The 229,372-nt window shown below is 42.1% G+C and overlaps 17 protein-coding genes across 29 annotated transcripts in view; 11 read left to right on the top strand and 6 right to left on the bottom strand.

The window, feature by feature from the left end:
* Nucleotides 1-3,728: 3,728 nt before the first annotated feature.
* Nucleotides 3,729-13,046, top strand: gucy2f (guanylate cyclase 2F, retinal). Its single transcript, XM_041940182.1, has 18 exons — nt 3,729-4,834; nt 5,541-5,842; nt 6,275-6,629; nt 6,797-6,881; nt 7,299-7,395; nt 7,556-7,681; nt 8,041-8,121; nt 8,402-8,578; nt 8,713-8,869; nt 9,036-9,185; nt 9,361-9,509; nt 10,367-10,530; nt 10,711-10,903; nt 11,139-11,313; nt 11,565-11,663; nt 11,759-11,853; nt 11,955-12,040; nt 12,826-13,046. The coding sequence occupies exons 1-18, from the start codon at nt 4,093-4,095 to the stop codon at nt 12,905-12,907; spliced, it is 3,315 nt and encodes a 1,104-aa protein (XP_041796116.1). The 5' UTR covers nt 3,729-4,092; the 3' UTR covers nt 12,908-13,046.
* A 2,283-nt stretch (nt 13,047-15,329) lies between these two features.
* serpinh1b (serpin peptidase inhibitor, clade H (heat shock protein 47), member 1b) lies at nt 15,330-19,470 on the bottom strand. Of its 2 annotated transcripts, XM_041940415.1 has the most exons (8): nt 19,316-19,428; nt 18,598-18,629; nt 17,680-17,829; nt 17,371-17,563; nt 16,939-17,209; nt 16,733-16,831; nt 16,386-16,618; nt 15,330-16,270 (listed from the first exon to the last, which is right to left on the bottom strand). In XM_041940415.1, the coding sequence occupies exons 3-8, from the start codon at nt 17,796-17,798 to the stop codon at nt 15,968-15,970; spliced, it is 1,218 nt and encodes a 405-aa protein (XP_041796349.1). In that variant the 5' UTR covers nt 17,799-17,829; nt 18,598-18,629; nt 19,316-19,428; the 3' UTR covers nt 15,330-15,967. The 2 variants fall into 2 exon arrangements, with proteins under 2 accessions (XP_041796349.1, XP_041796348.1); XM_041940414.1 differs by lacking the exon at nt 18,598-18,629 and having other exon boundaries at nt 19,316-19,470.
* Nucleotides 19,471-26,398: 6,928 nt separating this feature from the next.
* gdpd5b (glycerophosphodiester phosphodiesterase domain containing 5b) lies at nt 26,399-69,923 on the top strand. 2 transcript variants are annotated; one of them, XR_006006976.1, is made up of 17 exons: nt 26,399-26,770; nt 42,743-42,916; nt 52,790-52,893; nt 54,883-54,976; nt 55,213-55,272; nt 55,788-55,886; nt 57,370-57,463; nt 58,947-59,092; nt 60,362-60,444; nt 61,972-62,122; nt 63,479-63,700; nt 63,935-64,092; nt 64,194-64,341; nt 65,373-65,455; nt 67,683-67,795; nt 68,102-68,372; nt 68,563-69,923. XR_006006976.1 is itself a non-coding variant. In XM_041940189.1 (16 exons), the coding sequence occupies exons 2-16, from the start codon at nt 42,800-42,802 to the stop codon at nt 68,646-68,648; spliced, it is 1,758 nt and encodes a 585-aa protein (XP_041796123.1). In that variant the 5' UTR covers nt 26,399-26,770; nt 42,743-42,799; the 3' UTR covers nt 68,649-69,923. The 2 variants fall into 2 exon arrangements, 1 of the variants encoding a protein (XP_041796123.1); XM_041940189.1 differs by lacking the exon at nt 68,102-68,372.
* Nucleotides 69,924-69,935: 12 nt separating this feature from the next.
* hspa13 (heat shock protein 70 family, member 13) lies at nt 69,936-74,740 on the bottom strand. The gene is made up of 5 exons (XM_041940190.1): nt 74,593-74,740; nt 74,156-74,496; nt 73,595-73,808; nt 73,184-73,351; nt 69,936-72,948 (listed from the first exon to the last, which is right to left on the bottom strand). The coding sequence occupies exons 1-5, from the start codon at nt 74,615-74,617 to the stop codon at nt 72,362-72,364; spliced, it is 1,335 nt and encodes a 444-aa protein (XP_041796124.1). The 5' UTR covers nt 74,618-74,740; the 3' UTR covers nt 69,936-72,361.
* Nucleotides 74,741-75,217: 477 nt separating this feature from the next.
* samsn1a (SAM domain, SH3 domain and nuclear localisation signals 1a) lies at nt 75,218-81,590 on the bottom strand. 2 transcript variants are annotated; one of them, XM_041940485.1, is made up of 8 exons: nt 81,420-81,590; nt 80,237-80,311; nt 79,716-79,844; nt 79,040-79,157; nt 78,748-78,905; nt 78,413-78,625; nt 77,920-78,067; nt 75,218-76,041 (listed from the first exon to the last, which is right to left on the bottom strand). In XM_041940485.1, exons 1-8 carry the CDS (start codon nt 81,474-81,476, stop codon nt 75,887-75,889), a joined length of 1,053 nt encoding a protein of 350 aa, XP_041796419.1. In that variant the 5' UTR covers nt 81,477-81,590; the 3' UTR covers nt 75,218-75,886. The 2 variants fall into 2 exon arrangements, with proteins under 2 accessions (XP_041796419.1, XP_041796420.1); XM_041940486.1 differs by having other exon boundaries at nt 78,748-78,899; nt 81,420-81,587.
* A 14,917-nt stretch (nt 81,591-96,507) lies between these two features.
* On the bottom strand, nt 96,508-106,563 carry LOC121608795 (P2X purinoceptor 5-like). Of its 2 annotated transcripts, none has more exons than XM_041940167.1 (11): nt 106,362-106,563; nt 104,823-104,937; nt 104,234-104,305; nt 102,261-102,336; nt 101,875-101,971; nt 101,533-101,613; nt 101,272-101,413; nt 100,493-100,629; nt 100,230-100,323; nt 99,803-99,868; nt 96,508-99,692 (listed from the first exon to the last, which is right to left on the bottom strand). In XM_041940167.1, exons 1-11 carry the CDS (start codon nt 106,496-106,498, stop codon nt 99,567-99,569), a joined length of 1,143 nt encoding a protein of 380 aa, XP_041796101.1. In that variant the 5' UTR covers nt 106,499-106,563; the 3' UTR covers nt 96,508-99,566. The 2 variants fall into 2 exon arrangements, with proteins under 2 accessions (XP_041796101.1, XP_041796100.1); XM_041940166.1 differs by having other exon boundaries at nt 104,787-104,937; nt 106,362-106,560.
* Nucleotides 103,739-113,742, top strand: LOC121608796. The gene is made up of 11 exons (XM_041940168.1): nt 103,739-103,829; nt 110,201-110,230; nt 110,700-111,047; nt 111,224-111,325; nt 112,415-112,471; nt 112,646-112,666; nt 112,804-112,992; nt 113,079-113,126; nt 113,205-113,267; nt 113,356-113,400; nt 113,492-113,742. Exons 1-11 carry the CDS (start codon nt 103,754-103,756, stop codon nt 113,548-113,550), a joined length of 1,038 nt encoding a protein of 345 aa, XP_041796102.1. The 5' UTR covers nt 103,739-103,753; the 3' UTR covers nt 113,551-113,742.
* A 138-nt stretch (nt 113,743-113,880) lies between these two features.
* LOC121608793 (zona pellucida sperm-binding protein 4-like) lies at nt 113,881-117,212 on the top strand. 3 transcript variants are annotated; one of them, XM_041940163.1, is made up of 10 exons: nt 113,881-114,410; nt 114,508-114,629; nt 114,736-114,838; nt 114,911-115,128; nt 115,208-115,296; nt 115,377-115,504; nt 115,756-115,945; nt 116,056-116,194; nt 116,284-116,347; nt 116,444-117,212. In XM_041940163.1, exons 1-10 carry the CDS (start codon nt 114,197-114,199, stop codon nt 116,593-116,595), a joined length of 1,419 nt encoding a protein of 472 aa, XP_041796097.1. In that variant the 5' UTR covers nt 113,881-114,196; the 3' UTR covers nt 116,596-117,212. The 3 variants fall into 3 exon arrangements, with proteins under 3 accessions (XP_041796097.1, XP_041796096.1, XP_041796098.1); XM_041940162.1 differs by having other exon boundaries at nt 114,736-115,128; XM_041940164.1 differs by having other exon boundaries at nt 114,736-115,128; nt 116,056-116,142; nt 116,444-116,585.
* Nucleotides 117,213-117,442: 230 nt separating this feature from the next.
* Nucleotides 117,443-122,497, top strand: dhx40 (DEAH (Asp-Glu-Ala-His) box polypeptide 40). The gene is made up of 17 exons (XM_041940160.1): nt 117,443-117,800; nt 117,895-118,040; nt 118,127-118,246; nt 118,739-118,975; nt 119,127-119,193; nt 119,278-119,409; nt 119,578-119,677; nt 119,795-119,881; nt 120,023-120,205; nt 120,299-120,379; nt 120,495-120,652; nt 120,883-120,997; nt 121,130-121,238; nt 121,432-121,526; nt 121,636-121,705; nt 121,839-122,067; nt 122,286-122,497. Exons 1-17 carry the CDS (start codon nt 117,641-117,643, stop codon nt 122,405-122,407), a joined length of 2,211 nt encoding a protein of 736 aa, XP_041796094.1. The 5' UTR covers nt 117,443-117,640; the 3' UTR covers nt 122,408-122,497.
* A 384-nt stretch (nt 122,498-122,881) lies between these two features.
* Nucleotides 122,882-134,281, top strand: akt2 (v-akt murine thymoma viral oncogene homolog 2). The gene is made up of 14 exons (XM_041940165.1): nt 122,882-123,292; nt 125,109-125,280; nt 125,477-125,608; nt 125,722-125,833; nt 127,054-127,207; nt 127,785-127,916; nt 128,032-128,097; nt 128,204-128,272; nt 128,638-128,760; nt 129,053-129,181; nt 129,675-129,889; nt 130,841-130,928; nt 131,014-131,116; nt 132,220-134,281. Exons 2-14 carry the CDS (start codon nt 125,235-125,237, stop codon nt 132,297-132,299), a joined length of 1,449 nt encoding a protein of 482 aa, XP_041796099.1. The 5' UTR covers nt 122,882-123,292; nt 125,109-125,234; the 3' UTR covers nt 132,300-134,281.
* A 2,108-nt stretch (nt 134,282-136,389) lies between these two features.
* On the top strand, nt 136,390-139,777 carry LOC121609163 (cyclin P). Its single transcript, XM_041940726.1, has 9 exons — nt 136,390-136,443; nt 136,940-137,065; nt 137,348-137,430; nt 137,596-137,764; nt 137,991-138,089; nt 138,627-138,782; nt 139,025-139,183; nt 139,265-139,443; nt 139,609-139,777. Exons 1-9 carry the CDS (start codon nt 136,390-136,392, stop codon nt 139,775-139,777), a joined length of 1,194 nt encoding a protein of 397 aa, XP_041796660.1.
* A 1,478-nt stretch (nt 139,778-141,255) lies between these two features.
* On the top strand, nt 141,256-146,511 carry si:ch211-132b12.7 (uncharacterized protein LOC564531 homolog). The gene is made up of 4 exons (XM_041941343.1): nt 141,256-141,432; nt 143,396-143,578; nt 143,880-144,067; nt 144,300-146,511. The coding sequence occupies exons 2-4, from the start codon at nt 143,404-143,406 to the stop codon at nt 145,320-145,322; spliced, it is 1,386 nt and encodes a 461-aa protein (XP_041797277.1). The 5' UTR covers nt 141,256-141,432; nt 143,396-143,403; the 3' UTR covers nt 145,323-146,511.
* A 630-nt stretch (nt 146,512-147,141) lies between these two features.
* LOC121609161 (sodium- and chloride-dependent GABA transporter 2-like) lies at nt 147,142-152,923 on the bottom strand. The gene is made up of 14 exons (XM_041940725.1): nt 152,794-152,923; nt 152,579-152,713; nt 151,717-151,857; nt 151,030-151,117; nt 150,809-150,941; nt 150,588-150,722; nt 150,407-150,510; nt 150,187-150,311; nt 148,504-148,616; nt 148,277-148,414; nt 148,009-148,111; nt 147,727-147,827; nt 147,401-147,571; nt 147,142-147,189 (listed from the first exon to the last, which is right to left on the bottom strand). Exons 3-14 carry the CDS (start codon nt 151,814-151,816, stop codon nt 147,142-147,144), a joined length of 1,359 nt encoding a protein of 452 aa, XP_041796659.1. The 5' UTR covers nt 151,817-151,857; nt 152,579-152,713; nt 152,794-152,923.
* A 629-nt stretch (nt 152,924-153,552) lies between these two features.
* Nucleotides 153,553-164,511, bottom strand: vwa7 (von Willebrand factor A domain containing 7). Its single transcript, XM_041941342.1, has 17 exons — nt 164,418-164,511; nt 162,537-162,811; nt 162,193-162,426; nt 161,959-162,055; nt 160,386-160,520; nt 160,109-160,304; nt 159,778-159,947; nt 158,591-158,703; nt 158,370-158,486; nt 157,897-158,109; nt 157,298-157,430; nt 156,926-157,078; nt 156,723-156,815; nt 156,322-156,605; nt 155,243-155,379; nt 154,484-154,643; nt 153,553-154,376 (listed from the first exon to the last, which is right to left on the bottom strand). Exons 2-17 carry the CDS (start codon nt 162,783-162,785, stop codon nt 153,804-153,806), a joined length of 3,057 nt encoding a protein of 1,018 aa, XP_041797276.1. The 5' UTR covers nt 162,786-162,811; nt 164,418-164,511; the 3' UTR covers nt 153,553-153,803.
* An 866-nt stretch (nt 164,512-165,377) lies between these two features.
* On the top strand, nt 165,378-176,012 carry LOC121608849 (von Willebrand factor A domain-containing protein 5A-like). 5 transcript variants are annotated; one of them, XM_041940244.1, is made up of 22 exons: nt 165,378-166,142; nt 166,807-167,027; nt 167,785-167,867; nt 168,104-168,306; nt 168,403-168,625; nt 169,613-169,779; nt 169,881-169,995; nt 170,082-170,257; nt 170,344-170,432; nt 170,560-170,704; nt 170,969-171,048; nt 171,162-171,276; nt 171,428-171,586; nt 171,666-171,769; nt 172,089-172,309; nt 172,666-172,728; nt 172,858-172,896; nt 173,404-173,496; nt 174,409-174,456; nt 175,096-175,244; nt 175,549-175,672; nt 175,802-176,012. In XM_041940244.1, the coding sequence occupies exons 3-22, from the start codon at nt 167,825-167,827 to the stop codon at nt 175,879-175,881; spliced, it is 2,436 nt and encodes an 811-aa protein (XP_041796178.1). In that variant the 5' UTR covers nt 165,378-166,142; nt 166,807-167,027; nt 167,785-167,824; the 3' UTR covers nt 175,882-176,012. The 5 variants fall into 5 exon arrangements, with proteins under 5 accessions (XP_041796178.1, XP_041796181.1, XP_041796177.1 ...); XM_041940245.1 differs by having other exon boundaries at nt 165,382-165,503; XM_041940247.1 differs by having other exon boundaries at nt 165,378-167,027; nt 175,805-176,012.
* Nucleotides 176,013-178,858: 2,846 nt separating this feature from the next.
* LOC121609422 (von Willebrand factor A domain-containing protein 5A-like) lies at nt 178,859-189,228 on the top strand. Of its 3 annotated transcripts, none has more exons than XM_041941052.1 (20): nt 178,859-178,972; nt 179,805-179,852; nt 180,027-180,229; nt 180,317-180,539; nt 181,233-181,408; nt 181,510-181,624; nt 181,711-181,886; nt 181,977-182,065; nt 182,419-182,563; nt 184,110-184,189; nt 184,299-184,413; nt 184,522-184,680; nt 184,806-184,909; nt 185,122-185,342; nt 185,886-185,948; nt 186,417-186,482; nt 187,551-187,610; nt 188,173-188,342; nt 188,655-188,778; nt 188,910-189,228. In XM_041941052.1, the coding sequence occupies exons 2-20, from the start codon at nt 179,813-179,815 to the stop codon at nt 189,011-189,013; spliced, it is 2,433 nt and encodes an 810-aa protein (XP_041796986.1). In that variant the 5' UTR covers nt 178,859-178,972; nt 179,805-179,812; the 3' UTR covers nt 189,014-189,228. The 3 variants fall into 3 exon arrangements, with proteins under 3 accessions (XP_041796986.1, XP_041796984.1, XP_041796987.1); XM_041941050.1 differs by having other exon boundaries at nt 188,907-189,228; XM_041941053.1 differs by lacking the exon at nt 186,417-186,482 and having other exon boundaries at nt 188,907-189,228.
* Nucleotides 189,229-207,671: 18,443 nt separating this feature from the next.
* rap1gap2a (RAP1 GTPase activating protein 2a) overlaps nt 207,672-229,372 on the top strand; it is a 67,936-nt gene continuing 46,235 nt past the window's right edge. Inside the window, exons 1-2 of the mRNA XM_041939993.1 lie at nt 207,672-208,027; nt 211,718-211,753. Coding sequence (XP_041795927.1) covers nt 207,984-208,027; nt 211,718-211,753 — 80 coding nt within the window. The 5' untranslated portion in view covers nt 207,672-207,983. The remainder of the gene's footprint in view (nt 208,028-211,717; nt 211,754-229,372) is intronic.

The raw sequence follows: 229,372 nt of genomic DNA, 5'->3' as shown, positions 1-229,372 counted from the left end.
GGATGTCATAGAAATGTTCCTGGAAATAATAATATCTGTGGTTAGAGTTCTGACACTTTAAAGTTTCAAAGGAAAGCAAATAGTAAAATTCTGAAAAAGATCAGTATTTCACACTGTATTTACAATGCAAACTCACATATCCCTTTTTTGAGTATGGATCCTTCAAAGATGGGAAGAGTGACACAATCCCAAGAGCATGAAACTCCTTGGTTGTTTTGGCTACTGCTCTCCTAAAATATATAAAAACTGTTTGTGAAAAGATTCTTTCCTTCACTGAAAAAAAAGAAAATTTAGGTACTAGCATCAAGCTTCTTACCCTTCCTTTTCACGCATGTGAGCCACAATGATGTTCACCATTAATCGCCGAGTTGAATCTTTCAAACTCCCTGTGTCTTCATACTCCTTGATCACGGTCATCCCTGCTGGCTTTGAGGTCAGAATCTGCTCCACCACCTAATTGGAATAGATTTTTAAAAAGATCATAGCAGCCAAAAGTACTGATTATTTAAGGAAACATCAATCTGTCACAAAAAAATATCAATTAGGATTAGGCTTTCAATATCTGTAGTCCCTGAGTTTAATCTGCATCCTAAATTACGCTAACCAACTGGCAAACTGTCAAGAATGTAAATTATTACACTTACACTTCTTGCACGGGTGCTGTCCATATCAGGTTGAGCAAGTTGATATCCGGCATCACTTGTTTCACTTCTTGGGCTGCTTAAGCTCGAGATGGACAGTGTATCTGTTAGACTTGAGGAGGAGGATCCTTCACCTGGCTGCAGAAGTGCGAAATCTGAGGATAAAAAAAAACATCAGTGTATAAGGCATAACCCTGACCACCAAAATCAACATTACTACTTGCTATCAACAGAGAATAGTTACTTAGTATTTTCATTCTGAACACAATAACATTCCCTACCACATGGTGTGAGTGTTATATACTCGGCCAGGTCTGCACTGTCAGCGTTGTCCTTGGAAAGGTCTGGTGGTTGGAGGTCTGAAAAGCAGACATTTGGTTGTACTTTTTTTAAAAATATTAAATTATTTTGATTAAAAAAAAATTAAACACTGACACATTTCTTTCAAAGGGAACATTTTTCTCAAGAATATCATCACTTAATAATAATAAAACAAACTGACACCACTTTACCACCATCAGTGTAGATGACAAAACAGACATCTTTAACTGTCGCAAGCTCCGGAAAGACATCCTCATCCACCTCTATTCCCTGGTCATCTGTGATTTTCAGCATTGTATCTTCTGGTATCAGAAATTTCTGATGAACTGAAGCATGACAAGCAATACTCCATTAACACATTATCATTACAGCCCCATGAATTACTTAATTCAAAATTAATGTAACTTACCCAAACCGATAAAATCGGAGAAGCTGATTTCATCCAGTTTAACATATTTCCTTGTCCCTTTGTATTTCACCTTTATCAGCATCTTGAGCACTTAAGGGAAAAAGGAGATTTAATATAAACATGAATAGCAAAGAATGGATTGTAACTGTAACAATCTGTCTGTGTTGGGGCTGTTACAGTATATAATGCATTATTTTTAACCATTTTTAAAGTAAAGGAGGCCCAGTGTGGTGTAGGCAAAAATTATATTTTGAGAAAAAATTGGGTGGGCTATCTTTTCCCATTTAAAACCATTTGCCAGTAGAAAAAAGTTACTGGCAGACTGAAAAACAGCAACAGTTTGTGTAAAAAATATGCTTATGCTCAGCATAGCCAATTTACAGAGCTTGCAATCTAATGTCTGCACACAACAGCACTCTAAACAATGAACTGTTATCACTGGTGTTCTCTATTAGCTTAGTCTGCATTTAATCACATTATTTAGCACTACTAGCCGACCGTGTTTCCACCATTTGATTCACAATTACAGTAGTCACGGTCGCGTTGCTTGTCAAAGTTTTTCGTGGTAAATGTGAAGCATTACTGTTACCTGTCAGTGTTCCTCTCGTGAAGGCCCCGGTGTCCTGTCATGCAGCCTTAAGCCGCGGCGTGTCCAGTCCGATGTTGTTACAGAAGTTAGTCTAAAAACGACACGCGCAGTAAATACACAGTAAAACATAGAAACAACCTAACGCGAAGCTAGCAAAACTACTTTTTAACGACACCAGACGTAATGAGAAGAGCCAGTGTTCATTTAATACATGAAATATGAGCGCGACTGGAAGAAGCTAGCTTACCCAGTTGTCTCACTGATAGCAACGTTCAAACACGTTCTGCAAGAGTTGGAAAATTGACATTCTTACTTACAAGTCAGTTAGTCCTGGCCAGTATTCAGTTTTATATTACATAAACCGAAACATATCAACATTAACAACGGTTTAAGAAGTAAAACTGGTCACGTACCTGTCTCTGTATAAGTAGGAGCGAGAGAAACGTTGTGAATGAACTCTCAGGTGGAGGTGATTGACTGCCCTGAACACCCAGTGAATGTACTACTTTTTTCCACACTGCTTAAGAGTAACAGTTAACACGAGCTGGAGTTTCAATGTGTGAATAAACTCCAAAAATTTTACTCCTTCACTGCTTTTTGTCCAACTCCTGATTTTTTCACTCTAGAAATTTGCTGTGCAATTACCACATAGCATTACTTGTTTAGGCTAAAATGTAGAACTCTATGCTCATATCTGACCATGATGTCAGGAAGTGAGGGCACATAAACTTATTTGGATGGTGTTGTTCTGTGTTATTTCTAGGGTACAGCATAACAATGGCATGTTAAGGACCTGTTGAATCCTATGAAAGTCTTTGATATTTTGCTTTCTTATGATAAAGAACTGATTTTTGATCTATAGCTATCACTGACATGACCCACAGTGTAATCACTACCACTGTTATTTCTGTTAAGTCATCCATCCAGCCCATATTTCACCTTCAGGCACCGCTGATGTTGTGGCAACCAGCTGTTCCTGGACTCATTTGCCAGGCAGGCTAAAAAAACTGACGCAGGCAAAAGGCAGCAGAGCTCAGGGGACCCACGGGAAGAGCCCTTCGTTATCTTTAATTACCAGCCCTCCACCAGGGTTCAAATTCATTTAATCTGTGGAACCTGCTGTACTGCGGGCATGTTAGACCAATTAAAGCACGGTTCAGGTGTCTTCGTGCGGTGTGGCTGAGGTGTCTCCATGGAGAGAGAAATGACCCCCACTCTGCATATCAGAAAATGTTGGCTTATTACACTGACTGAATGATTGTTGTCTTCAGTGAGGAAAAAATGCTTTGTGGTATACCTCCAGAGGAGCTTGTCAGCTGATGGGGAAAGGCCTTGTTGCCTCTCCAGCCTGCACGATAACAAGGCTTTTAAAGTGGCCTGTTGCCAATCCTCTTATATTGTGCCTCACTGAAAATGGATTAGTGAGTAACACCTACGTTTTGGCCCCGGGTCACTTTGGAGGGATTTGATTGAATGGGCCTGGAGCTGACACTGGCCTCCCTATGTTGATAAAACTCTTCCACTGGAGTTATTTAATTAGGTTTTTTTGAGGCTGATCGCTCGTTTTGAGCTTGCTTTTGAGCTCCATCTGGAATAATGCGTCTTCTTTTGTCTTTCCAAACACGCGAGTGACATAAAGGAAAAGGAAGGAAGGGCTGATTTTCCCCTCCCTCGTCAGAGATGCTGCCTGTGAGCAGAGCTGTTTAGTGGAGACGCACGGCAGCCTTCAGAGGCGCTGACTGCGGGATGTAAGTAGCTCTCCAGGGTGCTGAAGTTGTCTCCAAACGCGACAGACGCCAGCGCCCGAGCTCTGCCTGTCACTCTCAGCCCGCGGTCCAAGCGCGATGACTGGTGCGCGCCTCGGTCGGATCCTCGGGGCGTGCAGGTGAGGTTTCTGGGGATGGTGACGGTCCATGTGGACACAGAAAAGCGGATCCGAGAGGACACCTGTCAGATTGTCTCATCGGACCTCGGCGCCGTCCTGATGGCATCAAATAAATGGCAAGTGGCGCATTTGTTTAAATTCAGTCATGATGGCCATTTACTTGAAAATAATAAATGATTAAGGCTTACCCGTTTTGCAGGTGTCACTGGTCTAACTGATTCACTATCTTGGACACCCTGGAAGGACAATGCAACATATTCCCCAAAATGTCAGAGGGGCGCTATGGGAGGCCAATCATCCATGTGTGCCCATAATTAAAAGCAGACCGACTTTAACGGCACTACCCTTTTATAACTTTCTGTTATGGGTCCTCCTCGGAGTGTTGATGTTCCCATGTTGTGTCCGCTGTTTGATCTTCAAAGTGGGGGTTCTGGGGCCTTGGAACTGCGACCCTGTTTACTACAGGGCGCTGCCTGCCGCGGCCGCAAGGCACGCTGTAAGCAGGATAAACGGAGACCTAAGTCTGGATCTGGGCCTGAAAATGGACTTCATCATCCTCCAGGAGCCTTGCGAAACCTCCAAAGCCCTCACTGCGTTCATTTACTATGAGAAGATGGCGGATGCGTTTGTGGGCCCCAGCAACCCGGGATACTGTGTTGCAGCTTCCCTGCTGGCCAAGAACTGGGACAAGGCCATCTTCTCCTACAGCTGCGTCAACTATGAGCTGGACCGCCTCATAGGATACCCGACCTTCGCCAGGACCGCGCCGTTTCCCGCTGACGTGCTGTTCACCGTGTTGAAGCATTTCAGGTGGGCCAGCGTTGTGGTGGTCTCATCCAATGAGGATATTTGGAGGGACACGGCCGGGAGAGTTGCTACCGCTCTGAGGAACAAGGGGCTGCCCGTTGGCCTGGTGACATCTATTGGCATGAATGAGACCGAGCTGGAGAGCGCGCTGAGGAGGATCCAGGCAGCGGGGGAGGTCAGGGGTGAGTCTAAAATCAATGCTGGGGTTTGCTACATGACTGTGACAAAAATGTCCCTGCAAAATTATGAGCTGCACGTTAAAGTGATCCCAGAGGAGACCAGCACAGGGTGGATTAGAATGAACTGAGGTAGTGGAATTCTAGAAATAGATGATAGAACACCTGTAATGTAGAAACAGCTGCTCCAGCTGTTACATCACAGGTCAACTTCAATTCAACATCCCAGCTGCATGCCTCCTCTTCAGGAGGCTTATCCCTCCACCACCTGACCAGGAAGCCATTTTCACACTGCTGATTACACCTTGTGGTTAAGGTGATCTGTTTGTTTCCAACACTAGTTATGTCTATTTTCCAGCATTTTCGTACATGACCATAGAGAGCTGACAGCAAAGAGGTGAGAGGGAGAAAAGTCTCAGGCTGGATTCAAATATTATAATAGTTGCATGGTCAATTAAGTGTTTAGCGCCTTCATCCTCCATGCAGAACACCCCAACTTCTCATTTTGGCTTTTTAGCCTGTCCAATGCTTGAGGTGCTGTAACTGAAAAAGTGCATTTACTCCTGTTTCTCAATGATGTAGGTTTGTTTAAACCTTTGAGGGGGGGTTAGAGCACCTACTGACATATTAAATCATGCTGATATTACTCTACACATGTCCATAAAACTAATATTTTAGCAAAACCCTACTGTTTTTCCCTTGTGTGTTTCAGTCATCATCATGTGCATGCACTCAGTCCTGGTTGGAGGGGAGCAGCAGGCGACTTTTCTTCTCAAAGCACGGGAAATGGGCCTGACTTCGGGGAAGTATGTGTTCGTGCCCTACGACGCCCTCCACTACAGCGTGCCCTACACCAACACCTCCTACTTCCCCCTGCAAAATGACAGCAGGCTGAGGGAGGCCTATGACGCTGTGCTCACCATCACTGTGGCCTCCGAGCCTTTGTCCTTCAATGAGGCGTTCGCTGCCGCCAAGAGCAGCGAGGAAGTGACGCTAGCTGTGCAGCCAGAACAGGTAGAAACTGTTTGGATGGTCACGCCAGGAAATTAAAGTTTAGGTTCACATTTTTAAAGCCTGTCTTACAGCTATACTCACATGTCGATATGTACTTACTTAAAAACTCCACCACAACCAAACATCACAGACCGTCCAGGACAGTTTATTCACATTTTCAGATGTTCAAGATGTGTGCATTTTTTACTGTCTATCAGTATTATTTGCACTGTAATTAGCTGAAATTGCTGGGTTTGGTGGCTCTTCATCACCTCATTTACCCACCATACTAAAAACCTTCCATATGTAACTAGTATTTTTGTCTACATTATCAACAAGCCCTCTATGTAAGCCCAACTCTCAAACTCTGATTTTTGCTCAACATTTCTGCAGAGGATGATTTAAATTGCTCTTCTGATGTATCATGTCCTTATTTTGTGCCTTTTCTTGCAGGTTAATCCGCTCTTCGGGACCATCTATAACAGCATCTACCTGCTGGCCAAGTCCATCCACAATGCCAGGAGGGCAGGCATGCGGCTGTCAGGCTCAAACCTGGCCTATTTCACGAAGAACACAACCTTCAGTGGCTTCAACCAGAAGGTCAAGGTGGACACTAGCGGGGAAGTTAAGACCAGCTATGTCATCCTGGACTCTGACAACACGGGGAGCCAGCTGTACCAAGCCTATATGGTGGATCTAGTGTCCGGAGTGCTTCGTTTTGCCGGCAGGTCCATTCATTTTCCAGGAGGATCTCCTCCGCCTTCTGACTCCAGCTGCTGGTTTGACAAGAACGCAATCTGCACGGGAGGTAAGAGGCATGTTTGCGAGTGAATACTGGTGCACGTGGATATGCATGGATGTGTTTGCTCGAGTCTTCACAGTTTTATGGTATGGTTTATGGTTCGCCATGCACTTTGTCATTTATTCATCAGTCCTCATTTCCCATAACATCAAGTTGCCTGTTGTCATCCTCAGGTGTGGAGGTCACTTACATCATAGTGGTGGTTGCTGTCATCTTCACTCTGGCTGTAGGAGGGCTCGCTCTAAGTTTTTATATCAGGTACTCTACCTGAACTCTGCAGTTTGGACAGTTTGACTCCGGCTTTTGATAGTAGTTGGTGCTAGCAAGAAGAGGTCAAAAGGGTTCAAACCACACTACTGATTTCCTTGAACCATGGCAATAGCTCACAGTTAGCTTTATTTTGAAAGCCCTTTAAAGAAAACAGTTGGACTCATGTGAATGTCTTTTCCGAAGCTAGAGACATGATTACTCATATCACAAAAGCCTCACCCTTACGCTACATCTATCCATCTGACGACCATTTTTCTAACAGGAGACTAAAAGTAGTTCTCACTTAAGGATGAGCTCCTTTTGCTCATCATCTGTCTTTGCTCCAAAGATGATCCCTGATGTAGTTAGGAAACACGTTGCCATTGGTTGAAGTGATTTCCTATCTTTTCTAAATCTCATTGGCAGGAGGAGACTCCAACAAATCCAGCTGGTCAAAGGTCCCAATCGGATCCTCCTGACCTTAGAGGATCTCACGTTTATCAATCCTCAGCTTAGCAAAAAGGTGAGCAGCGTCACTGCCTCCCACTCATCAAATTAGACTCACACTAATCTATTGTAGTATGTTTTTCCCACATTCTTTGTACACAACACTTTGATTGATAGGTGAAAATATGGGAAAAGACATGTTTCAGGATACAGCTCATTTGTTTTACGTCCAACAGAAAATCACTTTGGAAGATCTGAGCGAGTCTAAGAGCACTCTGGAGGATAAATCTGCAGACCGCTCACACTCTGTGAACAGCATGCAGACGGCAACTCATGAGACCACCAATGTAGCTGTGTATGAGGTAGGTATGAGTCAGTGCTGCTTAAATCTGTGTAAATACTCAAAAGTGGAGTAAGTATGTAAGTGTGGTTGTTTGTAAGTTCAGTTTTTGGAGGGTACGGTTAAGTTGGACCCTAAGGGCAAGGAGAGCATGCAGCTAATTGATTTGGCTAAAGTTAGGGTGAGGTTCAATGTGCGTTTTTGTACTTTTGTGTAAGACTGAGGTCATTCTTTGTGGGTGAGTGGATGAGCAGGCAGCAATAAACCAAAAAACAAAAACAAGATACCTCTTTTGAGAAATCTGCAACTTTTCCAAAAACTGCATGTGCAAAACAATGCCCGAGATAAAAGTTTGATGCCACTGCAACACTTCTCTTCCAGGGTGACTGGGTGTGGCTGAAGAAATTTGAGGACGGACAGTTCAAGGAAGTGAAGCAGAGCACCACCAAGATTTTTACAAAGGTAGAGAAACATGTCTTTACCTGTAAGAAGAACCACTGGCACAGAATTGTATTTTTACTGTAATTAGGTGGGTTGAAAAAGCTGCATACTGCATCAAATATCATACATAGCTTGATCTTATACTCAGGCTAACACTCAGGCCTACATATCAGACATGACGCTGTTAAAAGCTCAAACTGTTCATGGAGTTGCAGTAGCAGTGATTAATGTAGATGATTATGATATTGTGATTATCTAAACACACCTTCCTTTCCATGAACTTGTTTATTTGCTTTGTCAGATGAAAGACCTGAGAAACGAGAACGTGAATCCGTTCCTGGGCTTCTTCTCGGACTGCTCCATGTTTGCAGTGGTGACGGAGCACTGCTCACGTGGCAGCCTGCAGGACCTGCTGAGGAACGAGGACGTGAAATTAGACTGGATGTTCAAATCCTCACTTGTGCTTGACCTCATCAAGGTAAAACACTGATATACTGAATATGGTTAAAAATAATTAGCCACTAGTTGTCGCCATTGTTGTCTTGTGCTTGCACAGTTTATGTGGTATTTTCGTCATGATTAACTACACAGTTTACCATATTGTGCTTCCAGGGTATGAAATACCTGCACCACAGAGATTTCCCCCATGGCAGACTAAAATCTCGTAACTGTGTGGTAGACGGACGTTTTGTCCTCAAGATTACAGACTATGGCTTCAACGAGCTGCTGGAATCTCAGAAAGCTCCTATAGAAGAACCTCCACCCGAAGGTACCTGAATGCATCTTGTTACACTATATACAATACTGTGTGTACAGTACCTGGTAGCTGGCTATGGATGAATGTGCTATCTGCAGCATTACCGTAAGTGTGGTGTTAAGGCTGAATGCTTTGACACAAACACAAACCCTCACTCTACATATTTTTTCCCACTTAGATCTGTTTTGGACAGCTCCAGAGTTCTTAAGGGACCTTGCAAGCTCACGCAAAGGCACCTACAAGGGAGACGTTTACAGCTTTTCTATCATCCTTCAAGAGGTGGTGGTCAGAGGACCGCCGTACTGCATGCTGGGTCTATCGCCCGAGGGTGTGTATCCATCAGGGAGGAGGAGATGTAGATGAATAGAAGCTGTCATGAAAATGTGTTTTTTCTTGTGCTTCTACTGTGCAACAGAGCTCACAGCCAACCACTGAACAGAATACTGGGACGATACGTACCTCCATTTGAAACTTGACTGACATTTCCTCTGTCTCCTCGCCAGAGATCATCCGGAAGGTGAAGAAGCCTCCTCCAATGTGCCGCCCCACTGTGGCTCCTGACCAGGCTCCTCTGGAGTGCATCCAGCTGATGAAGCAGTGCTGGAGCGAACTGCCTGACCGCAGACCGACAATAGATGAGATCTTTGACAGGGTACTTGTTTGAGGGCACCCTTGCAGTGGGGGAAGACGTCCTCAGATCCTTCCTTACCTAGAAATACATTACAAGTAAAAGTCCTGAGTATTAAAGTAAAAGTACAGACTATAGAGTCATCTCTTCAAAAGAAAAAAAAGTACTCATTCTGTATTTTATTATAAGAAAGCAAGATTATTCTGTTTTTAATCACTAACAAACACATATAAGAACATTTTAAATGCATTATATATGACTGGGTAGATAAGTAAAATAGTGTTGCATCAGATCATATAAGCCTATGATGTAGAAAGTGAGTAAATAACTATAAGTGTTAAATCAGTGTAGTGGAGTAAAATCATAAAGCAGCATAGAAATGCTAGCATGGCACAGTAATGCTTCATATTATGATACACATAATTAGCATGAACTGGTCTCGTGTTAGCATGCACATTAGTAGATATTGGCTCTTTTTTATTCATTATAAAGCACTTATTAATGCCTTATTCTGGGTGTTAGAGTTTTTAAGAATAAGGGCTAAGTTATTAAGATTGTAATTCATGTAAAACAACGTCCTTACGTTGTATCAATAAGTAATAATTAAGTGTCTCTTAATGTCCTAGTAGTTGTAGAATTTAGCCATGTAGAATAATGCATTAATAAGTGCTTTATAATGACTAATAAAGTGCCAATATGCTACTAATATGCATGTTAATAAGCAGCTAGTTGATGGTGAATATGTATATCAGCATCCACCACTGCAACCTTGTGGCCACATTGTTTGACCCTTACGATTATCTATTACCCCACTCAAACAAACCAGTGTAAAGAACATTGCATATCTTGTTTGTCATGATTCTGTGTTTCTTTGTGCGTAGTTCAAGTTAATCAACAAGGGTAAGAAGACTAACATCATCGACTCCATGCTGAGGATGCTGGAGCAGTACAGCTCCAATCTGGAGGACCTCATCAGAGAGAGGACGGAGGAGCTGGAGGTGGAGAAACAGAGAACAGAAAAGCTACTGGCAGAAATGCTCCCACCGTGAGTCTGTACACACACACACACACACACACACACACACACACACACACACAATAAAGCAGAGTAAAGTTTTACTCAAAAATCAGAATCTGAATGCAATTCTAATGAGTTTAGGTACATTCAGCTCATAAAACCCCTGATCCTCTGACTCTTGTGACGTTTCTGCGCCTCCGTCTTCAGCTCTGTGGCCGAGGCCCTGAAGACCGGAGCCACAGTGGAGCCAGAGTACTTCGACCAGGTGACGATCTACTTCAGCGACATTGTGGGTTTCACTACCATCTCCTCGCTCAGCGATCCCATCGAGGTGGTCGACCTTCTCAACGACCTCTACTCTCTGTTTGATGCCGTGCTCAGTAACCACGACGTCTACAAGGTCAGAGAACGCGCTCAACATTTCTATTAAACTGTCATTTTCTACCAGAGTGTTAGATAGAGCAGACAGGGTTTGTTTATGAAAACTTTTGCATTGAGAAACAGCAAAAGGTAGAGTAACACTGGCTGTTTTGCAGTTTAAAAAATGAACAACAAGTTATTCAATAGCATGTCTCTATAGCACACATACACACCCTGATGTGCCCCTAAGTGAATAATATGCTGACATTGTCTAGGTTGAGACCATTGGTGACGCCTACATGGTTGCATCGGGTCTGCCAAAGAGAAACGGCAACAAGCACGCAGCTGAGATCGCCAACATGTCTCTGAACATCCTCAGCTCAGTAGGAACCTTCCACATGCGGCACATGCCAGACGTGCCGGTCAGGATACGCATAGGAATCCACTCAGGTGAGACTCACGTCACTCTGTTTGCAGCGTACAGCATTTAAATGCTGCGCGTCTCTTTGGACCACAGTGAAGAGGAGGATGATCATGGGGCTTATTTCAGGCGCATGTGTTTGTCTGCATTTATTTCCATTTGGCAATACATGGCTACGGCCATGGCCTTAAAATGGACTTTGTGACGTTCTCAGTCTCACTCTTAGTGTTGAATCCATCTTTAAACTGGACCAACTGCTTCATTTTTGCCGTGTTTTCAGGGCCCTGTGTTGCGGGGGTGGTCGGTCTGACTATGCCTCGGTACTGCCTTTTTGGAGACACGGTCAACACTGCCTCTCGCATGGAATCCACTGGGCTGCGTGAGCGTCCTGTGCACACACCCACCATACTTTGTTGTGTTGTTTCATGTTTTCCTCTGCTCTAATTTTGTCCTCTCCTTCTCTTTGTTCCTCAGCTTATAGAATCCATGTAAATATGAGCACTGTGAAGATCCTCCACTCTCTTAATGAGGGCTATAAAATAGAAGTCAGAGGCAAGACAGAGCTAAAGGTAACAGAGTCTCATTTCACTTATAACATCAGTGTTTGGCAATGGAGACAAATATTTTAGCCTAATGATTCATGCCTTCTTTTGTTTTGTTGTTATTTCAGGGTAAAGGTATTGAGGAGACATACTGGCTTGTGGGGAAAACTAACTTTACAAAGCCTTTGCCAAAACCGCCAGAGATCAAACCAGGGTAAGAGCTCCACCCTACTGCCACTCCTTGAACCATTGGTATGGCTAAATCAAAAATAACTAAATGTGTACAAATTCTTTAACATATAGTGATTAAAACATTAGCACGAGGAGAGAAATCATAGCTTGTTCTAATAGTTCCTTTTGCAGATATATCTTTTGTAATGTTACGCCTCATCAGGGTTGCAAACATGTTACTGCTTCCTGCCGCTAAGCAGACTTCTGACTCATGCAAATTGCAACTATGTTACCTCAGGCAAGACAATCACGGGCTGAACCCTGAGGATATAGCTGCGTACAGGAGAAAGAAAGCTGAGAAAAAGGCTTGACCTTCGTAGTCCCAGCACAGGAGGTAGAGCCCTGCATGCCGGCTGGTGTTGTGTGGTGGAAGTGTTACTGTGGCTGTCAGTTTGATGTGACCAAATGCGACCTCTGAGCCTGCACGCCCACAGTTTTGTCTCATTGATCCTTGATCCTTATTGATTGCCCTCTGACCTACTAGTCTCATCATTCTCTTGATCTTATCACCTTCCACATCTTGTTAAGCAGATTGGCGGAGGCCCTCTTTGTTTAGCCCATTCACTTTTCTTGTGGCCGGCTGGCACATTTTCATAATTAGCTCTCATTTATTTTGCTGTGTTTTTGACTGTGTTTGTTGCGTTTTTGTCTGCTTTGTGGTGTGTTTTCTTAGCATTTTCATGTCTTAGAATCCAAGACTTCGGTTTAAAAACAAATGTGTCTTTAAAAATACAATTTTGGTCTTAACTCCGCTCGCTCTATTCATAGGGACAACTGGCAGGAGATGGTGACAGAGGAGATCAAGACTCTTTTTCGCAAGGCCAACAGGCAGGTGGACAAAAAGATCTGAACAAGAGGAGGAGAAGGAAAGATCCAAACCAAACCAGAGGAGCAGAGGAGAGGAGGACACATGCAGAGAAAGAAAGAGACAAAGAGTTGGGAGGGGCAGGCAGAGGACCGAGAGCACCACCCAGCCTCCCACTGTGGCTTAATGCAGACCTGTTTAAGAGGATTGTCCACTGGCTGGCTAATCTGCCTGCAGCCAGCGCAGCAGAACACGACGGTGCTAATTTAATGAGAGTCGGCGCATTACCTGTCTACGCACGGTACCTGCTGCAAGTAGCACAGGGAAGCTGCACCGCTCCTGAATGAAGGATGCACTCATTCACTCCTCTCTGCACTCACTGGCCACTGAGTGGTCACCTATTTCAGGGCAACCAGAGGTTCACCCATCAGACGATTGAACGCCCCAAACGCCTATTTCAAAATGAAATGTTTTATTTTCTGGTGATAATGTCTGTTTTTAGTTTGCCATGAAAGCTCACAATAGAGTTGCGGGGCCGAGGCTGCTACTCAGCTACGGCTGAATATTATATGTTATTAGCTCTGCAAAGTTGGAGGCAAAGGCTGCTACTGTATATAATTATCAAAAGAGAAAAAAACAATTCTGCCACCTTTACTTCTGCTATATCAGAGCTGGATGACAAGGAAGCGTCAGTCAAGTTCATGTGAGCCCGCTCTTACACATTCTTTGAAGAAAATTAAAGCTGTCACCCTTTTATTTACATGAATGAAAGGATGATAGTGCTTGGAAAGTAATAGCAATGCAACGAAAGTAATGAAAATGATTCTCTTTTGATGATTTCCAATAGTCAATACGGTTTTAAGGCCCTTCGGTGAAACATGTTGCTGTTTCAAAGTTTTCAGTGATGGTTTTAAATCACTCAGCACCTATAATCAACAATTCAGTCAAAGTAAATTGCAATGAATTGGCTACATGGCTGAATATACAAAGTTCTCCTGCTGTGTTTGTTTGATGCCATTCAAAGACCTGTAATACAAAGTCACAAATTCTGTGAAGTTCATCAGGAAAAGATTTGTGGTGTCCATTTTTTCCCCAACATTTCAGCATTATAACAAAACCTTGTTTTGTTTGTTTTGTTGTTTTTTTTTTTTCGTATGAGAACTGTTGATGCTCACACAACAATTTATTTAACACCAGCAACCAAACTGTCCAAAAACACATGCTGTTCCACGGTATCAATGTTCCACTATGTTACATCTAAAGACTTTATTCGGGAATTCAGGTGTTGTTTCCTTCTCAGGTGCGTGACGTGTCTGAGAGATGTTTAAGAGCACCATCTAGTGTTCAAATTAAGATATTTTCTTCGGAGCCTCGAATGAATCGACTCAGAGTAACAATTAAAGGCAACATGTTTATCCCAGTTACAAAAAGGCATAAGGGAGTACATGAGAGCACACACACTAATATGATATGAAATATAATGAAACATATGAAATATAATATGAAACTAGATACAAATATCATCAGATGTTATTTGATAGAAATGTATTTGTGAAATTTGTGAAAGTCTCTCTCAACCAGACCATAGACAATTATTTTTCTAATTATTATTGTTTCTATTCGGAAATAAGCCCCTGCATTAAATCATATTAATGTTGACTATCAGAGCAGCTTGATTCATGCTTGGCGTACAAAACAACCGCAGAGTCAGTCAGAAACATGTATATTGTGTTATTTATATGTTGTTGTTTGTCTTGTATATTGTCACTGCAATGCGAAGTATAAGGTGTATGTAAATATGACATAAGTAATTAAATCACTGATTTGTTACACGTATACATTGTTTGGCTCTCCATAGTGTAACCAGTCCTTTTCCTTTTTGCAGCCACAGGGTGGCACTATAGCTCTTACATAGAAATCCTTAGTGCATTTGTCTCTTTCAAAGATGAAATTTTGAGTTAAGTCTTGTGATTGGCTGTGTGAAATGTGTCGTAAAACCACTAATATGGATTCTTTTGTCAACCTACCGCTGCGCTGCAGCTACACCTTTCTATTTGCTGTGCTGGACAGGAACAGGAGATTGAGTTTCTGCACTCACCATGAGAGCCCTGTACTCCAGCTTTTCCTCTGTTTGAGACATCCCAACAAATATCCCACTGACTTCATTTTTTAGGCTTGTGGTGGTGAGGGAAATGAACCACAAAATTCTCTGGATAGTTGTCTACGGCAGACTAGTGATATAAGGAAAGGGCCCTCAGTGTCAAATCCCTACATTCCAGAGCTGGGAGGACTGTTTGACCTCCAGCCGACTGGAAAGATTGTTGTTCTTTTCCTCTGAGATGTTAACTCTAGCGAGCTCACATACCTCTGCTCAGGGCTCCAGAGGACTGCATCAACTGTTTTTGGATGGTATTCAGACATACTTTGCAAAAATAGAACACACACACAAACACACACACAAGAATCATTTTCTTCGTTTTTATTGAAAAATGAACACATTATTTTGTAATCACACAATTCCTGCAGCTTCTCTGTGGAAAATACCTACAGCATTGAGGATGACACAGATTGGTTGGCAAGTGAACACAAAGGAAACACCAGATACTTGCCACCTTTTCTCTGCAGGCTCATCTGGTGCAGAGGAACAATTCAGTGCAGACTGGTGCGAAATAAAAAAAAAACTGTGAGAGTGAAAGGAAAGGATTGGGACAGAACTGCTCAATAAGATTGTGCAAAGGTCTTTTTTTCTTTAAACATTAAAGATAATGCAAGAAAGCACGCACGGATTGTCGCCGAATAGAACAGGGTGAAACGAAAAAGAGATCATACTTAATATAAGCATGCTGTCTGCTGAGCCAACTGGTGTTCATGGAAATCTCAAATACATATTTGTAAGTGAGAGCATTATGCAATCCAAAGTGGCTTATGGCTGTTCATACAGAATTGTTCCCTGGGAAGGTTTAGTGTGTCTAGAAACAGCTCAGATACTCAGTACACAGATTGCCTACCGGAATGTGCTCATGAGGTAACAGACATACCAGAAATATCGAATGTTTCCTGCCATCTTTTCACAAATAACACAGCTAAGCAACACAATTCACAACACTATAGCTCATCACGCATCTTTTCTCCTTTAGGTCTAACCACCCTGCCGATGTACATGATGGAGTTGGTCTTGTTGTCCTTCACCAGGAAAATGAAGGGGTGATCTACGTAGAAAAGTTTGGGGTTCCTCAGCTTGTCGGAGCTGAAGATGCTGGCGTCGAACGGGTTTCCATCCACGTCCAGTTCCAAGGCTGACGCGTGGAAGACGTTCGAGAGGTACAGGTCCTTCTTTCCGGAGATGTTGGACAAGTCAGCCTTGGCTTTGTCCACAGCCTCGGTCAGGCCGAGCGCAGCCAGGTGTTTCTAGAGAAGACAGAGAGTTGCTCAAGTCAGAAGGGTTCCTGGTTCATTTTTAGACGTCTAGATTTTAACCTTGTATTGTTACAACCAGCCGATCCAACAAATTGCCACCATTTACCTGCAGGTTGTGACTGACATCCAGTGATATTTTGGGGAGGGAAATGGCCACAGCCTTGTTCTCCATCTTGCTGAGCCAGGTGTCCACCTGCTTCCTGGTCAGGAGTTTCTCCAGGCGTTGCAGGGGCTCCAGGTGGTAGGGCATGATGAGGATCATGGAAGCCTGCTTCTGGCCCAGAGGCATGCTCAGCACGAAGATGTTGTTCTCTGTGTCCTCAAAGAAGTCATAGAGACCTGCGAAGACCGCACAGCTCAGACATCTCGTCTTCCTTGCATTCTTGTTGGTAGAATCAGTTTTAGCACCATAAAAGGAGAAGGAGAAGGAGAAGAGATGCTGGAGAAACTCACCTGTGCGATGCATCATGGGAACCCCAATGGTGAATGAGCGAGTTACCAGGAAACCACGTGTGTCCACCATTTTATCATGGAATTTCTCATCCCAGTGAGCTGTGGGACAAAACATGGAGGACTCAGTCACACATCTGCAGTTTCAGTTATGATCAGAAGCAAAAAAAATTACAAGGCTTTGAATAAGACACACTACTTAAACTCACGTTTGAAGAACATAGCGTTGACAATCATGGCTCCGTCTGGGTTCTGCACATCCTTGGTGATCTCTGGCAGCTTGCCACCTGTCGACTTGGCAGCCCACTCGTTGATGGAGTTCACCGCACTCCTCTTGTCCCTGAAGTTTATTTTCGAATGGTCGTAGTTGTAGTGCTTCTTGCTGCTTTTCACAAACTCATCAGCAAAGGAGACGGAGCTGGGGCCATAGAGGCGGTTGTTGATCTTCCAGGTAGTGTTGCGTTTCTTGGCATCGCTCACCTGGGAGGGAGCAGCGCATAACAAATGAGTAAAATATAGAAAGCACTGAGGGTCTAGTTTGAGGCTGTGGAGTGTGTGGAGGCAGGTACGAAAAATAATGACATCAATTTTAAATTCTGGGACACACGACATTGGATATAATTTGATATTGTTGTATTTACCTCGGTGAGCAGCTCGGACAGGCCTGCATGCAGATGCTCATCTTTCAGTTTGTCAGCACTGAGGACGGTTTTGACCTGGGAGGCAGTGGCGGCCTTGCTGCCAAGAGCCACCATCCCCAGAGAGGAGGCCACCACCACAGGAGAGATGAGGATGTTCTCCGTATCACCATCCTTTGCCATGTTGTGGTACAGGCTAAATCAAAATGACAGCAAAGATTGTTTGCTTGTGTTCCCAACAACAACAAAAAAACATATATATGTAAAGATATTACGCTTAATTATAGTTACAGTCATACACAAGTTTCAGACCTGAAGGCCAGATTGGCGCTGTTATCAGCCAGAGTTGTGGCATGGCTGCTCAGCTTCTTGTCCTCTGCAGAGGCCACGACGGCCAGCAGGCAGAGAGCTACAACGTTTGTCATCCACATCCTGTCTGTCTCCAAAAGCAGCTGTGGCAGCCTGTGAAAGCGCAGCAAAAGAAAAAGTTAAACTTAACATTACTTAACCTGGATTGCTTTCCTAAAATCAAATAAATCAGAAATGTGTATTGAGTCTGAGATGGAATGCATATGTCAGAATATCTTCAGAACTGTCTTTAATTTAATGCAATCAGGAAGGAAATGCCAGGACAGCGACTATGACTGGGATGTGAGGCTGTTAGTGAAAGGGCCAGGCTGGCTCAGCCCACACAGAAGCTTGGGAATGCCTCCAGTTTCAGGCAGACATGTTCCTTGCCACGTCAGCAGCAACTGAGGCTCTGGAGCTGCCATCCAGTCAGAGTGAAGCTCAGCGCTGACTGGAGATTGAAACATGATGCCTCCCTCTTCTCTGCGTTTATTGTAATCGATGCAAACTGTTGCAAGTCGGCACTTTAATCACTTTAATCACTTTCACTTGAGCCAGAGGAAGTAAGGTCCAACAACAATGTGTTTCACTGTGTAGACGTGCGGTCCAGTCTCTGGTTTTAAAAGTTCTCTGCAGAGGCACTCTGAGCCTTCTTTTTTCCCAAAGAAAGGGCGTTTGCCTGCAGGCTAAATCTAACTCATCCCATCACTTGTTCAAACAAAGGACCAAATACATAAGGCTGTAATTATCCAGCTGCATCGGCATCTCTAAACACGCTACTGATTCCTCTCCACCGTTCTGAGTGCAGAGATATGCTGTCTGAAAATCTGTATTTGCATATTTGTGATACAGCAGAAATGACTTTGCATCATGTTTTTATACCTTGAGGTGTTTTCATGTCTGCGACTTTCATTCTGGAAGACAAAAGATGTATGTAGTAATCTCCATAGAGCAGGCAGTAAAACATTACACAGGCTCTGACGGAGACATATTCTGTGCTGTCTGATTGTCTCTTATTTCCCACTTTTCAACCTTTAGACTTTAACATTTAAGCTGTCATTTAGTTATTATACAAGTTAGTCATCACTCATTCACAATCAGACACGTACACTTTTTTCATTGGCTTAGTGTGAACCAGAAAAAAAACTTCCGTCCAATCAGCTGTGCCACAGTCGAGCAGCACTGATCTGTAGAGGAGAGGGTTGAGCCCCTCATCATCAAAAAGTAATGGATTTAAGTTCATCAAAAGACCAGAATGAATTAATATCAAGTACTTTCCACGTGAATTTGATAGCACTTAATACATTTAAATAGACAGCAATAGCAAAGCAGCGACATGCAAGAGGCAAAAAAGTTTTAGTATCATCATGCTGGGATCAGTTTAAAAACTTTAAGCTCTGCAACAAGATTGATTCTTTTTTCTCTGCAGCTAAACTAAAATATTCAGCGTGCAGGTCAAACATCCTGAGAGACATTTGAGATTTAAAACTGGTCAAAAAGGAAAAATGCTGCTCTGTAACTTTAAACCATAGAACACAAAGCAGCCCGTTCACCCTCTGCATTCCTTTCTGAAAACAAAGAGGTATTTTCTAATCCTTACCTGGCACAGATTCGCTGGGCGTCTCCTCTCAGTTGTGTCCTGTGGAAAGTGTAACTGTAACACGGTCTCCTGCTCTATATATCCAGTGTGAGAACTTTCTAGAAGTGGGAATGGGATATTCAAATGAGGGCGTCTGTCTTTCCTCAGGAAGTTTAGAGCTGTGACGTCCCCCTTGAAACCACAGACAGAGGGGGGCAGCTAACTCCTCGCTGCTGGTCTGGGCTCAGCTGTGTAACTTTCCCAGCAGTGGCTGCAGACAGAAACGCTGGTTCTTGGTCAGCGTTAGCAGCTGATGTAATGCTTAACCTCTAGGTCCTACAGCTGCTTGCTGACTCAATCTGTACCACTGGTTTCATCACATGTAAAAGCTAAAGAATAAGCTGTGTGTTAATATGAAGGGAATGATTCTTATGCATGAAAACATGAGAGGTAACAACGTTATTTTCATGGTCATTGTCTGAAAGGTTGAGTGTGTAAACCTCTGTGGAGCGCCATTATTCTGCAATCTCAGTAGTTAACACATCAGTGAATGGGAACATTGTTTGCAGATGTTCCGAAAGAAAAGCAATAGTTTTATTAGTTTATCCTTGTGAGACAGATGTGATTCAAAGGGAAGCTTCCAGGACTTCAAAAACTTCACTCAGTTTTCGTGCCTCACAGAAGCTGCAGCATCTCCAGCCCTGCACCCACCCCCACAGTGCCACGTCTCTGTGACTCAGCTGCTGATTGCAGGGTGGTTGGAGGATGGGGCTGTTGCTGAAGACGGCCACTGTCGTAAAAACTGCAGTGACCTGAACGAGACCTCCTTTCTAAATTTATGCAAGAACATTTGAAACAATAGAAGTTACAAATACAGACTAAAACCTGTTCATCCTTTACATAAACACATGAAATTTATATTAATGTCTGCATTATAGTTGGACAATGTTTGTCACGACATCGACTTTATTGCTGTTTTCTTTCCACTCTACAGAGGTCAATGGAACATTTGTCACAATAGCATCCACCATAAGGTCAGAGCAAGCCATTTGACAGAGAAGCTAACACTCTGCATTACATACAGTATAAAATATTGATCTTGATGTCTGGGACAAACTATTTTCCAACCCGAGGAATTCCATCAATCTCGTAATCCCACTCCTCCTCCTCTGCACATTGTCCTGACATGCCAACTGATGAATGGCATGTTGTTCTTAGTGACTTGTTGTTGTAAACTTTTACAAAACACTGAGGAAGAAAATGCCCCACAACTCCACAACCCTGTCATTTAATTTCAAATAATATACAGTATAAGGCTCACATTTTCGGGACAGTGAGCACACCTACCAATTTCTACATTAAAAGGTTTCACACAAGCAGGATTGTAGCCCCCTCCCCCACCACAGGGGGTGTTTGTCATTCTGACAAAGCCCTGGGAGCAACAATTAACACTGAAATTCCAGTTTGCAGAGTGAGGGCAACTTCCAGGTGAAGCGAGTCTGGTCACATCTCCCCACACACATCATCTCAGATCTCCTCACTCCTCTAAAGCAGCAATTCTTTCATTGTCTGTAAATGTGAGGCAAACAGCTGGAACATCCACACAGATGTGCAAAGTGGGGAGACAAGGAGTCATACAGGGACACACAATTTAAAAAGGGTTGTGTATTTGCATTATACATTATGCAGAACGGCGTGTTAATTCTTTGTTTCTTTAGGAAGGTGTAAGAGTTAGCTTAGTACCTCTTTTATAGTACCTAAATAAATACTATGTGTGTGGTTGTGTGCGTGTGTGAGAGCATGAACAAGCTTCCAGCACTTTATATAGGTTATAGGCACAATACGAAATGATGCAATGTTTCACCAAGAGAAAATTGTATAGATTGTAAGAAGTCAGCGTCTCCAACAGAGTCTGATGTAAGAGGAGGAAGGACAGACCTCAGAGGGTGGAGCGAGCCTTAAATTACTGCCGCAAGCAAAGAGCAACTAGCAACTCAACAGTAAGCTCAGACTGTACATTTGGATTTAAACAGCCATGGAAGAAGTAGAAGATCTTTTACTTGAGCCAAAGTTGCAATTTCATTGTGTTAAAATACTCTGTTACAAGTGAGAGTCCTGCATTCAAAACTTTACTTCTGCAAGTACATAGAAAAAGTATTAGTCTCAAAATATACCTTAAGTGCCAAAAGTAAAAGTGCAAAAGAGCTTGTTTCAGAATGATATTTATATTTATCATATTCCTGGATTGTAATGATTGATACTTCAGTGTGTTTAATGTTGCAGCAGGTAAATGTGGGGGTCATTTTATACATTACAATAAATCTGTTGATTTCTAATATTTCATTTTGATTATTTGAAACTGCAATGTAACTCGTGAGGTAATCAAATAAACGAGGTAGAGTAAAGAGGGCAATATTTGTAAAGTAAAAGTATGAAGTAGCAGAAAATGGAAATGGAAGTGAAGTACAAGTACCTCACAACTGTGCCTAAGGACAGTACTTGAGTAAATGTACTTTGTTACATTTCACCACTGGATTAAATTGATAAAGTATGTCTGCAGTTGACAGAATATTACACTTCTACAAACAGAAGCATCAGTATTTTAGAAGTACGGATTTTGATAATCATTCTTATTATTAAGTTCTTGCTATATCAAGTTATCAAATTATAATTTCATCAGGAATGAAAGCACCCAAATAAAATGCAGCCAGCAGCGCACACAGCTGCACTGCAGTTAAAGTGGCTGCTGTGGAAGAGGACAGACGCATGTGGGGGTTAAGAACAAACCGAGAGCTCATTCACACTACAGCTCACCCATCTGTGTTAGTTCTTCAAGCAAAAAGAATAACAGGATTTTGGCAGCTTGTTGCTACTGTGAACAGCTTTTCTAAACACCTCCATTCCTGTTTATCTCTTACAGACATCAGCGTGGACCCTTCCTCCTTAATGTACTTTACAGATGGTCTGCAGTGTTGTTTACAGATTCCAGTGCTGTACACTCTGCCCAGGTGTATCAGAGACAGGTTGAAGGGCTCTCCTGACCATGCAGCACTGTCAAAAGACAAAACGTTTCTAAAATAATCTTAACAGTTTCATAGATTACATGAGTTTTGTTCATCAGGGTTTTTTGTCGCCATGCCAGTCTGTCACAAACTACTACAGCCACGACTATGCAGGGATTGTTGAACACAAAGACTGCACTGAGGAGTAGAGCACAGCTGCCAAGAAGGCCATGACGTAAGACCTGAGAAACATTTCAGATTTGCAGCACTTTGCTGAACTTTTTCAAGTGGAGGGTAGAGCTCTGTCTATGAAACAGGCTGACCACCGAGTCAAAATGAAGGCCATTCATTTTTAACACAGGAACGGTGTGGTAACAGCTGCTGCTTTACAGCAACATTTCCTTTGTAATTTCTTGATAAAAACTGCCTCCTCCAAAACGGCTCCATTACATCCCCTGTAATATTACACCTTTCATTTACAGTAGCTTTATGGCAAAAGAGCTTTTTATCATCATTGATCGTTGATCCTGTAAACATTTTGAGTCAATTAATGATAAATTAAGATACTTCAACTTTTGACACCCATTTGTCTGATTCCAAACATTGAACTACTTTTTTTTTTGTGGGGGGCAACTAATGATATTAAATTATTAGGCTGGCCACATGTTGAAAAAGTATTGTGCAATAGAACAAGTGGTAGTTGGATAATTCAGGGTAAAAAAATAACATATGCAGACACTTTCTGTTTTGTATGAGTCTTTGTGCAGGGTAACAAACTGTCAATTGGCAGCAGCACTCAGGTGAATCATTTTAATGGTTTTAATACTGTCTGAAAGTGCCCTCTGGAAGGAAAAGTTTGAAAGCTTAATCCAATGCCATCAAAGTTCTTGTCATACTTATTAAATTCTTAATTAAGCTTATGTTCAAGTTTATATTCTTCCTTTTACTCCAGAGATTTTTCAATGTAACCTTTTTCAGTTGCCATTTTTTTAATGCTGCTCTGTGCGCATGAGAAAAAATGCAAAAAGAGGAATTTTGCCCAGAAACCAGAGACATCGACCAACCTTTGAAGAACCCATGGGAATAATTTGAACTGACTTCCAGACAGCACCGCTCTCCTATCCGCCGCTGCATTGCATTGTGGACTAACAGCCACTAGATGGGGCGCCAAGCAACCAAATAAAATCCACCCCCTCTTCCAGAGAAGGTTATTCTCAAAGACATCATACACAGATAGCAATGTTTTGCAGCCATGGAAATATCAAACAGTTATAAATATGACAAGTAATCTATGACATTTTGAAGAGACAGCTCAGCTTGCTCTGTTGATAGTCAACAAGAGGAGCAGACATTGTGACTTCCACTTTCTGCCAAGTGGGCACTGACACGTTTTTCTCTTCACATGTTTTATGTGTGGCTAAATTAAATCAAAACACTAAAATAACACTCAGTGAAGGGCTCTAGACATGAGTATTTGTCTCTGGCTGCTACCAGTGGGATAGCTGTCGCATACGTATATTGGATATATTGTTTCAGATCAAATTAACAAGTTTCATCCTCCCTACAGAGATCTATAAAGTATTATATGAAATCAGTGCTGTTTCAATCCCCCTTCAGACTGCTGTGAGGCCTCTGAACAAAATGCAGCCTGCTGTGAAATTCCAGCAGCCCTTCAAAGTCATAATAAGCTGTTGAATTGGCGTTTAGACGATAAAGTGTAACTGTCTGCATTGGTATTCTCGTTATCTTGTCTTTGTTCCCTCTCTCCCTATACCAGTTGCGTTCTGCACCCTTTAAGACAGCAGCAGTCACTGCTGCGTTACATAACACCACATGCAGAGGAGACCCCTACTAGCCGTCCTACCCTTCCTGCCTGTAGATGCCGGTTGGCATTTTAAAATGGGTGGAGTTCATAACAAAGCGCAGCAGCTGGAGCTGCTGACTAATACCAACCTGTGGAGAGAGGCGCAGGGAAGCCCGGGTCAGGCACATCAAACAGGGATATGCCACAGGAAATGATCATGAGGGGAGCATTTCCCTTGCTTCCCCACCTGTTGATGATAATGGAGAGACAACGTCAAGGTGTGTGTGTGTGTGTGTGTGTGTGTGTGCCTGTAGGAGTGGCTGCATGGATGTGAGGATGGGGATATAATTTCAGCATCAAACAGCCAGATAGATAAAGTGTTGTTTGGTCTGAATGCGGTTCTATAAAAGGCTCACATGCATGCACAAACTCTTCATTTCCATTAGAATGACGTTAAAGTATCTGGCATCATTACTGCAAAGACTGTTTCCTTGGTGATAAATCTGAACCATACCTCTTTTGAACCACAACTCCTCCTCCATTGCTCATAGTTCAGGCTAACCAATTAACCAACCACCGATCTGACCACCTGTCATTGTCCAGGACAATCGTCACAGTCTGACTGAGTTTCACTCTGTTTTCTGATTATACTGGAGTTTGTCTGTGTAGCTGCGGTGCAGAGAAACATAACAACAACATAAACAGTTTTCCTACATTCCAAATAATAACCTAATGACAGAATGAGAACAGGAGCATATGAAATAAAGAGCTAGCTGAGCTCACCATCTTACACTGTGCATAATTAATGTCTGCAGTTGAGTGAAAAACAATGGGCTGTGGACCACTCTACTGGGTTTCTATAATGATGTCATGGTTCCCATAAAAATCAGTCCATCTTAATCAATAGTCATCTTTTAAACATCTTTTCTTTTTCTTTTTCGTTATGTTACCAAACAGCACATCACTGTATGGATTTCCAACTTACTGAAAGGTTAAATATTATCTATGCAGCTGTTACAATGTGTTTAATGATGTTTTCAGTATATTGAATTGTGTTTAAAATGTGGTTGCTGATAATAGTATTGGTCCAAGTAACAACAAAAGAAAAATTGTGAGGCAAACATTTGATTTGATTCATTTCCTGAAAATTATTGCCCTGTGCAAGGGGTCATTTGACATCACACATCAACACCGTGGCATTATCAGTGGTGCTTGTTTACAACTAACAGGACAAATAAGGGTAAATACTAAATGTGTCACAGTGTGTGCCAATTGGTCGATGGCGAGACACTGCTGGACATTACATGCTGTCTCTGATCATGACTGCAGATGCTGTTCTTGTGACAACAATCAATATATCGTTTTGTTGAATGAGTCATGTGTTGTGTGTCAATATGATAGAAAGTGACAAAGTCTGAACCGGGAAAACACAGAGGGTGGAGGAGCGGGTGACCCCTTTGGTGGTTTGAACGTTTACTTTGTTTATTTGCCTGGTGGATCAGTGAAACTTATTGAACACTAATTACTTCTTTTTTTATCAGATGCAATGGACTCCAATGATACTCTGATAATAATCACAAAAATCAACTTTGACAAAAATCACAAAAAGACATAGACAGACCGAAAAAACAAAGCAAAAAAATCACTTAGAGAGAATGAGATGTTGAGAAAATAGAAGCGGAAAAAAATGGTTTGACAGAAACAAACCTCTGGGTGTGTATGGGATAACCAAACACTCCACCTTCCTTCCGAGCAGACGTGGCTGTTCACCTTTAACCTTTCACATATGCAAATAATCCAAACTGAAATTTGTTCATCGTCCCCCAGCATCGGCAAAGTATTATAGGTATGCTGTTAAGATAATAAACAGATTGATAAAATGCCCCTCAGGCTTAAACGATGTTCGCACGATGTTGCGTTCCAGTTGCATCGGATTTTCCTGTAACGCACGAGCCGTCGACTAGCGAAAGTAGTCACGCTAGTTTCGTACCGTTTGGCTTCGATTTTTCTCACTGTTGGAGCTATTACTGACAAGAAATTACGATAACGGCCTCTGACACCTAATAAACACCCTTGCATATATCTAATGTTGGTAACTATACAAAATTAAAATGACGTTATGGGTTTTAAGGTGTGGGAACGGCGCAAGACACCAGCAACGGTTTTTTTCGATATGACCTGAACGCGCAGACCGGGAGTAAAGTCAGCTTGGTGACGCTCTGTCAGTGTTCAGGAGGGACGGAGATAAAAAGACCGACCAACACTCCTCCCACCATTCAGTACGCTGAATAACGCCGCCGGTGGATGAACCGCTGCCAACAAAGACACAAGGACGCACGCTTCACCCACGGAGGGGACCGAAAAACCCAGAGGACGGAGTAACTGAAGAAAATGAGACGGGACCTCTTTTAGCTAGACCGAAGCCCCAAACACCGTCCCGTAATTACCGGCTCTTTTCTCCTTTGTTTTCGGTGCAAAACTTCGGCTCTGTCAGAATTTACCGGCCACCCACCTCTCACCCGTTACCTTTGACACGGGTTGTCCCCGTTTGACTCTCGGGGTGGGGGCATTTTACCAGGGAGAGAGAGAGAAAAAGACAAGCCTCAACTTTCCCGTGTGCCGCAAAGCTATCTCCGAAATCAAAGAAAAGTGGTGGCAGCCGTCACACAGGTGAGTGTGTAACGGTTGGTTTTATCACGTTTGCCTGGAGGTGGCATTTCTAGCAATATCTGTAGACGTTTCTGTTTCCTTTCAGAACATTTTTGCAGTTACATATCTCACTGCCGTGTGTTAAAAAAGTGTTTATAGCTCTCGTTCAGTGAGCGTTTTTACTACACTAGCTAACATTGCTGTAACCTAACAGTCAAAACAAGCTAGTACCCCTCACAGGTCATTAGGACTGACATGTTTCTTTACTGTAATAGATATTTCCACGTTCCCTGTTGTGAGCTTGAATCTTTTGGCATCCAGACCTTATCAGTGTATGAGCTGTAGCCATGTGTTTTTAGCCATCACAGGCTTTAAGCTCACTACTTAACTGACCCAACTGCTCACTGGTGGTCTCATGTGCACCCAAAGACCTGGGACACGCCCATGACGTTGTGTCTCCCATGGAGGCAGCGGTTTCCCTTTGTTGAAACTATGGATTGTTTGATTCACACACCTGAGTTGTCCATTCTCATTTTAGGTACATTACAAACTGAAAACACACGTGTAAAGCTACAGGGGCTGGCTAACTGGATTCCTCTCCATATGTACAGTATACATTTGTGTTGACTCATGTACATCACTCCTGCTTAATTCAGGACACCATCTCTCTTTTGAAGATGAAGATTGTTGTTTGGATTTTCGTAGTGTCCTGTGTAGATCATGGCATCACTTATTACACTTGTGCTATGCAGCACTTAATCAGAGAGAGTTTAATCTAGTAACCATGCCAGAGTTTAATCATCTTGGAAACTTGGGCCATTGGTGGCGATCCATTTGGTACATCGTCTCTAACCGTTGGATCCTTCTTGATTGTGTTAACACTTCTCCATCTGTCACTACTGCACTTACAGTAAAAACGGCAACATTTGTTTTTGGTAAGGCTTCCAGGCAACAGATGAAATTTATTAACATCCCCTAGGCATGTAAATAATTACTTTTGAAGGGATTAGAACCTGTTTGGTCAGGATTTTAGTAACCAAATGACTCAGGATGAGTCAAGACTTTAAAAGCAACTGTGCAAGGCTGTTTCTTTTTATTGCTTTTTTTATTTATTTAATTTACAACATCTATAAGTTGATTGTTTTTCTTTTACTTCTTTTTTGGCTTGTACAGTACACCACTATATGCTTCCGCATATTGAGTGGGGCTCCTGTCCTGAGTGCAGCCGGGACGACTATGTTTTCAGGTGGTGACATTGAAACTCATACTATATGCCACGTGAGGAAATAAACATTACTCTTGATGTCCTCATCGCTCCACTTTCAGCTGTGGGAGAAAATGATACAAAGGTTGACATTTTGAGGGTAGCTGGAAAAATGGTGGCTGGAAAAATGGTGGCATATGCATTTCTACAGTTAGGGTATGGTGAGTTCAGAAAATGTACAGCCATCCTGCAAAAAGGCTTGGGCTTGTTGAAAAAGTGCTTTAACGATTACCCTTCATTCATAAATGTTATTTTAGGAGAATAAACAAAGAACAGGGGGAGATATAATGGGTCAGAACGGGGAGGAATGCACTGTGCTGTGTTCACAGCTATAATCGACTCACTGGATACCAACTCTTTTTACACACACAATGTTGTATGTTCGTTTTAGACTGTCTTTTGTAATCTAGCTTTCAAGTTCCATGTACATTGCTGCTGATTGGAAAATAGTTGTGCTGCTGATTAGACATGTAGAGTTACACTGTGCACTGGTAGACAGTAGCTGACCCCTTTGTCCATTGAGTCTAGTATTGATTCTGTGTTTCAGCCATTCTGCTTTGCTCTGCTTATGTAACTGCCACTGTGTGCTTATGTGTATAGATAGCTGCTTTTAAGAAGAGAAAGATCCCCAACACTCATTCTACAAAAGATGCAATATCCTGGAGGATATTTGCTAGCTTCATATACCAATAGATACTCTAAAAAAATAACCAGTTGTTTTTGGCTGCTCTGAAGCAGTGAGCTCAAATCCAGCCCTCTCTGCCCGTCTCTCCCTCACACACAAACACACACATGCACTCATCTTCTGAGCCTATCCGCAGTAAGTATAATAAATCTCCACCCAGAGCTAGCATGTTTCTGAAAGCGTTCGCTATTAATTTGTAGCACCCACATGGAAAAAAAGTCTGCTTACCATGTGGTTCCACTCGCTGAAGCAGTAAACGTTAAATGCAAACATAATGGGTAACTAAATTAGATTTAAAGATGTGAGAAAATGATAAAGAAAATCATGGGGACAAGTGTGTGTACTAACAGTCTTTACTCAAAGAGGACATTAATTTCAGCACTATTTTACATGACACACTGCTACTTTTACTGCAGCCAATTCTCTTTTCTACAAATACATTGCTCCCCATCTTTGAACTGGGTTAATAAAGCTGTAATAGAACACATGGTAGCAACGACTGGGTTCAAATTGGTGCTGAGGCGTGGTAGTGCATGAGACTTTACCGCACAGCAGACTTTACAGGAGTTGGTGAGGCATATAAGCATTGAAGGTGTCATGGAACTGCAGATAAATAATAATAAATGCTTGGTTTTTCAAGATCAAGTGACAAAATCGGCTCTTTAGCTACATGTGCTATCCCATGCTTAGTCAGCATCTTTCAGTCCACAGTTTTCAAACAAAGAACTTAGTGGCCTTAGCCTATATCATGCATGTTTCTACTTATGTGTTAGGTATGTAGCTAATGCTTTGATGCATGGTGACTCATGTTGAGTGAAACAGTTGGCTCAGAGAGAGAGAGAGAAAACACAACATAACTGTCACGTAGTCTGCTAACTCAATGTTAATGCCTAATGGAAATTACCGTTAACAGCCGCAATATTACCTTAAGACGATCCATTTTACTTCATATGCTTAACAAAATCAACTTCACATTGCCAACTCAATCTGCTGCCCTGCAGCGGAAACACTGCACACACCGACCAGCTACAGCAAGCTCAAAGGGTCAAAACTCAAACTCAAAATTCCCAGTGAGTTTTAAAAATACAGCTCCACTAGGTGGAAACATTATGTGCCTGGAGATATATACGTATGTATATATATATGTATGTAAGGATGACTCATCATAAACAGTCTCTAGAAGTGTATGATTCAAAATTTTCCCTTGTTCTAGTCTTTTAAAAGCAAACAAAAATTGCAATAAATTGTAATGTCAAATTGCAAAACTTCAGTCAAATCGCAGTTGAATCACAATACATATCAAATCAGCACTTCGCCATGTATCATGATAGTATAAAATCAGGAGATAATATCGTACATCCTGTGAAAGTTAAGTATGCAGCAGAATATGAAATCTGTCTTAGAACACTACGTGGTGGTTTCTGACAAATTGTTGTCAAATGGGAGCCCACAATAAAAGCCTGTGAAAACATAGAAAACTTTAGTTTAAAAATTTCAGGTAAAATTTCCAAGGCTAATCACTATTATTTTAACTCTCATAGCAACACTGGAGGCTTTGGTTTGCTAGTTTTGCCTTTGCTAGTTTGCAATTTGAGCTCTCTTCAAAGCCTGACGCTCAAACTGGGAGGTGCAGTTATTTTGTCACAGCTAAGGTTCCCCTTTGAAAAAAGACAAAAATACCTTCTTGACTACATAACAAGTCTGCTTATTTTTCTTTCATTCTTGGTAATATTCCCACCATTTGAGACCCACCATCACAGCGTCCGAACAATGACTTCTGTAGCTGAGAAAATGTAAAGATGAGAATGAGCTCTGTATTTTTTCATAACTTCAGTGCCTCGGGTGTCTCTGCACCACACCTTTTTATGCAAGGAAACGTTTAAAGTTCTTATGTAATCGTCTTAGCTAAAGACATATACTGTACTTGTTTTTACCATTTCTTTGCATCTTAAAAACTAGTGTTGGTGCTGTTGCGTAATCATCCCTGTTATAGAATAGTATAAGAACATGATATAAAGACAAAACTCAGTTTCCCTCTCAGGGAGCCAAGTTTATGGTGCCCGGGAGGCAGGGGCACCTGCTCGGTGGCCCTGCCTCCCGGGCTCAGACAGCAGTCACAGTAGAGGACAGACCTTGGTGTGATGTCAACATGCAGATGGTGGTGAAGAGCCCTCATGCAGACATACAGATGGCACCTTGATAAAACGTACGAGTCCACCCACATTCTTTTTTTCCCTCTTGACCATGGAAAAACAATTCAGACTGAGGAGGCCAGAGTGTGAACGAAGCCAATGGAGTTGTCCATTTGCCCACAACAATGGTGCCCATCATGTCTCTGCATGCCACGGATGTCTTTGTCAGCTGTTTGCTTTCCAGGCCCCAGTATTAGCGCTACAGCATCACCTATGATTAGGAAGCAACCCCAGAATACTTTCTCTCAACCCCAACAGGCAGACAGACCAGGGGGGGTTTCTTTAAGCCTCACAGCGGACAGCAGGGAACATTGGGTCCTAGCAAATTAACATAGGAAGCATTTGCTGATTACTACAACTTTACATCCCAAATAACCAGTTATTTAAATCTCCTGAAAACCTGATTGCTTTCTACTTCCATGAAACGATTAAGTGATTAAACATTTCTACTGTAAAAAGTAAGCAACTGTCAGCGATGGATTGCTTTCTTGGCTGGTATTTTATGCCAAAAACAGCTGAGAAAGCAGTGACATTTGTTAGAATACTGTAGGCGTAACGGTAAAAAAGTAACTAGAACCTTGGTTGAAAAGCATTTTCAGTAGGCTTGAGAGCTCTGACAAGTGGTTGTAATGGCCTGTGTAGCTGTTGCCTTCACACTCTTTCACACAAAATGCATTTTGTAGTTATTATTTAAAATGAACCATTAACTTTATCAAGAGCGGTTGGTAGTATCCAAAAATATCTGCCTATATTTTCCTCTTTTAATTTCAAAATTCATTTACCATTTCATGACTAGTTTGGTGAATGAACAATTACGTGCTTGGACAGCTAAAGCAGGCAGTTTAATGGAAGCTGCCGATATGTCAGGCGAACTGAGCATAGAGGCTTAACGCTGAGCTCTCTTTCATTATCAGAGCTTTAATAATCAGTGTGAGGGAACATCAAATCCAGATGAAAGTGAGGCTATAAAGCTGTTAAAAGAAGAAACCTCTTCATATAAGGCGTGAATATAGGCTCCAGATGTCGCACACCTGCTGCTGGTTAAAACAGCAACACACTCAAGTTGGTTTGACAAAAGAGGCAAACTGCCCATCTTCTTACCCCTCTCTCTCCAGAAAACCCTTAATCCCCCTGCGTCCTGGCTTTGTTTCTCTTCCTAATATACCTACGATGTGTCTTTGCAGAAACAGAAAAGATGTGAGAAGACCGGTTTTCACCTTGGGACTTGTCATTTGTTTCATTAATCCACATTAGCAAAACATACAGTAGCCTGCTTACCTATGCTACTTCTTCTGAAACAAAATTTCGTTCAGACATTCTTGGGCTCAAGAGGATGAATCCTTTTATCGCATGAATTTTACATTTGTGGTTATAAGTGAAATGTTTGGTACATACATTCATGTTTTCAATCTAGGGCCATCATCAGGTCAGAACTTTTAGTTTGAAGCACCACTCTGCTTCACCAGAGCATTTAGCTGTAATGTAGGGATTCTCGTCAGCTTGAAAAGTTGTATGGGCATCATGGACACAAGCATTCAGCTCAAGCCTCCCCATGCAGTTTCTTCATAGCCTGACACGCTGCTCCACAGGATCCATCTCTTGTCCTGAGTGCTTCCCTTCACTTCCCCCCCAGACATCTGAAATCATAGGCTGTACTGCAGTTGATGAGAAAGCATGGTGCAAGTATGCATTAAGCAGACAAGAGTCTGTGTCATCCAGCCTTTTAAGGTGCTAATTATTCAAGCCCACACACCATCAGCTGCCTAAACAGTGGCATGGTGGATCAGAGGTTAGCACTGTCACCTCACAGCAGGAAGGTGCTGGATTCAAACTCCTCAGTGTTGACTGGGGCGTTTCTTTGTGAAGTTTGCATGTTTTCCTTTTCCGCCTCTGCACCAAAACATGTGTCTGGGTGGTCCACTTGGCTGCATACTCCCATAACACATGCCAGGCAGAAAGCTGCTGCCTTTGGCCTTGACACCTTACAGAAGAACCGAAATAGATGTGGCTCAAACTGTAGGTTCTTATTTTCATGGTACATAGGTTGATGCCTCAGGGGAGAAGCACCAACCTCTCCATTCAAAAGCATCCATAAAGCTCCTAACATGGCTTTATTGTTTACTTATCCACATTTCATTGTCATCACTGTACCATCAGTGTTAAGCCACCTTACTGCTCGTTTGCTTAAACTCCAAGTCTTACCATGAAGGAGTCTTCATACTATAGGTGAAACCCACCTTCACGTACTGAGCCCAGATTATTTCTATCTCCAGATGCAAAATGAGAGCAATATCTCCACATATCACTTGACCCACTTACACCTCTGTTGTTTTGTCCACACTGAAATGAGTGTTTGGATTTCATTCTCTTCTCCCATGGAAATGAGTGACATTAATGGCACTTCCCTTTCCTTTGTCAATTTTCTAGTTTGAAAATAATGATGGATGGTGATCAGATTAGTTTTTCCTCTCATTATTTTTGACCCATATTTTTTCAGATTGATGAGCTGCCAGTTTGATGAGCAAAGTATCAGATTGTCTGGACGTTCTCATACCATACCCCTCCCACCGGCTTTACTAATTCTGTTGCCGGTTGCTGTTTGCTAATGTTGTGGGGAGCTGATTTTTCAGTTTGGTGCTGTTGGTTAGTTTGAAAAGTATCTCCCCTCACAATTATTCTTCTTTCTCAGCTGGTTTTCATTTACAGTTGCGCTGCTCACTATCTCTTAGAGTTGGACACAGCCCTGGAGTGTGTCTTTTAAAATCCCAGGTTTAATGTATGACTTTGATTTTGTAAATTGCTGTGAAGACTGCTCGGCTGAGCTGACAAGAAGACACCGATCACTCTCGAACAGTTTGTGCTCCATCAAGCTGTCTTGTCCCTTATCTGTTTAGTGGTTGTATTAATATACTTTCTTTTTCTAAAGCTTTCCTAATTTCATAGAGATTGCATTTGCTCAAGATTATTGGTATAAATGGATTTGTCAGTTTCAGAATCAGTTATCTTCAAATGCATACCATGACCTGTCCAATATCATGAGCAGGAAGGACATTAACACCCAGGAGACCTTATGTATGCGTTTTGCAATACCCCTTTATCCTCTTTTTGTCATGATGTTGTGGCACCAGCACCTCTCAACAAGTGCAATTTCTGTGTAATGGCCACTTTTTTTTTTTTTTTCATCTTAGCGTTGTAAGCTTGAGAGACCTGGAGAAACCTCAATACTGATTCATGTTACTGAACATTAATTTTGCCTCAGGTCTCATATGCTTGGAAACAAAACTGTATTCATTCTTATGAATATGTCGTGGACTGCTCTTAAGGTCAGCAACCTGACCTCAATGAAATAGCAAAGGCAGAGAGATTCACAGACTCATAGCTCATGTCCTCTGTCAAAAGATGCGCTTTACATTACAACTAAAGCCACCTGCTCTGTCAGGTTAGCTGCTGCGCCCAGATGACGTGACAGGGGATGTGCAAATCACCTTTCTGCTCCAGCTGCATCAGTTTTTAAACACTGATTATCTGCCAAAACTGACTCTGAATGTTCTGCATAAAAGTAAATACAATAAAAACGAGTTATGCAAATAAATAAGTCATCATCACATGTATATGCTCATTCATTCTGAACCAGTTAAATCCAACGAACCATTTTTTAGTCGAATGTGGAAATGCCTATCCAAAAATACGTCTAGAAATCACCTTCTCTTTCCCCCCTCTTTTCCCCTCTTGCATCCAGTGTCGAAAACGAAGAGTCAAGTCTGTTGAGAATAATTTTCCTGATGTTTACCTTTCCCAACATCAGTGCAAACTGCTTGTTAGCCAGAGTGCACTTGATTCTGCATTGTCAGTGCTTATTAACTTGTTTTTTGCTTACCTGCAGCCAATTAATCAGTACTCCCCCCTTCATATTTCAATATTCTGTGTAAGCAGTCCGCTAATTGTAACACCCTCCTATTTGTAGGTGTCTGGTCACCCTTAGTGACCCTAAAAAAGAGGAATCAATGACTGTGATTAATTCTACAATAGATCAATCATTTGTCTCCCAAGGCTATGAAGTACCCATTTAACACTAACACCAGATGCCTGGACAGAGTGGATACATTATTGGGGGGGGGGGGGGGGCTTTGCATAGAGGAATAGGAAGCAGGTTGCGAGTTAATGTTTCCCTCCTCAGTTTCAGTCTCATTCCGTGGACCTGTGAGTGAAAGGCTTGGGGAAGGTGAAGGTGATAAATCACCATCCTCCTGTGTGTGCGATGGCTGTCACTGACTGGCATAACTGACCGGACAATTTGAGAGTGGTTTGTGGTGGGACTTAATGTCAGACTCTGGATGAGCAGGAGTTGTGGGCTATAGGCTGTGGCCACTGATCCTTTGCCTTCCACCACACTGAGTCATGGGAATGATTCATTGGGTTGATTCATGGGCGACTCGTGGTTTTTAGGAGCGACCTGGTGCCCGCGGGCACCGTGTTGGTGATCCCTGGCATAAACCAACTGCAGCACTAATTGAAAAAGCTTGCAAACATTGCAAATGTTTTTAATGTATTACACGCAATATCTTAAAATCAGGAAGTATGTTGTATGCTCGTTTCCTGAGCTTGCAAACTAATCTGGAAGGTTTCGATAGTTTTCACACCTTTGCTGTTTTTGTTGCTGTACTTGGCTGATTGTGTTACTTTGTCATGTGATCTTCACATTACGAAGATGGCAGTAAACAGAATTAGTCCAAGATGTTTCACAGCAGAATGTAAAAGACAAACATTGTCGAGCGAATTCTGCTTTTTTTTTTTTTTTTCAACCTCGTGAGCAAAATGTTTTGTTTTGCAAATGGGCAAACACTGGTGGGTGTGGTAGTGCCTGGGCCAAAACAGGCATGGTTTTGTTTCTGTATTCCCACGAACTTACTTATTAATTAATATTGAAAGTAAAAAAAAAATTATTTATATAGCACTGTTCAAAAACATAGTAACAAAAGTGCTTTTCATTACAAAATAAGAATGGTAGACGACCTATAAAAACAATTTTAACATATACAACACTGAGCAACTCTTGAAATGTGCTACCCCCTTTTTGACCGTCTTTATCTTCAAGCGACTACTCTCCTAAAACATCATGATGATAATCATTCTTTGGAAATTTGAGGTTTCTTCGGACAAAACATCCCATAACGAACTTATGCTTTTAGATATTAAGCAGCTTAGTTGGTGTTTTAGGGTTGAATCCTCTGCTCATCAACTCCATGGCTATTAAAGAGGGTGTTATTCAAGACTGTCAGCACAAAGAGATAAGATTAATAAATGTCATATGTAATAAGTAGTCTGCATTATGGAGTAGTGAGGGTTTAAAAGGGTCAAACTAAGTAAGTCCTGCTGGCATTTGGTGTATATTCTGCAGTCTAACTCAGACCTCATCTTTTCCTTCTCCTCCTTTATGAATATACCTGACATAATCATTTGGTGACCTTAGTTTCCCTTCCTTAGTTTTTGTATAGTACACACACACACACACACACAATATGTCGTCTTTGCCTGGCCAGTTAGAACACGTCTCCAGAGTTTTGTTTTCCCAGGAAACTCACCAGGCTTTGTCACATGGCAAGAGGAATTAAAGAAAGCAGTGAGAGGCTCCGCCAGCATTAGTGTGTGTGTCTATCTTTATTATCTGTGCTCACCTCTGTTTGCATAGCCGTTGATCTCCACTTATTTGTCTGTAGCCTTTCAGGGTTAATGAACTGAAAATCTGAATCAAACATTTGCTGAGGTGAAAACTGTTGTGTATTACAGGGAACAGAATGACCTTGTCATATAATTTATATTTTAAGTTCAATTTAAAACTAAAAACGTCTTTATTTTGTCACATGGATATGCAGTTTGCTACATGCAATTTTGACTGAACCAAATGTGCTGCAGGTCTGATGGTAGGGTTGATTTTACAGAAAGCAGCAACAGTAGGTTTTTTTTTTATATTAAACAGAAGAAGAGGTGAGTAGCATGAGCTACTAGTACCAAGGGTACCATTTTCGGGGGGAAAGGATCTTTCGTGACATATTTTAAAATATTGCCAAGACTCTTTAATCTCTAAAGCAAGTACAGTCGATTGTCACTGCTGAGCCAGCTTCAGCAGCTCTCATTTAAAGACTCGTTCATTCTTGTTATAATAGGCCTTATCACCCATGTGTCACTAATCAACTGTCTCGCAGGCATCTTCTGATGCCACATGGTTCAGCCAAGTCTCCATGGTGCTTCTGTACTTGGCATCCATTACACATCTCAATAAGCAATTCAGATCATTTGAACATGGCAGGGAGCAGGGAAAGATTAAATGGAGGCCCATTTGCAGTAAACTAACTAGATTCCTTAATTTAATGCAGGAAGATGTTTGTGTTGCATTTAATTAATTGAATGTAAAGATTTACTCTATATTATTTTGAGTCTTTGGTCATGTTTCCATCAACATTTGGAAATATCGCATTAGAAAAGGTTAAAGGAAACGGCAAGTTTAAAAAAAAAGTCCTAAATTTCACAAAAAGTGCTTGAGGTGGTTTTTCCTTTTTTTGAAAAGAGTTCACGTGCTTAATTTGAGATGGAAACTCCTTTTTATGATTTTTTTCTGTTGTAGTAAACATTTAACTCGCATTAGTGATCAGCTGTTTTCACTCCAGAAGAAGAAGAAAAAGAAGAAGCTGTTTCTGCCGTCAGTGTCTTCCCAGATATCCTCGTAATATGCAACTTCTACTTCTTCTATTCTGTTTATTGTCACACATGTTTACCTCTTTGTTGGAACTTTGTTCTCTGCTATGTGCTCTGCAGCACAAGATAATGGGTTGAATGTGTGTAATTTGAACCCACATAATAATTGGGCTTCAGAACATTTAGAATATATTGGGTAATTTTCTTTTTCCCTTTTTGGGAACTCCAGGGAAATACTGATCAGACACTCCTGTCATTTTGGAGGAGGCGGAATTGAAACTACAGTTTATGAACTATATGTTAACATATAGAGATTTCTGAAATGTCTACAATACACATCACCTTTGTGAAACTTAAAAATGTCACCTCACCAGTACAGCTGTTGGTTCAACTCTATGCTGATACGTGATTAAGAACACCTTACACTGTAATGCAGTTCAATATAACAATACACCCCCCAAATAAAATCACCAGTTGAATGAATTTGGGTAAAGTCAAATCTGATAAAAACCACCAAGAAAGTCAGTGACTGAACATTACAAGCTGTCTATGTAGCATGCGATTACATTACACTGAACACATATTACTGTCATCTTGTCAATGCTGGAACTTCATCTTGTCGATGGAGGAACTTTTCCATTTCACCAGTGGCCTTTGCCTACAGTTCTCTGCTGCTTGGCCTGCCCCTCAGTTCCCTGGTCAGGAGAAGACACTGTTTTCTGCTGAGAAACTGCTGAAGCATTTCCTCCTCTGCAGACTGTTTTCCCTCGCTGTGCCTTTTGATTGGAGGAAATGAGGCAGCAGAACAGGGGATGGCAACAGCCATGCAGTGGTTTTATCTACACCCCTCATATCATCTCTTCTTATTCACCCAAGTTCAGACAACTTGTGACAGATGCATAGATATGAGGAAAACTGCTTCTCCTGAGGGGGACAATCTTTCCTCACTTGTTAAATCTGTTTGAGTCGCAGCGAGGCAATGTTGCTGACAGTATTTGATATGGTGTTTAATGGCTTGGCAAAGTTAAGATATGTATTTGAAATTTTGATGTGAAACTAAGTATGTGGGGAAATGTGTGTTCAATCGATCTGGCTTTTATGGTTTAGTTGTTGAGTCTATGTCTATGTTTTATGGCTCGGTTGTTGTGTCTGACAGTGAGTCACTGTGACAGTGCAGCCCATGTGGTGGACATACCTCTGCACCTACTGTGGCCTGAGATGTCACATACATGTTGGCATGACAGTGTAACTGCAGAGTTTTGGATGAATATAATTTTCTTTCTGAGATTCAATTGCAGGTTACTACTCACGCTGCATTTATCTTGGCTTTGCCAATTCATTGCAGTGTATTCAAGATTTAATCGTCTCCACTGGGTCATATTTAGCTGATGAGTTTCTAGAAGAACATCCGGCTGATAAAGAGATTAATTGTAGCACTTTTCCTTCTGTCTTTATACAGCCTGTAGGGGGGTTGGGACATATTAACTACGAAGTAAATAATGGATGAGACTCCCATTTCTTGGTGACAAAATCTATGCCCTCACTGCTGTACCGCCTAATTATGATAATATTCCACATCAAATAGTTGGAATTAAAGGGCTGTTTGATGTTCAGCTCAGTTGAAGTAGCAGTGATGTTGTGTGTGATATTCTTGACATTGAGGACACGCGTGACTGCAACAGTGGCATGAATGGAAGCTTGTGGAGGTAAACACGTTGTAACATAAACCGCATGAACCACTTCACTGTAACAACATGGAGACAGTGCTGTGGATACATGTTAGAACATTATAATTTGTCAACAAGTAACAACATGAGGATATAGAAAGTAGTTGTTATGTTGCCGTGATGAACACACCATTAGGGCTTTACTGTGTCAGTTGCACGATTGTTTTTCAGTTTTGAAGGCTTGGTCGGCATGCCCAGACACATATCCATATTTGTCTTTTGCTCGTTATGTTGCTCATCATACTCAACCATCATTGAAGTTCAGGCCTGCCAATATCAATAATGAATAATCCAATTTCATGTTTGTTTGGAATGGAAGCTATTTGCACATTCTTTCAAAAGTTTTGGGCGTAATTGGGCAAAAAAGTTTGACCTGGAGTGGCACAAGAGCAAAGTTTTTACCTAAATCAAAAGTTTTTATCCTATGATGAGCTTATTTTTTAACATGTACAGTACACTGCAAGACAAATGGATACATAACTAAGTCTGTAACAGGAAGGAGGAGGAAACTTGCGTACTTGTGAAATGGCAAAAAGTAAATAAGAATACAATACATCTTCTGTGTCCTTTCAGTATCCACAACAAATTTCATGTCATGAACAAACATGTCTTAACAGTGGTAACTTTCACCTGTTGTTGGTGCTAGATGAGAAGTTTTTTTTTTAACTGCTTGATCCTCAGAAAGAACGACCATCCCTAGAGCCCTGCTGCTAGTGTAGCTTTTTTTTTTTTTTTTTCAAATTTTATCCCTTCAGTAGACCCAATGTCCTGTGCTCAGAAACCTGTGATGTCCATCTATTCAACAGACATGATTTATTCAGAAGAAATATCAGACAGGCATAATTGCTATGCCAGTAGTCAAGCAGTTCCTGATCTGATTAATGTCTAAATCCCTCAGACTGCCATGTAGCTACTCAGTAAGGCTGGCTGCATGACAGCTTGATGTTGGGCAATAATACAGTAGTGCAGATAAGGTGATTATTGTGAACACACTGGCTCGTAGTGTATTTAGCCAGTGGTAGAAGGAGAAGTGATTTTCTGCATTCATCCATGCCTTGTTTTTTTTGTTTTGTTTTTTGTTTTGTTTTTTTAAACAGTGTTTGTCCCGTATCAGTCAATGCCAGTGACAGGGATTCGATTCTCATATCTACAACTCAGTGTATACAGTATGTTTACATACTATATACTGTGCTTTAAATGTTTGATTGGTGATTTGATATGGTGGTCCAAATAGTATGGTTTTGCAACTTAAAATGCAGTATTTAATTCTACAATTCTGGTGTTATTCCTATAACATATTATTATTCCTGATAATCTGATATAGTGCAGTGACTCATTTGATTTTTGAGCTTGATTTCTGTGCATTTGTGCTTCCCCTCTTCAGTTTTCAGGCTTGCTACCAATGCTGCTTCTTTGGCTACAATTCAGCCATGCACAGTGTTTCCCATAGAATAGTAATGTAATTGTGGAGGAAGGATGGATAAGAAAGTAAAAATAAAAAAATGCTTAAGTGGCTTGCCAATACTTTGGCAGCCCTTAATGTACCTGGTTGTTTGTGAGAGACAGCGAGCGAAAGACGGTCTGAGTGACTCAGTGCACTTTGCGCAGCTCTACTATGAAATAAGGTTTTACCCAAAATTAAATTTCCACATCCTTTGGTAATACATGAAGGCTTACCATTTCTCCTTTTGCAACTTTACAAATGAAAACAGAACATGTCTGTGCCATTGTTTTGAAAATAGTAAACCCTACCTTGCAGAATACCAATACATCGCTATTCCTGGTTTCTCCTCTGATGCCCCTCATTCCACCGTAGCACCACCCCACAAGTTGATGGGATTCTTTCCCGATATGTTATGTGTAAAACCTTGGCCGTCTGAATCCATGTTTCTGAGACTTTCGTTAGTACACTGCAGTTCCAAGGAGGAACTGCTCCGCCATGGAGACTGCTTATTTTGCTTCTATGTCTTGTTGTATATTGAAGAAGGGAAAAAAAAACACCATATGGACATGATAACAAGGTTAAAAACTTGATTTTTCAGTGGAAGGGTTCAGAGACATAGTGCAGCCCTCCACATTGCCTGTCAAGGGTGGGCCAGTTCCATTATACCCTTTGGTCAGACCCACCCTCCTCAGAGCAGTTTTACTAATAACAGGAAACATGGCCACTGCTGCAGATGCTAATGAGCATCTGCCCTGAGCCTGAGACAGCCTGATTACAGCAGGCAGAGTGTGGTTATCATGCATAAATGCTTTGAAACATCAGATGTGACTTAAGCATGTGCTAGCTGTGCTTCACAAACTGCAAAGAAAGAGAAATGTCACCAGTTAAAATCCTGTGCTTCTGCAATAACACTTAATCCCATCTATTTTGCTCTCATTAGCAGAGAGAGATCACATTTATTATGTAGTTTTCTGTCATAACACCAAGATTCACTTTCTACCCCAAATTGAACTGAGATGTGCGTTTTGCAGTTGCAGCAACAGCACAGCAGGCCTCATCATGCCCCCGGAGAGTGAGGTAAACTTGTGATAACAGTCAGCACTGCTGTAGCATCGTTATTGTTGTTATAACTGATTGCACAGTCTCAATGCTAATTCAGCAGTAGCTTAATGGGAGGACTGAGTTATCACTCAGATTTTTCTCAGCCAACACAGCCTGGAACATCCTACCGTCGTCAAAACTAGAGCATTAGACAGGCATAAAAAGGTGGTCCTGGGTTTTTTAATATAGTACGGTGGTGCTCCATGTTGAGAGGGTTGGATTTCTCCCCGATGCTGACCTTTTCCAGAATAAGAAGTGCGATAAAGCAATAAATGATGCAAAGATCCTGTGGTTGTTCGAGAGCTCTAGAAAATGCAGAATAGTAGTAGAGAGTAGATTGGAAAAGCTCTGTACACATGTTTGACTGTACAAAGCACCATGGATTGATTTTTATATTGTAAGTACATGGGCTTTGCTAAAATGTCACTTGTTATGCCTGTTGTCCTTTTCTTTGTCTGACCTTTGTTCCGGGCCTGACATAAAAGGGAGAGATGGGGCCTACATGCTGCCTTTTGGCCCACATATGTAGTGATTGTGTGATATATATATTGTCACTGTAATTTAATGTGATGTTCAATGGGTGGTCGGTTGCCAAGCTCTTTTCAGTTTAATTTTCCTTTTTTCTTTTTTTCCTCGATTATATTGATGAAAGCTCCTAGCAGTCTCAGTTGTCATTGGAAACGGGAGCTAGGATACAAGGTCTTAATTTGAGGCTGGTTTTTGTATCAAAAGCAGGGTGCTTTTGTGTTTTCTATCCAAGTGCTAGACATGTGTTCCAGTAACTCTTTGTTTCTTGGATTGTTCAATTTGGTCTTTTTGGGCTCAACATTTTGTAATCATGTTGTTAGCATCAACATTTCATGTTTTTTTTTTGTTTGTTTTCACAGGATACTTTGTAGTCTGTGGGATGTTAGAGCTCTGGAAGCAGGACTGACTGAAGGAGCATGGTGAAACACCAACCCCTCCAGGTCTATGAGCGCCAGCTGTGTTTGTCATGTATCACTGGGATCTACGGTTGCCGCTGGAAACGCTATCAGCGTTCCCATGATGACACCACCAAGGTGAGTGGGGATGGAAACCCTTTTTGTGGAAGAACTACACCAATCAGAAGAAAAACGCATTATGGCTTTTATTTATCTATTTTACAAGAAAATAATCTGACGCAATGTAGCATATTGTGTTGCAGTGCAAGACACAGTACATGTAGATGATGGTCACCAGATAATACACATAACTCTTGTGTGCCTTCAGCAGCTAATCTGTTAATGCTCTAGAATGACATTTGACTGACCTTGCAGCATGACTCTGGATGTCTGAATCTTTCACAGATGACAGATTTACGGAAGTTTTACATTTGGGAGATTATTAATAACCTTTACCCTGTGGAAAAAAAAACATATGAGTGTGCATCTTATAATTATCTTGATGGTCCTTGACTACATTTACATGCATACTAATATCCACTATTATTCCAAACATGACAATATTGAGAATTTGATACGGGTCATGTAAACTGCATATTCTCTTTGGATATCTTTGCAAATATTAATGGAATATTCGCTTTCATTAGCCACATTAACACTTTAGTAGGAATATTTTCTTTCAAAACCAGAATATGTTGTGCATGTAAACGTAGTCAAGGATTATCAAGATAATTATAAGCTGTACACTCTCATGTGCACATGTGCTCACATCAGGTTGGCAGTGAAAGAGACTTGAGCATCACATTCTCTGTGCAATTTATGGTGGCAAGGTCATTTTCCATGATATCTGTGCAGCTATCCCAAGAGAGAGATGGATGTAGAATATCAATCATCAGCTTGTTTAATAGCATAAATGAATTAATTTGAATAAGAGATTACAGTTTTTCTTGTCTGTTATCTATGTCTTGCACCTACCCTCCTACATTTTTTGCAAAAATTTGTGTTTTAAAAAAAATGTCATTCCTCCTCTTGATTCTTGACTACTGAGTTTAAAAGCTGTTATTGCAACAGAACATTAATGGGTTTTTTTCACAGCTCTGAATTCCAAGATGCTGTGTAGCAGAGTAGTTTGAAATTTTTCAAACTACTCTGTTACTGAAGGTACTAGTTAGGAAAAGCCATATAAAACCCATAGGACCATGTGTGTCTGGCATCCACAGCAGTGAACTGTTGGTCTCTAGATGTTTTCTCTCAACATTGATTTACAAAGCACAATTATCTTTGACCAAATATGTCCTTGCTGGCTTATCCTCCATCCAGTAACCTTGAGCTTTCCACACAAAGGTTCATTTGACATAACAGTACTGTACTGTTTCCAGCTGCCTGTCATCTCCTACATTCTGCACATTTTAATGAGTTTAAATCAGGCTGTGTAATGATTAACCATCAAGTGTTTTTTGTTTTTTTGTTGTTTTTTTTTTTGTGCATGCGACTGGGTTTAGTACAGAGCCACAGGACTGTCAGTTGTTCAGTGTAGGATAAGCTGCATTATTCTGTACAGGAGTCACATTTCTAATATTCTGGGAAGTCTTTGATATATTGGTAATATGAGTTGTATGTTTGGCATCTAAATCATTTTTAAGCATTTAAATCTATCCGTGCAAATGGATACATTTCTAACACATTTGTTGCTAAGCTTTCTTAATAACATTTTTAGAAAAAGTGTGAAGTGTGCAACCAGAACAGTCACACTCAACTCCAAGCCAAAGAATAGTGCAGTGCTTTGTTTATTTTCTTGTTCTAGGCACATGCCAGGATAAGTATTACATCCTACACAAGATCAGCAATTCATCCTGACCTTTCCCTTTATTTCCTCTACTCCATATTTAGGAAGGGCATTCAGGTTGTGTTGCTGCAACAAACACAGAGCACATACCCATGTGTGCACTCACATGCACTTGGATGGATAATTTATTTATGCCCGCATACCATACTGTAGACAAGCAGAAACCTAGCACACAGACAATAGACTGATGTCACCCAGCACACACACAGTTGCACCAAAGAAAATATATGGCCTACATTAAAGCTACATTAGGTGTGTAAACAGACACAAATAACACGGAATGATGGGTGGCTATATTTGATACCTCATGGATCATATAAAAAGCAGATCTAAATCAAGAGGGATTGATTTTTCCCTCCTGTTTGCAGGAAACTGGACACTGCGTAGCTCTGTTTCCTGTTGCAAGTGGTTGTCTTTCAGGCCAACTGATAGGATAGCAGAGTCAGCATTTTTTGTTCACGGTGCCCATCCTTTGTTTGGACCGTGTGATGGTTGACAGCACTTGTCTTGACCCCAGCGTAAGAAGCACGCAGTCAGGGACATGCACTCTGCAGGCTGCAGTCAGTTTCAGTCAGGAAGTGGCTATTTTGCCATCAACATTCTTTTAATTAGTTTGCATGATGAATGGAGAAAACTGAAAACAGATTGAGCCAAAATGATGTGTCCTACAGTAATTGTAACAACAATTGCAGCTTTGTCTATGTGCGTGTCAGTGATAAAGAACAATAGAGGGACAGAGCTGTGTCATTTGCTATTTATATGTCTATTTATTTGATTGTCTACTAGGAGCAGAGCACTGTCATTCCACTGAGAAAGTTTCCTAGCATAGGTCAAGGTGACGTTACATAAGTCTGCATCTTTAACGATCCCAGTAAACAAACTGTGACCAATCAAGGACAGGTATCAGCTTCATGTAACTGGACCTGAGGGAATCACAGAAGCATGAGAACTGAGAATCTTGTGTTGAAACAACTGTAGACTCATTCATAATCCACAAGTGGATCATGCCATTTGTCTCCTTTTTTCATCTTTGTTCACTGTAATGAGGCGTTCAGGTTGACTGGCTGTCTCAGTGAAGCTGCTTCTCTCTGTGTTCAAGGTTCTTTGTAGGAAGACAGCCCACGTCATGAAGTGCAAGCCGATCTGGCCTCTCAGTAATAATTGAAAGTATTTCCATTTAGCCAGTCTTTATCATTCAGTCACACAAAGCCTTCAAAAATAGAGACAAAGCTGCTCTGCCTTCATTTATCAGTGATCTTGTGGTCTTTATTAGCCCTGGCCTGTGAAAAATTGGACAAATAAGACAACACAGTTGCCTAGAAATAGTACTTACTTGGTTGCAGGAATAATAATGACTCCACCTGCTTTGTAGACTAACAGATAAATGGCAAGAGAATAGGAGATTATATGAGCATAATTTAAACCAGTTCAAATAATTGCTGTAAAAATGTTCCCTCTTTCTTGCATGCTCTGAATTTCTTTTTTGTATGATTTCAGTTTTTGGACCAGTGACCAGTTCTCATTTTAAAATGACATCAACATTTTCAAGCACGTTTTTCATTCTTGTCCACCCATTTTTTCCTCGAGCTGTCTGACTGTAGGCTTACTATTATGGTATAATAATTATTAGGTTTTGGTCAGTTTTGGGCAAGTTACTTGTAAAATGGAATTTATCTATTCCTAGTTAACTTGATACTTTCATCTGAAAGAAGTAAGTTGCTATACAATGTTACTCTCTGTGTAAAGCCACAGTTTCTTATTTTTATTGTCCATTGTATGTGATGACATTAATTGTGTAGGGTTTGCCATGTTGGCTTCTGACTTATACCACTCTTGGCTAGAAGACTAGCATGATTTTGTGTTCAAAAATTATATATATGAGCTACACATTGAATATTATAAAATGATTAGCTTTTGCCCATAAAATACATTACCAGTGTTGTTCCTCTATTCACTAATTTTTAGCACTTTCCATGACCACCATTCTATGTTTGCATACAACTTTACATTGTGTGCTCTGGTGGTATAGCATTATGAAGCAGTGCACACAGCAGTGTGTGAAATGCCAGGGACTTATCTGGATATGCTCAGGAATGTGACAAGGGACTGAAGTGTTAAATCCAGTGAAGACAGAAGCAAAGAGGGAGGCATGTGAGGCTGTGCCTGCGCCTCACTGGGAAGAAGCACCGTCAGCAAAACATTAACGGCTAAAGCAGCTTTGCTTTTTTTCTCCTGTATGTGAGCTAAAAAATGACTCGCCGACATTTGCAAGCATTCTGAAGTTTCTTCACACACACCACCATGCCTGTGTTTGTTTGTATCTGTCTGTATTTATCTTTGACATCAAGTCGATTCAGGTCCATCCCACACCATATTTTCCCTCACAGTGTTGGCATGTTAGATGGCAGCATACTGAGTCAAACTGCCACCTAATTAAATGCATCATTTAATTGTGTGTTCTCTATATGGTAGCATAGTCTCCACTGCAATGACCAGGCCAGAAAAGATCTTTACCAAACATGTACAGTATTTTAGTGTGAGAATATGTGGATGTTGAGTGTCATTTTTTGTACAGGAAACCCTAATGTTCCATGTCAGAACATACTGTTCGTCAAATATATACACAAGCTTTTTTCATGGAGTAAATAGCTGAAAATTCAAACTAGATAATTATCCATTGGTCTGACTTATATGTTCTCTAAACGCTTAGATTGCCAATATTAATAATATTAGCAGATATTCCCAGAATTACCACCACCAGAAGCAGATAATCAGGTGAGCACAAAAAATAGCTCAGAGGGTTTTCTTGTGATTGCCTTGCTTTCAGTTGGTGACGGACTGTACATGATACAGAGACAGCTTCTTCATGAAGTACTCACACATGAAGTATCCAGCAAACACAAACATGCTTAAATATTTTTTCTCATGTCAGCTCATACTGTAGTTCTACAAAAAGAGTGCTCTGGTAGAAATGTGTGCAATTATTATTACAAGAGTAAACCACACGGTTGCCTGTGTGTTTATAGCTATAGATTTCTAACTCCAAAGTGCTGTACAGACCAGTAAAAATCACAAATACAGCGAACACTGATATAAACATCAACATGCAAACATCGTCTGCAACATTACGTTGTTGGAGGGGGCCACCCCTTTTAGGGCTTTATAAATAAACATATATATATATATATATATATATATATATATATATATATATATATATATATATATATATATATATATATATATATATATATATATATATATATATATATATATATATATATATATATATATATATGCATGCATGCTGTGGGCTGTGTTCTTTCCCTGTGAACTGCTGTTAAATGAGTCAGAGTTAAGCTGCATTTGCAGGTTTCACAGCTTGAATAAATTTACACATAGTTGCACAGCAACACACAACTTGACTTGTGAATCTGCAGAACAACTGGTTTTCATCTGTGACTTTTCAAGAACATTGCATGCTGGTTCCATATGGCCCAAGGCTGATTTGCAAAGTAGATAGTATAGCCTTATTCATTGTTTAAATAATGAGAAAGCATGCATCTATGTTGTCTTTGTGTATCTGAATAGGTAAGCAAATATGTTATCACCCATGCATGTATGTATGTATGTATGCACTGTGTGGTAGCTGCAGAGCATGACTAATGAGCATCCTGTAGATAAGACACTACATATTGTTTGACATATTGAAACATTCTTGGAGATAAAAGAGTGCTCAAATCATTCAGTCATGTTGGCATTATCATTAGCAGTTGCCCTTACACGGAAGAGTCTGTTAAATGAATATCAGATAAAGCTCTAAACATTATAAAATAAATGGCTTAATGCTACTGAATGTCACAAAGGACCACATAGGAAGCACCAGGAAGTCTACACAAAAGTATATAATCTGCTCTAAATACAGTAAGTAGGTATGGTAAACTCCACCCACGTGGCACCCCAAATGACTTTCACCATACACTAAGAGGGATATTTACTACGCTCACCACAAACCATCAAGGCCGCAAAATTTAAACCAGCACTCGCCTGTTTTCAGTTTAGTAAAGTATTTACTAAAACTAATGAGTTAAATGATCTAAGAAACAACTTCAGACTAGAAGACTTGATGCTGGGCTGTTTAAGGCTTATCTTGCACATTTGGACAAAGACAAGATACTACTTTACAGCTTCGATTACGCTATGTGAGTATCGCTTGATGGGGTCGGCTGAACAAAACAAAATCTGTGCTATAATTAAAAAGGCTTCCCAGAATTATTATTTGAACTTCACAAGATTATTGCTGCGCACGCATTTTAAAAATCCAGTAATACTATTTGATAAATATATTGTTGGCTGCTTCTCTTTTAACCTACTGTACTGGATTTGCTGTGAGCCATTAAAAGTCAATATAAATTAAGATATCCAGACAGGAAAGCCACTGAGGGACGCGGGAAAGTAAAATGGTGTTGGCTGTTATTGCAATGCTGCTCTGTTGCCCTGCACTGTGGTGCCTCTGAACAGACAGCACCTATAAAGTGACTTTATGTGCACATTTTTTCATTTATTAAACATTCTGTGCTGCTGGCACTTCAGTCTTTAACTGTTTCTGAACAAAGGCCAAAGTTGTCTACTCTCTGTCTCTCCACACCTGCTTTTCCCAGATGTTAAACCACTGACGCAGTGGTGAGTCAGCAATGATGTGTTCACACCTTTTTTTTCTTTTTCTTTTTTTTTTCTTTTTTTTTAGCATTTTGTAGCAGTCACGCTCTTTCATTTTGCCAAAGAAAAACATTTGTGCAAGCCCAAAATAAAAACACTGTTTGACTCTTTAGTGCCTAATGGGCTGTAAAGGCTTTTTAGATATATATTTCCTAATTCTATTTATTCTCTTCTATTTTATTGTGTCATTTATGCATTCAGTGAGCAAAGTGCAACTTGAGGTATTAATATGGTTAATATGAGTGTCAAATGCTGCAAAGAGTTTTTCCTTGATCCATTTGATCCCTCCGTTTTTATCAGTGGAGTTATGGCTTATTCTGTCTTCCATCCCTTTTAAGTATTTCTGGGTTAGGAAGCTCATGTGTTCACCATTTAAAAATATATATTTAATCTTAACCATTGCAGCTGTCCAGACTAGATTCTCAGTGGAGCTACAGAAAGGCTCCTTGATGGTTTTGAGAAGCCATTCAAATATTTTTTTTAATTACTGCTTGATTATAGCACACCACATTGCTTGAACTAGAGCTAAGTCTTTAGTCCTGAATCTTCCCAAGGAGAACTTGTCCCCTTTGTCCTCCATGATGTCTCCAAGGGATGAAGGAACAGCACTACACTAGGTCAGAGTAATTACTAGAACAAAGCACAGATGACTGTTAGCATACACGGCTCTTCAGACATTTCTCAGAGATTGCGGTGGTCTGATAGATTTCTGTTGCCGCACTGTCAGTCCTTGCCATGGGGTGTTGTGCCCAAATAAAATGCCAGCTGTGCAGAATAGTAATGTGATGTCACCAGGGCAAGTCATGTCGGTGTTGCCAAGCACTGCTGCTGAGTGAGCTGGCAAACAGGAGGTGAACTGCAGGCCTAACAAGGTGCTTAAGTGAGAAATGCAAGTTTTTCTTCTATGCACATATTTTGTCACAGAAAAACATTATTTGCTCTACTTTGTGTAAAAGGACATGGAGAAAGGCGATCGTTGCATGTGTCAATTGGATGCAGTTTTTGTTATGTGTACAAAAGTAATCCTAAGAAATGGACAGTAGAGCAGAAAAGATGGACACAGCACAGCTATAACTATAGTTATATCCATATTTATTAGGTTATTCGATTAATTAAAGAAACCTCACTGTTCATAACTCATTGACCGCACCGTCTCTGCTCTCACAGGGGCGTCTCAGATCGCATCCATCATAATCCACAGGGGAGGTGGGGGTGCGGGAATGAGAGGGTAAGGGTTGAACAATGTCGCCTCTCAGGAGCAAGGTCGGATCTCCCAGGTGTTTCCAGGTAGTCATTAAGGACCATGGGAACCAGGGTCGGCGCTTTCTCATCAATGAGCAGAGCTGCCTCCACAGACACTAGAGAGCTTTTTATCTCTCCAAGTGCTTTGCTGTGCTCTTTATCAGAAGACATATCTCACTGTAGCTAAAAGAAGCTTAATCATAAAATCACCTGAAGAGTCAAACAGTATTTATCCTTTAGAAAATAATTGCAAGAATGATTTATCCAGAAATACAGCTTTCATGGTTTTTAGGGTCATTTCCTTCTTGGAAAGGCAGGCAAAATTATTTGGTGCCCATATTATTTGATGAAAGAGGACCTTCTTACATAATGTTTTTCTAGCACTTCTGAAATGTGCTTCAGAAGCCATGTCCAAATATGAGAGGGGATTGAATCAGCATTTTCCCCTGGGTTTGCTTCCCTTTTTTGTACAACTGATCTCTCTTATGCCCAAAAACTATGCTGAGAAATTAAATAAATTAAATAATATATCTTTGTACCATCCACATTACATCTGACCCCAGGTCTGAATGTTGAAATGCTGGAAAACTCTAAAAACAAGCTTGAGATCAAAACATGACCTTCAGATGATGCACTGTTTAAAATTATTTCAGGCAGGGGATTGTACCTTGATTCAAAACTTCCATATTTAGCATTTGAAGAGCTTTTAGATGAAAAAATGAACATGGAACGAGACCAGAAGGTCAGGCAGACTGTCTTACCTGTGTGTCGCATCAGCTGGTCAAGGAGATAATAATCTGATCCTCTGAGCACATAACAATGGTGCATTCAAGCTGATATACTTAGGTTGCTTCACTGAGTGCCTTTATCTTGACACTACACACAGTGCACATGTGCATGTGATTTTATAAGAGCATTTAAAAGGTAACGAATGAGCATTAGTATTCCTCGATTAATGAAATGGCCACAACTGGGTTGGTCAAACTGACATCTTCCCATTGTTTGTTTTGAGCGATCGTCAGTCGAGACCCCAAAGATACGCAATTTCCAGTGACCTAGACCAGATAAAGCAGCACATCTCTACACTTTAGGAGCTGGAGCCAGTGAATGTTTGGCATTTTTTGCTTTATTATTCAAAATTCTGATTGACTAATCAAATAATCATGTATGATATTGGCACTAAATAACACATTGATGTAATGTAAATACAGCCTTTACTATTTACGTAAATGAGTGCATATATCCTTAGCTCTCCTAAGGACATGGTAGACACTTGACATCTGTAATAACTACAATTACAGTTGACCTTTTGATGTGATATGATTTTTTATTTCCCCCAGAAGGAGGTCTAAAGAACAGATGCTCTGACAAAAGTGCAGTTTGTCCAGATAACATTGGCTTGTTCAGTGACTCGAATTCTAACTGCTTCTTTTATCGAAGAACGTGATCAAAGCTTGCATTGTTTTATCACACCCTGTCTCTTCGCGTGTTCACTGGCGTCAGACCTGGAGACTTAGTTCTATCAAGTGTATGCGTGTGCATGTGCGTGTGTGACCTATGGGTTATCAGCACATTTTAAGTCCTCCAACACTTCTGCTGCTCAGTTCTTTCTTATTTTTAGATTCTGAGCAATTTTCTGTGCTTTATGAAAAGGTTCTCGTCTGACTCACAGCAACACCGTAGGTCTGTTTTAAAGTATATTGAGAAAGATGGAGATCCTGCCTGCAAGTGTGCTCCTGAGTGGCCTGAAGATATTGCTTTAATATTTGCCATGGCACAAAAGTGCATGGCAGAGGGTGACAGTAATTAGTCAGCTTGCGTGTGAAGTTATTAAAAGTCATTGCTTTATAATGAGCAAAGTGTATAAGGGAATACTCTCTGCAAAGTTCAGCAGCCAGGTTGACAACATGTGCTCAACATACTGTAATTAAGTTTATGGAAAGTTTACTTCTAAAGAACTCTCTGAAGATCTTGAAAAGTTGTGTTTATCACACTGATATGTTGTACAAAAGCATCCCACGGCATGACAGCTCTGTGTCCACAACAGTAGAATTCAGTTGATTAGATTTTATCCTTTGTTTTGTCAACATTCAGAGCTGCTCTGCATTAATTGTCATGCTGTGGAGCAGTGATTATGCTTTTCATGTTGTCAATCAATCAGCAGAAATAATTGTATCTGTGTGTGTTTGTGTTTGCGTGCACAGTGGGAGCTGCTGTGGTCCCTCATCCTCCTCTTTACCTTCTGTCTGCTGCTGGTGTGGTTCTACTTCTGGTGGGAGGCACATAACGACTACAGCGAGTTCAACTGGTGAGTACGTAATTAAACCGAGTGCTCCGTGTGTGCTGTCAGGTCAAACTGGAGCCAGACGCCTGTCACCATATTGTTTTGGCCATAAATAAATTCTATCCATGCTTGTCAGCTTGTTGATTTCCTAAATCATCAGTTTAATCCTTCGTCTGCCCTAATCTGAACAGAGACCACCCAGCTCTCCACAGATTACACCATTACGTAACAGAGATGGCCCAACATTTCCGATTCAGTAAATGACTCAGCCATGTGCCACTTTTATGTGGCCACTAGTTTATGGGACTGAAAACATTATAAGCTACCAAAAGTAAGACTTATTGCCAACCTATAAACAGAATCCATCTGTATTCAATTGCATGTTTTAATGCAAAACCACACACACGATTTTCCTAAAAGCAAGAGTATTCCCACGACTTCATTCACAAATTGCTGCTGAAATTCAAAATAGATGCTTCACTTCCAGTCCTCAAGGTGAAATTACTACCAAATATAACTGATTGATAATTGACCATTCAGAAGATCTTGTGTTTATGGAAAAAGTTTCAGCATCCTGTAAGCTGTGGCTTAAATAGCTTCTCTTTTTTTTAATTGTTTTTTTTACTATGTTTGGCATGTTCTTGTATATACTGTAGTACAAAATGGTTACTGCTGTCTGTGTCCCATAATGTCACATGCCCTGGTCTTTCTCTAACTGCTTTCCCCTCCCCCTCTCCACCTGCTCTCACTAACCTTTCCAATGTCACGTTTTCCTCTTATAGTCTACTTCCTTCCATTACTGTACTTCCATTACTCCATTACTTATTTTTTTCCCCTCTTTCACCTTCAGTACCCCCTTTTTCTCATCACCCTTTGCCCTCACCCCCCTCTGTCAGTTCCCAAAACAGCACCCCCAATCCAGTTTTAGCAGCAATCACACTAGTGTTTATTAATCTCTGGAGGTCAGTTTGGTGGCTTTTTAAGAGGAAGTATGCACATTTCCTGCTTTCCTTCCTGCTTTATTAAAGGATGACACAGATGATCACAGAGATGACATCCTTGCTCTTACGTATTCTAGTGATTTAGTAGCAGGGAGTGTCCCAGTCCATCTGCAGTATAAACATATTCACAAAGGGCCAGGAGCATCAGCACTAAGTGATGCTGCATGGGCTCTGTGCCACTGGGATCACTGATAAGGCTTTGAAAGAAATTAGTACTGTCATGTCAAAACACACATGCGCACACTCGCACACTTATTTGCTCTGCGGCAGTAAACCTATACATACAGACAGCGTCACTCCTCACGCTTTTGAGTAACTGTCAGGCTGCATCTGTTTGCAGAAAAGAAAACGTGATGCGCGCAGGCTTGTTGTCTTTGTCGTTGCCTGTGCTGTTTGCCAAACTAAAGCTTCTCAAAAGACAGAAACCAGCTGTCAATAATTTGCCACCCAGCCATTAATATAACAGTCACATAATCTGTTTGGTCTGAATTCTCCCTGTAGCCCAACAACCATGTCTGTGGTCACTGAGGCTGCTGTCTTTGGCTGTATCTGTGTTTGCTTTATTGCAACTATAAAACATTAAGCTCCAGGGTACTTGATGCGTGTCTGTTGGTTTTTTGAAGGTCTTTGACTTGCAGGCAGTCTACAGTAGTTTCTGAGTCACTCACAATGCCTTTGTTTCATTTGTGTCCTTGTTTTTAACTCACCTTTTACCTGACTTGCAGATCCATTGTAAACTGATAATACTATACACCCATAAACTCAAATCACCTGCTATCTGTTATGAAAGGGAGCCTGCAAATAACAACTTTTGTTAGCTGTCATTGTCAATATAATGTAACATCATTCTTTACATAATTGTAAGTCAACTTATATAAGGCATTGTTTGGTTTAAATAAGAAAAATGGTAAATAATGCTTTCAAGAACAAATACACAAAGTCAACACACCAGTTAGTAATGATAAAGAGTCTCTCAGTATGTGAAATGTTATTCACTGTCTTGTTCGCACAGGTTCCTCTACAACCGCTCCGGGGAGTGGAGTGATGGCACTGTCCCCATCCTGGCCACCACCGCTGCTGGCTTCACCTACATTGCATTTTTAATGGTCAGTCCTACATCACATATTCACTGTGGAGATGTTCAGCATGTTGTGTTCATCACAACGCCCTGGTAGTGATTTAGTAGCTTTAAAATTTTTTCCATGTGTGGCCAGACGTCGTAACCATTATACGTGGCAATGCTGAGCGAGTTTAGATCTGTGAGCCCGCAGACTTGTTTTTCAAAGTTGTACTCTTTTACGTGTGTCTCTTGTGTTTTTTTTTTTTTTTTCCCTGTTTTCAGGTTTTAGCACTTTGCCACATTGCACTTGGGCAACAGTTGAATTTGCACTGGCTCCATAAGGTAATGTCACAAATGTGAGACTGAGTGACTGTGTGGGTGTTCAGTGTGTGGGTGGTGACAATTAGAAGGTAGAAGGGGATGAGCGAGTTTTACATATGTCTCTGTGTCTCTCTCTTTCTGAGTCTGTGTGTGTGTGTGTGTGTGTGTGTGTGTGTGTGTGTGTGTGTGTGTGTGTGTGTGTGTGTGTGTGTGTGCGCGCGCACACATGTGTGTGTTTATATACTTATCTGCTTGGTGCCTGTGTGTGTGCTCTCTCATTGCTGATCAGCTGAACTTGTCCTGAACTTCCAGTTTGGATCACGTTTTCCCAGGAGTGTTGTGGAACCCAGTAAATGACCTGGTCTAAAATGCTATCAGCTAACCAAATACAAGGACCAAACACAGTTTGGGGTTGAAAAGAGCTGGGAGCTATTTGGGGTTATTCAGTGGTGTGTGTTTTTGTGCGTGTGTAGATGTATTTATCCAAAGTGACAACCTGTCTGATTTTCTGCCTCTCTCCCTCTCTGTCTACACAGATAGGAGTAACTGCTGCTCTACTCACCACCATTGTTGGGGTGATATCTGTCAATCAAACATGGGGCCAAGAGTGGGACATCATCCCCATCTCCCTGCAGGTCAGTGGACAGGAACAGAACACAGATACAGGAAAGCCCCAAAGACCCTTTTGTTGGCTTGACATCACTGCTGTGTGAGTGCTGTGACACACAGGGTGGAGGCAGTCTTATTAATTTTCCATAACAGCATAGGCATTTCCCTTTGGTTTGTGGGTGCTGGATAAAATGAATAGGCTGTAAACCCGTCTAATCAAGTTCTTAAATACTTGTTCAAGCCTGGTGTCATTCTGATATTCAAATACTGTGACTGATACTGTGTATCAATCAGTCCCCTCTGCAACAGCTGCGTCGTGTTTATGTTTACAGTTAATTTAAACACAAGATACTTGTGCTCAAAAAGAGGATTCATTCTCAGTGAAGAACCTTGGAGCTCTAATCTGCCTCTATACCTGCCAAAGAGCAGTGATTCCTAACACATCTCTGGGGGTCATCAGGTGGAAACCTCCCTTCAACGGTGTTTCTCCTACTTAGTCCCACTACACCTCCGGGAGGCTAGGCGGTGAACTCTGGCGTCCCAGAGTTACCCCCCCTAGTGCAAGTTCACACTGCTCCTACACAATCCAACTGACCCAGGCCTGTTTAGGAGATGCTCCAGGTAGTGGCCAGTACCGATGCTACCATTTAGCTAATGCTAATGCTAACCGCTAAGAAGAACAGAAGAAGACAATACAGTTCCGATGCCACCATTTAGCTAATGCTAATGGTAAATGCTAACCGCTACCTGCTAAGAGGAACAGAAGACAATACAGCTAGATTCACCTATACTGTTAATGTTAACTGCTAGATGCCAATACTAACTGCTAAGATACTAACATACTACCACTGCTTTAGCTATTGTTAGCTGCTACAATGCTAGCACAGGCCTAGATGCCACATGTAACTGCCAATTGCTGCACTACCATCATCTACCCCTGCCTCTCACTGCATCAATAAAAGCAAGTATATATTTAACTGTTTGTTGTTGTCTTACAGAAACAATCCTTGTAAGCAACACTGTATGTAGATAATTAACAAGCATGTAATGAGTTATGTTTCTATTTCCACATTCAGCAGTGCCTCTTAGGAAGTGTGAGAATTTAAACTGCATATACTGTCGTGGCACAACAGCCTGTATTTATCCTAGTAACAATTAACAGTTAAACGATTGCCAAGAGAGAATCTTATCATTTCTGAGCTCATGTGAGATTATTGAAGTGGATGCACAATTCCACTGAAACTGATGCCATTAAAATTTAATGCCTCTACAAATTATAGCTATTATCTCTGAATAGTGTAACCAATGACTTGACCAGAGATAATTTCTGTAATTCCATGCCTCTCTGTCTTTGTCTTTGCTTCTCTACTCATTTGCTCACTGTCATCTCTCTTAAACCCTGCTTCTCTTTCACCTACCTTATTTCCCCTTTGTCACCGTTTCTCTATATCCTCTTTCCTTCTCCATGTCCCACCTTCATCCTCTCTACTCTGTCTCACCTCTGCCCAGGCCACAGGTCCGTTCCTGCACATCGGGGCTCTTGCTGCGGTCACGGCACTGTCGTGGATTGTGGCTGGACAAGTCGCCCGCTCAGAAAAAACAAGTACGTTTACTTCAGCACAGAATACAAGTTGCTCTTACCTGCCGTAACCATCTGCCACACACGCGTACACGCACAGGAAGAGTGGTGAATGATTAACACTATGTAGACAGAGGCCAGGACCTCCACCCAGGGTGTCAGAGATAACGAACATTCCTACGGGCTCATGTGATGTTTTCCAGCCAGGACACCTTGGATTGTGTTCTCCCTGAGGACTCTTTCTGGGGATTAGCAGCTTTAGTCTAACTCTCACTGCTATTGGTGTCTGTAGAATAGAACAGAAAGTCAGTGTCATTTATGTGCCAGTTTTAGCAATAGTGATCATTGTAAATTCAGTCTGTCGGTCATGTAAAACATGTAGTTTCTTCAGAAGAAACACTCTTCATTCATTCGAAGATACAAAGAATTTCACTTTCAATGAGTTACATCACTACCTTTTTGTGACTGTCCTTATATTGGACCAGGCAGTTTGTCCTTTGCACTGCGAAAGACATTTAAAACTAATAAAAGAGATGTTTGGTCCTCTGCTACATTTCAGGTTGTGCTTTTGGAGAGATATGATGAGGTGGAAAGGTCTTGGCCAGATTTCTCCCACTTTAACATCTCTGCTGTAATGCACAGCAGAGTCTGAATACCAAAGAGGATGTGAGGGTGTCTGGGTGAAGGCTGTGAGTCTCCTGTGTGTAACAAGAGTTGTTTTCTAACCCTGCCCTGGAGCTGACCTTGAAACAAATACATTCCCCTGTGTGTGTGTGTGTGTGTGTGTGTGTGTGTGTGTGTGTGTGTGTGTGTGTGTGTGTGTGTGTGTGTGTGTGTGTGTGTTTGTGTGTGTTTGTGTGTGTTTGTGTGTGTTTGTGTGTGTGTTTGTGTGTGTGTCCACCTACAAACGCACACGCTGCTCATTGCTCACTTACACTGAGGTGGATGCATGAGAGAATGTATCCCCTTGGCCTCTGATGTCAATGTTGTTGGTGACTGTGTGTAGCATATACAGTTCTGAACATAACCCACATTTACAGTAACTACTTACATCACACATCTCTTCGAAAACTAAACCTAGTTTACTCAAAAGTCCTAGATTACTCAAAAATACTCTCTTGGGTACAAATAAATATTTCAAATCACCAATTTCTCATTAATGCATACCATGATATACTAAATGAACTGATGAACCCTTCTTCTTTCATTGTTTTTATTCCTTTAAATGTGATTATAACTGAATAAAACAAGATACTGTATAACTTATTAGTGAGCTATAGATGCTCTGTTCATCTGTCTTTGGGCAGAGCTAGGCTAACTGTTTCCCTGTTTTCAGTCTTTATGCTAAGCTAAGCAAACTGGCTGCTGGCCTCATTCTTACTGCATAGACCTGATAGTGAAGAACGCGAATAGGCACCTTTCCCTAAATTTTGGAACTATTCCTTCTACTGCTGTAATTACAGTACGGATAACAGCCGAAAATGAATTATCATCTGTCTTATCCCAGTGTTCCAGGTGCTGGTCGTGCTGCTGTATCTCAGTGTGTTACTGGGACTCTACGTGGTGCCCCTGTACATCACGTCCCCCTGCATCATGGACCCCACCTCCCTCAAACAACGCCCTGATGTCATTGGCCACCAGGGAGCCCCCATGGTGAGTAAGCTCACGGGCCACTTTATACAAATTGTATTACATATGCTTTCACATTTCCATACACTACCTGATATTAGCTTTGCAGCCGGTAAAACCCCTAACCTCAGCGTTGTTGATGACACACTTCGGATATGGAGCGTTTAACACAGAATATCGAGGACCACTGGATTCTGATTTGGAGAGGAGAAACTGTGCTGGCCTTATAGATATTTTTCCCCTTGTGTATCATTCATTTTTCTTCTCCTGCACATCCCAGAGCTATTCTAGTCTATTAATGACCTTGTGGTTGTGCAACTGAAAGTAGTCCACAAATATAACCTGCAGCCTTCAGCTCTGATGTATGGCAGTGATGTATTTTCTGCTGGATTTTGTGGAGGTCTGCCTGAGAAAGACTTGGTAGCTTGATGTAAAAGAGAATTGATTTGAGATTGTTTATGATCAGATTCACTGTTTTAGCTGTTTTTAGTTACACCATCTCTCTAATAGATAAGATTTTAGACTCCACTACAGTGTTAAAATGCCTGTTGTAGCGTGTTGGCAGAGTATGCATCCAAAGGCCACACGAAGATATGATTTATGCACACCAAAGCATATTTCTGCTTTTCATATTTGATTTATGTGCTTGGATAAATGTTATTGCCTCAAAGCGTTACCTGAAGAAGGATTTATGAACTCAGTATTATACAACGCTTGGAAGGAAAAGGAAGGTGGATTCCTGGTTATTCATAACAGTTACTCACACGCTCCAAAACCACACCCTCCTTTTTGTGGTATTTATATAAAGCGATCGATCCTCACAGTGGAATCTAAAATTAGGAGTGGCTCAGTGAGGCTGTGAGAAACTCCCACAACGAAAAAGTCACATGACTGGACTCATTTTCCCAGAATGACTCTATATTGATTACAGCATCATTCCTATCCTGGTGGTCACTAGCCTCACTCACTGGGTCTCACAGGAGGATGCTTTTCTAGTAAGTGATGTTTAACCTGCTGACTTGGTATTGATCATAACCTTGATATAGGAGTTAAAAAGCAGTCTACCCTGCTCTTTTTTTCATTTGACAGCATTCCTTTGTGTTCTGAAGATGGAGTCTATTTTCACATACATCTGACAACACAGAGATGTTTATTTTTGACTCTGTAACATAAAGTGCTTGATGCTTAACAATAACATGTTGTTTTGCATTCATCTAAAATTGTCTTTTTTTTCTTAAGCAGTAGGAGGTCAGTAACGTAATGACTGTGTGTTTGTCTTTACTGTGTTTCCAGCTCGCACCAGAGAACACACTGTGGTCCTTCCAGCGAGCTCTGCAGATGAACGTCACTGGGTTGGAGGCTGACGTGGCTATCAGGTACACACACACACACACACACACACACACACAATCAATACTGCAGAATGATGAAGCCTCCTGGGTGGTTTCCATTCAAACATTGTGAAAACACTGGTTTACCCAAACACTCTTAATACCCATAGTAGGAGAGGCTCACACTGGACTACATATTAAGAATCAACACATAATGTGTTGCTTTTGTTAATCGTCTGCTCTAAATATCAGACATGAAAGCGGGTTATGAAATTGATATCCCCCTGCAGTACACTATTGATGTTATAATGGATCAAGGTGGATCATGAGGTACATTAGAAAAGAACTGTAATGTATGTATGTTTATGTGGCCTGAACAAATTATTGTCTTTAAGGAGAAATAGGCAAAGCAGTAATATTCCCTCAACATGAAAAACAAGCAAATTACAATGTAAACACATCATTGACACATCACAGGCTACAGTGATGCAAGAGCACCTCAGTCTATCAGCAGGCAGTAGATGGAGGCATGACATCACCAAGATAATGGGAGGTGACAGGCTGAGCTCAGAGAGACACACTTGGAGGAAGAAAGAGGATGTGTGAAGGGTGGATTCTGTAGTGGCCATGGTATATGATGGAGTAGTGGGTGTACATGTCCACTCATGCATGTGCAGTGATAGAGGATGAGTGATTGTGTAGAAGGGGGGAAGTGTTGCTTTTCTGGTTCAGACACTTTTCCTGTATTAGCAACCATGTTGGGCATGTTGTCTTTGTCGTCTGTCTTTGTGTGTGTGTGTGTTTGCTCACTGTACAGTCCTAAGAGAGGTGAATGGGGGTTTGTTTGGTGCAGGCCGCTGACAGGAACGACAGTGAGACTCCACTCCTGCAACAGACCATACACGCGCACACGCGCACACACACACACACACACACACACACACACACACACACACACACACACACTCATATCCACACACGCAAATATTGAGAAATGGGAGGGCTTTTTCTTCAGTATTTGTTTGTTTTCACTAGATAACACACTGACGTGACCAATAAAAGGAGAAGTCATTTGGTATTCAAATATTAGAAGCAGCATTTTCCAAAAGAAAAAAAAAACAAAAACATCACATTGGGCCAAACTCTTGTGTCTTGTCTCCTCTGCTCTCCTTTTCTCTTTTACTCTTGTTGACAGAGTTTACCCTCTAACCAACTCTAACTGACTCTTCTGCTCTTATCCAATGTCATTTGGAGAACCTTTATTCCTGTACTAGGCTTGAGCTACAGATGAAGTTACCTTTGATAACTCCTTTAAGTCCTTTTTGAATATGAACAGTTGCTCAGTTTGAATTATTATAAAATGTGATTCCCTGCATGTGATCTCAGTGAGGTAATACAAAATTCTACAGATGAACGCTGTCACATGAACACACATATCAATACTTAGTTCACTGAAAACAACCATCCTCTCACCAGTAAGAATCAAGGATTCTCAGTAAACACCGTATAATGCTAAATATTATAACCCACCGAACTTACATGTTAAAGTCTACACCCCCCTCTGATCATTAGTGTTGATGGAGTGCCTTTCCTGATGCACGACCACACCCTGCAGAGGACCACAGACGTAGGGAAGGTTTTCCCAGACAGACAGATGGATGATGCGTCGCACTTCAACTGGACAGATCTGCAGCAGCTCAATGCAGGACAGTGGTTCCTCAAGGTACTTCGTGCTTGGTGATGAGTTCTTTTGAAGCCATTTCAGCTTCATTTGACAGCGGTGAAGTGTGGTGAAGGTCATTATCCCATTGAGTCATTAGTACTCAACATTGTGTGCACTGGTCCTTATGACATCCTCTGGTTTCATCTACATGGTGAGGTTCATTAATGCCTTAGAGGTCCAGTATGCCGAGTGGATCAGGGTCAACTAGTGCTTCAAAATAATTGTTTGTTTCAACCTGCCTGAAGTATGAGAGGAGTGGGCCAACCAGGATGAAAACACATTACCAAACCAGCCATGAGAATCATGTAAGACTACTGCCTGCTCTGGTACCCAATTATCGCTTCCTGCATAATGATATTGCACCGTCTACAAGATTTGAAGAAATTACCTACTCCACCGTTGTATTCCTGTTTAGTCATTCCCTGCAGATAGTGTAATTACATTTATCTTCATATTGTGTTACTCAGGAAGAAAATCTAGATAAATGTGGAGCAAGATGCAGTGATGTAGACACATGGCTTTCTGCGCACTGTGCTATTTTGCTGTGTTCCACTTTAATCCCTCTACAGTTTCCTCTGTGTTTTTCTGCTTGCTCCAAAACTGCTATGCCAAGTGTTTCTTGTAATCTGTAAATGTCTAAATGTATACACTCTGTGCTGGTTGTTTGGCAAGGAAGGTTCAAATGTTTAAATATTTTAATCTGAAGCTTATATTTTAGGAGATTGAATTGCTGTGCAAAGACACGTGGCTGTGTCTCTGATATGTCAGCATTTGTTTGAATCAGCATTGTTTTCTCCTCTCTCCCTCCTCAGTCTATATGCATTGCATGTGCACACATGTAGCAGGAGATTACATTCCAAGAGAAGCTACTTCTCTGTGTAGCTCTGACAATTCAGTGTCATACTCTGACTTCTATATGCCTACAGGCCCAAAGCTGTCCTAGTTATGCAAAGTGATGTAAAAACGACAAAGCTAAAGTGTTTTTAGTCAGTAAAGTGGTGCACAGCATAGAAGACGTAAACCAGAAGCATCTGATCAGCTTCTCCTGTGTGAGACAAGGAGTGAGTGAGCAGTGAAGCAAGAAAGGATGTGGAGAAAATGAGGAAAAACGTTTTTTTATTACTATTTTTATTTCCCGTAGGCGTTGTCCAAACACTCTACAGAACACTTGGATGGATGCTTTTATTGAAAGCAACTATTGGGATTATGAATGCATTTAGATTTTTCTACAGGTTTCAAAAAAGCACAGTTGAATTTCTTGCATTTTTATTACGATGCAGTAATTAAGTGATACCACACCTCCGTTAAACACATATGTGATCTTCATCCTCATGTTGTTCTGTTCCTGTGTTTCAGGATGACCCCTTCTGGACTGTGCAAACCCTCTCCCCCCATGAGAAGCATCTGATTGCCAACCAGAGTGTGTGCAGCCTGCAGCAGCTTCTAAAGCTGGCTTCCTATCATAATAGCACAGTGGTTTTCAGGCTGAGGAGACCACCTGCAGAGCACCCCTGTTACCACAGCTGGATCAATGATACACTGCAGGCTGTGCAGCAATCTGGGGTCCCTCAGAGCCTGGTGAGTATACAGGAGCACCCTTCCAGAGGATGATGTCAGGCTTTGTATTTTTAACATATTTCATGCAAACCTGATGGGTTAAAAAGTGAATTAATCTAATAATGCATTTACAAATTCATCTCACAGTTGCACTCTGTAGGTGTTCCCTTTTCTGTTCACATACATTCAGACCCTGTCACTTCTGATGCTTTGAAGCAAGTGTAACGGTAGTCCTGTGTATTGTGCTGTGTGTAGGTGATGTGGACTCCAGATGAAGACAGAGCTCAGGTGAGACAGCTGGCACCCAGTCTGATCCAGACCTCAGTGGACAAACAGAGTCCTGAAAGTCTCCATCAGTACGGCATCAGCAGGCTGCTGCTCAGATACAACCAGGCCAGCACACAGGAAATCAGGTAGGAACACTCAGACAAACCTGATATGTTATCAGCTTGGCAGGTTAACACACATGGATTGCTATTCAAAGCTGTGCCTAAATGTGTGTGATTGCTTTCAGAGACTTCTCCCAGGGCAACATCAACCTCACCCTTTACACCATCAACGAGCCCTGGCTGTACTCGGTGCTCTGGTGCAGCGGGGTGTCTTCAGTCTCCTCAGAGGCCCCACATATCCTCAAAAAGGTGCCTTACCCCATCTGGCTCATGGTAAGGACCTATGACATAAATGTATGGTGTTTTTTTTTTTTTTTTTTACTTTGCATGCATCTTCTCAGGTATCCCTTTGCAAACAAGTCAGGGATTTCTTTTTAAACAAGATTTGGCTTTTGTTTTTCTCTTTTCTGTTCAGCCATAGTCTATCTACACACCACTTTAACTACTAGCCTTGGAAAATATCTGCTAAACAGGTTTTTAAAAGCAAATATTAAAAGTTTCATAAACTGGCTAGAGGCAACAATAGAGGCAGCAAGTGACAACCTGTCTCCTATGCATGATTAAACTAGATTCTAACAGGTGACATCAACAAGGGAGCCTGGCTGTCAACTGAGCTCATCCAATCTGTTGTTTATTTCCTGCACACAACATACTCACCTGAGGTCCCAGCACAGCAGAATCATCTCTGTAGTGTATTCTGTAGTGTATGACTCATGGCTTTCTAGTTCAGTCGTCTACTGAAGCCTCTGAACATGGGTAGCACCCACACCATGCCTCTCTGGTATCGCTTCACGCGCCTCGTCCTTGCAGCCTGCCAGCCTGCACCACCATATGGGAACTCTGCATGACGACATGCAGACATGACCCAGGCCACCAGCTGTGGTTCAGGGAGGGTTCGGCCTGCCGTGGCGTCTGCAGTGCTGTCTGTGAATTTGAACTGTGAATCAAAGTCAAGTGAAATCTGCCACTGGATGTTGTTCAGGCCAATGGAAGTGGATATTTATCCCCAGGACATCAGTTTTGTTTTGCAGGTTTTATCTCTCATTATGTTTTTATTTAAACAATGCTAAGGATGCTGTTGAAGTGCATTGCGTGTTAAACACAACTTCACAAGAATGTACCAAGAGAATTCCTGCATTTCCTAATTTTGATTGATATTGAATACACTTGGTGCTCATGTAAGAGGTTGTATTGTTGACCTATAGCTCCACCCAGTGGTGGAGCCTGCCATAAACTTGCTGTGGTTGAAACCCTACCATGACTCTTTGTACAATGTGTGTGTGTGCGTGTGTGTGTGTTTCCAGAGACCAGATGAATACTGCCTGATGTGGGTGTCTGCGGACCTCATCTCCTTTGCTGTAGTCATAGGAATATTCATTTTCCAGAAGTAAGTACAGTCACTCGGTGATATAACTGTAGTCAAATCATTGTAGTGACCCTTCACACAAAACTTCATGATTCTCCATTTTTCTGCTGGAGTACGAAGTAAACACTGTTTTCTCTTTGTTTTTCCTTAATTTGTCACACTTTCTCTCAGTGGATCTTTCTGTCTGGAACACACTTTCAAAGTAACAACTCATACATAATTATGCAGTTCCTTTGTGTTGTAATCACTCTTTTTAATGATTTTGCCAATACTGACCTTTAAACAACTCACCGTTGTTTATGTCTGAACATGTATGGGTTATGTGGTTTTCTAAGCTGCTCTGATGTATTGTTGCTGTTCTCTCCCGCTGCACCTCAGCATTGTCACAAACCAGTGGTGACAGAGAAGATGAACTTTGTCCGAGCGTATCTTCTCTGAGCTAAAACGTGTAAACTCGTCACACTCCCTCTGTTGGAGTGAGGTTTTGTTTGTTTCTGTGACACCTCCAGAGACAGATGGCCTGTCCACCTGTCGTCTCTGGGACGGAGGACACTGATCTTGGTTTTTTTACGGCCCGCTGTGGGTTTGCTCTGCTTAGCCGAGCTCTTCAGTAGCTTCTGCTGGCTTCTAAACTGACCTCTTTTGTCTCCCGCCTTCTTTTGTCCTTTTTTCGTCCTTCTGCCTCTTCCTCGTCTTCTCCCCTCTGCCTGACGTGCATGCTCTTCTCCTCCTCTGCTGCATTCTGGCATCTTCTCTCAGCTATCACATGATCAGGTAACTGGGTCACCTCTTCTGACCCGAAGTCTTCTCTCCTTTCACCCCTATTCTGTCTTTCACTATCTTTTTCCATCGTTCTTTTGTTTGATCCATTCCTTTGCTTTCTCTCTTTTTTACCTTCTTTCTCTTTTTTTGTCGCTCTGTTTTTTTATGACTGATCTCCATTCGATTTTTCTCTCCACCTTACTTCCACTGTCTTTCTATATTTATTCTCTCTGTCTCTCTCTCTCACCTGAACCTTTACACTGCATTGCTGCCACTTTCCTCTCGAGGGAGGAGCCTCTTTATGCCTGTGGGCTAAATAAAACAAATGCTTTCCACCCACACAGCACAAAACATCCACAGCATTAAGTCGCCAATGAGATTTAAAATTTATTGCCCATCTTATTAAGCCAAACGACTACACGTCCAAGATGAGCTAGAGGCTAGCGTTCATGAGGGGGAGTGCTCCAGCATTAGCTTTAATTGATGTTGATGAACTAAAAGCTGGTTTTTCATCTCTTTTTTAATGCCTCTGCGCATTCGTCACAGTTCATTGTGACTGATGCTCTCCTGTTAGTTTAATTGAAGTCAAGGCTGTTTTCGTTAAAGTAAGGACGGATTTTTGCATCCAGGAAATGAATTCCTCTGAATAGACTGATTATATAAAGCTAAATCTGAGTCAGTGAGTCAGTGCTGATTACGTGAACACAGGCCTTCACCTTTCTCAGAATAGAGCAAAATGGTCCTTATTTAATAAGAATGTAATAGTTATTTTCAGTAAATATACAATGACTGCAGGAAAAAAATAGCTCTGTTCTATTCTGTTGAAATGTGTATTTGACATGTACACACACTGTAATCATAATCATAAGCCACTGATTAAAACAACTTTAGCGTTACCAGGTTGTGTAAAATCCCTTTCACTGATTGGACTGTGTGACCGCTTACGTTCTGGAAAAGGACAACACAGAATGTGGACCAAAATCCATTTATTAACGGATTATTAAGTTTTTATTGATGGATTACCAACATTTATAACTACTTTCTTCCCAACTGGAAAGCTGAAAGGTACAACATAAACATAAAGGGTGCCTCATCAGATAGTGGGTACCCATATTTCAGTGCTCATCTTTAAACTATACAATAAACATTCCAATAAGATCAGATGCAAATAATGTGCTGTATCGTAACAGCCTTAAACTGAGCTCCACATACTACTTTTGTGTGCTCCAACTTCATTTAATTTTGAGTGTAAGTCGTCTTTAAACCAAACCTTCGGATCAAACAAACTGTAGCTGCAACTGAGGAATCAGTTCGCTCAAAGAAATACTCCAATTAAACAGATTTAATTCCCACAAAAATTGCGATGTAAATGTTATCCCTCTATGGACCAAAATCTTCATATCTGCACATTGCGGAGGCAGCAGTATTTAGTGGCATCACCACTGTCTCGAGGAGATCTCTGACCGAACCAATGTGACCCCCGCAGGTACCGGATGAGTGGTATGCGCAGTTACAACCCTGAACAGATCATGCTGAGTGCCGCTGTCGGGAGGTCCAGCAGAGACCTCAACGTGATGAAGGAGAAACTTATCTTCTCTGGTAAGACCCTCGCTCTGAGACCAGAGGGACACGTATACGTTTGTCACTCTTCATAGTGTGTTCTTTTTGGTCGTTTGGGCTCCTGAGCTCCAAAACAAATTCCTCTTTTTGAATTTTACCTTTGAATTGCTAGTTTAGAAAAACAATCGCAGTTTTCCACATGCTTAGCTAATAGATGAGGAATTTGGCATTTTGAGTTTCAGGTGCCCAGCTAGCATGTTGCTCCATCCCAGCATGCATCTGTCTGAGTGTCTGTGAATGTTCTCCCTCCTACTCTTCCTCCTCTTCCTCTCTTCCCTGTTGAAGGTCAACCCCAGTAGCGGCCTGTGTGATGTGCACCACCTCCTGTCTACGCTACCACCAGTGTGACTTCTTCCTTTATTCCATGCATCCATTGCATCCCTCGCTACACCACTTCTCTGCCTACTATGCCCTTCTCCCCCTCATCCATCCATCCATCCATCCCTTCATGCACCAAACCTCCCCCATAATCCTCCCACTGGAGACAACGTCATGTGTAGGGGAGCTTATAGACGCCCCAGTCTGTCTAGACAGCCTCTAGTGCTGGGGGTCAAAGGTAAGCCACATCAGTGCCAGCTGTTTGACATTCTCCATCATTTCCCATTCACTTTTTCGCTTAGTGACTCATTTTTTCTTTTAGTTTGTCATCTCTTTGACCAAAGCTGAGTGTCTTCTTGTGAAAGTCATGCTAGCGCAATTACATCATACAGTACAATGACCTTTTTGTGTCCTTTGGCGCCCTCCAGAGGTGGGGAATGGAGTCGGCAGTGCTGAAGAGCTGTACGCGGACAATGGCTACGACTACTACACCAATCAGGGCATTAGCCAGTGATTGGGACTCAGCCTGTGTGAATCTGCTGTAGCAAGACGGAGACAACGACACCCACAGTGTACACATCATTCCCGGTTTAGTCAGCGTGAAGTCTGCTCGCCTCTGTCCTGCTGATGAACTGACAGACTGCTGTATCTGACAGAAAACAGCCACCCAGTTGCTTTGTGTACATTCTGTAAATAGTTTAGGTTTTGGCTTGTCAGACATACTGTATATCACATGGGACTACACGCACTTTTTATTAATGGAATTCGCCAAATCTGTGGCCTCCTTTCTCACATCCAAATGTCTGAGAGGCCCCTCTGAGTTCCAGATGCCTGCTTCTTTCTAAAGATGCGTTCCCACATTCTTTATTATTTGAAGCTAATTTTCCAAAGCAGTTCCTTGTTTTTTAACCACTGTGCATGGTATTCTTTTCTTAGCAGATGAATTTATCTTTAATGAGGCATTTTACAAGCCGTTATTGCAGCATGAGACTAAACGTTAGCGGCTCATTAAGCTCTTGCCTTCTGTCAGCACTCCACTGTGCCGTTGTACATATACCAATATTAGTATTTTTATTTAAAGAAAAAAACAAAAAATCACAAACACGCTGTTTACAGAAGTCCTGCCTTCTCTTCTAGGTGAAATATTCAGATGTAAGATAGTCCCCCCCCCCCCCCCCCCCCCCGATATGTTATCATATCACCTGATGTGTGTGAGCTATGCTCCCAGTGCAACCAGAAGAACTGGTGAAAATGGTTTGGAGGGAAACATTTGTGCTGTCTTTTTATGGTTAATGTGAATGTGTTTGGATCCTTTTCTTTTTTAAAGATGTGTACGTTGTTTTGTGTGTATTCTGGCTGGGTACATACTTTTTTTACCCTGTGTGCAGTGCTATGTTGAGTGTTATTGTGCATAAAAGGTGAACCAGTGTGTGAGATGCGCCAGCCAACTAAGTATTACATTCGAACAATGTGACAGTGAAGAACTGTTGAATAATTACTATAGCAATAGTCATGACGAAAGCAAATTCATTTCCTATTCAGCCTCTGAGTTGCAGTTAGGCCTGTGGTATTTTAGTGTTGGCACACACACTGCATCTAAATGTTGGTTGCTGGTGTAAAACTGAATGCTGTAAGGTAAATGAAGTGGTGCAAAATGTGAAAATAAAGCTCAAAGCTAGCTACAGGTATCACAAGAGGCAGCACAGGGTCCAGAAATGGATTGCCTTTTGTGTTTATTTTCTTTCTTTGTGCCTCAGAAGTAAACATTAAAAGTTCTTCTAATACAGGAGATTGTGAGTTGTTCTTTTTTTTTTTTTTTTTTTTTAGCCATTCCAAACCGTTTTGTCTCTACTTTCACGCGCATCAGCAGCAAGTTGGAGTTCAGTGTTTTGCTCAAAGATGTTGCAACATGAGGAGCTGGAGATTAAACCTCTAATCCTACAATTAATGGACAAACCACATATGGCTTATTTTATTCATTATATGTACTGATGAAAGCTAGTATGGATTCAGACTTCTTGTGTTAGAGTTCAGTCACATTCATAAGGCTTTGAAGCAAAGGAAAGGAAAACGTAAGTGTCCCCCTTAAGAGCACCTGGAGGATCTCAATACAGCATGTGAGTATGTGAAGCACTTCATGAATGTATATGGGCAACAAAATGGACCTAGTTTAACTTTTCCTCAAAACAAGCACACAGTGAAGAAGCTGAAAATGGAGTTTAATTGGCTGAAAAGCAGGCAGTCACAGTTTGACTTCCTTGTAATTTTTTAGGTGGCTGGACTCTTGACAGTGGGTATGTAATATAAAAATAGATCTTAGTCTCATAATCTCTTTCTCCCTGTTTCAATAAGGACTTATGATTTGCACAGTATCAAAGGCAAATAGCATAGCCTCAATTTTTCTTCATCTCTACTAAAGTCTTACATACAAAATATTGGTTCAAATTTGAGGAATACAACATTTGGAAAAGAAAATGTGATAAAGGAAACACACCTACTCATGACTGACATTTGGCAAAAACAAGTTGTGTTTTTTTGAAAAGGAATGCAGGTAAGTTTAGTGCTTGGCTGGAAACGATGACACTGGACCGTCTGTACTTCAGAGATACAGTTCTGGGTTGTACGTTTTCCAAAGACAGAATTTTGGAATAGATACAGAAATCAACTTTCATACTTGGTGTACAATAACCAGCCTCCTGCCCATCAGAACAACAGCAGGTGAAACACTTTTTCTTCACACAAAATGATTAAATATCTTTCACGTTACCACAAATACAGCATGAAAAACACAAGGCACCAGTAAGCAGTGCTTTGGTCCTCCTGTGGGACTACCAGAGTTGACCTTCTCTCGCTACAGCAGCAAAAGCAAACTGTTGCACCTACAACCCCGATTCCAAAAAAGCTGTTTACTGGCAGCAGTTTTACAAAGTTTTCCAGAGCCCATGTAGTAATATCCTTTATACCATCATGTGTTTGATGTCAAAAAGCATGAGCAAAATTATCCTACTGTGTTTAATTTATGCTTTACACAGCACCCCAACTTTTTTGGAATCTGGGTTGTAACTCTGATATGCAGCACAAATATCTGAAGTGTTTAAGTAAACATCAGACATTGCCTTTTAAATAAGCACTATTGCACAAAAAGCAAAGTTGCCAACAAGTGTAAGTCCTCAAAGTGCAGCACTGAGCGTGAGTCCTCTGCCAACTTGCAAATAATGCAGTCTGTATTGTATTCAAAGGGAGGGGCGATGCTAATGACTTCCGATTTACAGTACTTTGTGAACATTAAGGCTTTCTCCAACATGCACCTTCATCTATTAAGAGTCTGCACCCCCACCGTCAAACGTCTTTATTTATGAGGTGAGTAGTCTATATTGCAGTGAATTTGTTTGAAATTAATTGTGCATAACCGCATCCTGACCCTGAGGTCTCCTGTCTGCATGACTCCCAGCGGACACAAAATCATTACTGTGACAAAGCATTGCAGGGACCTGGACCAGGCTCTCTGCCTGAACCACTAGGGGGCAGTAGTTCACCTCTAAACTTCAATATAGCAGCTTTCTGAACAGGCACACTGTTTGTCAGCCTTTGATGGAAAGATGTAAAAACACATTAAAGGCCTGCAACACACCAGCACGCATACATACATACACACACACAGCCATACAGTTATTGGGAATAAATAAATAAATAGCTGATGATGTACTGGTTAGTCTTTAAGTCCAGTAAGGAGCGGCTGTTCCCTGAATTGAACACCATTTAAGTACCTACCACGAATAAGCATCACTAATGAAGCTGAATGGATCAGTAGATACATGAGAGAAGACGTCACCCTGTGAGAGGCTTCTGGTTCACATTTCATCAGTTTCTCACCGTGGTATTTCTGCTGAAGCTTCGTGCACAACACAAGCGTCTGTCTCTTTAAAACCAGAAACAGGCCATTCACTTCTGCAGATGATGTCACTCACTACGCCTCAAAGACCAATTTTTGCATGTTTCAAAACATGACCATCACTTATTTTTCTACTACCGCCCCCTTTCACAGACAAGATGAGTGGAAAAACCTGAGTATCTTGCTTGTCTTCATTCAGACGACAGCGCCGTGTGTTGGTCATTTGTTTCACTTCAGCAGAATTTAAATTTTGCACATAAGAGAAGCATAAAACAGGAATCAGCGGCAAGTCTCTGTGGCATCACTTTTATCTTAATAAATGACCTGGATAAAGATTAGCTGAAGTTCGTCTTGCGCAGGTGTCTGTTGGGGATTTCTATTGCGCTCACTTGTAAAGGCCAGGAGCCGCCCATGATGCCAGCCTGAAGGGCCACACCTGTAACCACAGCCAGGTCAGGGTCTACGGATGTGTTGGGCTGCTTCCCAAAGTACTCGCTGATCAGCCTCCTGATCCGCGGTATCCTGGTGGACCCACCGACCAGAACGATCTCATCCACATCCTCTTTCTCCACGTGGCCCTCCGCCAGCACGGTCTCAACAGGAGCCAGGATCTTCTGGAAAAGGTCCTCATTGAGCTGCTCAAACAGCTCGCGAGTGATCACAGCCTGGAAGAGAACGGGAGCGGGAGCGGGGGCGGGGGCTTCCGGTGACTCGGAGCTGCCGTGGGTGTGAAGGTGCAGGGGCACCCTGATGGTGACGCTGGGTTGGAGTGTGAGGTTGAGCTTGGCAGCTTCCACGGCCTGTCGGAGATGGTGGATGTCCTCTTTGAGAGTGGGTGGGACGCCAAACTCCTGTCGGACTCGCTCTGTGGTGTACTGAAGCAACCTCTGGCTGAAGTCTTGACCACCCAGCTTGTTGTTCCCTGTCGAAAAATACCGTCCACCTAAGATTAGGCCACTGTTTCCTCCAGCAACAGCACTTCTAATTCAGACAAATTTTTCAGTTTATAGATCATGATGAGGAGAGCACAGGACAAAATTATATTTCACGCCTTTAACTGGGGCCTGAGCTGCGAAACAAAAGGTAGAGCTCCTTTTTCTGACTACAGCAGACTCATATCAGCCCCTGTCTCTTCTTGCTGAAGCAGTACACATTACCTGCCATGGCTCTGGTGAGGAACATGCCTCCCTGTTTGTTGAGCAGAGAAACGTCCAGGGTTCCTCCCCCGAGGTCGACCACCAGCACATTGAACACATCCACCTTGTGCAGGCCGTAGGCCATGGCTGCAGCCGTAGGCTCGTTGATCACACGCAGGACCTCGAGGCCTGCCAGACGAGGGGAAGAATATATAGTACATTAAATATGTTACTCATGCAGTGCATGCAGCTAGTATATCTAATGCTTTTGGGGAAGAAAGGCCATTATGGATCTTAGTTGAAATACATCCAAGTATACCAGTAGCAGGCTGTGTCCGAAAACATAGCTCAAATTCAAATTGAACTTTATTATCAAGAGATGGAATGCACAAAGGACATCCAACATCAGTTCAAAATAATGAGAGAAGTAACCGGCAAGGTTGGCGGCCCTGATGGTGTAGTTCCTCTGCCTCTCATCGAACTCTGCGGGCACCGAGATGACAGCTTTCTGGATGGGCACGCCCAGCTGTCGCTCGGCCATCTTCCTCATCTTCAGCAGCAGCCTGGAGCCGATGAACTCTGGGCTTACGGTGAAGGTACGGTTGGTGGAGACCAGGAACTCTGCACTTCCATTATTGTTAATCACCTAGAAGAGGGACAGTGAAAAACATGTGAGTGAGGATGGAGGGATTACAAAACTGAGCATGAATAGTGGACAATATATCAACATGGTTTTGTTGAAATTCTCAATGTTTAATAGAAGTAGTGTGAAGTGAAGTGAATCAAGAGAAAATTGACCACCATCTTGATTCTTCTACAGCACAGTCGATACTTGGATTGCAAGATCATTACAAATGCAGTACTGAAAAAGATCCGATGAAATAAAAACACCCCCCTACGTCTGATAGAGAAACCAGCCACCACAGAAATCTCTCATTCTGCAGTGACACAAAGCAGCCCACAGTCAATCGAGCCGCCCCCAGAATGACCCACCTTAAACGGGTACCGAGCACTCTCCTGCTCCAGGACCTCCGGCTCAAATACCTTCCCGATGAACCGCTTGGCATCGTAGATGGTGTTTTGGGGGTTGCTGTCGGCCAGCTCCACGGCTTCATGTCCAGCCAGCACCGCATTGGTGGTGAACGAGACGGCGCTGGGGATGCTCTTCCTCCCCTCCTCATCCGCTAAGACCTCCACCTCCCCGCTGCCCGGGTGGAAGAGGCCGACAGAGCAGAAGGTGGTGCCCAGATCCAGGCCGATCACTTTGGGTTTGGGGGGCGGTAAGTACTGCTGGCCCAGATAACCAGCCAGAAACAGGGCCAAGATCACCGAACCTGTGGAACAGTAACAACACGCCTATTACAGGTGGACCAACCCGGTTAGCTCATATGTTAGCATCCACTCACCGGAAAATGTGTCATTCAACTTACCAATCATTGAAATTTCTCCCGACATCGTCACAATGTTGCGAAGTCAACTAACGCTCAAATTTCACACAACGTCGGTAAAATGATTCAAGTTGCGGTTAAATGATGTCCGGCTTTGACAACTGGATGATGCGAAATAGGAAGTTTTGAGACTGCCAACAAAATACACGTCTACATTGCATTGCTGCTTGTGGATGCTGGGTAATGTAGTTTACGGCGCACACCATTGAAGCCACGGATAGCTAGCTTTGTACTATACTTCCCGTCAACGCCTGCGACACGTAACGTAGACGACAGTTTAGTGACGTAACGTATTTTCAGCCAACCAGACAGAGCCAGGGCATTTGGAGTTAAAAAAAAAGGAGAAAGTTCACGTTATAATACGATGTTAAAATAAAGTATGATTAAATCAGATAAAAATAAGGAAAGAAATTAATCCAAATAAAATTAAAGTCGAAAAAATAAATGGAGAAAGATCAAACTAATGTTTTTAACTATGTAAAAATTACCTTTCTTATCTAATACATATAATTCGTCATTATTTAGGTTTATGGCACTCATATTAGGCAGTGAACTGGTAGGTGAAATACATATTTCTGACTGACATGAAAAAACAACACTTTTTTGCATTTCTTTGATTTTATTTACAAAAAATTGTGAAAACAGTTGAATGCTGACTTTCTCAAGAGTGCACACACAGGCTTTCTCACACAGACTCTCACTCACACACACACCCACACGAAAATATCACACTTTGTTCCTGTACGGCATACATTATAGGCAAGAATATGAATACGTCTGAATATGTTCAAACCCATTACAAAACCATCCCTTCACCAATACCAACAGTAATTCATAGGAAAAACAAGATTACCCAGGATGTTGACATGAGACTGGATTTTATGAGACAGGTCAAAATGATGGATATGTGGTAAATAAAGGCTTTATATGGGGAAACACTGAATGATCCAGAATGCAATAAATACAAGTGACGTTTAATCAATGAAATGTCACCTTTTCAACAACATAACATAAAAAATAAAAAAAACTAGATACATCTTACAATTTCATTACTATTTTGACAAAGTGACAAATGGATAAGATGACATTTAGAACACTGGTTGTTTGTTTTTTCCTATAGATATCACACTTTTAAAAAGCTTCTACATTAGGCCGACCTGTGGCTAGCTTGTTGGAATAAGGGTTATTAACATGACATTTTGAGAAAATAAAAGGAAAACTGTCGCAAGAACTCTGAATTCCAAATGTCAAAGTATCCATCTGACAAGCAAACACACTATGAATCCACAGGGTCTGTGAGCTGCTCCGCTTCCTCTTTGCTGTCTGAGCATTCAGAAGGGATGAAGCAACCAGAGTCTCTGGGGCAGTCGCTGTCTACTTCCTGTTGGCTGTGGGAGGATTTGTGCTCTTCCGCCTCCCTGACATCATCGCCTGTGGCCACAAAGCAAATGGAACTCAATCGAATGTCATAATATTACAGGTTTCAGTTTCCAACCACATTATAGACACTGAAAATCTGTGGCAAGGGGTTCAGTCTCTGGAAATTAACCCATATTGCATTGCATAAGGCTGATTCTCTTTGGCATTTAAATGTGTATTGCTATGATAGATTGTTTTCAAGGTTAAAGTTTGTTGTTATTGCTAAAATACTGAGAGAATAGAATGATGTGTTGTTGGGTGACTGAGAGAGGACAAATGACCCAAATACTGAAGTAACTTCTGCAGGTGTGACTCAGCAAACAGCAGCAGAAAACATGTCTTCTTTTAGATACAACACCTCAAATTATCCCCTTTGACTTTTAATTTCCACGCTCACAAAGTAAAAATATTCCACCATTCTTTCATATTTCTACTTCACTGATGGAAACTACTAATCCTCACGTCCACGTTGCCAAACCACTAACCTAATGGAGTTCGGCTTGATTAAATTACTGGCTTCTCTTGTGAGTCAACAGGCTTGGCAGGGTCACGCTGCAGCCGGTGCCATCTGTTTTCGTCAAACTGTCACCCAAACAGACAAGTTACAGCGTTGTTTAATTTGCCGTGTGTACGATCGCTGTGAAACCTGAGCAGGCCGAACAAAGCGTGCCAGTAAATGTCGTTCCTTTTTCACACTGGAAAGTAGTTTTGTTTTGATTCAGGCGGGATCTGCGATAATCAGCCTTCTGCTTCAAGACGTCAGATTACAGGAACACCTTCTGCTCCATTAAGCACTTTCTATCTGAGTAACAGGAAATCACTGATAAGCCTCTCACAGCGCGCAGGATGTAGTCTGTATTCTGTGTGGCAAAAACGTCTCAGCTTTCACCTGCTGTTTTATTAAGAATAACAAAAACCTTTATATTCTCTGTCAGACATGGCTGACTGACAACAATAGACTAGCATTGTTGCATATCTATTTATGTTAAACTTAAAGAAGTATTCTTTGTTTTAGCAGAATAAAGTAAGCAGGAAATTCATATTAAGATCTTTGAATGCCACTTAAGTCACTAAAGCTTGTGATAGTTATAGATAGAGGTGTTAGAAAACGACCCTTGTTGCAGGGCTCTGTTGAATGGTAATTTCTGATTGGCTGATGAACAAAAATTCAGAGGTGTTTCAGCTCCTACAGGTGTGTCACATTTAATCATAATTACTTCTATTACTGTTTGATTACTGTAAAAAAAAAAAAAAACACTTTACGATCTATACAGATGCAGAGAGATTTTTACAGTACTGACTTGATTTACTTGTGCTGGTCACAAGCTGAAAAGCAATAATGCCAGATTTGTATAGAGTCTTATGGACAGGAGACATGGGGGCTGGGGACATTGCAGTCATATGCGTCCTAACCACCAGGCCACCATGACACAGTTAAACTTGTGGTAATCAGCAGGTTACCGTAAACCACTTATATAAATAATTTGTTATGTTTTTTTATGTTTGTGTAAAATGATGAACGGCCTCAGCAAGGTTTATAATGAAAGAAAAATGACAACTGTCAAGTAAAAGTTAAGTAAAGTGGAATTGCGCAGGAGAGATTTTGACATGTCACAGCACAAATATAACTAATAAAATGAAGGACGGCTGAATTTCAATTAGCAGCTAGCAGTTAAAGGGTCCTGATATTGTGCATGCAGGCTCACTGTCACACTGTCATGGCTCTGGAGTACAACAGAGCCATCATTCCTAACACCTGAGCTTTTCCTTCTTTGATCAGTCATTAATAACTCTTAGCTTGTATCAGGGTTTTAGTTTACCATGTTTCGATCTAACAAAGCAGTCAGGAGTGATTTGTAAAATGAAGTGTGGCACTGAGGGGTTGCTAACCTTCTGTGTAGCGGCATTCAGCAGCGGCGAGAAGCCTGCGTCTGTGCTCGGGGTCTTTGACGTTCAGCTCTATCAGGTGTTTCTCCTGCAGGTGCAGCAGGTCCTCCACTGTCTGGTAGCCATTTAGCAGCAAGGCAGAGGCATACTCCTGCAACAACAACAGCGGCCGCTTTCATTAGCATATCAACATGTATGTCGCACTTGCAGAAAAACCCCACTGATGTTCATCTTTCATCAAGTTTCGGATTCATTTGTGGTGCAGTGTTTACAAAGGTATGACGCTGGTTTCAAATCAGAGACAGCAAAGGCTTGATAATGTCAGCTATGTTGCCTAGAAGCATCTTTGAAGTTGAGTTATGAACATTTCATGCTTGTTTTAACCTCCCTGGAGTGTTGGATGAGGTTTACAGCATCAACAAGGATAAGAGAATGCTATCTTAACTGTCTGAAGAAAGACAGCGAGCGGTCCCATGCGCGTGGATCCTGCCCTCACCTCGAGATTCAGTCGCTCCAGTAGCTCCAGCAAGGTTTTGGGCCGAGGTCTTTTGCACAGCTTCTGTTGTCTGATCTTGGGAGCTTCCTCTTCTTCCTCTTTCTCCACCATAACGTCCACATAGATGAACTTGAAGTTGCCCACTTTGTTGTTTAGCATCCCTGTCCAGATGCCCATCGGAGGCTTGCTGATGATGTTGATAATGTCACCGACCTGAGGAAACAGTATAGTGAGTGCAAAGAATCACGAAGATGATGCTTATCTTCACCTAATTTACATTAGGGCCTCAGTGGAGACGACCTTGTCGTTACTGCACAAACATTATTGTATCTTACCTTGAGTTTGAGGGAGTCTGTGTCATACGGGCTGGGAACGAAGTCTGTGTGGACGCGAGCTCTGCCACAGAACTGTCCCTGATAGGAGCCGTCCTCCTCCAGCCTCAGACTGTCTCTCTGCCCAGAGCCGTTGGACTCACTGGTCACACCGCCTGAACCCACAAACACAACACACCGCACTGTTACTGCTGGACTGTAGTTCATATGGATCCACTGACTTCCAAGCTCTTTTTCTGTGGGACAGCCCAGCACTCTTTGGTGCAGCCTGCATGCGGCGTGAGAAGACACTTACTGGAGGAGCTCTGGCCGCTGTAAAGACTCTCTAAAGAGTTGCTTGTCTTCGCAGAGTTCTTCTCAGCCGGAGGACCACTCTCCGTCTCTGCCTCTGGGTCTTTGTCTGTGTCATCTCCCTGGGAGGAAAAATATGACACACAGTCATGTCATAGAATACAAACCTCCTGATCTTCAGCCAATCCTCAAAATGTGCAAACTCCAGTGACCTGATCGAGTAAGTCCACGTGAAAGTAAAAGACAACAAGGAAAGTAAAACAGAGAGCTGGAGGAGGGGGGGTGTAGGTTGTGAAAGTTTGTCAAGCCTTTCAATTTATCTCGTCATCTGCGTGAGAGTAAATCACATAAACACAACAAGCCACTTTTCAGTGTAGGTCAGAGTGAAGAGCTTCAAATATTGCCGGCAACAGCGTCATGTTTGAGGATGTGGGTTTATGAGGGTTGAGCGATAAGACTCTTGAGAAAAGCAGCACATGTTTGCTGTAACTGAGTCTTGACTTCTGCTGTAATCTGTGCCCTTGAATTACTACTTTATGCATATAAATGATCGACAGCTTTATCACCTGTAGCTGATAGTAATTAAACAACAAGTAGATGCTGTCTGTGTGTGTGTGTGTGTGTGTTGGGTGGTGGGGTGTGTGTGTGTGTGTGTGTGTATCTATTTTCCAGTGACTCACAGTCTCCTCTGAGAAAGACTTGGCGTGTTTTTTGCCCATTTTTCTGCGCATGGTCAGCGAAATTGCCTTCATCTTCTTCCCAAGTCCGGCTGATTTGTTTGCGTCCAGACTCTCACATTCTTCTGCGAGCTGTGCAAACAAAGACGGTTTAGCACATGTGTGACATTTAAAGAAAAAAAAAAGGACATTTAAAAAGTGGCTCCTCGTGTTACTCCCATCTCCTCATAATTTGTCCTTGTGCTCAATGAACATAGAGGAACTTGCATCACTTCCTGTGCAGCAAAAGGGCTTTTCCCAGCATGAAGCTTATTTTCCAAAGACATGAAAAACGCCTTGCAGCACCATGGCTGCAAATATTTGTATGTGTGCATATATTCAGTAATAATCCTTACGCAGATCCTTAATGTATAATAATATGTTTAACATGGCCACTGGTATGCCATTGACCATTCCCTGCTGTCATTCTTCTTTTGTTCTGCTATGCACATGAAAATGAAATGAAAACAAACAAATCTACAAACCATATTTGTTCCATTTTCCTCTGGTTTGGCTGAATGATGCCTGAGGCCCTCGAACTTGCCAAAGCTGGTGGAGCGCTGTGTGGAGGATTGAAAGACAAGGAGTTACAGAGACAGCTGGCACCATTTGTGTAGCAAGGTTTAACAGCATTAAATAACAGCAAGTCATTGTACTTGTGAGTCCTTGTCCCAGCTGTCAAAAATCCTTAAAAAAAATCTGCTGCGTCTTCAAAGTATGACCCATGTGGATCTTAAAGATGAAAATCGATTGAAGCTTTCCGGTGGATTCAGTTGTCTAGTTCATATACTGTCTATTCAGGAAAGCTTACTGTATATATATATATATGTGTGTGTGTGTGTGTATGCATACACAGCAAATATTCAGTCTGGTACGAGCAGGTTTCAAAATGAGGGCTTGTAAAATATGTGGTGCATTTGTGGTCGTGTATAAAATCACATTGCATTTCATGTGGCAGCAGCGACAGTACTGGTCCCTACACAGGCGCTGTGGCAAAACCTGTCAGCATTCAAAATGAGTCGATAAACACACGAATAAAACTGCTGTGTCTGTCCTCACGACACTGGAGACATGACCTCACACTGGCTTTTCTCTGGCTCTGTTTTAATTCTTTCCCCCCTTTTTTTCCAATTTTTCATAAAACTAAAAGTCATTATAATCTCTCTCCACAGCAGAGCACCAAAATAATTATATAAATGAATAATCCCTGGAAATCCTTGTTAAATATGAGAGCCATACTCCTAGAGGGCCCTCTGTGGATTGATTTAACGCAGTGTCGTCTGCCAGGCCCACATTTTGCTCCACTGTCTACAAATACAGCAGCAGAATTGACAGTTCACAAGTTTACAAAGCTACACCCTTCCCCATAATTTTAGTTCTTTGCGTCACTGTATTGTCGTTGTACAAATGTGGACAAAAACATCAATTATGTCAAGTCGTCTTTTTGTGTTCAACCACTGTTCATCCGTTAAAAATAAGATTTCCTGATTTTTAGTGCTTATTTAAAAGATGCCATACATTAACTTCACCTGCAGCTTTTACAAATTTGTTGAGAACATTGATCATTTTTGAATTAACTATGTCAAAAGTCACATTTCGGCGTCTTGGCTTCCAACAAACTATCACAGCTCCGACTGTAAACGTTTATTTCCATTTTTTTCCACCTACCTTGGGCTTGCTGCTCTTTGCTTTGTCCGACACATTGGAGGCTGCCCTCTGTAACATTTTTTCCTGTTTTAAAGTTATTGTCAGATCTCAGTATCTGCTCCTCTGTTGTCTTTACCCAACTCGTCTGACAGTGAAGTGTTAACTACAGCACTCAGGCTGTGTGTCTGATGGGCTGGCTGGACCACTTCCTTACAACACACAGGATGTGAGGCAATTGGCATTGTGTCTCTTGAAGCAGTATCGCATTGAAAGGCGAAAATACAAGTGCTTAAGTGTGCATTTTGTGGCCTGCTCGAAGAAAACACCGAGAACCACTTCCAGGAACGACTGTATTTAGGTTTTATTTACTCTATGTTTTTTTAGAAGATATTAGTCTCCGGTGAGGATGAGCTTGTGTCATTTCTGCTCCTGTGTTGCATTGCTGTGGTTGATTTGCTCACTCAGAGTTGGGCTGTAATGTTACAAGCATGTCAGTTACTCTACATGTCCCTTAACTTCATGGTAAAAGCTGCTTTTTGTTTGTTTGCTTTTCATGATTATTTAATAAGAAGATAAGAAATAGAAAGACAACATGAAATGTCAAAATTTGTCAATTGAATCAATTTTAAGCTCAACACTTCTAAAAATTCCATTTACTAGCAAAGGGGAACTTGGTTTTGGTAAATGATGCTGCAGTAATTACACTTATGCATTCATTTCTTAATGTGGGGTGAATACTTATGAGGAAGTGCTGATGTATGACAGAGGAACAGCTGAAAGTGGCAAGTTTGCTGTGTCGCAACACTTTCCGGTTTGTCTCTGCTCTCAATATGGAGGTGGATATGTTTCATTTTATGTCTTAGAAACACTTCACTGTCATATTGGGTATGTCTACAGTACATTTTTGGTTTTTCATGTGGGTTGAAAATCACGAAATAACCACTGTAACCTTCATAACATGGCCTCACTACCTTTTTGGAGGAAATGAAAGCGCCTCTACGGCGGCCGAGAGAGCTCAACACACTGCAGCTTCAAAAAACACACGCAAACGGATAAAACACAAGCAAATAAAGAAAAGGTCTACATCAGTTTGTCAACGCATGCGCTGCAAATACACGCAACGCAACTGAATATACAAAGTTACTACAAATACTGACAGCAGAGCTAAATACAGAATCACGCTGCAAATAGCACAGACGACGACAGATACGTTTCAGGGGACACGAAAAAGTGGTTACTGAAGTCTGTGACTCGGCAGACACTGAGCTAAAGTGGACGAAGCAACTAATTTTGAAACATGCTAACACTGGAAACAGATCCGGTTTCTTCTGTGCCGCTTGCACTGCATATGTGTATTTGGTTGTGTTGTGAGTTTTTGCAGCGCGTGTGTTGTCAAATTTATTTCGATGTTTTCTTGATTTGCCTGTGTTTTCTGGAGTTGCAGAGCGTTGAGCTCTCTCTGCCACGGCAGACATCATCCTGTGTCATGCCTTGACTACCAGCAGTTAATTCATCATGGATAATGAATAACAGGCGTTTCTGACCTTGTTGTCTGTGTTTCCACCTGCTGTGCTGTTAAATTCTGCATTTTATCCTGCTTCTACTACAGCCGACATGTGCAGGAGGCAAACACCAGCACACAGATGCCCAGTGTACTTGAATGGTCACATGATACGTGTTTTCAGTCGTATCTGGACGTAGTTTGAGAGTGAGAGGTAGTTTTGACTCTCCAGAGAATCCAACACTGCTAATAGTTGCTTTGATGTTGCCATGTGGGGATTTGCCGCTGTGTCAACATTGCAGGGGTTTGAAGAAAGGGAATTCTACAGACAAAACCATTGCCTAATCCCACGGCTTGCAATCAGCCGTAAACTCCTGTCAGTCCAGATTAAAGGTTCTAATCTATGACTTCAGAAGCTCCCTGGAGAGTCAGTTGTTCATCTGAAGAGCTCAAAATGAGGTAGCTACCATATGAAAAAGTCACCTGCTCTTTGCAGAAATACGTATTAATCGGGGAGGATTACTGGTAAAATTTCCAACAGCCAACAGAAGAAGGCCAAGAGGATAGAATTGTGATTTTCTAAAATATAGCACCATATTAACAGTATATGTACATAATAGCATAAACTGTGAAAGTATGGCATGTTTAGAATCTCATAGAGGTAAAAAGTAAAATAGTTACTGTACACTTAAAAGTAAGCAGAGGAAAATGGACTTTGTTGAGTTTTTTTTTTTTTCTTCATTTTTTCTTTCCTCGTCCTCATAGGAAAGCCATAAGGCTTTTAAAGAGGGAGTATAAAGGAAGAGTCTTAACCATCTCTATACTGTTAAGAGACTTCATGTCCAACAAAATTACATTTTATCCCCAAGAACCAATGACACTATAGATCCGCAGGGATCTTGTAATCTCAACACTGGATCATCCTTTTCATCATAGACAATTTTCTCCCAAGTCATGTTAAGCTTCAGCAACTGCACGTGCTCACTGGGTATCAGCAGAGGTCTTATGCTGAGAGATGTCAAGTGCACGCAAAGGCACTGACCTTTGGGTCAATCTGCACTATTGTCTGGTATTAGCATTGAGTGACCATTGAACTTTCCGTATTGACTGGGTGAAACTGAAAGAATCCCAGAGAGTCTGAGATTGATGTAGAAATAAATTAACAACTGAATCCCACAGACTTCTCCCTCCAATGGTCTGACTACATCGGCCTTCCACTGGGTCTGTTGGAGGTTAAGAATCCTTAAGAGACCCATTCAAGGACACTGCAGCAGCAGGTGAGGCACAACACATCAAAAAGGCAAGAAACGTTAAGGTTACTTTAAGCCATATACTTCATACAGTTGCACTAAGCACCTCTGAAGTGTAAATGTGCATGATTCAATAAAAGCATCAGAATCATCACAGCACTGACCCAGAGCATCCTCAGATCTCTTCCAAGAACTAAGTAATGGGTTCAAAAACACACAACCACCAGCAGGAACTCACATTTGGTTCTGATAGATCCACGTCTGTGATAGATCTCGGCACCTTTGGGGGAATCTGGGGTTTACAGTCCTGTTTCAAGCTGCCATCCTGGGCTGTCCCTTGCTGCTGTCTTCCTTCCCACTCCTTCCCACGGGGCATGGCGAAGTCATGGGAGTACACGCGATACTCCGTGAGCGGCCTACGGCAGGTGTGCTGGACGGTCCCCCAGGCGGCGCTGCCGTCACCTGGGTTGCTCCAGCGCTGGGTGTGGGTGGGAGTCGCTCCACCCGGGAGGGTGGCCATTTCTGTGCATCGGCCCGGGGTTGTGTTCTCCTGAGCGGGGAGGGTGGAGGACTTGCCTGCGTAGGGTCTCCTGTCTGACCTGTATGGCACGTCCAGATAGTGGGGCTTCGTGGGTGGGCTCATAGCGCTTGGTGGGGAGTGCACTGAGAGAGAAGACAGAATAAAATATAAATTAAAATTCTGGCATTTGACATCTTTCTGAGAGTGCCGAAACCTTATTTAACCTCTTTTTAAACTGCAATCAGACTTCTGCGTCATGTTGACATTTTGCCGCAACAAATCTGTTCCTCACAGCAGAGAGTGATTCACAGTCCTGCATGTGCTCTCCCCACCGGGTGTCGTAACACCACCACTACACTTCTGTTTAGTGTCCGTGAACATGTACAGATCACAAACGGAGGTGGTTAAAAGGCGTTTCGCGCTGGAAACGGCTTAACCAGTTGAAGGAGATCATCTGTGAGACCGTTTTATACACTGAAGCAGGGCCAGAAAGTGAGCAGGATGAAATGTGAAGATGGCCAAACAGACCAGTTCTTGCGGTGTTGACTTTAGCCTTTGTAACCCCTACATGTAGTCTGAACGGATGTTTGTTCCGTATGAAGCAGCGCTCTGTGTAGCCTTTCGAAACACCACAGACACCTACACTGAAGGTGCTGCAACACTTACAAGCAGAAGTATATTTCAGAATTCATCAGAGGAGAAAAGTCATGAGCTGGAGTTGCTCTAGAGCTGCAGCTTGATCGTTGAGTCATACAGATGATAGAGAGGTCAGTTTGACCGGGGGCGTAGGGGGGCAGTATGTTGCTGTTATTGCAGAACTTGGTCTCACCTGTGGCACCGTGACTTTTCTTTGACCCCTCTTTCCCGTTTTTTGCACTTGCTTTCTTTGCGGGCTTTTGGTTTCTTTTGGCAGCAGGTTTAGACTCCGTTGGGCCATTGGCATGAACACTCTGGAAATACAGAACACAGCACATGTAAATACTTTGCTAATTTGCAAATGTTAGCATGCTAACATGCACAACTAAGATGATGGACGTGCTAAACAGTACACTGCATGTTAGCATTGTCATCTTGGCATTTTAGCATGCTGATGTTTAACATTTAGCTTTAAAATGGGTGGTCTCCGCTACCAAATCCCATTTGGGTCACTGGTTCTTTTAGCACATTGTGAGGTGCTGAGAGCTGCTGCTGATCCACTACTGGCAAGCTCTGTTTTGTTTGCTTCTCACTATGATGGGCATTAGTCAGAACGGGCACTGGGTGACCTGGCATGAGGCCTCTAAACCCTCCCCACCCCAAACACAGAAACAGACACACCAACAGTCCTCCTCTTGTTTTCACATCTCTCTGCCATGCGGCCCACAGATTACACAGGGAGCAGTACCCTCTTTGGACCATCTGCACTGTATTAAAACCCGTTCAGTATTTGAGTTAAATGATTGTGCCATTTAGGCCACCAAAGGCTCTCTGGATGTCACAAGGAGGTGGCAGCTTGAAACTCCTACCCTCTTTGTGGTTGCTGCTCCCGATCTATGAATTGTTCTAATTGTTGTTTAAATGTAGCATAACACTGTATTAGTTTTGTATCATTGCATCATGTTTGCATGAAAATATCTCGTGAAAAGATTTCTAATAAGTGAAGGTGGCTGATGAGACTGCAGTGAAGCTTTATATTCTCACCTGGCTTGAGGGCGGTTTCTCCTTTTTCTTTGTGCCAGAATGATGAGCTCCTTTCCCTTCTTTGGTTTCTGTTCTGTGTTTAGTTTTCCTCGTCTCTGTGGGGACACAAGATATTACAATATATATGTCCGCAGTCCTCTTCCTGTATAAAAAATATATTCCAAAAGTGTATTTGAAGCCAGTGTGAGGCTTGGGCAGTCTGAGTTAATTAAATAAAAAGGATGTCTTGCAAAGTTACGGTGTCCAGTCACAGCAGTTAGAAAAGGCCAACCGCTGCTTTGTGATTAACATCATGTACAATCAATCATGCAGAATCATGTAACACCATTAAAAACTTAAAAGTCGATAATTTTGGTGGTGAACTGGCTGGAAAGCCCAGCCCACATCTTCGGGCGTCATGCTGGGAGTCCACATGAACGTTGGCATGAGCTTAACCTATTTATTTCCTATTTACCTTCATTGTGATTGTTGGTGATGTGGACTAAATCTTCCCGCCTCTTGGCCGGCTGCCAGACTGCAGTATTACAGCCGGGGTTATCTGCCGTGAAGGGAGACAGATCACAAATATTGAGGATTTCAAGTGAAAAGTCAGGGTGAAAGAAGGCCACAGAAACACATCACACTGAATTAAATCATTTTCTGAGTCAAAGGCAGGCAGCCTTGTAGGTTGTTGGAGGTTTAAATCTAAATAACAGACAACAGTACTTTCGTTACTTCACTGTTAACCTGCTGATGGTTTATGATGCAGGCGAAAGCTTTGGTGGCAGCAGAGGAGCTGATGTTTTCAGGACTTGGACATTCTGTTCATTTACACTTAAACACTGATGACTTTCTTGCTGCTATCAAATCTCTTTCAACCTATTTGAGTCTTTGAATTAATCCATCTTTAACAAAATACAAAGGGACTTGTTTGTACTCACCAAGTGCCTCATTATCTGATGCGGATTTGGATACATGCGTTCTGAAATTAAAATCGACATAGAAATATAATATTGCACAGTTGCCTTTAATTCGTTTTTTGCGACTACAAACCACAACGACTCCACTGATATGACTGTTTTTTACAATGTACAGTCACTTAAGGCAACAACAAAATACAACAAAGACAAAAAAAAAAAAAAAAAAAACGACCAAAGAGCAAACAAATGTCAGAACATGTGGGTAAAAGCTGAGGTGTCATCGAGAGATACTGTGCAGGGGACGTCTGTGTGAGGGTGCAATCTACTGTTTTGATGGGCCAAGAAACCATGCTGTGACCACAAAGTCGCGTTTCTTTCAGAGTAAAGCCGGGGGAGTAAAGGTGTTGAAGCGACTGGGAACTCTAAGTAGGTGGGCCTTGAATCGGCTTAGTTCAACTAGCCCAAAGCCATAATCTGCCTTCTGCTGGCCCAACAGTCCACAGGGCCCTGCTTCTCAAAGAACGCTCTCTACCAATCAACACAATATATATATAAAGCTTTTTTTCAATTGTGTCTAATGGGCTGTCAATCCCTCTTCTAAAATACAGCATTGTATTGGCCAGACCAAATGAACTAAAGACAAGGGTGAGGAGGGGAGCACTGCTGAAGAGCCCGTCTGCTCTGCTGCAGGAAGGATTTACAGTATTAACCCTCAGTGAAAATAAACAGGGAGCCTTTCAAGCCATATTATTACTCTATGGGGAAAGCCCTTTCACTGAGCATGGCAGATTTTCGCAGAGGTTAGCACGCACATGCAACAAAAGAAACAGAACGAAGGTTACGCAGTAGACACACAGAGGCCTGAATTCCTGGCAGGATTACGGTGTTTTTCATCGAAGTAAAGTGTATGCTTACAGCAGAATGACATGATCAGTCACACAATATAAAATAGATTTGTGTGATTTGGAGCAATTAGTCCCATGTTAGCATGTGTCTTTAGTGAGCTTACCTTCTTTTCTTTTTGTTATAGCTGGTCTCCTGCATCTGAGGCATCTCCTGAAAGAAAACAAAGCACTTTCAGTCAGATGTTAGAGTTTAACAATCTGCACAAAAGTGAGATATTTTCCATCACATTCAAATAGATTCTATAAATAAATTATTGTTTGCTTTTGCAGACTCGTGTTAAGATTCACCTGTATGGCATCAGTGACATTTTATTTATATGACAAGATTGAATTAAAAATTTTGAATTGTCTGGCCTCAGCAGCAGCAGCAGCTGTGAACTGGATCTGTTCATCATTTCAATAATCAGCTTTGTTTTATAGGTACAATCTGGTGGATGGGAGTCCAAAAATCCCAATTCCTCTGCCAAGTGACCCCGGTCAATCTGCTCCGGATTGCTCACATGGCTCCGCCATTCATAATGTGAATCCCATGCATGTGTGTGGACACGCTTAAGTGTGTGATCTTCAGCGTTCAGTGCACACTGTATGCTTCCCTCTCACCATAGAAATCGACCTTCCAGAGCCTCTCCACTTTGTGTTGTCATCCAACAGGAGTGCTGGGCTGCACGAGCGGCTGCAGGAGCGGCTGCACGAGCGGCTGGAGGAGCGGCTGGGGATGGGCGGGGGTGGGCCATCACTGGGGCTTTGCACCGCCTCATACAGGCTGTCCATAGACCCCTCCTGATGCCATGTGGGCAGACGGACAAACACACAGGTGGTAGACAGTTGAAATTTGGCAGCAGCTGCAATTTGTGAATGGATTTCACTTATCCTGTTGGATTAAGTCTGATGAGTACTTGTTATGAAGAGCGTAGTGTGTGTATACCAAGCAGGTATAACAGAGTATCACACAGCGGTGGTTGTTTTCAGAGCCTAAAAATGAGAAAGCTGGAAGAAACGCATGAGGCAGCTCACATGAATGTTTGTTTCCTATGAAACAGACACAACACACCACAGTTAAAGTTATGAGGATTTGATACGACTGCAGGGATATGCTGCTAATGCTGCTCCAAAGCTTTAATAAATTTGCATGTAAACCATGGATGTAGGGGAGGATTGAAATTCCTCAGAACAAATTTCAGCGTGGATTAAAATGCGATTGTGCATGTTTGAATTCCTTCTAGGAACGAGAAACAGTTTCTCTCTTCACCCATCTCGTACGATGACATCTTGTCTGCGTACTGGACAGACGGCCATTTCTAGTGGCAACGAGGAAAGGTGCTCTGGGATCAACCTTTTAGGTTTTAATGTGTCCATGCAGACATGAGACATATCCATGACTCAATTTTCGACTGAATTTATAGAAACTGAAAGATCCACAGAAAAACTCACACTCTTCTTGCTTCTCTTTATTCATGCTTTTAATAGTTGTTATATGTTAAATTTTGCATGTGACCTCTGATCGTATAATTTATTTTCCTTCCATACAGCGATTTCAGAAAACTCTAAATGTGTGCATGTTTCACCAATTTAAGCATGTAAGTATCATTTACTCCCCTTTGTGTCTCCACTGTGCCAAGGGGTTACCTAAACCAAACTATGTGTATTTAAAATATGTTTTAAAATATCTTTTGAGTGAGTTTGTGTTTGCACGTGAAGTCACTGTGCACGTGTCGTGTCATGTCGAGAGAGGGAGAGGACAATCGGCGCAATCACAGTTCAAGGCCCTGTATACTGTAGCAAGACGTTCGTTAATAATCCCGATTATTCGTCAACATCCCCAACATCTGTCTAAAGACAAGTGTCTGTATACATGTCCTTGAGCCCACGTGCAGCGTGACAGCTGCAGCAGCATCTGAGAGACCATATGTGTGAGTGGTGCGTGTGCGTATGTGCACGCCTGCCACCACACACTCGCTTCACTTGTCAATACTTTCTGCCTGCTGTCTCCCTTGAATCATATACACATCAGCTAATGCATAAACTACAGCATTAAAGCACACAAACACAGTGCTGCTGTGTCATACTCAGTGCATGGATGGTAAATCCAAGGAAAACCTAATAATGCTGAGATCAGGTCAGAGGACTATTTTTATACTTAGAAACAGTTGGGATGTGGATTATGCAAAAAGAGCAACTCATTGTCAGGAGGATATTTATATTTTTTGTTCTGCTTCAGTTGGTTAATGACCTGACTGCAAATAAGAACAATGTACACATGTATAGCTCAGAGGCTGACACACTGTGATAACAACCTTGTACACAGCATATTCTGATTTACATATATTTAGCGTATCCCTTGTGGCCGAGCTCACATTTGCATCACAGTACTCGTTCCCTCAGCTACTGGCACACAGCTCGTTTGTTAGATGCAGAAATCAAAGTGCGTCTCTTACCAGTGAAAAGCAGAAAAGGTTCATGTTGGCTGAGAGGTGTCCTGTCCGCGCTGGTGCGTCTGATGGAGGCGAAACAGCGGGTTGAGTGACGGCCAGAGGCTGAGAGACACAACAGCTCAGTGTGAGCCCAGCCCAGGCCGCCTGCTGTCTTCTCAGATTAATACCACAGTGAAATCCCTCCACTAATCCAATAGATGGACCACCATTACTCTACTAGCTGAAGCAGAACTCACTCTTGACAACAAGCCCATCATTGGTGGAGCAACAGGATGAGTCTTTGTTTTGAATCTCTTTTTTTTTTTTTTTTTTTCGCAGGGAAGCTTTGGCCTGCAGCCGTGCTTCTTTAAAGCTGCACTTCATGGTGAAAAAGTATTGTATTATTTGTTTATTATATATGTAAAAGACTATCAATGTGAAAATAATTCATTACAAGTAAAAATCCTGCATTCAGAAGTATAGTTTAGCACCTGTCTGTTACTGACTCTTAGTGCATGACTGTAGCACCAGACTCCAGGGTTCAGACAAAAAAACATCAATCTGGACTTAACCTTAACCTATGGTATCAGTGCCTATAACCATATAACCATATAAACCATTAAAAAAATATGAAAAATGCTCACTCTCACCACCTCATGTCAATATGAATGGATAGTGCATTGCAAATGTGCTAATTTTGGCAGGAAACAAACAAAATCCACGTTGTCAGTGAGCATTTTACTGATACATGTAGTCACATTATTGTGACTTGCCAGGTAGCAACATATCCTCAGTATGTTAATAAAAAAAACACTATTCAGTTGGCATTACATTTCCATCATGTATTTGCTGTTGCATATTAGTTGTATGTCAGTGAAATTCTAGGAGACAGGGTGCATGATATATTAGAAATGACATATATATATTGTTAATACTGATGCATTCATGTGTAGGCAGTTTTTTTTTTTTTACTGTTGCAGCTGGTGGAAGTAGTTTGAACTACTTTATATACTGTTTATCATGCTGTTTGTTTTTACTCATTTCTATATTGGTAGTATAATCCTGTGGGTGGAGCCTGTCTGTAACTTGTTCATTTTTGACAGGGGGTGGCCCAAACCTCAACTCAACTTAATACTAAGCCTAACCTTGTAGTAAAAGGTAGATATACAAAATATTTTATTACAGTGGTCTGGGGATGTATTTTCAGCAGCACACGTGCTACTAAATGGTCATCGGATTTATATTCATATTATGAAACTGACAGAAGGGTGGGACTGAGAGAAAAAGGTTCAATTACAAATATGACCGCTCCAACAGCACCATTGGTTTAATAAATACCCAGCACAGTTAGGCCATTGGTATTTCAGAGTCATGGTCGAGGCCATAGATTCTAAACGTGCACAAACCTCAGCCAGATAAAGGATCAATGGGTCAGACAGACTAGATTAGACCTCTGCACCCTCTCTGCTACTCGGGAATGGAGAGGGGGGACGGCAGGTTAACAAGGGGGATGCATTTTGGTCATTTTGCTAACAAGAGGAAATGCATCCCTCCTCAGATCATCTACTGGGTTGAGCCCCCTCCAAATGACAAGATAAATCTGGGGGCTTTTGAGCTTGCTAAAGATTGAATCAGTTTTTTATCAAGTTTTTTAGCTAGTGACTCCTTACAACAAAACAGTATTCATTTGTAGTTGTCATTTGAGGACTGAGAGCTCATTGTATTTTATGAGCATATGTGTTTTTTATGTACAGCAAAACCTCAAACTGACATGTAATTAGTGACTGTGTCTGTCGAGTGTCAGCATGGCTTCAACCACACACCATTTTAATGGCTATTCTGTCAGAATCGTATCCAAAACAATTAGATTCCACAAATGACCAAAGAATTGAACAGAAAGAAAACATTGACAGGATAATTTTAAGAAGGGAGGTGCATGATCTATGCATACATAAAAACAAATCCCATTGGAGGCATGCCAGAAATGACAGCAAGAGCTCTGATAATATGGAGAATCATTTCTAAGGAAATGATTGGAGCTTAATTTTGCAACAACCACACCCCCATGCATTTAGGCATTAAAACACACACAACTCACATTTTCAGCCACAGCTCTTTCCTTTGTGGGCAGCACATGAGTCTTGAGTCATACTTCTTTTCTAATAATGTTGATGTGGCTTTGTTCAGCATACTGGCTTCCTCAGAAATCACAATAATTCCTCGAAATGCTCGGAAAGCTGTTACATTTTTGGTTTGGTGGAAGTGACCTAAAAGTGACGGAGATCTTAAAATACCCTTTGCATGCAGTGATGTTGTTTTTGTTCATTGATGTTTTGTGTATATTTTGGACAAATCCCATGTACAATATGTGTGTATTAACCAGTAACACATTAAGTGTAAAGGTTGTGCTCTATTAATCCACCAATCATCCACCCCTGACGTCTGAGCTGTTCTAATGTAAAGAAGAAACAGCTGGAGAGATTAACACTTATGACCTATATTCCACGCTGACGTGACAGTATGATGTGCTATAAGTGGAATGATCTGTGATGATGGCAAATATTTTGAATCAGTCCAGTTCATTCAGTTTAGTCCATTCATTTTTATATTCTAATGTTATGTATTTGTGGTTTTCTAAGCAAGACAAAACACATTTTAAAACATGATTGCTATGCAAAGGCGCGTTAACGATCATTGAAATATCAAAGGCTTATAAATGAATGAATGAACTAAATAATCACTTTCCTGCAGACTTCACCCTGCTTTACATGGTTTAAAACCCAAAAGTTGACCCAATTATTCAGCCGATTCCCAGATACTTCCTTTTTTAGTCAATGCTTTGCACTACACTATACTTGCTCCATGTCGAGCCATCAGCCTGAGAGACATGTTCACAGTGTTTTGACTCTGGGCACACGTCCACACTGACAGGTACTGTGCACCTGACAGTAACAGGATGTGACATGACCACTCGTTCTCAGGGTAGAATGAAAGAATGCTGCCAGCCGTGTGCGTGACATCTTTGTACATGAGTCATGAGTGAATTTTGTGTGGTTTTTTATAGTCAATATTTCCTGACTATGTGGGGAAAGGGGACAATAAATGAAACATCCAACATCCCATCAGCATCAAGCCAGGTGGGGCCTTTATGGACCCAAGTGGGATAGCCTTTGTTTTTGTGACATTATGTTTAAGTGTGAACAACACTTGTTGTGTGATGTTATACTGTGTTGAAATAGACAAACGGTCGCTCTCCTTACTGGTTGTTACAGGACATTCAGAATTATTTTTTTCTTTCTTTTCGCTTTGGCGTTGTCATTGTGTATGCCCTGAAAACATCATGCTAATATATACATACATAATGGCTTGCATTAACCACTATTAGCTGACAAAGGATCTTTTATCCAGGGGCAGGTTTCCATATGAGTCTAACATCCATTTTTACTTTCTTTCTAATTAGCAAACATAAACGGACACAAGAGTAAGTTTATGTCAAACTCGTCTTGGTCCCTTAGTCCATCTTACCATGGATGGTACACGTGGGCCTATAAGGAGCAAATTTTCAAATTCTTAGCCTCATTGGTCAAAATGCCAGTCTATCATGAATTAATGAATGGTCGGTGGGCGTGTTGGATAGGATAATTGGCTTCCTGTAAATCATTAAGCAGTTTAATTGACCTCCTGGTGAATAAAATTTGTGGACGGCAACTGCCTGTTAGCGAAGTGTAAAGGCACCCTGTGGAGTTTCTGGAGAACAAATACAGTTATGTTTGCATTAGCATTTCTCAGTAAAATCCAATGTGTATAGCTGGGATGCCTAAAAACACATGTTGACTACATCAGCTTCTTAAAAAAAACATTTGCGGGCCAAAGTTTTTAAAATATTTCAAAAGCTCATGAGGGAATTGTTGGGTCTCTGTAGATAAAGAGTTTGGTCTGCTCTATGTAGAAAGTGTCCTGAGACAACTTCTGTTGTGATTTGGTATTGCTACATAAATACAATTGAATTGAATTGAAATTGAACAACTACACCAAGATGTTCTTGATTTTTAAATTTTATTCAAGTAAATGAATTATTATTATTGAAATATTATTGAAATTAAGTTCTGTCAATTTCACGTAAGTGCAGGATTACTTTAATGTTTCAGCTAGTAAAAGTGGAGCTCATTTTATTTACTTCATGTATTGACGGGTAGGTTGCAAAATTTCCCCCAATGCTCAATAAAGGTTTATCTCATCTTAACCTTCATCTGAGTCTGCAAAGTTACTCGTTATAAAATAAATGTAGTGGAGTATAAAGTAATATTTCCCTTTGAAATGTAGATGAGTAGAAGTATAACATGGCAGAAAATCAAAATACTCAAGTACAAGTACTTTAAAATTCAAAAGTACAGTACTTGAGTGAATATACTTAGTTACTTTATGCCACTGGAAAATCTGTAAAGCCAGAAAAATTTAAAAGCCACAGAATTTCTGTGTAATACAGAAGTACAGAATGTCGCAGAGTGTTTTTGCTCATGTCCACAGGCTTCTTGTATCCTCTACTTTTTAAGATATTTTCTGGAACAGTTGTTTATGTCTTGTTCCGATGATTGAAGCTACAATTCATTTAAATTTATTTATTTATCATTCTACAACACAGTGAAGTGAGAGTTGTAATCCCTATATGTAATGACAAATACGATATATTACAAACATTTGCATGGCTTCCAGAAACAAACCACCCAAGAAACAGGGATCAATTTGTTGACCCTGATTTTCAGAGCGATCTAGTCCATCCTGGAGAATCTCTCTGTCCGCTTGATGTCATCTGTCTGAAAGTACAGCTGAACCATGCCTTGTTTCTATCCATGAGTGACAAGCAGACAAACACCCACAGTATCTATGAATTGGAACATGAAATATGTAAACTGGAGAGGCTTGTGGAGGCCAACTCTGAAAAGACCAGTGAGACTTTGATGTCAAGTGAGCCTGAGATCTCCCCCAAAGTTACAAGTCTCCAGTCCCAGGTGGAACAGGTCAAAAACGTCCAGTTCTTGCATACGGTAATATTTTCCTCTGAATAACATGCACCTCACATATTGGTTTCACACTAATGCCGTGTTTACATCACTCGGAAGTCTTCTTCCTTCCTTCCTTTTGCTGCACATTGCTACACATTACTGCCAATAACTGCCAGTCAGTGGAATAGCGTGACACCAAGAGCGGGATTGCTGTATGCATATACACATGTTAGCATTCTTTAGCTTGTGCTGGTAGAGAACAACATAAAAACTAAACAGGGACCTGCACCAGAACATTGCTCCATGGGCCACGAGCGGTCAAAAACTCCACAGTTCACCTTTACAGTCAGTGGCTCAGACAGGAATATCTGGCTAAATGTCACCTCAACCAAAAGAAACCCATGAGGAACCCTTAAAGTCAGCACATGTGAGCTGCATTATGTTAGCGAACGCAGTCCTGTGGCCTGTGAGCCTTTTAAATCTTCAGACAGGAGAGTGTCTTCCTGCCTCGCCTCTAACGAAAGACAGCTGAAACAAATGAATGAGATCAATGAATAGATTTATTCTTTTTTCATTTAATGTTTTTTAAACTCATGACTTCCTAGCAGGAGTCCAACTTTACATGGCAGCAGAGACAGACAGCGACCCACATAGCAGTAGGCTGTTGCAGTGACCCACTAAGTGACATCAGGAAGGGATTAAGTGTGCATGTGTGTGTGTGTGCATGTGTGTTTGTGGTTGCCCTGCTTCCAGCACTAGTTTGTTAAAAAGAAGAAAAAAAAATCATGGCTGTGGCCGTCAGTGTGTTGCGCAGTTTGAGAAGGCTGTGAGATGATGTATGAGGATAAACATTTCAACATTTGCAGATATTAATGAAACGCCAAACAAAAACAAGACAAATCAAACACAGGCTGGTTTCAGTAAACCTCATCATTCATAATAAGATTTAAATCATTTATTGTTTCATACAACTGTGATTAAACAGCAAAAGCAAAAGTGAGCGCTGAGCAATGCCTCATGTCTTGCAAAGCTTGGCTTAATAGCAAATGAATTCACTCATTAAAAAACAAATACACATTGTAATAAATGATGAGCTACAGCTTTTCCCCAAACATTTAAACACACACATTAAAACATGGACATTGGGGACATTAGAGACATTGGAGACATTGGAGACATTAGAGACATTGGAGACATTGGGACATGGAGATTAGCTTTATTCCTGAGTTCTGAGCAGGATTGTGTATATTTAGCCTATGTCATCTTGTATCAAATGATATAACACATCTTCGATTTCAGCCCGTACATTTCCATTCTTTGGCTCTGCCGAAACACTTGAGGTCTAATTTTATCCTGACGCGACCAGCCAGTGAGATAACATCCCTCCAACAACAGACAACAGCACTTCATTGTTTTGTTATAATCTTGAAGCTGGGTTCATGACCAAAAGAAACCCTGCATTCTCTAACAAACAAGGCAAACGGTCTACAGTGGCTATAGGGACAGCGGTAATTTGAGCTACAAGCTAACGCAATAAGCATATTGTTATTATTATTTTTATTAAATCTGCCCTCTAACCTCTTTCATATTACTTGAAATAATAATGTACTTTGGGCTGCTGTAAAATATAGAACATAAGAGTTTGATCAGTGCTCCTCTTGTTTAAATCCCTGATACTGTAAGTTTAACAAGAACGATAAAAAGGTGATTGACCTCATCAGTGCATTTCCTCAACAAAAAAAATCTAATATTTTGTGCATTTATGAAGAGTCAGATGGAGCATACTCTCACTTTATATACATGTTTATATATTTCATATGCCCAAGAGCCCTTCTGGTGATTATAAGTGAGGCTTTCATGTAAAAGTGCCTGCTGTTAAACTGCCTGAACAGACTCTCCACTGTGAAATGTTTCTGCATGTGACTACAGCATCAAGTTGTCTTTTAGTGACATCTGCAGGCAACAACCAGGAAGTGCAAAAAAAATATTTTTCTCAGTTCAAGTAAGTCAAACAGGAGTTATATATTTGTGAAGAAACAGAAACATCCGGGTGGAGACTGTGGCTGTGATCTGTTATTTGCATATTTTAGTAGATTAACAACAAATCCTAAATATTTAACATTATAAAACACACTGCAGAGTTTTATGTTGACTTGTTTTTACTGCCCTACAAGCTGCCTTTTGTTCTATCTCTGCTTTTATTGTTGTCAAAGTTGTTGTGAGGGTGATCAGCACCCACCAAGCAGCTGCAACTGTGAGTCATTGGAAAACACACCCCCCAAAAAAATTCAACAACAAATCTTTACAGAAACATGTACATGGCCATGTTACCCCAAATGTTACCAAGCTGTGTTCAGCAAGAGGATGCAGCACAGCAGGACTCTTCGTAGCTGTTACAGTACAGCCAGAGATAATGTATCTTTCCTACCATTTCTATGGCGTGGTCGTACCAAAGCTAAAAAATAAATAAAGGAAGGTAACAGTGCTGAGGGGATAACAGATAGATGTTTATTTAGTGACATTCCCTCCTCTTCCCCCGAGGAGATATTTCACAAAGACCGCGTCTTACTTGTTCGCTGTTCATTTCCAGGAAAGCAAAAAAACAAAATTGCTCTTAGCTGCACTCGAGAGCTCAGCTCGTGACCACTTCACTGTTGGAGTCATGCTAAAGAAAAGATTTAACCCAAGCTGTCACACAGCAGTGCTGCCACATGTGGAGACAGCCCGAGGCTATGTGATATGTATGTCTATGTCTAAGTGCTAATGTCAGCTTCAAGTGCTACAACCTACTGCAAAACTCTTCTTTACTACTACTGTCAGAACAAACACTAAAGTCATGATACAGACAGTATACCACATTATTGAGCTTTCATCTGTACCAATTAATAAATAACGCTTTAATTGGTAAACTGACTGAACAAACTTACATAATGACCACTAGGAGGGAATAAATTTGTTGGAGGAAAGCTGCCACTTAATACAGGATGCATGTATGAGGTATATCCGATTCACAGTAATTATTAGTCTTCAGAAATCAAGCAGTACAATATTTGCTAAGGAGAACGCTAATGCTAAAATGCTAACTTCTCTGTGTAGCGTTTGCATGAGTGCATGGGTTTTGTTTGGTTTGCTGCGTATTAGATCTGTCTGTGTCTCTTGTCCTAACACAACCCTGAGTAGAATAAGTGGATTCAGAGAATGAACGCGGTGCCTTGAGTCGCTTTGCTAGTGTGACCGACAGAACCCAGCACGTTATACTGTGGCCTCCGAGAGTTTAATGAGAGTCCCTGCAAGATGTGTTCCTCTCAGAGCCACTGTGTAGACTTTTGGTCTAAACAAGGATGGTTAAATTAAATACTGTATATACATTAGGCTCATTACAGTACACAGTGTGGTCAAAATAAACCTTGCAATAGTCAGTGAATCAGACTCACCATTCCTGCTTCATCTTTAAGGTGAGGCACCAAGTATGTGCAAACAAAAATGTCCTTTTATCCAATTAGCGATCAGTATTATGACTTTTACACTGTACGTCATAAACACCATAAAGAGTCGCAGAATCAGGATTCCCTTAAAAGTATGTTCATTTGAATTTGAGTTAAAATAAAAAGATTTTCTTCCAACCAGGAGTTGGTGTGGATGGTGGACACACACAGTGCGGGAGTGTGACACCAGAATTCAGGGTTTTGTTTTCAGATTGTGGCCAGGTTTTGGCCACAATAGCACCTTGGATCAGGTAATGGAACGATCATGATCGGTTAAGTGTTAATCCAAATTTTTAGGTCTCAAGTCACTGCTGACATTTCCGAATTAAAATAGAGCATAATCCTTGCCTAACCTTAACCTGGTGCTGCCAGTGACTCAACAAAACCACGACAAGCTGAATAAAGCCGAAGTCAAGGAGTGCATAGCGCATGGCAGGACTGACTATTTTAAATGAAATTAAATGAAACATGTTGTCAGTAAACATTTGTTTCACTGCATGAGGAGACTAACACGTCAGGTTCTCATGCACCTTTCTGACATCTCCACATTGTCGACTCTAGGTGTTTCAAACTTCCTCTCTCGATGAGTGGCTCTTTCCTTCGTGATGTAGAGAAGGATCACGTCACATAAGACAGCTGCCTGTGAAATGAAGTTTTTCTCAGTATGGAACCGTTGCAGCTTCCACAATAAAAGTTTTGTTTGTTTGTTTGTTTTTTCAAACCTCGTGCAAATTTCTGAAAGGTACTTACACCACCCATCAAAGCCAGTCCTGCAGCAACATTGATGGTTGCTGGGATGATGCTGAACTTCCCTGCCTATGAATGATGGCAGAAATACAAGAAATGCTGGTTGAATAAAAACCTTGAATTAAAAGGTGGTCTGTCTTTTATTAAAAATGTTTTCAAATGCGACTTAATGTTGAAAAATCTTCGGAGAGAAATCTGAGACATAGTAAGAAATAATGTGATAATAATAAGATCACAATGCATCTTAATTCTTGTTGTGGTTAATGGGAGCGTTTGTCAGATTGTTATTATGTGCCAACTGAATTTCCCCCACAGGATATTATTAAAATACGTCTTCTTCTTCTAATGTGCTGTCTATTGCATTTCTCTCATAAATCATTTCACATCATAATGCTTCGGCAGAGTGGACAGCACAACACATTTTCCATACCTTTCCATGCACCATGATGTTAAATCGGATACCATAGACTTTGAATAGAGATCTGTACGTCTCACCGGCAGCATTTTTGAAATACCGAGTGTGTCTGTCGGAGAAAAAGTAGAGAAAATATGCAGGGACGAGAGTACAAGAAAGTAGACAATTCAGACTTCTGGATAATTTTCTCCTTTCAAGACATTTGTTTTTCATTGTAAATAATAGAAAAAACATTGCTGAAAATGAAAATGAGAGACAACGTCTGCAGTGAGTCTCACCTGAAGTTGAACCCCTTCGTGATGGTCATGTTGGAGTCGCTGGTGTCCAGGCGAGTAAAGCGATACTGTGGATTGCAGTTAAAGTTGACTTTGTCAAGGTCACAGTCCCACTCTATCATAATGCTAATGGAGCCACCCTGGAAAACAGAACACAGGCCGGATCACATGTGGACTCTAAATTAAGTTAATTAATCACGGGGCGTAGCCTGGCTCTGCTGGGTGCACATCTCGACACTGCAACTGCATCAATGCATTCATGCTCACTCCATAAAGAGACATGTATATAATAAAGAAATAGGAACATCAAAATGAAAATGAGCTGTTCTGCTCAAATTCCTCATTTTATCTTCACTGTGTCCACGTATTTGGCCACTGCATAGAGAAACTATTGTGTGATAAATAATGACAAAGAATTCCACTAAACAGGAACCTGACAGCTGGCATGTCAACATTAGGGATGCAACAATCAGTTTCTTTTGCCACAATAGTCCCTACAGCCATGAAGCTGGAGGTAATGGGGCCAACCCAGCACGGATGCCCTTCCTGACACACCCCTTCCCATTTCTCCGGGCTTGAGGACTGCCAATTTGGAGCTGGCACCCTTATCTCATTCTTCTCACTTCTTTTGCTGTGTGCCTTAAAAACAGACATATTAACATTTGCTCCCCCTGCTTTTCAACAGTTGTGATGTAGATGAGACGGTGCCTGGAACGTTAGCTGTCCCCTGACGTAAAAAATGAATACGAAATAAGGTCCGAATTGAAAAGCGTAATACTAACAACGGTGTCCATGTCGTGGAAGTTGTATCCAGCTCGCCTGGTGATGTCTCCCAGGCGGAAGATGGGGCAGTAGGGGTGGAGCTCTTCGTCATATCGGCATTTCCTCAAATAGAAGTCATCATTTGTTTCAAGGACGTTGGACCTAAGAGTTTAAAAAAAACACACAGTAATACAGCATTCATACACGCATGAACGTGCACTGTACACAACTAATTAACAGGCAGTACATGGAGGCGCACTGACGAGTGAACTTGGACTTACTTTGCAAACTGGAATTTGGAAAATTGGATATAATTCTTGATGTAGATGGTGAAGTTTTCAGCGTTTGTCAGCATAGGCCCCCTGTAAAAAATGAGGCTTCTAATTAAGTTGTCTGACATATTGTATTAATGTGCTGTAACTAAGCTCCTCAGATCACATCTGTTTTCTGCTACTGAGCAATTGAACATGTTTCCAACAGGATTCAACTGATTGCATATGTGTGTGTGTGTGTTTGTGTGTGTGTGTGTGTGTGTGTGTGTGTGTGTGTGTGCTTGAGGGTGATCACGTCCATCAGAATAGAGAAAGTTCAATAACTTTCCATATGACTGCATTGCTCCTTACTCTGGGTTGTAGTCTCTCTCAGCGGGACACCAGCCGTAGATTTCACAGGAACCGGTGGAGTCTTCATCTTTTCTTAAGCATCGGCCAGTCATCATTCCTTAAGATAAAGATAGCCTGAATCATCCAGTTTGCCAGATGTGAAAACACGCTACATTTGAATTTCTGTTGCAAAGATATGGATTATACATAATCAATTCAAATGTGAATTCAGCAATTATTCCCAAATTTTCTTTCAGTGATATTGGGCACATAGACTTGAACAGACTCTTTCTAAGGAAGGTATTACTCAGAATATTCTTTATCCTGAAACACTTGCTGTTTTCCGTTATACATATGCACTCATATGCATTTATTTGAAAAATAAAATAAATCGCATTCTCTCTTACCGTTACCAGCCACAACCATCTGTCCCTCTTCGCAGTCCTCGTCGTCTCGACAGTGGCCATGCAGCACTCTGGTGCTCTGAGAAGAGGTTCAAGAAATGCTTACAGAGCATTTTTTCACAAGTCACAAACAAACCCGCCCTGGATTAAAAATCCATCAGGAGCGCGCCGCATTCAGAAAGCCCATTTTGCATAACAGAAGTTAAAGTACTCACAGTAAAGCAAAATGTGTGTAAAATTACTAAATCAAAGGTATCTTATCATTTTTGCCTTAGAAATTCAGCGTTTGACTTATTTCATACTTTTGAGGTCATGTTTCATAATTCTGACTTTCAAGCTCATAATTTGGACATGGTATTTAATTATTCTGATTTCGAAGCTTTAGCATTTATTGATTTTGACTTGATATTTTGACTTTTTTCCTCATACTTTTGACTTACGGGCTCATAAATTTGGATTCCAACGTTTAAGTATTTCATTTTTATTGCATGTAACTTTTCTTCTTTCTGGCAGATACAGGCTTCCATACATACCGAATCACATATATTGGCTGTTACTTCAGAAATTAAATTGCTAGTGAAATATGATGAAAAGTGTAAAAATCCCAACATGCACAGACCTTATGGCCATGACATACATTAATGCAGTTAGACAGTGTAGTAAGGGGTTGTTTATGGACCTTTTCATAACAGATGAGAAAATCCTCTTGCCTGGCTGGAGCATGATACATGACAGTGAAAGCGTGTGGCAGCTTCAAACGCTGGGGAACTGCAGTTGGTGAGAGCAGAAACGTATACAAGAGCAGTGTTTTACGGCCGTGTAGTGCTATCGCTATTCTCTTTGGCTGTTGCAGTGAGTCAGGAGACAAAGAGAGGCTGAGTTTACATACCAGGAACGCTCTGGAAATTTTAACCAAAGATATAGTTGAGAAAAATGATCAACAGTGTAATTGACGCAAGACATTTGCTGTCTTGCATACAGAAATCTGGAGAGAGACTATAGCTCAGCCACAGTCCAGCTTACTTTCTGTTTCTCTGCTCATTGTGCACAATACACTGATGATTCACAGCTTTCTAAACTACACAGTGACTTGTGCAACACTCTGTCTTCTACATCCTACATCTTTTCCGTCCTGGCATGTTAAACATTGTACAGAACTGTGACGCTGCTGGGAGCTGATTGGCTCAAGCAGCTACTCAAGTGAGATATCATGCTTGTGTCTATGGTTGACAAAATATCAAACAAGAAAATCTTAGCGGAGAGAAGTTTCTGTATATTATGGTTTTCTTTAAACTTTGGTCATTTCCAGCTCTTCTCTAACCTCAGTCAGACATTGGCTACTATCTTTTAAATACAGCCATCTGGAATAGTTTCCAGGTGATCTGATGTCAAACAGTGGAGAGTCAACAAATTAACCTTAAAGCAAACACCGTCGTCAGCCTGAGAATGCAAGCCGAGAGGCGTTTCCCAAAGAGAACACACTGTCTGACAAGCACATGTTGCCTTCCAGCCAGCTGTCACTCACGGGTCCACTAGACTTGTCTCACGAGACAAGTGAAGATAACCTTGGATGTAAGTACTGATGCTGACTGCTATTTATCTACCAGGGGTTTAATCTGTGATGCATTTAATGGATTGTTGAGATGAACGCGTTTTTTTGGAAATTAATGTAGATAAAAAATGTGCACACCTGAAAAATAACTTTGGTTTGTTGAGGAAAGGATACCCTGTCTACTGCACTGCTGCTTGGACTTGATTGTTGCAATAGCCACGATGTTATCAAATATGAAAAAAATAATCAGCATATTAAATCTATAAAGTATCTTTACTATAAAGGCAATCATTTTGACAGCTCATATTACAGTCACTGAGAGTGCCTGTGTGAGTGCAGTTTCCTCATGGAAATACTACCACGCTGTCTAACATACAGTCCACAATTTATTATTTCAATCAACGCAATCAACAGATACTCTTACCTCAGCGCAGTATCCCAGCTTCTGATTTGGTGTCTCTAAGAAATTGGTTACAACAAACAGAACATCTTCACCCTAAATAGAGAAAACGTTGTAAAGTGGTCTTTTTATTGACATTGTACCATCGTGCCTGCAGATCTGTCCCTCTAAGTGTGCACACTGTCCCAGCCACTTTCCCAACCCCTGTTTGCTACATTATCTTAGATGACCATTATGACAGCTATTCCTCCCTCGAGCCTGCTTATTGATTTCAACCTGCTTGATATCTGCTGCCTGTGTTTGACCTGCTTCCCCATTCAGATTTTTCCCTGTTCTAACTGCCTGCCCAGACAAACCACAAGCCTGCTTTCAGTCTTTATGCTAAGCTAAGCTAACTTGCTGCTGCCTGGAGCTTCATTTCTCCTGTACAGATTTGAGACTGGTGTCAGTCATCTCACCTAACTCTCAACAAGCAACTGGAAAAACAAAAATGTATTTCCCAAAACGTCCGTTAAGGACGAACGCACTTGAAATGTATGATCGTGCACTGAGAGCCGCTGTATGTAGATGTTTTCACCTGTGGTGGGATGACATAGTCCTCTGGTCCCCATACCTGTGGACCGGACTCAGAGGTGTTAGTCACTGAGACCCCTTTCAGTTTTGTTAGGACAGAAGTCTGGATGGCCTCGTCTGTTTCCTGGTAGCCTTTCTTAATTATGAAAACCCACCTGTGGGTGAAGGCAGAAATTTACCAGCACAATCTGTGATATTCAGCAATAAGAATTAATTTACACTGGTAATTATTTTTTTGTGGTATTTCTATAATAACATAATATTTTGATATGAAGTTAAACGTACTGCTGAACCTTTGAGTATAGCCAGTTAGTCAGTTATTATAAAATACTTCTATAATCTTTCAGATAAAATGTTTCAAATAACACATTTCAATGGAACTGTACACTGAAAAAGAACTGGTACATATAAGTTAATCCCAATAAAGAGCTTTTTTTCTCATCTACCAGGCTTTCTCCAAGTAACTAACAAATCTAAATATTTCATATGTGAACAATCAACTCAAATAATTTGAAAAATGGCTTTAAAACAAAAACAGATTTTCTGCATCAGTCAAACAGTCTAATGGTTCTTCCACTGACATTCAACCCAGTTTCAGAAAGTGTCAAATAAAATGTAAGCTGTCATAGACAGAGATGGAAAGAGTTCAAGAATATTATCCCATGTAAAAGTACTTACTTTAAATACATTTTACTGAAGTAAAATTAATTGTGTAAATCCCTACATCGATGACAGTAACAATCAGTTAAAATATTCTCTGTGTACACGTGACTGCAATACATTTAGGACAGTTCAATTAAAGAACACCTTTAGGCCACAATTGCATTAAACGTTAACCCAACAACACAAGTGGAGCAGCAGCATCACGCTGCTGAGCACACAGCACACTGCACACCGCTGGTGATCAATTATAAATACACCACAGCCTTCCTCTGAATAGCATCGCTACAATTAATCAGAAGCAATATAAATAGTAACGCCATGCTTAACTGTAGCGCTGTAGTGTGCACACATTCAGCACAGAGGATGTTTCCCACGGTGCAGAGAGCAGCCTCACCTGCAGCAGCTTCTCATTTCACACCTGTCTTTCGTTCCGTTGTTAGGTGGTTTCTAACGGATGCGAAACGCAGCGAAGTCCATAATTGCATACGTAAAAGTAAAATAACTGATAAAAAAAACTAAAAACAAACAAACAAACGAGTAGCTCACTTCCAGACCTGATTCTCAAAACACTGCACTATACAACTTTTTTTTTTTTTTTTTTTTTTTTTTTACTCTTGTATTTACTGTATTTTATCATCATGTTCAATCTGTAAACGGAATAATCAGATGTGGTTGTACATTCATTCACCAGCCACCACTACGTGGATGTGATTTGCTGCATTTAAGTTTATTCATTTAAAATATACAGACTAACCAACGGCTTCGTTTGGGTCAACATCAGAGACATAAACTTCTGTATTAATATTACGATTAGTTGTTGATTGTTACTAAGGATTAATCAATCAACTCAGGCGGTAACACCTCCTCACTGAGGAGGTAATAGCAGTGTAAAAAGCGGTGACAGTACTTCACTTACCCTATAACGTAACCGATGATCGCTAACTGAATGAGTCTGTACAAAATCCCAATTTTCTTATTTTTGACGACAATGAATTTTTCCGTTTTATAGTCTAAAAAGGAGATGAGGAGCTCTTTGAAGACGCCCCAGGCCATCCTGAGGCTGACTGCGGGGACCAGGATGTCAGCGCAACATGAACGCTGACATCCACACGCGCACACGCGCGCGCGGTCACACACGTACCAACACACCCAGACACCCAAGCACACTTACGCATGTTTTCATGACAGTCCCTCAAAGCGAACAGCCTGTGGGGACAAGCGCCAAGTCAGCGTCAACACGTAAAATATCCGGTTAGGATTTTCAAAATAATGCTGGAATTATTGGGACAGGTCGTGACATCCGGTAGCCTATCCTCTTCGATACAGCACCATGGTTTGAAGACTCTTTGGAAGTGAAAAGAAACCGATTATTGGGCTTGTGCACAATGTGCTTTAAGCTAAATGTTATGCCATCATGCAAACATGCTCAAATGACAATTAAACAAGCTGGATTTCAGCAGATAATGCTAACTATCTTATTTAACATCAAAGTCAAAGTCAAAGTCAGCTTTATTGTCAATTCTGCAGTATGTACAAGACAAACAGAATCGAAATTACGTTACTCTCAACCTCTGTGACAAGACATATATTAAAAAGAAATAAATAAAACTGTACAATCTAAACAATGACACATTAAGAGAATGTAGAAGTGCAAATGTGTGTGGTAGTACAAAAAGAAAGAAGACAGTTAGCTTATCGTCTGGTGGTGATTAAAGTGTCTATGTGTTGTTTTCCTGAGGGGAGGAGTTCACATCAGTGAGAGAGTAGAGTCCAGGGTGTGTATGTGTGTGTTTGTGTGTGTGTGTGTGTGATGTGGGGTGAGGTTAGGTGTGTGTGTGTGGTCGGGGTGAGGGTGTGGTGTGTGTGTGTGTGTGTGTGTGTGTGTGTGTGTGGTGGGGGGGGCAACAGGGAGTCGAGGTTGTGTGCTCTGCCCCCCCTGCTCTGCAACAATTTGCATGAAAAACAAAGCTGTTAGGTGCTATTTTTGCGGGTGTTTGGCTCTGTACTACTGTACTGGACATTTGGCCTGATGATAGTGTTGAATGAAAAGTCAGGGGGTCTCAAAGTGACTACATTTTATCCTGAGGGTATATGAATGTGTGTACCAAATTATATGGCAAAACCTCTCATGGTTAAAGGATAACTTTCGTTTTTTACAACCTGGACTTTATTTGTAGCATTAATTACGACCATTTAGACACAACTTTGGTGGCATTTGGAGTCGTTTTGAAGAAATTAGCCCCAGAGGAGCGGCGCGTATATCCGTATAATGCGAGTTATCGGGGCACCCGTGCGTAGCCTCTATAAACGCATAATCTGCGGCGAAACTCGTTCATATTCCAATATTGTGTTATGATATGCTGGTGCTATTCCCCTCTGAGCCCGTGGTGGCATGTTATCAACATCCAGTGTCTCTAGACAACTACTTCTGACGTGGATGACGTCATTTTCAAGCGCCGCGCGCTGCGAGCAACCAGCCACAACAGGGCTAACTCTGCGGCGGTCGGCTAGTTTAGCTGTAGTTCGCGACTGTTATTTTTCACAAAATGGATGAATATTTTTCCAACTCTGAGGTGGTGGACGATGAGGCAGAGAGAGGAACAGCTGGCCAAACAACAACAAATGGCTGCGCGTCCACGAGTAGACGGTAACTGGTGGTATTCTTGTGGACAATGTTCATCGATGACAACAGAGGAGGATGTGTCAATAAATGTCTGTATCACAACACTGGAGGATTTCCACGCAATGATAAACCAGGCTGTGGTGGAGATGTTTTTTTCGTGTCCCTAAAGTGAACTGGAAGACCCAGCCAAAGCCTGCAGGACCAAATGGGCAACTTTCGATTGAGTAAGTAGCTTACACACATGTATAGATTGTTTATTTGCCTTGGTTTTGTTTGCCAGAAGTTTATCATTGCGCGGAAATCCTCCAGTGTTGTGATACAGACATTTATTGACGCATCCAGATGCGTATCTCCTGGCCGCAAGTCCCACTCTGAGCAACAGAGGCATTCCTCCTCTGTTGTCATCCATGAACATATCCTCCTCTGTTGTCATCGATGAACATTGTCCACAAGAATACCACCAGTTACCGTCTACTCGTGGACGCGCAGCCGTTTGTTGTTGTTTGGCTAGCTGTTCCTCTCTCTGCCTCCGCTCCTCCTTTCAACGAGCTCTTCGTCCGTGTACTCTAGCTCAAAACGGTAAGGACGTCCATCGTAAACAAAGTCATCGTCCACCACCTCAGAGTCGGAAAAATATTCATCCATTTTGTGAAAAATAACAGTCGCGAACTACAGCTAAACTAGCCGACCGCCGCAGAGTTAGCGGTGTTGTGGCTGGTTGCTCGCCGCGTGCGGCGCTCGAAAATGACGTCATCCACGTCAGAAGTAGTTGTCTAGAGACACTGGATGTTGATAACATGCCACCACGGGCTCAGAGGTGAATAGCACCAGCATATCAGAACAAAATATTGGAATATGAACGAGTTTCGCCGCAGATTATGCGTTTATAGAGGCTACGCACGGGTGCCCCGATAACTCGCATTATACGGATATACGCGCCGCTCCTCTGGGGCTAATTTCTTCAAAACGACTCCAAATGCCACCAAAGTTGTCGGGGTGTCTAAATGGTCGTAATTAATGCTACAAATACAAAGTCCAGGTTGTAAAAAACGAAAGTTATCCTTTAAGACATTAGAAACCACATGTCAACCTTATAGTGGCAAGAGAGAGAGGGAAAAGTCAGGGGATCAGCAGAATCCTCAGATTACATCCGCTAAGCTCCACAGTTATCTCTACCAATGGCAATCCATCCAGTGATTGTGGAGATGCGTACATGAAGCAGATAGACCGGGCGACTGACAGACAAACAGACAGACGGACTGACATTACCATCCCTCAAAACCAAAACCTCAAGACAAAAACTGAGGATAAAAAGAAGCTTGAAAGTATTAAACAATTTTATTCCTTGAGGAAATGTAAGTGTGTGGTAATGAACCAAGGCACTTGATGGGTGGGTGATCCTCAAAAACCCGAACCCTACATACCATCTCAAGTTTACCACATTTCCCAGTCATCACATTGGAAACTGACAGTAACTTGTATGTGGTATTGTGCATCCTGTATAGTGTAGCTATTTAAAGCTGCACGCCACCAATTTCACACTTGAATTCCAAATTAGCCATAAGAGGGGTAAAGACAGAGAGCTGAAACTATGAAGTCACATCTGGGCTTGAATCTGCTCCACTTGCTTTTGTAACTCAGACCAATCATGGACTCGCCTCTTCTTCTTCTTCTTCTTCTTCTTCTTCTTCTTCTTCTTCTTCTTCTTCTTCTTCTTCTTCTTCTTCTTCTTCTTTTGCTTTAATTAGCTTTATTAGGTGACAATAAAATTTCACACTTGCCTTCATCTGTTCATCGCAAGCCCCCTTTCTCCGGAAGCATCAACATGTTTCAACAGGAAGTGGTCTGGAGGAGGCATGTTCACATGTTCACTGTATTAAAGATAAATATTTATTTGAATTTAATGTTGATCACTATTCAAACTACACAAACAGCTGTGTCAAACATTTGGCTGTTGTTCATGTGAAAATGACAGATAGCAAAGACTTTCTTTGAATAACTGAATGAGCTGTGCCGGTCTTGGGGTTTTGTCCCATGATGCTTAACAGGGTTAGTATACAGTTTTACCACACTGCTGGTCACACTTTACCAGACGCTGACAATGAGTGCTGACGGATTGGTTTTCCTTTTAGCCCTGTGCTTCGTGTGCGTGTCCTCTAATGGTAAGTTCTTATGTGAAATTATAGAGTGAAAATATTATTTTGATCAAAAACGTTCAATACATGTCTTGTTTGCTCAGTTAATTGTTTAATCTGTCTGTACATTATTTAAAATATATTTCTTCCATGTGTAGTGGATTGTGATTATGGTTTTTCTGCTTTTGAGGTCAAAATGTGCTATATTACATATTTTTAAATCAGCTCCAGCGTGTCATGTATTTTCTTTTAGCTGCTTCTGTGATAAGGTCACGGTTATCATTTTTATACATTATTTTGCTTAATTGGTCTGTATAATTGTTGTCCAGTTACATTTAGTACATTTATTCAGAAGTGTGATGGTTAATTTGAAGGCTAGACAAATGTTCTGAATATCTACAGTAATGAGGAAGAAGAATTTCTACCGCTGGTTCTCTATTATCTGAAATAAATGACCCTAAACTTGAAACTTGTTCTTGTGTTTCTCTCTCTTAAGATGAGCAGAACTCTGACATGTTTTGTGAGCAGTATTCAGAATTTTGTGAGACACAAACACTCAGCGCTCCCCTTGGCTCGCCTGTGCTGCTCCCATGCATCTTTTCAGCAAGTAACCTCAGCTGGGTGTCATGGTCCCACAGTCCTGACACGTACCTGGTCCGCCTCACATCTAAAGGGCGTGTTAAGTTTGTGGACCCCAGACATGGCCGGGTGAAAGCCTTTCTAAACCAAGGCTCAGAGGGGAACTACTCCATCCGCATTGATGAGCTGAAAAACACTGACCTGGGCTGTTACCGCTGTGAGCACGAACAAAACTGTCTTCAAGTGAACCTGGTTGCTGAAATAGGTAGGAAGATTTCCTTTTTTCATACCGAAACACTTCTGAACAGCAGCCTGCGCAGAGACATCCGGCCTGTTCCTTTCCATGGTCACAAACCTCGCAGGTCAAACACATATGAAGACACAAGTGAATGTGATAGAGTTTCCTGTCGCAGCTTTGTAAAACCACAACGTGTCATGCAGGTACACTGAGCGGAGAGAGGCAGCTGCTGATTTACATCTGTGTTGGCGTAGCTGTTTTCATCCTGTTGATTGTCTGTGGCTGCTGCTGCATGAAATTCATATGTGAGTACCTGCCCAGTCTAGCACACTCACTCCACACAGTTGACAGAAGAAAAGTGTGAGGTTTGGTAGTTCATGTGATATTTGTATGGGTGAACGGACGGACTGGTTGGCTATTTAAAACACTCTCTGACTGAAGATGAGCAATAATTTTACAATTAAACATTTACATTATATCCATCTATTGTTGAATTTTGCTTGGCACAGGAATACAAGGTAGGTTGCTGACAGGTGTGATGGGATCTTCTTTGGCTTGGCTGTCCTTGTGGGGGCCTCAGGGTCATGGTCAGGTCAAGGGGTTGTCTTCAGGCCAGCTTATGGCCCCAGTGAAGGGAGAGGTCTGTTTTGCTCTGCTGGAGTACAATGAAGCTGTTGGGTTGTTTGGGGAGTATATATGTATACGTATATATATACATATATATATATATATATACAGTACTTATATATCATATATATATATATATACAGTACTTATATATCATATATATATACATGACACAAAACTCTCTGCCCGCTCAACGTGAAGCAAGAGCCAGGAGCTGATTAGCTTAACTTACCAAAAGAGTGGAAACAGCCTGTTGTTTACACTATGATTGCAAGCAAGTCGGGAAACCCATTCACAACGGCCTCCTAGTTTATGTGTCTCACAAGGGACAAAAAAACACCAACACACGCAAAATGACTGCAATACCACAATTGCTGGTAGCTTGAATAAAGCAAATAGTAACACAACTTGTTCAGTTCATTTAAAGGGAACTATACTCATGTTTATTAGTTGTTATTTAAAGTGACTAATTTAGGCTACATAAATGAAAGGACCTAAGAACAGTGAAGGTAACCATGTGTCAGTCCCAGGGTAAAAAAAAAATGCATATTAACAACATTATAACTTGCTTGTTAAATTTGTACAAAATAGAAAATATAAGTCAAACTTTGAACGGTGCCAGGCCAGCTCAGTCTCTGTGCTAAGTTAGGCTAACCGGCTGCTGGCTGTAGCCTTACGTTTACTGGACTGATAGAAGAGTGGTATCCATCTTTTCATCCAATGTCCAACTCTTCCTTTGAGCTGCTTCATGTACTGTCCTACTGCAGGTGACGGTGCTCCACCTCAGGACACAGGCAGAGTGCCAGCAGATGAACAGCAGAGGGGTAATCTATAACAACACACACACACACACACACACACACGCACGCACTATATAATATGTAATGCACAACTCAGTGAGCAATTTTTCTGCTTGTTTTATCAGAATGTGAGATGTTTTTTTTTTTTTTACAAGAACTCTGTGTCACTGTGTGTCAATGTGTTTCCTTTTCCTGCAGGACAAGACACTCTTGTTTATGGTGTGCTCACACGGTTCTTCTTCTTCCTTTGATCCTTTATTTTTTTTTTTACTTTATCTATTTATCCACCTAATATCATTGTATCATCACAAATGTTTTTGTCGATACTTCCTGAATTGATCCTTGTTTAATATCAGAAAATGATGACCAAGGCCCAGCCAATCAGCAGGGTGGCCCCACCAGAACTCAATACACTCTACCGGGAGTTCCTCTCAATCTGGACGGGGCTCAACCCATTCAAGGCACAAGTGGGATTTATCCAGACTTGAACCAGTTTAACTTTGAGAGGATACAAAGTCTGAGAACAAAACAAAGATTTCACACAGGTGCTTAATAGTCAGTGCGGTTACTGCAGTTTGTGTTACTGGTGACTCCTATCATCTCATCACTCAGTCTTCTCTCACCTCTCCAGAACTCTTCAGAAGATTACGGCAAGCAAGTCTCAGTCGACATTATTACGGTATGATTGGCATTTTTGTTATAATGCATCATTTCGGCGCTGTCTGGCATTTCGCATATTCATTAATTCATCCCACAGTTAACCAAAGTGAAATCAGCGGGCAGCCAGCCATGCCAGCTCAGGCGAACAATCACCGCAGAGGTATTTGGATTTCCTTTGATTTGCCTTGAATGAGCGCGTGAGGATAACCAGCCTAATGCTAAAAACAAAAACCTGTTTCATCATTCAGTGTTTCGTGCTGCGGCAGGCGTGGGGAAGAAGAAAGTCAGAGAAAGTAAGTGTTGAGTTCACCTGTGCGCATGTTTGGGATGAAACGATGCTGCGCGCCGAGCTTCTCTCCCACTTCTACTTTGTCTCCTCCTCAGATTGTGAATACAAAAACCCGATTTACAACAGGAGCACAGACCAGCTCAACCACCTGTAGACAACCAGGGGCATAGTTTAAACAGCTGCTTCCTGCATCCTTTCAGTCACTGATTATTCATTTGACATAATTCATTTAAGCTTGATCCATGTCTTATTGTATTTGTTTCTTCTATAACTGCACTGTATTTCACTGCCTGTACATCTGTTACACAATGAGTGAAGTTCATCAAATAAAGATCTTCACACACAAGAGATCGTTGAATCAAGTCTGTGAGTTGAATGAGGCAAACCTGTGTGTTTATGCGTGTAGATAGCGAAACTGTTTCCGTCAGCACCTTTTGACTGTAAAAATTACTGTTATTCTCTCTGTTATTTGACTTTCACATAAAGCACGAGCTATGTGCTCCTCAGTTGACCACAAATGGAAACAGCAGCCTTTTCTTCAAACCACACTCACACCTGCAGACTGTTCAGAGTTTCTGTTTCACCGGCATTTCTTTTAACTGTGGGAGGATGATAAGATATAGAACGCGGGAACACACAAACACCAGAGAGGCCCCAGAGAGCAGTTGTTTTAAACACAGGGCCCTCATGCTGTGAGGCGACAGAATCACTGTGAGTTTTTGAATCATGGGAGTCGTGCCAATTAAGCCAAACAGGGAGCAGCTGCTCCACCTGTCAGACAGTCTCATCAGTGTCCAGAGATGAAGGCCTGCAGTACAGACTTCACTTGGGTGACATTTATTTCATTATCCCTGCTTCTTTTGAGTCTTGAGGCTCTCACTGCTTCAAAACAATTTCAAGCAACAGCCTATGACATTATGAACAATAGCACATCGATTTGCCACGACAGGTTCATGTCTGTTTACGTGCCAAAGGTGCAATACGCTGATCTTCCTTTCACCATTTATGTTCAAGGTGAGTCAGACACTACAAATACATCTTATCCATCATGACACAATGCTTTCAAGTGTTTGTGTTATATGCTCTTGTTTGCATTCAAATTAACACACAGATGAAGACCGCGGATATTACCAAGCCGTTGCAGTTGCAAAACAGTGCCACTACTTCCTGGGAGAAACTGAAACCTTTTTTATCTTGACAGTTGCTTCCCGTGGATGTTTTGTAAGAAAACAAGTAAGCTTAAAAGTCACTTGAGGGCGTCAGTGTCTTTATTTCAATTGCAGATATATACAATTATCTATTGCATGTTCTAATTTTTCTCTACCATGTTGTCCGATAGAAAAATATGACACATGTGACTGTTGTCATCATGGCACGTGCACACAGGGGGAGAGTTGAAATAATCAAGTCCATCCGTCTCTCCTGTGAATGGAAAGTTAAAGGTAGTGATTCTAAGTGCACACATAAAGTCAGGACGCTTAGTTCATCATTAATTCTCACCTTGTTTTCCACAGAGGCGGACAAAAATGATTCTCCACTTGTACCAAGGCATCATTTCTGCAACAAGGATGGGTTCAACATTACTATCCCTCACAATGCCACAGTCCCACCTCTGAACCTGGACGTGATCTGGATCCCTTCGGGCCAAGGCCACGGCTGTAAAGCCCAAAAAAGATCCAAGGATGCTGTCACTTTCAGCTTTCCATTCACTGATTGTGGCACTCAGTCCATGGTGAATGTGAATAAACTACATCAGATCATCAGATGGTACTTTTGTGTCCAAATATAACAGATATGCTCGTTTCTTTCAGATATCAGGTGGGATTATAACCTACTGGGTCAACATTGAGGTGAAACAACATCCGCAGAGAGGCTCTGTTTTCCGTGACACTCCTTTCCAGTAAGAAATTAAACTTCTCTTGCGTTTTGAAGAAAGTAGACACTCATTTCCTGCTCTCTTCTCGTCTCTCTTTTTTGTAGTCTTACTGTGCAGTGCAGCTTTGCACTGGCCCAAATTACTCACCTTGGCATCGAGGTTCAGGGAGAAAAGTCCCTGTCAACACTGAAGAGTAAGGGACTACTGAGGACTGAAATGAGGTTTGCTAAAGGTCACGTTTATTTTGTTGTTGTTGCATTTCATTCCAAATTTTGAATCATGCTGTTATTACCCATGAAAGTTATTCTTTCCTAAATTTATGTGTCTGTATGTATATTCTATTCAACAAAATACCCATCACGATTTGTTAATACATGACATGAAAATGAATTAATGGCTTTAAATTTAAAGGACCAGTTTCAAAAATGGAACTTGAAACCCTCTACAATATTTATATTCATTTTCCTAAACTTTTACCCACAGACTCCAGTTTCAGGTCTTTCTATTCCTCTGGAGACCCTCCAGCAGTCACTGAGCTCGGCCAGCCTGTGTATGTGGAGGTGTTTGTTCTCAAACATGAGGACGAGGATTTGACGCTGCTGCTGGAGGACTGCTGGGCGACGCCGACTGAAAACCCACATGACCCACAAAGATGGAACCTTCTTGTTAAAGGGTGAATTAAAATGAAATGAAAAGGGGTATTTTACGATTTTTTTTTTTTAACAAAAGCTAGTCTTTACTTGTGCTTTGATCAACTAAAGCTCATCTTTGTGTCCAATCCAGATGTCCTTTCAGTGGTGACAGCCACAGAACTATCGTGCTGCCAGTGGTCCCCAGTAAGGAGCTGAAGTATCCCTCTCTTCATCAGTGGTTTGTGGTCAAGCTGTTCTCATTTGTTAAGCCTGCAACATTTGAAAATCTGGTATGTGAGAATATATATATATTTTTTAATGAATCGCAGATATTTTTTGGACGTGGTCATTTTTGTGAAAATAGGATGTTCTCCTACAGGTATATTTCCACTGTGAAATAGAGATCTGTAAAGGACCGGATTGCTCACAATCCTGCAGCAACGGTGAGTGGAGCTGAGCTGTGTCCTTTATGACTTGTCTGTCTTGGTTTATTGATTTATGTACTTGTTTGCATGTAACACTGTGATGATGTCTTTCAGGAAGACGGAAACTAAGAAGAATCACACCAGGGCCAGGACAGCGGATTCTTTACAGTGTTGTCTCTGGTGGACCTCTTCTTTATCTACTGGAAACAACCAGAAAAAGAACTGCTCTCAAGTCATATTTGGAAGCAACTGTTCATGATTTGTAATGAAAATAAACCTGACTATAATGTCCTTAAATAGGCAGATTTCACATACTTTTAATTCTCAACTAACTTGCTTTTATCAAATCAACTTTGAATAATGCAAGTTGTCTGATGGTCCACTTTTCAGTTCAGGATGACTGGCACAAAACTTGCCTGTGTGACTAATATTACAGCTTGATATTGAAATTGGATGTGCATCTGTTGCCCTGCTCAAACCAGAGACCTGTTCCAAGAAGTATAGGTTTTCTGACTTATATTTACATCTGAGCTGTATAGTTATATCTTTGCTTGGTACAAGCTGGAGAGGGGTTTGTTTTTGACTTCGCAAAAGTATCCAGACAACTGTGGTATGTAAAAAAGACGCAGGTCTTCCATATTTGATGATGATATAGATTGGGAAAAGGCTTGCTAATTTAGTTTTTAACAAATTATTTTAAGTATTACATTTATTACATCACTGTACTTGCTCTTATTCATTGTAGGTGGTTATGCAGATGGATGATGGTGATGTATGTATTGTATGGACTTTAAGTGAAGACCTCAGATGACATCATATAATTTGCTGAACACTTTGTGAACATTTCATGGACAAAAATATTAAAAGAGTGGCTCTAAACCCTTTTTTCACAAAAAAAAGTCTATATAGTGATTTATTTGATTAATTTAAATAAATATATTTATGTGCACATGAAGCAAGCCACTACATGATTTTTTATGTTCAGTTTGCACCATTATTATTGGTCGGCACGTTTTATACAGACCAACCAGACTTTTATTGTGGCGGAGGAACGTGGGTCACGTGGCCACAGTTCGACCAATAGAAACGCAGGATGCGGAAGTTTGCGGAAGTTATCGAGCAAGCATGTCGTCTTTGAAACGAGATCAATAAATATGAAAGAATTTGGTATTTTGTGAAGTTTAGTGTTATCTCTGGGCACAAACACCAACTAAACCGTGTCTCGCATTAAAAACGTACGTATTTCTGTCGTCTGTTCAGCTCCATACACTGACATCTGCTCGTAAAGCTGGTCATTAAGAGTTCTCAGTTATGTCCAAATCAACAAGATGGGACTCCACAAAACACCTGCCGATCTATCAGCACAAAACCAAGCTGGTTCAGGCTGTTAAAGACAGCACTTTTCTGGTGGTCACCGGTGAGACCGGCAGCGGGAAAACCACACAACTTCCACAGTATCTGCATCAAGCAGGTAAGCTGTCGTTTTGCTGTCTTGTCCCTGGCAATGTGAATTTTGTCAAGTAAGGATGAAGGTGTGACAGCCGGATCCTTCTCTTTTTGTGTAGGTGTTTGTAAAGATGGCAAAATCTGCATCACCCAGCCCCGCCGAGTGGCTGCCATCACAGTGGCCCAGAGGGTAGCCCAGGAGATGCAGTGCACTCTGGGTAGAGAGGTTGGCTACCAAGTGCGCTTCGATGACTGCACATCACAGGTGAGGGGCAAAGACTACCCATCCCCTGGACGAAAATCCAGTGTGTTTATTGTGACTTTGTGATGATGTGACTGTGTTTGAGCCAGGACACGGTGGTGAAGTACATGACAGACGGTTGTTTGCTCAGAGAGATCCTGGCAGATCCTGTGCTTTCTCAATACAGTGTTGTAATCTTGGATGAAGTCCACGAACGCAGCCTCAACACAGTGAGTCAATATGTGACACTGACCCAGTGACATTAACATGTTATTTCAAAAGCTGCAACTAAAGCGTATTTTCATTGTGGTTTAATCTGTTGATTATTTTCTTGATTAATCGATTAGTTGTTTGGTCTATGCACTGTCAGGAAATGGTGAAAAAATGCGAATCAGTGTTTTCCAAAGCTCATGATGATGTCCTCAAATTGTTTTGTCTGCAACACAAAGATGTTCAGTTTACTGTCATTGAGGAATGAAGAAACTAGAAAATATTCACATTTAGGAAGCTGAAATCAGAGAATTTTGACATTTATTTCTTACTAATTGACTCAAACCAATTAAGAAATCATTAGAATAGTTGATTAATTTAATAGTTGACAACTAATTGTTTTTATCTTTGCAGCTCGAATCACCTCTGCACTACACTCATAGATGCATACTTATTTTTCTTCTTTCTGTCAATTTTCCAATGCATACACTGAGTAAGTGTCTTTGTTGCAGGATATTCTTCTGGGTTTACTGAAGAAAATGTTCTCCAACCCCGCTAAGGCCACCAAGGGCCGCTTTTTCCCCTTGAAGGTGGTGGTGATGTCCGCCACCTTGGAAACTGACAAACTCTCAGCCTTTCTCAGCGACTGTCCCGTCTTTACTATTCCCGGGAGGACGTTTCCTGTCACCTGCACGTTTGGTTCTGCTGTAGGACCTAAAGACATAGAGAGCACTGCTTATGTGAAGGAGGTACCGTGTTTCAGCTTTGTATCAGATGTTGAGTACTCTTTAATGTTTGAAGGGGAAAAAAGCATTTACTTTAACTACACAGCTTCACAATCATTACTGATCAATCAAGTTAACATGCATGTTTTTGGCATTCATTTGAATTTCCCCTCAGGTCGTCAAAATGGCCCTTGATGTGCACACCAGTGAAATGAGCGGGGATATTCTTGTGTTTTTGACAGGTAAGTCATAAATATCGAGCCTGTAGATTGCAGCATATCTTAACCTTGACAAAGTCTGCCATATTAATCCTCCATGTTTGACAGGTCAGTCAGAGATTGAGCGTGCCTGTGACTTGCTGTATGAGAAAGCTGAGTCTATAGACTACCGCTATGATGTGCAGGACCAAACAGTGGAGGGCCTTCTTATTTTGCCTCTTTATGGATCCATGCCCACTGGTAAATACCTACAACAGCTGTTACATCTTATTTGTTGTTAAGTAGATTCAAATTGTAGCCTTTTCCAGGTTAAATCAGTATCTTTCTTCGTGATGCTGCTGTGATTATACTGCAAAAGAAAAAACACTGTTCAAACCATGTATGTCATTTGTGGTGGTCTCATCACAGATCAACAGAGGCAAATCTTTCAGCCTCCACCTTCAGGGATCAGGAAGTGTGTAGTGGCCACTAACATTGCAGCAACATCTCTAACCATCAATGGCATAAAGTGAGTGAGGCCTGTGGTCATTGGCTTACCCCTATAATAATGAATAATCAGCACCGTTCAAATGTTTCACAGATATCTCTGCAAAACACTTCATTGTTCAGTTCTTTTCCCATGAAGGTACATTATAGACAGCGGGTTTGTGAAGCAGCTCAACCACAACTCAAGGGTGGGGATGGATATCTTGGAGGTGGTGCCTATTTCAAAGTGAGTTTCTAAGTGAGTGACATGCCGTTTAGAACCTGCGAAAAGGTTTGTTTAGTGATTTTCCTGAACACCCATGCCATTAAGAAAGCCTGCCAGCAGAGATTTGGACTGAATTCTTTTGGGGGGATTTTCTGTGATTAGGAGCGAGGCTCAGCAGAGAGCAGGTCGAGCTGGAAGAACGTCAGCTGGGAAATGCTTTCGAATCTACACCAAGGAATTCTGGGAGAAGAGCATGCCTGAATACACAGTTCCAGAAATCCAGAGGACGAGTCTGACTGCAGTGATACTCACACTCAAGTGCCTGGGCGTTCATGATGTCATTAGGTACAGTGATGAGCATTCTGTGGTTTCTTGCTCTCTTATAGTTGATTTCTTTATGCTCCTTTTACCTTTTGTAATGAGTTGTTTTCTTTCAAGGTTCCCTTATCTTGACCGTCCAGAGGAAAGGTTTGTTCTCGAGGCATTAAAAAAGCTCTACCAATTTGACGCCATCGACAGGTGAGTGCTTATACCTTAAAGCAAGCTTTTTGGATTTCCATGCGTAACAGCAGCACATAGTTCTCTGTGAAATTTCATGAGCTCTCACAGTATCTCTCTGATGTGCTGGCTGCAGGAGAGGCAGGGTGACCCGGCTGGGGGAGCTGATGGTGGAGTTCCCCCTGCACCCAGGCCTTACCAGAGCTGTGCTCAAAGCTGCCTCGCTCGGCTGTCAGGACCTGCTTCTCCCTGTGGCTGCCATGCTGTCTGTAGAGAACATTTTCATCAGACCAGGTCAGCTCTTCAGCTTTAAAGAAGAACAAAAAGCCTGTTCTAAAAATGAGCTACAAAAAACCTTGCGTTATGTGTAATATTTCAGTTTTATTACGGTAATTGTCTAGGGGGCAGAAATTTCGTTATTTAAAGTGACAGGAAATGGCATATGCAAAGATCTGTTGCAATGTTAGTGTGGAGGCCTGAGCCTTAAGTTCACACATTTTTGACTGATGTCTTCCTTCCTGCAGGTCACCCTGAGAAGCAGAAAGAGGCAGATAAAAAGCACAGAGCGCTGAGTGCCAAGAGCGGCAGCACGAACGACTTTGCCACCCTCCTCAGCGTGTTTCAGTCATGCAAATCCAGGTAAAGGACCTCACAACAAATGCTGCCACATGCATCCGTATTATTTTTTGCTGTGTGGGCAAAAAATATCAGTTATTCTGTCACTCGCCATGTCTTCAGGACTTAACGCTGCCTTTCTCTTGCACTCTGCAGTGACAGACCCTCAGTGTGGTGTAAAGATAATTGGATCCACTGGAGGGCGCTGAAGTCTGCCTTTAGTGTGGAGACTCAGCTGCGAGAGATCCTCCTTCGCCTCACACAGGTACAGCAGTTTTTACAGAACTGCTGTGACAGATTATGTTTGTTCCCCACATCCATGTTGTACTTGAATAATTGTTCTTAACCTCTTTGCAGATTGGTGTGGTCAGATGTGTAACTCTGTCATTCGTTAATTTGTTAATTATGTTTGCCAACACACTGCTGTGATAATTAGTCTAAATTGTTTTACCTTCCAGAAGAGAGACTTCCCTGTGGAAACATTTGATGGTAATAAGAGTGAACTCTTCAGACGATGCCTGTGCACAGGGTACTTCACCAATGTTGCCAGAAGGTATCACCAAGCCTTATTTGAAATACTTCATTCATATCCCTTTATTGTCTCTTTGTAATGTGAACTTTTCCTGGTTGTAAAAAAATGTTCTTTTTCCCATCCCACATAGGTCCGTTGGAAAGGTTTTTTGCACTATGGATGGCAATGGATCCATGGTTCACATACATCCATCATCATCGGTAAATGTGTTTTCTTGAATTCATTTAAAAACTCTTGACTGCTACAGCTGCATGGTTTTCATAAAGGACACACCAAAATGTTCATGCTTCTGCTGTGACTTCTTCTATGATCATGATTCCTTGTTGCTCCAAGCTGTTTGACCAGGAGGATGAGCTGAACTGGGTCATCTTCCACGATGTGCTGGTGACCTCACGGGTGTATATCAGGACGGTGTGTCCTATTCGATACGAGTGGGTAAAGGACTTATTACCTAAACTTCATGAGGTGGATGTCTATGAACTGAGCAGCGTGGCAAGAGAAGAAGTGACCGATGAGGAGATGATAAAATGGGAGACCAGGGAAGCGGCCAAAAGACAACCAGGTTTTCAGAAAATTTAATTTGATATTTATTTGGAAATTGTGATGTTGTACAGCTTAATGGTTAATTGAAAGTGTTTGGTCCCTGCTATGACCATGTGTGAAATTATCAAAAATAAGAGTCCACCGAAAACACAGGGTATAAAGGCCATTTGGGAATTAACAACTGGTTAAGCTACGTCATTTATAACAAACTAATACATGGCTTTGTTCTTTTTGCAGAGGTTTCCACTGAGGATGTCATGAAGAAGCTGGAGAAGCGAAACAACGAAACCAGTGTCAGCGATGCTCGCGCTCGCTATCTGCAACGAAAGCAACAAAGACAACAAAGTAAACCTCTTTGACAGAAACCGTTTGAGGACATGATTCATCCAACGTTTCAGGAAGAAGCATTTATGTAAATGATATCTGAATAATAAACTTTTTTTTTTTTTTACATTTACAACATTGCCCCTTTCTTAAATCCCATCATTTTACACATGATGCTGTCGCAGTAGTTAGATTCATGAGTTTCTGACAATGGTCACAGCTAAAGAATAGGTGCTTTACTCAGACCCACTGAGCAGACTGAAAGGAAACCATTGGTTTAAAGAGGAGGTGGGATCACAGGGTAAAAAAAATAGCACACTTTGGGACATTTGACATGAGTCTTTGGAAGCGTTTGGCACTATCTATCTCTCAGACAATCTGTGCACCAGCCCTGCACACTCGGGGTGAGGTTAAGGTTACAGTATAGTACTTGATGTACTTTCACACCGACCGTTCAGGTGCAGTGGACCCTCTCTGGCCTCGTACGTCACTTCCTATTGTGTGCGTCTGCGGGGCTGCTGTACTGTCTGGCTGGGACGGAGGGTTTCCACGCTAAGCAGGCGACTAACCACATTAAACCCATAAAGAGGCGGTTTTGTCTGTCCAGGATTTGGAGATTATTTGTCGTTGTGTCCAACATAACAGTCCATCAAGTTGGAGCTCAGTGGACTTTATTCCCTCGCTGGCTCGCAAACGCTTCAGTGAACCACTGCAGCAGCAACAGACCAAGCACGCCGCCGCCGCTGCTGTTGTTGTGAGAGAAGAAAACAAGCTCGGCGAGCAGTCCGCTACGCTGTGTGATCATTGACAGAGTTCAATACACACACGCTTCAAGTGATAACTGGTGGGAGCTTTGTGCAGCATACCTCCGAGTCTCTTCAACAGTCGACAGCTGGATAGATTTTGTCGCTGAAGTCGAGGTAAGAAAAGCCGGGGTAATGAGGAGAACTAGCGCAAGTGGCTAACTGACATGCTAACTAGCCGTTAGCTTGAAAGCTATTTTGGCTAGCTGCCTTGTTTGGTCGTAACGCGGTCATGGTCAGTGTCCTCACTGCTGTCTCGGGCGCCACTTGGCCAAACTGCCCATCGGCTGTAGATGAAGTGTTGTAGCAACTTGTGTACTGTAAAGCTACGGTAGAACAGCTAACAACCTGTTTTGGACTTGGAAGGTAACGTTTGTTGACTTTGCCTCACTTAGCTAGCTAGGTAACGTTACAACGCTGAGGATGAGTATGCCATAACGTTGACTTGCGTTAATGTTTATGTACGGCAGCTTGTGGTTCTCCTGTTTATAATTTGTAATTATTAAGGCGTTAACTTGAATTACATACAATTATCTAACTCGGTAGCAATATAAAGTAGGTTACTGATATTTGTGGTCTCTTTATTATTTCCTAGTTATGCTAGCTAACGTTATATGTAAACCAAGTACCTTAACGCTTGACTATTTATTACTGTGGCTAAATGTCCTATTCGTTAAGACCACTGAACTTTTTACAATTAAGAGTGAAGTTGTGCTTCACATTTATTATCTCAAAGAGCACCCACTATTACTCCGGCCATTCAAATAAGTAGGTGTTAAGCTATGTATAACCGTGAACGCACCTCTTATGGTCATAAAAAGTCAGATATCGTGGGAAGCGTTATCTGTGTTTATCTTTGTAAACAAAGCAGTTCAAACAGTCTTGGTGTTCCGGTGACTGTATGCACTGTAATACTCAATCCCATCACTTTCACTGAAATACTGTGAAATTCTGGTAAACCTATTATCTAACATAAGCTGTTGATTCAGGGCTGACCCTGGATCACCAAGGCCTCTCCACAAACATTCAGCAAGAGCTGTGGTAGAATATTACATTTGACAATACAGAGCTTTGCAGCCATTTTGCTAATCGTTAGATCAATGACATGTTCGATATTTGAATTCTACCTGGCATCACTAAAATAACAAGATCTACCGTATTTAGACACATCATGACTCGGAAACACTGGGCCACGTCAGTGAGTGTTGATGGAGAAGAAGAGATGATGGAGATACCTGAATTATAATATCTAACTCGTGGTCATTACAGTTATTATGCTAGTCCCATTTTGGTTATCACTGTCATGTGTGTCAGATGGTCCGATAAGAGGCGATGAGCAGACGTGCAGATTTCAGCAGTTTTCTTTGTTGTGGAGTTGTGTTTCAAGGCAACAGAGGGCCTCAGAAGGTGAGGAATTTAGTCAAGCGCGCTGCTGTGGTGACAACACTCAGATAGGCATCAAGAGCAATACACAGAAAGTTTCCTTTGTTTTGAGAAATCAGTTTCACTTTATGTCGCAGCCTCCACCTTCCTGGCACTAGTTTAACTTCCTTTAGGCCCCATGTCTTTTCACATTTATTTTTCAGTGTTCCTCTACATCCAAAATATTACCCAAGGCTATGTTTTTATTGAGGGACTGAATTGTAAATAGTCAGGAGTCGCACAGCTGTTGTTGCTCACATATTTACAAGTCAGCTGAGGTTATAAACAACATTTTAACAAAGAGTAACAGTGCACTAGTATTCACTTGCCTTTCTGTTATTGTTTTTTTTCTCATATGGGGGTTTTATAGCCCATCACACGTGACTGAATGTTGGTCTCTGAGTTTTAATGACATGTTAAAACTGCACCAGGCTGTGATGAGCACTGTTTTAGTATTTTACTGACTGTATGTTCTGCACTAACAGTATTTCGTTCTGTTCTTTTCCTTTAGGTGTTATATAGGTTTTTGTTTTTTATCTGAGCCACTGACAGGCATTTGACCAATAGGAACAGTTTGCACAATTTCCACCAGCTTGTCCGCTGCCCCCTCCCAATCCAGAGAGTCTTCTGCCCCAGCATGAATGAAGTCAGTGTTGTGAGAGAGGGATGGCTCCACAAGAGAGGTAAGGGGCCCCCTTGTGTTCACCGTCCATCATCTGAGTTTACATTAAAGTAATAGTCCATGGCAAAATCTATATTAGCAGTCATTTACAAGATATATAGTGACAAGGAATGGCCACATTAAAACCAAATACATGAGCAAGTAGTCAAACATTAAAAGCCAGCTGGATCAACAATCTTCACCTTTATGTTTTCCAGGTGAATACATTAAAACATGGCGGCCTCGTTACTTCATCTTAAAGAGCGATGGCTCCTTCATCGGTTACAAAGAGAAGCCTGAGGTGTCCAGTGACCACAGTCTCCCACCACTCAACAACTTCTCTGTCGCAGGTCAGTTTTCCCTTCTGGCTGTCAATAATTTCAATAAGTTCCAGACTAAACTCTGAGAGGTGTGTTCATGTTTTGTTGTTAGTGCCTTCAGCTGATGTGTCTATGCCTTCCAGAATGCCAGCTGATGAAGACAGAGCGCCCCAGGCCCAACACGTTTGTCATTCGTTGCCTGCAATGGACCTCCGTTATTGAGCGTACCTTCCACGTAGACAGCAACGAGGAGAGGTAAAAGACATTTATTCCAAGGGTTTAATTTTAAGTCAGATTTTAAGTCACTTAAGTAGAATAGGCCTGAGTGAAAATGCGAGCCACTAAATCTGAAAATTCACACTTCAAAACCACTCCTGTCCACACTTAAGGATGTTTCTGAAAAGTTGTCTGTCTACACTGAAACACCAGAGCAATATCAAAATAGGCAAATTTCGTCTTGCTCCTGAAATTAAACAAATCAGGAGTGGGGCATAGACCAGCGACCATTGAGTCCATTATCAATGACAGTTATGTGTTTCACAATATTCAAACTTCCTATTGAGTTGTTCTCACTAATGTATACATTTTGGTTTTCTCTTTTCAAAACACTGAATACGTTTAAGGTAAATTGGTCAAAGCTTATACAAGCTATGTTTGCCAAGGCAAACTGTTTTTTTACACTGAAACATAGGTCAAATCATGTATCACAAAACATGAAACATAAATGTCTATGCTCTGGTCTGGAGAAATGTAGTATTCAGATTTTTCAACTTTGGAAAGGATTTGTGGACATGTCTTAGTATGAATAGAAGACCAAAATGGAAAGGGAAAAAACGCTTTGATTATGACAGGTATTGACAGTGTCTTGGGAAAAATGTGTTTGAAGATTTGCTCCACATGAGATAAACATTTCACTTTATAAAATAATTTCTGGAATGAAATGGTTTCTTATTGCTAACTAAGGCAAGGCTTTCTTTAAAGGGCGTAAGGACAGAAATGCACAAGGAACAACATTTTCACAAAATCAATCACGGAGGGCCTAAATGGACCACTGTTTGCTACAGGCAGTGAAATTCAGTTTGCGAGAGTAGGATAGACCATCATGCTCGAAATAGAATTCTGTGCCAGATTAAACCTGATTTATTCACCCCTAACCCAAGCAATCGTCATTGAGTTTTGTTTACATCGGCTCTGCCAAGTACCAAATCCCAGCAGCCCCCCAGATTATCCTCTACCTTCTAAACTCAGTTTGTTAGACTACTGTTTCTCCCTTAAAGTATATTTTTGGCCCAACATCTACAGTATAACATCTGTCAGAACAAAAAGAGTTTACACAAATATGTCATTGCTAACTATAATTTGTATCTCAAGGCCAAACTTTTGCCAATTCAAACTTCTTATTAAAGATTCAATGTAATGTATACATGGCTTTGGCTAGATTTGATAAGAGCAACATGTGTTTTCTTCTGGGTTAGGAAAGAATGGATGCGATCGATCCAGGCAGTGGCAAATAGCCTGAAGAGTCAGCAGCAGGATGAGGAGCCCATGGAGATCAAATTTGGCTCACCAAGTGACAGCAGCGGCACAGAGGAGATGGAGATTGCTGTGTCCAAATCCCGCACAAAAGTGGTCAGTATTTGCACAAGCAGCGCCTGGCAGCTGAGTGTTTGCTGTGTTTGTCCAGCTAAGCTCATCTTTATTGAGCAAGTTGTTCAAACTTTAAGCCTCTTTCTCAAAGCTTTTTGGTGAAGCAATCTTTAAATGAGTGGAGGGTAACATTTGTGTATGTATTTTGTCAAATGCTGATTCACTTGAAGTGATCCTGAATGGCTCTGGTTTCACAGACTTAGTTTGTCTTGTAAAATGTTTACTTTGTCTTCCAGCATAAAAAAGTATGTAGGGATGCAGTGTAAAAGGCTGTTAATCTGTACTGATCACATTGATGTGGTTCTTCAAGGTTGTTTGGTTTTGATTCCTTATTTTGTGAATAACGTTCTACTTGTATGGGCCAGTCATGATTTGAATTGCTTTCCTGCTTTACATTGTATGTGATTTTGTGTGAATAGTGATCAGTGTCTGCATTTCCTACACATCAGTCACTTCAGTCATTTTTTTTCAGTGTAGAAAGAGTCCACTTCCTTGCCTCTGTTTCTCAAATGCTAAGGGCCCAGTTCTCTAATTTGAATTTGAATCTCTAATCCTACAGACCATGAGTGATTTTGACTACCTGAAGCTGCTGGGGAAAGGAACATTTGGTAAAGTCATTCTGGTGAAGGAGAAGGCCACCGGGATGTACTACGCCATGAAAATCCTTCGCAAAGAAGTCATCATTGCTAAAGTTGGTACTAATTAAATCACAGTAAAATATTGACTTTAAACTGTTTGGAACAGTATTGCTGTCTATTCGTATGTGGTGTGGCTCTGAATGTGTGTATGTGTGTGTATTCCTCTAGGATGAGGTGGCACACACAGTTACAGAAAGCAGAGTTCTCCAAAATACGCGGCATCCTTTTCTAACGGTGAGCTACCAATGCCTGCCTCGTTGCCTCAGTTGTGCTTTCCAAAATGAATGGACCATTTAATCAGTATAATGCAGTCGCTAACTGTTGTGTTCCTCCTCTGCAGACACTAAAATATGCATTTCAAACCCATGACCGGCTATGCTTTGTGATGGAGTATGCAAATGGAGGAGAAGTAAGTTTTCCTCATTCTCATCTGGCCCACAATTGTGTTTGATGTGTTGATATACAACCCTGATTCCAAAGAAGTTGGGGCACTGTGTAAAATGAAAATAAAAACAGAATGCAATCCTTTGCGAATTAACTGTGTTCACGAACAACAGTCTTGCAAAGTGTCCCTGAGTCCATGTAGTAAAATCCTATATACAATCATGTGTTTCACAAAGTGGCTCCACCCCTGTTCGTGAATGACTGAGCCTTTAGAGGATGCCCAACCTTTTTGGAATTCCAAATCAAGTTTGTTTTTATGAAATCAAGTATCTCAATGGATATGGGGAATTGTCCCTCCTTCCTTTGTCTACATTCTTCTGTCTTTTTCAGCTCTTCTTTCACTTATCACGGGACAGAGTATTCACAGAGGACAGAGCAAGATTCTATGGTGCAGAAATAGTATCAGCACTGGAGTACCTACACTCACGCAACGTAGTTTACAGGGATTTAAAGGTAAGGTGTCTGCTTGCTCTGATAGTATAGTATTAATTGTTTCGTAAACAAGTTGGGGGAGTAATATTTAATGTGCTATGACCTTAGACAAGGCATTTTATCAGGGCTGCAAGTTATGAGCAGTGACAGTGCTGAGAGTGTTAAAAATGATTTTGAAATAAAATTGTACAAGTTTAAAAAACTTACTTTTTAGATACAATGTTTAATCATACCCTTCAATCAACACTATATCCCATTGTTCTTTCCTTTTCCCACCATAGCTGTCAACTTAAACTTTAATCTCTTCCTACAGCTGGAGAACCTCATGTTAGACAAGGACGGTCACATAAAAATAACAGACTTTGGGCTGTGTAAAGAGGGGATCACAGACGGAGCCACCATGAAAACCTTCTGTGGAACCCCGGAGTACCTGGCACCAGAGGTATATCTCTGACATCCAATGTGTTTTGTGACCGCAATAATGTAAAAAGGTACTGATACCACATGGCTGGATGAGCACATGATGGAAGCTAGTTTTAATGGGATGGAACTTTGTCGACTTTATTGTGGGGCACTATGTGAAAACCAGGTAGGACAGTGAATCAGTTGGTAAAGCTGGTTGTCAGGTTGCAGTGTTGGTGCTTTGGCTGTCACACAACAGTTAAATGCTAATGCTAAGAAAATGCTAATTGGCTTGTAGAACATTAACAGTCAACTGGTTCCTGGAATGGGAAATGTTGCTCTCTCAAATTTTGTTCAAAAATCAAATATCCTACAGCAGAAATGTATTCATATAGTAAGAAGATTATCTCCTCTACACTGAAATGCTGTAGATAGTAATTAGTTCTCTTGCAGTTGAATAAAAGCACAATGCAATGAATAGCATTTACTGTTTTATTTCCCTATCTCATTTCTTTTAATTCCTACCCTTTCAGGTGCTAGAGGACAATGACTACGGACGGGCGGTGGACTGGTGGGGACTGGGCGTGGTCATGTATGAGATGATGTGCGGCCGGTTGCCCTTCTACAACCAGGACCACGAGCGTCTCTTTGAGCTAATCCTCATGGAGGAGATCCGCTTTCCCAAGAACCTGGCTCCTGAGGCCAAGGCCCTGCTGGCCGGTCTGCTCAAAAAGGACCCCAAACAAAGGTTCGTGGTTTGTAGCTGATGTGTGTTTTTACACAGTTAGACCTTAATAATCAAGCACTAATTAAGCAAATACATGACGAAGAATTTGGAATACTATGGTAGGGATAATGATAATGTAAGTGTTACCAATCCTATAAATATCAATATTAACACTGTATAAACACAGCATAAACATTTTCGATAAGGTTCCTTTGAATTTGGTTAATGAAAATTACATCAAACCTCTCTTCTTTGAAATTTTAGGCATTCTTGCAAATGCAGATATATCTGTGATAAGATGATGAACAGTATCAAGTCAAGCTGCACCTGTCATATAATCTCAGATTTCTTGCATTTATGCACTTGTATCAAAATGTTTTTTTTATTGCAAGCACAGTAAGATCCAAAAACTCAAAAACAATTTGAATGGTAAAGTGTTTTGATATTAAACAAGAGGCTAATTTAAGGTAAAATAAATGCTTGCTATTTTTGTATGAAACAACCGGTTCCTGAAGGTGCAGCTGCACAGCTTGAGAAAAACATTTTCTTTTCTGTCCACTGTGCTTGGGGGCACCACACATTGAACTATAAAATAAGTAACCACATTATCAAGCCCTTGTTCCCTCTTGATAGTTTTGGTACAGGGTAATGGCCATAAACAAGGATGTAATTGATTGTTGTTGTGGTCGAGTCCCAGTGTTTCTGGGAACAGTCAAATAACGGCTAATATTAGCACATTGAGCACCGCCTGCGGGCTTACTAACACATACACTTGTGAGCAGTGAGGAAATGAAGAATACATTTTATCTAGAAATTGGTAAATACAAGCCAGAACAACACAGCATAAGTGTGTGTTGGGCATTTCTAATGACAGTGTTTGCACAATTATCTGTGTAAAAAAAGGTTGCTGCTGAGTGGATGATGATGATGATGATGATGATGATGATGATAGTGTTTTTGTTTTGTTTACAGGCTTGGAGGCGGACCAGATGATGCCAAAGATGTGATGAGCCACAAGTTCTTCACCTCCATCAACTGGCAGGATGTTATTGAAAAAAAGGTGAGGTGCTGAGAGGGAAAAAAAACAAAAGACATGACATTTAAAATAAGATGTTCAGAATGTAAAATGATCTGCTTCTCCTCAGCTTATTCCACCCTTCAAGCCCCAGGTCACATCAGAGACGGACACACGTTACTTCGATGATGAGTTCACAGCACAAACCATAACAATAACTCCCCCTGACAAGTGTAAGTAGATAGACATCTCGCATTTGTGCTTTCAGGGTGCAGTGTGTAAGATATGGCTGGAAGTTTAGCTTAAAACATTCATCAAATGACCTAACCTCAACAGAATGTGAGGAAGTAGAAGTTCTGACAGGATGTCACAGACGTCTGCATTGTGTTGCAGCGATATCGCCTAAATTTAGCATGCTAACCAGCTAGCTGCTGCCCATCCTGGCTCGTAATACCACTTTGTGCCTCAAGAGGTGATAGACCAATAGCACAGCCTCGTTTCAGCTGGGAGATGGATGCCAGTTTGCTACGCTTCATAAGCTTTCCCAGCTTTTTTAGTCTGAAAAAACAAAAAACAAAATATACGCACAAAATGTCAAGAAAGGAAACATTCTTAGACCTGTTTTCTTATTAAACAGACAAAATGGAACCGTACACCTTCTGAATTCATTCTTTCTTTTACCAAACTAAGATGAGCTTAATCGCCAAGTTAACTTGTCGTAAAACACATTTCATCCAAACTCGACAGAAACAAAATAAAACTCAACAAAATCATCACATCACCAACTGTGGCTTGGTTCTCCGAATTAGATGTGATGCTTTTGCACACTGGTGATGACCGACCTTCTTTTCGCTGTTCTCCTATTCCACCCTGTCTTGTCTTCATCATGTCCGGAGTCAGACTCCTGGTCGAACACGCTGTAAATCGGTGCCGTCTTCCCTGTCATTAAACTGACCTCCTTCGTTTTCGGAGGCTGTGTTCGGTCCTGATCCAGCCGCGTTCACTCGGATACTGCTGATAAACACCAGCATTCCCCCCTCCACCAAGCTCTCAGTGGGGACAAGCTCCAGTCAGCTGTTTGGGCTACTAGCTGCGCTGCTAACTGGCCTAACTAACTAATGGCAGCTACTTGCTACAACAAAAGATAGCTACAGCAGTAGTGAGCAACTGCTGTGGTGATATGCTGCCCACTATTTGTTTTGAGGGACCTTCAACAGGTGGCCAATTCTTACACATTATACCTTTTAAAGCTGGATTTATACATATTTGTATGCATTTACATCTGTTTTGAACTTGTCAATGTATTTTTTCTCTCTCTCCTTTCTGCATGCTCCAGATGACAGTTTAGATGCAGAGGACTCAGATCAGCGTACGCACTTTCCTCAGTTCTCCTACTCTGCCAGCATACGGGAGTGATCACTCAGACTCTTAAACAAGCAGGCAGGCTTACACATGATCACAATCCCACATACACACTTGCACTGCTGGGGAATTTGAACGACACAAACAAAAACTGGCACAAGACACATTTTCATTCGGTCTTTAATGCACACGCACTCACAGACACACACACACAAACACACATAGACTTGCAGATCAGACGTGACAGGGATCATAGAGTGTGAAATGAACACACAGGCGGTGAGTGACTGACCTCAGCAGGTTTGTGTGGACAGACTGGCAGCTTAGTCTCTGTACGTCCTCTCAGGGTTGGCTTTAGGCTTCCCTGCAGGACCTCTGCTGCACTACACTGGGTACCACATCAAAGCCTTGACACTTTGAAAACCAGGTTATGCCAGCAAGTACCACCTCTTTACCAGCTCTACCCATGCTACACACACACACCCACCAACCCATGCATAGACTGCATATATATACACACAAACGTACTTGATAGAATTTTAAAACGTATAATCAGAATTAGGAAATGGTAAAGATTTGGAGGAAAAGACAAATTTTTATTTCATCGATTGTTATGGTTTTAAATGTAAAGCCATATTTCTGCATTTTTTGCGATTTATTTGTTTCATTTTTTTTAACAAGTGCTCTTTCTGGAAGTTGCTGTTACAAATCAAGCGTGGGACTTTTCCTACAGTAGGGGGAAATGGGGAAAAGAGGGAGGGGAGGAGAGTTGCCATTTCTGTGTTTGCACTGCACGTGTGTGTAAGCGAATGGACGACCGGATGCGTGAATGTGTGCGTGTGTGCATATGAGTGCAGGAGAATGTATGAACGACCATTATGATTCTCCACCATCCATTTGTGTCTGTTTTTCTGCATGTTTTTAAACTCTGAACTATTGCTGGAATATCGACAAGAGAGGACACTACACGGTGCACTCGATGGCCTTTTTTAAAAGGGAACAAGCATGTAATTTATGATTGCTGCGAGCAGCTTGGCGCTACATTGACTCAGTCAGGAATAGAAACTGGGATATCTTGCATGGATAACCTTTGCTTTAGAAGCTGCATTAATTTAACTGCAGCAGTCAGGCTCTGAGAGTCCATGTTGTAAGTCCAGACTGACTTATTGACAAACTAGCTGCTGGTTGGCAAGAAGGCAAGTTTTCATTAAGGCCAGTCGCACTATGTGTTTAAGACCGAAAGAACAGAAGGAAAGAGGAGAGTAGAGTCTAGACGCTTGACCGCAGTTGTTCCCCAACCTGTCTAGAAAGACCGATGTAGATGAACACAGCCATTCGCTTTCCTCGATCCAGTAATTTTCATTTTCTAGCTGAAGAGTTAGGCACCAATCGTTCGTTGATTTTCCATTTGTAATATCTGTGTAAGTTTAAAAAATGTTTTTTCAAATAAGCCTCTGAGTGTTCCCGTATTTAAAGAATGAGAGTTCAATCATTGTTAAGTTAATGATGAGGCCAAAAATTGACTGACTTGGTGGACGTTTAACACTTCAAATGATTCCACGTTTGATGTTCAGTACCTTTGATTTGCGTTTTCTTTAATGCTGTGTCGAGGCACTTAAATCTATGTAGTTGTATGTCCGGAGCAACAGTCTGCAGGTCTACAATCCAACTAAACGCTGCATGAGCTGGCTGACCAACCTTCAACCTGTAGACAGGTAGAACTAATCACAACATCAGCGTTGTTAAGTTGAAATGTAAATCTGCATACTTTGAGTTAAGGAGGCACATTATTGAGAGAGGTTTTGGACAGCATGTTGACGCAAACATTTTTATATTCCATATTGCTGGAAGAGATGTTGGTTGCTTTTTGAGCTTCACTAAAGGAACATCAAAATCTTTTTGTTTGTCATTGTTTTGTTTTTGTTTGTTGATTTTTGCTCTTTTTTTGTCCATCTATTTCTCAAATTTTGGAAGACTCATTGTCTTGTCTAAGTATACATTATATAAAATATATATATTAAAAGTTTTTAAACGGCTTTCTTTTTGATTAAGTCCTTCATTTCAAGGGGTTTCTGTTTTGGGGTTGCTTATTTAACTAACATGATTAAGTTGAGAATAATGAAATTGACTTTTTCATTCAGCATTTACTTTTTCTGCCATTTTCCGCAGAGCACTAACTCTACAGCGATGTTTTTGCAAAAACATCTACAGGCATTCTCCCCTCATGTCACACATTAATTTGTTTTTATTTAAGTTTGTGTGAGTGACAGAGCGACAGAGGTGAGACGTTTGAGTGAAAGTGGCGATGAGGACACAGAAAAGCAGCAGGTTTTTGACTCTCATGGGCAGCAGGTGGCCCCAGTTCCTGCAGATGATAATGTGATCAAATGGCTTTGATTTACAGTTCACAACTCCAGCACCTCTACTCACTGGCTCAGGCACAGCCATCATACTCTAGCCTAGTGTCCTGCTTTGGAAGCAGCAGGATTGGATATTAGAACCACTGCACTGATGGACTCCACTGTGGATTTGCCTTCATTGCTATCATGGCCATAAGGGGGTGCTGCTGAATTTTTTAATATTGGTTGTGAAGCCATACTCTGAACCTCGCTGCTGGCCACGCTTTAAGCAATGCTTCACAGCTAAACATGCAAGGTAATACCCCTGACCTCTCCTGTAGGCATACACAGGCACAGCAAGTGCCTCTTCACTATTGTGTAAATACCAAAAAACAAAACAAAACAAAAAAAAAAGCTTGATGGTGAATGCGGCATTAGTAGAAGGGGAGGCCTGCAGCTTTATAGTATTTGATTTGCAGCTTTACTATGATTACCTTGCTTCTCTGTATATTTGAATGTGATCAACAGTCACGAATGTCACACCTGATGCTGGTGTAACAAGTTTTTTTTTGCTTGTTGCTGTTAGATGAGGCTCAGAGGGCAATGAAAAAAAAGCAATCTTTAAGGGGAGGACATTGTCCTGGAAGACAGTTTCAGCCCCCATTTGCAAGACTTTACAATGTAACGGGTGATACCTGCTACAATATGGTAGCTTATAACATTTGCAACTATAATGTGCCAGTAAACGTTTTTACCGAATAAAGCTGTCTGTGTCTTTTTTTATGCCATTTTCACTGCTTGCACCTGCACAGTCTCGGGAAATCAACTACAACAGCTCTGCAATCTCGTGTAAAGCTTACAATATGGCAGTGTTCAATGCATTGTGACTAGGGCCATAGCTCCAGGAAATTAGATGGTTTTAATGTTGTGACAAGGAACTTAAATCCCCCCCAGTTCTCTAAATTTCACATTACCTAGTTCTGATTGTATTTAAGAGTCAAGAGCCTTCAATTGGGTAGTTTTAGGCCAGAAACACATAATAAATGTGGTGTTTCTTTACTATTTATATTTCAGGCATTGTAGGAAGGGCTTTGAAAGATTGAGGCAGTTGTGTTGGGAGATAACATTTTCCAAAAGTGTATTTTATCAAGATAGAGAACACAATGGGGTGAAAATTACTTTTTGGGTGTAAAGTCAAACATTTTCTCAGGGTGTGTGGGCTTGCACTAGTGGACGCAGCACTCCGTAGACCTCAGTATTTCTAAAAACCTGCGTGAACACAGTAAGCATAGTAAACCAGCTGCTGATTTATTTAGGTTTTTTTTTTTTTAAATTAAACTGCATAAACCAGAAATGAGGGCGAACAAAACGATCTACCACCCCGAACACGAATGTTGATGATTTATTGCAGTGAATACATCATTTGCATGATTTTCCAAGATCCAAGTCATGTCATACCACAAAATCGCGCTGAGCAGGTGTGATGGCTTTGTTTGCAATGCGATCAAATGTTTTACTGTGCAAATCTCGAAAGAAATAATAATAATAATTGCCGCATTTAGGTGCATGGCAGGCAACCTATGAGGAAAAAAATCGCACCAAATGTATTGTGTCACACCGGAAGTCCTAATCCTTACCTGTCTACCTCGACACCGGTGTACCGACCCCAATCAGCGTGACCCACCTGGCTTTATCAGCCGCTGTCCGGGCTGCATGGCGGCTCTCTCTGCCCAACGCCTCCGCCGACATCCGTGGATAAGTAGCTGCAGCGGCCCGACACGGGAACTCCGTCTCCGGCTGTGACCATGGCCAGGACTGGTTTCTGCGACTCCAAGCCCCTGCTGGACTTACACAAGAAGGTGGGCTTCTGCTCAGTCGACCAACGGAACCAGTCGCTATCACATTTTCTTAAGAAAGTGGGAAGTTGAGACGCGAAGTGCTGAAGCTTAAACTGAGGTGCAACAGGTTGTTCATCTTTTCCCCTAATAACCCTGTTAATTTATTTCCTAAATCACTGGTGATAGATATTAGGCCTAGATAGTATTTACTGAATAATTAGTTTCAAAATGAACAGAAGAAAACAAATCAAACCATGATTTCAATGTATTGCATTCACCTGCCATGATCTCAGGTGTGCTTGAGTCCCTGATTAGACAGCTGGAACTTGAGCCTTGAGCAGAAACAAAACTGCTCTTTGAGGAAATGAATTTCATGGCATTTCTGTCCACTGAGAACTGAGTGTCACACAATATTAACTGCAGCCGCTTAGTCACTCAAAGACACAAGATTTTTGTCATTAGTTGTAACAAAAATCATCACATCAGTATCTGTGCCAAGACTGTGTTTTCCCTCCAGGCGGATGAGAGGCGAGCCCCATTAAGAGCCTGGGCTAATGCCTGTGGGCCCATAGATCGCTGGCAGCCTGTAGAGGTGGACGAGTCCAGGATGGCCTCTTTCAAAATGGAGACAGAGCGCAGATGGGTACGTCTTCTCTTTCCTGCCTGTCATCTTCGCCACAACACATGCAGCGTCCCTCTGATCTCACCTCGTGTTTTAGCTTCTTTTCCCGGCATGTCAGTCTTGCATGGTGATAGACAGTAATAGAGGCTTCTATCTGCAGTCTTGCTGATCTGTGAATAAGAGTGTGCATCCACTCAGAGCTTCAGATATGAGTACCGAGCACTTTTTTTTTTTCTGTCACGATCATAGCAATCCCACTTTCACGCACATGTCGCACTGATGTAAGGTGCTGTCTGTTTGCAGGAGAGGAGGTTATCAATGCAAGCAAGTGAAGACATCATGGGGTTCCAAGAAGACGGGGAAACATGCTCAGCTGGTAGTGTAATCATTACCAAACTTCTTTTCACACCAGAATCTTATAACAACATGCTGTTCATTTTGACATCCGGTGTTGCATGAACAATCCACCACAAAACAAGCTGCACAAAACAGTTTGCATGATATTAATATTTCTATTATTCCTCCTCCTTGTCCTCCTTTCCATCCTGTGCAGCAGATGGGTGTGTGGACGAGTCTGTGCTGCCCCTCGGGCTGCAGGGCCTTCACAGCCTACAGGCGCTGTTGCCCAGCTTGCTGCGCCATGAAGTGGAGATGGCACTGGAGAAGCTGGACCTCATATGGGACCGGACATACGCCTGGGACATGTTCTTGGATATGATGGTGAGACATAATGAGCAGGGGTCACAAGGGCTTCACACATTTATCTAGTGTTTCTAATATTCTCTTTAAGAAAGGAACGATATTCCTAAAATGCACTGCATGCAGACATTGTCACTAATTGAGGGGCAGCACAGACACTTCTCACACTGCATATATATATATATATATATATATATATAATATATATATTGGTGTGTACCTCCTGTTCTCTGGTTTCTCCCTGCAGAGAACTCAGACACAGTACTGTTTTCCCAACGCTGACCTGCCCCGGCATTTCACTGAGGTCACTCGTGCTGTCCTGGTAGACTGGCTCATTCAAGTTCATGTAAGTCTCAGTATAGATGGAGGGATTCTTCTCTATAAACTATAGAAAAAGAATGGCTGTTTTGTCTTAGGTGCCAAAGCAAACACCTGAGCTGCCTGTCAGGGAAAAAGAAAATCCACGTTCCATTGGGAATGAGGCTACATAAGAATAATTCCACATTTTAAGAAATAAGCTTTTCCACTTTCTTGCAGACAGTTAAATGAGAAGATTGATACCACACGTTTGTGATGAATATGAAGTTATAGCAGCTGCTTAGCTCAGTATGAAGACTAAACAGGGTTAAATCGCTAGCCTGACTCTGTCCAAAGGTAATAAACCAGCACCTCAAAAGCTTAATAATTAAATTTGTTCAATCTGTAGAAAAAACGTGATGTGTAAAATTGTGGTTTTGGGGGGTTTTGTAGCTCAATGCACCATCAATCGTCTATCAGCAAGAAAGTGAACAAGCTCATTTCCCAAAATGTCACCTACTGCTTTAAACTTATATATTTATTGTGAATCATTTTGGTCTTGAATGCACTGTTTATTGCTTGCCAGGAGATGATGCAGTTTCAGGCTGAGACCCTCTATCTGGCCGTGCACCTCCTCAACCGCTCCCTGCAGCAGGTCAAGGTGACCACAGCCAACCTGCAGCTCCTCGGGATGGTTTGCCTCTTCCTTGCTGCAAAAAAGGAAGAGTGCCTCCTGCCTGAGGTATGCTGCCTCTCCAAATGGTAAAGCTACACTGTGATAAACTTGCTTGGATGCGCAGGGGCTCTGCTGACACATCTAAATAATCCATGATTGGTTTGTAGCTGGCTGAGTCGAGCAAATGATTCTTTAGGTTTTATTTTTAGCTGGTTACAGATGTGAAGAACCAAAACAGTGACAGAAACGTTGGTAGCTTCTGAGAAAGCCAGGAGATAAATTGTAGCTGAATCACATTTGTTTTCCAGGTGTCTGGACTCTGCTACTTAATGGACCACACCTACACTAAGCATCAGCTGCTGCGTATGGAGCGCAAAGTCCTCTGTGGGCTCAAGTTTGATTTGTCCTACTGTCCCCCTCTGCATTTCCTCATTCTCCTTGCCTCCATTGCTCGCTGCAGCGCTAAGGTACGTATACACCATGTGTGACAGGTGTCAGTGAGGTCATTTCTCAGTATGTGAGATCTGAAGTGTCCTGTGTGCCGCCAGGTGGTGTGGATGGCTCGCTATCTGCTGGAGCTGTCTCTCCTGGAGGGCCAGTGTGTGGTGTTTCTGCCTGTGCAGCTGGCAGGAGCGGCCCTCTGCTTGTCCCGCCAAGTTCTACAGGAGCCCCCGACACCGGAAGGGGAGGCTGCTTGGTGTCTGGCCTCCAGCGTCCATGTCGGCAGGTATGTACCCCGACTCTTAAGAAGCAGTGTCCTTTTGACAGCCGTTACCCTGGCATCATCGCTGAGCTCTGGCTTCTTTGTGGTCTGAACTTCACTGGTGTTCTTAGTTTGTCCTCATCCATCCTGTGTGTCAGTTTTGACGTCTGTATGCTTTGTGTTTTTCAGTGAGACCGTCCTGCTGAGGATCATGCACATCCTGGCCAGTGCTGCAGCCAAGGCACACACCCGCGAGACCTGTGCTACTTTTATTAAATTCTCCTCCCCAGAGACCATGCACGTCAGCAGACACCCGGGTCTAAAGAACGCCTGTGGCCTGCTGGGCATATGCACTTGACAGTCCTAACTCTCAGGAACTTAATTATATCCCGAAACTTCAAGGTAGGGATACTAGACCAGTATTACCCGAGAACTTGACTCTCATAAGATGCTCATGGGTCGTGAGGAGTTGAAATGGAAATGGGAGAGGAAGAAGTGTGATTTTGATGCCAGACCTTGTTTGACAAAGAATTTCATGCACTCTGCATGTATGTGATTTCGCCAACCCAGTCGCACACCTGTTTTATGATCTTATCCTGCAGCCGATTTAGAAAATATTTGAATCGTACTGATGTGTCCTTGTCTTGTCATTTGTGAAGATGTCAAATTATTTCTAAAGTTTTAATGTAAAAATAAAGTGTCTGCTGCAACATTTTCAGCGTCTGCAGATTATTTCACATACAACTGCAGTTTCTGCAAGTCCTGCAGGCTGTGACCACAGGTCAACATGACAGCAGAGCCACCATCAGACTGTGTGGCTGCAATGTTGACCACTCCTACTCACATGTGCAAGCATGCTGATGCAGCTGACTGGCTCAAAGGAGTCAGCAGAGAGAATGTGGGACAGCTGATGCAGCATAACTTTAAATCAGGAGAATTCCTTTTCAGGGAGTGCAAACAACCAAATGCACCACATTGCCCTTCATGCATACTGTAAGATCATTTTCAATCAGTCACCCGCTTCATCAATCACCTGTTCTGTATGCTGAGCTCTCAATCATGTACAGTGGACTTGTAGGTTGTAACTCCAGCAAGCAGCAGTAAGTTTGGATAAACAACACAACATCACTGGAGAATTCTGTTCAAGTTATGGCGCACATCTTACCGAGCCACGATCTGGGCTGAAGCCACCTTTCTCAGCGCATACATTTGCGACGTCAATCCCATTTGCGACGTTTACCAAATATGTTTTGTAGTAAGCCTCTTTCTTTACTGCACGTTCTGTCTCGTTGCTCCAGTGTCTGATTGGCTGTCGTAGTTGTTCATGGACCAATGGCCGTTTAGCTCGCGCATAGGGATTGTTTCATTGTGCCTGATAGTGCGGTGGATGTGACAGGCGGCAGTGGATGTAATTAAGATAACGCACATAAGTTTCATCCGCATGTTTTAGTGTGTCATCAGTGGGCTGCTATGTGTCTGTCTTGTTTCTTTAAAAAGGATCGAATGAGATAACGTTTCGATATTGATTGTTTGTTTTTTTTTTTAACTTTTGTAACGTTTCGTCGCCGTATGAAACGGCGGCGTCAAGCCAGCTACGCTAAGACACCTGGATTTCAAAACTAAAGCTTGAAAGTTGCCATTGTTGGATAAATGTTAAGGTGAATGCTGCCAGATGAATATGAAATCAAGACGATTACTCTTAATTTAGCTGGTTATTATCTGACTTATTGGTGTTAATTCGAAAACCTTACTTATGTATGAAACTGCATTTTATTTTGGACCTAACCGGAAATGGTATCCCCCATTCTGAAGGTTTTGACAGACGTCGCCAAATCTCAATCCGTTTTGTCTGTGGTTTTATCGCACGGCGCATTGACAAAGAGGAGCAGAATGATTTTGTGCAGCAACTTGAACAGACATGAATTTCAACATGGCTCAGCTGCCTGACATGAGCGTCGCTCGGCGCCCTAAAACTCGGCGTTGTAGGAAGTAACTGTAACTGTACACTTGGAGGTAAGTTTTCCTCTGTACATAAAGCTAGTAAACATTTCGACTTCGGAAAAAGAGGTGATACTGCTGAATCTCTATACGTCCTACTTAAGCTCTCACTCCTCTATAATAACTTTTTCGGCTTTCATATTGTCGTCGGCCTGTTAACCCATACTGTCTTTTGTATTTCGACCACTTTAATTACTATCTGTTTTTCATGTGAGAGGAAGTGTATGTGTGTATGTAAGGGAAGGCAGGACCTAAAGTGTTACATAAGAGGGTGGATGGGGGTGGGGGTGGGGGTGCTGCTGGTTCAGCTGCGAGCGAGGTGTGCTGCCTTCACGGAACCACTGCCTCCGCAAATATCAGAAGCGCGGCCTGAGCAAACACCACTGACAGATTAAAAAAAAAAAAAAAAGGTTTACGTATTTCCAACAAACATCCAATTTTCTATGAAATGGAAGACGTGGTGTTTATCGAAGGTGGAGAGCACTGAAGCTGCACAGCCGATCATAAAAGTCAAAATATCAACTGCAAGCCTAAATGCGCATTTCTGTCACTGCAGAGCTGTACATGTTGCTGCACTGTTGATTAGTGTGTCCTTGTAGAAATCCCCTACTGCTGCAGCCAAACAAGTCACAATAGAGAACGTGGTGGTCTAGCTGATCATTTTCCCAGCCGCCAAAAAAAAAAAAAACAATACAAAAAAAAAAAACTAAAGAGAGTTGTTGCACTTTTTAATACAGGAACTGCAGCTCAAACTACAGGAAAGCAATCACATGCACCGAATGAGTGCAGGTAAAATATATACAAGATTCAAGATCAAGATTCAAGAATCTTGTATATATTTTACCTGCACTCATTCGGTGCATGTGATTGCTTTCCTGTAGTTTGAGCTGCAGTTAAAAATAGATTACACGGGATGCATGAAATCACGTAAAATACATGATTTTAAAAGCAATGCAGCAGTGCATAAGCACGAGGAAAAGCACAAGAGTTTCAGACTTGTATCAGGAACAAATAGCTTGTTAATCATACCCCTCCACAGGCCACTAACAGAAACAAATGTAAGGACATGTGGAGCTTCATTTTGGCTGCTGTGCCTTTAAGATTGATAGTTATCATGCAGTTGAGTGACAGAGGAGGAAAAAAAGAGGAATAAATCAATGTTTAACTTCAGCATTTACTTGGACGAGCTGTGTCAGTCTTGTAAAAACATGATTCTATGCTCCATGTCTCTGCCCGTTGGCTCAAATTACAGCATTTTATTTGGGTAAACAGTGTAGTGATGTAGGCTCCATATCTCTATGACTCAAATCAATGCATTCTGCTGGCTGGAAGTACGCACATGTACATACATGCACAAAAACGGTTGCAAAGGTGTGAAAGGTGCCCTGTGTACTTGTGTAATGTAAAAAACATTAGGAGCACACCTTTCTCTTACAGAGCTGCGCTGCTGATAAAAAGGGTGATGACACTGCAGACTCACTATTCAACTCTGTGGTTGTTATTGCGATCAGTGGCATTCAAATCATGGTAAACTCAAAATGTGCATTCATTGCTTCAAATGGCACCAGTATTGAAAAAAAATCCAACAATGCATTACTTCCTTAATAATTAGAAGCCAGTGGCAATATTAATTTGTACATTGTTATTGAATTGCATCTAAAACGATTAAAAAAAGCTCAAATTTACAATAGCTGCGACCACTATGTGCATCCATCCACGCGTTCATGCATTCACACACTCACACAACCTCACATGGCATGAGCAGCTAATCAGCTGTCCTTTGACTCATGACCAGCCTTTCCAAAAACTCTTGTGCAAGTCTGAATCCATTTGGAAGCTATTTTTGCGATAGGCCACCCCCTTTCCGTGCCCCCTTTTAGCCAACTGAAGTGAACACAAACACACACCTTCACAGACACACCCTTTACCTCCATCCCAGATCTCTGTCTCATGTAAACACCATGTATTCTGTCATTAGGGTCCAGGATGCCGAAGGAACAGCCTTGCTTGGGTGAGCACAGTATTTGTGCTGCATCCAGCAAGAATGCTAAAGATAAGAGCAACAGTACGACTCTGCTGGCAATGCGCAATACTAAAGAGGTGGACAACGCCAGTGGACAGGGCTCCCGCTGCAGCTCAGAAAAAGACTCTGGCTTCTCTGGTGAGTAAATGTGGCAAAAAATGTAACCAGAAAATGACAATTTGCAAAGTTTTATTCCTTAGGGCGATTTCCTATACGCTCCGTTTTACAAGTCTGCACAGGCAGTGAAAATTATGAAAGCTGAATGTGGCAAACATAGAGGGAGGATGTTTTCTTTGAAATGAAATTTAGTTTATTGTGCTGACTTTCAGGTTTACCTTAAGTTTACATTCACATGGGATGAAGAGTGCAGGAATTATAGCATTTTTTAGTCTAGTTCCCCAGTTTTAGGGGATGGAAATGAGTTCCACGTTCTCTGCAGATGGCTCAGACTGGCAGCAGACAGACGTGGAGGACCAGCGGAGCAATAACAGTCAATCCAGGGGCAGCGAACATGTCAAAACCTCACAGCCAGGTAAAAACGAGAAGAATCCTGGGAATCCTCCCCTGATGCCGGCAGGCGGTGAACTCTCACCCATCTACATCATCAACAACACGGTGCTTATGCAGGTAAGAGAGGTGCAGCCGCAGACAGTAAGGTTAGGAATACACACGAGTCCTGATAAACTGTATGTAGAAAGGTAAGAAGTCAGGTGTTTCCAATGCAGTTTACTCAGGAGCCTTGGCACAAGAGCAGGGATGAGGATTTATAATAAAGTCAATTTACTCATGCCCCTCCATCTTGAACTGCCCTTCCGGTCCCTCTTTTATCGGTGTCTCTTACTCCTCCCTGTCCCACCAGCCGGACATGATCCAGAAAAGATGTCAGCTGCCCCAGAAAAATGGAAGCTTGGAGACTGGTGGTTCTGGTGACGCCCACATGATCCTTTTACAGCAGCCTAGCTTGTTTCTGGCCACCCTCCAGCTCCACAAGCCCTCATCTAAGAAGTCCAACACCGCAGGCAAAATAAATGGCACTTACCTACCAATTCTCAACTCCTACCCCCGCATTGCGCCACACCCCAGCAAGAAGCCGCCCGATAAATCTTCATCGAACGATGAATCCAAGAATCTGAGCAAGAGGGTGTGTACAGAACGCAAGAATGATGAAACGCCTGTGACAAGGAGCCTATCTGAGCAGCACCTTTATAAGCAACCCAAGTTAGCAGCCTTGTCGTACTCTGCCAGGCCATGTGCCTCTTCAAACAGCGATAGTCTCTCCTCCTGCAGTCTCACTACTGTCTCCTCGAGCCAGGGTTTGCCATCTGGGTCCAATCTGTGCTCCACCTCCTCCTTCCTCTCAAGCAGAGGACTTCACAGAAACAGCAGCACCAGTACTCGCCACCGCCGTTTCCTCAACACAGTACAAGTCCTCAGACAATCAGGTCTGTTGGACATCACACTGCGTACAAAGGAGCTGCTGCGGCAGAACAACACCACCGAGCAGGACATTGCCCAACTGCGGCAGCACACAGAGTTACTGTGCCAGGCTGCCAGCAACCCCAGCTTCAGCCTGAATGGCATCCCAGCCTGGGAGCACCTACGCCGCTCTATGGCAGAGTCTGGCAGCTACCCCAGCCTTACAAATTCACAAATCCCACATCATCCGGATTCTGCTAGTAAACCAGACAGTATTTCCACAGGACATTTCCCACCAGCTGCAGAGGACTCAGAGGTGCTGCCGTCTCACTCGGTCATCCCGGACCCCAACCAGAACTGTCCTGTGCCAGAGCAGTCCCACTCAGGACAAGGCAGGGAGCTCCAGGCCGGTTCTAAATCTTCAGAGAAAGTCGCCTTTATGCCTCCAGATAGTTCTACTGGTTAGCTTCATCTGCAGTGCCTTCAAAGGGAGAGCAAGTACTCAGGACTAACCAGTGGAGACCCATTAGGTCTTTTTGGATATAATGTGTGGTTATAATAGTTTATCCCTGGTGATTTAAACCTTGTTTGACAGAGATAATATCTCTGCAGGTCAATGGTAATCCAACAATGGCTCCAGTTTAGTACTTGTTGTACATGTTGCAGTATAGGCTTTGTTTTGAGCTGCCCAATGTGCTTCACCAGCATGAAGTGCTCGACGTCTTGGAAGCTGATCCCTCATTATTGCACTTGAGGGCAGTTAAATCCCGAGGCACCATCTTGTATCACCTGTACAGACTTTACGAAACCACACAGAGGAGTGGAGGGTCTCTGTTTATGAGCCACTTAAAGCATTAGGTGAAAATGATATGTTTCCCCCAGAGGCAGAGGAAGTTGGCTTGCACACAGGTGATGGCAACAACAGTATATGTTATCAGTTCAGTTGGTCGTTACGCCGTCACATCAGACCAGCTTCGTTCAGGGAAGTGATGGACTATCTCCTTGCATGTCAATGCGGAGAAAATGATTTCTTATAACCCGCTGTTGTCGAGAGAGACTGAGGGTCCAAACATGGCGGTGTAGTGGATAGCTGTTCTACAAAAATGTCACTTTAAGGAAACAGCACTAGAGGTACATCTGGGTGCTAATTGTCAGTTTCTCTGTAACATCACAAAGTGCTCTACACTGGACTCCAGCAAGGACGTCTATCTAGATGCTTTTCAGGAAACAACTTGATATTTTTTGCATCACCAGGGCCCATCGTCGTCACAGGTCATCATGCTGATTTATTTCTTTCAAATCGTTCTTCATTTTATAAATGCAGCACTTCAACCACAGACTGTATGATTTCAACACAGCATCTCTTAAGAGTTATCCCATTTCTTGTTGTCCACTTTCACTTTGATATTCTTGTTTTGCACTACGCCTCTAACGGTGGTCATCTGTTTGCGTCATGAGTCTGAGAGAGTTTGACAGTGTTTAAGTATAGAGGTGTGTTGACGAAGTGGTGACATGCATGTATTTTTTCTGTTCCTTTGTGCTTGTGCTTATGACAGACAGCACTGCCAGCAATGAACACATATCTGAAATTTCAAGTGGTTTATGTATTTGTCATGATTTTTAAAGTATTTAAATAAAGTGATACATGAAGAAGAGATTTTCTTCAGTGCATCATATGAATCTTTTCAAATGGAGTCTCGCAGAATGGTCGTATTATTCGACGAGGAGTTTACATCACCGTGAATGAATCCAGCTGCTACCATGGAAACTGAAAAGAGTCGCCAAGGTTATGATGCACAAGTGACAAACACATGTATGTGCTCGACCGTCTCCTGCTCCGGAAAGCCATGAAAACCGTTAACGTCCCAGTTTATCCATCGAGCTCCATGGTGACAGAGAATGTTTGTGTTTTTACCCATTTGCAGTGATTTGTTATGACAAGAAAATTGTAGTAAGTGTGTTGTCACAGAGACTGTTGAAGATGTAGGGAGTGTTTTTCATGAGATACTTCTCTTCTGTGGTATTTTAAACATTTATTTCTAGGATGTCTTGAAATTTCAACTTCTTACTAATTTTTAGATCAAAATAGGAGTCCGATTGTGATTAGGATATAACAAAAAGGTGATCAAAATTTCAACAAAACCATTAATCAGCCTGCACAGTGCCTAATCTTAGTTGTTGGATGCACAAAAGCAATTGACAAAGCGTTCAGGATCAAGTGACATTTCTCATCAAGCGGTGGTGAAGTGTTGCAGATCATCTCCACAGACGTGCTGCAGCTCAGTTTATGTCGGCGAGCAGTGAAGATCAGGCTGGCTCAGATGACGGAAGCGCTTAGAAAATTAGAGAAATATTCACTATTCAGTGATTGAGACGTGAAACCAGACCTCTATCACATTGTTTTGTTGTTGCATTCTTTGCGTTCGCTGCATTGCTGCAGTGGTGAAACTGCATTAATGGATCTGTTGGACGACTGTGGAAAATAAATTCATTTTACGCTACACACTGAATTAACTATCACAGTCAGTTGCACAGTTGTCCTACCTGTCTCAAATTCCCAGTGCCAGTTCCCAGCTTATACAGCGCCCATGCAGGCACAAGCAGGATGGAGGAGAGGGCCAGCACCCAGCCCAGCACGTATGCCCAGGATGGGTACACGTACCAGCGATTAAAGGTCAGAGGCTGGTACCAAACTAAAGAACAAATAAAAGAGCCCTGAGAAAAGAAGACGATGGATGCATTAGTTGTCTGGACTTTTCAGCATACAGACGTCATTTAGCATAAATATTCAAAGGTTACAGTAAAGTGCAGGGACATATGATTCATGAAGATTCATGAGGCATATTTGCAACACTGAAAGGCTGACTCACCAGTGAGACCAGCGGAGTGAGGTAAAGCCAGCAGACCTTAAAGAACGGGTTGGCGTACACACCTGTCATGTCTTTTATGATGCCACACAGCCGTTCTGCCCCTTTATTGGAGATAAGATGACCGCTATATAATAACCACTATTTCTTTTACATGTAAAGGTCAGTTTACTAGTGGCTAGCAGCACTCCTCAGTCTTCTGTCTTTCTTTTTAAATCTGTCCTCTGTGACGCTCACAATTTGATTTAGGTCCAATGTTAAATTGCTGGAGAACAGCAGACCTACCAAATAGCCATCCAATTGCCAGGCTTTCAAACACACAGAGAAAGAGGATGCAGGCTCCATTACAAGCGTAGTAGTCAAACAACTGGAACACATACATCCCTCCCTGGAGACAACAGCAGGGATGTATCAGTATCAACATATCAGTTTGTGTGCTGTAATAAGTCTTGCTGTAATGATAAAACAAAATCATGATATAAAATGTTACATTTTGCCAACAGTACACTGCCATAATGGATTAATGCCAAATAAATGTACATAAAATACTGACCTCAGTGATCATGACAAGCTGAGAGAGGAAGCATATGAGGCAGAAGAGGAGGAGCAAACGTTCCCGTCGGCCTGTCTTGCGCATTGCTGTGGGAAACATATCTGAGATGGATGTCATCACCACCTCCATTGCAACAAACTGTACAGAGAGAGGACGAGACAGAATCGGTGCATTTCCAAATGTAAAGATACTCTTCCAAAAGGAGTTCATGTACGTCATGTACTTACTTGTGTGTCCAGACCCAAGAGAATGAGCATGGCGAAGAAACAGATGGACCACAGCTGGGGCACAGGCATCATGGCTACAGCCTGAGGGTATGCAATGAATGCCAAGCCTGGGCCTGCATGGGAAGCAACATCACAATGATGCAAGACTCGCCACTATCTGCATTTGTTGTTTAGCTAATTAAACATCAGTAACTTCGTGAAGTTAAGTACTAATGTAATATTTGATATATAGAAATGCCTGACTATGCTAATAATTATATTGTTGGAGCTCAGGTATAACTATACACACGTGTACACTCATGAGATCTATGAATCTGAGCACTGAACAACTTCTAAAGAGTGTCTGCTGATGATTCAGGTAATGAACAAATGCTTGTACAGTATGGAGTCTGTCTGATTGTGTTTGCACTGTACATTTTTGGGTAGAGAGGAGATGAGAGTGAAGACTATGACTACCTGAAGCACAGTTAGAGCCTGCCATTGAATGCTTGCGCACAAGTGCATCTATCAAAGAGTCTTTACACACACTTGTATATGCCCAGAGAACATGCAAACTCCAAAACTACACCTCTCACCTCAGCCAGAAAACTACTTATACTGCTGAGTTTGCGACCCACGGGACAGACCCACCCAAACTTCATAGCCTCAGATCCCAGCGGTGTGTCTGGGTGTGCTGCAGGGTGCTTGAAACAAGTGTCTTGCGACATACCAGGGTGGGGATGCATGCAGTGCATCTGCTGTGACACCCAACAGTGCCTGCTCTCACTGGCTCGTAGCTGACTGTTATTGTGCTTGTCTTGTCTGCAAGTGTCCTCAAGGTGGCAGCAAACATTTTACCTCGTGACTCAGTGGAGTAAGAAGTAGTCACATCCTTTACTGAAGTAGAAGTACCAGTACAACAATGTACTTCATACGCTCCAACTAAGAGATGATTAATTGGTCAAGAAAGAAGAAAAAAAAAAGTTGTGATACACAGGTATGTATTAATTCTTTTGGACTCTATGATATTATTTTTTCTGTGAAATATTGCAGAATTAGACTTTGTTGGGCCTTGAGCAGTTTTTTTTTGGTTTAGTCTAAACAACACTTATACGTATTATATGCTTATCATCTGTTTATTATGGTGTCATATGTCAAATTTCAATCCGTAAAGTAACTAACTAGACATGTTGTTAGACATTACTCTAAAATAAAGCAGATGTATAAAGTAACATTAAATTAATACAGAAAGTACCTCAGTACAGTTTCGAGTGATTCTGCTCAGTTATTTTCCAGCACTGTTGTGGCCTTGCTTGTGAGTGCATCTCATTCTTCTGTATAATGGTGAGGTGGTTACAAAATGTCAGATGAAACAGTCCACTAGCTAAACATTTCTTGCAGCTTTCTCTAGAAACTGTATAGCAAGTGACCTTGCACTGAGAATTTCTGTTTCTCAAATCCACATAATTAGTCCAACATACTCACTAAAATTGTACTCACCAAACCCCCCAAAAACAAACAGTGACCCTAACTATACTTTAACATGAACTACTTAATTACTTTCTCTTCTTTGCCTCCTGCTATTGTTAACCTCACATTGGCAGCCTCCTCTGCAGGGCCACAGCATGCTAGCAGAGTGTAGTGACGCTCTGTAATATTGCGTGCAGGAGGACGAGGTTGCGTCTTTCTGACCTGGCTACCTACCTGACTCGGCCACATGTGTAATGGGAACACCCTGCTCGTTAGCCATGAAACCCAGTACAGAGAAGACTGCAAACCCAGCTACCACACTGGTGCCACTGTTCAGTAAACACAGCCACAGACAGTCTCTGCAAAACATTAAAACGTGGTTGGTCATTTTTTATTATTTTTTCTCTTGTCCTCCCGGTTGATGCCAGCCAGTCACACACTGACAAATGCTTACTTGTAGCAGTTGTTGTTGTGGGTGTTGTAGCTGCCCAGCACAATTAAAGAGCCCACACCCACACTGTACGAAAAGAAGATCTGAGCCCCGGCCTCCATCCAAACCTGTTCAAAAGAAGCAACAGTGAGTACACTTCACCGCCTAAACTCTACATAGTTACAATGGATCATTGAGCTCCTACCTGAGGGTCTGTGAGTCGTGACGGTTCAGGCAGAAGATAATACAAAACTCCTTGTAGAGCCCCAGGAAGAGAGAGACCACGGATCAAAAGAATGAGCAACATCATGTAGGGGAAGGTAGCAGTGAAATACACCACCTGGAGAAAAAGGCGGCCATTCAGGGACTTGAAAATGCACTGTAATCGCATTTACCTCACATTTACCACAGGGCTTATATTATTACCTTTCCTGTAGACTTGACCCCTTTCCAGATACAAAAGTAGCAGATGATCCACATGGCGATTAGACACAACAGCACCTCCCACCTGATGCCGCCCATCTCCACAATTCCCCCTGAGATAGCAAGCACTCGTCTTCTAGAGAGAAAAAATATTTATTTGAGACTCATCAGGACTAATTATGGCACATTTAAAAGAACCTATAGGCTTGGTTTTTTAATCTTACTCCCAGAATTCAGTGGCAGCAGAGGTGGAGCCAGTCTGGTTGATCCATTCGTTGGTGCCATTTTGTGATGAAAAGTCTAAACAGTTGTCTGAGGACAGCAGGAAAAGAAAAGTGACAATAATTTACAGATTTTTAAGGCACCTTTTAAGTTATAGTTTTGCTGTCAGGCAGGCAGAGTCTAACGAATGATTTATCCAGTAATGGGGAACTCAGGAGCCAGTGTTTCTGTGGGGATCTGCCCTCCTCTTGCCTGTCTCTCCCCTGTCTGACAAGTTGAGTGACATCACTGCAGGGGCGTGGCCGACAGGTCACCTCCTCTCTGATTGAGCACAGGTGTGACTCAAGACCCACCTGACTAAACAGTATATAAACAAATTAAACTCTTTAATTTGCTCCTGTCTACTCTGTCTGAGCTTTGGCACATAGGATCTGTTAAAATCCCCACAACATAACAGTTTCTGAAACTTGACCCACATTAAGAACTAAAGGTAAGGATTTCTCTGTTGCTCTGATTTTGACTTCATTTTAAAATCTGCTTCCCCTAACTGTATGGCAGTGCAAAACTAAATCACTGGAAGGGTCTTTTCATAGAATCCATTGAAATTGATATCTGCTGTCATAACATTAGTACATCATGTAAATGTCATTACTCCGTTATACAAGCCAACCTTAACACATCCATTTTACCTGTGTTCCAGTAGTTGTTGCAGCTGGCCCAGGGGAGCTGGGCGCTGAAGGAGAAGATCAGGTAGAGCAGAGCCCAGGCCAGGATGATGATGTAGGTCATACAGCTGTAGAGGAGGATCACCTGCCCACCGTAGCCGATACCTGCGAGGTCAGATAAGGTAACTTCTGTTATAGACAAACATTATGGAAACCTGACATCCTCCATTTAATCGTTATCCAAGCCACTTATTGCTTTCGGCCACAGAAACTGTCCAAATATAAAACTGCAAACTCACTTTTTTTTCTTTTAAAGCCAAGATTTTGTTAATGTTTAGTTTGGGTATTTAGTCTTATCGTAGTCAAAGAAAACATGAACTGTTGTAGTTTACTTCTAGTAAGTGAAAACTGTTTTAGTCAACAGATCAGTCATTTTTTGTCATTTCAGTCAAAAGTATTTCACATAAGATGTTATCTTATCATTATCTGATGAAAAACACAGGTTGAATGATAAAGAATGTAGCTTTGCAGGAAGTCCCTGGTCTGGTGTCCTGGTGGCAGATTCATTTTGATGCTAAATCAAATTCATTATAAACACAGCAAACAGCAACTCAACCGCAGGCGGTAGTAGTATTTCACATATTCATTCCAGTGTTCTGTAGGACAACTGAAAAATCTACCATGGCCTTTGTTTAATTATTAATTTTTTTCTTTTTTACCTTGGCATAAGGTTCACAGGGGTTGTTGTGTTCTGTACTGACGGCCATGTGTCTTAAATAATTTTTGTACTTGCTCCAGTTTCAGGTATGTTTTACTGCTTCACTCCATCTTAGTGTGATTACAAAATGCACAGTGAAAAACTGAACATCCATAAGTGAAGTTCTACCTTCTGCCAGCGGGCATAGCTTCCTCCAGCAGGTGATGCCGCCCTGCTGGCTGTACTGGCCGATACTTGTCTCCAGCAGGAATAGGGGCACACCGCAGGTCACCACAAATACCAGATATGGCACCAGGAATGCACCTGAATTTGTGAAGTATACAACAATGCATACCTATACCACAGATTTTGGGGAGCAAGAGGAGATCATCATATATTCTTACCCCCTCCATTTTTGTAGCAGAGGTAAGGAAACCTCCACACGTTGCCCAAGCCGACGACATTTCCCGCCACAGCCAGGAGAAACTCCAGCTTATTGCCCCAGTGTCCTCTCTCCTCCACCTTTGCTTGCTTGTTTTTGGCTGCACATTTAAAATTCAACATACTCAAAAGCTCAGTCTGAACCTGGTTCTTCCTCTTCACCAATATGTTGTGTGTCCAGGATTTCTCTGCCTCTATATACAGTCCTAAATCTGTGTCATGTAATGAACAACAGCTTGACCAGTTAATCAGTTCTCAGTGGAACCAGTTGGTTTCTCAATATGTCTTTGTGGTGTGTGTAAGATGTGTCACTTCAATATATAATGCTTTATTCCTTACATGTTCTCATAGTAGGCCTGCCTTTAATGTACATGAGGTCTGTGCACACATTCAAACACCTTTGATGAGATAAATTAATATATAATATAATCTTATATATGTATAAAAGTGTCTGTCCTTAGCTGCCAATAACTGAACTGTAACACACCTGTCTCAGGAGTTCTAGGTTTAGTTCTAGCTTTAGTTCTAGCTTTAGTTCTAGCTTTAGTTCTAGGTTTCCCAACGTTGCTGGATACTTTATTCCCTTTAGTTCCAATAGAATTGTGCCATTTCAGGTCTGAGAAAGGGGTGCTCAGATTATTCACCCTGTGGCAGTAATGCATTCTGTGTGATGTCAGTTCAGAAGTTGCAAAGGCAAATAAAACATGATAAAGTGATTCATCCTTTATTCCGTCTGTGCACTGTCTTCGCAAAAGTACATTAGCAAGCACATTACCAGCATTTCAGAAAGACATGTTTCTTTGCATGAAGTGCATTTATTTCATGCTGCATTTGGTTTTTCAGTCACTGTCTTCCAAAATAGAAGAATTCTTTTTTTTTTTTTGTTCCTTTTTGTGCAACTCTAGGGCTGCTGGAATCCAGTGATCAACACATAAATTTGTTTGACCTGCAAAACATTTGTAATCACGTTGACCTATAGCAGAGAAGACCACAGCAGACCCCATGTTGATAAGAAGATGCCTGTTGTGAGTGTGATCCGTCCAGCACCACTGGTTTCTGTACTCCTGTCACTTAGCTGCCTTTGCTGGCCAGATGTTAGATGGCAGCGCTTCATGTTTCCAGCTGTGTCCCACACCAGCAGCTCTGCCTGAGCAGAGCAGCAGCTGGACGTGTACCTCACCCACAGTGGCTGAGATGAGCCCATGACCCATTCAGATACATTCAAAGGGGGGTCCCCTTTCTCTAATCTGGCTTTGGGGTGGTGATGGTGATGGTGATGGTGGTGGCCTTCACTGGCTGTCTCGTCCCTGTGGGCCTGTTGTTGGTCACTGCTGGGCTGGGCCTTAACCAGGCTGTCTTCTGTGGGTGGGGGGCTATGGAATAAAGTTAGAACACCTTCACCCTTTTGTAGGTGGAGGGCAGCGAGACCAGAGCGCCCCCTGTCTGACACTACCAGAGACACACTCCAGCTGGACTCATTGCAAATGGAAGAACAGGTGGACTGTACTCGTGCAGTGGAGCAGGACGGTGGGGACGTGTCAGGATCCTGCAAGAGAGAGAGAAAGTGGTGTCAGTACCATACCCAGAAAGCTGAATTAATAGTCTGTACATACAAAAACAGCACAGGAGACGTTAGGTTCAGTTGATGCTCACCGGGGGGACCACCGTCAAGTAGGCCACTGCATAATTTGAGTCTGGAGAGTCAAGAGCACGCACAGTGAGCGTAAGGGTGACAGTGGCTCCTGTCCGAGCTGTGGCAGGAGTGTGGAGGTCCACCTGACCACGGAAAGATCCATGCTCTGCAACATGGAACCTGAGGGAGAGAAAGAGGGGGAGAAGACGTAAGGAATGTTCTCTTCTCACATCACAATCAAATGACTGCAAAGTGAGGACATTTAAGACATGAAACAGTAAGATGGGAGTAGGACTGTACCAAATAGCTTAAAGTTTTCATTCATAATGCTGACGTATGAATTCTAAATGAACATTTGAATGATTTTTTTGTGTATTCAATCTGTGTTTCTGCACAGCTGCAGCTAAAGATAAGGCTGCACTATTATTATTATTATTATACTGAATCCAGTGGTGACTGTGTAGGTTTGTTTGTTACTTGTGTGATCCAGTTTTCAGGAGCACTTTAGTGAATGAATGCTCCATGTATTTATATTAATGAAACTGAAGCTATATTAAAGACAGTTGATTTAATAATAATAATAAAGGCTAACTCATTTAATCCAATGAATCACTTTATTCAAACTGAAGACTTTAAGGATTTCAAATTATGGCATCATAATATATGACAGACATCAAAGCATCATTCAGACACCTCAATAGAAGCTTCAAATTCAAATAACACTCAGTACAGTAGGTAGGAGTGAGTGAGCAAGATTTGCACTTTTTTATTCTCTCTACCTGTGAGGTCCTCTCTTCTGAAGATAACCACAGTCATCATCAGCTGACAGACTGAAGAGTCGGGCCGGGCCATGGTTCAGGATGTCAAAGCCCACCATTGTGCTGTGACCAGGTACCAGGCGGGGGACAGTCGACACCTGAGCAGAGACACACAAACTTATGACTCTGTGGTTGCATCTGCAATCTTCTACGCAGTGGTCTGCTGGGGCCGTGGACGCTCTGAGAGGGACTGAAAGAGACTGAACAAACTGGTCAGGAGAGCTGGCTCTGTCCTGGACTGCCCTCTGGACACCACTGAGGATGTAGGTGAGAGGAGGATGTCAGAAAGGCTGACATCTATCATTGACAACTCCTCCCACCCCCTGCATGACACAGTGGGGGCCCTCAGCAGCTCCTTCAGGAACAGACTGCTGCATCCACCCTGTTGGAAGGAGCGCTACCACAGGTCCTTCATTCCAGCAGCTGTGTTCAGCTCCAGCGTAGCTTAATGTAGCACTGGTCCATATTCAGACTGTCTTTGCACTGATGTGTGACTTATCATGCACCAATTACCTTGTGTAGTATTACTTTTTTCACTCTCATTGAGTACTCTACCTTTCAATACATACTGGTATTTTATTGTGACACATATATATATTTATTACTGTGCAATAGTGTAAATGCTGTACTTACGTACCCACCATGTGCAATTTGTGTAAAAGCTGTGATTTTCTATAGAATATTTGGTAGTATATTTTTATGGCAATATTTCTTATAGTTCTTTGTGGCAATATATATTTTTTAATATATTTTTGTTTATATAGTCCTTTGTATAAAATGTAAATTTTATACAATTTTCCATTTTTTCCATAAAAATAAGAATACTAATAACTATAATTCTAATTAAATTTATGGTAAATCACTTAAGAACACTGAACTCATTTGACAGAAAAAGTATAATGTTTGAGAAATAAACATCCATAAAGCATATTTAACAACTGAGAAGCTGAATTGAACAATTTATTACCAGTAATAGTCGATTTTAAATTATGTCAAGCATTTCAGAAGGCAGCACATGTCTTGTTTAGCTTTACGATTACCTGTATCTGAACGTGAGTGGGCTGAACCATCTCTGTGGAAACCCTCTCCAGCTTGTTTCCTCTGCTGTCTCGGCCTGTCAGTCGAACACAGAACGGGACTCTTGGAACGGAGTCCACCCGTCCTACCAGCTCCTCCACAGAGGAGGACGATGAAGACGAGGAGGAGTTCAGCTTCACCTGCTGGAGGCTCTGGCCATCAGCTCCCAGCAGCATCACGTGACTGAAAGACGCTTCCTCATCTGGAGCCAGACCTGTCACAGCCAGCACCAGAAAGGCAGGGACACCTGGGGAATGACAGCAGGAACGAGGCCGTTTTACTAATGGCAGGCAAATTCCTGGTTGTGAGGCTGACACATCATTAATCATACTAGGTAAAAAACCAAAAAAACACAATCCCTCACCTGCTACTGGACTACCCTCCACCCTGGCCAGACCTGGATGTGTCTCATTGGTTACAGTGGCAAAGTAATACAGGAAATCCACGCTGCTGTCACCTGAGGGTGGAGATCAAAGGACCAGTCTTGCAGCGACATAACAGCAAATGAACTGGTAATTATCTGTTACTAGATTTGCTCAATGTCTAACAGCTTTTTTTTTCTTGTACCTATTACATTGAATGTGAGGTTTCCGTCACGCTTGGCTTGGAGTTTCCACTGGCCTGGCTGTACAGGAGAGAGCAGGCTGATGCGGTACAGACCCACGAAGTGCTCCAACTCTGCCAGAGGGCCCTGTTCACTCAACAGAGACTGGCTTTGGTCTAGAAAGGAGAGGAAGATGAACAACTCGGTTTGCTTTATCTTACTATGGCATGCAAAGAAGAGTAGTGGTAATGAGAAAGCGCAAAGTGCAGTTCACATACTGTAGTTCCCAAAATAAAACAAACAAACAAACTATGGCTGCCAGGCTTTAACTTCCATCAACAGCTAATACACATACAGCTTATGACTACCTAATGTCAGCCCTACAGTTCAGCTACCTGATGGACTGGTAAGGGTACACTCTATCAGGTTGCCAGTGACGTGTAGTGTGACATTTTTGACTGAGCTGTCGACTCTGAAGGAATGGGAGGACATCAACTCTTGGTCACTTTGCACATGGAGGAGGGTCACCTGGGCAGGAAGGAGAGAAAATGTGCTCGGCATATCTGAACAATAAATGGACGTGTCAACTTCAGAGTGTTCTGAAGTGTCATGGATCACACAATGAAGAACTCAGATAATTATTACCAAACCCTGCAGCTCCTCTCAGCTTTACAGATCACTTTAGTTTTTTTTTTTTTCCAGCTTGTGATTTTGGTTTTACAGCCAAAAACACTTCACTGCGTTGGTTCTCTCTCTGCGGTCGCATCATCCTCATCAGCAGCTGTAGCAGAAAGCTGGAATCTCACTCTCACTACCTGCCCAACACTGAGGTTAGCCGATTTGTTTGCTGTACCAACTTCATAAGGCGGTAAAATGTTTTTGTCTTGTTTCCACTGCCCCCAAGTGGCCAAAAAGTTAATACAGTTAAAAACCAGCAGGTTGCTGGTACCCCCACAATGGGTTGCAAGAGGAGCAAGGGATCTTGCTGCCATACCTTGTCAGCGGCTGTGTTGTCGTCCACTATGGTAGAGACATCATGGATGTCAGAGTTGGTGGTGAATATTGTCAGTCCCCCTGACAAGGTGGACAGGGAAGAGTAGAGAGAGAAACGATCAGGGGACAGCTCCTCCCTACTCCTCGTCCTTCTCCTCCTCCTCCCTCTGCTCTCTGTTGTGTAGTTGGGGTCTTCAGTTAGGAGAAACGTCACCTGTAGGAAGATCAGCCCATAACAGGACCAATGGTCGAGCTGAAAGACACCTGCTATGTTGATGTTACATTCAAATGTGTTTTATATAATCCTCCAGAGAATCAGAAAATATCCCATTAAAATCACTGTCTTCAGAGCAGCTTCAGAGTTGTCTTTAGATGACGTCATTACCACAGCCTTCCTGTCTGCTGATCATTTTACCACGAGGTGCAGATTCATAAATTGCAGCTGGAAAAAATATTTTAAAAATTAAAGCCTACCTTGCTCTGTTTCTCAAGTGCGAGAGCCTTCACCGCATCAAACAGGTGGGCGTCTTTAGGGGAAGCATCAGTGAATACAAAGATGTCTGACAGCGGTGGACTGTGAGTGAGTGCCAGCTGGAAACATGCGACAACGTGAAAAATGAGCTGCCACATATGGCTGTAATTCTCATCCGCTGATGCACCGACCTGATCTCTTCACTTTCAGCACGCAACTTTACCTGAATGGCAGAGAAGCACATTTCTGGCTCGTCTCCTCCTCCCAGCGCCATCAGGTTCTCCATATGCTGCATAAACTCATTTGGGTCATCTGTCTCATGCACTGGCCCCACCTCTGCAGAGGACAGTCGATAGAAGTGTTAGATGGTGAGAAACAGTTGATGGCCGTTTGAGCAGAAATAACAGCAGATCTATCATGGAACTTTGACTTTTAATTCAATTGCCTGACAAAATTCAGCGGGCCTTACAAAATATTTAAAGGAATAATTCAACATTTTGGTGAATGCAAAGAGTGTTAGATGCTTGCAAATTTCTCCTTGGAGATAAATAAAGTATCTATCTATCTATCTATCTATCTATCTATGAGAAGATCAACACACTGTCTTTAGGGTAGCTGCAGTCAGTTGGTGGCTTAGCTTAGCATAAAGACTGGAAACAAGGGGAAACAGCTAGCCTGGCTCTGTGCAAAGGTAACAGAATCTGCCGACCAGCACCTCTAAAGCTCACTAGCCAACACATCTCATTTGTTTATTCTGTACAAAAACGTAAAAACTACAAACTGTGGTTTTATGTGATATGTACCAGTTGATTATTTCATTTTGCAGAGTGATACTGTGATTTTTGTTACCTTTGGACAGAGCCAGGCAAGCGTATTTCTATTGTTAAACGATTCCTTTAAGATACACTGCATGGCAACCCAAACCACCAGTGATGTTGATGATTCCATCCCAAAATCAATGGCGCTGATATGCTGCTGCTGTATATCAGAATATATAAAGCCTGAAACACCCCAGACATTCTTCTTCTTCAAAACCTGGCACCTACTTTACCCACAATGCTTGAATGCCGGCAGTTTGGTCCGAGACTTAGGTGTGTTATGTTAGTAGCGGCTAATGTAGCCTTGGGCCTCTAGCCAGTCTTGTCAAATTTTGCACAGCTCCCTCTGGAGCCACAATGCGCTTCACTACAAGATGCAATATACATAGTGTACTGTGTCATCCACACACTTCTACCCATTTTAGTTAGAAGTCAGACCATATGACAGTTATTAGCAAGTCAAGAAAGGGGAGTGTTTCAAAAGTGATCTAGAGACAGCGTGGATTTAGCATAGCTCTTAGAAAGGATCTGTCAACCTCTGTGCCTCCATACTGTTTTCATTCCTGACTGTGACATATATGTGCACCCTCACCTGGGTCATGGAAGGGCACAAGCAGATAGATGCCAGGCTGCCCAGGGCTGCTGGCTCGGCTCTGGATGATGGAGTGGGCGCGGAGGCGAGCGGCAGTGATCTCCTCAAACATGCTGCCTGTGGTGTCCATGACAAACACCAATGCAGGGACCTGCTTCACGCTGAAGAGCCTGTTGATGGAGGTTTAGGAGGAAATAAGACATGCACTTATGTCATTTAATTGAGCAGCTCCTGAGTTGAAGTCAACATATTAACCAATTAGCATGGGCCTACTGTGTGCTCTCCTCTGGGAAATGCAGCAACTTCCTGTAACTCACTCTTCAAAACCTACCTGAGGAAGGTTTTGTGGCCCACAGTGTCCCTGAGGTCTCGCAGTACACTCAGGGTGGCCTCAGTAGCCAAAGTGGCTGCTTCCACATGGAGGTAATGGTGAGGGGAGAAGAAAGGTGAGGTGCTGTCCTTGTTGATGCCCCCTTTGGCCCCCATATTGCGGCTACTATCCAGAATACCCCCATGACTACATTTGCCTAAAAAGAAAAAGTCAGAATCTTTAGAGCTTTATTTGCTGAGTACTGCAGCTGTTGGCGGCTGCAGGCTCACTGACGTACCCTCGGGTTTTGGAGGTGAGGTGCTGAAGTAGCCAGTGGTGAGCAGGCGGGAGTCTTGCTGTGTGTTTGTCAGTCTTGGCAGTAGGTTGCCTCGACAGGTACGGCTGAAGCATTCCATACAGGTGGGAGTGCCCTCTGTGAACAGAAAGGCAGCAGGGAGCACATGAGATGAAGGCGTAAGTGTATTCAAGCTTGATGACCATCATTCTGGCATTGTGTCAGCAGTCTGCTGACAAGCTGCCGTACCAGGGAAACTTAATTGTTTAGTATATGAAATAATAGGACACAGTAATGTACATTTCCTTATTTTGTCTGACTAACAGTCCAAAACCATTTGATTTTCAATTTACTGTTATATATGTCAAAGAAAAACAGCCAATCACCACGTTTGAGAAGCTGGAACTAAAGACTGTTTGCCATTTTTGTTTGAAATGTCAGACAACTTGTTGTGAGCCTCTGAAGCATCACGCTGTATTTTTCCTGTTAATCCGGTATTTTGAAGTAATTTATTTAAGGTCATACTGCTAATTTATTCAAAAGGGAATATTGCTACCAGTTTTGGCAACAAGTGTCGATCTTTTCAGGATCTGCCTCTTGTTTCTCTTAGCTGCCTTCAGTGTTTTCAGGCCTCTGTCTTTCAGCCACCTGCCTGCACACCTATGGCCATGAACAGCCACAGTGTATATATTGTCAGAGATTCCACAGTTTACTTGGCAGAATGTCTATGTTGCTACATGTGGTTGTAAAACCAGTCAGACTGCTGCTTATTCCGTCTGACCCCTTCCATATGTTTTAATACTACTACTACTGCTACCACCACTACTACTGCTACTACTACTTCTAGTACCGCAGCTGCTGTTAATAATTAGCATGGACAGTGCTTTGACCTTAGTTTACCTGTTCTGTCTTTTAACTGATGAACCACTGACCTTTCATCTTGTTATCTTAGCTTTAAGTTGACCTGCCTTGCCTGTGTGTCTGCATTTTGGTCCACATTCCCTTTGCCAGAAAATGAATAGTGACAAATGCATCACTTTAACAAGCATTCAGATGAAAAATAAAACGTGACAGTTGTCAAGGCAGTCTTCTGTGTTGATTTTGATAGCTGGGATATATATATATATATATATATATACTGCAATAGATTAAAATGCCTGGACTACACCACAGTAAAAAGTACCTGTCAAGAAGCAGAGAATGTAGAAAGAAAAAGTTGGCACATTATAAACTTATGTGCAGCAACTGATGAAGAAATCCCCAAATTCTTGCTACTATCAAATTTCATTATTTTATATTTTCATCTGGGGCAGAATGCAAGTTTTGCCTTTAAGGAACCCAACTGGAAAACCCCATCTGTGTTGAAATCAAGTCATTTTCGCTTCATTCATGCAAAAGTGAAACCTTATTGACCAGTTTTTTTTTAAGAGATTCTATAAAAGGTTGTATCATCATGGTATAATTTTGCTGTAACTTGATAACTGACCATACTGACTCTGTTGCCAGTCTGTAGGATCATGTTTTGATGTGATAAAGTGGGCAGTTGTATAATCCCAGATGTGAAGATGTGAATTACCTTCAGCCACAGGGATGGCAGGCTCCTCTGGCTGCAGCAGGTGGAGGTAAATGGAGCGCTGGCCCAGTTCAACCCAGTTACTGTGGCTGTAGAAGTCCTGGCATTACAGAGGTTTGAAAGAAAAAGCATTATTTTCAGTCCCGCTAATCCTTCTATTTTTAAATTTAGCAGTTATCGCCATGGTTGTATCACATTTAGCGTTTGTTGTCTGTGTCTTACAGCGTGACTGTGTACCTGCAAGGAGTGAAACAGTTGGCCCAAGCTGTGACGAGCACTTTGGTACTCTTTGGCCCGAACTGAGAGCAGAGTCTGAGCCCAGAACTGCCGTAACATCGCCATAGCGCTGTCCACGCGCTCTGAATCAAAGTGGTACACCGGGTCAGACCTGGTGGAGCTCAGGAAGTCCATGGCTGCATTGGACTTCACCACCTCACCCACGGCTCTCCAGAAGCCGCGGCCGAGTCTGGTCTGGGAGGGATACAGGCTGATCTTTAGCATCGTTGAAATGCGATGTGGTTCTGAGCTTGAGTATCACCATGTAATATGAAAAAATATCCTGTCTGCAGACACTGGCTCACCTGTTCCTCTGCATGGTGTCTTTGGTGTTTTTTGGTGTCCCTCAGAGTCTCCAGCGTGACATTGAGAATAGATTGCTCTGTGATGTACTGGTGTGTGTGCGAGTCCCAGGACAACGTTAACACTCGAGACCAAAAGTCTGGGAGGAAGCCCATGCATGGTACAGCCAGGAGGAGAAGATAAGCAAGAATAAACCAGTGTGTATGATTCCCACTTCTTTTCCACATTCTTCTTCTGTCCTGTGACCCCATGTTGTTGTCAGTAGGCCATATTCTATCTGCATAAAATAAAATAAAACTGTGGTTATTGCCATCATTTACAATACAAAACAAATACAAACTACTCTCTTGTTTTCATTGGCACCTGTTTGGGGGAAGTGTACATAATTGGTGAGGTGTCTGTTTGTCCTCACCCATAAAAAAGGACAGCCTTTTAAGGTCCAGTGTGTAGTATTTAGTGGCATCTAGTGGTAAATTTGGAGATTGCAACCAAATGAATATCCCTCCCCTTCCAAGGATGTAGGAGAGAAACTATTGCAAAACTTGTGACAAATACAAAAGGCGTTCTCATGAGCCAGTGTTTGTCCATTCTGGGCTACTGTAGAACATGGCGGTGCAAAACGGTGGGCTCTGTGGAACTGTGAGACTTTGTTTCAGGTGATTATACACATGAAAACATAGTTTACATCTTGCCCATAGATCCCCCTAAATCTTACACACTGGTCCTTTAAGTTTGAAATTAATATCTTAGAATTAACCATCATTTGCATAACAAATCTTAATCTTCCATTTAAGTAAGTAGAAACTTCCATCAAGTAAAGCTGTGGACCAAAAGGCCAAAGCAGTGAGCTACGATATGTTAGAATGCTGTTAAGATGAAGTGAAACTTCCCATTCGTCATTACACATGGCATCTGTTACCGTACACAGTCATTTGATCCATTGTTCAGATAAAGATATTGATTAGGGCGGCATTAATGAATCTAATGTCACCTTTCAGTTTTTTTGGGAATGCTGTATTTGTTCTGTTTGAAGCCATAACTGTTGCCTGTTCGAAAGGCTTGTTAGAAAAAACAAACATTTGAAAGATATTTAGCTGAACAGAACAATCCTCACCAAATGTATCTCAAATAATTCATGGTTTTGTCATGCAACAGTCATTTCCCTCTTGCTAAATGGTCATGAGTTGACCCTGGCCCTTTTGTTGAGCTGCGTTTTGTGTTAATTTGACCAGTTTGCGCATGCATGCACCCTTCCCTGTCATTTCCCACTCCTTAACCCCTCCCTAAAACCTCCTCTCACATTTTTCTCAGCCTTGTCTGTACAGAGGCTCCTATTGTTCTTTGTCATCTTTATTCAGATACAATACTTTGGTTTTGTTCTCATAGTCTGTGCTTTCACAAGGGGGAGACTGAAACAAAGCATGAGGCCTATAAACAACTGTTGCCTCCACCCTGCCAGCCTCCATTCAGAAAGCAGTTTTAATTGATTGGTGCAGTCTCTTAAATTGGTGCCTTCTTCACACTACACTCATGATGCAATGTTTGATACTTGCAAAATGATTATTATTTTTAACATTAACACGTATAACTTACAGTATGTGCTGTTGTTCACACTAAGTAAGTGCTCATCATCTTTTGCTTAGTTTGCAGTATATTTACATGATATTATCTAGAGCTTTGGTGCACAACAAACTACTGGTGCACTAATGTCAACTTAGCAGTGTGCAAATGTAAATTTTATCATCAATACTACAGTGCACTAATTAGTTCATGCTGTATTGTCTATTTTGTAGGTATGGTTTGTATATTAGGCAACGACTAACATTTACTTAAGGCTGTATGTGTCGTCTAAGAATGTCTACACAAAATTAAAATGTTCTCACCTCAGTTCATCGTGGCAGAACTTTTTGCTTAGACACCACAGTGTTTAGCGCAGACGTCGCAGTCCTGTATGTGCAGAGGAACACCACACATGTACGTTCATGAGGCAACGTCGACTTTCACCACAACCTGTCAGCAGAGGAAGCTGAGCCCGGTATCACAGCATTCTGGTGTGTGTAACAGAATTATTGAGTCTTCAGATGTGTCTGTCCTTGGGCTCTTGTCTGTAGGCAGCTCCTCAGTCAAAAAAAAAAAAGCAGCAGCCGCGATATGAATGGGAGAAGTACCTTATTTAACTGGGATGAGAGTCTTGGGTGCGTTTCTTTGGGAGGGGGATCACACCATGAGGCAGAAGACATCTCGTCATAGCTCCCCTACAGCCGTGCGCCCCTCCTTAGCCCCCATTATTGCTCGGTGCATTGAACCGCCACAATAGGGCTGCATATATTACCCGCAAGGGTGTTCAGCTTAGGCCTCCCCCAACCCCCCTGCCTTCCATCCATCACTCTCTCTTTTCCTCACAAAACTAAAAAACACTGCTTTCCACAACTGCAAACAGTACAACCCCTTCCTCTCTCCCCAGTTAAACACATTTCTAACGGCAATGCAAAGGAGGACAACAGTTGCTAGCCAACGCTGGGGACAGTGTTGAACTTCAGCATATTGGGCTGAGCATTGTAAAAGAGGGTGAAGTGAATGACTTCTGTTATTTCAGTGGTTTGGTTCTCAACCACCTTATAAGACATGAACTGTTGTTGTCCAGGCCAAAATATTTTCATTTGTTTTAGTTAAGGAGTGAAAGAGAAGAGACAAGAAGGGAGTAGGCAGAAAGTCTTTGTGTCTCTGGTATGTTTCATTTCAACCCTTAGGCAAACCATAAAAAGTTTTTTGATATTTATCTGATGAGTGATTTAGAAAGCGAAAGTAAATGAGTGGGAGGCTTGACTACACAGTACCGCAGAACCTGGGGTGGATGGTGAGGTGGTAAAAACCTTTAGCGTGGAATATGTGTAACTCCATGCATGCTGCTGCAGGTGGAAACTACTCAGCTAAACCTTCCAGTTCACTGAGAGCCGACTGCTGGTGAGGTTAGTTCATGTTTCCTGTTTGGGTGCGGTCAGACAGCCCAGTTTGTGCCTGAGCTGATGCTTTCTCACACTGTCTGTGCGGCTCCAGAGCCTCATGACCCAGTTTCACACCATCAACAGGTACTCATTCCTTCAGACAGATCCTCATTTCTGCCAGAAATCTGTGTCTGTGTTCTCTATGTTCGTAGAAGCAACTGGTGTTTGATTTGTGTGAAGGAGCATTGTAATGAAATTAGCCATAAGAGACAGCGGAACTTGCTCTATGCAGTATTGATACAAAAATGTCACCCATTCTCCAAAGTCTGTATCTTTGTTGTCCTCGCCCCATGAGAGCTGTCCACACCACCTTCTATCTTGCTGGATGATGCAGGCTTTTTACAACTGCACGAGTGTTTATACAAATGCTGCGTGGTGCTAATCCTCACAGCTCAGATTGCTTACAGGTGACTCATGAAACTCCCAATCTTCGTCACACAATGGACATGACATGCACTGGTCCAAAACACTGGAATAAAACTCAAAAGACAGGAATTCAATGCACCGGATCAGAAGAATATTAGATGGCACTGCCATTGATGCAGCAACCCTGAAATGGCAGACCTTTAATGAAAATTTTGGGAGCTTGCCAGCCTCAGTAAGGTGAGAACTCTCCCTTTCTTTTGTATGCTGTCTTTGTCCTGCACCTGTTGCTGGGGTTGGATGTGCAAACGATCCACATCTTTTGCGTCAAGTTGTGAGATGATTTAACATCAAGAAATGTGAGTATGTTCACGAATGATTCTGCTGTTATGAGTCGGCTAATGTGGATATTAAGGTGGTTAAATTAGATTGTGTCCACGGGACCCAAATTTCACTTTTTGGGAGCCGAGATAAAAGTTTGAGACCCTTTGCAATACGCCATAACTGCATTAAAGGCTCAATTCAATTACACAGTCAAAGCAGTGTTATTGTGCAGTGAATTGGTGTTTTTTCTTTTTTTTAATAGATTTTTATTCATAAGTACCAAAAATTTCATCTTACTGTTCATTATATTTGTATGCTATGGGGAACAGTGAATGAGTGAACTAGGTAGTGGCCTGTTTTCGGACATAGCCTCAGACCCCAGCTTTTATTTTGAAATAACTCGATTTCATCCCCCAAAACTGATTTCAGGCTAGAACTACCGAGGGTCATATGACGTGCTCTGAACCGACACATCAAACTCAGAGACGAGCGATGGTTCCCTGTATTATGGCTTGAATGTTAACCCACTATGATAAAGTGGAGTGAGCTTTTAAATGCCCGACTCTCATTGGCACAGCAGCAGTGACGTTTCCTATCATCGGTCACGCGCCCTTCCAGTAACGAGCACGCCCTCCACATCTGGAGGAAGAGCTGGCGACAGGCACTGCAGTGGCAGACAGACATGTCCAATACAATAAAACTCCACCTACAGGCGTGTCTTGGCTTTGACTGCTCCCATCTAACCTGAAGTCCTGCGTATTCGCTCTCCTGACGCTTCCTGCACGGAGTAACTTCAGAAAGGTATCTGATGCACTGTTTTCATGGAATATACGTTTATAAAATGACATTTGTTGACGGTATAACCCGATAACAGTAGTGTAAAGGTTAGAGCGTCTTTTGGTATGGATGTTAAACCGACTGCATGCAACAGCTGTATCACACGACACCAAACAAGCTGGTGTCGTAGTGCCACACATAAAACAAGACGCGCAAAACAGGCCGCGGGTGTAGCTATTATAGGTTTAGTATTATTTTTCAGTGCTTCAGCACAGAGATGAGTCCATAATTAAGACCGCATAGAGCGCAGAAGTGCGCACAGTGGGTGTGACGTTAGGCAGCACTGGTGCGCACACAGCTCCAACGTCACAAACCGGCTTTCATGTGTTTTGCTTCTTTTACTTGTCTTTTGTTTCACATCTACAAAATAATCGTCCGAATAGTTGAATAATCATCAAAATCCAACTGTTAATGTGACTGAGGCAGGTGTGAAACACAAATTAATGTCTCATTCTTACAGTAATGTCGTTCAGGTGACACTGAATGCGTCAGGGATGTCGCAGAAACATCAGTGCAGTGTTGTGTTTGTTGTCCACAGCTGGCTGGCTGGCAGGATGAGCCCACCGCCCTGTACCCCCCCTGGAAATAATATTGTGTGTGACTGCAGCTAATTAGACATGTATGATGGGGAAATAAAAATAATCACACAGTAGTTGCATAGCACGTCCAATGGTTGCTTTGCTGTGGCTTGTTACATAAACCCTTTCATTATTTTTTACAGTAATTGCAATTTCCACATTCCAACCTGTTGAACAAACACGATGGTGAACTGCTGCGGTCTGCTCAATGCCAAGAAGGAACCAGGTACAGAGCTCGTAGAAACCACATCTAATTTGAACATAAAGCTTTACTTATGCAAACAGTGGATTTCCTAACTCTTCCTCACAACAACAAAATCTCACTTCTACTCATACTCATTGACTGATTGTTCGACCACACTAGCATTGATATGTGTACCAGTTTGACTCTGTGCTTGCATTTGCACACAAGACAGAATTTCTCTGTTTCTGATAATTTTCCTCTCTCTGTTTGTCGGTCAGTTCCTCTGAAGAGTGTGGAGGTGGAGCTGGAGGTGAGGGACCATGTGGCTACTGTGGTCTCCACTCTGAACTATGAGAACAAGGAGGACAAACCGATAGAGGCTGTTTTTGTCTTCCCTCTGCCTGGAGATGCTGCTGTGTGTCATTTCAGTGCCACGATTGGACAGAAACAGATTGTAGCTGAGGTGAAGGAGAAGCAGGAGGTGAGCTGCACAGTAGAGACTTAGTCACTACAGTTTAAAGCTTCAATACACAGTGAACACAGTGGCAGGTACTCAGGTGTGGCATCTGCTCTCCAGGCTCGTGAGGAGTACGATGACGCTTTGAGCTCCGGTCAGCAGGCCTTCCTATTGGAGGAGAGCGAGGAGAGTCCAGACATCTTCTCTCTGAGTGTGGGCAGTCTGCCTCCAGGAGAGAGCGCCTCCATCAGGCTGGAGTACATCACAGAGCTGGCTGTGCAGGCTGATGACGGGCTGAGGTTCTGTCTGCCCGCTGTGCTCAACCCTCGCTACCAACCTCAGGGTAGGAAAAGCAGACAACACTTAGTGCACGCCAAAGTTATCAGTACAAAGTAGGTTAAGAGCCATTGTCGTATTGTGAAATTGGCAGCACATGTCATGTCACAACTCTTTTCCAGGCTGGACTGTATCGACAGGCAGACAGCAGACAATTGTGGATTTTTGAGGCTGAAATCAATATTGGTCTTGCAAACAAAGAAACAAAGGTTGTGTTTACAGTCAGTGTTTCTGACCAAAACGCATTGAGTTTATCTTTGAGATCTAACAAACATGTTCTTATATGTCCTTCCTCATGAAACATTTAGAACAATTTCAGAAAATTCAATCCTTCATTCTCGAGATTCATGCTTACTTGCTAGCAGTTACTTGCTTTTATCACCGCTGACACTTGATAAGCAGAGTAGGGTGAAACAGCGGACCAGAGTGTGTATCGCGTTGCAGCATGCTTGTTTGCGTGTGCCTTTTTTGCTTGTGTGACATAAACAAAGTGACGACCCGCTTTTAAAAACACTGTTTCATTGTGTTAGGGTACCTTTAACAAGGCCTGACTGCACCACTACCCTGCCTGCAGCCCTCACACCAACGTTCTGATCAATGTAGTTCACTGGATGAACTGTCACCTGCAACAGCTGGAAAACCAGTATCCAATCATACGTGACATCTGTCATGTACACTCAGTTGCCAGTTTATTAGGTACTCCTTGCTAAAACAACAGCTGCTACGCAATGAAAGGAGTTCAGTCTGTTCAGGCCTCCAATCTCCCAACTGTAAGCAGACCCAGAACATGCTGGACCGTGTCTGCCTCCGGGATCGTCTCAGGACTCTTGGAGAGCAGCAGAAGACAGTGCAGAGTTATCTTGTTTGTTCTTACAACAGGGATATTTAAATTGAGTATTTTTTTCTTCTCTGGCCATCCAGAACTTCCGCCGGACCAAAGGTTCTCTGTCTCTAATGTCTCTTTAATTCCTAGTGTGTCTCATGTTGTTTCCAGGTAGTGAAGGTGCCGGTGTCCAGGTGACCTCTGTTCCAGCCTCTCAGGTGCCCTACGGTCTGTCTTTCTCTGCCCGAGTGTCCTCTCCTCGTCCAGTCTCTAAAGTAGAGTCCAAGTGTTCCCTGGACCCTCTGCAGTACCTCAACACAGAGCAAACCCAGGCCACGGTTGGTAGAGTGTTCATGTATCTGCTGCGTGTGATTGTTCTTCAATACTGACAACGAGAGATATGAATGTATTTATATTTATGAGTGTTTGTGAACTGCAGGTGAAGTTGGCTGCAGGACACAAGTTTGACAGAGACGTTGAACTGCTGATTTATTACAAAGACGCCCACCAGCCCACTGCTGTGGTGGAGGCAGGACAGGCCTCTGCTGAGCCCGGTGAGCTCATTATCCTCCATCTGATGAGTTGTATGTGTTGGAGCAAACGGCAAAAGTCATGTTTGAGTCTCTCCTCTGTGTTTCAGGCTCTCTGATGGGTGATCCAGTAGTGATGCTGAGTCTGTACCCTGAGTTCCCCGAGGCTGTGATGTCTTCAGTCTCCTCACATGGAGAGTTTGTGCTCTTATTGGATCGATCTGGAAGTATGGATTCACCCATTAACAACAGCAAGAGTCATCCGACTCGCATTGGCAGTGCCAGGGTATTCCTCATGTGTTGTTTCTGTAATAAACTCACAGTGTCCCTCTCACACAGTGGCCTTCACTATCATTTCTCTCTTCCCTGAAGGACACTCTGCTGCTCCTGCTGAAGAGCTTACCAATGGGCTGCTATTTCAACATCTTCAGTTTTGGGTCCAGCTACGAGCACATCTTCCCGTAAGTCACTCCTTCATGTCACTTAGTCCAGCAAATCTGTTCCAGCCTTTGATGTTATTGTTTGTACATTGTACATCTAATGTAATGAGGACATTGCTGATGAGTTCACGTATTTGTGTGATGGTAGTAAGAGTGTGGAGTACAGCCAGAAGACCATGGAAGAGGCTCTGAAGAAAGTTGAGCAGATGGGTGCTAATCTGGGAGGAACAGAGATCCTGAAGCCCCTCAAACATATTTACAGCCAGCCCTGCATCCCCAGTCAACCTAGACAGGTAATACACACACACCCATGAAGCATGTTAAACAGGCTGCACAATTACCTTTCAGTCGTCATTACAGAATTTCTTGCTGTTCTATTTTTAAACATTGCAAGGACAATTGTGAACGAACAGGTTTGTCTGTTTGTTCCAGGTTGATCTTGTTCTTTACACTTGTGTTGTTGATCAACAGCAATCTAACACAACACTTACACACACTGCATGTTTCTGGGTATGACGAAATCTAAGCTAGAGTGACATGTAAGCTCTCCTCCCTAGCTATTTGTCTTTACTGATGGCGAGGTGGGGAACACCAAAGAAGTTATCAATGTGGTGAAGAAGAATTCAGGTTCCCACAGGTGAAACGACAAATACACAAAACAAAACAAAGAACCCATACAGCACATGTCCCGTGTTTTGTTTTGTTTGTTTTTTTACTGCGTGAGTTAAAAAGAAAACTATTGTATTGTAGGTGTTTCTCTTTTGGGATTGGGGAGGGGGCCAGCACGGCTCTTGTCAATGGCTTGGCCAAAGAAGGAGGAGGTCACGCTCAGTTCATCACAGGAGCAGACAGGATGCAACCCAAAGTAAGACATTTAGTTAATATGAAAAGACATTTTGAAAGAACAAATGCAATAGCACATTTGTGCTTGGACAGAAAACCTACTTTCAGATCAGTATGTAAATAAAATCCTGAAGTGCCTTTCTTGTGTCCTTGTTTATGTTTTCACTCATCAGGTGATGCAGTCGCTGCGATTTGCTCTGCAACCAGCCGTGGAGGACATCTCAGTCACATGGGATTTGCCAAAGGGAGTCTCTGCCACTGTCCTCTCTCCACCAATCACAGCACTTTTCCACGGTCAGAGGTCACTGGTTTATGCCCAGCTCACTGGACAGGTAGCAGCAGCACCATGCAAATGTATCACTAGTGATTGTGATGATAAGATTGGTTTCTGACAGTGTAATGCTTTGACAGAGCTCAGAGGCAGCAGAGGGCTGTGTGACAGTGAAGTACAGCCTGGCAGGTCATGCCTCTGAGAGCGAGCTCCACTTCAGTCTCAAACCTGCAGAGGACACTGGGTAAAGACTTGTGGTCAGACGGCACTGCTTTGCATGGAGTGGTGACCTTACAAATGTTGAGTTTAATCATTTAGGCATCATGTTTTATTGAGTGCCTTATAATAATATTAATAATAATAATAAGAGGAAGAAGAAGAAAAGTAGAAGGACAGTTAGTTCTGACAGTTGTAGGATCTGATGATGATCTTATGGTAATGGTAATGTATGGTATGATCCTGAACAGGACATGCTGGTATCGAAAACAGATGAATGGAAATAAAATCATGACTACTGTTAATATAAGGGGACAAATGTGCTAATGTCTCTCTCCTGTCTGCAGATTAACAGTCCACAGGTTGGCCTCTCGGACTCTGATTCGCTCCCTGGAGATGGAGATGAGAGAGCGCACAGGACAGCATGTTGACAGAGTGAAGAAGAAGGCGGTGGAGCTCAGTGTCCAATCAGGTGTGAGCAGTGCCTTCACTGCCTTCATCGCTGTCAACAAAGGGGATGGCGAGGCGATTCAAGGACCTCTGGTGCGCAGAAATGTTCCAATACCCAGTGAGTATTATTCCAAAAAATTTGAAAAACACTCTCTTCTTAAGAGATACTGTAGCTCAGCATGAATGACAGTGTTGAGAAGAATGGCGATGAACTGCTTTAACATGAAGAGAATCTTTTACATGTCCATACCAGACGTCATGCATTTGATTTGGAGATAAGGGCTAGCATTTCCTCTTTGCCCACACTGTGTTTGTTGTGTTTGTATGTAAAAACTGTCACTTCAGTAATATGTTGAATATTTGAAAGACCTGAATATTTTAAGCACTATTTTTAACTGCTTTTTGATGTCATTTTTTGTTCACTGATTCTCACGTAATGTCTTGATCTTATACTCTTCTTTTAAAATCTCAAAGTTATTCAGTTACGGGGCCATCCAAGACTCCGGTGCTCTATGCCCGTCAATTGCAATCTGGCCAGTAAGTGAAACTCAGAGCGGGAGTGAAACACGCATCTGTGTATTTCTATAAATACTCTCAATTGATGTCAAACACATTCAACCAGCAGTAATGTCCTGACCTGGTACTCTTCTCTTTTTACTCTCAAAGTGAACATTTCACCCCAAATGCATCCACCCCCAGTCATGGGTAAGTATAAAAACTAAATGGCATCTGAACAAGGGATGACCTGCCCTACTCTGCATTTGATTGCCTAATACTCATTGCTTTCACTGGTTGGCTTGGTTCGGTTTATGCGTGGGTTGTGATGATTGATTTGGGTTAACCAATCGGAAGCAGAGTTGGGCAGGTCATCTCTTTACTATGTCGTAAATTCACATTGTGTGTTTGCAGCTGTGTGTTTGCATGGAGGCAAGGGTGTGCCCCGAAAATTCAACAGTCATTACATGCTGCTTATTAGTGGATGACTACAGCTGCCACAGATGTACATCAGTATATCCATTCAGCGTATATGATCAATTCCTCGTCAGAAGTGTCTCTGGCTGAAACTTGTTTTAAGAAGTTCCTACAATTGTCCCACATTCAGGAGCCATACCATTGCGCTGGGGGTCATCTGGTGGAGTGTTGATCGAAATGAAGGAATATTTCACCGTAATGTGCTTTATCTGTGTTGTGTTCACTCTCCTCTCTTACCAGCTTGTAAGAAGGGCAAAGCTGGTCCGAAGATGAAGTTTAAGGCTCAACTGATGAAATCACAGGAAAGGCAGATGCAGCCCCCACAGTCACTGAGTATGTCTTCATACAGTTGAAATGAAGATTGAAATGATTTTCAAGTAGGCACATGTACATAGCTGCCATGTTCCATACAGCGTGTCAGGGCAGATATTACATTGTTCATTGTTTACTTTATTTTCACTCAAAAGATGCTCTGCGTCTTGACAGCTGTCACATTGTAATGGTGTCATTCCATTCATTTTCAGGACTTTTTCTTGTAAAATCTTTGGTTGGGCTGTACTTTGATGCACCCGCGGGCTGCTGTGCCACACAGAGATTCCTTGATTACTCAAATCATAGCTGGTATCAGCACATGAAATCTCAGCATATTTCTAAAGCATCACATTCAATTCGGTCTCACAACATTTGTGCCAGGGAAAATGCATGATTTACTTCACCAGCAACGGATGGACTGGTGTTTAGTGTGACTGCGAATTAATATTGTATAAGCAGTCGTCGGTCATAAATCGGACATTGAAAATTCTAAATAATCTCGGAAATTAAAGTCACTTTTGTTGACTTTTTATACACTAAGCAAGACTTTATTGTGTAAAGTCCATTTACTAAGAGGATTCGTATGAGAGTAGCTTGCATATTTTTCTGAGGTAATGTTCCTATGTGAACAGTAAAGTAGATCACACAGTGGCTGTACCAGCAAGGTCAAGCTTTTTAATTGTGGCCTCAGTTTTACTAAAAACCCTGTGGATTGTTTTGAGTGAAAGTCTGGAAGTGCAGCTAACTGGAGTCAGTTCACCTTTAAACGTGGGCAGGCTTAGTTGATGATTGTTGTTACAGTCTGATTAACTTGATCATGGGATCTAAGTTGTGGTGGTTTCTTCTTCTTATCATTTTTCGTCATTGCCCTGAACAGTTATTACAAATGAACTGTGTTAACTGTAATGTTCTGCTTCCCTTTTTCTCTTTAAGGCGGGGCCATGATGAGTCCAGCATATTCTGACTATAGAGGCGTTGTTGGTAAGTAACAACAAGTTTAGATACACCTGTTGACAAAGATGGAATGGATTGTCATGAAATTTGATACACGCATTCATGTCTCCCTCAGGATGAATTGTAATAACTTTGGTGATTTTCTGACTTTTCAAGCAGTGTCTTCATCAGGTCAAAGTGTTTATTGGCCCAATACTTGGGTTCATGATCAAATTTCTGTAAACCAATGATGTCAGCCTCAGATATACTTTGTGTTTGTGCCTCATTAATAATTGTTGGCATGCTAACATACTACACTAAGATGGTGAACATGCTAAATGTTAAACTTGGCAAACATCCACATGTTAGCATTGTCACTGTGTGCGTGTTAGAATGCTGACGTTAGCATTTAGCTTAAAGCGCCCCTCCCTCCAAGCACAACCTTGCAGCGGTCTTGTTTTGCCCCCATCTGGTTCTTTATTTATTCTCTGCATAATTGTCAAAGTGCAGACGAAAAAAATTATTTAATTATATTTAATTTGTTAGTCAGACAAACAATGCGCTTTGGTTCTTTTAGAAAATGTTTTTCAGTACGAGAAACCTACCTTAACTAGAATGTTTAATGTTTTAATTTTCTTTGATTATCGAAGTGAAGAAAATTTGTACTTGCTTTAATGTTCTCCTCAGACATGTGCTTGCCCGAGCAGACACTCAGAGACCCTTTGCTGCAGCTGGTCTCCCTCCAGAAGGCATCTGGCTGCTGGGTGCTAGATCCAGCTCTGGCTGCTGCACTGGGAAAGACCAGCGAGGAAGTGGAGAACACAAAACCTGCATCGGTGGGTTACTGTGAAACATAATTACACAAATGAATAATGGGGCTTAACAGATTCCGTGATATGGTTTATACTATAACCAAACAGAGGACATTTAACACACACGTAAAACAAAGCAAAACAAATGAAAATGATTAACTGAACAAAAGATGTGTCACGGCATGAAAAAAATGAGGAAATCAGGGACGAACACACTGTAGGTGCTCAAACCCACTCAGCTGGTATCAATGCCTGTCTTTGTTCTCCTTGATTTCTTTCTCTGTTGTGGCCACTGTTTTATTTTTTTCCCTTTGATTTGGTGAATCAGGTGAACCATGAAGTGTGGGCCACAATTCTGGCTCTGATCTGGCTTCATGGTTTCAAGAGGGATGCTCAGGAAGAGTGGGAGCTTCTGGCTATGAAGGCTGTGTCATGGCTCCGTGCTCAGAACGGTAACAACCATAATAATAAAGTGCTGATCTGGGGTATTTGATAGTTGTGCTGGTAAAAAATTGCAGTTTGCTCACATTCAGTCTCCTCTGCTGACGACTTGTTTTATGTATGTTTTTTTTTTTTTCCAGCAGCATGTATGACAGAGTGTGTGGAAGCTGGAAATGCTGTGTTGGGTTGCAGCGAGCAGAAAGACGCCCTGGGACTCTGAGATTTCCATGAAACTGGCTTCCTTTTTTAGGGTTGAGCACAGAAGCAGATTTACTCCATCCTACAACCTTTACTTAATCAGCACTGGATCATACTGTCGACGTGGAAACAATTAAATCCTCTTCTTCTGTGTTCTACTTTCATTTGGTGTTTCTTCTTGTTCTTATGTTCACTGGCCTCTTGAATTTGTATATTTTTTGGTTGTATTATTGTAAAAAATGACTTTTCAGAAAAGTAATTTTTTTTGTCAGTTTGTTTCTAAAACAACTGACATCACAACAAGCTCAGACACATTGTGACATCACAACAGATTCAGACACATGGTGACATCAAAACAGGCTTATTACCATAGTGACATCACAACAGGCTCAGACACATGCTGACATCACAACAGACTCAGAAACATGGTGACATCATAACAGGAAACATGGTGACATCACAACAGACTCAGACACATTTACTCATTTTGCTAACTTGTGGGTTAGATTTGAGCGCTCAAGTGACTGAGATGTAACCCAGAGAATGCGGCCATTTTTCAAAATAACAGCTCGATCAGACTGTGATAAGAAATAAAATGGAAATACTTAATTATTTCTTATGCAGCCCGGTACCAATTGATCCACAGACCGGTACCGGTCCGCGGCCTGGGGGTTGGGGACCACTGCTGTAGAGGAAGTCATTTTTTGTTAGCTATGATTTCCAGTGTACTGTAGCGGTCATACTCAGGTGTTGTGTTAATTTTACAGCCACAGACTCATTTCAGCCGCTTCGCACTCGGCTGCAAACCGCCCCAACACATGGACCCCGGACTCCATACCCCTGAAGCACCTCCCACAGAATGCCACGAGGGACACGGTCGAGTGCCTTCTCCAAGTCCACAAAACACATGTGGACTGGTTGGGCAAACTCCCATGAACCCTCGAGCACCCTGCGGAGGGTGTAGAGCTGGTCCAGTGTTCCACGACCAGGACGAAAGCCGCATTGTTCCTCCTGAATCCGAGGTTCGACTATCGGCCGAATTCTCCTCTCCAGTACCCTGGAATAGACCAGGGAGGCTGAGGAGTGTGATCCCCCTGTAGTTGTAACCCTAACCCTCCGGTCCCCCTTCTTAAATAGAGGAACCACCACCCCGGTCTGCCAGTCCAGGGGCACTGTCCCCAACTGCCACGCAATGTTGCAGAGGCGTGTCAGCCAAGACAGCCCCACAACATCCAGAGACTTGAGGTACTCAGGGCGGATCTCATCCACCCCTGGTGCCTTGCCACCGAGGAGCCTCTGAACTGTCTCGGTGACCTCAGCCTGAGTGATGGATGAGCCAACCTCTGGGTCCCCAGCCCCTGCTTCCTCTACGGAAGGCGTGGCAATGGGATTGAGGAGATCCTCAAAGTATTCTTTCCACCGCCCGACAATATCCCCAGTCAAAGTCAACAGCTCCATAGCTCCTCTGTAAACAGTATTGGCAGGGTACTGCTTCCCCCTTCTGAGGCGCCTGGTGGTTTGCCAGAATATCCTTGTGGCCGACTGATAATCCTCCTCCATGTCCTCCCCGAACTTTTCCCATACACAAGTTTTTGCTTCCACAACCGCACGCAGCACGCTTGGGCTGCGGTCCCACGAACGGCATCCCTTACTTCCGGTGTCCACCACCGGGTTTGGGGATTGCCGCCACGACAGGCACCAGAGACCTTACGGCCACAGCTCCGAACAGCTGGAGGTGGAGAACATGGTCCATTCGGACTCAATGTCTCCAACCTCCCTCGGGATCTGGTCAAAGCTCTCCCAGAGGTGCGAGTTGAAAACCCCTCTGACAGAGGGTTCCGCCAGACGTTCCCAACAGACCCTCACTACCCGTTTGGGCCTGCCAAGTCTGTCGAGTTGACAGCTCAGCCCCTCTCTTCACCCGATTGTCCAAGACATATGGCCAAAGGTCAGATGACACGACCACGAAGTCGATCATTGACCTCCGGCCTAGAGTGTCTTGGTGCCACGTGCACTGATGGACACCCTTATGCTTGAACATGGTGTTAGTTATGGACAAACTGTGACTAGCACTAGCAGCCTCTCTCAAGGAGTTGGGTTCCAGAACCCAGACTGTGCATGGAGGTGAGCCAAACTATCTCTAGCCAATACCGCTCAACCTCCCACACTCGCTCAGGCTCCTTCCCCTTCAGTGAGGTGACATTCCATGTCCCCATTGCCAGATTCCGAGTCCGGGGATTGGGCCGTCGGGGCCCCCGTCCACGACTGCCACCCAAATCCCACTGCACTGGCCGCGTGGGCGAAGGCCCAGGCACCAGGCGCTTCTATGAACAATCAATACATATTAATAACCGTACCTGGTATATACACATATATACCACGCATATAACACATATACAGTCAGTCCCTGTTGCAGCAGCACACACACACACATTCCGGTCTGAAATTAAAACGGGGGAAAACCAGTTAACTAACACAAAAGAAAACAAAAGAAAACTACGTCAACTTTTTATATAAAAAAAAGGCTGTGCTCAACCATTATGGGAGCAAATTGATACCAAATCATAAATTAAAGTACACATTTAACAAAACAAACAAATAAACAAAGTTTAATATGGACAAACAGCGGAGCTCGTGATGTTCGGACATACCCAGAGGATGGCGAGGTGCAACTGTTTCGATCCCCTGGGTTGCACGACCCCAGGTAGCAGGGCTGCTGCCTTCAAATACCCTCGGACAACATAAAACTCTCGGTGTGTGTGTGTGTGTGTGTGTGTGCGTGTGTGGCAAGTGAAATCATACCACTACTTTAACTCCGTTACAGTAGCAGCTACAGCTTTTACATCTCTCCAAATAGTGCAGCACTTCAGGGCTGATTTGGTGTCGAAACTGCAAGTTCTTCTAATATAAAAGCTTATGGACTCGAGCTCCACCCAACCGCACCTCCTTCCTATAGAAATCGAGCGTACCCGGTGGGTGTGACTTTCGTTTTCCAGTCAGTTGACATCAGGGTAATCTCTTCCTCCTTTAGAAACCTGCAAGTTGCGGCCACATATTTACGAGAGGGAACTAAAGCCGACTGTCCCGTCCCGGACACCGATCTGTCCTCAGAGGTAAGCTTATTCTTCTGCGTGTTTATTGAAACAGTCTGGTTGCAACACACGAACCTGCTCACTATACATTATCCCGCTTAGAACTCTGCTCACTACTAAAGCATTCAATAGAAAGTGACACAAAATAGTGATTAAAACATATTTTATTGATTTAAAATGAGCCTACTCTCGTCTGTCACCGCTCTCACTGCGCAGCGGCTCTGAAGGTAGACACGTACGTTGCGTAGCAACCGCCTCTCACTGTGCGCAGGCAGGAAAACTTATTTCTTTACAGTTATTCAGAGAAATCATGTCAAATGTGGAGAAGTGAAGGGACATCCCAGACCTGAGAGAGACGTAGTTGGCGACAGAGTTTGGTTTACCGCTATTATTTTGTACTGATGGATAAAATCCCGCAGTAGCTGATTTCGGCGTTCAGCGTCATACATTAAAAAAATCTGTCTCCAGTTTTGTCTCCACTAAGCAGTCTTTTAGCGCGTTGATCGCTCATGCTGTGTTTTTCTTGGTGTTTTTTTCGTGTCTGTCTGCGGAGCATAGACAGTAGAAATCATATGCATTGATTTATTGATACAGAACTGTAGATAACTACAGGAAATGTGAGGAGAGATGGGATATAACGCGACCGAAATGATAATAACAATTTTACTATTTCTTTAGTTTGTAGCGTCATTTTGTTCAGTAACTGTATTGTTGGTGCTTTTACACGTTTTTGTAGATAAACAAAACAAATGTATTTCAATGACTGAACGACGCCCATAATGTCCACTTTCTGTCATTACCCTTCATCATCACAGCACAAAGTCCTCTGATGTCCTCTTTAATTGTTGCACAGGTGCAAAGATGAACTGCTGTGGTCTGCTGACTGCCCAGAAGGAACCAGGTACACACATCTCTCATTTCCCCCCACAAGGTGTTTTGTAATCTTATAAAGTTCACAGGTGAAGGCTTGTATTGGCTGTGATGGCTATTGGGCACATCCTGCTTTGCACACTTACACAACACAGAAGTTCTCACACAGTTTCTGATAATTTTCCTCTCTCTGTTTGTCGGTCAGTTCCTCTGAAGAGTGTGGAGGTGGAGCTGGAGGTGAGGGACCATGTGGCTACTGTGGTCTCCACTCTGAACTATGAGAACAAGGAGGACAAACCGATAGAGGCTGTTTTTGTCTTCCCTCTGCCTGGAGATGCTGCTGTGTGTCATTTCAGTGCCACGATTGGACAGAAACAGATTGTAGCTGAGGTGAAGGAGAAGCAGGAGGTGAGCTGCACAGTAGAGACTTAGTCACTCCAGTTTAAAGCTTCACTACACAGTGGCAGGTACTCAGGTGTGGCATCTGCTCCTCAGGCTCGTGAGGATTACGATGACGCTTTGAGCTCCGGTCAGCAGGCCTTCCTATTGGAGGAGAGCGAGCAGAGTCCGGACATCTTCTCTCTGAGTGTGGGCAGTCTGCCTCCAGGAGAGAGCGCCTCCATCAGGCTGGAGTACGTCACAGAGCTGGCTGTGCAGGCTGATGACGGGCTGAGGTTCTGTCTGCCCGCTGTGCTCAACCCTCGCTACCAACCTCAGGGTAGGAAAAGCAGACAACACTTTTGTCAAACAGCTTTTATTGCAACAGTCCCATGTCTTTTGATGACGCAGCACTAACTCTGCCAGAGCTACTTTTTCAAAATATCAAATTCACATTTTATGGCTTTCTGTTAACCTCAGCAGTTTGACTGAGGTGGAAGTAATGTATTTTATTTCAGCCTTGCAAGCACTCTAGGGATGAAATGTCAGTCGGTCGGTTTGCTCCAGACTGATCTCAACAACTTATTGATGGATGTCAATGAAATTTTTGCGCGGACATCCATGTCCGCCTCTGGTTGAATTGTGATCATTGAATAAGCACCACTTAGGTTGAAATTCTTGGCTTTCAGTGAAATGTCTTGAAAACAATTAACTGAAGACAGAAAACTAACTTGTTTTACCTTCCAGTGCCACCAGCAGGTCAAAATGTTTCCAATACTTTGGTTTATGACCAAATACCTGCAAAACTAATGTCTCAGTGCTAGTTGCTAATTAGCAAATGCTAGCATGCTAACTCACTACAGTTAAATGGTTAAAATAATTTTCTTATACCTGCATGCTAGCATGCTAGTATTAGCATTTAGCATCAAGATTCACTGTGCCCTAAGTACTGTTCACAGAGCAGCTAGCACGACTGTAGACTCTTAGTGTTTCAGAGTACTCTTCAATTAGAGCATTTATAATTTGCTCACAGGAAGCGGAGACAGTGAAGGTGCCAGTGTCCAGGTGACCTCTGTTCCAGCCTCTCTGGTGCCCTACGGTCTGTCTTTCTCTGCCCGAGTGTCCTCTCCTCGTCCAGTCTCTAAAGTAGAGTCCAAGTGTTCCCTGGACCCTCTGCAGTACCTCAACACAGAGCAAACCCAGGCCACGGTTGGTAGAGTGTTCATGTATCTGCTGCGTGTGATTGTTCCTCAATACTGACAACGAGAGATATGAATGTATTTATACTTATGAGTGTTTGTGAACTGCAGGTGAAGTTGGCTGCAGGACACAAGTTTGACAGAGACGTTGAACTGCTGATTTATTACAAAGACGCCCACCAGCCCACTGCTGTGGTGGAGGCAGGACAGGCCTCTGCTGAGCCCGGTGAGCTCATTATCCTCCATCTGATGAGTTGTATGTGTTGGAGCAAACGGCAAAAGTCATGTTTGAGTCTCTCCTCTGTGTTTCAGGCTCTCTGATGGGTGATCCAGTAGTGATGCTGAGTCTGTACCCTGAGTTCCCAGAGGCTGTGATGTCTTCAGTCTCCTCACATGGAGAGTTTGTGCTCCTATTGGATCGATCTGGAAGTATGGATTGTATTACCAGTGACAGCAACGGGCAAGAAAGTCGCATTGGCAGTGCCAGGGTATTCCTCATGTGTTGTTTCTGTGATCAACGTCTTCACAGTGTCCCTCTCACACAGTCGCCTTCACTATCTGTTCTCTCTTCCCTGAAGGACACTCTGCTGCTCCTGCTGAAGAGCTTACCAATGGGCTGTTATTTCAACATCTACAGTTTTGGGTCCAGCTACGAGCACATCTTCCCGTAAGTTCTTCATTCTTTGATATCACTGTTTTTTACATAATACGTAATTTCCGTAATTTATGTAATCTCTATCAACAGACAGATCATTGATATTTGCTGATTCTGCGAAACTGTAGATTATGTGAATGTGTTTCGACGTTTGCTCCCTAAGTATTCAAATAAATTACTCCAACATGTGTTCATGACAACTTCAGTGCATTTAAAGCTTGCTTAAATTCAGGGAGCGATTGCAGTTATGCTTTAAAAAATTTGGTTGAGACTGGATCTGAATTCCAATCCGCAGTGTCGAAGTTGGTCGTGTTGCACACCTATCCACCATCTGACCTCCCTGATGTGTGTGTTTCTGGTGGCAGTAAGAGTGTGGAGTACAGTGAGAAGACCATGGAGGAGGCTCTGAAGAAAGTCGAGGCGATGGGCGCGAATCTGGGAGGGACGGAGATCCTTGAGCCCCTCAAACACATCTACAGCCAGCCCTGCATTCCCGGTCAGCCTAGACAGGTAATACACACAGCAAACACACTGAGAAACACCCTCACATACATATCCACACACAGACGAAATAAGTTACGTGGGTTTTTTGAGGTACGGTGAAAAAAGCAAAGATGGCTGATTGATGGTAGCGGTAATGTGGGATCTCTCTATCCTTAATCCCTTGATGCCCGAATTTATTTAGAATTATATTAAAAAAAAATATATATATTTTTTTGCTTTCAAATTGATCCTAAATTAAAAGGAGTTTGTTAATTTTTCTTTAGCACATACAATAGAAATAAATTTAGGTATGATTAGCGACAACAGGCGCTAATGCTTGCATTTAAGCATTAACGCCTGTTGTCACTAATTTGCATAAAAATACTCTTTTTTTCAAAATTTATAAATGTGCGCCATAAAAGCCACAAAATTGGCTTACAACTATTACTTTGTAACAACAACGCAACACATGTAGTTTTCACTTTGACCAGTCCGACGAGAAACCAGTGCTTGCAAAAGGTTCCTAGGTGTGTGTTGAATATGCACAAGCCAGCATTAGAGGAATGCATGCGCGATTCGGCTGCAATGTGGATTGAAGTGATATGATGCGAATTCGCGACAATCGGCGTTAAGGGGTTAATCTCATTCTTTCAGTCATTCGGTCAAGTGTCCAAGCTATGGGCCAACAGAGCTGATGAAATGTCTACAAAGTCGATTAACAGACTTTGTCTTCAGGTACCAGGTAAACTTAAGTGCCACCTTATGTTGGAACAAGGTGTTTACTGTGGACAATCCAGCACAGAAGTCCACTAACAAGCTGTTTCTACAAAATGGTCACAACTGTCTTGAATAGTTATTATGCAGATTTCTAACTGATTTAAAATATTGAACGTTTAATTCTAAAATTCTAAATTTAAGCTTTAGATTTGGGGTGTTGAGCATTTGTGTTGAGCCACACAGTACCATCCAGAACACAATATTATTTCTTGAGAATCGATCCATGTGTTGAGGCATGAGTTGAAGTGACACAGCTTCAGCGAGGTCCTGTCGTGGCAAGAACGTTTGAACCGGACTGCGACAGCAGCAGGCGTGGCTACATCTGCAGAATGTTGCTGAGGAAGATGCCACAGTTGTTTGTCTTTTCTGACCTCATTAAAACTGCTGTTGTGTGCTCTGCAGTTCACTTGCTCTCACTGAACTGCTGTGTGGTTTGAGTGCTTTAATGGAGCACACAAAGCCTTTGACAGCTGGTGTACGCAGAGGCAACAAGTGATTGAATATATTGAACAATCCATCAAACACACTTTCGTTGATCCTGTCAATAGCTCTGCCCTCTGCTGTTCTGCTCACACCTTTCCAAGTAAAATCTTGAGCAAACCGGTTTATTTGACACTCACACTCACCACACCTCTATTGTTTCATATTCTACAGTGAGAGAAACTTGTGTTACAGAAACAGCAATCTAACACAGCTCTCATAAAAGCATGTGTGTGACTTTCAACACATGCTGAATGATTCTGGGTGTGAGGTTATGCTCTGTACCTGAAACTAACGTGTCAGGTCTCCTCCCTAGCTATTTGTCTTTACTGACGGCGAGGTGGGGAACACCAAAGAAGTTATCAATGTTGTGAAGCAGAATTCAGGTTCCCACAGGTGAAACCACAAGAACACAAAACGACAAAACACCCACACAATTCCCTGCATACAGTATGTCGCGTGTTTTTTGCTGTGTGCGTTAAAAAGAAAACCTTTTGTATTGTAGGTGTTTCTCTTTTGGGATTGGGGAGGGGGCCAGCTCTGCTCTTATCAATGGCTTGGCCAAAGAAGGAGGAGGTCACGCTCAGTTCATCACAGGAGCTGACAGGATGCAACCCAAAGTAAGACATCACAGTCGCTATAAAAAATATAATGAAAAGTGCAGTGAATACGTTTAGTTAAAACTCAGTGCTTCTCACAACTTTTTGGAAACTGTTTTCACTCATCAGGTGATGCAGTCGCTGCGATTTGCTCTGCAACCAGCCGTGAAGGACATCTCAGTCACGTGGGATTTGCCAAAGGGAGTCTGTGCCGCTGTCCTCTCTCCACCAATCACAGCACTTTTCCACGGTCAGAGGTCACTGGTTTATGCCCAGCTCACTGGACAGGTAGCAGCAGCACCATGCAAATGTATCACTAGTCTGATTTGTCAGGTTTGAAAAATATGAATAATGGTGATTTTTATGTTATTGTGATGATAAGATTGGTTTCTGACAGTGTAATGCTTTGACAGAGCTCAGAGGCAGCAGAGGGCTGTGTGACAGTGAAGTACAGCCTGGCAGGTCATGCCTCTGAGAGCGAGCTCCACTTCAGTCTCAAACCTGCAGAGGACACTGGGTAAAACAACATGTGGTCAGACAGTACTTTAAATCTGGATAGACTGCAGTGATGAATTTGGTACAGACGTTCAGGGAACATGTCTGGACAACTTTTCATCTAGCACCACCAGCTGTGGTCAAAGTTAAAAAAAAAAAGACCAGATACTTGCAACACTAACACTAACCTCATATTGAAATCTATCTGTGTTTCCTCCTTTCTCCTGCCTGCAGATTAACAGTCCACAGGTTGGCTGCTCGGCTTCTCATACGCTCCCTGGAGATGGAGGAGAGTGAGGGTGGAGAGGAGCAAGACAGAGGAGTGAAGAAGAAGGTGGTGGAGCTCAGTGTCCAATCAGGAGTGAGCAGTGCCTTTACGGCCTTCGTTGCTGTCAACAAACATGACGGCGAGGCGATTCAAGGACCTCTGGTGCACAGAGATGTTCCAGCACCCAGTGAGTATTTTATTCAGTTCAGATGTGAGAAACCTGTCCAGTTCAGCCACAGAGCACATGGTGCATATTTAAGACTTTGATTCCCTGCTCATCCTGGTATAAATCACGTGTGGTAGACCTGGATAGTATGGCAGACAAACAAAACACCTTGATATGTTTAAGCACACTCCTGTGTTCTCTTTCTCTTCATCAGATGTAATTTCCTGTGACTATGATGAATAACAAGGTTTTTGTCTGGTGTTGCTTTTGTGTTTGTGTAAAAGAGAGGTAGAGTGATAGAAGGAAGGTGGCCATGCTCTGTTTATTGTGACGTCTAAACTGTGTTGGTTTGATTTGTTTAAAATGACATTGTTGGCTAGGATTGTACTTACTTCCATATTCATGTTGTATTCAGATTAGTGATTTATTTTACGTCTATTGGTAATGTTGATTTTGTAATTTATGCCTGACCTCTGCTGCTGCTGTATCTATATTTTGCTGCTGTTGATGTTATTGTCCCAGCTGATGACCTTCGTTTAATACATACTCTGTTTTTTATCTCAGTGTGTGGTGGTGGAATGATGTATATGCAGTGCTGTACGGCGTCTTTTGCCTTTTCAGACTTAGGTGAGTAAAAGGTTCACTGGCTTTTTTTTGTTTTGTTTTATTTTTTGCTTTTACAAGGTGCTGTGCCTCACAGTACAAATTAAATGACTGCATGGTTTTATTCCTGAAAGGGCAAATATTAGTTACCCAAACACAGAAAGCTATTTCCTGTACACCTGAAAAATTATATTATATTCGTGAATTGTACCTCTTGATTACCACACAGGCTAAGGGTCTGAGACTGTCAGGGTCTATATCTGGCAGTATCTTGTCAGGGTCACAGGAGATAGATGAGTACCTAATGCTGAACAAGAACAAGTCAGGTCTCATCCTGCTTGGTGGGCAACTAGATCCAGCACCGATTTAGTGCACTGCACAACTGAATGTGCAATTTGAAAACATTCATTTATTGATACATTTTGATAAGCACCATAAAATATTCTGGTCTGCTTTTGTTAGTGTAACAGAGCATTTCTTTTAAAAAAGCAGATTATGACAATGCCTGTTTGGACCTAGAAGATCAAGTGCTAGGCGAAGCAATGTATACTAATGCAGGTATGTGTTTTGTTTCAGTCGTACACGCCCTTTATAGACAACATGTATTTATTCTTTTTATGCAGACTGACACTGGTGCTTTCTAAAGAATAAATGGGGAAATCCTTTTCTCTAATACCCATGACCCATGGAGGTAGTAAACAATGCATGATGAATGTAGACATGGCAGTCCGTTCATTCCAATGACACCTGCTGACATACTGTCGGCTTAGAAAGTCTCTTCCACATATACATGCACCTCCTAATGTATGTGCCCATTATACATCACTGCCTTTCTCTTGCTCAGTCTATCCAACTTCCGGCACTAATGAATTACATAAATGTCTTTGACTCATGGTTCCTTCTTATATATTGGACTAATGAATGATCGAGAGAGTAATTTTCAGTTTGTGGTTTTCTCAGGTATTTCTTAGTTAATTTGTGGGGGGTTTTTTTTATTTAAGTACTTGCCAAAAAATCCCAAGACATCATATGACACTGGACTCTCATTCAGAAATAGTTTCTTAAGTGGCAAAGTACTGTATCTTCAGAGGAACAGATGCCAAACCAAACTATTTAACTTGACTCATGCAGTATGTATACGACTGATTGGTTTTCTTCCAGAAAAAGCAAATATTGGTTACATTAACACAGAAAGCTGTTTCCTGTATACCTGACAGGTAAGCTTTTCCACACAGACTTAATTGTGAAATGATCTGAAGTGCAGCAGGTGTCTTCAGGTTGTCTTCTGAGCTCCATTAGATGTAAGTAATATCATAATAATATTACATCAGTGAGTTGTAACTTTGGATTACCACTCAGTACAGGGAGCTGAGACGGCTGAATCTAGTCAGGGTCATAGGAGCTTGATGAGTACCTGAACACTGAACAAGTCGGGTCTGGTCCTGCTGGTTAAACAGGTGAAGCAAACCAGGATCAGACACAGAACAGGGCAACAAGATCCAGCATCAGTTTAGTGCACTGCAGAATTTAATGTGGAATTCAGACATATTCATTAGCTTATTTTGATTAGAATAAAATATTCTGGTCTGCTTTTGTTAGTGTAACAGTGCATTTCTTCCAAAAAAGCATACAGCCTCTGTTCGGACCAAGATCAAGAGCAACACGCAGAGATGTCCAGTGATGAAGGTATGTGTTTTGTGTCAGTGGTACATGCCCTTTATAGACTATACACAACATGTATTTATTCTTGTTATGCAGTCTGACAGTGGTGCTTTCTAAAGAATAAATAGGGAATCCCTTTTCTTAAAACCCATTACCCATGGAGGTAGTAAACCATGACGATGCATGATGACTGTAGACATGGCAGTCCACTCATTCCAATGCCTTCTTATATATTGTACCTAATAAATGATCGAGAGAGCAACTTTCAATTTGTGGTTTTCTTGGACATTTACTTCTTCATTTAATCATGGTTTCTTTTCAAATTGAAGTGTTTTGGCATAAATTCTGACACTTGACTCATTCTGAAATAGTTTCTCAAGTAGCAAAGTATTGAGTACTTTAGGTCTGAGCAAGTGATCAGGAGACATTCGCACATATGGATACGAATCTGAAAGAACACTATTAGCTGCTCTTATGGTCTCATCTGCATTATTCTTTATCTTTACATGAGTGTCCAACAGGCAAAAATGGAAAGAATCTACTGGCATAATTTGATTTTTCCACTTTCTTTGATTCCTTTCCTCAGACTTATATACTGAGGAGGTTCAAGTCCCTGTTCCCAAACAGTCTCGCAGAGACCCTTTGCTGAGGTTGGTCTCCCTCCAGAAGGCGTCTGGCTGCTGGGTGCTAGATCCAGCTCTGGCTGCAGCCCTGGGAAAGACCAGCAAAGAGGTGGAGAACACAAAACCTTCAGCGGTGAGTCACTATGAAAAATAATTCATACAAGTTAATCAGGCAAGCTAAGACACTAACAATTTATGGAAATGAAACACAATCAGACTGAGAAACTGTGCATGATGCCCTCGAGTGGTGTTTTTAACCACCTGCTTACAGTGTGAAAGGCTTTGATCATATATGTGAATAGCCCCCATGAAAGTATTTGCGTGTGCCGTCTCCTTTTATTTAATATATAACGTTGTAACTGCTGTTTTACGCCTGAATTCTCCTTTGTTTTCTTTGCTTTGCTCCTCTCCACAACGTCTGCATTTCCTTGATTTGGTGAATCAGGTGAACCAGGAAGTGTGGGCCACAATTCTGGCTCTGATCTGGCTTCATGGTTTCAAGAGGGATGCTCAGGAAGAGTGGGAGCTTCTGGCTATGAAGGCTGTGTCATGGCTCCGCGCTCAGAATGGTAGCAACCATAATAATAAATGCTGGATTGTTGTTTTTGACAATGCATGCTGATTAAAATCTGCACGCGTTCAGTCTCCTCTACTGATGACTTGTTTTGTGTGTGTGTGTGTGTGTGTTTTTTTCCAGCAGCATGTGTGGCAGAGTGTGTGGAAGCTGGAAATGCTGTGTTGGGATGTGAGGTGCAGAAAGACACCCTGGGACTCAGCTTTTCATCCGAGGGGTTTCTCCTTTAGGATTGGCAGAAGCAGATTCACTTCATCCTGCAACCTTCACACTGCACGTTACTGTTTACATCATCTACTGTTACAATATTGTGTGCCTTAGCATAGATGCACTGAGCTTCATCTATCCAGGATCAGCCATGTCATAAGAATTGTTTCAGTGTTGCTTTGTATTGGAAATTGCTTCAGTTAAAGAGAATAAATAAAGTTGAAGATTTTAAACTTCATTTGTGAATCATGTTTATGGGCGGTAATAATATACCAACATATTTCTCCATGGTAGGCGCTATACAGAGGGGACACATGCGCCTTTGGTGGATGATGAATTGAAATCTTCAAGATTTATTCCAATGCATTTGTCTTGCAAACCAGACCTCAACCTATCAACATAAGATTCTGGCCACATTATTGCATAAGGTTGCATACAGTTCATGGCAGATACCACATTTGCCATATGTTGGTACATAAATCCTAAATCACAGCTGAATACTGGGGATGTCTTCGCTTGGAGACTTGTTTTCACTTCTTTTTCTTACTTTGATTTATTGTTTTTAGGGACAGATTCACAGCATAGGGTAATTATTTAATAGGCCAATACAAAATATTCTTATCTTTATAAATCCTGTTAATTTGCAATACTTGTCATTGGATAGGCATTCACAAAAAATACATTCAACAAACTTAAAGTCCCTTTGCTTGAAAACATAACTTACTGTTCCGTTACTTGGATGTTGGACCTTCTCTGTGTAGAGTTTCACACTAGAGGGCTTTCCTCAAACTCACCTGCTGGAGGGGGATTTTTTTCTGTGCCCACATTAAACCACAGTTTAAGACTTGTACATGAGAGCTGGACTTTGTGACATCATAAGTCATTTGTGAGCCAACTGTTAAGCTCCCAAGCTATTTGTCTTTACTGATGACTAGCGAGGTGATGAGCACCAGTCAATGCGGTGAAGAAGAATTCAGGTTTCCACAGTAGTGCTGTTGTTGTTCTGTGTGATGCTGCCATGAGTGCTCTGCAATCTTGCACTCCATAGTTGTTGCTGTTATTCCTTAGTACTATCTATTATAGGGCTGTCGGAATTGGGCAAAAATGCTGTTTGAATATTAACCCTGATTTAACCAATTCGATTTCTGTTTCCAAGCAAAATACCTTGTCAAGAAATGGGATATTGACTGTGTCTGGAGATGCCCGGAGATGTGCATATCAAGTATATTAATCCCTATAGTTTACAGTATTACTACATTACATATTGCTCTATAAGACCTTCATTTGGGTGTTTTCCTGCCACCTAGTAGTCAATGTGTGTGTGATTTCCTGCACTGTATAACTCCACAAAACCTTAGTCTTATTTCTCTCTGAACGAACTAAACCGTTCCTATACAGTGGCTGTAATCAACAAAATGACCAGAAATCTGTTCTTTTAAATATTATTTCTGATAGATGTTTATTTCTTTTAAAGATTATATTTTCAACACAGAGAAATACATACTTTAGAAAGATCTTAGTTAAATAATACTGAGTTCCAGTCTAAGATACTCACTTTGAATACCAGAATACTTGGAATAAGATGAAAAACTCAGATGTTCTGAAGGAGTCTGGTTGCAGGAAAATGTAAGTTTTAAATAAGGATCTTATAATCTTCTTATGAACAGAGAGCTATTTTATATCTGTCCCATTTCACTCTTCCTCTCTCTATATATGTATTTGGCCTGAATATCTATTTGTGCATTTGTGGACGATCTTCAGCATGAGTGCACCCTTTATACATAGTAGACCTTTGTCCTGTGCTGCATTCCAGGCATTGAGGAACAGGTTCACACTTTTTCACGCCGTCCTTAAACAATAGTCACGTGCCCATGAAAACACAAAATCAGGTTTTTCTGGCTGTTATCATTCCTCCGGCTCATACTGACCATTCAAAGATCCCTTCTCAATGTGCATTCAGTGCTCTCACAATCCACAATCCTCATTCTGTGCAAAAATGTATTCCTCAAGAAAAATTGTGAACCTATCTGTTAATCTGATTAGATTCTACATCAGAACATGTCACTGGTCTTGATAAGAACTCATTCAGATTCAGAACCCACTTCTTTCAGTGACAAAATATGCTATTATGTGCCTTTGAGGTACATTATGTGCATTGAGCTCTGTGTGAGAAAACCAGAGATAAATGGCGTTTATCTACCTTGAAGTATCAGTGCAGTGTGGGCAGTGGTGGAGGAAATACAGAAGACTGATCAAAGTGAAAGAAATAACGCCACAGAGAATACAGACTCTGGGAAAGCCTTGTTCCATAATAATCAGTGGAATGTTAATAAGTGCTTGCATGCTGTGATTCACAAAGCCCCTCCATTGTTGATCATCTCTGAAACATTTTAGCACACACAAGATAAATATTGTTTTATATTATTTATTCATGCCGAGTCTTGTAGACAGTTGTGAAAAAGGAATGTGTGAACATACTGCAAGCATTAGCTAAATGGATTTGAGTAAAATGTTGAGCAGAGAAAAAGTCAGATGTTGAACTGCTTCCAAGAAACATTTTGTGTCACGTGTGCAGATGCCATCCACACACGCACTGAGCTTGAACACTAGTGAGCTATTGAAACGAGCCAATAATCAATATCTGAACAAAAGTCAGAGTCAACCCAGCATCCAAAGCACATTTTAAAGTTTGTTTACAGTTGTACGTTTTACAAAGATACATGGTTATTTTGAGATATTCTAGATGCAAAAAGTCACCTTTGGATAAACTATAATAATAATAATACTTGTGATAATAATGTGACACACAGCAACATGTTTTCAGAAAATCATTCTGCAAAGTCTTGCTCAAACATACCATATAATCTACAATATTTCACTGGTAGACTATTTCCTTTAATGTGATATGCAGCAGTCAGGGCTGTGTTTTCTCCATCCAGTGCTCGTCATTTAAGGATGTAGATCGTCTCTCTCGGTGGTGTCGCAGCCTGTCTAGCTTGGAAGAGGCAGTGCTCAGTCTGCCGGGAGTCAAACACAAGGTCAACACCACAGAATCTAAAGCAGCAACCAGCACAGTCGCTGCTGGCTAACGCTCATCCCAGGGTTCTGCAAAACCATCCTTCAGGGGAGTAGGCTGTGATAGATTTGATACAGATTCACCAAAAAACATTTGTTCTGTTAAATAGACAGAAGACAGAAGACAAGTATTTAAACTGTTTTGGCAGCATCTTGCAGACTATTGAAAGGAATGATAGCCAAATCAAAAAGCTAATACACAGTGCACTCAGAAAGTATTCACAGGGCTTCACTTTGTCCACATTTGGTCAAAATTCTACACACAACAACATACCCCGTAATGGCAACATGAAAATGTTATTTTTTTTTAGATTTTTGCAAATTTATTAAAAATAATAAACTAAGAAATCACATGCACGTAAGTATTCAAAGCCTTCGCCGTGAAGTTTAAAATTGAGCTCAGGTGCATCCTTTTTCCACTGGTCACCCTGGAGATGTTCCTGCAGCTTAAGTGGAACCACCTGTGGTAAATTCAGTTGATTGGACATGATTTGGAAAGGCACACACCTGTCTATATAAGGTCCCACACTTGACGGTGCATGTCAGAGCACAAACCAAGCATGAAGTCAAAGGAATTGTCTGTAGACCTCTGAGACAGGATTGTCTCGAGGTCCAAATCTGGGGAAGGGTACAGAAACATATCTGCTGCTTTGAAGGTCCCAGTGAGCACAGTGGCCTCCATCATAAATGGAAGAAGTTCAGAACCACCAGGACTCTTCCTGGAGCTGGCCGGCCGTCTAAACTGAGCGATCGGGGGAGAAGGGCCCTAGTCAGGGAGGTGACCAACAACCCGATGGTCACTCTGCCAGAGCTACAGCGTTCCTCTGTGGAGAGAGGAGAACCTTCCAGAAGGCCAACCATCTCTGCAGGAACCCACCAATCAGGCCTGTGTGATAGAGTGGCCAGATGGAAGCTACTCCTTAGTAAAAAGCACTTGGCAGCCCGCCTGGAGTTTGCTAAAATGCACCTGAAGGACTATCAGATCACGAGAAACAAAATTCTCTGGTCTGATGAAACGAAGATTGAATGCCAGGCGTCATGTTTGAAGGAAACCAGGCCAACACCATCCCTATAGTGAAGTATGGTGGTGGCAGCATCATGCTGGGGATGTTTTTCAGCGACAGGAACCGGGAGACTAGTCAGGATAGAGGGAAAGATGAATGCAGCAATGTACAGAGAAATCGCAAGTGAAAACCTGCTCCAGAGCACTCTTGACCTCAGACTGGGGCGATGGTTCATCTTCCAGCAGGACAACGACCCTCAGCACACAGCCAAGATATCAAAGGAGCAGCTTCAGGACAACTCTGTGAATGTCCTTAAGTGGCCCAGCCAGAGCCCAGACTTGAATCCGATCTGAAAATGGCTGTGCACTGACGCTTCCCATCCGGCCTGATGGAGAATGAGAGGTGCTGCAAAGAGGAATGGGCGAAACTGCCCAAAGGTAGGTGTGCCAAGCTTGTGGCATCATACTCAAAAAGACTTGAGGCTGTCTAAGGTGCATCAACAAAGTATTGAGCTAAGGCTGTGAATACGTTCATGTGAATTCTTAGTTTTTTTATTTTTGATACATTTGCTAACATTTCATAACACACTTTTTTCACATGCCTCTGGAGGGAGCTGTCAAGTATGAGAAAATAGCCCTGATATATATACTTGTTGTATATATGTATGTTTTGTGCGTCACCACGTGAAGGAAAATTGCGTCCCATTGAAAAGGTCCAGGGCTGGTTTGTTTACAGAGGGTTGGATTGAATTCCTTCAGATAAAATAGGACTCATAAGCTCTGGCCCGCATTGAGCATAAGGCATGTGCCGTCAGCTCAGACATGTCGCCTGAAGCTCACAGAGACAGATTTAGGCCTGTGGGGGACTCGTTGCTATGGCATGCAGCAGTGATAACCCACTGTCACCTACCAACACCAACCCAGCCTTCTCCAGTTTCGATCAGATAAATCCTCCCCTTAACAAGGAATGGATTCTCTGGAAGTTGGTCATCCTCAAAGTGCAGTTTTTGCCCTCTGTATTCGATATTATCCATAAAGACTCGACCTAATGCAGCATTTTGTGCGTTCAGTTCATTGGAGCTGTGTTTGTTTACCTAGCGTGACATCTCTCTGGCTCTGAAATGAAGCCGAACAGTATAAATAGCGAACCACTTCATTATGTTAGCCCGTGTCTATTTGCATCGGTGGTACACTGTCGGTCACAGTAGGCCATTACAGCCAATCTTATCCAAACCTTTCTCAGACCTCCAACCAACACTTTCCAAACTGGTTTCCAAGGCAACCCCAACCAGAAGGACCAATTAGAACTGACAATGGATCCCGGAGCACTAAGCTGCCTGGAGATTAGAGGAAAAGAAGACACATCCTCAAAACAAAAACAACAAACGGAGGGAGGGCGCTCTGATCTGCGGGTGTGTCTGTATGCGTGTCGATGTGTGGTGACACACAGCCTTGCGTGAGCGTGCACCTGTGGGCTCAGTTGTGTCTGCTGGGGTCTATCCATTAGGGGGGAAAGATTTAATTAAACCTGCTATGTTCACTTCACCCTCTGTTTCTCTCTCTGTAGGACTGCTGCGTGTCCACATGTGTTGTTAGAGCCACAGGCAGGAAACCGGATCAATAACAAATAGTTTAGAGTGGCTGATGTTTCTTTTTTCTTTTCAGGCCATCAGTGGAGCTGTATGGCCTCTGAGGCACACATCAATCACATGTTGTGTGTGTGTGTGTCTGTGTGTGATTGATCTGATAGCCTTTGTGCTTCAATGGGGGACCTACTTTATTGAATAACTGACACCTATGATCCCATGGTGTTTGTTGGTTATTGTGTGCATGTGTGCGTGTCAGTGTCTGTTTCTGAGAATGTGTGTGAAATATCAAAATCAGTGACCTTTACTGTAAACCCCCGTAGCACACTCCTGTGAGGTGAGAGCAGGCTTTTATTCATTCTAACAGTCACACTGCTCTATGAAGCCAATACACACAAACCTGGTCTAAGCGGAGTTCAGACCAGAATCTAACCTTTTCGTTTCTGTTTGAAAAACTGCTATGCAATAGAGCTGTGTCATTTCTGCGAAAGCAGCATGTAAAGTTTTGTGGTAACTGCAAAACAGAGGTCGTCTCCAGACTCTAAGCTGTCTGCCAAGCTTGCATCATATTGTTCATATGGTAATTATGTAAATAAAGGTCAGAAGAATGGTTCACATTGGCCCCCAAGCTGTAATTCCAAGTCCAATTCCAAGATATCAGGAATTGCAGACAGCAATAATAACTCCCACTTGGTGAAAAAAACCAAAAAGTCACCATCGCTGAATAAAATGTGCATCAACACTAATCCTGTGGGTTCAGCTGGTTTAAAAGGAGCCATACACAGTTCGTAGCTATCTCGTTTCACTTATCAACAAACCCCTTCAAATGTATAACACCACAGAAGTTGCTAATTAAGGCTATTTTGATGTTGGGACTGCAAGGTTAGCAGGTTAGCATCTTCACAGAGAAACAGCTAAATAGACAGTTAAGGATTCAAGATTCAAGAGTCTTTATTGTCATTGCGCATGTCAATGAAATTTTCATTGCAACCCCCATGTTAGGAACAGATGGTAAGAAAGATAAGAAGACTAGAAAGAATAAAATGAAGATAACTACAATAAAATAAAATAAACCAACATGCAATAAAATTATTCGTAAAGCAATTAAAAATATATCAGAATGAAAATATACTAAGGAAATAAAATATACTAAACAATAAACAATAAAATATGGAAGTGAAATGTGAAGGCAAGAGTGCTGTGCCAAGTGAAAGCTAAGCGGTAATGCAGCCACAGCTAGCCTTAACTTACACCGTTTTCCTTAGAGGTTATCTGTAATTGAAAAAAACATTTGAGTGACATTTTAGTAATTAATGTACTTATTCCGCATAATGAGGCAGCATCTACAGTAAATCAAATTATAGAAAACAAAACCCAGCTAAAGACATGCTAATGCTAATGTGATTTGATATGGTTGAGCTAGTCCACATTTAGATCACATATTTTAATTGCATTAAGTAATTTAATACAGGCTACAATGATAATGGGATGGACAGACACTTAGCAAAGTAAACATTTAATCCCTGAACTATGAATATGAAGTTTATTCTTTTAAACAAAGTAGTTCAAATAGACAAGAAAGGACACGTTTTGTGTTTGGTGATTTCTTTTGTTAAAATAGCCTATTCAACTCAGAGTTAAACCATTACAACCTTATTTGATACAGTTTGCCTTTTTTCCAACTCCAGCCCTTCAGTTCCTGCTCCCTGCTTCAGTAGGGCCGATTACTCTCTTGTAAAGACCTCAAATTCCCTTTTCCAAGTTTGGATTTTGTATTTGTTTGCAACAAATAAAGTTGGACTGTGCATCAGTATCTGACCCGTGTCAAGGCCAGTGTGATGCTGCTGTCGGTACTAATGAGCGAGAGCTGGTCTTGCCCCCGGGGTCATGGTCTTTTAACTTTTCTGTGCCCTCACCCCTCCCTCCCTCCCCTTCCTAATTAATTTCCTTTTCTACCCGCAAACTCCTTTGATCCAGTGGTCTGTATTCTCTGCCATTGCCAAAATATTCTGCCCTTTTCTCTCTCCAGCCTGACTTTCTCTCTCAGCTCGTGTCTCTCTTTTACTCCATTGGTCTTCAAATGCTTTAAAGCAGTTTAGGTGTAGCCCTCTCCATGGTAACACCACCTCCCATTCTTACACACACACATTTTCTCACTGTCTCTCATCTCATAATTCTGCCCCTATGCTTTATCGCTGTATACCCTCCCCCTTTTATGCACTCCCTCTCCCCCTTCCCTCTCTCTCCCCTCCTTCTCTCTCTCTCTCACACACACACACACACACTCAGCCTCTCCTGCTCTGGCAGCTGGTCTACTGCTAATGCTGCACCATCCACTGACTGCGAGATGTTCACCCCAGCTTGTAAAGGATCTGCAGGAGAGCCGAGGTAAGGCTTTCACACTCGTTCCCCCTGGAACAGAAACACAGCAGAGATGTTGCTGTTGTTGGCTGCTGACAACAGCTAACTGAAAGCCAAATGACTGATGGGAAACAGCGTGTGTGTGTGTGTGTGTGCTGATTTGTGTGAGAACTCTCCAGCTGGAGTAGGGAGTCAGTGTGAGTTGCAGGTTAGGTATGACACTTGTGATCTGCATGCACACACAATCTTGTGAAGTGTGGATCTGTTTCCAGGCTTCTTTGTCCTCTCTACATTGTCTTAAACTTGAGGGAAATATTGCTCGTGTTTGTATTCATGTATTCATTTGCACGTGTGTGTCTGTGTGTGTGTCTGTGTGTGTACACGCTGTGAGAGAGCCAGAGGATGCCTGGTGGCACGCAAATTGTCTTTCGAGTAATGCTGCAATGGTGCTGCAATGTCTGGTTATGGTGCTACATTCTCTGATGGTTTATGACACCATGTTGTGTGTGTCTGATTGCAGGGGGATGGTGAGTGGGGGTATGAAGTTCGGTTTCTGCATATGTGAGTGGGTGGATGAGAACAGTGTTTCTTAATATTGTCAGAAATCCAACTCAAAACACTGGAGGAGGAAATCCAAGGCAAGCAACAGATTGAACAGCATTCACAGAAATAAAAACAAACATTTCTTAATGTGTATTATCTTTAGTGGTGTTATAATTAGTATTATTATGAGAAGAAGAGGAATACGTGCACATGAATTATATACAAAATTTGAGTGTTCTGGCCTGTGTGTGAGCCAACGGGTAAATGTCTTCATGCATGCAGAAATTTTTTAGCATGCGTGTGCGCCAGTGGGCATTCATTCATGGTCCCGTGCATATAGAGTACATGGTCAGTGTGTGTAATATGTGTGAGCAAAAGTGCCCCTGAAGAAACATGGTTTCTACTGCATGCAGCGCAGAGGGAGGAGCGCTGCGTGTGTGTTAAACATCTTCCATCCACTTTCATCCATCAAGCGATGAAAGTGCTTTAGTTGTTCCTGCAGAAAAGTGCTTTTATTCTATTTCATTATGTTCTGCTGAATTTAAAGTGAAACTTAACAAAATTCTTCCTCCAACAATGAAAAGTTGAATATATAAGCAAAAAAAAAATGCACCCTTGTTCCATTCAGTGCACTCTGGGCTTTTGCCACTATAGCCTTATTTGGTCTAGTATGGCCATTAGCTTATGGTGCCTATTGTTAGCTAATTTTGATAAACTTTAGGTAGATATAGCTGGACATTACTGAAGTACACTGACTTTCTCACCCATCTACCACCGTGACACTACATGTAAGCTTTAGGCCATTGCTCTGCAAAAGTTACATTGGGTCAATTTTCAGAAAACACTTCTCTGTTTCCTTACACCTATGCACTGTCAATGGTGTAAATCTAACGAGGAAGCACATTTCTGACCTTCAGTATCCCTGCATTTGTCTTTTTTGTAGAAAAGTGTATCAGACTGATTTGGTGGAAAACTGTGCTTCATTTTTTGCACATATACAGCAAGTGCCAGCTCACACAGAGCGGTGCACAATCTGTAAGTGTTTTGCTTTACCACAATGAAAAGTGTTCAATATGTTGTGTAAATCATGTCATGAGGGGAGACGTGCTTAGTGTGGAGTTCTGCCTTCAGCTGGAACCTCCAAGTGTGAATGGTCTGCAATTACTGACTTTGGAGTATTGATTTAGGCTGTGGAGCCCCTATGGCATGCTCATGTCAAGGCAAGTTTATTTGTATAGCACCTTTCAAAAACAGGGCAGTCCAAAGTACTTTGCAAGAGGTGTAAAGACAAGATGAAACACCTAAATAGGACTTGTTGTAAGATTAAAGCAAAATAGAAGACAAAATAAAGTAGAATAAGAGATTAAACGGTAGAATAAAAATGTCTGTGCTGCTACAGTGCAGTGCTGATATGAATAAATGGTCCCAGTATCAACAAAAGAGGCAAAAAGAGACTCTTGACACAGCAGTCCCACACTAAGCGGCTTGGCTTGTCACAGTTCTGCAGTGTCGAGTGGACGGCTGGTCCCGTCGGCAGCTCTGTGCATCTGCTGCTGATTCCAGCTCAAAATAGATGGTGGCTAATCTGCACCTCTCAGGTGGAGTCCGTTCAGGATTTGTCCCAGTTACTCAAATGTGCACGAGCATGCACACAGATATGCATTTGCACATACTGTCCACGCATGCATTCCTATGGTGATTTGTGCTGCCAGTGTCAGCACATCAGCAAAGACAGCAGAAAAACCTGGCCAGCAGAAACAGGAATGTCAGTTTGTCTCTTTTATGTTGTGTTTATTTTTATCTTTGTTTACCCCGATTCTTTTTACACTATTTTAGTGAATTTCTTCTTTGTGCCCACGCTCTCTGTCTCATCTCCTCTGTCCCTGTTATGACTTGAGTAAACCACTTGAGAGCTGAACTACAACTCAGAGAACACTACACACACCCTGTCTTCTGTCCTCACACCTCTCCTCTCCTTCCTCTGCTCGTCATTAACCATTTTTCATTAATCCGCCCTCAATCTGCCAACACTTCTCACTTCCTGTCATCTCTCCCTCCCCCTTTCCCTCTTACACCTCCGTGCCTCCCTCCGTCACACGTGTTCCCGCCATCATTAAGTCTCATTTCCAGTCAGCTCCGATCGTGCCTCACCCTTTCTTGGAGACCTCTTCCTCTCCATTAATCCGCCTCAGTGTTCCCTCACCTGCTCTGGTGGCGAGATCAGTGCAAACTTTGATACGGTGGCACGAGTCACCACAGCTGCAGAGGGGATTTGCTTTAAACTTCCGCAGCTTGTGTTTGTATTTGTGTGTTCCCATTAAGTGGAAAATGAAACGGTGTGAGGAAATTGCTGTGCTCTCAGAGCGCACCTGATTAAATTGTTTTTGTGTGGGCTGAGGGTTCGCAGTCGTCCCTGTGGGTGTTTCTGATTGAGTTCACAGAATCTTGGGTCTGTGCATTGCTCTTTATTGCCTGCCGGAGCTGCAGTGTAGGGGAAGTACATGATTTAAATGGCTGTTTTTCTCTGATCAATGTTGTCTGGAAGAGTGAACAATGGGGGGAGAGTAGGGCTGAAGGCACCGTGGAGGCCGTGGGTGGAGGAGGCGGTCTGTGTGTGTGTGTGTGCGTGCGTGCGTGCGTGCACATGTCACAGCTTGTTAATTGCGTGCATGAACGTGCACACCCGTCAGCATGAGTAAGTGCATGCAGCGCTGTATGTACATATCTATGTGTATCTAGTCTGTGATCGTGTGTGTGGATGTGTGCACTCATTTGTGCACGTGTGTGTGATCTGGAAGAGTGGGTGTATGGGTGGGCTTGCTGTCACTTTCACTAAAATCCACTGACAGAGAGAAGGACTATAGGGGGGAAATGTAGGAAAATAAAAATAGAATGCAAACAAAAAGAAGATTTAATGAAGAGTGATAGACTGAGGACCATGAAAGATGAAGACGGTTAAAAGAAAGTGAGAAGCAAAACAAGCTGAAGGAATGTTAAAAGATACACAAGAAAACATGTATATCTACATATTGTTGTGCACTTTCCTGTACCCAAGGAAGATTAACAGTCCCGTGGTCGCAGCAGGGGGACCCTCATGATGAAGGTGTAAGTCGATGATGTGATGATTGCTTTACTATCGGTTGAATAAGATCATTTTCAGTTGATTCTCCTTCATCAGTCACGTCTGTGTTTGCCACATAAATGCAGACCACCGCAGATGTATCATTACAGCAAAACACTACAAAGCTCTCCTTTAATAACAGCACAACAATGAATGCTCTGACAGATTTGCAGCCGTTGAACCTGACGACCGTAAGCACATTAACTCAGTATTGTGATGGAGCGTACAGTCGTTTCATATTTCCATTTTCATCTCCTCTCCGCTACATTTCAGAGCCAAATATTATGCTTTTACTCCACTACATTTCTTTCACAGCTTCTGCTTACTTTAAAGATTAAGATTTTACATACGAAAAATCTGATCCTCATATAATACGTGATTAAACTACATGATATTCAGTAAGGTAGTTAAATTTAGCCCCACCTCCACCAGCTACAACATGAAATAGCGCTTCCATGTAAAACATCAGTAATAATAATCCAAGAATAGAAATAAACATATAACTCTGACACTTCAAGGTGTGCAGTTATTTGTTGTATCCTTGAGGCAATGCAAACATGTGGATAACCAAGACAAGGTAAGGTTTTTTCTTAAAATTGAGTTTTGAGGACTAAAATTTCATGTTGTTATGGTAAATAGGGAGTTGTAAGGATGATGTTGACTTCCATGATTGGAATAACTGCAGGAACCAAGTACTGTAATGCACCTTGCATCCAAAATATTTGTGTTGTGTCTGTCCATGTATGAAAATTTCACGAACGCTGAAATGCATCAGCCCTCAATATGTCTCTGATAAAATCACAGTGCTTGCAGAAAACAAGAGCTCATATCAGTTCATATCAGAGGTTGATTTCTGTACAGCATGTTCCTTTATATTCCTGTGCATTTTTATTTGTGTCTGTGTATATCAGCAGGAGCATTTTCCTCTTATCATGTTCAGAACAACAGATGGATCATATTTCATCAGTCCATATGGTGTTCTTCAGAAGTCTGGTCACGGATGTTTAATAACTCTTACTATTCCAGCATCAACTTAATTATGTGATTAGCTTGAGATATCATGTGTTTTCATGTATTCATAATCAAATTATCTCATAATCGTTATATAGCAATGCATTTATACATTCATTTTGATTTAAAGTTGTAAATTACTTAATTAATTTAAATATTTCAGTTGATTTGGCGCCACCTGTGGTTAATGGTGGTAACAGCAAGTGTGGTTTTATATTACAGGTCAGATTCTGCTCACTCCTTGAACTGCTACTTTGTAAGAAATAATCAAAATTTAAGAGCAACGGGTGTTTTTTTTTTCACGGCGCTGCACATAGTGTGAGTGTGTGGATTCATTTACCAGCTGAAATCAAACTCAACGCAAAGATCCTCCAAAATCCAGAGCGTGATTTTGAACTTAATAGTTTGCAGCAAAAACAATTTCCCTAATAAAGTGGTGATCTCCAGAAAACAGCTGTGCTTTAAAGGTTCAGTATTTGGGTTGGGTGATATACGCTAAAATTTGTTTTGTAATTGAAGTAACGTAATGTATGTAACTTACATACTTATTTTAAGCTAAACAAGTCTAAAGCTAAACAAGTACTTTTGTTCACTAAACTTTAACCAAGTATGTTTCAGTGCCTTAACCGAACCAAAGTGGGAATATTTCACAACATTAACTGCTGTGTATGTTTTTTTTTTGCTAACTTGATGGCGATCAAGTCACATGTGAAAGTATTCAGCCTCTGGCTGCCGTTGCTGGCCTCTTTGTACTGCTGGGTTAGCTCACTGAATGCCAGTCTGTCGCCCTCTTTCTCTGGAGGCAGAACATTAAATTAGCAAAAAGTTCTGAATTATTGTTTGGCTGTTGTTCAAATGTAGGTTTGATCCCTCTGCGCTCTGTGTATGTGAGTATTCGTATGAGCATTATAATAGACGGTGATGGTTGTGGTCGAGACAGGAGCCATTAAAGCAGAGCATCAGCTTAGTCTCTCAATCAGCAACCCTCCTGGAAAACCTCATATGACTAAGCAACCTATTAGAGACACAGGAGGGAGCAATGGATGGATGGAGGGAGATAGATGAAGGAAAAGAGAAAGGTCTCTCATGTCTGTCTGGGCACATATCACCCCCTGGGAATCCATCTAATGACTAAATACCTTATTACATCGTGGGGAGTGAGATGGAGGAAGGGCGAGGAGACGAGGAAGGAACAGAAGTAATAAAGATGGAAACATCACGTCTCTTGTGGAGTCTCACTGGAGAGAGTTATTGAGAATGAGATGAGAGACTGATGGGAAAGACAAAAGGTTGAGATGAAACGAAAGAAAAGGTGAATAAATGAGGTTTGTGAGACATTGATAAGTCCTGTAAGTGAGACAATAGTGCTTTCATTTTACACATACTTCACACAGGCATGCTCATTGCCTAGTTAGCATAAAACACAGACAACGTATTTTTTCATGTACTGTTAGTGGCATCTGGGCAGAGCCGGACAGTTTTGATGCTTTGTGTCATGGCTGTTGGAAATTTGTGCCAACACACCCTATTTGTTGTACTCAAAGCACTAAAAATGACATTTAGTAACACTAATAAACAGTATCTTTACAAAGGCAATGACCATGTCACTCAAGATTTTCTATATTTCAAATAAGTCCTAATAAATTTTGCTGACAGTGTGGTCACTGCATTATCCTGCACAACTGGGACCATGTTTTTGGGAAGATATATTGCACGACACTAAATAGGAAAATTTAACATTTACTGATTTGAGTCAACTGAACCTCTAATGTGCCGTCAGGTTTCACTTAAACTGTTACAATCTGATAGAATGGTGCAGTTGTACGATATAATGCAATCACGGTGAAGAGCCCTCTCAGAAATTCTTCCTCGAAAACGTGTAAAACGTTTGCACCATTTGGTCCCCTCTGTCCTGTTGTTGTCAGAGACACGTCTGAACTCACTGCAGTCCCTCGACTCGCCCACAGACACAGCTCCGTTGTTGAGCTGCGACGATAAACCCTTAATGCTCAGTGATGCATAAAAAGCCACTGTAATCAACAGCAATGTAGCAAATGACAACGTGCAAACAATGTGGCGAGGTGAAAGAGCGAGAATTATCACCTGAATCTCCAGCTCCCTTTGTCTTTACGGAGATTTATAGCGAGTTTCAGCTCATCGTTTAGCTGTCTGGCCTCAGCACTTCACTGATTTGGTTCATATCACCACTCTCATAATGTCATTTTTGGTTGCAGCAGGCAGCTGTTTTTAGAAACAAAGCACTAAAAACTACCAGCTCAGCACCAAACAGCAGACAGATACAGTTAGCAAATAGCTGATGAACACGGTGGAGCATTTAGCAGCTAAAAAGCCAGACATTTTCCTCAGGGGGTTGATGGAGACCAAAAACAGAGTTAAAAGAAGTGTACCGGTCATTGCAGAAACACAACTCCAAATGGATGCTAATGTTGCCACATAGCTGCTGGATGTGTAAATTAACAACTGTGCCGACAGGTTCACTCTATCGACTTAAAAGGTGATGCAGTGTCAATGCTGTTTTCACAAAAACAACAACAACAGTTGTTGCAGGTTTAAAGTTCTGCACATGATGCAGGATCAAGGCATGGTATTATTCTGTAAGACTAAAGACACACAGGAAAAAGCCATTTACCTACTCTGACACACAGTTGTGACAGCTGACACTGATTAAGGACATTTTGAAATTACGCATGATACAGCGGCTCATTACACAAATTGCGCCCAGCTCTATCTACACAGGAACACCATGTTTCAATTAAATAAGCTACAAACAAACTGCACAATGCGGCCAGGACAAAGTGTGATGCATGCCGTCAGTGTGTGAGTTCACTCAGAGTGGAGAAAACCGAAACGTCATTCTCGCCGTTGTCACACAGGCATCAAGCTTTAGCCTGGAGTTTAACTGCTAAGAACAGCATTGTGAAGCAGCAATGCTAACAAATGCATGCTGCTTGACAGTTTCAGCAGAAAAGACACTGCAGTGACCTGCTGACATCATCCAACTGGTTGCTGGTGGTTCATAGCACCCGACCCACTTACCAACTTTTCAGTGGTAACAGAAAATGTGGTGGTGGTGGTGTGAATGCAAGCTTAACATGTTAGGATGATGTCAATGAGCTTTGCTGGAAACAGGGAGGAGACATGAGGACAAGAGTGCAGACTCTGCAAGCAACAAATGTTCTCACTTGATAAAGTTAACTGAGAAACTGAACCTGCTGCAGTATTACTGCTCAGAAGAACAGCAGCATCAGTAGGAAAAACGGCCTATGTTACATTTGTATACATCATATAATGTGGGCATCAGCAACCAGATCAAATGAAAAAAAGGATTGCGTACATGCATCATGAGGTACATTAAACAGGAAGAACATGATCCTCTGTTTGAAATGCAATGGTTAATCATCAAAGCCAGAACCAAAGAACTGAGTCGTACGCATTTACTGTATCTCTATACTGTAGCAACGTTGTTTATTCTGAGAAACGCGTACAGTCTGTGTATAGAGTATGTGCTGGACACACGGCAAGGTATGAAGAGGAAAATGATTTGACAGAAACAAAGCTGGGACATTTGGAACGATAATCAATAATGCAATCAGGGGTATTATTTTTTATTCATGACGTGTTTCTGTTTGATTGATATGGAGGCAACAAGGGTCCAGCATAGCAGAATAATGAAGATGGCAGAGTCAAATGAAAGCCATAATGCATTTGTCCAATTTTCTAGAGTGCTTTATGGACACTTAATTAAGAAAAGACTAAGGCAAGATAAGAAAAGTTCATCAAATTTAAGTGAGTAGTTAGTTTTAGAGCCTTTTTGCTGACAACACATGCTCACTGAGGCCAAACGATAAACAATTACGTGGTGAAAAGCATCGTGAGCTATTTCCACTTTGGGTACCATTGTTCTCCTGAAAACGAATGTGGCTCATAGCGGCATTTATTCAACAACTTGATTCAACACATGACCTAATAATAATCCATGCACGTGTATACAAACTCTACACCAAACATGCTTCTTTCTTTCCTTCTTCATTTCATTTTTCCTTTAGCAGTATGACTTTCATCAAACTTGCTCTTGAAGATACCTTTTCATTTCCACACGCCATCTCTAAACCACCAGAGGGAGATTGAGGTCTTTTTTAATGCAATGGCAGACTGACTCATCTGTGCGTGTGTGTGTGTGTGTGTGTGTGTGTGTGTGTGTGTGTGTGTGTGTGTGTGTGTGTGTGTGCGTGTGTGTGTGTGTGTGTGTCGGGGGGCACACACACCACATTGTGCCATTGTGACTGTTTTACTGCTTTTAATTAGTCAATCTCACCGTGATAGAGATAAGGACTGAGAGCACATCCTGTGCATTGATAATATTTCAGTGTGAAAGCTTTTCACCGTGATCATTATCAACAGGCTTCAGATGCCCTTTTTTGGATTTCCTACACTCAATGAGTAGTTTTTGAAGAGCCACTAAATCAAATCAGGGTTCTGCTCAATGTAGAAATGACATGAGAGTTTAGGTTTGATATGAAAATGAAACAAGCATTCGGACATTATTTCTAGCTTCTTACTCTGTGGTGTCAGGCCTGATGTTTTCCTTCAAACTAAGAATAATGTAATCCAACATAAACGCCTGGGAACTACATAACTGAGTGAGCGAATATTACCTTTGTCGGCAGTTCTGGACCCCGTACATGGGCATTCTCTGTGAGCCCCTCCCTGCATCCACAGCTATGAGAGGTGTTGAGCTCTTGGGTGATCATCACGCCATATTTTATGACAGTGTTGTATTTGATTCAAGGCTGGATTACAAGTCCGGCAAAGTGGGCAACTGCCCTGGGGGCCCCCAAAACACCAGGTTCACTGCATGTCAGTTGTTTCTGTCGATTTACTTGCAAATTTGTTTGGGAATTGGCAACACTAACATACATTTTCAGCTTACAGAGGTCATGCATACTTAGATAACTTTGCATCTCTGTGGCAGGACCTTGTTTGAAAAACTACTTTACTGTACTCCAATAATGGGTAGCATCATATTTTTGCCCCCAGCAGCCATGCAGCCATGATATTAATGCAACAAAGAGTCAGTATGATTTAAAACTTTTATGGTTTTTGCAGCATAAAGTATTCCACAAGTTTTCAAAAACCCCTTGAGTTCTTTCAGTATATATTCTGTGTAAACGTTAACTCTGAGAGTGAGACCTGTCAAATCTGGAGCGGGAGGAAGGGTGTCAGGAAGGACACTCCCTTTGGCCACAACATGGGAGGTTTCTATGTATACACTGCTGTCTGACTGCACTGCTGTTCGGCTCCTCCCGCTTCCTTTAATAGCCCAATGTTTCACTCTGTGTTGTTGCTGTCGAGCATCTGGCATAATTTCCATTCAACGACTCCTGCAGTGTTGTTTTAATAGATTTTCCTGACTCAGGACCTTCAAGCTACATAATCCATATCACACTGAGAGGTCAGGCTTTGAACCATTTGGCTGAAAAACATGACCTCAGTGTTATTTTCAGACGGCAGGTATCATGTGGTAGTGGGTGTGTTGTAATTCAAGTTTATTGTGCTGTGTTTTTGCATGTTGCTGTGTGAATGTGAACTGTGAGTGGCCACTGGTGATGCACATAGAAATCTGCAGACAACACTGCACAGGAAGTGACCACAATTCCTGGTGGTGGGCATGCTGGCAGACCACAGATGTTGAGGCTGGTCGTGATGATAAAGATAATTCATTTGAGTCCAAATGCTACTGTATATGCAGAGCAGCTCAGAGTGTGTGTATTGGAGACAAACAGAGGGGATCAGATTGGAGACTGTGGCCCCCCCCCTCCTCAGCTCGCTCCTCCCCCTGCTGAAATATGTGTATACTTCGGTGTACCTGCGTGTGTCAGTGTGTCAGATTGTGTGTGTATGTGTGTGTGTGTGTGCGTGTGTCTGACTGTGTGTTTAACAGCCTGTGAAGCCAAAGAGCACGCAGTGTTTCAGGAAAGTAGTTGACTGGTCAAGTGGCAAAGTGAAACACGACAGGCGGGAGGGTGGCAAAGAAGAAGAGAACAAGACAAAAGAAGGCAAAAAAGAGGGCAAACAGAGGCGAGAGAGAGGGAGAGAGAGAGAGAGAGAGAGAGAGAGAGAGAGAGAGAGAGAGAGAGACTGGGTCAGAGAGTCACAAAGTGCAAGTATACACAGTATAGAGAGAGACTGACAGCAGCAGAGCATACATTTCCCAGAGGAGAGAGCCTGAGAGCAAGAGACTGAGAGACTGCTGAGAAGTTCAGTCTAACAAAATGCTGAGGAGGAGGAGAAGCGTGTCGTTTGGTGGATTTGGATGGTATGTTGCCTTTTCATTGGATGTTATGTATGTATATATGTATGTCTGTATGTATGTTTTGAGCATTGTGCATGTTATTATTAGTAGTGTTCAGTAAGTTTAAACGATGCACAGTATGCTGCTGAGATGTGTGTGTGGTGCAGAAATGTCATCTTATTTCTAAAAAGGAAGGATGGGTGGAGGGCTGGGTGTGCTCCTCTGTGTCACACCTCTGACACTTTGTCCTGTGTTTGACAGCTTTGTATGTGTGTGTGTGTGTGTGTGTGGGTGTGCGTGTGTGTGTGTGTGTGTGTGTGTGCGTACAGTTTCACTCTGTGCTGTCTCCGTTCAGGGACAGATTACAATCAACAGGCTGCATTGTCTCTGCTTGCTGTCTCTTGTTGTTGTTGCTGCTGTCCTGTTGTGGGACTGTGGTCACAGCTCTTACCAGTCATGTTCTCCTGCTCTATTGGCCAAGAAGAGTTCCCATAATGCAGCGCTGAAGACGCTGCCAGGGAGCCCGTTTAGACACACTGGGATGCTGTGTTTTTGTGCTGGCTCCCCTGCTGGTTGTCTTTCTGACACTGAAGCGCTGCTTCAGTGCACTTAACCTTCCCAGCTGAGCTTAGGCAGCACATCCAGCCAGACAGGCTGAAATAACCTGAAACAGACAGAGCTAAGGGGCAGCACATCACATCTAACAGGGTTGATTAGCCATTATTGTGTATAATAGTGCTAAAAATAAAACAAAGCAATCCAGATATTTTTCAGAAGCACAGATGAGTTCCTGAAGAGACACTTATTTAGTTGTGCCATGTGAAAATAGCTTCATAGTGTTTTCTACGGCTCTTAAGGAGATTTCAGCATGAGAAAAAATAACCCTGAGTTGCATTATGGGAACTGTAGAACCAAGCGTTGTTGGGGCTTTACTCATACGAAGGCTCTGCTGCCGTTCTTTGTTAAATCTGCCTCTTGTGAGTCCCCCACCATAATGGAAGTGCAATATGAAAACCCTGGACAGATCAGCAACAGCTCAGCTCAGCCCAGCAGCACATTGCAATATTGTGTGATTGCAGACAAAAACTTCGACCACGCACAGCAGAAGTGAAAAGAGGTTATGATATTAATTCCTCTACAAATTAAAGAACGCCTCATCGAAAATAAACACTGCCACTGCAGGAACTTCTAAATGCCTTTTTTTGTACCAGACGATAAAATCTTCTGAGAAAAAAACAAAATGTGCCAACAGGGTTTGTCTCCAAAACAAATGACCTTTTTTTATTTCAAGAGTTACCAAGAACTCTCATGAAGCAGCATTCAAAATGTGGAATTATCTCAACCCATTTCTTCAATTTTAGCTTGTTAAAATGTCTTGAAGGCTGTACTTGAGATGAAAAGACTTGTTTATCTGTATTCTTCCTGCTGTGTATCAGGTCTGCAGGCAAAGACAGGCAAGCAGACTGAGTGGAAGAACACTGTGCAGGTGCACCCTTAACCATAGCACGCTGTTATCCCACTAACACTTGCTGTCATCTGGACCACAAACAATATGGGGCCGCTCTACTTTAAATTTTCTCAGAATCAAATTTCAAAATGTGAGGTGCAATAAGCACCACAGCTGGGTGGATGTGTATGGCTGTAGGCATTAAGTCTTGTTGGAAAATGTAGCACTTTTCATCTGAAGCTTTAAATTATCAGCCTCTCCTCTTTGTTTCTCTTTCTGGACATATGGATGCATGGATGGCTATTTCAGATGGAGAGCTATCTGAGCACCTGTTTAAAGATACATGAATGAATGCAGTACCAAATGTCGAGCTGGCTTTGAGCAGACAGGCCATTTGCAAAAAATGTTTAGCAAATCATTAATCAGTCATGTGTGATGCATTTTGTATCGTAAAAGAAAGGTTGCTATTGTATATCTGCAGTGCTGTTAAAATTTGGCATTTAATCCTTTCCCATCTGGACACACAGTTTTGTCCCCATAACATGATTAACTTGCACACAGGCGGTCAATTGTAGCGTTCCCTTCATCTGTAAGATGTGGGACGAAAAAAGCGTTTGCATGGTAGTGTGACTTGTTTGATGATTCAGGCATAAGGTGGGTGGTGCATCTTCTCAACTCCTGTGAGAGCGCAGACTACAGCTCCATTACAATATGAAAGAGGGGAGCGTTTGTCGTCGTGCTAGATCAGATACCACTGGGACAACAAGGTGTTGCTGCAGCAAATGAAATGTGATATAAGGGAGCTTTTGTGTTTATTTTATTTTACTGTATTTCTATTCATCTTAAGCAATGCATTATGCAGACCTTGTCCCAGCTGCATTCACTTCTTCACTAGCTGAAGTCCTATTATCTTGGCTTTTTAAATATGCAGTTAGTAAGAAATAACAGATTCTCTGTGTTCTCTGTGCTCGGTGCTGTTTGCCTCTGTTGATGCTGCTGCGATGCCCACTCATTCAAAAAGCCTGGAAAAAATTCCAATGACATTTAAAACATCCACGCTGAATGATGGTGCAGTAAAAATAGTGTGCACCGTGTGCTTACACACTGTGTTTGTACGCGCGCGCGTGTCTGTGTGAGTGTGTGTCTGCTACGAGGGCGTGTTTGTGCATGAAATAGATTCGGCACCATTCTGCACGGTTCAGTCTCTAAATTAATGGGATCAAAGAATTAATGTCTCATAATATCTTCCATAGAGATGCCAGTGAGAGTGCTGTAAAACAAGCGTGCACACACACACACACACATACACACACTCACACAGGAGGTTAAACCCTCAATATATCTGTTTATACAGCTTCCCTCAAGCAAAATGTGCCCCACAGATCCTCCTCTATTATTAGAAGTAAAGAGCAACTGAACTGAGAAGATTTGAACATTAAGTCTTATGATTTGACTTCATGTTTTTAGTATGAACAGTATGTAGTGAGGCATGAATAGGTCCCTTATAAACACTGAGACCTCTCATAACCGGTCTGAGCAGCTTGTAGAGATTTAACCTTGTTACATCAAGTCAGCTGTCATAAAGCGTGCTCTGCGCTCTGCCTGTGACTTTACGCCGACACTGATTTGCACTGTGCACACGAACTGTCCTCTGCAGTTTGTAGGCTCTACCTGCTCTGCATGAGTTAAAGATCATTCGTACAAATTAGCACATTTCTTTTCGGCCCTCATGCACCAAGTACCAAATGTGTATTAAAAAAAAACATTTAACACAGCTAAGAAATGTTTGTATCTTATTCATGCAGGTTTGTGGATGCTGCACTGAACATGTGTAGCAGACATATTGAGTGTTTCAGCTCGTAGTATGTAAAGGCTTCACTTCAAAGGAGCCCCCCCCCCCCCCCCCCCTCTCCACAGTGAAGTGAATGCCAGTAGGACAGGAGAAGCAATCACACATTAATGACCATTCTTTTAAACGCCTGAATACCCCGGGGACCCGCTGGACCATGCTGTGATGAAGTCATGCATCTCACTCCTCACCATCTTGATTTGCATGTCTTCCGGTGCTCCTTATCGCTCTAAAATAAAAGAGCACTTACAGCAGAGAATTTAACTGCTTTTTAGCAATTTGAATCAAAGACTTGATCAATAATACTCTCTCTCTCTCTCTCTCTGTCTTTTTGTCTGTGTGTGTGTGTGTGTGTGTGTGTGTGTGTGTATGTGTGTGTGTGTGTGTGTGTGTGCCTTCCTCTCCTGCTTCTTCCCAGGATTGACAAGTCCACTTTGTCTGCTCTGAAGGCCCGGTAAGTTCATTAAATCCTTGTCTCGGGCATCTTCTTGCCTCAAATCTGTGTCAATGTCTAGTTAATATTCCAATCCCAGTTAGTCGGTTAATTTGTGTAAATGTGTTTGTGGAGACATTCCTGGAAAACATTGAAGCGTAACTGCTCATGAATGAGGACCGAGACTAGCCATGTCGTAAGTAACTATTAAAAGCCGCTTTCAACCTGGACCCTACTTCCTCCTATGTCCCCTCACACTGATTGATTCTCACTAAAACCCCGACAATCGATTCACTGAAGAGCGATGGACATTATACCTGAGCAGCACAGAATAAAACACACACTCGCACTCACGCTGCACTCAAAGCAAGTCTTTTTCTACTCAAGTACCTAAATTCATCACTTTTCTCTGCAGTTTGACGTTCACTACTGCCTCATCAATTCCTTGTTTGCTCTTAACCTGCCATCTCTCTCATGCTCGGGTCGGTTGTAGACCTTAAAAACTGCGGCTGTATCGTGGCTCCTGGGTGTGAATGTGACTTACTCTATGAAAATGAAGCAGCAGGACTGTAATTTAGTTCCATGACCCCCTCCTTTTTTTCCAAATGCTAAATGCTAAATACTTTGCACCAAATTCAGGCTGACAGGAAGATCTGCAGACACTACTCAGGGCTCAAAAGCTGCTCATTCTCCTCTGTATTTTTGAAAAACAAACAACAAAGCTTATGTTTCTTAATTTATATTTTAGTCTTAAGCTCATTGACAGCCTTATCTTAGTCTTAATTTTCAATCAATTAAAGTAGATGTAATGTTTAGGGTTATTGCAGTAATAATACAGATATTTACTTAGTATGTTCACGTTATCATAAATGCATGTAAATAAATAGCATTCAGGGTTTTTCTGTCTGGTTGCAGAACTCTCAGAACTCCAGATTTGATTGCGTCCTCTCCACTTCTGAAACAGAAAATGAAGCCTGTGTTCTTATCATATGTTCTGGGTTGCTAACTGTCTGCTTTGTCAGGGCGTTCAATGCTTCAGTCTGCAGGACAGGCAGTGAACAGCGGTGCATCCTTTCAGGCTGCCTGCAGCCCTGTCAGATCTCACATCTCACTGATTCATTGTAAGATGGCGCGGTCACAGTGAGTAAACATGTTCGGCATTAGCAGTACTTCTGCTTTTGCCCTTGATCAACACACTGGCTTCAGGGGTGGAGTTGGGCTGTGGCCATTGGAATGTGGCTAAAAAGCGCTCCAAAACACCAAGGACGGGTCAACTGCAGAGGACTTATTGTCCCACAGGGACTGACAAAGTATAACTCAACTTAATGAAATGATAAGTCTTGTATACTGGGTTATGCACAGTTTCTTTAGCATACGACCTTTCATTGCCCCAGCATACAGCCTCGTGTTGATCCACCTCTTGCTTTGTTGATTCATTGGACAGATGCCCCTGTTCACTCTCACTTTGGTTATGTGTGTTTTGGAAACAAGGACTGATGATGCTCAACAAATTATTATGACTTTTCTTTATATTTCAGAGCAGAAAGGAGAAGTTAACAGCTCATGTTTTGACAGATGTCGATTTTATTTTGAAAATCACCTTGTGTAATGGTCGTTTGAGCCATACGTAACAGCTGCTTGCTCAGATGAATTCTGGATTGGGCCGGGCAGCGAATGTGATTATCGTCTGCTCGGTTTGTGTACCTGCTTCATGCGATGCTCTTTCAGGATATTGTGTGTGAGGAGCTTCTCTTTGTTGAAACAAACCACCGGCAAGCTCTGTTAATGGAGGTTGCCGTAGTGATGGCAGGTGAAGGGCTTCTGTGCGTGCGTGTTTGTCTCCATCTGTATCTACACCCCAAACCCCACTCCCCAGAGCTCACTCCGCTGTGTGTCTCACTCACTTTTGACTCAATTACACTCAGTCCCTGAGCAGCTTCGAGCCTTCTCTGTTGCCTCTTGTCTTCATGTCTCACCTGCTGGCGCCACCTGTTGAAACACTGCACTTCACTGTCTCTCTTGATGTTGAGACCGTTCTGTCTCTAGTTGAGTCATAGAAAAAAAATGAAAAAAAAAAAAATGACAGTGCAGTAGGAGATAATTTTAATTTTCCAGAAATTAGTATATCATGAAACAAGTATGAGTAAGGCAGGTTGAGTCACTTGAATCACAAAGAATGAGATTTGACCTTACAAAATGCCAGAAAACATATTGCACGGGTAGGTATCTTCATTTGTTTTAAAATTAGTCCAAATGACATGATAACAAAGCCGCCTTTTGCACTGCAGAGTAGATAAATATAGTTAAATCAGATTAAACTAATGAACTGAGCCCCAAGCTGGTAGCAGCTAAATACATTTTTAGTTTTTACTCTTTTGAAATGAAGTGACTGTGTTTGATTTCTACAGCACAAGACTAACAATGCATGAAGTTGAAGTATGAGTTTCATGCGGACATGAATAAGATGCAGGATTAAAATGCTGGACTCAGCAGATCTGTTGTCACCTTGTTCCAGACATGCAGAAAAAAATCGGGTTAGTCTGAGTCATGTAAAATAGGACTTGTCTGTTAGCTATGGCGTTCTCAGGCGAACCATTAGATGCACACACACACACACACACACACACACACACACACACATCCAATGCCTCGCTCCCTCCCTGGCCAGGTGTCATTAGACCGTCTGCTCTGGAGTGGCTCTGAATATAAATGAGTGAGTCGTGACTCTGCCTAGACGCTGAATAACACCGACTTATGTGTGCAGGCGTGCGTGTGTGTCTGATCCAGGTGTTAGATATAGAACACTTTGCAGGATGGAAAGGATTAATATGTGTCACCCCCAGTTTATGATTGCTCCCAATTAGAATCCAGTGCAAAGGGGAGGATGGACAGATGGAGAAGGAGTTGATCATCCTTGTTGTGGAATAAGATAAGATAAGATAAGAAACTTTATTAATCCCACGCCAGGGAAATTAAATTGTTGCATGCAGCAAGCAATAAAAGACATAGGAAGACCAAAAAAATAAATCACGTGCTGACAGGAGTTTTCTTTTGTTTTGAACATGATGAAATGATACCATTTTGAGTCATAGCAAAGCAGCATAATGGGCCGAAAAAAGGCTGAGAAAGTCTGGATTTATATCATAACATGAGAAGAAAGAAAAAATGGGCTTGGAGGAGGGCAGAACAGGATGACAATTTCATCTCTCCTTTCATTCCATTTCATCACTGACTCTATTTGTTTCACTCTGACCCCAGCTGCATAGCTGGTTGTCGGTCTGCTAAACTCCTGCAATGAGATTGTGCAAGGAATATATAGGAGAATAAAGACACAACATAAGAGGAGAGACAAAAAGAGAAAGGTGAAAAAGGGAAGTGGAGGGCCAAAAAAATGAGATGGAGCAGGTGTGAGCATTTTGTTTTGTTGCCCTCTCCATTTTCTGTCCTGCCTGCCCTCAGCTCACAGTGTGCTTTTTATTCCTCCCTCACTCCAACTTTCTCTTCTATGTCCTCTGTCATTAATCCCCAGTGCTTCACAAAGCAGGAGGGATGCATGGCTGACCCAACAGGTGCTCTTTAGTGGTGCAGGTGAAGGTACAAAAAAAACAAGACCCGGGGAGTGCAGAGATGGCCGAAAAATAGATTAATCTTATTATATCACCAGAAGAGTGCCTTGATTTTTATTGTCTGCACCATTTAGTATCAAGCAAGCCTGCCGGCTTCTTATTTTTTATTAATCCCCAGTGCTCCTCTGCCTCCCCTCTGCTCATGGTTACTACAAAGAGATCTCGCCACCTTCACCGTGCACGCGGCACCTCATTAATAACTGCATAATCAAACCTGTGTGTGTGTGTGTGTGTGTGTGTTTGTGAGCAAACACACGCATCTGTTTGTGGGTTTTGTCTTGAAGTGGTGGTGAGGGTGAATGAATATTTTAAGTGGACAAACAGGGATAATAGAGGAGAGAGAGGATGAAGCAGAGGGAGAGAGACAGAGAGAGGGGGGAGAGCTTGAACGTGATCAGCTTCTTAATAGTGTGACCATGCCCCGCAAACTGTGGTGAGTAACTGCTGTCTGTCTTCTGTGTATTTTTACACCGTCTGCCCAGTTGGAATTACATGTTTACAATAAATCTCTTATCTTCTGCTCAAAGATTATCTGATTTTGCATATGCAAATATTTACAGATGACCTCTAAAAACCGTTGACCATTGATGGTCAAACTAATAATTACTCTGTCGTTATTAAAGAAGTGTTGTGCTTTGATCGCTATTAATACATTAACATGCATTTCGGAGAGAAGACTGCAGCATTTTGCAGCAAAACATGTTATAAGACAAAGAATGTCTTTACTGACATTTAGCCGTTTTAAATCTTTATTGGATTCATCTGTTCCAGTACACACTTTAACAAAATGATAAGACTGTATTTATTTACATGAGAATTTGAGTGGCTAAATATAGAACTGCTTTTACTCCTTTAAGATGTAATACTAGTAGAAGATCCATCTTTCCCACTTTATTTAGAGTTCAGGGAGTTCTTGAGTTGTTTTGTCTCAGTGTTTGACATTTGATTTGTCTTATGTTTTACTGACCTTTATGTGGACCCATGGACGAATAAGTAGTACAGAGGAGAGGAGATGAACTGAACTTAGTGAGTACAGTACAGGAGAGCCAAACTGAACAGACTGGAGCAGAGCAGTATTATAAGACAGTGTGCTGGAAAACAGTGCCGCTGTGTGTTATATGCATTTCCTCCGGATATTTGATGGCTCCAGCCTTAAGCTTGTCAGTCAGAGCTGTTCATCACAGCCGCGTGTACAGATTTGCTCTGTTCCGTGTGAGGTGGCTACATGAAATGACCTGATTGGCATCAGTCTGAAGGATGAATCAGCCTGCCTCTATTAGATATGACACCTGTGTGGCTGTTTATTTTATTATTTTTTTCTTGTAAGAGCTGCCTCGTGTCCTTATGTCTCGTATCATGTATGTGCTGCCAGAGGGCGTTTAGGTAGATTTCCACAGTGTAAATACCAAACAAGAAACTCCTGGAATATTTGTTGCTCCGGCTCATCCACAGATTGTTTAAAGATCTGGATTTTCAACTGGCCAACTGTCTGCCCGCCTCCTGTACCCTGCTTTTGTTAGCATGCATGTGTGTGTGCGAGAGAGTGTCTGCAGCCAGCTGCTGCTAATTAGATGTCGACATATATTATTTCCATCATCCTCTGCCCCTTCTCTCTTGTCTTCCCTTCCTCGTGAAAGCAATCACACCATTATCTTCCCTCTTTATCATAGTTTTCTTCCATCTGTTTTTTTGACATGCTACTAGTCCTACACACTAGCAGCTCGAAACATGAAAAACCATTTTAGTGGTTTTCTATGGGGAATGAATGAAAAATTATGAAACATGACAAACATATCAATAACTGACTTTAAGACTGGAACTCAGTGAACAGCCTCCCCGTACGTCACGCACTCGGAAGTGGTGGCGATAGCATCACCATATGGTGAGAAATCCGCGCAAACGCAAGGCGTACTGTGTTCGCTACTCTGAGGTGTTATAGTGAAAAAACGCAAAATTGCTTGATATAAATTCTATATTTACATATTTCTTTCAGCTGATGCAGCTTTCTTGCAGCAGCAGCAGATGAAAGCCGCAGCGGCTGCCAGCTTCTATGGTTGCAGGCAAGCTGCAAGAGCTTTCAGCGGCCTCGACATCTTTTTTCAGGACTGCGTCGGCGTCCATAGTCTTCTATTTAACTTTATTCCCTTTTGGACATATGAGAGAAGGGATGAATTATATTTTTGTCCACCTGAGCTGGGTTGCTATGTGGATTGACGGGGAAGATGATTGACATGAATGAGGCTGAGATTAAGAACCCTGGAGAAGAAGAAGCCATTTTTAAAAGGAGTAGAGGAGCGGGATAAGAGGAGGGGCCTTTTTCTTAAAAAAAGTCCCCTCCTCTTATCGTTGTCTGGCCTAGTATTTTGGGGCCAGGTGTAAATGTTATCTGTCTACCAGCATCATGGAAAAGAGCAAATGGGCTGCTGCTATTTCTGGAGCCTGGCATTTACTCTATCTCCTGGTGCACCTTCTATATTGCAGGGAACGATAGTGAGTTGTGGCCACAGAACAAACATGAGACAAAATGTCTGCTGGTATCATATTTACTTTAGGCGATGGCTTAAGGCTTTGCTCTATAGTGTGGAGAGAAGAGGCAGTGATTACTCACAGGGAGCCTGCATACGGCCTTAATGAGCTGTCAGCTTTATTGTGTTTTGCTTATTGGACGCAGTTGTTGATGTAGTGTACACAGTTACAGTCTGTTACCTAGTGTGATATAAGCCTGGAGGCATTAGCAGGGGGAAAGCAGAGGAGCAGCAGTGGAGACAGAAACTCAGTCAGCTTTTATCTGAAACACAACTGGCCGGGGTGAATATGATGCTCAGCTGGCGATAATGTGGGAACCAAACACTTGCACACATGCACATGCAAAGCGACAGTACCTAAAGGTAGGAATGAGTCACTCCTCGCAGCACAGTCTCAGTTCATTTTTTTGAACGATATAAGATCAGGCCCTGTTTGTGTGTGAGTTTGTTTCCCTCTGCCTGTGGGTGGCTGTGCGAGTTTGTTTGTGAGAAAAGGACAGAGAAACCAAGACCGCAAGGTTGCGGAGACACTTGTAGCACTGCAATGTGGGAAGTGGTGGAACTCCACCCATCCTCAAGAGCTCCGGGGAGGATGTTGAACTTCCTCACGCTTTCTCACACCTCCAGTTCCAGTTGCAGAATATTAATTTAACTCACAACAGCATTCTTAACACTTGTCCCCTGTTTTAAAATCAAATGGAAAATTATGCTAAACCTCATGGATGGTCATGGGTCTACTTTCATGCACTCTTCTATCAGTCCATGGGCGGACAAGTATAGCCCACACATTTTCACCTATTCCTCCTGTGTCCACAAGAGGGAGCTGCCTGCATGTGTTTGTCTCGAAGTGCCGCTCATTAACGAAGGTAGCTGAAGTGAAGGAAAACGATCACTAGAGTGAGCAATTTCTCCATTTTCATGTGTGCTGAATCTGTGGCAAGCTCTGACCCGCCTGTTCACATGTCCACCTGTTGAAGCTGTCATTGGGAGTAGCTCTTCATGACTCATTGTGCGATCAATTTACACTCCATTCTTTATTATCTACAATTTCAATCAAAACGGTCTAGTTGATACATTGAGACGATTTCAGGACAATCAGAAGTATTTTTCATATATGGCGTCATGTCTTATTTTAACTCTGCCTGTGTCTTGACCATTCATGAATTTATTCTATTACAAATAAACAAGGTAGAGAAACACAGTTCTGCACATACAGCAGTTCTCCGTCTAAATCTCACCTGACACACTCTCCCTTAAACCCAGCAGGCTTTTGTCTATAGGTTGCCACTGCAAGACAAGTGCACCTTGTTTTTTCAGCCATAGTGTATGTAGCAGCCTATAGGGAGCCAAGGCTGTTACCATGGCAGCAAGAACTGATGATCATAAGAGATGGTCCAGTATGGTTCATTGCCATGGTGATAGGCCTTAGTTGTCTCGCCACGCAGCCAAACTTAATTGCCAGTGGATCAAACATGTGTGTTTGATGTGTTGATTGAAACAGTGCGTCTCCCTCTGTGGATCCAAGCATTGTGTCTGTGTGTGTGTGTGTGTGTGTGTGTATCTGTGTGTGTGTCTGTGAATAATATGCATAGGGGACAGCATAACATGACTGGTAACATTTACAGTACTTTGTTCCCCGTGTTATGACCCAGATCTCTGCGCTGTCTGTCTGTGGGGAAGTTTCATTTGATACATGCCCTTGCATTCTTTTACTCAAAGGACTTAATAAGATGATGATTGAGGTTCATAGATATAAGGAAGAGTGACTACTTTATTAAAAGATGATCAGGTGGCTGTTGCTGGCTCACGCCATGCAGGGACAGGAGCCTCTGCCCAGAAAGAAGGTTAAATCTGATGTAATTATTGAGGGGTGGAGGCTGAATATTGTGCTGTATTCAGGGGAGTGCTAAAGGATAAGAGATGATTTTAATGAAAGGAGATCAATTACGAATTATTTAAGAAACCTACTGACCTGCAGTGAATACAATATGCATCGAGTGACTTTTGAGAAAACATGCTACTTTTATTATTGCTTTTTGTATTTTACATTTGATTTTCTTAAATGAGTGCTTGGCCATGTTTATCTGCTGTCTTGCGCAAAGTTACGTAAGAATCAGTTACATATCAGAGACAAGACTAGAGATGGAAGCAGGATGTTTTCAGCTCATTTCAGCATAAAGACTGTAAGCAAGGTGAACTCCTTAAAAAGGGGAGCATACTGCTATGATGTAGTTTATCTTGTGCTAACTACTCATTGGCCACGTGGGGGCAGCAGAAACAAGAAGCACACCACTGCAATATCATGACTTTTCGAGTTGATATAGTGAACTTGTTGCCAAACAGGTGCTTATTTACACATTGAGCAGATATAGAGGAACATTAGTATTCATTTGGAGGTGTGTTTCTGGCCACCTGATGATTTAAGTCCAATATTAACTATTCCTTTAGGTGTGTTGTGTTGTAGTCCAAAGCAGAATTTGTCTCTTTAGCAGCTAAATGCTCCACCATGTCTGTTTGGGGCTGAGCTGGTAGTGGACAGTTTTTTTCTATTCTTTTTTCAGAGCTTTTTGCTGTAAACATCTGTTTATCTGTGCATCTTTAAAGTACACAATGGGAGCAGTGAGAGCGACAACAACAAAGTTGTGGGTTGCAAAACTACAACAATGAGATAAAAGAAGCTATAAAGCTCTGTGGAGCTGAGGGAACCTGATGAGTCAGGTGATATTATCTGTGGGTCACTATATGCAACATCTTTCTCACATTTACTGTACATGTAGGCATTTGATGCATTGTTAATCTAAATGTTAATTTAAGCAGCTTTAGTAACACTAGATCTGCTCAAGACATTTAAAATATTGGGAGTTGTTCCTTCATCAAGATATCTGGGACACGTTTCTCTACTACGTGCACAGAGATGAAACTGCTAACCATCTTTTCTTAGACAAGAAAACAAACAAGCCAGTTTCCCAAAGCATGTCACATTGTCTTTAATCTGGTATATACCACTACATATTCAATGTTCTCCCATTTTACCTGTTTGAGCTGCATATAGCTGTTTGTTGCTATATGTTATTTGGAGTAATTTTGTAGCTTTAACCTTTATTTTCCTCTTTGGCCTCGCAAAATCTGACAGCAGAAACTAGCCTGGGGGCTAACTGCTTTATTTATAGCTTGCCTGTTGATCAGTGTCCATGTCCCTGACACGAAACTAAACTACAGAAAGCATCATCTCTGCTTTTCTCTCTCTGGTCTCTCAATCTCTAAAATATGTATTGCCACTGGTGTCCCTGTGTGTATGCTCTGCTTGTTAAGTGAGAGTCTTGTTACTCTAAAGTCCCCCAGACAACCAGCTGCTGCTTTGCTCTTGACAAATATTTACTTCTTGCCTTGTGCCTGATGCTGCACACACACTCACACACACTCACACACACACACAGAGTGGCTGATAAGCGCACCATCTGGCCTGAGTGCTGGCTGTTAAGGGCTCATAAAACAGACCCTCACCTATTTAGAGGCAGAGAGCTCCCTGAGCGGCAAGCTGTTGAGAACGAGTAAACAGCGTGGCCGCGTCCGCTTCTGCATACACACATGCACAGTGGCACGTACACCCACCCGCACGTGCATCCACGTCCACGGGCGACGTAGGAGGGGAGACGGATAGGAGGCGAGAGGATCAGAGACGTACCTGTTCCTTTTCTGTGAATGTCGTCATCTCTACCACCCTCACTGACTGTCTTTGAGAATAAAGATACAAAGAGATTGATTCTGGGAACCTGCAAACTGACCCTACAGCTACATATGCGTCAGTACTGCACTGCACATCTGACAACTATGTGTAACTTCATTATTCACCCCAGTACAGAGGTTAAAAGTAGCGTCATTATTTCTCCTGGGTTGATTGCTACACTGTTCACATCAAGCCTGTATTGCTTAATATATTATTTATAGGTCTTACATCAAAAATTATAAATAATAAAGTCTGGTAATATTCTCTCAGTGTCAGTAAATCCCATAGATATACCAAAATTAACAATGACTTGATCCCACAAGCATGTGTGTCCAAATCCTGATACGTCTTCTTCCTCTGTGCCATAAAGCATTAAAGACACCGTTTAGCCACACAGTTGCACTGGGTGACAGTTCCTTAATTACTGTGAACACACATGCTGCAGTTTATTTTGACTCAGTTCCACATACAACATCCTGCTGCCCCAAATACTCACTAGCACATCAAATATGTATTAATCCACCGCTGAAAATAGTCCCCAACAAATTGTTTACTTCTGAGCAACATTTGGCTATGGCACCCAGGTGATTTCGTAAATAAAGATTAGCACATTGCTAAATGTTATACAGAATAACACCTGGGTTATCATGTAGATAAACAAAGAATTGCATGAAATCCAAGTTTTTAATCTTATTATTCAGATTTGTGAGCATCCATCCAGCAAGAGAAGGGGAACTTTTCTATTTTTCATCTAAACTAACTAAGACTCGAATTGAAAAATGATTTATTCAGATAATTCAAATGCAATCTGACATTTAGAAGGCATTTCGTCCTTTCAATTAATATATCTTTATTGGGGGAAATAATAATAACACCCAATGATATGTGTGTGTTTCACTTGGAAGCTGATTTTTTTTTTTTACTGTAGCTTGATACAGCTGACCTTGGTGTGTGTTATGTACATCTCTTCTCCGTCTTGTGGAGCTCTGTTGTGTCTCTGGGAGTCTTTGCCAAAACTAACTAGGTCTGGCAGTGTTGCTGTTGGAAACCAACTTAAGAGGATGTTGTAAGTTATGCTCTGTGATTGCTGCTGTTCCTGTTTTGTACACAAACACTTGACATAAGCTAGCGGCAAATTACAGCCTGTCTCCTCCTTAGCATCTGAAAGAAATCGGGGTGTTGCTGCGGAGAGTGCAGAAAATGAGAAAGAGAATGAGGGACGGAGGGGTGGGGAGGGAGACTTTGCATGGTTCAGAGGAGAGACAGAAGGATCAGGGTGATAGAAGAGAGCAAGGAGAAAATAATAGACCAGGGGAGACAGATCCTTTGCTGAGATTGGACAAACAAAAAGGAGAAGGAGAACGTCAGACCGGCCTTCCTTCCTCTCACTGCAGTCTACCCCGCACAGCAGAGATGCTCTTAACACCTAAAAAGAGAGAAGAGGGTCAAGATGGGGAGAAAAAAGATGAAGGGAATGGGTTCAAGGGCTGGAGGAGTGGGATTCTCTCTTGTGTAAAGTGAGCTGGAAAGAGGAAGGAGGACAAAGGAAGGACTGGGGGTCATGCGATAAAAGCTTCCCCACTCCCTCCTGTAAAGTTTGACCTCTGTGGATGTGTGGTTGCAAGAAAGAGGGGGAGTGCAAGTGTGTCTTCTCTGTGACCCCGTAAGGTCGTTCTCAGACATCCACATGAAAGCTGTCGATCGGTGGCTGAGTGCTTCCCTTATGTTCTCGTCCGTCCCCAGATTCAGAAGCCACTTTGTTTTTTTTCTGTCCCCCTGTCATGTTATCTGTCTCAGTCTCAGGGCTAAAATCGTTTTTTCTTACTGGCCCAGCGTGCTGTTTTTGCTGATCATAAGTGGAATAATGGGGAAAATCTTTATTAAAGCTGCACTTACGGTTCAGCTCTGTGCATCCACACACATAAACATGCATGCACTTTTCCTCTCAGTGCGCATTTTGTAAATACATCAGAGGCAGGGAGCAAGGTCCTCTCTCGCTCTGGCAGAGCTGAGCTCAAACCCAATTTTCTGTCAAAGGAATAATTCATCTCCATATTGAGCAAGCTGCAGATACGGCCTCAGCTTGTCCTTGCCTGCTCGGCCCGTCCATTGTTGCTAACAGCTAAAATTGTAATGGCTTGTGTTGATAGATCACAGCAATTTATACCCTCTCACTACAAAATCATATTACATTGTACATGCTAAGGAAGATAAAGGTCTAAATGTATAGCGAGACAAGCACCATTTTGCAAAAGTGATAGAAAATTGAAAATAAATGGACGGTACTATCAAAACTAGTGTAATATTAAAAAGTAACAACAAATTGTGCTAACCCTTTTCAACCTGTCAGCTCTTGCATGGGAAAAAATGCAGTTTACAATAATAACTGTGGCAGATTCACTGCTCCAAATTGTTGGTAATTTACAGTAGGCCGCACAAAGATAAAAGAGCGAGAGAAACACTTGCTCATATACTGTAATTAAAAGGTTGAGGTGTAGCGGCGCGCATAAAGTCAAGTTTTGCTGTTGCGTCATCTGACGCTGCATCTAAAAAAAAACCTTTCAGGAGCAGGAGAGTAAAGCTTCATTTGTCCGCTTTTGTTTTTATATATTATTCCAGATCCATTTGCAGCAATTTCAGCGATCCATGACAGAAATTGCAAAAACCAGCGTACGTATATTTGTGTCTGAGTGAAGGAAAGAGACACAGAATATTGCCTAAAAAGCCAAATTACACACAACACATCACGAGCAGAGATAAGCAATCATGCTGCAAATTGTCCAGAGTGTGTGAAAATAATTATCCGATGACATTTCTGTCGCGGTGAAATGACGGCAGTGAGCGGAGCGCTAGTCAAGGCCTGCGCGCTTGGTGATTAACAAAGGACAGCCTGTGATTTGACACTGTAATCAGCGCTCACAAAAGGAACGGATATATCTCCTATTCACAATCGCCACTCTCATTTCTCCACTCCGGCTCTCGCCTGTGATCTCTCACTTGCAGTTCGTCTCCGTCCTCTGCTCGTCCTCTTTCTCGTTTGTCTCGTGTCTCTTATTTACTCGCTCAATCTCACTTCCTCACCAGTTTTCATACTTTCTTTTCTCATATTTGTCTCGAGTTAGTTTTTGATTTGATTCGTTATCTTTGTGCCCGCTGTTGTTCTCGCCTTTGTATCGCCTTTGTCTCTTTTGATTCCTTCTACCTCTTTTTCAGGATTTTTTACTGTTCTTTTCCTCTGTTCTGTCTTTTCACATTTAGGGAAATACACATATTTGCATTGTGACTTTAGCCTCCTGAAAGTTGTGTGTTTCTTTGATCCATCCGTCCACCCCACTTTCCTCCATCTGCGGACTTTCTTGCTCTTTATACTACGTCACCTTGGTCTGAGCATCTCATATTGATGCTGATGGGTTTGCATTGAAGTTAGCTAAAAGCCTAGTACATCTCATACAGAACTATTAAAGTTCAAGGCACCCTTTAGGGTCTGCATGAGTACCAGGCTTGCCGAGGGACGTGACAAAGCGTCAGTATCTGTTGTCCTGGGCATGAGTCCAGGCTGAGATATAAGATGTTGATTGGTGAGCTTTAGAGGTGCTGGTAGGAGGATTTTGCTACCTTTGGTCAGAGCCAGGCTAGCTGTTCCCCCTGTTCCCAGTCTTTGTGCTAAGCTAAGCTAACTGGCCGCTTGCTCCAGCTACACATTTACTGTACAGACATGAGAGTGATATAATCTTCTCATCTAACTCTCAACAAGCGAAGGAAGAAGCCTATTTCCCAAAAAGTCAAACTAATTGCTCTGTAGGATGACTCAACCTTTTTGGAACTGTAGCCGTGTACAACGGTTATCACATTGCTGATTTCCAGTTGAGGCTTGCCCTCTTAACGCCTGGAAGAAAAGCACAAACAACAACAGAAATGCAGAAATTTGCCACATGAAACAACAAAAGAGAAAACTGTGTCCGTCCATCGCTCACAGCAGGAAGCTGATTAAGAACTTAGGTTTTCAGAGCTGTTAAAGGAAGTGGTCATACTGTAAGGAAGTGCTGATTGAACATTAGCTCACATGTGTAGCAACCATTCATCCTTTTCGTTACTGTAGTGCACTTTGATTTTGCCTCATTAAGTTCTAAATTCTACAGTCACAGTCATTTTTTTCTTGCCGCTGTATGATTACATTCATCATTTGGTAATTACAGTAATTGCGAATTCAACATGATTTCCAGGTTTATCTTGTAAAACTTCTGTAGTTTGTCCCTGACACTGACAGTACCAGCCGTGGTGCTGTGAACTGGATGTGTGGGTTGTCTGTGTCACAGCCTATCTGGAGACCAGACACCAACAACCTCGCTGATGGATCATTCATCAGACGCTACTGTGGACGCTCTGGGGGAAAGAGAGACGTTTGTAATAGCTGCCTGGGCTGTCGTGCTGTGAATCTATGTGTGTGTGTGTGTGTGCGTGCGTGCGTGGCCCTTGAAAATGCCCTGCGCTCCTCTGCACCTCCGTTCTGCTCTGAATCTCACAGGACTGTTCACTGGTCATGCTGGTACTTCTTCACACACACACATACACACACACACACACACACACATACTCCCAAAGACAGCTTTATCACTATTTCCTCTTTAGTTTATCACCCTTATTTCCCACAGCTGGGGCCCAGGGGAAGTAAACTGCTGTTTACGTGTGCATGTGTGTGTGTGTGCATGCATGTTAGCTTGTCCCCCAGCATTGTGTGTGCGCGTCCGTGTTTAATGCAATTATCACTCAAGGCCATCTGAGCTCTTGGTGAACATTTGAACTTACTGCCATCGAATAACCTCTGAGAAAGTTCAGCTGCACAGACGATCCTGTCTCTATCCTTTCTGCAGTGAGCATAACAAGCACCATTCATACGCAGCACAAGATGTCTACACTGATTCATCTCTCATGTCCCTTACATAGTCTAAATGTCTTCTGCACACGTAAATGTTCAGCTGGAGAGGAAATTTACTGCTCTAATACAAGGGAGAGCCATCCAATTTAAGTCCTGCAATATTAATGAGTCACAAGACTTGAGGCATTCAAGCTTAAATTAAAGTAATAACACAACAATTTCACACAAATTGCCTTTGCTAGAGTCTATTTCCCATTGAAATAGGACAGCTGTGATAAGTTTCTGTTGAAATGAAAGCTTTTACGGTTATTGCTTTAAACATCAGGTGGCTGATGCATGTTGCTTTCTTCAGCAGAAGCAGAGATAAAAAAGACAGGTAGGTAAGACGAGCAGCGATAGTCAACATGGCAGATGGAACATAGATCAATGGAGCAAATTTTAACTTGCAATCAGAGAAAATGCGAATCAATTCATGTTTCCATTAACAGCTGGTGGTGGATGCCGAGGAAGGTGCAGAAGAAGACAACGCAATTAAACGGCATAATTGAATGAGTGCCAGTCAGAACTCAAAGGATGGAAAACCAGTTATATCTGTTTCAAATATTAATTTGGTCAACAGAAATCTGATGTTTTCATCTGCTGCTATTTTTTGTCTCTTCAGTGGGGCAGAGGCCTCGGTGGCTTCATGTAGATCCTAATTTATTCACTATTTCTGTTTCCATTGCACTTCATTGTGTTTTATTTTTTCAATACATCAAATTTTTCACCTCAGTCTGGCATAAAAACCCTGATATTTAGCCTTTTTGGGGGAAATTTTCAGTATTTCCACTCAGGATTATTTTTTATGCATGTATAAAAACAGGTGGATGGAAGCCTGTTTATTGGCATTAGGTTTATTAAATGTCCTCATAAGCACTGGAATTGGCTGACCTAGATGTAGTGCAGTCCTTATTAATGTTATTGTTTACATGTGTGGTTTTCCTGCTATGACGTGTGAAGACATTGTATGGCTGTCAGGTGATCTCGGGCAAGTGTGGCAAAAAAAATACACCACAACAATGACCTTTCACACTAAAGGGTTTGTCTATGCTTGAAACAATCTAAGCTGTCATCCAACCTCATCTGAAGATGACTGTGTTCATACTCGTTCTGGGTGAAACACACTATTGCATTGTCAGTTTTGGAAAGTTGCAAAACTTGTTGGAAGCAGTAACCCCTGCAGACAATTTGACATGCGCTTCATTTGAAGCACACTGAGGCCTTGGTAATGATGGCTATGTACATTTCAGAGGACTGCCACCTCAATGCAGTTTTAATTCAGTTTTTGCTTGATTTTGCCTCATGCATGCAGCACTGTGTCTGTTTGCTCCAGCATTCATCTTCAGACTCAGTACAGTTTGAAACAGCTAAACAACAGCTGAGTTTTAATCAGTTCATATTCTGTCTGTCACCTAACCTCAGCCATTGAGGTTGTGCCTGGGTGTGTATATGTGTGTGTGTGCGCAATGACTGTCACACAGCACACTTTCTGTCCCTCTTCTCGTCTGTCCCGCTCCACTCCTCCTTCTCCATCTGTCGCCTCTTGACAAACACATGGTGTCTTGTTTGGCCGACTCAGCAAGGCCCCAGGCTTCATATGCTACATATATTCACACACACCCACACACACACACACACACACATACACACACACACACGCCTCCATCTCTCATGCATTGTTATGTGTAGAATAACAGGACTCAGTGATGTAGAGGGTATGACAGGGTTTACAGTAGTTCAGACAATGAGACAGGCGGATGCATCATTGGACACAGGATTAAAGAGCAAGGGAAGCAAAGGAAGGCAAAAACTAAAACTGCCGATCCTCAGTAATGGTACGAGAGAGTATTGCAGGCCACTCACTTCAGGCTATTAGCTGGTTCGTCCTGTGTGTCCTGAAAATCTGCCAGTGTTGGCCTTGTATGGAGGAGGGTAAGACACGGAGAGCAGAGGAGAAGAGCAAACTGACATAAATACTGTTAATTATAGGCAGAGAGAAACAGAGAAACGCAGGCGGAGGCAGAGGGATCAGCAGAGAGATGAGTGAATACTTTTATATTGTTATTGTTAATTATCATGCAGGCAGGGTGACAGGCCGAGACTTTTCACCAGCTCACGATGAAGGCCATATTTCAGTGCCAGTCTACTGTCTGTCATAGGGAGTCAAGTGACATGCAGATATCTAGGATTACAATCGTTTATTATAGTGCTACACATGCTGGAGAAAACACCACACTTAGCACCTCCGGCAATGCAATAGTGCTCACTGTTGGTTCATCCACTTGTAAATAATAGATTGGATCTGGATTTGAGAGATTTGAGGAATGTTCTTCACAAAGTAATATTCAAACCCAAAATCAAACCTGTTTCTGTGTTTGATGAATTAGTGCTACATTAAGACATTAAGCCTCTAGTAGAGAATAATCTGTATTAGATGAAGCTAAAGTAGTCCCATCCAAAATCTATCCTTTGAGGATCAAACACACTCCCCATGCAGATCTGAAGAGTCTGCGATCAGCCTGAATTCAAGCTACAATGGACTCCAAAGAGAAAGAGGCTGCATATGAACTTTAAAGGGCCATGACAGCATGTTGAATGTGGTTTGTCAGAGTAAGACCCTGCCCAATTGTTGACAATTCAACTTAACAAACGACAACAAATGTAAAACTGGCTTTTCCTAACTGCTGAGGGTTTGCCATACAGCCCCATGATGGTGGGAAACAGTAACGCAGTTTCCGGTAAAACTCCTCACACGACTTCTGCAGCACAGTCCACTTCTCTACTGTCTGCCTAAAATGTTGCAATACATTGTGATAGTGCGGCATGGAAGCAGACACACTTACACGA

Source organism: Chelmon rostratus, chromosome 7 (genome assembly GCF_017976325.1).
Source record: "Chelmon rostratus isolate fCheRos1 chromosome 7, fCheRos1.pri, whole genome shotgun sequence".
NCBI lineage: Eukaryota > Metazoa > Chordata > Actinopteri > Chaetodontiformes > Chaetodontidae > Chelmon > Chelmon rostratus.
The sequence above is the reverse complement of the archived record's forward strand: the minus strand, read 5'-3'. Positions and strand labels throughout refer to the sequence as shown.

Excerpts from the sequence above, each read along its gene's own strand:
- LOC121609161 (XM_041940725.1), bottom strand. The coding sequence starts at position 151,816 with ATGACCTACATCATCATCCTGGCCTGGGCTCTGCTCTACCTGATCTTC. Across the intron at positions 150,723-150,808 it reads GGGTCAAGTCTACAGGAAAG|GTGGTGTATTTCACTGCTAC; the intron begins GTAATAATATAA and ends CTTTTTCTCCAG. Across the intron at positions 147,572-147,726 it reads TCACTCCGCTGGTCTCACTG|GGCTCTTTTATTTGTTCTTT; the intron begins GTGAGTCAGCCT and ends TTCTTTTCTCAG.
- LOC121608795 (XM_041940166.1), bottom strand. The coding sequence starts at position 106,498 with ATGGCCTGGGGCGTCTTCAAAGAGCTCCTCATCTCCTTTTTAGACTAT. Across the intron at positions 104,938-106,361 it reads ATCATCGGTTACGTTATAGG|GTGGGTTTTCATAATTAAGA; the intron begins GTAAGTGAAGTA and ends CTTCACCCACAG. Across the intron at positions 100,630-101,271 it reads TCCACGACATGGACACCGTT|GGTGGCTCCATTAGCATTAT; the intron begins GTTAGTATTACG and ends TCTGTTTTCCAG.
- gucy2f (XM_041940182.1), top strand. The coding sequence starts at position 4,093 with ATGCAACATATTCCCCAAAATGTCAGAGGGGCGCTATGGGAGGCCAAT. Across the intron at positions 5,843-6,274 it reads TAGCTGTGCAGCCAGAACAG|GTTAATCCGCTCTTCGGGAC; the intron begins GTAGAAACTGTT and ends CTTTTCTTGCAG. Across the intron at positions 8,122-8,401 it reads CCACCAAGATTTTTACAAAG|ATGAAAGACCTGAGAAACGA; the intron begins GTAGAGAAACAT and ends TTGCTTTGTCAG.
- LOC121608796 (XM_041940168.1), top strand. The coding sequence starts at position 103,754 with ATGTTGCCTTCCAGCCAGCTGTCACTCACGGGTCCACTAGACTTGTCT. Across the intron at positions 112,667-112,803 it reads ACAAGACACTCTTGTTTATG|AAAATGATGACCAAGGCCCA; the intron begins GTGTGCTCACAC and ends GTTTAATATCAG. Across the intron at positions 112,993-113,078 it reads AAAACAAAGATTTCACACAG|AACTCTTCAGAAGATTACGG; the intron begins GTGCTTAATAGT and ends TCACCTCTCCAG.
- LOC121609163 (XM_041940726.1), top strand. The coding sequence starts at position 136,390 with ATGGCCAGGACTGGTTTCTGCGACTCCAAGCCCCTGCTGGACTTACAC. Across the intron at positions 137,765-137,990 it reads ACATGTTCTTGGATATGATG|AGAACTCAGACACAGTACTG; the intron begins GTGAGACATAAT and ends TTCTCCCTGCAG. Across the intron at positions 138,090-138,626 it reads ACTGGCTCATTCAAGTTCAT|GAGATGATGCAGTTTCAGGC; the intron begins GTAAGTCTCAGT and ends ATTGCTTGCCAG.
- LOC121609422 (XM_041941050.1), top strand. The coding sequence starts at position 179,813 with ATGAACTGCTGTGGTCTGCTGACTGCCCAGAAGGAACCAG. Across the intron at positions 184,414-184,521 it reads CTGACAGGATGCAACCCAAA|GTGATGCAGTCGCTGCGATT; the intron begins GTAAGACATCAC and ends TTCACTCATCAG. Across the intron at positions 187,611-188,172 it reads AGAGATGTCCAGTGATGAAG|ACTTATATACTGAGGAGGTT; the intron begins GTATGTGTTTTG and ends TCCTTTCCTCAG.
- samsn1a (XM_041940485.1), bottom strand. The coding sequence starts at position 81,476 with ATGTTACAGAGGGCAGCCTCCAATGTGTCGGACAAAGCAAAGAGCAGC. Across the intron at positions 80,312-81,419 it reads CAAAGAGCAGCAAGCCCAAG|CGCTCCACCAGCTTTGGCAA; the intron begins GTAGGTGGAAAA and ends TCCTCCACACAG. Across the intron at positions 78,068-78,412 it reads TGGAGCGACTGAATCTCGAG|GAGTATGCCTCTGCCTTGCT; the intron begins GTGAGGGCAGGA and ends TTGTTGTTGCAG.
- dhx40 (XM_041940160.1), top strand. The coding sequence starts at position 117,641 with ATGTCCAAATCAACAAGATGGGACTCCACAAAACACCTGCCGATCTAT. Across the intron at positions 117,801-117,894 it reads ACAGTATCTGCATCAAGCAG|GTGTTTGTAAAGATGGCAAA; the intron begins GTAAGCTGTCGT and ends CTTTTTGTGTAG. Across the intron at positions 122,068-122,285 it reads AGCGGCCAAAAGACAACCAG|AGGTTTCCACTGAGGATGTC; the intron begins GTTTTCAGAAAA and ends TTCTTTTTGCAG.
- LOC121608793 (XM_041940162.1), top strand. The coding sequence starts at position 114,197 with ATGAAGGCCTGCAGTACAGACTTCACTTGGGTGACATTTATTTCATTA. Across the intron at positions 114,630-114,735 it reads GATGTTTTGTAAGAAAACAA|AAAAATATGACACATGTGAC; the intron begins GTAAGCTTAAAA and ends GTTGTCCGATAG. Across the intron at positions 115,297-115,376 it reads TTCCGTGACACTCCTTTCCA|TCTTACTGTGCAGTGCAGCT; the intron begins GTAAGAAATTAA and ends TCTTTTTTGTAG.
- akt2 (XM_041940165.1), top strand. The coding sequence starts at position 125,235 with ATGAATGAAGTCAGTGTTGTGAGAGAGGGATGGCTCCACAAGAGAG. Across the intron at positions 127,917-128,031 it reads AAGAAGTCATCATTGCTAAA|GATGAGGTGGCACACACAGT; the intron begins GTTGGTACTAAT and ends GTATTCCTCTAG. Across the intron at positions 130,929-131,013 it reads AGGATGTTATTGAAAAAAAG|CTTATTCCACCCTTCAAGCC; the intron begins GTGAGGTGCTGA and ends GCTTCTCCTCAG.
- si:ch211-132b12.7 (XM_041941343.1), top strand. The coding sequence starts at position 143,404 with ATGCCGAAGGAACAGCCTTGCTTGGGTGAGCACAGTATTTGTGCTGCA. Across the intron at positions 143,579-143,879 it reads AAAAGACTCTGGCTTCTCTG|ATGGCTCAGACTGGCAGCAG; the intron begins GTGAGTAAATGT and ends CGTTCTCTGCAG. Across the intron at positions 144,068-144,299 it reads ACAACACGGTGCTTATGCAG|CCGGACATGATCCAGAAAAG; the intron begins GTAAGAGAGGTG and ends CTGTCCCACCAG.
- LOC121608849 (XM_041940244.1), top strand. The coding sequence starts at position 167,825 with ATGGTGAACTGCTGCGGTCTGCTCAATGCCAAGAAGGAACCAG. Across the intron at positions 173,497-174,408 it reads GCAGCCCCCACAGTCACTGA|GCGGGGCCATGATGAGTCCA; the intron begins GTATGTCTTCAT and ends TTTCTCTTTAAG. Across the intron at positions 175,673-175,801 it reads ATGGCTCCGTGCTCAGAACG|CAGCATGTATGACAGAGTGT; the intron begins GTAACAACCATA and ends TTTTTTTTCCAG.
- hspa13 (XM_041940190.1), bottom strand. The coding sequence starts at position 74,617 with ATGTCGGGAGAAATTTCAATGATTG. Across the intron at positions 73,352-73,594 it reads CAGGGCCGCCAACCTTGCCG|GCCTCGAGGTCCTGCGTGTG; the intron begins GTTACTTCTCTC and ends CTCGTCTGGCAG. Across the intron at positions 72,949-73,183 it reads CCTCACCAGAGCCATGGCAG|GGAACAACAAGCTGGGTGGT; the intron begins GTAATGTGTACT and ends ATTTTTCGACAG.
- vwa7 (XM_041941342.1), bottom strand. The coding sequence starts at position 162,785 with ATGGGGTCACAGGACAGAAGAAGAATGTGGAAAAGAAGTGGGAATCAT. Across the intron at positions 159,948-160,108 it reads GGCCACAAAACCTTCCTCAG|GCTCTTCAGCGTGAAGCAGG; the intron begins GTAGGTTTTGAA and ends CTCCATCAACAG. Across the intron at positions 157,079-157,297 it reads TACCCTTACCAGTCCATCAG|ACCAAAGCCAGTCTCTGTTG; the intron begins GTAGCTGAACTG and ends TCTCCTTTCTAG.
- serpinh1b (XM_041940414.1), bottom strand. The coding sequence starts at position 17,798 with ATGTGGATGACAAACGTTGTAGCTCTCTGCCTGCTGGCCGTCGTGGCC. Across the intron at positions 17,564-17,679 it reads AGCGCCAATCTGGCCTTCAG|CCTGTACCACAACATGGCAA; the intron begins GTCTGAAACTTG and ends ATTTTGATTTAG. Across the intron at positions 16,619-16,732 it reads TCCCATGATGCATCGCACAG|GTCTCTATGACTTCTTTGAG; the intron begins GTGAGTTTCTCC and ends CGGTCTTCGCAG.
- gdpd5b (XM_041940189.1), top strand. The coding sequence starts at position 42,800 with ATGGTGAAACACCAACCCCTCCAGGTCTATGAGCGCCAGCTGTGTTTG. Across the intron at positions 52,894-54,882 it reads GACTACAGCGAGTTCAACTG|GTTCCTCTACAACCGCTCCG; the intron begins GTGAGTACGTAA and ends TTGTTCGCACAG. Across the intron at positions 59,093-60,361 it reads GCCACCAGGGAGCCCCCATG|CTCGCACCAGAGAACACACT; the intron begins GTGAGTAAGCTC and ends CTGTGTTTCCAG.